The sequence below is a fragment of the Dendrobates tinctorius genome, unplaced genomic scaffold, assembly GCF_039654945.1.
Source record: "Dendrobates tinctorius isolate UK_male_01 unplaced genomic scaffold, ASM3965494v1 ptg000129l, whole genome shotgun sequence".
Lineage (NCBI taxonomy): Eukaryota > Metazoa > Chordata > Amphibia > Anura > Dendrobatidae > Dendrobates > Dendrobates tinctorius.
Window position 1 is genome coordinate 30296726 of NW_027361797.1, and position 288358 is coordinate 30585083.

The 288358-nt window shown below is 47.1% G+C and overlaps 2 protein-coding genes across 3 annotated transcripts; one reads left to right on the forward strand and one right to left on the reverse strand.

Annotated features, from left to right (window-relative positions):
* Nucleotides 1–34792: 34792 nt before the first annotated feature.
* ABCC1 (ATP binding cassette subfamily C member 1 (ABCC1 blood group)) lies at nucleotides 34793–188883 on the reverse strand. Its single transcript, XM_073542907.1, has 31 exons — nucleotides 188651–188883; nucleotides 163451–163627; nucleotides 160347–160472; nucleotides 160117–160254; nucleotides 158813–158938; nucleotides 139452–139513; nucleotides 131244–131375; nucleotides 130718–130942; nucleotides 128494–128671; nucleotides 125413–125574; nucleotides 125066–125158; nucleotides 124609–124812; nucleotides 108635–108781; nucleotides 107531–107618; nucleotides 104788–104857; nucleotides 103580–103706; nucleotides 103095–103271; nucleotides 102605–102772; nucleotides 101713–101887; nucleotides 92210–92288; nucleotides 91297–91414; nucleotides 90987–91194; nucleotides 84514–84824; nucleotides 84207–84406; nucleotides 80310–80436; nucleotides 70744–70845; nucleotides 56306–56452; nucleotides 45982–46140; nucleotides 45523–45689; nucleotides 44757–44951; nucleotides 34793–41014 (listed from the first exon to the last, which is right to left on the reverse strand). The coding sequence occupies exons 1-31, from the start codon at nucleotides 188690–188692 to the stop codon at nucleotides 40906–40908; spliced, it is 4539 nt and encodes a 1512-aa protein (XP_073399008.1). The 5' UTR covers nucleotides 188693–188883; the 3' UTR covers nucleotides 34793–40905.
* Nucleotides 188884–241355: 52472 nt separating this feature from the next.
* Nucleotides 241356–254811, forward strand: CEP20 (centrosomal protein 20). 2 transcript variants are annotated; one of them, XM_073542909.1, is made up of 5 exons: nucleotides 241362–241548; nucleotides 243337–243534; nucleotides 243779–243863; nucleotides 248909–249036; nucleotides 254617–254811. In XM_073542909.1, the coding sequence occupies exons 1-5, from the start codon at nucleotides 241464–241466 to the stop codon at nucleotides 254691–254693; spliced, it is 573 nt and encodes a 190-aa protein (XP_073399010.1). In that variant the 5' UTR covers nucleotides 241362–241463; the 3' UTR covers nucleotides 254694–254811. The 2 variants fall into 2 exon arrangements, with proteins under 2 accessions (XP_073399011.1, XP_073399010.1); XM_073542910.1 differs by lacking the exons at nucleotides 248909–249036; nucleotides 254617–254811 and having other exon boundaries at nucleotides 241356–241548; nucleotides 243779–243867.
* Nucleotides 254812–288358: the final 33547 nt, after the last annotated feature.

Sequence of the window (288358 nt, forward strand, 5' to 3'; positions counted from 1 at the left end):
AGGATAATACATGTACAGTACGGTATAGGGCAGGGATAGTATATATGCGGTATAGAGGATAATACATGTAGAGTACAGTATAGGGCAGGGATAGTATATATGCACTGCATAGAGGATAATACATGTACAGTACGGTATAGGGCAGGGATAGTATATATACGGCACAGAGGATAATACATGTACAGTACGGTATAGGGCAGGGATAGTATATATGCACTGCATAGAGGATAATACATGTACAGTACGGTATAGGGCAGGGATAGTATATATACGGCACAGAGGATAATACATGTACAGTACAGTATAGGGCAGGGATAGCATATATACGGTATAGAGGATAATACATGTACAGTACGGTATAGGGCAGGGATAGTATATATACGGCACAGAGGATAATACATGTACAGTACGGTATAGGGCAGGGATAGTATATATGCGGTATAGAGGATAATACATGTACAGTACAGTATAGGGCAGGGATAGTATATATGCGGTATAGAGGATAATACATGTTCAGTACGGTATAGGGCAGGGATAGTATATATGCGGTATAGAGGATAATACATGTACAGTACGGTATAGGGCAGGGATAGTATATATACGGCACAGAGGATAATACATGTACAGTACGGTATAGGGCAGAGATAGTATATATACGGCACAGAGGATAATACATGTACAGTACGGTATAGGGCAGGGATAGTATATATGCGGTATAGAGGATAATACATGTACAGTACGGTATAGGGCAGGGATAGTATATATACGGCACAGAGGATAATACATGTACAGTACGGTATAGGGCAGGGATAGTATATATACGGTATAGAGGATAATACATGTTCAGTACGGTATAGGGCAGGGATAGTATATATACGGCACAGAGGATAATACATGTACAGTACGGTATAGGGCAGAGAGTATATATGCGGTATAGAGGATAATACATGTTCAGTACGGTATAGGGCAGGGATAGTATATATGCGGTATAGAGGATAATACATGTACAGTACGGTATAGGGCAGGGATAGTATATATACGGCACAGAGGATAATACATGTACAGTACGGTATAGGGCAGAGATAGTATATATACGGCACAGAGGATAATACATGTACAGTACGGTATAGGGCAGAGATAGTATATATACGGTATAGAGGATAATACATGTACAGTACGGTATAGGGCAGGGATAGTATATATACGGCACAGAGGATAATACATGTACAGTACGGTATAGGGCAGGGATAGTATATATGCGGTATAGAGGATAATACATGTACAGTACAGTATAGGGCAGGGATAGTATATATGCGGTATAGAGGATAATACATGTTCAGTACGGTATAGGGCAGGGATAGTATATATGCGGTATAGAGGATAATACATGTACAGTACGGTATAGGGCAGGGATAGTATATATACGGCACAGAGGATAATACATGTACAGTACGGTATAGGGCAGAGATAGTATATATACGGCACAGAGGATAATACATGTACAGTACGGTATAGGGCAGGGATAGTATATATGCGGTATAGAGGATAATACATGTACAGTACGGTATAGGGCAGGGATAGTATATATACGGCACAGAGGATAATACATGTACAGTACGGTATAGGGCAGGGATAGTATATATACGGTATAGAGGATAATACATGTTCAGTACGGTATAGGGCAGGGATAGTATATATACGGCACAGAGGATAATACATGTACAGTACGGTATAGGGCAGAGATAGTATATATACGGTATAGAGGATAATACATGTACAGTACAGTATAGGGCAGGGATAGTATATATGCGGTATAGAGGATAATACATGTTCAGTACGGTATAGGGCAGGGATAGTATATATGCGGTATAGAGGATAATACATGTACAGTACGGTATAGGGCAGGGATAGTATATATACGGCACAGAGGATAATACATGTACAGTACGGTATAGGGCAGAGATAGTATATATACGGCACAGAGGATAATACATGTACAGTACGGTATAGGGCAGGGATAGTATATATACGGTATAGAGGATAATACATGTTCAGTACGGTATAGGGCAGGGATAGTATATATGCGGTATAGAGGATAATACATGTACAGTACGGTATAGGGCAGGGATAGTATATATACGGCACAGAGGATAATACATGTACAGTACGGTATAGGGAAGAGATAGTATATATACGGCACAGAGGATAATACATGTACAGTACGGTATAGGGCAGAGATAGTATATATACGGCACAGAGGATAATACATGTACAGTACGGTATAGGGCAGGGATAGTATATATACGGCACAGAGGATAATACATGTTCAGTACGGTATAGGGCAGGGATAGTATATATACGGTATAGAGGATAATACCTGTACAGTACGGTATAGGGCAGGGATAGTATATATACGGCACAGAGGATAATACATGTACAGTACGGTATAGGGCAGGGATAGTATATATACGGCACAGAGGATAATACATGTACAGTACGGTATAGCGCAGGGATAGTATATATACGGTATAGAGGATAATACTTGTACAGTACGGTATAGGGCAGGGATAGTATATATACGGCACAGAGGATAATACATGTACAGTACGGTATAGGGCAGAGATAGTATATATACGGCACAGAGGATAATACATGTACAGTACGGTATAGGGCAGAGATAGTATATATACGGCACAGAGGATAATACATGTTCAGTACGGTATAGGGCAGGGATAGTATATATACGGTATAGAGGATAATACCTGTACAGTACGGTATAGGGCAGGGATAGTATATATACGGCACAGAGGATAATACATGTACAGTACGGTATAGGGCAGGGATAGTATATATACGGCACAGAGGATAATACATGTACAGTACGGTATAGCGCAGGGATAGTATATATACGGTATAGAGGATAATACCTGTACAGTACGGTATAGGGCAGGGATAGTATATATACGGCACAGAGGATAATACATGTACAGTACGGTATAGGGCAGGGATAGTATATATACGGTATAGAGGATAATACCTGTACAGTACGGTATAGGGCAGGGATAGTATATATACGGCACAGAGGATAATACATGTACAGTACGGTATAGGGCAGGGATAGTATATATACGGTATAGAGGTTAATACATGTACAGTACGGTATAGGGCAGGGATAGTATATATACGGTATAGAGGATAATACATGTACAGTACGGTATAGGGCAGGGATAGTATATATACGGCACAGAGGATAATACATGTACAGTACGGTATAGGGCAGAGATAGTATATATACGGCACAGAGGATAATACATGTACAGTACGGTATAGGGCAGGGATAGTATATATACGGTATAGAGGATAATACATGTACAGTACGGTATAGGGCAGGGATAGTATATATACGGTATAGAGGATAATACATGCACAGTACGGTATAGGGCAGGGATAGTATATATACGGCACAGAGGATAATACATGTACAGTACGGTATAGGGCAGGGATAGTATATATACGGTATAGAGGATAATACATGCACAGTACGGTATAGGGCAGGGATAGTATATATACGGCACAGAGGATAATACATGTACAGTACGGTATAGGGCAGAGATAGTATATATACGGTATAGAGGATAATACATGTACAGTACGGTATAGGGCAGGGATAGTATATATACGGTATAGAGGATAATACATGCACAGTACGGTATAGGGCAGGGATAGTATATATACGGTATAGAGGATAATACATGTACAGTACGGTATAGGGCAGGGATAGTATATATACAGCACAGAGGATAATACATGTACAGTACAGTATAGGGCAGGGATAGTATATATACGGTATAGAGGATAATACATGTACAGTACGGTATAGGGCAGGGATAGTATATATACGGCACAGAGGATAATACATGTACAGTACAGTATAGGGCAGGGATAGTATATATACGTTATAGAGGATAATACATGTACAGTACAGTATAGGGCAGGGATAGTATATATACGGTATAGAGGATAATACATGTACAGTACGGTATAGGGCAGGGATAGTATATATACGGTATAGAGGATAATACATGTACAGTACAGTATAGGGCAGGGATAGTATATATACGGTATAGAGGATAATACATGTACAGTACGGTATAGGGCAGAGATAGTATATATACGGCACAGAGGATAATACATGTACAGTACGGTATAGGGCAGGGATAGTATATATACGGTATAGAGGATAATACATGTACAGTACGGTATAGGGCAGGGATAGTATATACACGGCACAGAGGATAATACATGTACAGTACGGTATAGGGCAGGGATAGTATATATACGGTATAGAGGATAATACATGTACAGTACGGTATAGGGCAGGGATAGTATATATACGGCACAGAGGATAATACATGTACAGTACGGTATAGGGCAGGGATAGTATATATACGGCACAGAGGATAATACATGTACAGTACGGTATAGCGCAGGGATAGTATATATACGGTATAGAGGATAATACATGTACAGTACGGTATAGGGCAGGGATAGTATATATACGGTATAGAGGATAATACATGTACAGTACGGTATAGGGCAGAGATAGTATATATACGGCACAGAGGATAATACATGTACAGTACGGTATAGGGCAGAGATAGTATATATACGGCACAGAGGATAATACATGTTCAGTACGGTATAGGGCAGGGATAGTATATATACAGTATAGAGGATAATACCTGTACAGTACGGTATAGGGCAGGGATAGTATATATACGGCACAGAGGATAATACATGTACAGTACGGTATAGGGCAGGGATAGTATATATACGGCACAGAGGATAATACATGTACAGTACGGTATAGCGCAGGGATAGTATATATACGGTATAGAGGATAATACCTGTACAGTACGGTATAGGGCAGGGATAGTATATATACGGCACAGAGGATAATACATGTACAGTACGGTATAGGGCAGGGATAGTATATATACGGCACAGAGGATAATACATGTACAGTACGGTATAGGGCAGAGATAGTATATATACGGCACAGAGGATATTACATGTACAGTACGGTATAGGGCAGGGATAGTATATATACGGCACAGAGGATAATACATGTACAGTACGGTATAGGGCAGGGATAGTATATATACGGCACAGAGGATAATACATGTACAGTACGGTATAGGGCAGAGATAGTATATATACGGCACAGAGGATAATACATGTACAGTACGGTATAGGGCAGGGATAGTATATATACGGTATAGAGGTTAATACATGTACAGTACGGTATAGGGCAGGGATAGTATATATACGGTATAGAGGATAATACATGTACAGTACGGTATAGGGCAGGGATAGTATATATACGGCACAGAGGATAATACATGTACAGTACGGTATAGGGCAGAGATCGTATATATACGGTATAGTGGATAATACATGCACAGTACGGTATAGGGCAGGGATAGTATATATACGGTATAGAGGATAATACATGTACAGTACGGTATAGGGCAGGGATAGTATATATACGGTATAGAGGATAATACATGCACAGTACGGTATAGGGCAGGGATAGTATATATACGGCACAGAGGATAATACATGTACAGTACGGTATAGGGCAGGGATAGTATATATACGGTATAGAGGATAATACATGCACAGTACGGTATAGGGCAGGGATAGTATATATACGGCACAGAGGATAATACATGTACAGTACGGTATAGGGCAGAGATAGTATATATACGGTATAGAGGATAATACATGTACAGTACGGTATAGGGCAGGGATAGTATATATACGGTATAGAGGATAATACATGCACAGTACGGTATAGGGCAGGGATAGTATATATACGGCACAGAGGATAATACATGTACAGTACGGTATAGAGTAGGGATAGTATATATACGGTATAGAGGATAATACATGTACAGTACAGTATAGGGCAGGGATAGTATATATACGGTATAGAGGATAATACATGTACAGTACGGTATAGGGCAGGGTTAGTATATATACGGCACAGAGGATAATACATGTACAGTATAGGGCAGGGATAGTATATATACGGTATAGAGGATAATACATGTACAGTACGGTATAGGGCAGGGATAGTATATATACGGTATAGAGGATAATACATGTACAGTACGGTGTAGGGCAGGGATAGTATATATACGGTATAGAGGATAATACATGTACATTACGGTATAGGGCAGGGATAGTATATATACGGCACAGAGGATAATACATGTACAGTACGGTATAGGGCAGAGATAGTATATATACGGCACAGAGGATAATACATGTACAGTACGGTATAGGGCAGAGAGTATATATACGGCACAGAGGATAATACATGTACAGTACGGTATAGGGCAGGGATAGTATATATACGGCACAGAGGATAATACATGTACAGTACGGTATAGGGCAGGGATAGTATATATACGGCACAGAGGATAATACATGTACAGTACGGTATAGGGCAGAGATAGTATATATACGGCACAGAGGATAATACATGTACAGTACGGTATAGGGCAGGGATAGTATATATACGGCACAGAGGATAATACATGTACAGTACGGTATAGAGCAGGGATAGTATATATACGGCACAGAGGATAATACATGTACAGTACGGTATAGGGCAGGGATAGTATATATACGGCACAGAGGATAATACATGTACAGTACGGTATAGGGCAGGGATAGTATAAATACGGTATAGAGGATAATACATGTACAGTACGGTATAGGGCAGGGATAGTATATATACGGTATAGAGGATAATACATGTACAGTACGGTATAGGGCAGGGATAGTATATATACGGCACAGAGGATAATACATGTACAGTACGGTATAGGGCAGGGATAGTATATATACGGCACAGAGGATAATACATGTACAGTACGGTATAGGGCAGGGATAGTATATATACGGCACAGAGTATAATACATGTACAGTACGGTATAGGGCAGGGATAGTATAAATACGGTATAGAGGATAATACATGTACAGTACGGTATAGGGCAGGGATAGTATATATACGGTATAGAGGATAATACATGTACAGTACGGTATAGGGCAGGGATAGTCTATATACGGTATAGAGAATACATCTACAGTAAGGCATAGGGCAGGGATAGTATATATACGGCACAGAGGATAATACATGTACAGTACGGTATAGGGCAGGGATATTATATATACGGCACAGAGGATAATACATGTACGGTACGGTATAGGGCAGGGATATTATATATACGGCACAGAGGATAATACATGTACAGTACGGTATAGGGCAGAGATAGTATATATACGGCACAGAGGATAATACATGTACAGTACGGTATAGGGCAGAGATAGTATATATACGGCACAGAGGATAATACATGTACAGTACGGTATAGGGCAGGGATAGTATATATACGGCACAGAGGATAATACATGTACAGTACGGTATAGGGCAGGGATAGTATATATACGGCACAGAGGATAATACATGTACAGTACGGTATAGGGCAGAGATAGTATATATACGGCACAGAGGATAATACATGTACAGTACGGTATAGGGCAGGGATAGTATATATACGGCACAGAGGATAATACATGTACAGTACGGTATAGAGCAGGGATAGTATATATACGGCACAGAGGATAATACATGTACAGTACGGTATAGGGCAGGGATAGTATATATACGGCACAGAGGATAATACATGTACAGTACGGTATAGGGCAGGGATAGTATATATACGGTATAGAGGATAATACATGTACAGTACGGTATAGGGCAGGGATAGTATATATACGGTATAGAGGATAATACATGTACAGTACGGTATAGGGCAGGGATAGTATATATACGGCACAGAGGATAATACATGTGCAGTACGGTATAGGGCAGGGATAGTATATATACGGTATAGAGGATAATACATGCACAGTACGGTATAGGGCAGGGATAGTATATATACGGTATAGAGGATAATACATGTACAGTACGGTATAGGGCAGGGATAGTATATATACGGCACAGAGGATAATACATGTACAGTACGGTATAGGGCAGGGATAGTATATATACGGCACAGAGGATAATACATGTACAGTACGGTATAGGGCAGGGATAGTGTATATACGGTATAGAGGATAATACATGTACAGTACGGTATAGGGCAGGGATAGTATATATACGGCACAGAGGATAATACATGTACAGTACGGTATAGGGCAGGGATAGTATATATACACGGTATAGAGGATAATACATGTACAGTACGGTATAGGGCAGGGATAGTATATATACGGTATAGAGGATAATACATATACAGTACATTATAGGGCAGGGATAGTATATATACGGTATAGAGGATAATACATGCACAGTACGGTATAGGGCAGGGATAGTATATATACGGTATAGAGGATAATAAATGTACAGTACATTATAGGGCAGGGATAGTATATATACGGTATAGAGGATAATACATGTACAGTACGGTATAGGGCAGGGATAGTATATATACGGCACAGAGGATAATACATGTGGATCGCCCTCCCAGGGCCGTGGGGTACTCAGTGACGGGCCCGATGAGCTTCAATGGGAGTTGTCACGGCAGCTGGGACCCGGCCCGTGGCCCTGGACACCCATTGTAAAAGGGTGGAATGCTCAGTGTGCTTATGATGATTAGAGTTTATGAATGAATGAGTCGTGACGCCACCTGTGGTGTTCGGCAATGAAGATGTTAAGCTGACGCTGCAGACAGATCCTCTGGGACAGATGGTGTGGTGCAGCAGTGATGTTATAGCCCTCCACAGGTAGGGCTGTAGTCCCAGGGCAGAGTAGGTGAAGTGACACGTAGATGGTGTAGTGTCGGGCGCAGGGGATGTAGCAGTGCTGGGCAGGTTGACGCAGGAATAAGTGGAGGACACCTGGTCATGCAGTTCCAAAGCTTTACTCACAGTCTGTTGTGGAACCAGAGCCCGCATCTGTGCCGTGTCCTCCGAGTCAGGAGCTCAGCCAACTTCAAGGCAAGATGAAGTACTCCTTTCCAACATTCCGCCAACATATGTGCCTTTTCTGAACGTCTCCCTCTTAGCGCCTTTAGTGAAGTACTCCTACTACTGAGTTACACTGGAGTTCCTCCTGTCAGATGTTCCTATGAACTCTACTTGTACGGCAGACAGCTGTAGCCTGCTTCGGGGACTCCTTACTACCTATTCCCGGCTCACTATCGATGCTGTTGTGCCCCCAAGTCTTGTGTGGGAATAAAATAATGCGGTGACAACTTCTATTTCTCCGGTGTCTGCTGCAGGACCATAAGTATCCATACAACCTCGGGGACCAGACCCCGGCCTTGCGCTTTGAACTTGGGAAGGGTTCTCCTCTAACCCTGATCCTTGGTTCTCTTCTCCTAATGTTCCGTACTAATCCTTTCCTTCTTATGGAGAGTCAGGCTTTCTATTAATGTTCCTTTCCTGTGCCAGTGGACCCAGATCACTGAGGTCGGCTGCAGCACTTCCTTCATCCATCCCACTCAGGGGATTTCCTTTCACAGACTGACCTCGTCAGACTCCTGTGACTAACTGCCTAATTCCTATCCTCTTCCCGCTCTTTTAGTGCAAACTAAACTCCACCCACCTCCCAGCATGCTTCGTGTTCCAAGCAGGGAGCCACCAAGGGTGCTTTGCTACACTACTATGTCGTGTGTGATGCAGGTGTTGGAGCGAGGTCAGGTGTCTCCACCTTACCTGAATAGTGGGGTACCACACCTCAGGAGCAGGTGCAGTACCTATGTGGCGACTGAACACTCAGGGGCGCCACATATGTACAGTACGGTATAGGGCAAGGATAGTATATATACACGGCACAGAGGATAATGCATGTACAGTACGGTATAGGGCAGGGATAGTATATATACGGCACAGAGGATAATACATGTACAGTACGGTATAGGGCAGGGATAGTAAATACACGGCATAGAGGATAATAAATGTACAGTACGGTATAGGGCAGGGATAGTATATATACGGCACAGAGGATAATACATGTACAGTACGGTATAGGGCAGGGATAGTATATACACGGTATAGAGGATAATACATGTACAGTACGGTATAGGGCAGGGATAGTATATATATGGTATAGAGGATAATACATGTACAGTACGGTATAGGGCAGGGATAGTATATATACACTGCATAGAGGATAATACATGTACAGTACGGTATAGGGCAGGGATAGTATATATACGGTATAGAGGATAATACATGTACAGTACGGTATAGGGCAGGGATAGTATATATACGGCACAGAGGATAATACATGTACAGTACGGTATAGGGCAGGGATAGTATAAATACGGTATAGAGGATAATACATGTACAGTACGGTATAGGGCAGGGATAGTATATATACGGTATAGAGGATAATACATGTACAGTACGGTATAGGGCAGGGATAGTATATATACGGTATAGAGGATAATACATGTACAGTACGGTATAGGGCAGGGATAGTATATATACGGTATAGAGGATAATACATGTACAGTACGGTATAGGGCAGGGATAGTATATATACGGTATAGAGGATAATACATGTACAGTACGGTATAGGGCAGGGATAGTATATATACGGTATAGAGGATAATACATGTACAGTACGGTATAGAGCAGGGATAGTATATATACGGTATAGAGGATAATACATGTACAGTACGGTATAGGGCAGGGATAGTATATATACGGTATAGAGGATAATACATGTACAGTACGGTATAGAGCAGGGATAGTATATATACGGCACAGAGGATAATACATGTACAGTACGGTATAGGGCAGGGATAGTATATATACGGCACAGAGGATAATACATGTACAGTACGGTATAGGGCAGGGATAGTATATATACGTCACAGAGGATAATACATGTACAGTACGGTATAGGGCAGGGATAGTATATATACGGCACAGAGGATAATACATGTACAGTACGGTATAGGGCAGGGATAGTATATATACGGCACAGAGGATAATACATGTGCAGTACGGTATAGGGCAGGGATAGTATATATACGGCACAGAGGATAATACATGTACAGTACGGTATAGGGCAGGGATATTATATATACGGCACAGAGGATAATACATGTACAGTACATTATAGGGCAGGGATAGTATAAATACGGTAGAGAGGATAATACATGTACAGTACGGTATAGGGCAGGGATAGTATATATACGGCACAGAGGATAATACATGTACAGTACGGTATAGGGCAGGGATAGTATATATACGGCACAGAGGATAATACATGTACAGTACATTATAGGGCAGGGATAGTATATATACGGTATAGAGGATAATACATGTACAGTACGGTATAGGGCAGGGATAGTATATATACGGCACAGAGGATAATACATGTACAGTATGGTATAGGGCAGGGATAGTATATATACGGCACAGAGGATAATACATGTACAGTACGGTATAGGGCAGGGATTGTATATATACGGCACAGAGGATAATACATGTACAGTACGGTATAGGGCAGGGATAGTGTATATATACGGTATAGAGGATAATACATGTACAGTACGGTATAGGGCAGGGATAGTATATATACGGTATAGAGGATAATACATGTACAGTACATTATAGGGCAGGGATAGTATATATACGGTATAGAGGATAATACATGTACAGTACGGTATAGGGCAGGGATAGTATATATACGGTATAGAGGATAATACATGTACAGTACGGTATAGGGCAGGGATAGTATATATACGGCACAGAGGATAATACATGTACAGTACGGTATAGGGCAGGGATAGTATATATACGGTATAGAGGATAATACATGTACAGTACGGTATAGGGCAGGGATAGTATATATACGGTATAGAGGATAATACATGTACAGTACATTATAGGGCAGGGATAGTATATATACGGTATAGAGGATAATACATGCACAGTACGGTATAGGGCAGGGATAGTATATATACGGTATAGAGGATAATACATGTACAGTACATTATAGGGCAGGGATAGTATATATACGGTATAGAGGATAATACATGTACAGTACGGTATAGGGCAGGGATAGTATATAAACGGTATAGAGGATAATACATGTACAGTACGGTATAGGGCAGGGATAGTATATATACGGCACAGAGGATAATACATGTACAGTACAGTATAGGGCAGGGATAGTATATATACGGTATAGAGGATAATACATGTACAGTACGATATAGGGCAGGGATAGTATATATACGGTATAGAGGATAATACATGTACAGTACATTATAGGGCAGGGATAGTATATATACGGTATAGAGGATAATACATGTACAGTACGGTATAGGGCAGGGATAGTATATATACGGCACAGAGGATAATACATGTGGATCACCCTCCCAGGGCCGTGGGGTACTCAGTGACGGGTCCGATAAGCTTCAATGGGAGTTGTCACGGCAGCTGGGACCCGGCCCGTGGCCCTGGACACCCATTGTAAAAGGGGGGAATGCTCAGTGTGCTTATGATGATTAGAGTTTATGAATGAATGAGTCGTGACGCCACCTGTGGTGTTCGGCAATGAAGATGTTAAGCGGACGCTGCAGACAGATCCTCTGGGACAGATGGTGTGGTGCAGCAGTGATGTTATAGCCCTCCACAGGTAGGGCTGTAGTCCCAGGGCAGAGTAGGTGAAGTGACACGTAGATGGTGTAGTGTCGGGCGCAGGGGATGTAGCAGTGCTGGGCAGGTTGACGCAGGAATAAGTGGAGGACACCTGGTCATGCAGTTCCAAAGCTTTACTCACAGTCTGTTGTGGCACCAGAGCCCGCATCTGTGCCGTGTCCTCCGAGTCAGGAGCTCAGCCAACTTCAAGGCAAGATGAAGTACTCCTTTCCAACATTCCGCCAACATATGTGCCTTTTCTGAACGTCTCCCTCTTAGCGCCTTTAGTGAAGTACTCCTACTACTGAGTTACACTGGAGTTCCTCCTGTCAGATGTTCCTATGAACTCTACTTGTACGGCAGACAGCTGTAGCCTGCTTCGGGGACTCCTTACTACCTAGTCCCGGCTCACTATCGATGCTGTTGTGCCCCCAAGTCTTGTGTGGGAATAAAATAATGCGGTGACAACTTCTATTTCTCCGGTGTCTGCTGCAGGACCATTAGTATCCATACAACCTCGGGGACCAGACCCCGGCCTTGCGCTTTGAACTTGGGAAGGGTTCTCCTCTAACCCTGATCCTTGGTTCTCTTCTCCTAATGTTCCGTACTAATCCTTTCCTTCTTATGGAGAGTCAGGCTTTCTATTAATGTTCCTTTCCTGTGCCAGCGGACCCAGATCACTGAGGTCGGCTGCAGCACTTCCTTCATCCATCCCACTCAGGGGATTTCCTTTCACAGACTGACCTCGTCAGACTCCTGTGACTAACTGCCTAATTCCTATCCTCTTCCCGCTCTTTTAGTGCAAACTAAACTCCACCCACCTCCCAGCATGCTTCGTGTTCCAAGCAGGGAGCCACCAAGGGTGCTTTGCTACACTACTATGTCGTGTGTGATGCAGGTGTTGGAGCGAGGTCAGGTGTCTCCACCTTACCTGAATAGTGGGGTACCACACCTCAGGAGCAGGTGCAGTACCTATGTGGCGACTGAACACTCAGGGGCGCCACATATGTACAGTACGGTATAGGGCAAGGATAGTATATATACACGGCACAGAGGATAATGCATGTACAGTACGGTATAGGGCAGGGATAGTATATATACGGCACCGAGGATAATACATGTACAGTACGGTATAGGGCAGGGATAGTATATATATGGCACAGAGGATAATACATGTACAGTACGGTATAGAGCAGGGATAGTATATATATACTGCATAGAGGATAATACATGTACAGTACGGTATAGGGCAGGGATAGTATATACACGGTATAGAGGATAATACATGTACAGTACGGTATAGGGCAGGGATAGTATATATACGGCACAGAGGATAATACATGTACAGTACGGTATAGGGCAGGGATAGTATATATGCACTGCATAGAGGATAATACATGTACAGTACGGTATAGGGCAGGGATAGTATATACACGGCACAGAGGATAATACATGTAAAGTACGGTATAGGGCAGGGATAGTATATACACGGCACAGAGGATAATACATGTACAGTACGGTATAGGGCAGGGATTAGTATACATGCACTGCATAGAGGCTAATACATGTACATTATGGCATAGGGCAGGGATAGTATATATACGGCACAGAGGATAATACATGTACAGTACGGTATAGAGCAGGGATAGTATATACACACTGCATAGAGGTTAATACATGTACAGTACGGTATAGAGCATGGATAGTATATACACGGTATAGAGGATAATAAATGTACAGTACGGTATAGGGCAGGGATAGTATATATGCACTGCATAGAGGATAATACATGTACAGTACGGTATAGGTGAGGGATAGTATATACACGGCACAGAGGATAATACATGTACAGTACAGGGCAGGGATAGTATATATATGGTATAGAGGATAATACATGGGCAGGGATAGTATATATACGGTATAGAGGATAATACATGTACAGTACGGTATAGGGCAGGGATAGTATATATACGGCACAGAGGATAATACATGTGGATCGCCCTCCCAGGCCTGGGGTACTCAGTGATGGCCCCGATGAGCTTCAATGGGAGTTGTCACGGCAGCTGGTACCCGGTCTGTGGCCCTGGGCACCCATTGTAAAAGGAGGGGAATGCTGAGTGTGCTTATGATGATGATTAGAGTTTATGAATGAATGAGTCGTGACGCCACCTGTGGTGTTCGGCAATGAAGATGTTGAGCGACGCTGCAGACAGATCCTCTGGGACAGGTGGTGTGGTGCAGCAATTATGTTATAGCCCTCCACAGGCAGGGCTGTAGTCCCAGGGCAGAGTAGGCGAAGTGACACTTCGATGATGTAGTGTCGGGCGCAGGGGATGTAGCAGTGCTGGGCAGGTTGACGCAAGAATAAGTGGAGGACACCAGGGCATGTAGTTCCAAAGCTTTACTCACAGTCTGTTGTGGCACCAGAGCCCACATCCGTGCCGTGTCCTCCAGGTCAGGAACTCAGCCAACTTCCAGGCAAGATGAAGTACTCCTTTCCAACACTCCACCAACATATGTACCTTTTCTGAACATCTCCCTTTTAGCACCTTTAGTGAAGTACTCACAGTACTGAGTTACACTGGAGTTCCTCCTGTCAGATGTTCCTATGAACTCTACTTGTACGGCAGACAGCTGTAGCCTGCTTCGGGGGACTCCTTATTACCTAGTCCCGGCTCACTATCGATGCTGTTGTGCCCCCAAGTCTTGTGTGGAAATAAAGAGGTGACAACTTCTATTCCTCCGGTGACTGCTGCAGGACCATTAGTATCCATACAACCTCGGGGACCGGACCCCGGCCTTGCGCTTAGAACTTGGGAAGGGTTCTCCTCTAACCCTGATCCTTGGTTCTCTTCTTCTCCTCACATTCTGTACTAATCCTTTCCTTCTTATGATGAGTCAGGCTTTCTATTAATGTTCCTTTCCTGTGCCAGCGGACCCAGATCACTGAGGTCGGCTGCAGCACTTCCTTCATCCATCCCACTCAGGGGATCTCCTTTCACAGACTGACCTCGTCAGACTCCTGTGACTAACTGCCTAATTCCTATCCTCTTCCCGCTCTTTTAGTGCAAACTAAACTCCACCCGCCTCCCAGCATGCTTTGTGTTCCAAGCAGGGAGCCACCAAGGGTGCTTTGCTACACTACTATGTTGTGTGGGATGCAGGTGTTGGAGTGTGGTAAGGTGTCTCCACCTTACCTGAATAGTGGGGTACCACACCTCAGGAGGAGGTGCAGTACCTCTGTGGCGACTGAACCCTCAGGGACGCCACATACCCCCCCGTTAAACACAGCAGGTCCACGGGTTGAAAAAGAAGCAAAGATGGACAAATACAGGAACATGCAAAATTTTTGTAATGCTTAGTAAACAATTCTTATCTAATCTCAATATGAGAGGCACTGTTTCTTGAACGTTACAAACAATTTTAACTATGTTTTAATACAGTGCCTAACTCAAAAGTGCTATTGACAGTAACTCACTACCACTTCAAATATTCTTCATCAACACATTTCTTCTTCATCTCTTCTTTCACATTTTCTACTTCCTATTATTAACCTTAAGTGACAACTGCTGATGCCTGGTTCGTCACCTGCAAGTGTTTCAAATCTTTATTCAAATATCAAAGCATTCGTCTGAATTCTATAAAACATTCACTATTCACTTTTTCTTTTCTATCACAAATACTATACACTATCAATAAGTGCAATATAGACATTGATCCAGCCAAGATGTCTTGAAATGTCCTTATTCTTAATGAGGTAGTCCTTATTCTTAAAAGACTTATGTAAAACCAAGAAAGGGCACCTAAAGAGGTGCAACTATATACAATAAAGTTTGTGATTCACTCCAAGTTCATGATCACTGCAATTCAATCTGAAAAACGCTGCCAATAAAACTGGGCAACAAAACTGGAAACATCATAATAACCAAAAAAAAAAAAAAAAATAAAAAATAAAAAATAGAAAAACAGGCACAATGGTGCAAATACCCTCCTGGGTAACAGAGTTAGTTAGTTTCTCCTTTAGTATTGGTGTTCCCCTCCTGGGGTACTGGAAGCTGTTGACTTGGGCTGCTGCTTGCAGGGGAGAACTTCTGGACATCCTTTTCCTGTTGACTGTTTACAATAGGACTAGGTGGTGGCAGCTGGGTGGATTTCTGCTCGAGGTACAGCTGGTGCAACTACTTGTACCATGGGGTGGGCGACAGGGGTAGATGTTGCTGGCCTGGCATTGGTAGGTGTGATCATGACAGCGGGTGGTACTCTTGCTGGGGGAAGATAAGCGTGTTCCTTCTTATAGGCTGCAATGAAGTCTTCAGGAATGCGGCGCACGTTCATCGCGTACCATCCACGCAGTCCCTCATGCCGGGTAAAGGTTACATATTCCCCCGGTTGCAGATTCCTAGCAGGGTGTCCCTTCCTCAGGTGAGACTCCACATCTCTCCTGCTGAAGAACAGGTCACTGATCCTCTTGGGGTCTGCAATGAACCCAAATCCCCGCTCATGGTTCACATTGAGGACCTGTCCCCATCCAGCTGAGTCCCGGGGACCAAAGTGACCGGCGCGGACCTTTTCCTTCCGGTCCAGATCATGGCCCTGCAGAGCCAGCCTCCTCCATTCCCTTTCTCTTTGCTCGGCTGCCAGCTGACGAATGGTTTCTTGGCAACAAGCCTGTGTCTCCTCTTCCTCTTCCCGGGGCCTGCTACTACCCACAGTGGACAAGGGAACGACCGCTAGGGGTTCAGGTGTTTCCCCCCAGGGGTCAGAGTCCCGGTCCCAGACGAGGTCCAGCACCACTTGTCCAGATGCTGCAGCGGCTACACACCCGGAGGCCTTCCCAGGGACAGGGGCAGTAGACGTACCTGGGGTCTCCTGGCGGTGTCCTGGCTCCTGTGCAGACAGGGATAATCCATTTGGATGTCGCTGGCGGTGGAGCAGATGGCGGCTCTGGCTCCGCAGGGGTCTCTGGTGGGACCTGCGCAGCCGCGTCAGGTCCAGGCGGGAGCTCAACTTCTTCCTCCACTTCAGCTCCCAGGCCCTCGGACAACTCCTCCTGGCAGGCCTCACCCAGCGGTGATGACAGCGGGGAGATGGTTATAGACGCTGCCGGTAGCATTGCAGCGGCCACAGGCTCTACAGGGTTTGCCTGTGGGAGATCTGGTGCAGCAGTGGCGGGTACTGGTGACTGGGGTACCGCTGATGGCGGCCCCTCCTGGGCGTGCTGCCAGTTCATCCTCCATAACGCCTCCTGCCGCAGACGGGTGGTCAGCTGGGCTCTCTCATCCTCCAGCTGCTGACAGTTCATGCCGGAAGCCAGATCGGAGCCTTCAGCCATTACGCCGGGGAGATTCAGCTCAACCTCCCTTCGCTCTTCAGGCCTCCTCTCTCCTTCCATTATGGCGCTCTCTCCTCCTTCCTGTCTGGACTCTTTTCCCGCCACCGTCTCTCGCTCCTCCTTCTGAGGGCGGCGTCTTCTTCCTACTCCTCCATACCAAGCCAGTATGCGAACGCCTCGGTGGGTGGGCCATGTTGCTGTCGCATAGAAGTTCAGGCAGGGGAGACCCAGGACAGTTCGCGGTCTTTTCTTAGGACCACCCATGTTGTCACGCCCTTCTTCTCCGCGTCGGCGGCCATTTTTAGCGTTCATTTTACAGTCTATCAAATTGGGTCTTTTGCACATTTTCACAAATTTTTAAGTCCAATAAATCGTAGGCACACAGAACCCGGTGGCATCGGGCTTCGTCATACTGTTCGTGACGCCAAGTTGAGTCGCCCTCCCAGGGCCGTGGGGTACTCGGTGCCGGGCCCGATGAGCTTCAATGGGAGTTGTCATGGCAGCTGGGACCCGGCCCGTGGCCCTGGGCACCCATTGTAAAAGGGAGGGAATGCTCAGTGTGCTTATGATGATTAGAGTTTATGAATGAATGAGTCGTGACGCCACCTGTGGTGTTCGGCAATGAAGATGTTGAGCAGACGCTGCAGACAGGTCCTCTGGGACAGATGGTGCAGTGCAGCAATGATGTTATAGCCCTCCACAGGCAGGCCTGTAGTCCCAGGGCAGAGTAGGTGAAGTGACACTTCGATGATGTAGTGTCGGGGGCAGGGGATGTAGCAGTGCTGGGCAGGTTGACGCAGGAATAAGTGGAGGACACCAGGGCATGTAGTTCCAAAGCTTTACTCAGTCTGTTGTGGCACCAGAGCCCGCATCCGTGCCGTGTCCTCCGGGTCAGGAGCTCAGCTAACTTCCAGGCAAGATGAAGTACTCCTTTCCAACACTCCGCCAACATATGTGCCTTTTCTGAACGTCTCCCTCTTAGCGCCTTTAGTGAAGTACTCACAGTACTGAGTTACACTGGAGTTCCTCCTGTCAGATGTTCCTATGAACTCTACTTGTACGGCAGGCAGCTGTAGCCTGCTTCGGGGACTCCTTACTACGTAGTCCTGGCTCACTATCGATGCTGTTGTGCCCCCAAGTCTTGTGTGGGAATAAAGAGGTGACAACTTCTATTCCTCCGGTGTCTGCTGCAGGACCATTAGTATCCATACAACCTCGGGGACCGGACCCCGGCCTTGCGCTTAGAACTTGGGAAGGGTTCTCCTCTAACCCTGATCTTTGGTTCTCTTCTTTTCCTCACATTCCGTACTAATCCTTTCCTTCTTATGGAGAGTCAGGCTTTCTATTAATGTTCCTTTCCTGTGCCAGCGGACCCAGATCACTGAGGTCGGCTGCAGCACTTCCTTCATCCATCCCACTCAGGGGATTTCCTTTCACAGACTGACCTCGTCAGACTCCTGTGACTAACTGCCTAATTCCTATCCTCTTCCCGCTCTTTTAGTGCAAACTAAACTCCACCCGCCGCCCAGCATGCTTCGTGTTCCAAGCAGGGAGCCACCAAGGGTGCTTTGCTACACTACTATGTTGTGTGGGATGCAGGTGTTGGAGCGTGGTCAGGTGTCTCCACCTTACCTGAATAGTGGGGCACCACACCTCAGGAGGAGGTGCAGTACCTATATGGCGACTGAACACTCAGGGGCGCCACATATTTACAGTACGGTATAGGGCAGGGATAGTATGTATACGGCACAGAGGATAATACATGTACAGTACGGTAAAGGGCAGGGATAGTATATACGGCACAGAGGATAATACATGTACAGTAAGATATAGGGCAGGGATAGTATATATACGGTATAGAGGATAATACATGTACAGTACGGTATAGGGCAGGGATAATAGTTACGGTATAGAGGATAATACATGTACAGTACGGTATAGGGCAGGGATAGTATATATACGGTATAGAGGATAATACATGTACAGTACGGTATAGGGCAGGGATAGTATATATACAGCATAGAGGATAATACATGTACAGTACGGTATAGGGCAGGGATAATATTTACGGTATACAGGATAATGCATGTACAGTACGGTATAGGGCAGGGATAGTATATATACACAGTATATAGGATAATACATGTACAGTACAGGGATAGTATATACACGGCATAGAAGATAATACATGTACAGTACAGGGCAGGGATAGTATATACACGGCATAGAAGATAATACATGTACAGTACAGGGCAGGGATAGTATATATACGATATAGATAATACATGGGCAGGGATAGTATATATACGGTATAGAGGATAATACATGTACAGTACGGTATAGGGCAGGGATAATATTTACGGTATAGAGGATAATACATGTACAGTACGGTATAGGGCAGGGATAGTATATATACGGTATAGAGGATAATACATGTACAGTACATTATAGGGCAGGGATAGTATATATACGGTATAGAGGATAATACATGTACAGTACAGTATAGGGCAGGGATAGTATATATACACGGTATAGAGGATAATACATGTACAGTACGGTATAGGGCAGGGATAGTATATATACGGTATAGAGGATAATACATGTACAGTACGGTATAGAGCAGGGATAGTATATATACACTGCATAGAGGATAATACATGTACAGTACGGTATAGGGCAGGGATAGTATATATACACGGTATAGAGGATAATACATGTACAGTACGGTATAGGGCAGGGATAGTATATATACGGTATAGAGGATAATACATGTACAGTACGGTATAGAGCAGGGATAGTATATATACACGGTATAGAGGATAATACATGTACAGTACGGTATAGGGCAGGGATAGTATATATACATGGTATAGAGGATACACGGTATAGAGGATAATACATGTACAGTACGGTATAGGGCAGGGATAGTATATATACGGCACAGAGGATAATACATGTACAGTACGGTATAGAGCAGGGATAGTATATATACACGGTATAGAGGATAATACATGTACAGTACGGTATAGGGCAGGGAAAGTATATATACGGTATAGAGGATAATACATGTACAGTACGGTATAGGGCAGGGATAGTATATATACGGCACAGAGGATAATACATGTACAGTACAGGGCAGGGATAGTTTATATACGGTATAGAGGATAATACATGGGCAGGGATAGTATTTATACAGTATAGAGGATAATACATGTACAGTACGGTATAGGGTTCCAAATACACAGCAGTGAGGGACACTCACTTCAGGAGACTCTCACAACTCTTCCCGGATTTCATCACCATGAAGGAGGAAGAGAAAACATATCCTGCTGTGGGAAGAAGAGAGCGCAGTGGAGGTAGCAGCGCAATATGTGAGCGAATGTCAGACTGCGAGAAAGAGAACTATGATATGCCATGGACTTCTATGGCCCACACCCTGGATATGCCCCATCCCCCCATCCACCTTCCCTATGCCATGGACTTCAATAGCCCCCATCCTGGATCTGCCCCCATCCCCCTTCCCTATGCCATGGACTTCTATGGCCCCCATCCTGGATCTGCCCCATGCCCTCCATTCACCTTCCCTATGCCATGGACTTCTATAGCCCCCATCCACCTTCACTATGCCATGCACTTCTATAGCCCCCATCCTGGATCTGCCCCCACCCACCTTTCCTAAAGCCCCTTCCCAACATCCGTACAGTCCCTATCCCTACTCCCTTTTGTACACTTGCTTTGGCAAAACTACTGTGTATTTAGTCCTGCCAATAAAGTTTCTTTGAATTGAATTGAATATAGGGCAGGGATAGTATATATACGGCACAGAGGATAATACATGTACAGTAAGATATAGGGCAGGGATAGTATATATACGGCACAGAGGATAATACATGTACAGTACGGTATAGAGCAGGGATAGTATATATGCGGTATAGAGGATAATACATGTACAGTACGGTATAGGGCAGGGATAGTATATATACGGTATAGAGGAGAATATATGTACAGTACGGTATAGGGCAGGGATAGTATATACACTGCATAGAGGATAATACATGTACAGTACGGTATAGGGCAGGGATAGTATATATACGGTATAGAGAATACATCTACAGTAAGGCATAGGGCAGGGATAGTATATATACGGCACAGAGGATAATACATGTACAGTACGGTATAGGGCAGGGATAGTATATATACGGCACAGAGGATAATACATGTACAGTACAGTATAGGGCAGGGATAGTATATATACGGCACAGAGGATAATACATGTACAGTACGGTATAGGGCACGGATAGTATATATACGGCACAGAGGATAATACATGTACAGTACGGTATAGGGCAGGGATAGTATATATACGGCACAGAGGATAATACATGTACAGTACAGTATAGGGCAGGGATAGTATATATACGGCACAGAGGATAATACATGTGCAGTACGGTATAGGTCAGGGATAGTAGATATACATGGCATAGAGGATAATACATGTACAGTACGGTATAGAGCAGGGATAGTATATATACGGCACAGAGGATAATACATGTACAGTACGGTATAGGGCAGGGATAGTATATACATATGATATAGGAGGGATTTTACATGTACAGTAGAGGCATTATAAGCGTACAGGACAGGAGGGATTATAGACGTAGAGTACAGGGGGGATTATAGAAGTACAGTACAGAAGAGGAATTATACATGTACAGTAGAGGGAATATACATGTACAGTAGGAATTATACATGTACAGTACAGAAGAGGAGTTTTACATATACACTACAGAAGGGGATTACACATGTACAGTAGGGGAATTATGTACAGTACAGAGGGAGGCTTATACATGTACAGTAGAGGGATTATACACGTTCAGTATAGAAGGGGATTATACATGTACAGTAGAGGGATTATACACGTAAAGTATAGAGATAAATTATACATGTACAGTACAGTATAGAGGAGGGCTTATACACGTTTAGTACAGAGGAGGGATTATACACGTACATAGACAGTGTAGAGGAGCATAACACTGCGCCTTCTTCAAATTCAAAGAAGCTTTATTGGCAGGACCAAATAAACATTAGTTTTGCCAAAGCTTGTGTCCAGTAGGGAATAGGGAGTAGGGACTGTGGGGACGGAAGGAACGATGGAGGTAAGGAAGTCCATGGCATATCATGGTTGTCTCTTTCTCGCAGCCTATGGCATGCGCTCCCATATTGCGCTGCTACCTCCACTACGCTCTTCTTCCCCCAGCAGGATATATGTTTTCTCTTCCTCCTTCAAGGAGCTGAAATCTGGGAAGAGATGTGAGAGTCTCCTGAAGTGAGTGTCTCTCACTGCTGAGTATTTGGTGCAGTGTAGCAGGAAGTGGGTCTCGTCCCCCAGGGCCTCCAGATCACAGTGTAGGCACAGTCTGTCTTCGGCTAGTTTCACACTAGCGCTTTTGAGCGCAGCGGCGGCCTGCGCACAGCCGCCGCTAAGCCCCGCCCCCTGCCGCGCCTCCGCCGGTAGCTACGCCTACCGGCGCATGACGCTGCATGCGCCCTGCGTCCCCTATCTTTATCACTGGGGGCGCAGGCCGTGCGCAGTATGCGTTTGGCGGCGCATGCGCCTTTTTGACGGTGCGCCGGCGCAACCAAACTGCAGCAGGTTGCGTTTGGCGCAGGTCGGCACACAGTCAAAAGGACGCATGCGCCGCTAAACGCATACTGCGCACGGCCTGCGCCCCCAGTGATAAAGATAGGGGATGCAGGGCGCATGCAGCGTCATGCGCCGGTAGGCGGGGCTTAGCGACAGCCGTGCGCAGGCCGTCGCTGCGCTCAAAAACGCTAGTGTGAAACTAGCCTTCCCTGGGCTTGTAGCTCTGTTTGTGCCGGCCGATCTCGATGGCCAAATTGTGGGCACTGAGTTTATACCAGCTCAGGATCTGTCGGTCTCTGGGGGCTGAGAGTTTCTCCAGATATGGAGCCAGTCTGTAGTCTCTGGTACATGGTCAGTTTCTGAGAGCTGCTGATCTCGTTCTTCCAGTCACTTACATACCTCTCCTGCCCCTCATCTACCATCTTCCTGATTCTGGCTTTTGTCAGGTTCCTATGATTGAAGGTTCAGTCAGGTTGGGTTTGGGTGAGCTGTTCCAGGGGTCCTGGTTTGTGGAGACCACCTAAATGTAGCATGGCTTTATGGTGATGGGAGCTTGGGTTGGTACTCTGTAGGTCAGCCAGGAAGGACAGCGCTCTCTTCACGACCGCTAGGTGCAGTGGGAATCTGCCCAGCTCAGACCGGCAGGCACTGTTGGTGGTGCTCCGATGGACCTGGAGAAGGTGTTTACAGAATTCCAGGTGGAATATTTCTGTTGGACTGGAATCCCACTTTGACCAGTCTGGGTATGTGTGAGGGCCCCAGACTTCACTGCCGTACAGGAGGATTGGGGTGATTATGGCATCGAAGATTTTTCGCCAGACCCTCACTGGTGGCTTCAGATGGCAGAGTTTCCTTTGGATGGCATAGAAGGTTTTGCAGGCCTTGTCCTTCAGGGTCTCTATGGCTTGTTTGCAGCCCCCTGACTGGTCAATTTCCAGGCCCAGGTAGGTATATTTGTCCTTTTCTGTAAGAGCGCAGCTGTTTAGCACAAATGGAAGGTGCTGGTTCGATCTTGGTTTTCTTTTCTGGAACACCATGATGTTGGTTTTCTTTGCATTGATCGGTAGTGCCCATGTGGAGCTGAATTTCTCCAGGATTTTCAGGTTTTCTTGGAGACCTTTCTCAGTTGGTAACAGCAGCAGTAGGTCATCTGCATACAGCAAAAATTTCACCTGGGTGTCATTCATGGAGTGCGAGACCTAGTGCTGTGGAAGATTCCAGAGCGGTGGCCAGCTCATTGATATAAATATTGAAGAGCGTTGGACTTGGGCTGCAGCCCTGTCTGACTCAACTGCTCTGCTGGAATTCAGCCATTCTTCTACCATTCACACTCACGCTACAGCGGTTCTCAGTGTAGGAGCTTTTGATGACATCATAGGTCTTTCCTCCTATTCCACTCTCCAGCAGTTTCAATGTAGAATATAGAACGTTGAGCAAAATATTTTAGTGTCCTAAATGGTCGTGCGCACAATGCCCTGATGGAAGATGTGGGAGGGGAAGCAACTGTTCTGGGTCGGACATGATAAAAGATGCTATACAGATTCATACTGGAAATTGGCTTTTTTTTTACCACCAAAACCCAAATATACGTATATATACAGTCACGCACCCGTCTACAGGCATGAGTGGATGGGGTTCTCCTTCAGGCCTTCCTGCACTCAAACTTGCCATATCCCTGCCTTGACCCTTTCAAGAAATCACATTAACCTCTTCCTACCCTCTCCTGGCTGCGTTTGCCTCTTTGATCCAGCAGGTAAATCACTGGTTTTGTGCACACTGCTGACTGCAGAAAATCACGTGAATGTCATATCCACTATGAAGACCAAAGACCGAAACACAAATCTGCCTCTTAATGCAGTTATAGTTATCATTTGATCTAGACACAGTAGCCATCGTGCAATTTACTTCTAGTTGGATCCCACATTTATTTTGGAAATACAGCGAAACACCACTCCTCTTTGTTATATGTACACAGACGCTGTTCATAATGAGCAGGACAGCCGGGTAATTAGCATGTCATTCAATAAAAGGCTCCCAATTATATATTACAGCATTATTGTGGATTCTAAATTCATACAAGCAATAGCTCATACCTGTAAGTTGCCCAGGAAACCCCGGTGTAAGCGCTCAGCGTAGAGCACAGGATAAACATGAGCCGAGCCTTACTGCGGTCTACGGGAGGCAGAATGAACAAATCAACAGCAGACGAAGAATTGGTTTTATTTATTTCTACGCCGTCCCTCATGTAGTATAAGTGGTTAGATGACTTTATTCTTCGGGTCGGTGCGATTACAGCGATACCAAAATTATATTGGGTTTTTCTGTTTGGCTGCTGTCACATGCTAAAAGACACTTTTTTGCTTTCAAAAACTAGTTTTTTCTTCGCCATATTAGGAGAGCTATAATTTTCCCATATTTCTGTTGACGAAGTAATGTGAGGGCTTGGTTTTTGCTGGACAAGTTGATGTTTTTATTGGTACCATTTTAGAGCACATGACATTTTTTGATCGCTTTCTATTCTGATTTTTGGGAGGTAAAACAAACAAAACAACAATGCAGGAATTGTTTTATGTTTTTTTTTAATACTGTTACAGTTGTAATAAAATTGATAAGGCAGCTATATTTTTCGGGTCAATACCATTACAGCGATACCACATTTATATAGTTTTAGGTTTTGGTGCTTCTACACATTAAAAACTATTTTATAGAAATTATTTTTGAATCGCTTTATTCTGAGAGCTATAGCTTTTATTTTTCAGCTAATTGAGTCGTATGACAGATAATTTTTTTTTTTTACATGACAAGATGTTTTTTGCTTTTTTTTTTTTTTTTTACGGTGATCACTAAAGGGGTTACTAGTGGGACCGTTTTATAGGTCAGGTCTTTCCGGAGGCAGTGATACTAAAAATGTGTACTTTCATTGCGTTTTTTCATTACATTTATTTATGGGTCCAATACTGTGATTTTTTTTTTTTTTTTTTTAAACCATTTATTCCCACTATGGGACTTTCACTTTCTGCAATCTGATCACTGTTCTATGCAGGAGCATTGCTATATCTTCTAGCCTGCCAGTCCTGCAGACACAAGTTTGTTAGACCATGCACTGCCCATGATCTGACTAACTTCCTAGTACCAGTGACCAGGATATCATCAAGTCATTGGGTCACCATGGCAACCATTGGGACCCTGCAATAATGGTGTAAGAGGAGTCGAGACGGAGTCAGCGGTGTGCGGTGCCCTTTAAGGACGGAACTATCGGGGCTGTCACCACTGTTGGTGGGGGTGATTTCCACTGACAGGGAGAGACCTTTCTGTCAGGACAGCAGGAGGCGCGGGGAACATATCGAGACCTGAGCACGGGAACGGGTCAGACTTGGCGGGAAGACGACAGGAGACTGTTGACTCCCTCTCCGCAGCTGACTGACAACTCCACTTTCCACAGACCCGTGTGCTGACCTTGAGACTTCTCGTGATTCTATTAAGTTACTGTCTGTTCCCGCACTCTTGGATACCCCATTTTACCTGAGATACAGGATAAACTGCGGGCTGCTGCTGCTGCTGCTGCATGTACACGTACTCACAACCAGTGTCTGGCACCATTTCTGAGGAATCCACATAGTGGAATGTTTCCACATTCGGGCGCACCCAAGACAAGCAGGACTGACTCAATCAGCACTGTCGGGCGGCAGGGTTACTCATTTTTCCATAGCAGAGCCAGAGACTTTGTGCATCATTTGAGACGCCACCGGGCGCTTTTCCAGCCTTCCCCCTGCCAGAACTGCAACCGAGAAGTTGTCCCGTTTCTTTGTATATTCTTTTGTTGATTGTCTTTACCTCCCTGCGTGAGGTACTGCTTGTTATAGTTCAGAAAATCCTTGTTAACCCCTTCTCTGTCTCCAGTCACTCACTGCATCCCACAAACTGCTCCTTATAATGTCATGGGGTCTCTGATCCAAGGGTAGATGGGCTTTCTTCCCTCTGCCTGCTCTCTAAATGCAGCAATCTCACAGATCGCCACATTGAAGGGGGTGTCAGCTGTTACCCGGCCCAGCCCCCATGACATACATGTACTGCCTCAGTCCTGAAGGGGTTAAACAAGCACTCCCATCAAAATTTTTACCCTCTTAATACATTGCAGTCATCATATTATGTAGCACTGTGCACTTACAATTGCTCATTTTGCATTTATATTCAGTTAATCATTCTCTTTTCTCTGCTGTAGATAGGAACAGTAAGTCTCTTGGCCCTGCACTTATTATTCCCCCTTCAACTCATGACCATCTTCTCCTCTCCTCCTCCATGCCAGGGACTTTTGCAGTGAGTCATTACTTGTGCAGACAAAATTTACCTCCTGTTTCTACATAGAGCTTAGAAGGATAAAGTTGGTCAGTTTTTTTTAATCGTGAGGTCATAAATAGGGATGAGTGGACCCATGGAAGTTCAGGTTCTGGTACTGACATTTAGTCCAGGCACTGACTGAGCCAGCTCAGAAGGCATCAGTGCAGAGTTAGCTGGCAGTCAGTGGCGGGTGCAGTTACAGCCACCACTTACTATATACTAAGCAGTGACTGAATCTGCGCAGGCCGCACTTCTATGACTGAAAGCCGGAGGCTGCCGGTAGGAGTAAAGCTAATTTCCTCCCAGTAGTCGGGCTTTTTGTGCGGACGCCATACTGCTTTAGAACAATGTGCAGATTAAGCCTGTAGCTGCAGGTTAATAGCAGCAACAGTTGGGGACACAGGTTTCCTTTTAAGCTACTCGAAGGGGGGGGGGGAACAATGCAGAGTCCCAAAATGCAATAATGCATATTTTGTGTGGACACCTTAAAAAATTGGAAAGTGGGGGGGGGGGGGGGGTTGAAGCAGCGCTTTTACATGGTAACAGGTCTAAATGCCAAAGCTGAATTTTTTTTTACGATCGCCTATGCTGTTTATTTTGTACTGGAAACACCTTTGTAATCAAGGAAGATGCCAAGTGCTATCATTTTGACAAATAGCGTTCGTCCCCATGTAATTCTATGGGGCTGTGCGCATGTCCAATACTGTTGGCAGATAGAGTCAGTTGGAGGGGGGGAATAAAAAATTAAAATCACAGCACGCACGAGTTACATCCCATTATCAGATAAAACTTGGCTATACAGATCTGCAAGACTATGGACTGCACGCAGATGACAGAGTGCAGTCCGATTCTCACCAATAGATTGAAGATGGAGATTTTTTAAAATTTTATTTTCCTCATTCGAAAAAAATCAGCTCCCACTCTGATCATAGTGTGATTAACATAAACAGACCAATTTTCACGGATGAGAGAAAAACTGGTCGTGTGGCCGCAGCCTAAGAGAGGGTCAATTTATTTTTGGTATTAAAATGCGCAAGTTGTTTTCCTAATGGGTGTTACTTACAAAGAACCAGATAGAACTATCAACAACTGGAAATTCATTGGCGGAGAGCAGCCTAAAACTTCTTATCCCCTTTACTTTATTTACGTAGAAACATTCCTGTGCAGAAACGCTATTTACTGGCAGCTTCCCACTGTATATGGGGGTATATAACGTTTTGGGACATAACAGATTGCCTTTAACACTACTAATCAAATTACTTAACCCACAGACTTCTTCCTATCTTAATATGGCTGGTCACAAAGTGTTACAGGAAACGTGATACATAAAATTAGAACTATTATTTTGCTTACCGTAATCTACTCATTTCCTTTAGGAACAAAAAACTTCTTTGATGTTTTCCAAGAACAATGGATCAGAAGGAAACACAATTTTAGAAGTAGTAAGTGAAGCAAGAACACTTTTGAAAGTGAGAGATCTATTCTCTAAATTTAAAGGGACCCTGTCAGCACAGAATGACTGCAAACCAATTCCAGCCGCTCGGCCAATCATTTATATACACCTCCCACCTACTTGTTTTCCCTCCATCTCCACCTGTCTCCTCTTTGATTGACAGCTGTCTTCATAGAGCCAGAGAAGGAGATAGAGGGAAACCAAGCAGGTGGGATGGTGTATATAAATGACTGGGGAAGCACTGAGCGCCTGTGCTTGGTTTGAACAATCATTTTGCATTGAGAGAGTGCCTATAAGAGTGCACTCACATTATGGCTGAAAACCACAAGGAATATTTGTTTCACTGTTTCCTTGCACAATCGCTTCATTTTGCATGAATGGCAGCCATTTCACCTGCAAGACAATGGAGCCGATTGTATTTGGGCCTGCAAAACACAGGTGAAACAGCCTTTTTCCTACAAAAATAAAGTGACTATGCAGGAAAACAGGAATGACCGGATATACAGGAGCGCCACAGATTTCAGCTGCAGCTGGTATATACATATAGGTTATCTCGACGTGGAGAATGCACACCCATTAATTAACTACAACCTGGCTTGATAAAAGTAAAGGGGAATTTTCGATATAGCCTCTTTAACCCCTTCATGACCAAGCCTATTTTGACCTTAATGACCTGGCCATTTTTTGCAGTTCTGACCAGTGTCCCTTTATGAGGTAATAACTCTGGAACGCTTCAACGGATCCTAGCGATTCTGAGATTGTTTTTTCGTGACATATTGGGCTTCATGTTAGTGGTAAATTTAGGTCGATAATTTTTGCTTTTATTTGTGAAAAAAATGGAAATTTGGCGAAAATTTTGAAAGTTTCGCAATTTTCAAATTTTGAATTTTTATTCTGTTAAACCAGAGAAGTATGTGACACAAAATAGTTACTATATAACATTTCCCACATGTCTACTTCACATCAGCACAATTTTGGAAACATTTTTTTTTGTTAGGGAGTTATAAGGGTTAAAAGCTGACAAGCGATCTCATTTTTACAACAAAATTTACAAAACCATTTTTTTTTTTTTTTTTAGGGACCACCTCACATTTGAAGTCACTTTGAGGGGTCTACATGGCAGAAAATACCCAAAAGTGACACCATTCTAAAAACTGCACCCCTCAAGCTACTCAAAACTACATTCAAGATTATTAACCCTTCAGGTGCTTCACAGGAACTAAAGCAACGTGGAAGGAAAAAAAAATGGATGTTTTAATTTTTCCAACAAAAATTTTCATTTAGCATCAATTTTTTCATTTTCACGTGGGTAACAGGATAAAATGGATCCTAAAATTTGTTGGGCAATTTCTCCTGAGTACATCGATACCTCATTTGTGGTCATAAACCACTGTTTGGGGGCACGGCAGGGCTCAGAAGGGAAGGAGCGCCATTTGACTTTTTGAATGGAAAATATGCTGGAATATTTAGCGTTTGCCATGTCGCGTTTGGAGAGCCCCTGTGCGCCTAAACATTGGAGCTCCCCCACAAGTGACCCCATTTTGGAAACTGGACCCTCCAAGGAACTTATCTAGATGCATAATGAGCAATTTGAACCCCCAGGTGCTTCACAAATTGATCTGTAAAAAAAAAAAAAAATACTTTTTTTTCACAAAAATGTTCTTTTAGCCTCAGTTTTTTCATTTTCACATGGGCAACAGGATAAAATGGACCCTAAAATTTGGTGGGCAATTTCTCCTGAGTGCAACGATACCTCATATGTGGTCATAAACCACTGTTTGGGCGCACGGCAAGGCCCGGAAGGGAAGGAGCGCCATTTGACTTTTTGAATGGAAAATTAGCTCCAATCGTTAGCGGACACCATGTCACGTTTGGAGAGCTCCTGTGTGCCTAAACATTGGAGCTCCCCCACAAGTGACCCCATTTTGGTAACTAGACACCCTAAGGAGCTTATCTAGATGTGTGGTGAGCACTCTGAACCCCCAAGTGCTTCACAGAAGTTTATAACGCAGAACCGTGAAAATAAAAAATTTTTTCCCTCAAAAAATGATTTTTAGCCCACTAATTTTCCCAAGGGTAACAAGAGAAATTAGACCCCCAAAGTTCTTGTGCAAATTTTCCTGAGTACACTGATACCCCATATGTGGGGGTAAACCACTATTTGGGCACACGTCGGGGCTCGGAATGGAGGCAGCACTGTTCGACTTTTTGAAAAGCAAAATTGGCTGGATTAAATGGTGGCGCCATGTCGTGTTTGGAGACCCCCTGATGTGCCTAAACAACGGAAACCCCTCAATTCTAACACACCCCTAACCCTAATCATAACCCCAACACACCCCTAACCCTAATACCAACTCTAACCCTAAAAAACAAACCTAACCCTATTCCCAACCCCAACCTAACCCCATTTCTAACCGTTTCTAACCCTAATTGAAAAATAAAAATATTTTATTTGTCCCTATGGGGGGTGATAAGGGGGGCGGTGATTTACTTTTTTTGTTTTGATCACTGAGAGTTTATCACAGTGATCAAAATAAAAAAAAAAAAAAAAAATGAATCTGCCGCCGGGAAATGCCGGCGGGCGCACTGCGCCTGCCATTTTCCAAGATGGCGGCACCCATGGACCGGGACACCGGGACGGCCAGGGGGAGGGGGGCAGATTGTGACAGCGGCGGCCGATCGCCGCCGTCTGTTGGTGGCGGCGCCGTCAGTCGGCGGGGGGATTAACTTAGTGTCTCCAGCCATGTCCGAAGCCATTTCAGCATCGGCCATGGCTGGATTGTAATATTTCATCAATTTTCATTGATGAAATATTACTATCGCTCTGATTGGCTGTTAAAAGTGAAACAGCCAATCAGAGCGATCGTAGCCATGTGGGGGCGAAGCCACGCCCTTTGTGGTGAAAAACAAAGCCCCCTGTATCTGCGGGTCGGGTGACCTTTCAGTGACCCCGGTCACCCGACCCGCAGGGGGGCTTTAAAGTCATGACGCCACATAGGCGTCACTGGTCAGATTGGCACCAGTTTTCATGACGCCTATGTGGCGTCATTGGTCGGGAAGGGGTTAATGATGACCATAACATGTACTGAGCAGGTATGATTAAGAGTTTTAGGGTATGTGCACACGTTGCGGACCCACAGAGGTTTTTGCTGCATGGATTTGCATCAAATCTGCAGTGTAGTGCACATGCAATGTTAGACTATGGTAAATGAAGAATCGCTGTGCACATGCTGTGGAAAAATGCACACAGATTTGCTGTGGCTTTTTTTCTGCAGCATGTCAGTTCTTTTTGCGGTTCCGCAGCAGCGTTTTCCAGTCTCTCTCCCACAACAACGAGGGAATGGACAGATCCAAAAATCTGCACAACAAAAAGCGCATTACAATCTGCATCAATTCTGCATGAAATCAGCAAGTGTTTCCACCTGCGGTTTCTGCCAAGAAATGAGGATTTTGTCCAGAAAATTCCGCAGACTAATCTGCAACGTGTGCACATACCCTTACTCTGAAAACACACAAGACGATGTTCTCATGCGCATTTGTTAATAGTTGTGTATACACAAGATTTTTTTTTTTTTTTTTTTAATAAAGAACAAGAGATCCTGGAGGACGGAATGTGGACTTTTTTTTCAAAAACCAGAACGGTGCCAGAAAGTCCAATACGCAGGTTTCTGTGAGTTTTCTGTTTTTGCAGTGCTTTTACTTGCATTTTTTCTGCATGCGATTTTTCAGAAATCTCAGAGTATACTGGCACTGTAAAATGTTGCGTATTTTACACACCAAATAAAGGCAGCAAAAATGTCACATGTGAACTTACCAGTCTTAATCATGGGAAGTTAGCCTTAGGCCGGGGTCACACTTGCGAGAAACTCGCACGAGTCTCACGTCTCAATACCCGGCACTGCCGCCAGCACTCAGGACCGGAGTGTGCTGCTGCATGTATTTCTTATTCAGCTGAGCGCGCCGGTCCCGAGTGCTGGCGGCAGTGCCAGGTATTGAGACGTGAGACTCGTTCGTGTATTTCCGCATGTATGACCCCGGCCTTAGGGTGAATTTTTGATGTTGCAGATTTTCTTCAGCATTTCTGCACCTATTCGCTAAATTAGGTTACTTGCGTTTTTTTATATTGTGTTTTATAGTGAGTTTTTAATTTGTTTTCGACACTGCGGTTTTCAGTCTCGTTTTGGTAAGTCATTTTGTCAATTAAAGAAGCACTCCTCCTCCCATCAAAGTTTGTATCCTCTTAATATATTGCAGTCATCATATTATACAGCACTGTGTACTTACAACTGCTCATTTTGCCTTTCTACCCAGCTAATTCTTCTCTTTTCCATTAGGTCTACGTCATCATGTAATTAAAAATTGACTAGATGAATCGTTTTAAGCTCTATGTAGAAACAGGTTAATTTTCCCTGGGCAAGCCGTCACTGAAAATTCCCTGGCAGGGGGAGGAAGGAGTAGCTGGGTCAGGAGTTGAAGTGGTGATGACTCATGCAGGGAACAGAGACTTCCAGGTTCGACAGAGAAGAATTAAGGCAAAATGATCAATTGTATGTGCACAGTGCTGTATAATATGATGCCTACATAAGAGGATAAACACTGATTGGAGGGCTTCTTTAAGCAGCTTTGTTTCGTTTTTGCTTTTTTACTGGTATTTGGCTTTGACAAAATACTGATAGTCATTATCTCCGAACATAAATATTGTGCTGGAAACTGGGGAGCAAATATCGAAAATAGAGTTTTATCCGGGATATAGGGTATTTGAAAAGGAGGTCGCTTGCTCACGTTATATTGTTGCAATTGCAACAATTTCTAGGCGCATACCTGCTGCTGCAAATCATGGACCACAAGGTAGTTGTATGGAGATAGGCGTTTTTTTTTTTTCCTGCACTGCTGGTGATGTCCCATGAAAGGCCAAGTTAATTTTTCAGATAATAAATCTACGCGTTTCGAAGTTTTCCAACATCTTCCTCAGGATACAATCCCGAAGAAGTGGGATAACGTCGAAACGCGGAGATTTATTATCCGCTAACGAAAATTTTTTTTCCACGTGAATCCATTCGTGGGACATTACCAGCAACGCAGAAAAACTGCCCAACAACCTTCCAGAACATAAATATAGTTCCTTAATGGGATCCGGGGAGAGCGAGTGCCAACACCACGGGAACGGCACCAGCAAGGGAGGTGAGCATAGGCTTTATTATTTTAATCGGGGTCGAACATTTGGTTTAAGAAGGGGTTGTCCTAGTAGTGAACAACCCCTTTAAGCGAAAAATAAAATTGAACACTCAAATCCATATCAAAAAAGTACATGTATTTGTTTCCAAGCCAATTCACAGCATGTTCTTACAACAAAAACACACATTTTCTGAAGAATATATATAGAAAGACAAGCAGAACAACGTCTCAGTATTAAGTCCTTTAGAAATCGTAAATGTTACAAAAACATTTGCAAAAGAATAGCATTCTGCACGATTAAAGATTATAACTTACCAAAAAAATAAATAGTTGTAACCTAAGAATAGATTTGTCTCTAACCGAGGTAATATAATGCCATCGTCATGTCAAAACTTAAAATGTATGCCGCAGCTGAAAAACATCTGGCCTGATTTCGACATTCTGCCAGTTTGACCTCTTGAGTAAGATGGAATACATCGATCTAATGCGTAGCGGTTTTGCAGCGTAAGCCGCCTGTGATATACAAAAAGCCCCTTGAATAATTTCCCGCCAGCCTCTGAATGACTGTAGAGAGGCCGCCAGGGAATGCTGGGAGTTGTAGATTTGCAGCGGTTGGAAAGTAATCAGTTGCTTTCCACTGCTGGACATGGAACGTTGCCCTGGTTATATGTTGAGCCGGTGTTAGTGACTAGACTCCATGAACATTCAACTAACTGCCTGCTAATGAAATATTAAGATAGCACCGTATATTTTTATTCTTTATTAAAGCGTAAAGCAAAGTTCGCAAGCTACAAACTTGCCACAAGTGTATGGAAAATCCGGCACCATTTCTGTAAGTGCTCCAGCCAACGGTAATCTAGGCAGCTTAGGTCTGATGAAACCGTGAATTAAGCTCAACCTGTTAGTAAAGAGATATTCAGGGTATTCTAAAGTTTGGAACTTATGCCCTACGGAAAACTTTTCACCGATCCAGAGAACTGGGGCTTTGAAGAGCTTCATGTGAATGGTGCAGGGGCCCATCATACCCACGGCTGCTTGATTCCTTCTTAATGGGATCACTGGAGATAAAGACCAGGCAAATGTTGCGCGCTATCACTGCCACAACAATGAAAATTGACCTTCAAGAGCCCCATTCTCGGTGTCGGCTCCAGTGATCGGAACCAGGGTAAACTTAAAAATACCTTAAGGTTTGATCAATGGTTGTCTAAAACTCTTGGCGTCTCCATCTATCAAAAAGCACCACTGTCCATTCATGGTACACCAGGCACAGCTCCTATTCACTACAGATGTGCCAAATTAAAGTTAATATGACCAAGGTGTGGCACCAGATCCAGCCTTTACCAAGAGAATGGAGTTCTGCAGGGTAAAGAAAGGAGGCAGAGAGGCCCCACTGCCCCCTGCAAACCTTTGGTGGTGTTACCGATAGACAGACCTCATTCTGGCCCTATGTTGATGGACTAAGATTGTCCAGGATAGTCCAAGACTCCCATTTGCTTGAATGGGCTCATCTTTGTTTCTAATCTTGGACAAGTCCTTCAGACAGTAATGGACAAAGTAGAACCGTCTCACATTTTGGTGATATGTCAGAAACCAGATAAACCTCAAAAGACAAAAAGATCTAAAATGCCATTTCCACCTTGTTAGGGACGTAAATACTTTTAAAAAAGGGCATTTACTTCCCAAGCAATGAATTCCTGCTGAAGGGTCTACGATGTCCAGATCTGAGTCTGTGCAGGTCACCAGTGAACAGAAAGAGATGGCTTATTAATAGAAGTTGTGTTATCGCCATGGTGGCCGGTATTCGCAGAGCTGAGCTATGACACCATGTGCACCATCGTTGCCTTTGATTACCTGGTATACACTTTTTTTCGAGGCTTGTTTAGGCTTATACTTACCATAAACACATCTCCTATTGTGGTTATTCAGGAGACTCGAGTCCAGAACTGCTAGATTACATACACTTGTGTGACCTCTGGCATAACCCTGGCCCACACAACAACGGGAGCCATTTTCTACAAAGTATTATCAATCCACAAGAAGCAGATTGCTTTTTAAAGTCATGGGATATCAAAGGGGTTTTCCACCCGAGAAACAAAAAAAAATAAATAAAATGGTCCAATGGTCTCACTGCTCCTCCTTCTTGCGTGAATGGTCATGTGACTGCTACAGCCAATTACTGGCCACGGAAGTGACACTGAACAAATGATTGGATGGGAAAATAAACAAGCCAGTCAATCAAGGAAACCAGTGGGAACCCATTCAGCGTTAGGAGCGGCATGATTTGCTAAAGTGAATATACATTACTATTATTTTTATTTATTTTTAGAGACGGCCACAATTTTTATTTTGTTTTGCTAAATCTGGGCTGGAAAACCATTTAAATGGATTTTACACCATTACATTTTACAATGCGTCAACCAGAAGCCTCATCAGAGTCAAAGCAGTGGAGTCTGTGCTCCCTACTAATGTAGACAATTTGTAGGCTTTAGTGCTGAATCCTTAAAAGGGAACCTGTCCAATTGTACATGAAGGCCGATATTTGCACAGCATAGTAGAGAGAAGGAGAAGTTGATCAGAATAATAAGTTTTTGGAAAAGATTCAATACAACTTATTTTATAGTGTTTCTTTACATAGGAGTCCAATGGGCAGTCCTACTAATGATTGACAGCCATCTCCGCATGCACAGTCATACAAGGAAGACTGTCAATCACTAGTAGGACCACCCACGGAAGCTTTTCCCATAATATGTACATCAATCTTATCAGCTCATCATGCTCTGCAACATCGTGCCCACAGATCAGACACTAATTTTACATCACAGGTTCCCTTTAAGCAAGGAAATGGCCATAGAAATCAGCAGTTGTAAAAACCTATAGAAGGTCTGTATAGCATCCGCCAAGATGGCAGTCTTCTAATATGATACCAAGGACCAGAATCAGCATCTAATTAACAAATTATAAAAAGTAATTGCGGTAAAACCCCTTCTTTGGACTAGAAAGTGGCTGCCCCCACTGTGTGTAGTCTGCAGGTAGCGCCGCAAGGTGTCGCTACATGTGCGGCAACAAAGTCCCTTTTATTATTGAAGAATCAAGCTGTAATATCTCGATCAGTGATCCAAAAAAAAGTGCTCTATATAGTACAGAGGATGCTGGTGCCTTGAAATACTGTACTTTTGAAAATATAGATAAATATATATATATTTATATTGCAGTACAAAAGTGCAATGCTACTTGGTAGCAAAAAACGAGAGGAACCTCCAACTCCAAGCGTCAGTTTTAGAGAGGAAATAACCCACACCTTTATAGGATGCTGCCGGAGGGTCCAACGCTACACAAAACTAATCAGTTTGTCAATTTTCATCCAGAGACATTGCTATAAATCTGAAAAATCAGCATGGCACAAAAATAAAGTATAAATATTTAGATGACCAAGAAGTGAATTACTTAAATAAGAACTGCTGGAAAACCAGTCAAAGATTATATCAGCAGGTTTTTTTTATAATGTAATCTGAGAACAACATGATGTTGAGGCGGAGACCCTGATTCCAGTGACGTATCACTTACTGGGCTGCATGCCGTCATTTTGATACAATCCAACTTTTCCCTGCTGCAGATCTAGCAGTGCTCTAATGCTGAGCCCAGTGTAACGCCGCCCACCAGCACTGATTGGCAGTTATCAATGTACACAGCTGCCAATCAGTGGTGGGGGGGCGGGGTTACACAGTGCAGGAGGACTAGGCGGCACGAGACACCTAGTCCTGTAGTGACAATCTCCTGCGGATAAAATATTGGCTTTATTAAAAAACAGGCTGGGATTTGACATATCCCTGGAATCAGAGTCTCAGGCCCTAGATCATGCTGCTCTCAGATTACATGTCAAACACCTGCTGACAGATTCCCGTCAGAATCACAAATGCTTTAAATTACAAAGTCAAAAGATAAATTAAAGATACATAAAACACAAGTAACATTTTCTCAGAACGGGAGACGAACAGAAGGTACAGGCGAGAAGGTTCCTGAACATAAAAAGAAGCCGCAACTGGCTGGACTAATAGTAAGTGCTTTATAGTCACACAGTGGACGCCACCATTTCACAGGCTCCAGCCGAACGTAAAACGAAACGTTCCGAGACTTCCGAGAAATGGCTACCTCCATCATGTCTATGTACAAATGATACAAGGTAAAATAGAAAAACACATCCAATATAATATTTCTCAAACTAGTTCTTACAGTGCTTAAAGGACCCAAGCACTATAGATTGGCCTTATTTTTGTAACTATTAAATAGAAAAACTTGGCTGTTACCATCAACAAAAATATTTCTCTTTCTATATGCTCGTGAATTAAAATATATAGCTTTTATAGCTGTGATAAAGAAATAAAGGATGGAAACGCAAGTCGTACACAAATTATTCATTCAAATTCCTTTTTCCTGAGACTTCATGTAAAAAGGCATTGCAGAAAACCTGAAAACGGACATTAAATCGGCTGCCCGATAGAAACGTAAACTGTACCATCGGGCTTCTGTGTGCGCGCAGTATTCCGCCATTGGCGTTAAAAGAATAAGCTTGAGAAACGTTTCGGAGAAGTGTAACATCTACAATTAAGGCCTGGCAGTTATAGGAAAGAATATGCCCGTTCATCATGGATCAAATGCAATTATTTACTCCATAAGGGAAAAATCGCATTACCTGTCACGTACTGATCCCAAATTACTGCTTGTCCAGAGCTGCCATCATAATTCAGCTGTTTCCTCAGCCAAGATCTCGCTCTATCCTTATATTGGGGTGTACATGGGATTTTATAGCCCATAGGATGTTTTTACCAAAAAAGAAAAAATATGTATTTTTTGGGGATCAAACGCACAATGCAGGCGCTCAGTGAATGCGTCCTACTTGGCAATGTCTGGAGTAAAGGGGACACTTCTAAGAATTGCAGAGTAGCTTGATATACGAAGTGCTAGAAAGCCAATGGATGGTCTGAGTGCCTGTCAAGTCCGTAGACTGTAACTAAACCGATAGAATTATGAGAGCAGCCTTGGAAAATTCAGAATAACTCCGGATCAGTACAAGATAAGGAATGCAATGTACTAAACGAAAAGTAGACTATTCCAAGGTGAACTGTGTCAGCACGTTCTGACTCCCAAACCACTCACACCGCTACATGACTCCGAAAATAGATTGAACATAGCCTTGTTGCTGATCATCCTGGTACGATAACGCAAAACAAAAAGGTTTTATCCATTACACACCCTATCAGATGCAAAGTGTTAGGCAAATGAGCATATGTGCCTTGGGACTTTGTCGGTAAACCCTCCCCAATCTCTAGCTTTTGGTCTTGAATGGCGGCTCCATCGGGTCCCTCTGCATCATGAGTTGTACGATTGGCCACGCAGTTATGGTTAACTGGTTACCAGATCAAGCAGCGTTACTGGTTTTTGAGTGCTTAAAGTGCTGACATACTCCCCTTAAAGGGGCTCTCTGTTATACTCAGGGAGGCACTGATGATGATGAAGCCTTGACCGGTGCCTCCTAGGAAGCGTGCACTGACCGCAAGCAATGAACCAGGCTGCCGGCTGTGCATGTGACTTGCCAAAAGGAGCCAGAGAACCCCTTTAAATACAGTTTTTGGCAGTGTTACTGTAATTCTATTACTACGCTATTTACACTTTACCCCTTAAGATTAGTGTTTTTGGAAGTCCGGTGTTTCGGGCACCATTTCTCAGTGATGTACCCCACATTTATGGGAAAAGAAATACAACAAGTGAATGAACAGGAATCAGGTTGACTAAAAATAGGCTTAGCCAACCAAAATCACGTGTTCTGCCTAGAACCACGTAAAATGGCCAGTGGGATCAAGCAGACACACTCGGCTTTGGGTTATAACGTCACAACGTAGGCTATAATAACCTGATAGGTCTTACTGCATGCCGTTACTAGCAGAAAACATACCCCCCAGTACATAGTTGGAGTTTATGATGTAGATACATTTAAGATGGCCATATCTTTATGAAGGAGCTATAAAATTCCAGTAAAAAAAAAAATATATATAGAGATATATATAAATGTATAATAATTTAAGAAAGAAAATGCATCTCCGGTCTACAATCTTCTTTGTGAATAACTGGAGGAGACTGATTCAGTAACAGTCAAGCATTACTTCTAGTCAATAAGCCGTTTTGGAGGAGGTTTGTCAGAGGACCGATGCGGCAACGTATGGCCATCCGCAATCAAACCAATCCAGAATCTTTGGCCATGTTGTAGAAAATCCCTTTTCTCTTGAGAAGGTTGCTTGGAGAGTCAAACTCCACTATTTGGCCTCGGTCAAGGACCATCACCCTAAAATCAGAAGAGAAAACGGGTCAGTTAGGAATAACTTCAGCTCATCATGTCACATGCCCGGGTGCGACGGCTGCAGAAGTGAAAACCTCAAATGTCACAGTCATTAAGGAAGATTAGGTTAAACTAATGTAAGGTCAGACTCCCACATCATACATCTGGCTTGGACAAAAGCCAACCTATTAGAGCCCTACCAAAGGCACCCCCGAGAGTGGCCCCAACCATTTAATGACTAGGTCTGTTTGGGGTTGAATATCCAGACCTTTTGGGATTTTGTGCACATATTGGTTTAAAGCCCTTAACTCATTTTATTTTTTTTTGGCTACTTAAATACTTTGTGCATTTTTTTTTTTTTTTTTTTTTAAAGGCCATCACACTCTGAGTTTCTCTTAAATACAGTGCAATTATTTCTATATAGTTCAGCCACCTGTTTTTTTCCCCTTTATTATGTCCACAAAGATTGATCGCTCCTTCTTCTAATTACTCTATGGCATAGATGTCAAACTCATGAGACAGTACCAAATTTATATTAAAGCTGGCCTGCCGATAACACTACAAAGCCCACATTTCCGGTCTGCACTTCACATGTATAATATGTATGGATGTAGGTTTGTGTTGTGTATAGTATGTGTGTGTACATTTGGTACTTTCTCAAGGGTCAAATATAATTCACATACATACACAATATACATATATTGTTGAACTTTCCTTGCTCCAGATTCAATGTTTAAAGTAAACCTGTCACCAGTATCATCTGTCTGCAATTCTCCTCTCTTTTGCTCTCCAAAATAAGTTTACAGATACAGTCATATGTTAAAGTTTGGGCACCCCTATTAATGTTAACCTTTTTTCTTTATAACAATTTTGGTTTTTGCAACAGCTATTTCAGTTTCATATATCTAATAACTGATGGACTCAGTTATATTTCTGGATTCAAATGAGGTTTATTGTACTAACAGAAAATGTGCAATCTGCATTTAAACAAAATTTGACCGGTGCAAAAGTATGGGCACCCTTACCATTTTCTTGATTTGAACACTCCTAACTACTTTTTACTGACTTCCTGAAGCACTAAATTGGTTTTGTAACCTCATTGAGCTTTGAACTTCATAGCCAGGTGTATCAAATCATGAGAAAAGGTATTTAAGGTGCCCACTTGCAAGTAGTTCTCCTATTTGATTCTCCTATGAAGAGTGGCATCATGGGCTCCTCCAAACAACTCTCAAATGATCTGAAAACAAAGATTATTCAACATAGCTTTTCAGGGGAAGGATACAAAAAGTTGTCTCAGAGATTTAACTTGTCAGTTTCCACTGTGAGGAACATAGTAAGGAAATGGAAGGACACAGGTACAGTTAAGCCCAGAAGTGGCAGGCCAAGAAAAATATCAGAAAGGCAGAGAAGAAGAATGGTGAGAACAGTCAAGGACAATCCACAGACCACCTCCAAAGACCTGCAGCATCATCTTTCTGCAGATGGTGTCACTGTGCATCGGTCAACAATACAGCGCACTTTGCACAAGGAGAAGCTGTATGGGAGAGTGATGCGAAAGAAGCCGTTTCTGCAAGCACGCCACAAACAGTCGCCTGAGGTGTGAAAAAGCACATTTGGACAAGCCAGTTACATTGTGGAAGAAGGTCCTGTGGACTGATGAAACAAAGATTGAGTTGTTTGGTCATACAAAAAGGCGTTATGCATGGAGGCTAAAAAACACAGCATTCCAAGAAAAACACTTGCTACCCACAGTAAAATTTGGTGGAGGTTCCATCATGCTTTGGGGCTGTGTGGCCAATGCCAGCACCGGGAATCTTGTTAAAGTTGAGGGTCGCATGGATTCAACTCACTATCAGCAGATTCTTGACAATAATTTGCAAGAATCAGTGACGAAGTTGAAGTTACGCAGGGGATGGATATTTCAGCAAGACAATGATGCAAAACACCGCTCCAAATCTACTCAGGCATTCATGCAGAGGAACAATTACAATGTTCTGGAATGGCCATCCCAGTCCCCAGACCTGAATATCATTGAACATCTGTGGGATGATTTGAAGCGGGCTGTCCATGCTCGGCGACCATCAAACTTAACTGAACTGGAATTGTTTTGTAAACAGGAATGGTCGCAAATACCTTCATCTAGGATCTCATTAATAGCTACAGGAAGCGACTAGAGGCTGTTATTTTTGCAAAAGGAGGATCTACGAAATATTAATGTCACTTTTATGTTGAGGTGCCCATACTTTTGCACCGGTCAAATTTTGTTAAAATGCAGATTGCACATTTTCTGTTAGTACAATAAACCTCATTTGAATCCAGAAATATAACTGAGTCCATCAGTTATTAGATATATGAAACTGAAATAGCTGTTGCAAAAACCAAAATAGTTATAAAGAAAAACGGTTAACATTAATAGGGGTGCCCAAACTTTAACATATGACTAAGTACACAGTCAGGTATGTTGAACTGTCCTACATTGTGTGACAGGCACTGTGAAATAATAATCATCATCATTGATAAGTGCTCCCCCCCCCCCTCTTCGCTGTGGAGAACTTCAACATGTAGTTTCACCATACAGGATCTTCTGGTGACACCTTCAGAAAGCAAAGCCTTGTAATTCTTAGGGGGGGGGGGGGGAAGTCACCATGCCCTAACTGAAACACAACATAAATTTCTAGTTATAAACCTTAATCTGGCAAGACCAGCAGAAATACATAGAGGGGGAACTAATAACAAAACGTCAAGTGACAGAGGGTCTTGTATGGGACAGCACATCAGTGATGCTACAGGTTCTGTGACCAATGGATATAGAAAGATTGTAAATGGAGGACTAAGTCCAGTAATTGGACTACAAAGGATAGATTCACACATTCGCGCAAGTGCTAATCACCCAAGAGAAACGGGCCAATTTTTTTCTCAAATGTCATCCTAGTTGCATCAGTTTTTTCCCCTCGATATTTTAGACTGTCTGTACTACTGTAGAAACGTCCAGAGTTCAAAGTTTGTTTTCAGTTTTATCAGTTGTTCTATTCAGATCCCTAAGACTTTAATGGCAAAGTCTGAGCCACTAAACGGATGAAAACGGGAGCCGCTTTGAGTTTGACGGACCCGTTTTTAAAACCGGTATGTGCCGTATGGCTCAATTAAACTGTATGCGTAAGAGTGGTGTCCAAGAATAAATTACAGTACAGTAGGATGTGTCACATGGGAGTGAATGTAGCCCAAGAATGAGTAGTTAATTTGCTAAATAATCCTGATTCATGAAGTATCCAGTGTCTGGTAAGAGCCGAATGCTCTACCACAGCAATAAGGACTGACTTGTTGAATGCTACGTAGACTTCACAAGGGCAGACAGACATGGTTAGAGACCACTTCCACCAATCTTCGTCCTCAGGGATACTGGCCATCTCTGACATTACTGTCTATGGGTGAGGTGGTCTTTATGGGCCAATATGTACGGTAATGCTGCACCAAGTGGTCAATATCCCTGTAATGCTACAGCATTGAAGACGTAAAAGAGGAACACAGTTCCTATTAAGAATCAAGGACTGCATGGAACTACAGGGTCCTCCAAAGTAAGAGATGATCTTTGGAGCCATTCTACACTGCAACCAAGAGCTGTTTTCATATGTCCACGTTTAGAGGCAAGTGGGACGTTTTAGACTGTGGACCCGTGGGCGGATCAAATATTGCTGTCAGCACACCGTGAAGCTCCGGGTGCAATCATTTACACCTCCACCTGCCATACCTTGTGTAGTCCATTATTGTATTGAGTCTATGTGCAATAGTGATTACAGTACAATCTTCAAATTCTTTTCTGATGGTCGACTGAATGAGTCCATCAGTCTCCAAGTCTACAGCGGCAGTGGCTTCATCTAACACCAGGACTTTTGTCTTGCGGAGAAGTGCTCTTGCCAGGCATACTAGCTGCCGCTGACCAATGCTGTGAATTAAAAAAATAAATAAATTGAGTGATCCCATAATATGTAGGAAACAATCTAATTAAAATTCATTAAAATGTCATCCCCTCCCTCATAAAAAAGGAAGCTATTCCTTATATATAGGATAGGGCAGAACTTGCTGATAACTGGGGATCCAAGTGTTCATGCGATTATGATTCTGGAACCCTGAGGATGGAGCTCTACAGCTCCATGTTGAATGGAGTGAAGGTGCGCTTTCTTGGCCTCCACTCCATTCATCTTCTATAGGAGAGCTGGAATTAGCTGAATATTGTATTCAGTGCCAGAAACAATGAATGCGGCAGAGCACGTGCACCTTTACTCAATTCAGGGCAGGGCTGCAGCATCCCATTCTCTGGGTTCCAGAGCCCTGATCTTGGAAAAACGCACAGGGTCTCAGTAGTCAAACCGCCAGCAAGCTGTCCCCCATCTGATGGATAGGGGATAATAATTTTCTGTTGCTAATTCTACAGGCCAAAACATAGTTACAAGCTTAGAAAATACAAGTTCAAGACGGAATGCTATAGGAAAATTTTACTTGACAGCACATCTGACCTGAGATTTTCACCTCCCTCTGCACATTCATGGTTGAGCTTGTCGGGAAGACCTGAAATAAAAGTCTTAAGATGTGCAAGCTCCAGGGATGTCCAGATTTCCTCATCTGAATACTTTTCAAATGGGTCAAGGTTCATTCTAAGGGATCCTGAAAACAACACTGGATCCTGTAGACAAAAACGAAAAAAAACCACAAAACAAAACGGTCAATTGACATAAACGTCGCGATATGATTCTAGATTTGATACAAATAAGAACAGCACAATGTGAACAAAACTTATGTGTATGGCTATCTCTAATCTAAACAATTGCACTTTTTGTGATCCTTGCAATTTTAGTATGCTGCTAATAACAGCAGTGTAAGACAGAAAAATCTGCAATCCATACGGTATTAAAATGACTGGACAAAAATTAAATAGATAGGTATAAAGTAATAACATATTCAGAGAAGAGAAGTACCTGGGGAATGATAGTAATTTTAAATCGAAGATCATGGAGACCAATCTTTGCTATATTGCAGCCATCTATAATGATCTCCCCAGAGGCAGCCTCATTGATGCGAAACAGTCCAAGTGTGAGCGAAGACTTCCCAGCTCCAGTTCTGCCAACAATCCCAATCTGTAAAAGGGAAGAATATAGAGAGGTATGTATCCTACGAAAGAAAGGCAAACCCATCTCATTGCTCATCTCCATACAACTTTACAGGGGTTGTCTATTAAAAAAAAAAAAACGGCTTTGATATGTGCAGACATGTACAAGGTAATTCAATAATGCAAGTGCCCTAATTTTGGACCCCGACAGCTCCGTTTCCACCACATGAGTAAGTGTCCAGTGGGGTAGTGTGTATGCAGCTGGCTGACTTGCTCAGTCACAGAAGAATCCGTCCACGTGATGCAGAGGAAGAAAAGGAGATTTTTGTGTACTCACCGTAAAATCTCTTTCTCTTAGCCTTTAATTGGGGGACACAGAACCGTGGGTGTTATGCTGCTGTCCACTAGGAGGCGACACTATGCATAATCTGAAAAAGATTAACTATGGCTCCTCCTCTGCAGTATACACCCCTGGACGGCGTCAGCCTTCTCCAGTTTTGTGCCAAAGCATAAGGAGGAACGTAACCAAATAACATAACCATGCCTTTAAGAAGGCTACTATGTACGAGCTCAAAGAACAATATGAGAACACAACAGTAAACAACGGCCCGTAAGGGCAACAGGGTGGGAGCTGTGTCCCCCAATTAAAGGCTAAGAGAAAGAGATTTTACGGTGAGTACACAAAAATCTCCTTTACTCTGTCGCCTCATTGGGGGACACAGAACCGTGGGACGTCCCAAAGCAGTCCCTGGGTGGGAAGCAGTGGACGAATATTGTGTTGACAGTTCCCTAGACTTGGGGTACTGCCGCCTGCAGAATCAGTCTACCCAGGCTCGCATCCGCTGAGGACTGGGTATGAACACTGTAGTGTTTCGTTAACGTGTGTAGGCTAGTCCAAGTGGCCGCCTTACACACTTGTTGTGCCGAAGCCTGATGCCGAATGGCCCAGGAGGCCCCTACTGCCCGTGTAGAGTGTGCCGTGATACCGTCCGGAAGAGGGGAACTGTTAAGTCGGTAGGCCTCATGTATGGTGGACTTGATCCACCTGGCAAGGGTAGCCTTGGAAGCCGGCAACCCCTTGCGACTACCTTCCGGAAGAATGAAGAGGGAATCAGATTTCCGGAAAGGTGCAGTCCTGGACACGTAAATCCGCAATGCTCTGACGAGGTCAAGCGTATGCAGAGCCTTCTCCACTCTATGAACCGGAACCGGGCAAAGGCAAGGCAGTGAAATCTCCTCATTAAGGTGAAAGTTGGACACAACCTTCGGAAGAAAGGATGGTACCGTGCGGAGAACCACCTTGTCCTGGTGAAAGGCTAGGAAAGGCCGTCTGCAGGAAAGTGCTGACAAGTCCGACACTCTGCGTAACGAGGTGATCGCCACTAGAAAAACCACTTTCTGGGACAGAATGGAGAGTGGAACTGCTCTAAGAGGTTAGAAGGGTGGAGCTTGCAGTGCTGTCAGGACCAGATTGAGGTCCCACGTATCCAGCGGACGTTTGTAGGGAGGAACCAATCAGGAAACTCCCTGGATGAAAGTCCTTACTTGCGGTTTAATAGCAATGCGCTTTTGAAAAAGGACTGAGAGCGCCGACACCTGACTCTTAAGCGAACTTAAGGATAGCTTGGCATCTAGGCCCGATTGAAGAAAACCTAGTACCTTCAGGAGGGAATAAGGGAGTGGGACTTGTCCATGAGATTCGCACCAAGAAAAGAAAGCTCTCCAGGTACGATAATAGAGCTTGGCGGACGCAGGCTTCCTTGCCCTGATCATAGTTGCAATGACTGCCGGTGAAAAACCTGCCTGGGTTAGAATCCAGGTTTCAAGGGCCATGCCGTCAAATTGAGAGCCCCTGAATTCTGGTGGAAGAACGGACCTTGAGACAGAAGGTCGTGACGGTCGGGTAGACGCCAGGGGGCGTCTGCTGTAAGTTGGACGATGTCGGCATACCATGTACGTCTGGGCCAGTCTGGCGCGATGAGGATGGTCGGAACTCCCTCTTGCTTGATCTTCCTCACGACCCTGGAGATTAGGGGGAGGGGTGGAAAAATGTACAGGAGTCGGAACTGGGACCAGTCCTGGACCAGGGCATCCGCTCCGAGCGACCGCGGGTCATGTGTCCTGGCCATGAAATTGGGGACCTTGGTATTGAGATGGGATGCCATTAGGTCCACCTCCAGGGTTCCCCAGCATTGACAGATCTGGTAAAAAATCTCGGGATGGAGAGACCACTCCCCCGAGTCCATTCCTTGCCTGCTGAGGAAGTCGGCTTCCCAGTTTTCTACACCCGGAATGTGTACCGCAGAAAGTACCGACCTCGTGTCTTCTGCCCAGCGGAGGATATGAGCCACTTCTCTCATCGCCTGGGCGCTGCGGGTCCCGCCTTGGTGGTTCACGTATGCCACAGCCGTGGCATTGTCCGACTGTATCCGTATGTGCGAAGCTGCAAGCAAGTGATGAAAGGCTCTCAGTGCCAAGAGGATGGCCCTGATTTCCAGAACATTGATGGGCAATGTCACTTCCCTCGGCGACCAATTGCCCTGTGCCCTGTGATGTAGGTGCACCGCCCCCCAGCCTGTCAGGCTTGCATCGGTAGTCAGGATCTTCCATTGTCCTGAGAGGAATGGCTTCCCTCATGTAAGCGAGGTTGGTTTGAGCCACCAATGCAGGGACCTCCTGGTTGATGACGTCAACCTGAACTCCCTGTCGAGGGAGAAGGGGTTCCTGTCCCAAGATCTGAGTATGGCTAGTTGAAGAACCCTGAGGTGAAACTGGGCAAATGGCACTGCCTCTATTGCTGCTGCCATCCGGCCGAGGACTCTCATGGCAAACCGGAGAGATCGAGGAGGACTGCGAAGGAGTGTGCGAACTCCCAAACGGATGGCCAGTGTCTTGTCCTTGGGAAGGAGCACCAGGCCCCTGGCGGTGTCGAATACCATTCCCAGGAATGTTAGAGTCCGAGTTGGGATAGTCGACGATTTCTGTAGGTTGACTAGCCATCCCAGGCGACTCAGAGTGTCTAGTGTGATTGAGACACTGACCTCGCAGTCTTTGAAAGTGGGAGACTTGATGAGGAGGTCGTCCAGGTACGGGACGACTAGGATGCCTCTTGAGTGCAGGACGTCCATGGTGGCCGCCATGACTTTGGTGAACGTTCTTGGAGCCGTGGCGAGTCCGAACGGAAGGGCGACAAACTGGTAGTGGTTTTGGTTGACCGCGAACCTGAGAAACTTTTGGTGGGCGGGAGCAATTGGTATGTGGAGATACGCATCCTGTATGTCTATGGAGGCGAGGTATTCTCCCTGGTCCATGGATGCAATGATGGACCGGAGGGACTCCATGCGGAAATGACGGACCCGTACGTAATTGTTGAGCCGTTTTAGGTCCAGTATGGGTCGGACGCCGCCTCCTTTCTTGGGGACTACGAACAAATTTGAGTAGAATCCTCGGAATCTCTCGTTCGCGGGAACCGGCACCACAACTCCTGATTGAAGGAGAGAGGAAACCGCTTGGTGGAAAGCACGAGCCTTTTCTGGTGGTGTTGGAGGAATAGAAAGGAAGAACCGGTTCGGTGGAACGGAAGTGAACTCTATCTTGTATCCGGAAGACACTATTTCCCTGACCCACCTGTCTTCTGTAATAGGCAGCCAGAGTTGCTGAAAGAGTAAAAGTCGGCCGCCTACCGGTGGGGTGTCTTCCGGAGGTCGCGAGTCATGATGAAGCGAAGTTCTGAGGTTTTCATCCCTTGGGTTTCGCTTGGCCTGCTTTCGACTGCCAAGCCCTGTCCGGTCGCTGCTGCATCCGTGGGTTGTCCCTGCGTGGAGAACGGTTACGGTTTTGCACTGGGCGCGAAACAGACCAGCCTGAGGAATTCCGAAAGGATCGGAATCGCGTCTGGTTTCTTCGTTTAAACGTGCGTTTCGGTTTTAGTTGAGGGAGAGAGGTACTCTTACCCCCAGTGGCATTGGCTATCATGGTGTCCAACTTTTCGCCGAAAAGTCTTCCAGCAAAATACGGAAGTCGCGTGAGGGACTTCTTTAAGGCCGCATCCGTGTCACGTCCGCCATGTCTGCCTTGTCTGTTTGTCTCAAGAACTCCTGGAGCGATGTGCATGCGCATGTTTTGTCTGCTGTCCTGCATGTTCGCTAGAGCTGTGTGCAGACTCGCCTCTTGTCTGAGCTGCAGGATCCCTGCGTTTCTGCTCTGCCTTCTGTGATCTTCTCGTCATGTCTGGAGTCCTTGATCATGTGATGTTTCTTAAGATCCTGCACTGTCTGGTTCTGCTATCATCTCGTCATGTCTAGAATCCCGGAAGTGCTCCCCTGGTCCTGACCTGGAGGAGGAGGTGCTATGCCCTATATCAGGCCGCCTCTTCCTATGCTCAGGGCCTGATTATTGTGTTGCTTCCCTGCAAGGCTCTGGGTCTGTGGGGTTGCTCCCTCTATTCTGTGCCCTTGCACTTTGCTCTGTAGTGCGTCTCTGCACACGCTCCGTGCTCGTATTCCGCCTCTTGTCTTGTGCCATGTCTTGTGTTGTCTCTCGTGCCATGTTTGTCTTTGCCTTGCTTTGCCTTGTAGTCCTTCTGCTGTTCTTTGTCTTAGTCTGTTTTGCTATGTCTCGCCTTAGTTTTGCTTTGACTTGTAGTCCTTCCTGTGTTCTCTGCCTCGCCTGTTTTGCCATGTCTTGCTTTTGCTATGCTTTGACTTGTAGTCCTCCCTGTGTTCTCTGCCTTGCTATTCCTTGCTTTGTGTTCCTCCCTATGGTCTCAGTCTTTGCTTGCTCTGCCTCGCTCTCTCCTATGGTGCTCTGTAGTGCTCCCTGGCACACGCACCATTTCTCCTCTCCTTAGTGCTCGTTTCTTTGTCTAGTCCCAAGGTCTTCCCTTGGCCCGGCTCTGGGCTTCTGCCTACGCTCCGCTGCTAGACTCTGTCCTCTCTCTGACCTGGCTCTGTTTCTGCTTGTGTTCCTTGCCTTTCCCTGCCTTGTACTTGCATTGAACCCTGGCGTGGCTCCTAGCACGCACCCTGCCCTGAACCTGGCGTGGCTCCTAGCACGAAGGTTCCTTTGCCCCCTCCTGTGCCTTAGTCGTGCCTCGTGCTGGCGTTACAGCCGTGTGCATTGGCCAGTGAGGTGTGCGTCCCTGCGTGGCTCCTAGCACGCACCCTGCCTTGAACCCTGGCGTCGCTTCTAGCACGCACCCTGCCTTGAACCTTTGCGTGTCTCAACACGCACTCTGTCTTATACCTTGTACCTTGGCGTGTCTCTACACGCACTGTCTTGTACTTTGTGCCTTGGCGTGTCTCTACACGCACTCTGTCTTATTCTATGCTTTGGCGTGGCTACACACGCACCCTGTCTCGTTTGCGAACCTTGGCGTGTCCCCTACACACGCACCTCGCTTTGAACCCTGGCGTGTCCCCTACACACGCACCTTGCCTTGTACCTAGTCTTGAACCTTGGCGTGTACCCTACACACGCACCTCGCTTTGAACCCTGGCGTGTCCCCTACACACGCACCTTGCCTTGCACCTAGTCTTGAACCCTGGCGTGTCCCCTACACACGCACCTAGCCTTGGACCCTGGCGTGTCCCCTACACACGCACCTAGCCTTGGACCTTGGCGTGTTCCCTAAACACGCACCCTGCTTGGATATCTGTCGTGCCTCCTTGCCTGAACCCTGGTTTGCCTGCCGGATGCCCGGAACCTGCCGACCGTTGCCAGAGGTCCGGAACCAGATGACTACGGCCTGATGTCCGGAGCTGACGTCCGCAGCCTGATCCCTGGACCCTGTCGGTTTGCCAGCAGTCCGGAGTCCGATGCCATCTTGCCATTACCTGTGCCTAGGCGTGCCATCTAGCACGTACCATGTTATGGACCTTGGCGTGCCCACGCGCGCACCTTGCACGTTTTGCTTGTTTTCTCTGTATGTGATCTTGTGTTATTCTAATGAAGATACCTTGCACCTACGTCTAGTCTCGTCTTGCTTCCTGCTCGTCCTTGTCGTCAGACACTCGTCTAGTGTCCCCTGAGCCGGCCGTCTGGTCCCAGCAGTCGTGGTGGCTCACCCCGTTGGTCTTGCCCCTGACACTCCCTGTATAGGGGGTGGATTCTCACAAGGTCAGCTCGCCCTCGGTGGGTGGGTGCTACGACCCAGAGGGTCCACTCAAAAAATGGGCTCAGCAGGAGCTGAGTACGTCACAATCCGCTTTCCATTCTCGCAGCCAGAGGATGCGTCGGATCGTGATGGCATTTGATGCTATTCCCGCTACACCTCTGGCGGAATCCAGGGCTGCATGAATCATGTAGTCTGCTACCACTGCTATCTGGACCGCTTGGTCCGAGAGCTCAGGATTTGAAGCCTGAAGACCCTCCTGTAGTTTTTTGGCCCAAGCCAGGATGGCCTTGGCTGCCCAAACTGAAGCAAACGCAGGGCCCAGAGAGGCGCCTGCCGCTTCGAAAATAGAACGAGCCATGCGTTCTACTTGCCGGTCTGCTGCGTCCCTGAGGGTTGAGCTATCTGGCAGAGAGAGTAAAGTCTGCGCTGCTAGCCTAGAAACCGGAGGGTCCACTTCAGGTGGATCTGTCCATTGTTTGGTGTCTTTCTGTGGGAAGGGGTACTTCGCTTCCAAATATTTGCGATTAGCGAATTTTTTCTCAGGCTGCCCAAACTGTTTGGTAAGTATTTTCTCAAACTCATGGTGATTAGGGAAGACCTTAGGTGGTTTCTGAACACTTTCGAAGCAAATCCTATGTTCTGGGACTTCCGGGGCCGACTCTGGAATTTTTAGCACCCGATGGATGGCAGAGATTATGTCCTCAACTAGCGCTGTATTGCTAGGGGGAGAAGGTACCACGGACCTCTCCGTCTCGTTATCTGAGTCGGAGTCACAGATGCCCTCCGAATCCTGTGCCTCGCTAAGGTGATCCCTGGAGGGCGACCTGGGGCGGGGGGTCTTCTGTGATGGGGGATCTCTGTGGTAAATTGCACTGTCTGTGACAGGAGACTGCCTAAGAGACCTGGAATGACGCTGTCTCTCCCTGGAGGGGGACGACCTTGTGCTATAGGATGACTCGGGTGATCAAGACCTGTGGGTCCGCTTACGTCTGTGAGAGTCGGAAGCAGCATGTTCCTGAGACAAGCTGTCCGTTTGCTGTGTAACGTCCATAGCCGGAGCCCGACTCTGCAGAGCTTGCAGCAATGTGGCAGTTAGGTTGTCTATGGACTGTGTCAGACTGTGACATCTGAGTTGCCCATTCCGGCGTGGCCTGTGACACTGAAGCGTCAGTAGGGACTCCCTGGGGTTCTGACCCAGAGTTCTGGATGCAGTCCCGGCAGTGCGGATACGTGCTGCCACTAGGGAGCGTGGCTTTGCAGGCTGTGCAGAATGCATAGAAACATTCCTGCCTGGTTCTCTTCCTTGAGCCCGGCATAGTGCACAGAGGCTGGCTATAAGGGATCGTACAGGGGTGGCTACGCAGAGGGAACCCACAGAGAGCCTTATAGGAAGTATAGATTCACAGCAGAGTATGAGAACCCAGCTGTGAGCTTACCCCACCGGTGTGCCCCTAGGTCCAGCGCCGACAGATCCCAGTTCTGTGCCCCCCGGAGACCGCTGTGATGCTCCTCTCCTGGATCTCATCCAGAAAAAATGGCCACCGGGACAGAGGAGAGGGAGGAGGGGGCGGAGAGCTGAAAAGGGCGCGCTGGGCTGTGTAAAAGCGCGCCCTTTCTGCCTCAATCCGCCCCTTCTATGACACTCCAGCGTGTCATTTTGGTCATCCGGGGGGCGGGGAAGAGGCGGCCGCTTCGGCTAGGCCGAAGCCGCGGACTAAATTAGAGGCATGATGCCCAGGAGGGCTCCAGAGCGGCGCGGTAGTCCGGGGGTGGGGGGCGGATTTGTACCAGACCCCCCAGAATGGTCGACTGGATAGCGGTGGGGGTAGCAGGGGTAGCGGTTTCTGTATGGGGGGCCCCTGAAGGGCTATGGAGCCGCTGCTGTTGCAGAGACAGGGACGCAGAAAAGCCCTGTCTCTGCTGTGCCATCCAGTCCGCACCCTCTCCCAGCCCCAACAGGATCCCTCAGCCGGCCTGGGGTCCCTGGAAGCTGCGGAATGCTGCCTGATCTCCAACCCTACCTGAGGCGTCTCAACCTAATGCCCCCTGCGGGGGATTAGGGAGGGTGCGTCTGTCACCGTCAGGGGGTCTTCATCCTCGCCTCAACCTCAACCCAGACCCCTTAAAGGGGTTGGGGAAGGAGGGGGATCTCAACCTTGAACCAGGACCCGAGGGACTGGGGAGGGAGCGAAATGGGGAATAGCCACCTCGACCTCAACCGGGTACCCCTAATAGGGGACCGAGGAGGGAGCCATGCCGGGAGTCTCGCTGGAGACCCACTTTTCTTCATCTGTATTTCCGGACGAAAAAGGGGGAAAAAACTGAAGAAAAAAGGTGTGCCTCCTTGCGACACTAAGCAAAAACTGGAGAAGGCCGACGCCGTCCAGGGGTGTATACTGCAGAGGAGGAGCCAAAGTTAATCTTTTTCAGATTATGCATAGTGTCGCCTCCTAGTGGACAGCAGCATAACACCCATGGTTCTGTGTCCCCCAATTAGGCGACAGAGTAAAGGGGGGCTGCCTCACCAATGAGCCAGCTCCCTTCCATACCGCATAAGAAAGCATTTCTAGAGGTTACAAGTCATCAATGCCGAATATAGCGCAAAAGTGTAACTGCATGAACAGTCATTATCTGAAGGCTTGGGCACCTTGGATACCAGGAGTATATTAGTAAGCTGCCATTTTACTAAGCACATGGATGTCTAATTGAATTTTCTAAGTAGATAGCACATTAATAGTTGAAGAAAAATGCACAAATTTTGTAAGTAAACTCCACTGTAAAATGATCATTTAAATTACGATGTTTTGCCTCGGGATTCGATCTGGAGGTCCTGTGCTCTTCTGTCAGTGTCTGTCTGCTGAGCCACAGCAGGTTCTGGCGCTGATTACCTTTTGCCTTTGTGCATGCTTTTTGGACAGCAGGTGTTTTTCATTTGTGATCTAGCCTGTCCTATCATACTGCAGGAGCTACTATTTAAACCTTCCCCTGCTGGTCTTCTCTGCTGGTGATGGTTTTCAGAGGATTCTGCTTGGACTTATAATCCTATATCTAAATATCTAGGCCAGTCAGATAAATGTACTGCTGGGATTTTTTCATAAGCTGCACTTTCCCTCTATTCCTTAGGAGGTATGGGATACCCTCGAAGGCCTTTTAGGGAGTCAAGTCAGAGTTGTCTTCTCTAGGTTTTACCTTCTGGGTTTATCCAGGTGGTGCTAGGGCCTGAGTTACTGGATACTATAGTCTGTACAGAAACCCAGGTGGGATTTGTGCAGCTTTTTCACAGTTAGATCCTTTATCTGTGTTTACTACCACGTATGCATAACAAAAGATCTATTTATGTACTAGCTGGATCGCATTCAGCATAATACAAGTGACCATACAAAAGTAGATTTGTTTCATGGAGTACAGTACAGGTGTGTAGCACAGAGACACCCAAAAACACAAACTTATTTCCTTAACCTCCCATGGCAGGTCTCTACTGATGTCCTGGCCTCCATGATTTGGCTCCAGAGATAACGACACGTTGACGTTGCTTCAGCCAATCACAGATCAGTGCCTCTGTCTGTGAAGATAACATGAGCCGCTGAGCGATTGGCTGCAACTATGTTGACGTGATGTCACCACTGTAGCCAATCACTGAGCTCAGCGGCTATGCCCATGTAAGCGCTGAGCTTAGTTATTAGCTGCAGAAGTGATGTCACAGCAACATGGCTACAGCTAAATAATGGAGGCAGAGGCGGAGACAAAGCTGGACCCGGAAGAGTAAGTAGAAAACAAAAAAACAAACTGCTTTAAGAATGAACTCTATAGATCCAGAAAAGTTTTCTGAAAGAAGACCTAAAATTAAAAAAGTTATCTTGTTTGGATTACTCCTTGATGAAGCGTTGTGTGGTATCACCATGCCAAGATTCATCTGCGATTAGAACAGTACATGGAATCTGGATAGGGACTCAAGATTAGGTACAAGTACAGAAGAGTTTATTGGTGTTTACTGGTGTTAAGAAGAACATCTACATGCATCTTCACTTTCTCATTTCTGTACATGATTTTATCCATTACCTGACACGTTTTCACTTACCTTCTCTCCACCCTGCACGGTAACATTAATATTTTTTAGGGCCAGGTCTAAATCCTCTCTGTATCGCAAGCAGAAATTTTTAAATTCAATTTTCCCTTCATGGGGCCAGTTACTTTCTGGTGTTGTGTGCTGCAGAGTCCATGGAGCCTAAAATAATAGCATAAAATGGGATCAGAATGCAAGGAAACATATACATGATACAAAACAAAAATATAAAATATAACATAGAATAACCCTGTGAAGGTTGACACCGGAGAGATCACGCAGAATCCCACCACATGAGGAATCCGCACCTCGCCACCCCGCCTGACGTCACTATTACATCAGTCGGATCACGTAATGCAGTCTCCTCACTAACACCAACATGACATTCCGCACACCTTGGGGACACGCAAGGTCAGCTTTGTACAGTTTTATACAGACGCCTGCTGTCAACACGGGCCCAGGGAGGCACGGGGAGTGAGAGGATGTGGCTCACGTAGTCACTGACGTAGCACCAAACTCGCTCACAACTCTGACAGGCCCCTTTCACTGGTACCAGTGAAAACAGAGCGCTGCCACTCCAGTAGGAATGCCACCAGCTCCTCGTTAGATATAAGCCCACTCCATTAACGGGATTATATTGGGCCAGAAACCAGCCCCGTTAGACTGGAAAGTTAAACCGAGAAATAGACATGAGGATTTGTGGATAGAGGGAAAAAAAAAAAAAAAAAAGAAGAGCAGATCGCCGTAAGAGCACACTACACAATACACTATACACTATACACATGATGGTTACACATACAATGGTCAGATATGCAAATACAGTTAGTTGTAGGGCAAGATATAAGCAGAATATAGGTCAATAACTACGGTAGATTGATGTTTGACCGTGTGTGGGCTGGGCCACAGGGGGCATGGGTTGCTAGCTGTCTCAATGGTCCCTTTGCACATTATTCCACCCGGCCCCCACTTTCGAAGTGACCAGCAAGCATACCAGAGAGAGAGAGACAACATGGCCTTACACTAGCCTTTATTTCCTTTGGGTCTCTCCACACTGGGCTGAACCTAAATCCTCTCCCTTTGCCTCTGCAGCTAAAAACTCCCAAACCTAAGATGGGTCATAATTCAATAAGAGATGGTCCTAGGGATGCGGTTTTGGTGCCAACGGATCCAGCTAGGCCCCTGCTACACATTAAGACCAAACACAGCTTTGATATCTGGTTTCTACTAGCTGTTCCATGTACTCCATACCCCTGGGTGCTTGAACAGGTTGAGACCCATGCAGGCATTCGCCATGTTCTGGGGATCGCGGAAATATACACGATGTATGGCTAGGATGTATAGCATCTCCATAACTCCTTATGGAATTACATTTTTGGAATGTTCTAGAAGGTGTCTGCAGTTTCATAAGGGCTCTATATGGCAAGCAGGCTTTTGTCCTGCTCTGAGCTGGTCAAGGTGTGACATCTATCACTCATAGCCTCTGGAGACTTGGCCTCTCTGATGAGCTATCTGCACACTGAAGAGGGTCTAGGAATTTTATTACAGCTGCACACTTAAAGGTATTTTATAATCCCATGCCACCAAGGATACAAATAATTGACAAGAAAATATATCTCCATATTCTTCACAAACCCCATATAGGACTTTAATGAAACATCATAATTAGCACACAATAGTATTAAGTTATGTACCGGTACGGTACTTTTCGGAAGCCCATGACAGCACCACGAGAGAGGGGATCCGCCCTTCAGGAACAGGAAACCTACAGATACAAAAGGGCGGCACCTCTCCCACGCATCAGTTGGATTACAGAGCTTGAGAGGCCATCATGGTTAGTGGTACAGCATATATACAATATATACAAACTATACATCCTATTTACAATTTATATCTAATCTTTACTCCAAAATAAGGTAAATTCGTGAAACAACCTAAGAGGAAGGAGTGCACCCCTATACGTGAACAAAGGAGGGAACTAAGGGTGCTGTCATGGGCTTCTGAAAAATACCGTTACCGGTACGTAACTTAATACTTTATTCGGACTCCCATGACAGCACCACGAGAGAATTACAGAGATGTAAACTAACTTAGGGAGGGACTACAGCCTGCAGTACCCTTAGCCCAAAGGTGAGATCCGAGGAGGCACCCATATCTAACCGATAGTGGTTAAAAAAGGTGGAAGGAGATGACCAGGTGGCCGCCTTACATATCTGGTCAATTGACACTCCAGATTTCTCCGCCCAAGATGACGCCATGGCACGAGTGGAATGCGCCCTCAGATTCTGTGGAGTCGGACCACCACCTGTTGTATAATCCAGAGAGATAGCCTCCCTAATCCACTTTGCTAACGTGCATTTTGATACCGTAAACTCTTTCTTAGGACCTTGGAAGGATAAAAATAATGCGCTCTCTTTCCTCCAAGGATCAGTAGCTGATATATATTTTAGTAGGAATCTTTTAACATCTAATGCATGAAGCTTCTGCTCTTTAGGGTTGGTAGGATTAGGGAGGAAGGAAGGGAGGACTCTCTTGTGTCCTGTGAAAGTGTGACGCTACTTTGGGCAAGTATGCTGGGTCCGGTTTTAGGATTACTCTATCCTGTAAAAACTCTGTATAAGGGGGCAACCTGGAAAGTGCCTGTATATCACTTATCCTATGTGCGGATGTTATTGCTACCAAAAAAGCTGTCTTGAGGGATATAATTTTTAACGAGGCCGAATCCAGAGGTTCGAATGGCTTCTCTGTCATAGCCGTAAGGACTAAATTCAGGTCCCATGGTATACCTTTATCCCTGTGTATGGGTCTAGATCTACTAGCAGCTTTGATGAATCTAGTCACCCAGTAGTTGCTGGCAACATCACAGGTAACCCCCAAGGCTGAAACCTGCACCTTTAAAGGTACTTGTGGAAAGACCCAACTCGAGACCCCTCTGAAGGAATTCTATAATGTTTTGTGGGTATTCCATCCCTGAGATTAAACTCGGAGGTGGACAGGAATCACCTCCAGGTTCTAGCATAGATATTTGTAGTAATCTGCTTCCTGCTCTTCAGGAGGGTATTAATTAAATTTTGGGAGAAACTTCTATTCTTCAACAGTGCCCTCTCAAACTCCATGCCGGCAAATTAAGTCCCGCTACTTGTGGATGGTTGACTGGCCCCTGGTAGAGAAGATTCAGAAGGTTCGGCAGTACCCAGGGATCGCATACTGACATGGTCCTCAACCATGCGAACCAGGTCCTCCTGGGCCAGAACGGGGCAATTAATATGACCCTTGCTCGATCTTCCCTGATTTTCCTCACCACCAGAGGTAAGAGGGCCAACGGTGGAAAGGCATATGCCAGAGAGAAGTCCCATTTTATCAGGAAGGCGTCCACCGCTAGTGGATTTTCCCTGGGGTTCAGAGAGCAGAACTTTTTTACTTTTCTATTTTCTTTGCAGGCGAAGAGGTCTACCTCCGGCTGACCCCATCTGCGGACAATCTGGTTGTAAATGTCCGAGTTTAAAGCCCATTCTCCTTGCCTTAGGGCCCTGCGGCGTAGAAAGTCTGCCTTCGTGTTGTCTTTCCCTCTGATATGGAGTGCAGGTAGAGATTGAAAATTTCTCTCGGCTATTTGAAATAGACGTTCTGTTATCCGCATCAGGGCCTCGGAGCGTGTTCCACCCTGGTGGTTGATATAGGCTACTGCTACCTGGTTGTCCGAGAGGATCCTCACATGATGACCCTGTAAATACATGATGAGTTTTTTAACTGCCAACTCAATCGCCAACAGCTCCCTCTGGTTAGATGAGGTCTCAGTTTTGGAGTCCCAATGTCCCTGAACCACTAGGTCCCCGAACCACTATGTCCCCCATATGGGCCCCCCAACCCGAGGGGCTAGCATCTGTGGTTATTATGCGGGTTATCTGCGTGACCCAGGGCACCCCTGAGGATAAGTTGTTCTCATCAAGCCACCATCTAAGATGTAAGAGTCAAGGGGCTCAAAGATATCTGACCCTGTAGAGACCCCTCTAAGGCCCTGTCGCTAACTAGGACGTCCCTCTGAAGGGATCTAGTGTGAAGCTGCGCCCACCTAACTGCTGGCATACATGAGGTCAGAGAGCCTAACAGAGACATGGCTTGCCTGAGGGTCATGGAGGGTTTATCTGTCGCCCGAAGTACCTGCTGTTGTATGTGCTCTAACTTATCTAATGGCAGAAGACACTGCTGGGTTTCTGATTTTAACACTAAGCCTAGAAACTTTTGGACTCGTGTGGGCTGAAATCGGGATTTCTCAATTTATTATCCATCAGAGGTGCTCTGGACTTAGCCCTTTCTATCTGGGATATACAATGGTCCACCGAATTCCCCACAATTAAAAAATCGTCTAAGTACGGGACTATCAAGATATCAGCCTCCCGCAGATGGGCCATGACTTCGGCCACTATCTTCGCAAATACCCAGGACGCTGCTGAGAGACCAAAAGGAAGAGCCCTAAACTGAAAATGACGGATTAGACCGTCCATTGAAACCGCCACTCTCCGGAACTGCTGGAAGTCTGCGTGGATAGGCACATGATAGTACGCGTCTTTCAAATCTACGACTGCCATAAAACACCCTTCAAACAACATCTTTATTGCTGAACGGATAGACTCGATCTTAAAGGTTCGATTAACCAAAAATTAATTAAGGGAATGTAAATTAATAATGGTCCTAAATGATTTATCTGGCTTTTGGATCAGGAACAGGGGAGAGTAGAAGCCTCTACCTCTCTCAGATTCCAGAACCTCCACCAGGACCTTCTTCAGGCATAGACTCAGGACTTCTGCTTCTAAAGCAGTTTGTTCAAGTGGCGAAGGTCGTAAGGGAGTTAGTTTAAAGGTATCCCGAGGAACATAACTAAACTCCAGTTTGAGTCCGGTGGATATTACGTTCCGCACCCAGGCTGGGAGGAAGGCCAACAGTCTACCCCCTACGGGAATTGCTAGTCATTGGCCCGGTTTCTTTTGCTCTCTTGAAGAACGCCTGAACATAAAGCCCATACCTCTTCTTCTATCCTTCCATCTGGGACGGTCCCTAATAGGTGATGGGTTACACCTTCTCCCTTGACCGAATCTCCTTCTATTGAACGGACGTTGGTAGGATGCGGACTACAGATTAGGGAACTTTTTCTTATCGTCCCCGGCTTTCTCAAGCAACTCATCCAGGACTGCTCCGAACAAATATTCCCCTTCACACGGGATAGTGCAGAGTTTTGCCCTGGATTGAATGTCTCCCGGCCAGCACTTTAGCCACAGGGCTCTACGAGCCGCATTGGAGAGTCCTGCTGCCCTGGCGGCCATTCTAACCGCATCGGCTAAGGCATCCGCTAGGAAGGCTGCGGCCTCCTGGATTACTGGTAGGGCACCTACAATTGTCTGTCTAGGCGTCCCTTGTTTTAATTGAGATTCCAATTGATCTAACCAGATCATCATGGACCTGGCCGCACATGTTGAGGCTACTGCTGGTCTTAAAGAACCGGCTGCCATCTCCCAGGTTCCTTTTAGGAAGGTATCTGCTTTCCTGTCTAGGGGGTCTTTAAGGGTCCCCATGTCCTCGAAGGGTAGTGATGATTTTTTTGATGCCTTGGCGATTGCCGCATCTAATTACGGGCTTTGTCCCAAGTGCTAACCGCCGGATCATCGAAGGGGTATCTACATTTGAGGGCTGGTGGTAGCAATCCCCTCATCTGGTTTTTTCCATTCTCTACGAATTAGATCCTGAATCTTTTCGTTCAAAGGGAAGACCATTCGCTTTCTTTGCTCCAGCCCCCCGAACATGATATCCTGCATGGATAATTGCGGTTTAAGCTCCTCCACTTCCATTGTTCCGCTCACTGCCTTTACCAGCTTGTCCACCCGGTCTAGCGGTAGACAAAACCGGCCGGAATCCTCTTCCTCCGAGGATGACGAAGGGGATGAGCCAGGGGAGTCCTTACTTCTCCTCTGTTCCACCGAGGAATCTGACTCCAAAGGGCCCCCAACCTCTGAACTACCCGGTTGGGACAGGGATTTCAGGGTTTCTCATCTCTGCCCTATGTCTTTTAAGCTTGCAGCTATTACGGGCGATTCTTCCGTCACCATCTGCTGGATACAGGGGGGACACAACTTTTTTGGGCATGAGTCTGGTAATGGGCATGCACAGAGAGCGCATTCCCTGTGTTTTGTCTTACTCGTGGACTTCTTCCCCTGAGAATAAAACATCAAGGAAGGCCCCCGTGAACATTCACGTAGATCACTTAACAGTGCAGCAATTAAGTACCGGAGAATGAGGGGGATCTTTCTCAGGTCGATGCTCCTGCCTGTCTGGAGGAGCTTTTATGACTGAATTGGTCACTCTGTTTACTGTCCCGGGATTCTTTCTTCTTTTGTTTGACCTGCCGAAGGTCCTCTAGGGGCAGCAGTGATGATTATCGCTGCTGCTGCTCTCGTTCGCTCTCCATTACTGCGTGCAATAACGTGGCCAAAAGCATGGAACCCCCCTTGGGCCCTGCTTATATACCCCTCCTCCGGACAGCAGACATACCGCGCCTCCCCTCCCAGCTGGCGTTGCTATCGGGCGGTGAGCCGGCGCTTACCGGGCGCATGTTCCGATGGGCGCCGCCATCTTGGAATCTTCGCGCCTGCGCAGTGGCACCGCTGACCCGGAAGCGCCCCCAAGCCCCGCCCCCGACGTCACCGCGGCCCCGCACACACTTCCTGTGCAACAGGAAGAAACGCAGGACTCCCGGGCGTCCCCTGCAATGCTCCCCGGTCCCAGCCACCATGCAGCTGCGCCGGCCACACCGACCCCAACCACCGTCCCACCAGAGCAGGGAGACCCCCGGGGGCATACTCACCGGCAGCAGCTTCTTTCCCTGGAGACGGATATACTCCGGATACCGCTCCCTGCTGCGAACGCCACTGCCGTGCAGCCCAGCCAGGACCACCGTGGCGTCTCCAGGAGCTCCGCACCCGGCCGAAGTAGGAGACCCCCCGCTACCTGTAACGGCCGGTCGGCCTGGGATCCATCCGGATTCCATCTGTAGGCTCCCGTCCCCTCAGGAACAGGAAACCAACTGATGCGTGGGAGAGGTGCCGCCCTTTTGTATCTGCAGGTTTCCTGTTCCTGAAGGGCGGATCCCCTCTCTCGTGGTGCTGTCATGGGAGTCCGAATAAATAAAGAGAACTTTAATCTGCATATTTTTATGGTCCACATGCTACATACCACAAAGATGATTAGCTATATAGGATTTCTAGTAAGTATTTTACGGCTCTGTCTAATAAAAGGCATTATACTGGACGAATATTGTGCTGACAGGTCCCTAAACCTGGGGCACCGCCGCCTGCAGAACTCGTCTACCCAGGCTCGCGTCCGCTGAGGACTGGGAATGAACTCTTGTAGTGTTTCGTAAACGTGTGTAGGCTAGTTCAAGTGGCCGCCTTACACACTTGTTGTGCCGAATGGCCCAGGAGGCTCCTACCGCCCGTGTAGCCTGTGCCGTAATACCGTCCGGAAGGGGAGAATTTTTTAGGCGGTAAGCCTCTTGTATGGTGGATTTGATCCACCTGGCAAGGGTAGCCTTGGAAGCCGGCGGACGCCTTCCGGAAGAAGGAAAAGGGAATCAGACTTTCGGAAGGGCGTAGTCCTAGACACGTATATACGCAATGCCCTAACGAGGTCAAGCGTATGCAGAGCCTTCTCCACCCTATGAACTGGAACCGGGCAAAGGGATGGCAGTGAAATTTCCTCATTGAGGTGGAAGTTGGACACGACCTTCGGAAGGAAGGATGGGACCCCATACGGAGAACTACCTTGTCCTGGTGAAAAGCCAGGAAGGACCGTCTGCAAGAGAGTGCTGACAGTTCAGACACCCTGTGTAGCGAGGTGATTGCCACCAGAAAGACCACCTTCTGGGATAGAAGGCGGAGTGGGACTTCCTTAAGGGGTTCGAAAGTTGGTCCCTGCAATGCTGTCAGGACCAGGTTGAGGTCCCACGTTTCTAGTGGACGTCTGTAGGGGGGAACCAATCGGGAAACCTTCTGAAGAAAAGTCCTTACTTGTGGCTTGTTAGCAATGAGTCTCTGGAAAAGCACTGAGCGCGCTGACACCTGGCTCTTAAGCGAGCCCAGGGACAGCTTGGCGTCCAGACCCGATTAGAGAAAACCAAGTACTTTGGGGAGGGAATAAGGGAGTGGGATCTGGCCGTGAGATTCACACCAGGTAAGAAGGTTCTCCAGGTACGGTAATAAATTTTGGCGGAGGCTGGCTTCCGTGCCCTGATCATGGTTCCGATGAGGTCCGGTGTATCCGGGGTCCGGGGTATTGCCCCTCATCAGTGTGGAGTAGGAAACTGGCTAGTAGGAGCAATGCCTAGTAAAAGACTGTGAAAATGAGGATGAGTGACCTCGTGGAGATCAAACATCCAACACTGCGGAGACACCATCACATGTTTCTCAACGCAGTGATCTAGAGCAATGCCCCCATCCCTTATGGGAAATATGCATATGCATATGATGAGGGGCAAAAAAAAGAGTCCTACTCCACACTGATGAGGGGCAATACCCCGAAACAGCTGTCTGTGGATGGATACCATGTTTTGGCATAGGTGGTTTCCTTCATTGGAGACTGCCCTTCCCGTGGTTGTTCCTTCCCGGGGAAAGACCTGGCTAGTCATTGCTTGCGTTGAGAAACACGTGATGGTGTCTCCGCGGCTTGTGTTTTGCATGTTTTTGCATATTTCCCATAAGGGATGGGGGCATTGCTCTAGATCACTGCGTTGAGAAACATGTGATGGTGTCTCCGCAGTGTTGGATGTTTGATCTCCACGAGGTCACTCATCCTCATTTTCACAGTCTTTTACTAGGCATTGCTCCTACTAGCCAGTTTCCTACTCCACACTGATGAGGGGCAATACCCCGAAACAGCTGTCTGTGGATGGATACCATGTTTTGGCATAGGTGGTTTCCTTCATTGGAGACTGCCCTTCCCGTGGTTGTTCCTTCCCGGGGAAAGACATGGCTAGTCATTGCTTGCGTTGAGAAACACGTGATGGTGTCTCCGCGGCTTGTGTTTTGCATGATGAGGAGAAAGTCTGAGGTTTTCCTCCTTTGGGCTTCGGCTGGCCTGCTTTTGACGGCCAGGTCTTGTCTGGCCTTTGCGTCGCCCGTGAGGTGTCCCTGCGAGGGGAACAGTTACGTGTTTGTGCTGGACGCGAGACGGACCAGCCCGAAGAATTCCGAAAGGATCGGAATCTTGTTTGGTTATGCCTTTTGAAAGTGCGTTTAGGCTTCAGTTTAGGGAGAGAGGTACTCTTACCCCCTGTGGCGTTGGATATCATTGTGTCCAACTTTTCACCGAAAAGTCGCCCACTGAGGTACGGGAGGGTGCATGAGGGACTTCTTTGAAGCCACGTCCACTTTCCATTCCCGCAGCCAGAGGATACGCCGAATCGTGATGGCGTTTGATGCTATCACCGCTACACTCCTTGCGGAATCCAGAGCTGCATGAAGCATGTAATCTGCTACAACTGCTATTTGAACCGCTTGGTCCGAGAGCTCAGGAGTTGATGCTTGGAGGCCCGCTTGTAATTTTTTGGCCCAAGCCAGAATGGCCTTGGCAGCCCAGACTGAAGCAAACACGGGAGCCAGGGAGGCCCCTGCAGCCTCGAAAATTGAACGAGCCATGCGTTCTACCTGCCGGTCTGCTGCGTCCCTGAGGGTTGAGCTATCTGGCAGTGAGAGGAGGGTCCGCTTCAGGTGGATCGGTCCATTCCTTGGTGTCCTTCTGCGGGAAGGGGTACCTTGCCTCCAAATATTTGCGATTGGTGAATTTCTTCTCAGGCTGTGAAAACTGCTTGTTAAGGATTTCCTTAAATTCTGGGTGATTAGAGAAGACCTTAGGCGGTTTTAGAACACCTTCAAAAGGAAATCTTGTGTTCTGGGGCCTCCGGGGGCAGATCAGAAATATCCAGCACCCGATGGATGGAAGAGATTACGTCCTCAACTAGTGCTGTATTGCTAGGGGGAATTGGGATCAGGGACCCCTCCGTTTGGTTGTCCGAGTCACAGATGCCTTCCGAATCTTGTGTATCGCTGAGGTGTCCCCGGTAGGTGAACTGGGGTGGGGGTCTCCTGTGGTCGGAGACGGCTGTCGAGATCTGGGTTGTCTGTCCCTGGTAGGGGACGGTCTAGGTGACCTGGAGCTACGGTGTCTTTCCCTAGAGGGGGATGACTGTGTGCTATAGGATGACTCAGGTGAACGCGACCTGTGGGTCCGCTTACGTCTGGATGTGACCTGAACGGCCTGACTGAGTTCAGCTCTCCCTTTGCTGGGTAACGTTCATAGCCGCGGCATGACACTGCAGAGTCTGAAGCAATGTGGAGGTTAGGTTATCTATAGACTGCGTCATAGATTGTGACATCTGAGTAGCCCTTTCCGGCGTTGTAGCAGACACCGAAGCAGTGATAGGGGCTTCTTGGGGTTCTGACCCAGTAGTCTGCATACAGTCCTGGCAGTGCGGGTAGGTGCTGCGACTGGGGAGAGAGGTTTTGCAGGCTGTGCAGAATGCATAAAAGCAGTTCTGCCTGGTTCTCTTGGACCTTGAGCCCAGCATAGTGCACAGGGTGCAGAAGAGCTGCTATGCAGAGGACCCTACAGGGGTGGCTATGCAGAGGACCTATAGGGGAGCCTTACAGGGAATATGGAGTCACAGCCTGAGAAAAAAACCCAGATGTGATCTTACCCCACCAGTTTGCCCCTAGGTCCAGCGCCGAAGATCCACAGTCCTGTGCCCCTCCGGAGACTGGCTGGCCTGGTCCTGCTGATGTCTCTGCTGCAGCAGAAATGGCCGCCGAGAAGAAGAGGAAGGAGAAGGGGGGCGGAGAGCAGAAAAAAAGCACGCAGAGCTGTATGAAAATGCGCCCTGTCTCGATCCGCCCCCTCTGATGCTGTACAGTGTCATATTTGTCATCCGGGGGCGGAGAGGAGGCGGCGGCTTCACCTAGGCCGAAGCCGTGGCCCAAATTAGCTGCGTGATGCCTGGAAAGGCTCCAGGCCGGCGCGGAAGTCCCAGAGGGGGTCGGATCTGAACCGGACTCCCACCCCCGGGTTTAGAGGCAGGATAGCGGTGGGGCTATAAGTGGAAGGGGGTCCTGTGAGGGGTCCCTTTGAGGGGCTTAGAGCTGGTGCTGCCGCAGAGACGGGCGCAGGGAGCCCTGTGTCTGTATTGTGTGCTGCCTGCCTGCACTACCCCCCGGCCCTGACAGGAGCCCGCAGCAGGGCTGGGGTTCCTGGATGCGGTGCTGAGTGCTGCTTGTACAGACCCTACCTGAGGCGTCTCAACCTAATGCCCCCAGTGGGGGATTAGGGAGGATGCTGCTGTCATCATCAAGGGTCTTTATCCCCACCTCGACCTCAACCCAGAGACCAAAAGGAATTGGGGAAGGAGGGGGGGGGTCTCGACTTCAAACCAGCACCCGAGGGACTGGGGAAGGAGCGTCATGGGGAATAGCCATCTCGACTTCAACCGGGCACCCCATAATAGGGGACCGAGGAAGGAGCTATGCTGGGAGTCTCACAGGAGACCCACTTTTCTTCATCTGTAATCCTCTGAAAAAAAACGGAGTAAAAAAAAAAAAAAAAATTTTAGGTGTGTCTCCTTGCGACACTAAGCAAAAACTGCAGAAGGCCAACACCGCCCAGAGGAGGAGCCATAGTTAATCTTTTTCAGATTATGCATAGTGTCGCCTCCTAGTGGACAGCAGCATAACACCCATGGTTCTGTGTCCCCCAATGAGGCGACAGAGTAAACTATATTTCTCTTGCAATGAATGCGGCAAACTAAAAGCAACACACACACACACACACACACACACAAACACACTATGCCAGAATTGACATTTCTGTTAAATCAATCTCACATAAAAAAAAATATCAAAAAGATGTATGGATACTGAAATGGTACAGATAAAGAAGGGGAAGAAGAAAAAAAAAAAAAAGCTTGCATCTCACTAAGCAAAAAAACAAAACCTCACAGCTTTGCAAACAAAAATTGTTAAGTGATTGTCTTGTGCAGAAGCATTAAAATAAAAAAACAAAATGTCACAAATTGGGTTATCACTGTAATAGTACTGACTAATTATGAGTGCAAGGGCTCGCTACTCGAGTCTTTCTAGGGTGCTCAAGTATGCAGAGTATTGCACTCCCCACCTGATTTGCGGCTGCCCGACAGCCATGAAACAAGCGGCCCTGGGGACTCGAACATGTCACTCGATCACCCGCGATACTCGTGGCATACCCGAGTACCTTAGGCAAACTCGAGTAACGAGTATTTACACCGAGATGACAGGGCATTTGAACAAGGAAATAACTCTGTGAAAGCCACCATTAGGAGACCTGCTTGGGGGGGGGGGGGGGGGAGAAATCTGATGCGGAGAGGGAGGGAGTCGAGCAGATTACTGAATGGGTTGGAGAGAGCTGGCTGCTATGTCATGAGTTAACCCTTTTCCTGGAATTTAACAAATCCTTACAAACGACCAGGCTCTGGTGGCCGAGCTCCATGGAAACCACCTGTACACCATGAAACATAAAAGCACTTATTTGCAGAAGAATGACCACAGATAGAAAAGGCAAGTCAGATCACAAACTTGCTTATTTTCATTCAAGCTAACTAAGGCAATTTAAAAACTTGAGAATAAGCCTTTAACACCACATCAGGAAACTAAATCAAGGATTCAATTAGCACATTCTTTGCTGTAATTTAATATCCAAACAATGCCATAGCTGCAAATCTAGGCAGACCAGCATTTCAGGTAATGCTGCACAAACACTTGTTTGTAACAATACACACTGATTCATGAAATCCCCACATTCATGTGGTTCAATGGACACTGCAGATTTTAGTACTTGTGTTACCAGTATAAAAAGATAAACATTGTATACGAGTATATAACCAAAAGAAACCACGAAGTTCTTTTATCAAAGAAAAATAATTTATCATACATTTTTTTCCAAATAAAACAGACTTTTTTTTTTCCATCTGTTCATGCCTGTGCGGCTGTTAACAGCAAACAGATCTGCTTTACAGCAACCACATGGATCATACAATGGAGAGTAGAGATGGGTGAACCCGAACAGTAAAGTTTGGAGTCCGTAAGCAAAACACCACTTCTGAGCTGTAAAGATAAAAAAAAAAAAATCCCCGCCAGTCAGAGCCGTGGTTCCCACACTGTTAAATGACAGCACGAGCCTGCAGCTATGATCGGAGGTATAAAGTTTACCCCACGGTCACTGGTGTCGGCTGATGTGACTACTTCTCCCAATCAGCCAATGCTTGCTGCTGCTAAACAGGGAGAGCAGGAGCGGCTGATGGGAGTAATCATCAGCTGGCTCCTGAACTGTAAATAAATTTAAAAAAAAAAACAAAAAAAAACGGTGTGGGTTGCAGTAGTACCATCAGCTGACAACAGTGACCAGAGGTAAATTTTATATCTCCGATCACAGCTGAGCGCTCACTGTCTTTCGCTAGCATGGGAACCGCGGCTGTCTGACAGGTCGTGATGATTTTACTACTAATCAGAAGCGGTGTTTGTCGCGCTGTCATACACATGACCGCGTGGTGAACACTGGATGTTCGGGCCCCCCATTCAAGTGAATGGGATCCGGGTTCGGGTCCAGTTCTGGTAACTGAACTTTTTGTAACTGTTTGGCGGAACCTAAACATCCTGCTGTCTCCACCTGGCTATAGCGAGGCACTGCCAGACCCAGCAGAACACAACAGGGTTAAATTCCTGCAGAGTTTTCCTTCCCTGGCTTATACCCGGCCAACAGAGAAAACATTACGCAGCTTCTCCCTCCACACCTTGCTGAAACTCAGGTTCTAGTTTGCAGGCTTCTAATTCCTTGTCAATGTGTTTTCCTTGTTTAGTCTCTCCTGTCACTGACCCCGCTTGTTTAATCATTCTGTCTGATCTCTCTGCTGCGGACCTCGGATTCATATTCTGATCCCATGCTGCCTGCCCCTGCCCATGGACTGTCTGACCAAGTCTGTGTCTTTACCCTCTGTATCTAGTGTTCTGCCTCTGACTCTTCAGGCAGCTGCTGCAGTTCCGGGACTGCCCTGGCGAGGCAGCCAGTGGCTACACTAATGGCCAAGCCTATCCTCACTATCACAGGCTCTAATTAAAACTAGGTGGCCACTTAGTCACACCCTGCAGGGCAAGCTCAGCCAGTGGCGCAGTGGATCATTGTCAGGGTTTGAAAGGGATCAGTTACACAAATAACTTGATTAATTTCAAAATTTATGAAAAACTTGTTGCACTTTAAAACTGATCCGATTTCACAAAAAGATCAATCAGCTTTCTTTGTCCAGCTATAAAGTAAAAGTTGTGGAGGCTAAAGAAGAAAAACAACCTTACTGCTGAATCAGGCAACAAAGTAATGTAGTCGGCGCACTTTACCTCCTGCTCCAGATCTGCATATTCCTTTACTCTCTCCACCGCCACAATATTGGTCTCCAGTTCTGAGGACATTCTTACCAACCAGTTCAAGTATGTTGTCACCTAGGAAAAAATATTGAAAAAAAAAAAAAAAAAAAAAATCATAATTTCCAAGACATGTTTATGAGTAATGAGGGGGATACGGAGAGGGTTTGGTACATAGATTCTTATAAAAGGGCTCCGCTCTACTTTTGGAATTAAGCTGGCTCCGTAAATAAGCTCATCAGTACAAACCCAGTTTAGTAACCTCGTAAGTGGTGGCTCGCCAAACATGTTCCCTGGAGCGGTGGCTGTGTAAGGCATATCGGCAGAATCTTGCATACATGAATGCTGCCCACACCACTGATTGGCAGCTTTCTGCCCATGGACAGTGCACATAAAGCTGCCAATCAGTGGGGTGGGCGGGTTTATACAGAGCTCAGCATTCTGAGAACTGCTAGATCTGCAGCAGGGAAAACGGATTTTACCAATACTACAGCAAGCAGCCAAGTAAGTGAAACATGGCTGGAATCAGGGTAACAGAATCCCTTTAAATGCAATTTTCTTCTCTCTTCAGTGCATATTACATTCTCTTGGACAGCAATTCCGGCTGTAGTGTCCCTTTTTTTTTAAACTCTTTATTGAATAATACTTCAGAATGAACATAAACATTAAACAAGATATGCATCTGATTAGGTTACCAATATTAACAGATGTCCATTTAGAATACCATTACAAAAAAGTTGTGTAAAAGTGTTTGCCTCCTTCCTGATTTCCTATTCTTTTGCATGTTTGTAACACAAATCAAACAAAAATGTTAGACAAAGATAACAAGTAGTCACAAAATGCAGTTTTTAAATGAAGGTATTAAGGGAAAAAGAAATCCAAACCTACAGGGCCCTGCGTGAAAAAGCGATTGCCTCTCAATAACTGGATGGGACACTCTTAGCAGCAGCAACAAGTCTTTTACAACGTTCAGGAGGAATTTTGACCCACTCATCTTTGCAGAATTGTTGTAATTCAGCCACATTGGGAGTTTCTGTACATGAACCACCTTTTTAAGGTCAAGCCACAGCATCTCAATAGGATTAAAGGCAGGATTTTCACTAGATCTTTCCAAAGTCTTAGGTTTTTCTTAACCCATTCAGAGATTGACTTGCTGATGTGCTCTAGATCATTGTCCTGCTGCATAACCCAAGTGCGATTCAGCCTGAGGTCACAAACAGATGGCCGGACATTCTCTTACAGGATTCTTTGATAGACGAATTCATGGTTCCAATTACCACTGCAAATCTTCCAGGTCCTGAAGCAGCAAAACAGCCTCAGAATATCACACTATCACCACCATGTTTTACAGATGGTATGATGTCTTTCTTTTCTAAAATTCTGCGTCTCTTCTATACCAGATGTAATGGGACATCCTCCTTGCAAAAAGTTCAACTTTTGTCTCGTAAGTCCACAGAGTATTGGGTAACATCAAGATGTTTTCTAGCAAACCCAAGACGAACCGTTATGTTCTTATTGCTCAGCAATGGTTTTAGTCTAGGAACTGTGACATGCAGGCCATTTTTGCTCAGTCTTTCTTTTGGTGGAGTCATGGACACCTTAACTGAGGTGAGTCATGACCTTAACTGAGGCAAACGAGGGCTGCAGTTTTTTGGATGTTGTTGTGGGATCTTTTATGACTTCTTGGATGAGTCGTCTCTGTGCTCTTGGGGGTAATTTTGGTCGTCTGGCCACTCCTGGGAAGGTTCACCACTGTTCCATGTTTTCACCATTTGTGGATTATGGCTCTCGCTGTGGTTCGCTGGAGTCCCAAAAGCTTGACAAATGGCTTTATAACCTTTTCCAGACTGATAGATCTCAATTATTTTGTTTCTAATTGTTTTCCAGAATCTTTTTAGATCGCAGCATGATGTCTAGCTTTTGATGATCTTTTCGTATGCTTCACTTTGTCAGGCAGGTCCTATTTGAGCGATTTCTTGACTGAGAACAGGTGTGGCAGTATTCAGGCCTGGGGGGTGGCTAGGCAATTTGAATTCAGCTTCCCAAATATGTGATAAACCACAGTTAATTTATGTTTTAAAGGTAGGGGAGGGGCAATCACTTTTTCACACACAGGGCCCTGTAGGTTTGGATTTCTTTTCTCCTTAATAATAATAAACACCTTGATTTAAAAACTGCATTTTGTAATTAGTTGTGTTATCTTTGTCTAATATTTCAATTTGTTTTGTGATCTAAAACATTTAAGTATGACAAACATGCAAAAGATTAAGAAATCAGGAAGGGGGGCAAACACTTTCACATAACTGTATTAAATCATATTTTAAATAGCATATATCATTGTAACAGGTTGGAATATATTAATGTGTAACTATATATTTTGAACCTTTAGAACACTGCAATCGTCCGATTGTTAGGACCATAAATAACTTACCAAAACTGAAGTCTTAGAGGGTAGAAATAGCAATACACTCATTGGTTCATTTGTATCAGGAATCTTATCTCATGCGTTTGGAAACTCGGAACTCAATGTACTGGCAGGACTTAATCTTACCATATTAGCGCCACATCTAAGGCTCTGTTCACATTACATTTGAGCCATCCTGCAGAGGTCTGCCGTCAGCTAAGAAGTTTATTAGAACAAAATAACAATAAACAAGCTGTATAGGATTATCTGGGTGCCTGGTCATCACAGCTATGTGTAATCCTGGTACAAAACTGCCTTTCTGGAGAAGAAATCCTCCTGCGAGATAACAAAACATTGGAAGCCTATTGTGTACTCCAGGTAAAAGGACCAAATTGCTCGCCAACAGGGAGAAAAGGCTTTATCTAGTGTGAGGTGCCAAGGGGAGAGGTACTAGAAAAACAGGATTTTTTGGGTTGCTTACCGTAAAATCTGTTTCTCGGAGCCTTCATTGGGGGACACCGAGACCATGGGTGTATGCTGCTGCCACTAGGAGGCTGACACTATGCACAATAAAAGGTTAGCCCCTCCTCCGCCGTATACACCCCACCGACCGGCAGGAAGTTCCTCAGTTAGTGAGAAAGCAGTAGGAGAAGTAACAGAATAGATTGAGAACAGAACAAACAACTCAACTGTAACAAACCGACAAACATAAGAACAGGAGTTGTAGAACATGGGAGGGTGCCGTGTCCCCCAATGAAGGCTCCGAGAAACAGATTTTACGGTAAGCAACCCAAAAAATCCTGTTTTCTCGTTCGCCTTATTGGGGGACACAGAGACCATGGGACGTCCCAAAGCAGTCCCTGGGGTGGGAAACAAACCTCCATCAGGCCAGTGGACTCGCCACCGCAGCTTGCAGAATCCTTCTACCTAGGCTGGCATCCGCCGAAGCGTAGGTGTGGACCCTGTAGAATTTCACAAAGGTGTGAACCGATGACCACGTTGCAGCCTTGCAAAGCTGCAGCGCGGAAGCTCTGTGGCGCACCGCCCAGGAGGCACCCACCTCCCGAGTAGAGTGCGCTCTGACCCCTGGAGGGGCCACTCGATGCTTGACCCGGTATGCCTCCAAAATTGCCGATCTGATCCAGCGCGCAATAGTGGCCTTTGAGGCTGGGTGACCTTTCCTCGCCCCGTCAGGAATGATGAACAGAGAGTCTGACTTCCGCAAGGAAGTCGTCCGGGCTAGATAGACTCTCAATGCCCTGACTAGGTCCAGCTTGTTCAAGGACCGTTCCCGAGGGTGAGCTGGGCTCGGGCAGAAGGATGGCAGAACAATGTCCTCATTGAGGTGAAACGAAGATACCACCTTCGGAAGAAAAGAGGGCGGAGGCCGCAGAACTACCTTGTCCTGATGAAGGACCAAAAAAGGAGAGCGGCAAGAAAGTGCTGCTAATTCCGACACGCGCCGGATGGAGGTAATGGCCACCAGAAAGGCCACTTTCCAAGAAAGGAGGGAAAGGGAAACGTCCCTGAGAGGTTCAAAAGGAGGACCCTGCAGCACCTGAAGAACCAAATTAAGATCCCAAGGATCCACGGGCGCTCGGTACGGAGGAACCGTGTGAGCCACACCCTGGAGGAAGGTTTTGACCTGGGGCCGGGAGGCCAGCATTTTCTGAAATAAAATGGACAGTGCCGAAACTTGACCCTTCAAGGAACTGAGAGCAAGCCCCGCATCCAGCCCTGCCTGCAGAAACGCCAGAATAGAAGGGAGCGAAAAAACCAAGGGCGCGATGTCATTGGTCTCACACCAGGAGAAATAGGCTTTCCAAGTACGGTAATAGATCTTCGAAGAAGGCAGCTTTCTGGCGCGGATCATGGTATGAATTACCCGATCAGAGAATCCTGCCCGTCTCAAAACCTCGGTCTCAACAGCCACGCCATTAAATTGAGCGACCGAGAATTGGGGTGGCAAATCGGGCCTTGAGACAGCAGATCTGCCCTGTCGGGAAGCTTCCAGGGGGCGTCCGCGAGAAGGTTGACAATGTCCGCGAACCAAGACCTTCTGGGCCAATTCGGGGCGAAGAGGATGACTGGAATCCCCTCTGCTTTGATTTTCTTCAACAACTTGGGAAGAAGAGGCAGAGGAGGGAACAGGTAGGGGAGCTCAAACTGTGACCAAGGGACGGCCAGAGCGTCGGCGCCCACTGCCAGAGGGTCCCGAGACCTGGACACGAATTGTGGGACTTTCCTGTTGAGGCGAGATGCCATGAGGTCTACATCCGGAGTTCCCCACCGACGGCAGAGCAGATGAAACACCTCCGGATGTAGGGACCATTCCCCTGCCGCGAGACCCTCGCGGCTGAGGAAATCGGCGGCCCAGTTGTCCACGCCGGGAATGTGAACCGCGGAAATCGTTGGAACAAAGGTCTCTGCTCATTGAAGAATTCTGGACACTTCCGCCAGAGCTGAGACACTCCGTGTCCCCCCTTGGCGGTTGATATACGCCACCGCTGTGGCATTGTCTGTCTGAATCCTGACAGGCAGGCCCTTGAGGCGCCTTTCCCAGTGGACGAGGGCTAGATGGATCGCTCGTATCTCTAGGACATTGATCTGCAGAGCTGATTCCTGAGTCGACCATCGACCCTGAACAGTGTGATTGCGGAACACTGCACCCCAGCCGATGAGGCTGGCGTCCGTAGTGACAATCTGCCAGTGAACGGGAAGAAAAGACCGCCCCAAGAGAATGAGGGGAGACGTCAACCACCAGTTGAGAGACCGCTTGATCCGGCATGAAAGGCGAACCGGACGATCCAGAGACAGAGCCGACCTGTTCCACCTGGACAAAATGGCCTGCTGGAGTGGCCTGGCGTGAAATTGGGCAAAGGGAACTGCCTCTATCGCTGCCACCATCTTCCCCAGGACCCTCATGGCTGTCCTGAGGGATGGAAATCGTGTGATCTGTAATGATCGCACGCCCTGCTGCAGGGAAAGGATCTTGTCTTGTGGGAGAAATACCCTTGACCGACGAGTGTCGAACAGAAGGCCCAGAAACACAAGGCGTTGAGTAGGGACCAGACAGGACTTTTTCCGGTTGACAATCCACCCAAAACTGGACAGGGTGTCTAGAACGATCGCCACACTTAGGCAGGCCTGTTGAAAGGAGGGAGCCTTGATCAGGATATCGTCGAGGTACGGAAAAAGAACGAGACCTCTGATCCTCAACAAGGCCATCAACGCCGCCATAATCTTCGTGAAGACTCTGGGAGCGGTGGCGAGCCCGAAAGGAAGCGCGACGAACTGGTAATGTTCGTGGTGAATCGCAAACCGCAGGAACTTCTGATGTCCGGGAAATATGGGCACATGTAGATAGGCATCTTGGATGTCTATGGAACCCATGAATTCCTGCTCCTCCATGGAAGCAATTACCGAGCGTACTGACTCCATCCGGAAGTGGCGAAGGCGAACTCTCTTGTTGAGTAACTTGAGATCCAAGATGGGCCGAACTGCCCCGTCCTTTTTCGGCACCACAAACAGGTTTGAATAAAACCCTGTGAAGCGTTCCGATTCGGGAACGGGCACAATCACCCCGGAACTGAGAAGAGAGGTGATTGCCGAACCGAACTCCGGGACCAAGGCCGGATCCCTCGGCGGACGGGATTGGAAGAAGCGATCCCGTGGAAGAGAAATGAACTCTATTTTGTATCCTGTTGATACAACCTCTCTGACCCAAGCGTCCTCTACTGAGGCGAGCCAGACGTCGCTGAAGAAAAGAAGTCGACCTCCCAATTGGAAGGGACCCACGGGAGACCGATGGTAGTCATGCGGATGTAGACCGTCCAGATCTAGACGGTCTTCCCTGGGAAGAGTGGGACCGCCAGGACGGAGTGGGCCTGAAGGAAACCTTCTTTCTTTCCTGACGTGCCTGTGGCCTTTGCTGGTTGGAAGGGTTTTCCGCAGTATTGAAACGGCGGAAAGTCCGAAAGGGACGAAACTGACGCCTTGGAGGAGGTCTGCGAGGCTTGGAGGGGAGAAGAGAACTCGTACCTCCGGTAGCGTCCTTAATAATCTGATCCAATTGTGATCCGAAGAGACGCACTCCCTGAAAAGGCAGATTGGTCAGAGACTTTTTAGAGGACAAGTCCGCCTGCCAGGCCTTGAGCCAAATTGTACGTTGGATTGCCACGATGTTACTTGACGCCTGAACTGCGCAAGATGCGGCATCCAAGGAGGCAGAAAGCAGATAATCCCCCGCATGGGAAATCTGATTGGCGAGATCAGCCAAATGCTCTGGTCGTGCCTTATCCAGAATGCCCTGCCGAAGGTCGTCTGCCCAAGTGGATATGGCCTTTGCTGCCCAAGAAGAAGCAAAGACTGGACATACCGCTGCTGATGCCGCTTCGAAGGCAGATTTTGCTAGAGACTCTATGATCCTATCATTAGAATCTTTTAGAGACGCCACACCTGACAGCGGAAGGACCGTATTATTAGAAAGTCTGGACACGGGAGGGTCCACCGAGGGAGAAGCGGCCCAGTTGTCCGTGAGCTCTTTAGCAAACGGGTACAGCACGCCGAGACGCTTTCCTCTTTGAAAGCATCTGGTCGGATCTTCTCTCTCCTTTGTAAAAATCTTTCCAAACTCAGAATGGAAGGGAAACACCCTGGATGGTGTTTCCGCCCGTCTGAACGAAACCTCCTGATCTGAGGATTTCGCAGGGGCGTCAGCGATGTCGAAGGTATGGTGAATCGCGGCAATGAGGTTTTGCACCGTAACCTTCATGTTCGCATCCTGGTCCGAATCCAGCTCTAAGACCCCTTCCGATTCCGAAAGCGCTTCGCCTGACTCGGGAGAGGAGGCCCGAGAGGGAGACTGCTGGGGACTATGGGGTGAGGTAGGACGAGGGGAGGACTCCGCCTGGAGGTCCTGCCTGGGCCTCTTGCGACTGCCGCTGGCTGGCTCAGATGGGACGTCCTGAGACATGCTGGGTCCCGCCGAAGCTCCCAAGGGCAACTTGTCCAGAACGCTACTAGGGACTGAGACACCTTGGTGAGGTCTGCCACTGACTGTGATAGAGAGGAGGCCCAGCCCGGCATGGGGGGCTCACTCACCACTGGGGCTATGGATGGCTCCTGAGCGGCGTCGGGCTGGATTGGATTGCTACAGTCCAGGCAGAGGGGAGTGGACTGACCTGAGGGAAGTTTGCGATTGCAAGAAGAGCACGCAAAGTACTTGACTAAGGTGCCAGAGGAGGCAGGGGGACGAGCGCAGTCAGACTTAGAATTAGACATACTGACGGACAGTCACTGAAGCCTTGCCGGAAGGTTGGGGGACAGGAGGAAGAGGAGGGTGTCAGTCTGCAGTATGCAGAGTTACTCACGGTCCGGTGTCCTATCGCAGCTTCCAATAAATGGAGATGCACGGTTCGTCCGGTTTGCAGGGGCACGGCTGAGGGAACAGCGTCCGGCTGACAGGCTGCGAAAATGGCGGCAGCCAGAGAGGAGCCGAGCAGGAAGCGCGCGCTTTACTGCAGATGCAGAGGAGGGAGGTAGGCGGGGCTAGGCGCCGATGATAAAAATGGTGCCGCCCGCTAAGATGGTAGGGTGGGAGGGACGGCGCCGCCTCCGGGACGCTCAACCTGAGGGGAGAAGGCCGTGGGCGGGCTTAGAGCGGGCGGGAGGGAAGCCCGCCCGAGAATGGAGGCAGGGGGCGTGGCCGCGACGCCGGACAAGGCCCCAGATGAAGCCGGGGCCTGGATTAGAAGAGGCGGCCGCCTGTCAGCACAGGGCGGCGCAGAACCGCCGCGGTGGCCGCTACTGAGGACAGCTAGGACCCGGCGGGGGGGGGGGGGGGGGGGGGGGGGAGAGAGAGCTGTCCGATAACCAGCCAGGGCCTAAATAGCTGCAGCGGCCGCCTGGAGACGACGCGGAGGCGTCGCAGCACTGTCACAGCGACCGCTGCCGAAGAATCCATGGAGTGGCCTGGCGTGGAATCCGCAGGGGAGAATGGGACTCAGGTCTCATACTTACCCTCCTGATCTGTTTCAACCAGCGTACTGTTTCAAGGAGAGTATCCTGCGCCTCAACCGACCGACCGGCTCTGGTAGGCGAGTGGGTGGGAGACGGGGAGCGAGGACCATCTGGAACGCCACATCCATGTTAGGGGTCTTGGTCCTGCTGTAGACTTATGAGGATACGGGGTGGCAGTACACGCCGTACTCAGTCTCTTTGTGGGACTACAGATGTGACTATTCACACTGTATCCCTCCGGAAAAAACCTGAAAAGAAACGACGCACATCGAGGTAGATATGGGTCTAATGAAAGACCCGTGTCCACCTCCTACTGACACGAAGCTAAACTGAGGAACTTCCTGCCGGTCGGTGGGGTGTATACGGCGGAGGAGGGGCTAACCTTTTTTTGTGCATAGTGTCAGCCTCCTAGTGGCAGCAGCATACACCCATGGTCTCTGTGTCCCCCAATAAGGCGAACGAGAAACAGGTATATTTCTCCCCGTTTCATTTCATATGTCTCCCTGTACTGATGATGAAGCCAGTTTATTTCACTGTAATCCAGTCCTGGTTTCCTTAGTGATCAGCATGGAAAGGACTGGTAGTTCCCCCTCCACTTATTTAATCCAGGTTTTGGTTTCCTGACTGGTCCAGCTGATATAATCAGGAGGAGCTGGGAGCTCTCAGTCTCTCTCGTCTGCTGAGCTGGGAGCTGACACAGTAAGATTACATGGACTTGTTTGCTGTTATATAGGTTTATTTTATAGTTAGCCTGCTATTGTTAGTTAGTGGCCAGACGGCCTTAGATGTTTTATTTCATGTTTGGCATGTGTAACATTGAATAAAAAGTGTGCACAATAAATATGCCGTGTCCATATTCATGTGGAACTTGCTAGTCTGCTGAAGTGACTTCATAGCCACACGCTTGTGCCAAAGCAAAGATCGCAGCTGAGCTATCTATTCCCCACACTAGCCATCTAGCACAGGGTGTACTGACTTAGGAATTCTTTAAGAAAGCCTACAGATAACCTGCCTGTACTGACAATCATTTCAATATATGCTCCAAATATATTTTGTATAGAATGGACTTCTCCAATAAAGCCGAACTGTATGGCAGAAGCGATTGTAATGGTTTTACCTGTAAAGCATAAGAAACGGAGAGTCCGACTAATCCAGGGCTGAGCGTAAACCTCGATATGACAGCAAACAGGGAGGCAAAGAGGACTATACAGTTTCCTACAAATTCCAGTCTTATCGCCAGCCACCTGAGAACAGAGAAGACGGTACAGAGCTGAATATAGGTATTTTTAAAGGAAATAGGACACCAAGTTTTAGTTATTTAATCTGAGGACAGCATGAGGTAAGGGATGAGACACCGAATTCAGCAATGTGTCACTTATTAGGCAGTGTGCTGTTTCAATACAATGGGTGTTTTATCAGCAGGAGATTATCACAGCTGGACAGATGTCCTTGTGAATCCTGGTCCAGAACTGACTAGCAGCACACTGTCACTATACAGTCATGGCCAAAAGTTTTGAGAATGACACAATTATATTTTCACATGATCTGCTGGCCTCTGGTTTTTATCAGATGTTTTTATCACATACAGAAATATAATTGCAATCATATTATGAGTAACAAAAGGTTATATTGACAGTTAGAATGAGTTAATGCAGCAAGTCAATATTTGCAGTGTTGACCCTTCTTCAGGACCTCAGCAATTCTCCCTGGCATGCTCTCAATCAACTTTTGGATCAAATCCTGACTGATAGCAGTTCATTCTTGCAAAATCAATGCTTTTAATTTTGTCTGAATTTGAAGGTTTTTGTTTGTCCACCTGTCTCTTTATGATTGACCACAAGTTCTCAATGGGATTAAGATCTGGGGAGTTTCCAGGCCATGGTCCCAAAATCTCTATGTTTTGTTCCCTGAACCATTTAGTTATCACCTTTGCTTTATGGCAAGGTGCTCCATCATGTTGAAAAAGGCATTGTTGATCGCCAAACTGCTCTTGGACGGTGGGGAGAAGTTGCTCTTGGAGGACATTCTGGTACCATTCTTTATTCATGGCTGTGTTTTTAGGCAAGACTGAGAGAGAGCCCATTCCCTTGGCTGAGAAGCAACCCCACACATGAATGGTTTCAGGATGCTTGACAGTTGGCATGAGACAAGACTGGTGGTAGCGCTCACCTGGTCTTCTCCGAATAAGCCATTTTCCAGATGTCCCAAACAATCAAAAAGGGGATTCATCAGAGAAAATGACTTTACCCCAGTCCTCAGCAGTCCACTCCCTGTACCTCTTGCAGAATATCAGTCTGTCCATGATGTTTTTTTTTGGAGAGAAGTGGCTTCTTTGCTGCCCTCCTTGAGACCAGGCCTTGCTCCAAGAGTCTCCGCCTCACAGTGTGTGCAGATGCACTCACACCTGCCTGCTGCCATTCCTGAGCAAGCTCTGCACTGCTGGTAGCCCGATCCCGCAGCTGAAACACTTTTAAGAGACGGTCCTGGCGCTTGCTGGTCTTTCTTGGGCGTCCTGGAGCCTTTTTGGCAACAAGGGAACCTCTCTCCTTGAAGTTTTTGATGATGCGATAGATTGTTGACTGAGGTGCAATCTTTCTAGCTGCGATACTCTTCCCTGTTAGGCCATTTTTGTGCAGTGCAATGATGACTGCACGTGTTTCTTTAGAGATAACCATGGTTAACAGAAGAGAAACAATGATGCCAAGCACCAGCCTCCTTTTAAAGTGTCCAGTGGTGTCATTCTTACTTAATCATGACAGATTGATCTCCAGCCCTGTCCTCATCAACACCCACACCTGTGTTAATGGAGCAATCACTGAAACGATGTTAGCTGGTCCTTTTAAGGCAGGGCTGCAATGATGTTGAAATGTGTTTTGGGGGATAAAGTTCATTTTCTAGGCAAATATTGACTTTGCAAGTAATTGCTGTTAAGCTGATCACTCTTTATAACATTCTGGAGTATATGCAAATTGCCATTAGAAAAAATGAAGCAGTAGACTTTGTAAAAATTATTTGTGTCATTCTCTAAACTTTTGGCCATGACTGTACAATGTACACAGTAAGCTGTGGTGTGGGTCGGGGCTAGCTTCCTGAGCTCTGCTACATCTAAAAACTGTCACAACCTCTGCACCTAGTAAACTAAGTGATACATTGCTGGAATCAGGGTCTCTTTTCCTACATCAGGCTGCTGTCAAACGAGGAAGCAATAATCTGCTGACAGATTCATTTTTTAAAAAACAAATTAGGAAATCATAATTGAATACACGGTATAATATAATTCTGCAGGAGGCTCATTCACGACTCTAGTCTATTAATCTAAGAAGGAGCACGGCAAAAGACTGTTCCTTCCACTGACGTTAGACGGGTTGTCCACGTTTGGAAACATTTTCTTTTTTTACTTAAATTCTTGTATTTGGGGCTAAAATTATTTCTTTTTTTGCAATTGCTTTTGATAAAATGTTTTACACTGTCTACTCCTAGCTGCGGAATGAGTCATCCGAGAAGCCATCGGTGACTTTGTTCTCAGAGTTTGTAACTCATCAGGTGCTTTCACATTGCATTTAAGCACCAGTTCAGTAGCTCCGTCGGGGCTTGCGTCCGAACCCCCCTCAAAACGAGATTTGGGTGTATGTGCCGACAAGGCCATAGACTACACTGGTGCTGAGAGAGCGATTGTGCACTCAGACGTACATCATTTTAGGGTGTGTATACCTACTGGAGGCGAGCACCTAGACGCAGTCTACTAGGTCTGGTCTTTCTGAGCTCCTTGCAGTTGATTTATGACCACAGACTGGTTGAATGTTTCTTTGTTTCCTGGCACAAACGGGGCAAAGATTTAATTAAGTAAAATAAATGCACTAGCGCTGCCCCTTATAAACTGATGTTTAAAACGCATAGGCTGACACTTCTCACCCATGTGCATAAAAACTGTGCTCACTATAATCAATGTTACCATGCACTAAAGCTCCCGTGATAGACATGAATAGGCTGATGAGCATTACCGCTCAGTGATTTCTGATGGAGGACGAAAAGCGTTGGATAGGAACATTAACAATCCTTTTTTGCCTCGACCAGAGCCCGTAGCTAGTGACGTAACAAGAGCGCAGGGCGGCAGCTTTCTTTTATCAAACTAATGTCTGAGCGAGCGTGACCGGCCAGAACACCACCAACATTGTTCGTTACATACAGCACATACATCCAGCATATTGCGGACTACTGCGTATTACAGATTTCATAAAACCCAATTGCAAAAGTGATTTTAAAGCCCGAAATACATGCAAATATTTTGTTCCCAAAAGTTGACAACCCCTACGGCGAAGAGAGCCACGCAGAAGCGCGTCCACCTCCAAGTTCAGTCTTCTCGATACAGCGGCCACCTTATCAGACAGGAAAGTGGACCCCTGTTCTCATATAGATCAGAGTTCCAAATGTGCAGAAAACCTTACTCAAAAACCTGGAGGCTCTGCTCAGATTCTTCTCCGAAAACTCTGCAAAAAGATTGTGCGCTAGTGATGAGCGAACGTGCTTAGAGGTGTTATCCACCTTGCTCGGGTGCTGAGTGACCGGCGTGCTCAAAAAAGAGGGATTTTTGGTTCTTACCGTAAAATCTCTTTCTTGAAGCCTTCATTGGGGGGACACAGGTTACCAATTCACAGCCTTTCCCTTTGGCCTAGCCTCGGCAAAGGATGGCCATGACGGCTGCCATGACCTTTGTAAAGACCTGGGGAGCCGAGGCTAGGCCAAAAGGAAGGGCTGTGAATTGGTAAGCTGAAGCGATAAAGAAATATGTTCCAGTTCTGTAGCTGCATGTCTCAAGGCCGTCAGGCAATCCCCGCATGTGTTCTGGCTCTCAAACAGCCACAAAACATGCAGCCGTGGGGACTTGAACATACTATTCAAGCATGCCAAAGACCCTCTGTTAGCACCCGAGCATGCTCAGATAACACCTTATCCCAGCACGCTCGCTCACCACTACTGGGTGCACATAGCTTAGAGAACAGCTGTTCGGACATACCGGTTGGAGACAATGCTGGGGTAATATGCCCTCTGATTCTCGTCCACTCTGAAGTCGCTAATCTGGATGAACTGTTTCTGCTCCCCAAATGCCCGGATGACACTGGCACCTAATAGTGTCTCATTGAAGTGGGAATAAACTGGAGATCGGCTTACTGACTCCAATCTCTTCAGCTGTCGTGACGTTGCTACATAAAACCTCTAAAAACGGAAAGGGAAAAAAAAAAAAGAAAAAAAAAAAAAAAAAAAAGGAACATTAGAAGAAATGGTTCTACCAAAGACATTCATCATCGCTGACCAGTACTCGCCTGTACAAAGAAGTAGAGCAGACCCAATGGTGGAATCATCACTGCGACTATTGGGGTTGCCAGGAGAATGATGATGCACGCTCCGATCACATTGAATAGTGATCCCATGAACATCTTGATAATCTGTGGAATCGTGGAGTCAATCGTGTCAATCTCCTTGGAGAAACGATTTACAAGATTCCCGCTTGGTGTCCGTTCAAAGAATCCCATAGGAAAGCGGAGGACATTGTGGAGCAAGTCCATGTGGAGATAGCGGGAGGCAAGGACACCCCCTAGTGAGACAGTTGTTGAGTATCCAAAGACAGCGATACCTGCCACAAAAAGACCTTGTTCATATATGCCCAATAGTAAAAACAAAATCATTTTTATAATTGCATAAATAACCCCATTCATGTGAACAAAACCTTTTTTTCATTCGCCGAAATTTTTGCAAAAAAAAAAAAAAAACCTTCCATTTTCAAATATCCCTTTAACGTCTGCACCCCGAGCCTGATTTCACCTTCATGACGGGGCCAAATTTTACAATTATTTTATGTGACTTGCATCTGTGAAAAAAAAAAAAAAATCTGAAATTTGCCAAAAAGTTTGAAAATGTTGCAATTTTCAAACTTAACTCTTTGATTTAAGGTCATAAAAATTCTGCCACAAAATTGTTAATAAATAACATTTCCCACGTGTCTACTTTTCATTGGCACAATTTTTGCACAAAAAAAAATTATTATTAGTATGTTAAGGGTTAAAACCTGCTTGAGCAGCAATTTTTTTTTTTTTTTGGAAGGATAAAATGAAACTATTTCACAAAAAGTTTACCTTTGACCCAAAAATGTCTTTTTACAAGAGAAAATGGACTCCAAAATTTGTTGTGCAATTTCTCCAGAGTACACAGATATGTCTTTTGTGGGGGGAAAACTACTGTTTGGGAGCATGGAAAAGTTCGGAAAGGAAGGGGCGCCAGTTGACTGGAATCATTAGCGGATGCCATGTTGCATTTGGAGAGCCCCTGATGTGCCTATACAGTGGAAACCCCCCACATTTGACACCATTTTGGAAACTAGACCTCCTCTAGAAATTTATCTAGATGTGTGGCAAGCACCTTGAACTCCTCAGGGGCTTCACAGAATTTTACAACTTTTGTCCCATAATTTCTGCTGAACATGGAAATACCGTACTCCATATGTGGCTGTACAGTACTGCTTAGCCGCACGGAGAGACTTGGGAGGGACAGAGCGCCATTTGCCTTCTGGAGCGCAGATGTTCCTAGAATAGTTTGAGCACTCCATATACAGCCCCCAAGTGCTAAAAGAGTGGAATCCCCCCACAATTGACCTCATTTTTAAGATTATACCCCCTTCGGGAATCTACAGATGTAGTGACTATTTTGACTCCATGGGCGTTTTACAGAAACAGGCAATAGTGAATGTTAGTGCCCAGCTCGTCTTCTGGAGACATGAACCCGTAAATTAGGAGGGTTCTTACCGCTTCAGAAATACCAAACATGTGGACGCTAAATGTGGTTTAGGCAAACTTTTGGGCTCAGAAGGGAGCGGGGCATTTGGGATCGCAGAATTCGCTGGGTTTCTTTTTTTTGGCGGGGGGGGCTGCAAAGAAGCCATGGTGCTTTTCTACAGGCCTCGTACTACCAGCAGCGTGGAAGCCCCTTATATTTCCGTTAACAGATGACAGATCTGAGTGGGGACTTGCTTTTTTTGTAGATTGAGTTGAAGCTTTCATTGGTAACACTTTACATAACGTTTGGGATTACATTTATCCGGCGCTCTACGCTTTGGGGTTTCCATCTAAATCTCTGCGTGGTGTGATTCTGATGAAATCCTGGAGGCATTCATTCACTATAATGAGGCAGCAGAATTACTCTGGACTCAGTCTAGCCTCTGTTCAGCATGGTCCTTCTCAGAGGCGCCCAAGACTGTGGTTGACAATTGTATTTTCGTCTGAACAGACGGACATCGCTGGATCACAGGTCCTATGAAGTCCACAGTGCCTCCATCTGCCTCATTGCAGGGAATCTTCCGTCTGAATCACATATTTTAGAGATTTACACGGAAACCCCAATGTAAACACTCAACGATTTTATTCTTCAGGTCGGTGCAATTACAGCAATACAAGATTTATAGCAGGTTTTTGCTTGGCTGCTGTCACACACTAAAAGATGCTTTTTATTGTGAAAAATAGTTTTTGCATCGCTATATTTTGAAAGCTATAATTTTTTCCATATTTTGTCCCAGAGAGTCACTTGATGGCTTGTTTTTTTGCGGGTCGAGCTGACTTTTTATTGGTACCATTTTCAGGCACATGACATTTTTTGATCACTTTCTAACTCGATATTTGTGAGGCAGGATAAACATAAAACAGCAGTTCGTTAATTGTGTTTTTTTTTTTTATTGCATTTTATTCCACTTTTTGTTCTGCATTATGATAAAGCATCATTTTTTGCCTTTTATTTGGTGTTCACAGAAGGAGTTAGCTTTTGGGACAGTTTTATAGGTCATGTCATTCCGGACACCGCAACACCAAATATGTAAAACCACCAGAAGAGACAAATGTTTAATACCGCCATATAAGGCAACAGCAATACTCAAAATCGATGGATGCTAGGAACTCTCCTTTTTCCCCATGGAAGCGACAACTGATCGGAGAGATTCCATTCGGAATCGCCGAACCATGACACACTGATTTAACAGTTTGAGATCCAGAATGGATCGCATCGTCCAGTCCTTCTTTGGAACCACAAAAAGGTTTGAATAAAATCCTCTGAACCTTTTGTGATGAGGTACCGGAATGACGACTCCGTCCCTTAAGAGAGCCTGAACATCCCGAAAGGAGTCTAGTCTTTCCCTTGGGGGGGGGGGGGGGAGGGAGGAAGGAAAACTATCTTGTATCCAGAGGACACCAGCTCCCTGACCCACTTGTCATGGACGACCGCGAGCCAGGTGTGGCTAAAGGAAAGAAGGCGACCGCCTACTCTGTCAGCGTCCGCCGGATACCGCAACAAGTCATTGGGTAGATCTATGAGATCTGGCTCCCCTGGATCCAGAAGCCCTAGGCTTCCAAGAGCGGTTAGGTTTGTATGAGACCTGGGAACCTCTGTCTCCGCGCGGAGACGGACCTGATCCGGAAGAGAAGGTAGAGGAGGACCAACCGGAGTTGTTGCGAAGAGATCGAAAGCGCGTCGGCTGTTGGTTGCGAAATGCCCGAACAGCCTTTTGTTGAGGATGAAATTTACTTTTTCCCCCGGTAGCATCATAAATGAGCTGATCCAGTTTCCCTCCAAAAGGATGACCCGTTTGAAAGGGGAGAGAAGTCAACGATCTTTTAGATGTGGCATCCGCCCGCCAGTCGCGGAGCCATAGGGCTCTTCTAATGGAGATCGCATTAGCGGCAGTTTGAGCAGCGCAATTGGCGGCATCAAAAGAGGCATCCACTACAAAGTCCGCTGCGTGAATTATCTGCCTGGCGACCATGGTTGCCTCCGGAGGAAGATTGGTGCCCTGGAAGGAAGTAATCAAGACTTCTGCCCAAGCGGCCATTGCCTTAGTGACCCAAATTGCCGCGAAAGATGGAAAAAGCACTGCTCCTGAAGCCTCAAAAACTGAACGGGCAAGGTAGTCAATCTGACGATCGGAGAGGTTTCTGATTGAGAAACCCTCAGAAACGGATAGAAGCATTTTTGAAGCAAGACGCGATACAGAAGGGTCCACCGGAGGGGACTGTAACCAATCCTTCATTAGGTCTGGATCAAAAGGGTATTTAGCCTGAGTAGACTTTTGCCCTTTGAACCGCTTATGCGGACGATCCCTATGTTTCTGGACAATTTGCTTAAAGTCCGGATGGCTGGTAAATAACCTGCGCACACGCTTGGTTTTCTTAAGTGAGATAGGGTGTGCTGGAGCGGGAATATTTTCCGCCTCCAACTTCAGAATCCTGTTGACTGATTCTATAAGAGAATCAAGAGACTCTTGATCAGTTGGGGGATTCTGAGGGGCTGACGTGTCAGATTCGAATTCAGAGTCGTGCTCTCTGAGAACTCCAGGAGAGAGCGAGAGACAGGAGTCGCAGATGCAGAGGCGCGAACGGGACTAGGGGACGCGTCATGGGTCCGCTTTCTAGAGACCTGCCCATCCCTAGAACGAGTACGGCCTCTGCTGGTGGACGGTTCCCGGCCGATGCCAGAGCCTTCCTCGGGGGGTAAGGACGCCTTCTGGCTTAAAGAGTCCTCCCGGAGGGAGAATATAACCTGGATCAGAGACTCCACCGACTGACAGGGACGCAGCCCATTCAGGGGTACTAAACGCAGGAGGCCCGTCAGCAGCAGCGGCGAGGGGCGATTGAGCGCAGGCCGGGTCACAGATTAGTCTGTGCACTGGGTAAGGCAGACTTGCAAGTGGTACACACGGTAAAAAACGCAGTGTGCTTTTTAGCAACCCGTTTAGCCTCCTTAGATTGAGACATAGCGCTCCTGAAAGGGTTAACGGCAGAGTCTGCTGCAGGGAACGTGCCGGGAAAGGGTTAAGCTTTAATCTGAGGGCAGATGCAGCTTACCCGGTCCTATGCTGTGTCCCCCGGGAGGAATAGCGGTGGCCCTGCGGTGTCACCCGGTATCCGGCAGAATGTTCGCCTCACAGCTCGTGTCCAGAGCAGGCTGAGGTAAAAAGATATGGCCCCCTGAGAGTAGAATTGCGCGTCTCGTCAGGGATGAGAGGCGCCAAGGCGGCGATAATAGCGTGGGTGGCACTATTCAAATTGCGGCCTAGTAGGCCGGAAAAGCCAGGGGCTAAATTTTTGAGCCTACCCGCGGTAGGCGGGGCGGCCCTAGTGGGCGGCGAGGGGGGGGGGGGCCGGTGCACTGCAGCTGACGCTACGTCAGCGCTTCCCCCCCCGGGGGCCAGGACCCGACCCCATACCTCAACTCCAGTGCGCAGCACTGTCCAGCCATCCATGCAGGCTCTCATCCTCCTAGGCTGATGTAGCAGAGCTGGAGGAGTTTTTAAAGGGCCATGCTCAATCGATCCTCCCTATGATAGGGGGATGGAGAGCTATGGGGCTGATTCAGGGCCTACGTAAGCGCTGTCCAGTCTCCTCTATTCCGAGCGCCTGCCCTCATATCCGAGGATTACCGGACTCCGGTCGTAAGGATCATCGCCAATACTGCTAGAGGAATCAGCCCCAAACATAGTAACATAGTTTTGAAGGCTGAAGGAAGACCTTATGTCCATCTAGTTCAGCCTATTTTTAGTGCAGCTGTTCTGCATTGTTGATCCTGGGGAAGGCAAAAAACCCACAGAGTAGAAGCCAATTTTCTCCATAGGGAAAAAAATTCCTTCCCCTAAGCTGGGTCAACCATCTACCTATAATATTCTGTTATATGTAACCTTCTATACTGTTACTCACAAGAAAAGCATCCATTCCTTTCTTAAATTCAGTCAGTGAGTTGGCCATCACCACTTCCTCAGGAAGAGAATTCCAGAGCCTCACTGCTCTTACCGTGAAGAACCCTCTTCTATGCTTTCCGTCAAAGAAAAGTGTACGGGGAGGTATACTCCGCGTGCTTGCCTGTTGTTGGTTCGGGGGAGAGCGGGCCATAGAAAGGAACCGTTGCCCCCTTCACTCCGGTAATTAAAAAATAAAAAAAAAATTTACAGAAAATTTCAAAAAAAAAACAAAAAACAAAAAACGGTGGGGTCTGAAACCAGACCCAAGTGCCTCCTACAGACTCTAAGCATGAACTGGAGATATCTCATCCAGCGAGAGGGTGTATACTGCAGGGGAGGAGTTACCTTTTTTTCTGGTTTACTTTGTGTCCTCCTAGTGGCAAGCAGGATAACACCCACTGTCTGTGTCCCACAATGAGGCGTAGGAGAAATTGTAAATTTTTATAATCTTCTATAAACAGCTTTTTGTACTCCTTTCTTTGTTTTGGAATACCAAATATGTGTACTTTTGTTTATTTTTACATAAATAAATGTATTTATTGGATTAATATTTTTCTTTATTTTGGGAATTATTTTTTTTTTTTTTTTTTTTTTTTAAACTTTAACTTCTTTGCTCTATCCCAGGATAGTTCATCAACTTTCCCTGCCCTGATCTAATTCTATACAATGCTTCTGCATTGCAGAGCATTAGATCTGCATCTCTCACACTGGTAGAAGTGTCTGCTCCTGCTCTGAGCAGGAGTAACTGGCCACCGTCCCTGGGTTATCCCGAAGCCATCTTTTTGCCAGGGGTTTTCATGGAGCCCATCGGCACAAAGCGATCGCGCTGAGCAATGGGAGGAGAGAGGGAGCTTCCTCCCTCTACAATGCTTCTCGATGGCGCTGTTACTATTGACATTCTGCAACTCGACTCCTATCCAAGTGGGAATAAAGCTTTACAGTGAGGTGTAAAACAAAGCCCAGTTATCAACCAAATACATTCCCTTCCCTACTCAAACAGTGGATGAGAAAGAAACCCATCCGAACCTTGTGACATCCCCAGGGCTCCATAGACGCTCAGTCGCATTTTGGTGTGCTGCTGCGTGCCATTGACCACAGTATCATCAGTCCACAAACTGAGCCAGTAGTTGGAGGCCAAGGAAGACACGTGATTACACAGGAACAGAATGACACTCAGGAAGGAAAGAAAGAGACCGATGGCTTTCATGTATTCCCAAAACACAACCAGTTTAACCTGCGGCAGAAAACAAGAAACATGGTGGAAACTTCTCAGATAAAACTTGTACTGCATCAGTGACAGTAAAAAGTGGATGGAGAGAACACCGTGCTCACTTACTCTGCCTGTTTTTGCCTTGTCAGCTTCGGTCAGCTTCCAGTCGTCTTTGCCCGATTTCTGGAGATCGGCCGTGCTGTTCTGCTGACCGGACTTTGTATCAGAGGATGCGCTCAACTGTCTAATAGAAAAAGGTGCACTCATTAAAGGGGTTGGTCTGGTGCTGCTGTTCTGCACCGGCCACGGATGCCATAACCACACATTCAGTACCTGACAAGAAGCGTGTATGATTTTCAGGGGTTCTGCTGATATCCTTATCTAATGAACAGGACAGATCGATACCTGTTGATCATGCACATGTCTTGGAAGGTATGTGGGTTTGTAACATTCTAAGGCAGAAGTTGTTTTATTAGAGGATTAGGAGGGGGCTAATAATAACAGATGCAGTGCATGGACAGAACCTAAAGAAGGTGTCAACTACTGGGACAACCCCTTCTGAATTCGTATGTCCCCCCCCCAGTAGAACACCACCACCTATGCTCACCTTGGGTGTTGGCGCTGGTCAGCACTGGCTCTCCCAGGAATAGAGTGACATATTCCCTGCAGCCAATCAGCGCTGCCCTCCTCTTTCACCTCCTTCAGGCAAATCAAGACATCCAGAAAAAGTGAGATCTGCAGCTCCTCTCTTCCTCAGGATGTCAATTACGTCCATAGGAGAGTGACGCCAGTGCAGACTGACTGCAGGAATTGCGCGACATAATGCCACATGATCCCCGGGAGAGCGCGTGCCAACGCTGCTTGAACAGCAGGTGAGTGTGTTATTTTACTGGGGTAAAACATAGGATGTAGAGTAGTGGACAAACCCTTTATGGACAACCTAGATATCATGGTCCATATTCTGACTATTTCAGCTCCATCTGAAATCAGCGCAACAAATCTAAAACTTGAAGCCGCTTATAGAAATTCCAAAACGTACCGATGTAAACTTTTCTCATTCCGTTCACCGACCAGAACTCCATTTTCCATATGTTTTTCTTCAGTTGGGCTTGGTACTTCTATGTGAAATGAAAGCACAAATAATTATGCATATGATAAGATAAAGTACGGTAACTATGCATTCACATGCAAAAACACGGCCGTTCCCTTTCACTGCAACTAGGCCTCTGATGCACCACAGTCATTAATGGCAAATCCACCAGCAATAATTACATATTACACATCCAGTACAGCATCTCCGACAACATCCTCTGAAGCAAGTACCTCTGGCCTAAAGATAGAACTGTGCGAAAATTATAAACATAAAATCAGCACTACTTTCTAACCACCAGTAGATGTAGAGCACATTTATAAAATTAAAAAAAAAAAAAAAAAAAAAAACACCCTTTTTTACGGTGCTATTTTAATTGGATACTGCGCTAATATTCCGTCCTGGAGGAAATTGTAATACAAAGGGGGGAAAAAAAAAAAAAAAAAAAAGTGTTCAGTACAAGTTCAAAATCTATTTAAAGGGAAAATCGGTCACCGAAGTTAGAGGCCTATGTAAATGGCCTGTGTCCGGTCCAATGGGCGGTTTTTCTTCTTCTTTCTCCACCCCATCCGTGGCCCCCGTCGTGATCTTTGCCGGTATTAGAGAAGTTCAACTCCATAGTTCGCTGGTGCGCAAAGTAATCTTGCTTCGTGCACGCGCAGTATGCTTTGCCCAACTGCAGGCAAAGCTGAAAATCATTACTGCGCATGCACCGGTACACTATGTCCTGGAACACAGTGAAATACTTCCGGGACATGGTGCACCGGCGCATGCGCAGTAATGATTTTCGGCTTTGCCTGCAGTTGGACAAAGCATACAGCGCGTGCGCGAAACAAGATTACTTTGCGCACGGGCGAACTATGGAGTTGAACTTCTCTAATACCGGCAAAGATTGCGGACGGGGGCCACGGATGGGATGAAGAAGGTAGAATTAACACCGCCCATCGGACCGGACTCAGGCCATTTATAGAGGCTGCCAGCTTTCCGTGACAGATTTTCTTTAACCCCTTAACCCCCAAGGGTGGTTTGCAAGTTCATGACCGGCAATTTTTACAATTCTGACCACTGTCCCTTTATGAGGTAATATCTCTGAAACGCTTCCATGGATCCTGGTGATTCTGACAATGTTTTCTAGTGACATATTGTATTTCACGTTAGTGGTAAAATTTCATTCAAATAACTTGCGTTTATTTGTGAAAAAAAGGAAATTTGGCAAAAAAATTTAAAATTGCACAATTTTGCCAACTTTGAATTTTTATGCCCTTAAATCAGAGATACGGCACACAAAAAACTTAATAAGTAACATTTCCCACATGTTTACTTAGCACAATTTTGGAACAAAATTTTTTTTGTTAGGAAGTTATAAGGGTTAAAAGTTGACCAGCGATTTCTCATTTTTGCAACACCATTTTATTTTTACGGACCACATCACATTTGAAGCCACTTTGAGGGGTCTATATGATAGAAAATACCCAAAAGTGACACCATTCTAAAAACTGCACCCCTTAAGGTGCTCAAAACCACATTCAAGAAGTTTATTAACCCTTCAGGTGCGTCACAGGAATTTTTTTGAATATTTAAAAAAAAAAAAAAAAAATGAACATTAACTTTTTTTCACAAAAAAAAAAATACTTCAGGTTCAATTTTTTAATTTTACCAAGGGTAACAGGAGAAGTGGGACTGCAAAAGTTATTGTGCAGTTTGTCCTGAGTACGCTGATACCTGATATGTTGGGGGGGGGGAACCACTGTTTCGGCACATGGCAGAGCTCAGAATGGAAGGAGCGTTGTTTGACTTTTTCAATGCAAAATTAGCTGGAATTCAGATCGGACGCCATGTCACGTTTGGAGAGCCCCTGATGTACCTAAACAGTGGAAACCTCCCACAAGTGACCCCATTTTGGAAACTAGACCCCCCAAGGAACTTATCTAGATATGTGGTGAGTACTTTGAACCTACAAGGGCTTCACAGAAGTTTATAACGTACAGCGGTACAATTAAAAAATCATATTTTTTTTCCCACAAAAATGATCTTTTCACCCCCAATTCTTATTTTTCCAAGGGTAACAGGACCCTAAAAGTCATTGTGCAATTTGTCCTGAGTACGCTGATACCCCATATGTGGGGGTAAAACACTGTTTGGGCGCATGGCAGAGCTCGGAAGGGAAGCAGCAACATTTGACTTTTTCAACGCAGAATTGGCTGGAATTGAGATCAGACGCCATGTTGCATTTCATATCCACAAAGAAAAGGATGATTATAATTGATACCATGTGTCCTAGTCATACTTGGCATATTTGCCATGTTGCATTTGTAGAGCACCTGATGTGCCCAAACAGTGGAAACCCCCCCCCCCCAATTATAACTCCATCCCTAACCCCAACACACCCCTAAGCCTAATCTCAGTCCTAACCATAGCCCTAATGGGAAAATGGAAATAAATACATTTTCTTTTAATTTTATTATTTTTCCCTTACTAAGGGGGTGATAACGGGGGGTTTGATTTACTATTTATGGCGGTTTTTATATTTGGCAGCTGTCACGCTAAAAGACGCTTTTTATTGTAAAAATAGTTTTTGCATCACCACATATTGAGAGCTATAATTTTCCCGTATTTTGACCCACCGAGTCATGTGAGGTCTTATTTTTTGCGGGAAGAGCTGACGTTTTTATTGGTATCATGCTCGGGCACGTGACATTTTTTGATCACTTTTTATTCCGATTTTTGGGACGCAGAATGAACAAAAACCAGCGTTTCATGAATTTCTTTTGGGGGGTGCATTTACACAGTTCCGCCTGTGGTAAAATTGATAAAGCGGTTTTAGTCTACGGGTCGGTACGGTTACAGCGATACCTCAGTTATGTTTTTTTTTAATGTTTTGGCGCTTTTATGCAATGAAAATAATCTTATATAAAAAATAATTATTTTTGCATCGCTTTATTCTGCGAGCTATAACTTATTTTTTCTCGTTTTTTGGGGGACAAGATGACGTTTTCAGCGGTACCATGGATATTTATATGCGTCTTTTTGATTGCGCGTTATTGCACTTTTTGTTCGGCGGTATGATAAATGATTTGTTGCTTTGCTTTTTATTTTTTAAGGGGTTCACTAAAGGGTTAACTAATCGGACAGTTTTATAGGGCGGGTCGTTACGGACGCAGCGATACCAAATGTGTACTTGTGTTTTGTTTTTTTTTATTTCCAAAAAATGAATTAGGAAATATTTTTTTTTTATTACTTTAGTTAGCGATTTTTTTAAAACTATTTTTACACTTTTTTTTTTTTTTTTTTTTTTTTTTAAACCTTATTTCGTTGTCCCAGGTGGGACATCACTCTCCTGTGCCAGATCGCTGATCTGTCACACATCACAGATCAAAGTGACAGATCAGCAATCTGTCACAGGCCTTCTCCTTGCCTGCGCTTTGCAGACATGAGGAAGCCAGCTCCCTGCAGGCCCCCCGAAGGTCCCCGTCGCCATCTTGGATTCGGGGACCTGGAGCCCCCTGCAGCAGCGCTGCACATTGCACTGCTGTGGGGGGCTCAGGGAAGCACGGAGGGAGCCCCCTCGCTGCCGATGCTTCCCTTTAACCCCCGGTACACCACTATCGTGTTTGATCGCGGTGTGCAAGGGGTTAACGCGTCGGGGCCGGTCCGTGACCGCCCCTGACACATAGTGCCGGGTGTCAGCTGTGATAATCGTCTGACACCCGGCCGCGATCAGCGGCGCTCACCACGTGGGCGCCGCTTATCACTGTGACGTACTATCCCGTCCCTGGGAATTAAGTCCCAGGGCACATGGACGGGATAGTACGTCACATGGCAGTAAGGGGTTAAAGACCCATGAATTTTTCAATTTTGTGCTCTCGTTATTTCCTCCCCTTTGTCCAACAGACAGAACCTTTTTTATTTTTCAATGGACAAATGTAGGGGGGGCTTTTCTTTTTGGCGGGGGGGGGGGGGGAGACAAGCGGTAGTTTTGAATGACACCTTTCATTTTTGCATATAATGTATTACAAATTGTGAAAACAAAATCCAAGGGTGATGAAATTGAAAAAAAGCAATTCTGCTAGTTTTTTGTACTTTGTATTTCTGCTGTTCATTGTGCAGTAAACATGACCAGACAACTTACAGTACTTTTTTGCGCGCTGAGCTTACATTATTATTGATACCACTTTAGGGTACATCTATTTTGAACACTTTTTTTTGCAGGTCTTCCTTTCTAATTGTTCTTAAGGTGCAGCTCCCAAAAAAATCCCAAACAATGCTATTCTGATTGATGGTTTCAATCATTTTATACTTTGATAGACAGAAATTGACAGCGGCATTTCAGTGGTTAAACTTCAGGGATCGGTGAAAACTCTTAAGAGCTTTAGTTACAGGCAGAGGCCGGCTGTGTAACACAGCTGGCTCCTGCCATGTATGATATGGACACAGCTCCTGAGAGATTGCTTTATACGTTCCTTATTGACCTATAAAGAAAATGTATGCCATAGGTCATTAAGGGGTTAATACATATTTTTTTTAACCAAAAACTGTGACAACGTTTGCAACTTTGCCCTGATCCATCAAGACCGGTGTTTTGTACATCAGTTTTGTTGAAGAGCGCTGGAGTAAGATACTCCTGTGACAACACCATGTTTATTCTAACTTATGCCAGACATACTATTCAGTAGGCTCAGAGACATGAGCTATTGTTCATATGAGTCTGAATGTTGACCCTTATTGTAGATTGAATCGACGTTTGCTGATTTGTTGAATGCTTGCTGACTACCTATTGTATCAGTCCTGGCAGCTTATTGTTCTATCCTTGAGGGACAAAGGTGCAGGTTAATTGAACAATCGATGTTTGTTAATGTGTTGATTCCCATTGTATCAGTCCATGCAAGTTGCTGTTCTGCAAACATTACAGGACAAAATATGCAGGTTAATTGAACGCTCTAACAACGAGACATGACTTCTTCCCACAATACCCCCAATCCTGTGGAAAAAATGCCTGAATAAGAGTGGTGATCAAAAAAAAAAAAAAAAAAAAAAGGGGGGGGTTACTGCTCTGTTTCCAGTGAGACTTTACAAGACCGCAGCCAAGGAACTATGGCTCCAACCGGAGGAATACAGATTTGATCCCCTGCCCCTCACTGAACCCATGGAGACATTTGGATAATCCAGGTTGGGACAATCAGATCACCTGGCAACATACCTCAATTGACTGTCAGCTTCCTAAGCTGGCCGCTACCTCTTCTCTGTGGGTGCCCGCCAAAAGCGGTGTGCTAACTGGCTGGTGTAGTCTAGCCTGGAAGCCATTTTCAGCGAGCCAACGTAAAGGTGAGGTGTCACTAGCACCATCTAATGTACTTTCTGGGAATGTACTATAATGTTATTGACTGTTAGTGATCTAATAAACTATTACCGCATTTTGTGATACCTTAGGGTAACCACTTTTTCAGACTGATAACATTTAGAAAAGTGCAGAGTTCCATAACACGCACATAATGCTTGAATTGCTTTGCATTTCTAAATTCCTAGACCCCAAAATTGAGGATGTACCTGATGGCTTTACTATATGGCAGTAAGTACAACAGTACATCCAAGCACCGAATAGAATACCACGCTGGTAGGTAGAGAAAATTACAATCCAGCTGCCACAAGTGAATGATCATGCATGGAAATACAAACATTCATCTAGAGAATCCATAGACTATCCTAAAACACAGAGGGCAGACAACATGCTTGAAGACAAACCTTCCTCTTCTTCCACTTCTGTGTGGACTGCAATCATGGCGGCACAAGTAAAGAAGAAGAGGCAAAGTTAGATCACACATCATGGCACGTATGCCACCATTAATATCAATGACCATGTGTGCCTATGTGCCTGCGGCTCTAGAACTATTTTTGTCTTTAGAGTTTTGTGGGTGAAACAGTCGTTTTCGTGCTAAATCAATGACTGCCCGTTAAACAGGGTTTTCAGCCCTTTCCCTTGGCTGCAGTCTGTTAAAAACCCATTTTAATGTAAAGGTCAAGTCTGACGCCAACACAAATATTTCAGGTGTTTTCAGGTCATTTCTGCAGTCAAAAGTATCTGCAGTATGTGCACAAGGCTCTGAAAGCACATGGATCAGTGGCACCTGTAAGCTGTATAGCAAACTGCTTGCCTAGGAACCTGCCACCGCAGAGGTGACCGGAAACCTAGCCAATGACACATCTCTATATATATAAAAGTGAATGTAATGTAATGTATGCATGTATGTATCACCAACCAATCACAAAGCATCTTTGTTTTTATCAGAGCTGTTCAAAAGAAGCGGAGCTGTGATTGGTTGCTAAGAGCAACAGTTTTCCTTGCAACCAATCACTAAGCATCTCTCATTTCACCAGAGCTGGTTAAAAGTAGCTGAGCTGTGATTGGTTGCTATGAGCAAGTTTTCCCACTTGACAACATCTCAGCAGACACTGACATGCTGGGAGAAATCTAGCATCCCCGGGAACATAAGCTCCCAGCCTTTGTCTGCCCCCCGGAAAGGAGCAGAGAGCACATGACAAATGAATCCCCCTGCCCATATCCCCATCACACATCCTCCATCCCGTAGGCACATCTTCCCTCTTAAAGGGATCATTGGTATGCAGGTCAGAGCAAATCCATCCAGGGATTTGGTTTTGACTCCAGGCCTCTCTTAAAGGCATCCCTGGTATGGAAGTTAGGACCGTTCCACTCAGCTATGTGGTTCTGACCCCAGGGTCTCTTAAAGGGATCATTGGTATGGAAGTTAGGGCAAATCCACTCTGCGCTTTGGTACTGATCCCAGGCCTTTCTTAAAGGGATCTCCTGTATGGAAGTTAATGCAAATCCCTCAATGCTCTGATTCTGACCCCAGGGTTCTATTAAAGGGATCATTGGTATGCAAGTCATGGCAAATCCACTCAGCGCTCTGGTTCTGACCCCAGGCTGACGGGATGATGTGGGATATTAGGGTTAGTAGTCCGGTGGCTCTGGCTGACGGAATGATGTGGGATATTAGTGGTAGTAGTCCGGCACCTCTGGCTGACGGAATGATGTGGGATATTAGTGGTAGTAGTCCGGCACCTCTGGCTGACGGAATGATGTGGGATATTAGTGGTAGTAGTCCGGCACCTCTGGCTGACGGAATGATGTGGGATATTAGTGGTAGTAGTCCGGCACCTCTGGCTGACGGAATGATGTGGGATATTAGTGGTAGTAGTCCGGCACCTCTGGCTGACAGGACGATGTGGGATATTAGGGGTAGTAGTCCGGTGGCTCTGGCTGACGCATTATAGTGAATGGCTATGCGGAGTGGGCGGGGCTCTACACTCAGCAATATAATTTATATATATCCATCCAACAATGTAGACCAGCTCACTCCTGTGAACCACCTGGAACCTCAGCTGACCTGGTTAACTCCGTTGTGCCCGGATCTGGATGTAGGAGTCCATCCATACAAATGTGAACAACGACAAAGCAAAGTCCAGCAATAACGTGAGCAATCCAGGATGCTGTTAAAAATGTTTTTTCTTTTTATTCATAAATCCATTAAAATGCAATGGTCCAAGCAGTTCAAAACAGCAATAACGCAGGAAAGTCGCGCAGATAGGACTACGCGTTTCAGCGGTAGAACCGGCCTTCTTCACGGTCCAGAATCTAATCTGCTTTCCAAACATGGAACCTTATATACATCCCACTCCCATCAGGGTAATTATAAACATATGTGAGAGACTTAAAAACATGTGCTATAAAAGCAGATCAAACATATAAACTATCCACATATTGATCAGTATACAACATGCATACAGATTATAAGAAAAGAATTCAACATATTGGAGAAAACTGAACTGCACATGATGCACAGTACCATTTAAGGCTATGTAAAACAAAAAAGGGCTGTGCACATGCTGCAGATTTTTCTGCGCAGATCTGGTGCAGAATAAAAGAAGCAGCATATCGCTTCTCCTGTGCGGCTCTGCACCTGCTCCATTATAGAAATCTGCAGGCAGTTTCCGCTGCAGATTTTTCTGCACGGCTCTGCTGCAGCTCTCCACCTGCTCCATTATAGAAATCTGCAGGCGGAAACTGCCTGCAGATTTCTATAATGGAGCAGGTGGAGAGCCGCACAGGAGAAGCGATATGCTGCTTCTTTTATTCTGCACCAGATCTGCGCAGAAAAATCTGCAGCATGTGCATAGCCCTTTTTTGTTTTACATAGCCTTAAATGGTACTGTGCATCATGTGCAGTTCAGTTTTCTCCAATATGTTGAATTCTTTCCTTATAATCTTTATGCATGTTGTATACTGATCAATATGGAGGTGGAGAGCTGCAGCAGAGCCGCGCAGAAAAATCTGCAGCATGTGATCAGTATACAACATGCATAAAGATTATAAGGAAAGAATTCAACATATTGGAGAAAACTGAACTGCACATGATGCACAGTACCATTTAAGGCTATGTAAAACAAAAAAGGGCTATGCACATGCTGCAGATTTTTCTGCGCAGATCTGGTGCAGAATAAAAGAAGCAGCATATCGCTTCTCCTGTGCGGCTCTGCTGCAGCTCTCCACCTGCTCCATTATAGAAATCTGCAGGCAGTTTCCGCCTGCAGATTTCTATAATGGAGCAGGTGGAGAGCTGCAGCAGAGCCGCGCAGAAAAATCTGCAGCATGTCCACAGCCCTTTTTTGTTTTACATAGCCTTAAATGGTACTGTGCATCACGTGCAGTTCTGTTGCTTTTCTGCTGCGGTTCTGCAGGGCCAAATCTGCTGCGGAACTGCACGGAGTCTGCACTGTGTGCACAGGGCCTTAAATCTTATGGTCAGGTTATTGGACATTCCTAATGTACTTTTCTCCAATATGTTGAATTCTTTCCTTATAATCTTTATGCATGTTGTATACTGATCAATATGTGGATAGTTTATATGTTTGATCTGCTTTTATAGCACATGTTTTTAAGTCTCTCACATATGTTTATAATTACCCTGATGGGAGTGGGATGTATATAAGGTTCCATGTTTGGAAAGCAGATTAGATTCTGGACCGTGAAGAAGGCGGGTTCTACCGCTGAAACGCGTAGTCCTATCTGCACGACTTTCCTGCGTTATTGCTGTTTTGAACTGCTTGGACCATTGCATTTTAATGGATTTATGAATAAAAAGAAAAAAAAAATTTTAACAGCATCCTGGATTGCTCACGTTATTGCTGGACTTTGCTTTGTCGTTGTGTGTATATATATATAGTAGTTAGTTAGTTACTATGCCCGGGCAGCGCCAGGCTCTTCAGCTAGTTTTCTATAAAAATGACTCCATTCTTTTGAGTACATTGAAAAGTTGCTTTCTGTTTTAACAAAAGCTCAAAAAGGAGTAGTCTAATTTGTTTAGTCGAGATCAACTTAAAGGCAATAGGACATCATTTACAGATCTGAAGTTACGGAATCCAGATTAGACGCTCACCTTGTCCATTGTTCTGCTCAGCATTTGCATATGTACGAAGAAATTCAGCAAATGCACCATCCTGCTTCAAAAGATCCTGATACGATCCAATTTCTGTGATTTTGCCATCCACCATCACAATGATGGAGTCCATTTGTGGCAAGTAGCTTACTCCATGTGTCACCAGTATGCGGGTCTAAGAAGTGGAAAAGACATTAATTCCTATAAATAAGGATATCAGACAAGTGGTAACAAAAAAAATCCCCACATCACAGCTGAGACTTGGGGCTTGTGCACACGACCAATTTTCTCATAAGAGTGCTCTTCGTGGTGTTCAAACCTATGATATTCTGCGGGGCTGTGCACACAGTCTATGGGTCCTGGAAAAAATGGGTCCAGACAGTCTATGGGTCCGTGTGAAAAAAATAAAATCGGACCGGACTCTGATGACATCAGAGTGCGATCCGATCTTCACGGATAGACAGAAAGGACAAGGTGGAAAGGTATTTTCTTTTCTATCCATCTATGAGAAAGACACAATGACAGCGCCCCCACACAATGACAGTGCCCCCACACAATGACCGCTCCGTTTTTCTAATATATAGAGAAATGGGCGGTGTGAATGTATCCTTAATGAAGATTGCAGACAGTCCCGTAATTCATGGTCTGCATCACGTGGTTCATGCTCCTTATCTACAGCTACAAGGATCACATTAGGTCACACACAGTATATCAGACATATGAGGCACACTTACCCAAGGACTGGTGCTTCATGATTCGGTCTAGCTACAGGTGTACTCGTGAAAATGAGCCAAACTTCTTAAGAACACTACGCCTGTACATAGATTTGGCAGCATGCGAGTCACAAAACCCTAATCTACACCATCTGTCCTCCCCATGTATGTACACTCACCTTATCTTTAAGAAGACCCTTTGGACCTATAACTTTGTCAAATATGTGTTTCCCGACATGTGCATCCACGGCAGACAACGGGTCATCGAGCAGATAGACATCAGCATTGCAATAGACAGCCCGGGCGAGGCTCACCCTCTGTTTCTGTCCTCCAGATAGATTCACGCCCTGGAAAAAGGACACCTCTTTTTAGCTCCTCCAAGAGCTCATAAAACGTTAGGCAGAAGGTAACGTCTGTTTATCGTCAGCGCACCATCAATAAATGTGAGGCTGGTGATACAAAGTATTAGGGTGAACTCACACGTGGCAGATTACAGTGGATGACGTTTTACATGCCGCAGACATATTCCATGCAAAACAATGAGCGCAGTCAAGATTTTCCTTTCTTTTCAACGTAGGCGTATCCTCAGCAAGAAAATTACTATGTCGATTTTTTTCTTCTTTTTACCTCATCGACATCTGCAGACTAAGTGACAGGTAATATACCAACCTTTTCTCCAATTTCTGTTCGGTCTCCAGATGGCAAGATCTCCAAGTCTGGCAGCAAAGCGCAAGCTTCCAGGACTCGCTTGTATAGAGGCTCCCTGCGCTCTCTGCCAAACATAATGTTGTCTTTCAGAGAGGCATTCTGGATCCAGGCCTGTTGTGGGACATAGGCTATGCCACCCTAAGGAAGGGAATAAAAGGAAATCCATCAGCTTAGTTGCACTGGGATGATAAAAAATTAATGGGTTGCAAAAGTGGACCTGCCCTTTACATATAGGAGGTGGCAAAATCAACATGCATTGGTGACTAGCGATGAGTGAACGTGCTGGGATGAGGTGTTATCTGAGCATGCTCGGGTGCTAACAGTGTCTTCTGCGTGCTTGAATAATATGTTTGAGTCCCAGCGGCTGCAATACATGCAGGGACTGCCTGTTTGTTGGACAATCCCTGCATGTGTTGTGGCTAACAGATACATAGATATTGTTTTACCTTCACTGATACAAAGCCTTCTTTCTTCTCCATCTCGCCCAACAGTGCAGACAGTAAGGAAGACTTTCCGCAGCCAACCTGGCCGACCACTGCGATCAAGGAGCCATCGGGGATGGTGACGTTTATTCTGGATCAACGAGACAGTCAGACGAGCTCAATAAAATTCAGACTTCGTTTCAAAGTCTCCTTCTAAAAATCCTAAATTGCACCATCCGTAACCTGATAGACTTAAGTGGGTTTACCCACAAGGTCGGTGAGAAATAATTCCAAGCACATGAACGCCGATCAAGTGTCAAAGCGGTTGTCCCCATGTGTACATTTTTTTTGTACTATTATGTTTGTTTGTTGTTTTTTTTAAACACTATCACAAACCGTGCATTACTCACCTTCGCCGGGTCCAGGGCTGTGCCTCCCTCACTGCTTCGGTCTCAGTTGTTTGGCCGCAGCATGTAAAGGGACGTAAATATCAATACAGTCAATGGCTCAGCTGCAATGCCTATGTAGATGGCAGAAGCCACGGAGGTCAGCGATTGGCTGCAGCGATGTCGACAGGTCAAACAACTGAGCCAGGCAGCGGCACGCACTGGAACAAATGAGGGCAAGTAATGCAGAGTTTTGAGGGGTTTTTTTTTTTTTTTTTTTACAATCACCTGTGCATATATTTCCTGAAAAGGACAACCACTAATAAATAAATATTATATATATATATATATATATATATATATATATATATATATATATATATATATATATATATATATATATATATATATATATATATATATATATATATATATATTTTATTTATTTATTTAAAAAAAAAAAAAAAAAGTTTACTCACCCTCCCCAGATCCAGTACCAACTGATGTCCAATATTGTTTGCAGCGCTGACGTCATGTTGGCAGCACTGCAGCCAGTGAGTTCAGTGGCTGAGGGGCTCCTGCAGTCAACTCAGAGATCTGATGAGCTCAGTAACTGTCTGCAGCACTGTTAACACCACATCAATGCTGAAGGCAATAACCGACAACAGGAGCAGCAACAGAGACCAAATGCTGGACCCTGGAAGGGTGAGTATACCCAGCTTTTTTTTTTTTTTTTTTTAAAGAGAGAGGGAAAGAAGTTTTCAAAAAACCATTTTCATAATGAGGAGCTGCTATTTTTGCACAAAAAAAAAAAACATGTTTTTATAAAAGCAGAAATAACCTTACTCTTTTAGTGATGGAGGATCATTCTTGGACCACGAGAAGGTGGCGCTCCTCATGTTAATGCATCCTTCAGCTAAGAGAAAAATAAATTACAGTCCGTTCTGTGTTTGTGTCTGAACTCATTAGCAATAATATCCACTTAAACCTTCTACCCCATCCCATCTCCCAAAAATGAAACCTTAAAGGGACATTTGCACTGCACAATTTATCATGAACGCGTCTCGCTAGGAATGAACATTCAGGATGATCGTGCAGTCGAAACACGCTGCCGACCACCCAACCAACGAGGTTTTGCCCAAAACATAATGGTTCTCGGCAGCACATCATCCTGTGTAAACAGGACTTGAGCTGCTGAGAACAATCGCAGTATATAAGCGATGAACGATCACTCAGGGCTCATCTGAACTGTGCTCAGCCCGTGTTCTCAGGCTATAAAATGACTGCTGGTCAATAATTACAGCAGCTGATGGGCGATCATGTAGCGCCGCCAGTGTGCTTCTGTAAACAGGCCTTTAGTTTGTCACAGATTATGAACCAATTTGCAACCTTTTTACGCATTTACACGTTCTCGCCATATATCATCGCCATTAGATGAACGTTGGCCAGACCCGCCATTATCAAGGGGATAGATCAACAATCTAATGTGTTAGGGGCCTTCAGATTCTCTCTGCTCTTCCCACTGAAAACCCCTGAATGCGTGGCTGACGATTGGGATATGGAGAATGTAATATGGCACCTGTATCTGGGCCTGGATCGTCCTTTATCTGTGGTGCTGGTCAGGCAGTGTGGAGGTTGGACCTGAAATGTCTGCATGGACCTGGCTAACCTTTATCTGCGCTTGTCCTCTGGTGCCATAGGAACGATTTTGAAATGCTTGAGGTACAGTGTGCATGTAATGAGGTCTTGCTTTTATACATTTAGGAGGCCGCAATGGCACAGCGAACATAAAAAACGTAGAGTAGGACTCCCCATACGAGACTGCCTTGACGTGGCGGGGTAGCTCATACAATTGATCAATTTTTTGCTAAATGTCTCATTTTTGAATACAGATAGAAACCAATGTGTGTTTTCACACTTTATGTATTACGTTCTGACCACAAGCAGCGCTGGCTTCTCCCCCTCTTTTTTCTTGATATTGGTTTTGTGGCTGACCACCACTGTAGCCGTGCGCGCTGGGTCATGTACGCTATTCTTTCGGTTTTCTTAGTGATTGATCTAGGCTGCTGTTCACATTAACAGCGGCCCTGCCCTGCCCTAGGGTTTATTTGATTACGCACCTGTATCTGGGCCTGGATCGTCCTTTATCTGTGGTGCTGGTCAGGCAGTGTGGAGGTTGGACCTGAAATGTCTGCATGGACCTGGCTAACCTTTATCTGCGCTTGTCCTCTGGTGCCATAGGAACGATTTTGAAATGCTTGCGGTACAGTGTGCATGTAATGAGGTCTTGCTTTTATACATTTAGGAGGCCGCAATGGCACAGCGAACATAAAAAACGTAGAGTAGGACTCCCCATACGAGACTGCCTTGACGTGGCGGGGTAGCTCAAACAATTGATCAATTTTTTGCTAAATGTCTCATTTTTGAATACAGATAGAAACCAATGTGTGTTTTCACACTTTATGTATTACGTTCTGACCACAAGCAGCGCTGGCTTCTCCCCCTCTTTTTTCTTGATATTGGTTTTGTGGCTGACCACCACTGTAGCCGTGCGCGCTGGGTCATGTACGCTATTCTTTCTGTTTTCTTAGTGATTGATCTAGGCTGCTGTTCACATTAACAGCGGCCCTGCCCTACCCTAGGCTTTATTTGATTACGCACCTGTATCTGGGCCTGGATCGTCCTTTATCTGTGGTGCTGGTCAGGCAGTGTGGAGGTTGGACCTGAAATGTCTGCATGGACCTGGCTAACCTTTATCTGCGCTTGTCCTCTGGTGCCATAGGAACGATTTTGAAATGCTTGAGGTACAGTGTGCATGTAATGAGGTCTTGCTTTTATACATTTAGGAGGCCGCAATGGCACAGCGAACATAAAAAACGTAGAGTAGGACTCCCCATACGAGACTGCCTTGACGTGGCGGGGTAGCTCAAACAATTGATCAATTTTTTGCTAAATGTCTCATTTTTGAATACAGATAGAAACCAATGTGTGTTTTCACACTTTATGTATTACGTTCTGACCACAAGCAGCGCTGGCTTCTCCCCCTCTTTTTTCTTGGCAATGGAGAGAGGTAGCTGGCCAGAATATAATCAATGGCTAGTAATAAGTCAAGAGATGGAACGTAGTGGGATCAGACTGCGCATGGCTTGCTCGTAGCCTCGATCATAGAGACAGTCCTACATAAGAGCTGTAGGCACAAAATGGTGGGAGAATTTGCCATCAAGACTAGTAACATTGCTCTTTTTTTTTTTTTTTTTTTTTAAAGTATTTATGAAATGATACCCATGGTAGCTAAAATATAAAGGAAACATGTCAGCAAAAAAAACAAATAAAAATAAAAAAGGTCATCTGCAGGTAAATACAGCTTTACACATGTGCAGCCATCTAATTGGTAGTGTGAGTGGCTGCGGGAGAAAATACATTCATTTTCTCACTTCCAATTAAGATTTATGCAAATATTTAAAATGGCATTTCTCTGCATATTACCAGGTACACTGAGCTTTTTTTTAGCTCATCGGTTCCCTTTAAGTATCAGTTATAGTACGGTATTTACCTACACAAATTCTCAAAGAAATGGAGGAAGACTTACAGCTTCTCCGCTGCTCTCGGACGATGCTCTCTGGCTCCAGCTCCTCGTGAGATAGGAACACCCGAAGACGCTTCAGGGAGACGCTCGCCTGGAGAAAAAGCACATTACGTCTAGAACTCGCTACTCTGTTCTTCTAAAAGCTTTATTTTTCTGGCCATATAACAATATGACACTTGTTTTTCTGCGGGAGGAGTTGTAGTTTTGAACCACACCATTCATATTTTACCATACACTCCATGACAGAAGTTATGTCGCTTATCCATGTTATGCAAATAAAAGCTTATAACCTGACGTTAAATTCATCCATTGGTTGTATAAATTATTCTTTTGAAAGCTGAAACCCTCCGAAATGTGGTTTAGGTTAAGAAAATAAATTGCCATCAATGCAGAAATATTGATCATTTAATGGACACAGAATGGTCAGATTCCAAGTCCATAAAAATTTTCTCGCCATTTTCCGAGACCGGTAACGTTTTCATTTTCGGGATCTTGGGTTGGGTAAGGGATTATTTTTTGCACCGAGCTGACGTTTTTATTAATATCACAATGGTTAATTTTATTATAATGCTGCAGAAGCCAAAAACAAAACAAAAAAAAAAAAAACTACTTCTGGAGTTTTGATTTTTTTCTTCTCTCTTTACGCCAAAAATCTCATAAAACGGTGTAGTAAAAATGATGGCATTATGCCGCTCTGGTCTGATCGTACACTTGTAAAAAGGGCCAAATGCCAGAAACTGAGTAATGCGAAGAGAAGACCATGATGGGAGACGGCACTTGCAGGGGTGGATATATAATTGGAGCAACCTGTGCAGCTGCACAGGGGCCCAAGAGGTAAAGGGGCCCATTTATCAACGAGGTGCTATTTTGCATTTTTTGGAACTCTTGGGCTGCAAAGGGCCCATATATTGGTCTTGTTCTTCCTTTTCGGTGTCTGCCAGAAGGCACATGCCTACTGTCAGTAATGTCGGCAGCCGGTGTCGAGCTATTACTGTTACAATGCTTTTTGATAGCACCCCCTGCAGATTCTCTTCTGTCCACCAGCTGCTCCACAGCGCCAGGAGCTTTCCAGCGCAAACGTTTGGGTACGCCGAATTTCTCCCTTACCTGCACCATGCTGCTGATCACCATCGGCAGCATGTTTAATGGGAATCGCAGGATATTAAATAAAGCCAAGGACACAAACGCCTTTTCAGCATCCAGAACATTGCTTTCATCACTGAGCACATAGACAGCGAATGTCGACAAAGCGACCTAAAACATGGAAGAGAAAAACGACTATTAGAGCGGCTAAACCTGCAATATACAGGGAGATATATGGAAGACAGCGTGAAAACATCATAGAGGAGCGCCATCAAAGGCAATCAGTACGATACGGAGGGTAGCGGCTCATTCACCTCCTCACACAGGACCGCTGTGGACAGGACCGAGTGCACATTTGGACATCCCCGGCCCCCGCTCCCTGCCGCCTGCCTTCACTCATCCCCGCACTAAAGTAAACAAGAACCCGGCCCAAGAGCACTTTCCATTTACGATGTTCCACTTATAAACACCTTTGAATGGAACAAGACATATTTTATCCTAACGTGGGCATAATCTATCGGCCGCACCAGAACAGCAGCTGTTATTTCGGGATTCAGGGAGGGGGAAAAAAAAAAAAAAAAGGTAGGGAAGACAAAAAGGAGCTGACAGTTCAACGCCACCTTTAATATCGACCCTACCATAAAAAGAGAAAGCCTGCGGAGGGGGATTATTGGGTGCAAAGAGAAAACCTCCATTGGGGAACTGATCAGGAAAGATTTATGGCGAGGGCCATCGCATGTGTTTAGATAATGGCTGTGCGCTGGGACAGTCTGGTTTTTGTTAAAAAAAAAAAAAAAAAATTACACCCGTCTCAACATCTTTCACAACCTCCATGGCTGGATGCCTCATTGTAAGGCTACGTTCACACAACCCTCTTTTCGGTCAGAATGCTGTCGGTGAAAAAACACTTTTTTTAAATTCACACATGAAAAAAAATAAGCAGCCTGCACTACGCTGTTCAATATTTTCGGATAAGACATGCCTATAACAAAAAAAAATAAATAAAAAAATATTTCAAATAGTCGGGTGGCCCAACCTGTAGATCTGTCCGATTTCAAAACACAAACTGCATACATCTACTGTGTAGATATTTTAGACCTGATGAGACTGGTGAACTTACTAAGAAAATCCATGTCAGAATGGCTGTATAGACCTAAAATTACAATTCGTATTTTAGTAAAAAAAAGGGGCAACTTTCATGCCATTCATTTTTTTTTGTTCAAAGCAAGTACACCAAACTCATCAGTTCCAAGTGATTCATTTAATAATGGATGAAGTGATATGCACCAACATTGGGCACCCTGCGTGACCATGTTAGTTTGGAAAGATGTGCCTTTCTCGTTTCGATGGGTCTTATTATAGGTTTTTGGGGAGTGAAGAGGGGTAGATGAGGTCTTCACTTTACTTTGGTTAGCAGGGTGCACACAACCTTTGTGGTTCAGACTTCTCACAGCCCTCGCCATTCATCTGCAGCGACCACTTTACAAAATAAAAAAGGGACCAACCTGACAGAGGCCACAGGACTCAGGATATGAGATACTGAACATGTTAATGTGGCCTTATGGTGGCCAGACACTAGCTGTGTTGTATTATCATACTTCCACTGGAAACCACCACCATGTTAAGCTGGCTTAGCATTAAGAGAGGACGTACATTTAAAAGGGACTGTCAGTACAAAATGACTGTTCAAACAAAGCACAAGCGCTCAGTGCACCTTCCCACCTACTTGTTTTCCCCTCTAGATCTGCTCTCGTCTGGCTCCTGTAAACCAGAGCTGTTGATCAAAGATGAGGAGTGCAAAATTAAACATGTTTTTCAATTGCTGTTAAGGAGTTAATTCTTTGTCCCAAAAATCAGAATAAAAAATGAAAAAATATATTATGTACCCCAAAATGGTAGCATAAAAAAGTGTGTCCAAGTAGGAAAAAAAAAAAAAAAAACCTATACAAATCCAGTATCGCTGTAATTGTGCTGATCAGACGAATACCACCATGGTTACTTACCGGTAGCCGGTTTTTCCGGAACCCATGACAGCACCACATGAGAGAGGGATCCGCCCCGCCAGGACAGGAACCTACTGAAACATAAGGGGCGGCACCTCTCCCCCGCTTCAGTTGGATTACAGAGCATTTGAGAGGACTCCCCGGTTAGTTACATTTTTATCCAACACCACATCACACAAATACACCCGACTATTGTGCACACCCAAACGGTGAAAAAAGGGGGGGAATGTACGGGTGCTGTCATGGGTTACGGAAAAACCGGCTACCGGTAAGTAACCATGGTGGTTTTCCCTTCACCCATGACAGCACCACATGAGAGATTCTGGAGACTTCGAACACCTTAGGGAGGGACCACCGCTTGCAGCACCCTTCTACCAAAGGTCAAGTCAGCAGAGGAGGACAGATTTAGTCTATAGTGCCTAAAGAAAGTTGAGGGTGAGGCCCAGGTAGCGGCCTTACAAATTTGCTCTATTGATACCTCTGCTTTCTCAGCCCAGGAGGTCGCCACGGCTCTGGTGGAATGAGCCTTGATGCCGTCAGGAACCGGGACGCCACTAGCTGAATAGGCTACACTAATGGCCTCCCTAATCCATCGGGCAATAGTCCCCTTTGACACTCCATAACCTTTCCTAGCACCCTGGAAGGCTACAAATAGGGACTGGGACCTCCTCCACTGGCTGGTTATAGACATATACTCTACTAGGGTTCTTTTAACATCTAGGCTATGAAACTTTTCCTCCCCTGGGTTTTTCGGATTCTCGCAAAAGGAAGGACAATCTCTTGGTTTCGGTGAAAGTTAGTTACTACTTTCAGCAAGTAAGCAGGGTCTGTTCTCATAACCACCCTATCCTGGTTTATCTGGGTATATGGTGGGTTGACTGAAAGGGCCTGTAAGTCACTGACTCTACGTGCCGACGTTAGAGCTACCAAAATGATGGTTTTTAGAGTGAGATTTTTAGTTGAAATCTGCTGTATGGGTTCAAACGGCTCTTTCGTGAGGGCTTCCAGCACCAGATTTAGATTCCATGGAGCTATTTTTGGTAAGGAAACTGGCCTAGATCTGTGGCAAGATTTTATAAACCTGGCTACCCATCTGTTTGCCGCTATATTGCAATTGTATAATGCACCCAGCGCTGAAACCTGCACTTTGAGGGTATTAACCGCCAGGCCTAGCTGTAGGCCTGCCTGCAAGAACTCCAAGATGGACTCGATTGGGGGTTCTTGACCTAACGGTTTTCCCAGGAATTGTAGGAATTTTTTCCACGTTCTGCCATATATGTTGGTTGTTATTGGTTTTCTACTTTTCATTAGAGTAGTCACCAACCCCGGGGAAAACCCTTTATCTCTCAAAAGTGACCTCTCAAATTCCACGCCGTCAGATGGAGCCCCTTGACTTGTTTGTGGAATATCGGCCCCTGAGCTAACAAATCTGGAATCTCTGGCAGTACCCACGGGTCCGAGAGAGACATCATTTGTAGTAGAGAAAACCACGGTCTTTTCGGCCAGAACGGGGCTATGAGGATTACTCTGGCTTGCTCGTCTCTTATCTTTTTTACTACTGCCGGGATTAACGCTACTGGGGGAAAGGCATAGCTCAGCTTGAACAGCCACGGGATTTGTAGAGCGTCCACTGCCCACGGGTTTTCCCCTGGGTTTAATGAGCAGAACCTTCTCACTTGCCGGTTGCTTTTGGTGGCAAAGAGGTCGATTACTGGCTGTCCCCATAACTGTACTATCTTCTGGAATATTACACGATTCAAGGCCCACTCTCCCTGTTTTAACTTGTTGCGGCTTAAAAAGTCGGCTTGAACATTTTCTGTCCCTTTGATATGCAGGGCTGTTAGGGAGGCTAGGTGTTGCTCTGCTTTGAGGAAGATTCTTTTGGCTTCGTCCATTAGGGAGTTTGACCTTGTCCCTCCCTGGTGGTTGACATACGCCACTGCCACCCTGTTGTCTGACATAATTCGGACGTTTTGACCCTGTAACCTGGGAATGAATGCCTCTAGGGCCCTGTTTATCGCTCTCAACTCTCTTAAGTTGGAGGAAGCTTTCTGCTCTATGTGACCCCAGGACCCTTGGGCCATATGTTCTCTCAGGTGTGCCCCCCATCCCGAGGAGCTTGCGTCCGTCAATATTACATCGGACACGGGCCTGTGCCACAAAATTCCCCGTTAAATTTGTGTCGTCTAGCCACCAAGTGAGAGAGTCTTTCACCCTTTCGGAAAGTTCCAGCTTCCCTTCTAAACGCCCTTTCAATCGTCTCTGGGCTGACAAGATTTCCGCCTGCAGTTGTCGGGTATGATACTGTGCCCAGTTGACCGCTGGGATACAGGCTGTTAGCGTGCCCAACAGGGACATTGCCCTTCTTAGGGTCATGTGAGGATGCTGTATTGCCGTAAGGGTCATTTCTCTCACCTTCTCTAGTTTTTTCTCTGGCAAGAGACAAACTTGACGGTCGGAGTCCAAGACGAAACCTAGAAACGTTTGTTTCCTTAGGGGTTGAAGTTTTGATTTTTTTAAGTTTATCATCCAACCCAGTCTTTGCAGGGTCTCTGTTATCTTCTCTACCTGATGTGCGCAGTGATGTTCTGAATTGCCAATGACCAGAAAATCGTCCAAGTAAGGCACCATAATCACATTGTGGATTCGAAGGAAAGCTGTCATTTCCGCTATTACTTTTGTAAAAATCCTTGGCGCTATGGAGATGCCAAACGGAAGAGCTGTGAATTGAAAATGCCTGAGGTCGCCCTGGATGTATAGGGCTACCCTCAGGTATTTTTGGTACTCTTGGTGCATCGGGATATGGTAATAGGCATCCTTCAAATCGATTACGGCCATGAAGCAGTTGTGGTGTAACAGCTTTATGGCCGAAGTCACTGATTCCATTTTGAATGTTTGGTCATTGATTGAGGCGCCTGAGATTTATTATCGTTCTGAAGGAAAGGTCGGGTTTTTTTATTAGGAAGAGGGGAGAATAGAACCCCTTTCTTTCTTGATCTTCCGGGACCTTTACCAGAACTTGTTTCTCCAATAGCCCTAAGATTTCTGTTTCTAAGGCTGATTGCTCTCCTGGTTCCTTCCTGACGGGGGTCACCACAAATGAAGCTCTTGGATACTGGAAGAAGGGGATTTTTAGGCCATTCTTTATAATTTTTAGGATCCAATTGTTGGCCGATATTTTCTCCCATTCTTGGGAAAAGAGCCTCAATCTTCCCCCCACAGGAGGGCTGGTGTCATTGCGGGGATTTTTTGGCGGTTGAGGCATTTCCCCCAAACATAAACCCTGGTTCTTTCTTCCTCTTGTCGTCCCACCTCTTCCGTTCTCCCGGGGGACGGCCTCGATTGAACCTTCCCCTCCGAAAGGGCGGTCTCCTTTGATCACCCATGAACCTGGGGAAGCCCTTCTTTTTATCACCGGCTTTTTCTAGGATGTCATCCAGGTCTTTTCCAAACAAGAACTGCCCATCACATGGTAATGAGCATAATTTTGCCTTAGATTGAATGTCCCCAGGGCAGCCTTTGAGCCATAACGCCCGTCTTGCGGCGTTCGACAGCCCCGCTGCTCTTGCTGTTAACCTCATCGAGTCAGCGGAGGTGTCCGCCAAGAAGGCGGCAGCTCCGTGTAGTAGGTACATTTCACCTAAAATTTTCTCCCTTGGCATTTTGGAGACCAATTTTTCTTCCAGTTGTTGCAACCAGACCATTAATGACCGGGCTGTGCAGGTGCCGGCTATTGCTGGTTTCAGACCCCCTGCCGCTACCTCCCAAGTGTGCCTTAGGTATGAGTCCGCTTTTTTATCCAAGGGATCTCTCAAAACCCCTGAATCCTCCAGGGGCAGGGCCGACTTCTTGGAAGACCTAGACACTGCGGCGTCAATCTTTGGGACCTTGTCCCAGATGTCCGTGTCCTTAGCCTCAAAGGGGTATCTTCGCTTTGAAGAGGAGGGAAGGCTACCTGACTTCTCCGGTTTCTTCCACTCTCTCTCGATTAGGGCCTGAATTTTGTCATTGACCGGGAAGGTACGCTTTTTTCTTTCTTGTAGGCCGCCAAACATCACATCCTCCAGTGATCTCTCTACTTTCTCCTCCTGTAGGCCCATAGTGGACCTGATGGCTTTAAGGAGGGCGTCCGTATCTTCCACGGGAAAGCAAGGTCTGCCCCCCGTATCACTGTCTGAGGATGAAGACGACCCGCGCTCAACTTGGTACTCCGAAGAGGAGGAGCCTGACGAGGAACTCGGGGAGGCTTTCCTACTCTTACTTTTCTTTTTTAATAATTTTTTAAGTGAGCGCTGTACCTCCGACTTAATTATTGATCTGAGGTTTGTTGCCAGGCTCGGTGCCTCTTCAGCCATAGTCCGCTGGATACAGCTGACACATAAGTCCTTTTGGTAGTCCTTTGCTAAAGGGCTGTGGCATATGGCACATACTTTATTTTTCTTTTTGCATGTAGCTTTTTTGCCTCCCTAAAAAAGGAAAAGACATAGGAAGCCCTATTACAACATTGTCTACTTTCACGGAGATCACTCACCACCCAGGAAAGACCGATACCGGGCTCTGGGGCTGCGAAGGAGCGTGCGTTCTGCGATCTTTTGACCTCGAGGAATCCCTCGATCGGTGACTTGGACGACTGCTGCTTTTGCCGCTCGAGCGGCTCTTGCGACCCGAAGCTTGTGAAGGGGGCAGAGACAATGGGGACGGTGAGCGATCCTCCTGAGACGCCATTGTCACCCCTGCAGCCGCTTCTGCTCCTTCTTTAAAGTGAGTGCCCCTCATTACCCCTCCCCCCCGCGACCGCCAGCCGCTTCTCCTGGCCGGCGTCGCGCCCGGCGCCATGATCGTCGCGTCCCGATGAAGTCAGCGGTCGCGCTCCCAGAATCCTCTGCGCCGCTGACGTCGGACGCCGATCTCCGCCCCCGGCTTCCCCTGCAAGCAGACGAAGGACGGGGGAGGGCAGCACGTGGAGGAACCTCCGAAGGGAGGACATCAGAACGTGCCCGCACGAACCCGGGGCCCGGATCAGGCAACACCCCGGGGACTGCGCTACCAGCTGCCGACGGCCGGCGTCGCAGGTAAGTAAGCCCTGCAATTTAAACGCCGGGACGGCCCTGGGTCTTTCATCCTGACAGTCGCCGCCGCTGTCAGAGGGATTCCTTTCCAGGACAGGAACCCAACTGAAGCGGGGGAGAGGTGCCGCCCCTTATGTTTCAGTAGGTTCCTGTCCTGGCGGGGCGGATCCCTCTCATGTGGTGCTGTCATGGGTGAAGGGAAAAAAGAGGTCTTATCACTTACACCACATTGTAGAGTATTAAAAAAAAAATAAAAAATAAAAATAATGAGTAATGCACAAAAGTGTAGTCGACCGCATTTCTGCGCACATCTAACACAAACAAAAAATAATGGACATTGCTGGAACAGAGACCAGAGTCCAGAAAGACTGCTACTTCATTAGTGAATGGATCCCTCGGGTGTTTCATCTGAATCACATATATTGGAGATTTAGATGGAAACCCCAATGTAAGTGCTCAGCGTAGAGTGCAGGATAAATGTGAACTGCGCATTAAAAGTGATCCAAAATGTTCTGCAACCTAAAATGCTGCCAATAGCTTCAATGTAACCCACAAAAAGACAAGTCCCCACTCAAACCCTTCACCCGTCAATGGAAATATAGGGGATTTTCCACATTACTGGTAGCACCAACGCTCTAGAAAGGCGACATGGTAACCACCCATTAGTCACATGAAAAAATTTTGAGGGAAATCTGCACTCCTAAATCCAAATGCCCCCCTCCCTTCTGAGCCCCACTGTGCGTAAACTGCAGCTAGAAAATCACATGTTTAGCATTACTGTAGCAAAGAGACCCACTTAATTTATGGGTACTTGACTACAGAAGCACGAGCTGGGCACAATGTATGGGTACTACAGTGTACAGGCAATAGCATATTTGCAATTTTCACTCTCCACAACCAACTGCATGCAAAACACTTGTGGAATCAAAATCAATACACCCGTAGATGAATTCCCAGAAGGGAATTAGTTCCAATATATCTGTACTGTACTGGGAGCAGTGGGACCACAGGGATCTGTACCGGGACCAATTCTTTTGAACCTCTTCATTAATGACCTAGTGGATGGGATTGAGAGTAAAGTGTCAGTCTTTGCGGATGACACCAATCTGTGTAGGATAATAAAATCTGACCTTGACTTTACAATTTTGCAACACGATCGGAATAAGATGTCTGTATGGGCAAACACTTGGCAAATGAGATTTAATGTACAGGGTGGGCCATTTATATGGATATACCTAAATGAAATGGGAATGGTTGGTGATATCAACTTCCTGTTTGTGGCACATTAGTATATGGGAGGGGTAAAACACATACCCTGAAACATCCACACTGCTAGTTTTCAGAGAGTCCAGTATTTCAGCTGATGTTATTTGTGGGTTTTTCTTTGCATCCCTTACAATTTTCCTGGCAGTCGTGGACAACATTTTTGTTGGTCTACCTGACTGTGGTTTTGTTTTTACTGAGCCCCCAATTTTCCATTTGTTAATCACAGTTTGAACGCTGATGACTAGCATTATCAATTCCTTGGATATCTTTTTGTATTCCTTTCCTGTTTTATACAGTTCAACTATCTTTTCCCGTAGATCCGTTGAGAATTCTTTGGTTTTCCTCATGACTCACAATCCAGAAAACAGGATTTTTGGGTTGCTTACCGTAAAATCTGTTTCTCGGAGCCTTCATTGGGGGACACAGACCATGGGTGTATGCTGCTGCCACTAGGAGGCTGACACTATGCACAAAAAAAGGTTAGCTCCTCCTCCGCAGTATACACCCCACCAACCGGCAGGAATTTCCTCAGTTAGTGAGAAAGCAGTAGGAGAAGTAACAGAATAGATTGAAACAGAACAGACAACTCAACTGTACATAACCAACAACATAAGAACAGGAGTTGTAGAACATGGGAGGGTGCTGTGTCCCCCAATGAAGGCTCCGAGAAACAGATTTTACGGTAAGCAACCCAAAAATCCTGTTTTCTCTATCGCTTCATTGGGGGACACAGAGACCATGGGACGTCCCAAAGCAGTCCCTGGGGAGGTAAAACAAACTTCCATCAGGCCAGCGGACTCACCACCGCTGCCTGCAGGATCCTTCTACCTAGGCTGGCATCCGCCGAAGCGTAGGTGTGGACCTTGTAGAATTTCACAAACGTGTGAACAGATGACCAGGTTGCAGCTTTGCAAAGTTGCAGTGCGGAAGCTCTGTGGCGCACCGCCCAGGAGGCACCCACTGCCGGGGTAGAATGAGCTCTAGTTCCAGGAGGGGCCACTCAATGCTTGATCCGGTAGGCCTCCAAAATTGCCGATCTGATCCAGCGAGCAATAGTAGCTTTGGAAGCCGGCTGACCTTTCCGCACCCCATCTGGAATGATGAAAAGAGAGTCTGACTTTCTCAAAGGAGTCGTTCTAGCTAGGTAGACCTTCACTGCCCTGACCAAGTCCAGCTTGTTCAAGGGGCGCTCCCGAGGGCGAGTTGGACCCGGACAAAAAAGGACGGGAGAACAATATCCTCATTCAGGTGGCAAGTGGACACCACCTTAGGAAGGAAAGAAGGCGGAGTCCGTAGAACTACCTTGTCCTGGTGGAGCACCAAGAAAGGGGAACGACAAGAAAGGGCCGCCAATTCCGACACGCGCCGGATGGAGGTGACGGCTACTAGGAAGGCTACTTTCCATGAAAGGAGAGATAGGGAAACTTCTCTGAGAGGTTCAAAGGGAGGACCTTGCAGAACCTCGAGAACCAGATTAAGATCCAATGGATGTACGGGCGCACGGTACGGAGGAGCCGCATGAGCCACTCCCTGAAGGAAGGTCTTGACCTGAGGACGGGAGGCCAATGTCTTCTGCAACAAAATGGATAGCGCCGAGACTTGACCTTTTAAAGAGCTGAGGGCAAGGCCCGCATCAAGGCCTGCCTGAAGAAATGCCAGGACAGAAGGGAGAGAAAAGGACATGGGCGGAATGTTATTGGCCTTGCACCAAGTGAAATAGGCTTTCCAAGTACGGTAATAAATTTTGGAAGACTATGGCTTTCTGGCCCGGATCATGGTATGAATAACCCGATCAGAAAAACCTGATCGTTTCAAAACCTTGGTCTCAACAGCCACGCCGTCAAATTGAGCGGCCGAGAATTGGGGTGGCAAATCGGGCCCTGAGACAGCAGATCTGCCCTGTCTGGAAGCTTCCAGGGGGCGTCCGCGAGAAGGTTGACGATGTCCGCGAACCAAGACCTTCTGGGCCAATTAGGGGCAATGAGGATGACTGGAATTCCTTCTGCTTTGATTTTCTTCAACAGTTTGGGAAGAAGGGGAAGGGGAGGGAACAGGTAGGGGAGCTCGAACTGAGACCAAGGAATGGTCAGAGCGTCGGCACCCACGGCGAGAGGCTCTCGAGCGCTGGATACAAACTGTGGGACTTTCCTGTTGAGGCGAGACGCCAGCAGGTCTACGTCCGGAGTTCCCCAATGACGGCAAAGCTGATGAAATACATCCGGATGTAAGGACCACTCTCCCGCCACGAGACCCCCGCGGCTGAGAAAATCGGCGGCCCAGTTGTCCACGCCGGGAATGTGCACCGCGGATATTGTTGGAACTGAAACCTCTGCTGAGTGAAGAATTTTGGACACTTCCGCTAGGGCTAAGGCACGCCGTGTCCCCCCCCTGATGGTTGATATATGCCACCGCTGTGGCAGTCTGTCTGAATACGGATTGGCAGGCCCCTGAGAAGTCTCTCCCAGTGAACGAGAGACGAGATAGATCGCCCGTATCTCGAGAACGTTGATCGGCAGAGCTGTCTCTAGTCGACCACCGACCCTGAACAGTGTGATTGCGAAATAATGCCCCCCAGCCGAGGAGGCTGGCATCCGTTGTCACAATCTGCCAGTGAATGAGAAGGAATGACCATCCTAGGGCAATGAGAGGCGACATCCGCCACCAAATGAGGGACTGCCTGACCTGGTATGAAAGGCGAATTGGACGATCCAGGGAAAGAACAGACCTGTTCCACCGAGACAGGATGGCCTGTTGGAGGGGTCTGGAGTGAAATTGAGCAAAGGGAAATCGCTTCTGTCGACGCCACCATCTTTCCTAGAACTTTCATGGTTGTCCGGAGAGATGAGAGTCGTGTGGTCTGCAGCGATCGTACATCTCGCTGCAGAGAAACTTTCTCCTCCTCTGGCAGGAAAACCCTCAAATCGACGAGTCTCGAACAATAGGCCCAATTCAATAAGGAATATATTCTTGGACTTTGAGTGCGCTGCCAGACGAATTCAATAACCACACAAGGTTAAAAAAGTTAACCCTTTAATCCCTACGCGTTTCGAAGCGTAACGCTTCTTCTTCAGGGGTAGATACCCCTGAGTATCTACCCCTGATACACTACCCCTGAAGAAGAAGCGTTACGCTTCGAAACGCGTAGGGATTAAAGGGTTAACTTTTTTAACCTTGTGTGGTTATTGAATTCGTCTGGCAGCGCACTCAAAGTCCAAGAATATATTCCTTATTGAATTGTGGTACGGTTCCGTTGTGGACCGTTGGACGTGCAGCAGGCTGACTCACTATACAAGCTTTATTTTATCTTTGAGAAGGTGAGTTTAACACATTCATGAATTGAACATTTTACCCGGATAAGACCCTATTGCGCTTTTGTTTCAACCTTCTAGTGAAAATAACCTTGAACAATAGGCCCAGAAACACCAGACGTTGTGTTGGAACAAGGCAGGACTACTTTTTGTTGACGAGCCACCCAAAATTGGACAGGGTGTCGAGGACGATGGTAAAACTTTGGCGAGCCTGGTGAAAAGACGGAGCTTAGATCAGAATGTCGTCGAGGTATGGAAAAAGAATGAGACCTCTGATCCTCAACAAGGCCATCAACGCCGCCATGATCTTTGTAAAAACTCTGGGTGTGGTGGCGAGACCGAACGGCAGTGCAACGAACTGGTAGTGGTCCTGGTGAATCGCAAAACGCAGGAATCTCTGATGCCCGGGAAAGATGGGAACATGTAGATAGGCATCTTGAATGTCTATTGAACACATGAACTCCTGCGCCTCCATGGAAGCGATTACCGACCGAAGAGACTCCATCCTGAAATGACGCAGTCGGACCCTCTTGTTCAGTAACTTGAGATCCAGGATGGGACGAACTGCACCGTCTTTTTTCAGCACTACAAACAGGTTAGAATAAAACCCTGTGAAACGTTCTGATTCAGGAACGGGCAATATCACCCCGGAACTGAGGAGAGAGGTGATGGATGCAAAGAAACCCAGAACTAAGGCAGGCTCTTTTGGAGGTCGGGACTCGAAGAAACGATCCCGGGGACGAGAAACAAACTATCTTGTATCCTGAGGATACAACTTCCCTGACCCAAGCGTCCTCTACTGAGGCAAGCCAGACGTCTCTGAAGAAAAGGAGCAGACCGCCCAGTTGGGAAGGACCCTCGGGACCTCGTTGATAGTCATGCTGATGTGGACCGACCAGATCTGGACCTGGAGGATCTGCCCTGGGATGAGTGAGATCGCCAGGAGGGAGTGGTTCTGAAGGAGACCTTTATATCCTGGCGTGCCTGCGGCCTCTGTTGGTTAGACCGAAAGGGCCGAAACTGACGCCTCAGCGGAGGCCTACGAGGCTTGGACTGAGTGAGGAGGGAACTTGTGCCTCCAGTGGTGTCCTTAATAATCTGGTCCAGCTGGGATCCAAAGAGACGCGCTCCCTGAAAACGCAGATTGGTAAGGGACTATTTTGAAGACAAATCCGCCTGCCAAGCCTTGAGTCAAATTGTACGCCGGATTGCCATCACGTTGCTGGACGCCTGAGCCGCGCAAGACGCGGCATCCAAGGAGGCAGAGAGCAGATAATCCCCTGCATGGGAGATCTGGTTAGCCAGTTCGGCCAATTGCTCTGGTTGGGCTTTATCTAGTATGCCCTTGCGGAGATCCTCCGCCCAAGTAGCTATGGCCTTTGCTACCCAAGATGAAGCGAAGGCTGGGCTTAGCGCAGCCGCTTCGAATGCTGACTTTGCTAAGGATTCTATAATTCTGTCATTAGAATCCTTTAGCGACGCCACACCTGAAATCGGGAGGACCGTGTTAAGATAGTCTGGACACGGGAGCGTCTACAGAGGGGGGAAGCCGACCAGTTGTCGGTGAGCTCTTTTGAAAATGGATAGAGCACGTCGAGGCGCTTCTCTCTTTGAAAGCGTCTGGTCGGATATTCTCTCTCCCTGGTAAGGATTTTGCCAAACTCGGAGTGGGAGGCGAAGACTCTGGAAGGTGTTTCTGCCCGTCTGAACGAAACCTCCTGATCTGAGGGTTTCGCAGGGGAGTCTGTATTTCGAAGGTGTGGTTAATCGCAGCAATGAGGTGCTCTACCGTAACCTTCATGTCCGTATCCTGGTCCGAATCCAGCTCTAAAATCTCTTCGGATGACGCATCCAAGAACGCTTCACCTGACTCGGGTGAGGAGGCACGGGAAGGCGACTGCTGGGAAGGACTATGTGGAAAGACCAGGTCAGGAGAGGATTCCGGCCGGAGATCCTGCCTGGGTCTTTTGCGGCTTCTGCTGACTGGCTCAGATGGAACCCCTTGCGACCTGCTGGACCCTGCAGAAGTGTCCAGGGGCAACTTATCAAGGACGGCCACTAGGGACTGCGACACCCTGGTGAGGTCCGCCACTGATTGTGATAGAGAAGAGGCCCAGCCAGGAATGGGGGGGGGGGTTCACTCTCACGTGGCGCAATAGATGGTTCCTGGACGGCATCAGGCTGAATGGGATTACTGCAGTCTAAGCAGAGGGGAGTGGGCTTACCTGAGGGAAGTTTGAGATTACAAGAGGAACATGCAAAGAACTTGACCAAAGTTCCAGTGGGTGCTGGCGGACGGGCACGTTCCGGCTTGGGGTTAGACATAATGAAAAAAAAAAAAAAAAAGAAAGAACCCCGAGAAGATGCCGGAAGGTTGGGGGACAGAAGGCAGAGGAGGGTGTCAGTCTGCAGTTGTAGCTACTCACGGGTCCGGTGTCCCGAAAGGCGATGTGCCCAGCTCGTCTGAGATGCAGGGCCGCAGTACAGGATAACGAGGGACCCCTTTCCGCTGTCCGGTGTCTTCAAAGGCGTCCGGCTGACAGGATGCAAAGATGGCGGCAGCCTGAGGTAAAAGGAACGCGCGGTTCAGGAGAGAAGGGCGGAGCTAGCCGCCTGACCCGAAGAGAAGACCGCCCGCTGCCCAGCTACAGGCTAGGAGGGTGGTGGTTCTAGAACGGGCGGGAGAGCAGCCCGCCTATAAGAGAGGGCGGGGGGGGGGGGGGGGGGGGGCCGCGACGGCAGAGTAGGCCCGAAATGAAGCCGGGGACTAAATTAGTATCGGCGGCCGCCTGTCAGCGTGGGGCAGAAGTCCTGCAGCGCTGCCACGGCCACCCAAGAAGAAACCGCCGCCCGAAAAAAGCCCTCAGGATACACCCGCATAAGAATGAAGGCCGGGGGGGGGGGGGGGGGGGGGAACAAGGCCCGCACCGCAGCCAGGGCCTGGCATGTGGCGTAATAGAAAGTGTGGCGGCCGCCGGGAGGCGTAGGCAGCTGAGGACCCTGCGGCCGCTCCGAAGAATCCTCCAGTGGTGTCTTCAATAAAGGTACCTTGTAAATCCAACGCTGTCTGAGTCTATTCCCCCCCCCCCCCCCCCCCCCCCGAGTCCGCGCCTCGTCCGACCGGCTCTGGTAAGCGAGAGGGTGGGAGGCTGGGGGCAAGGACCATCCGTATAGCTGGCACGCACCTGTGCAAAGCTCCTGGTCCTGCTGCGGAGAACTATGAGGATACAGGGTGGCAGTTCACGCCGTACTCAGTCTCTTGTGGGAGTACAGTTGTGACTGATCACACTGTATCCCTCCGGGACCCTGAAAAGGAACGACGCACATCGAGGTAGATAGGGGTCTAATAAAAGACCCGTGTCCACCTCCTACTGACACTAAGCTAAACTGAGGAAATTCCTGCCGGTTGGAGGGGTGTACACTGCGGAGGAGGAGCTAACCTTTTTTGTGCATAGTGTCAGCCTCCTAGTGGCAGCAGCATACACCCATGGTCTCTGTGTCCCCCAATGAAGCGATAGAGAAACGTCAGTGGCTGGATGAAAGATGCAAGAGTCTGTCTGGATCCCAGAAACTCACTCAGCTTTTATGCACACACACAGATTACAAGCAAACAGGTCACAGGTGAGAATGTTGCCTTTCGTAGCCATTAAAATCCATTTGTGTCAACTTCTGTGCATGTTATCAGGCCAAAATCACCAGGGTATGTGTACTTTTGATCAGGGTCATTTGGATGTTTTGGGTTGTCATGATTTAAAGAGAGAAAAAACAGTAATTTGACAATAAATGGCTTCACCCAACCACTAACCATGTGTGAAGAAAAAGTTTTGGTGTCATCATTCATAGTCTCTGGAAAAAGGCCAAGAAAGCAAAAATTCTGCCAGGGTATGTAAACTTTTGAGCACAACTGTACAATTGGTGGAGAAAGGTTTAACTTGATGGACCGAGGGCTTTTTTTTTTTTTTTTTTTTTCAACCTATAACTTTGACTTCTACATTTTCAGCAAATTTCTGATATTTTCATAAATAAATACAAAATCCTATTAACCTAAAATATACCAAGGAAATGTGTCAGAGAAAAAACAAAAATCCCAGAATCACTGGGATACACAGAAGCATTTCAGAGTTAAGATCACATAAAAGGGACACTGGTTAGACCACACGTGAAAAATTTGGCCGGGATAGAGGTGAAAATGGGCCTTGGCAGGAAGGGGTTAGCTTTCCCACGACAGATGTTCCAAGAACCGTGGGGAAAATATTCTACAAATTTTGGTTTTAGTGTGAAATACAGAAACAAAGATTCTACAAATATAAAAAGTAAAAGTCAATCTGACCCACTAGAAAACCGCAACTTACCAGGAAGGGGGCACAGACCCAGGTGAATGTCCCCACAGCTGACAGGTAGGCAGATTTTTTCAGCACTTTCAGCTCCTCTTGCCTAATTCCCAGCACCTTTTCCTTAAAGGCAAGTTCCCAGGCATACAGCTTTAGCACTTTGATGCCATTTAGTATTTCATTCATCAGCTTTATTCTGTTGTCTTTGCACTTCATCTGGACGACCTAAAGACAGGAAAATGATTAGCGGTAAACATCATTGCAGCCACTAGAGGGAGGCAAAGGGAACGAAAAAGTGGAGGACCGTAAAAGCTGGATAGGCCGCATTCACAAGGTCAGTATTTGGTCAGCATTTTACATTAGTATTTGGAAACCAAAACCAGGAGTGGGTGAAAAACACAGATGTAAAATACTGCCCAAATACTGAAGGTGGTGTAAAAATAATAATCAACGCACTAATTAGTGAACTGACACTTACCTGATACTTCTTGGACTTCATTGCAATTACGGCATTTACAGGCACTAGAAGAATCATGACCGCAACGCCAGCGAGCACCGAAGGACCGAGGATCTTAAAAAAATAATAATAATTATAATTTATATAAAAACTCATTCTGCAGGCAGCAATAGACTGGTACACAGAATTTAAAATAACATTTTAAAATAAAAACATTGTCCCCAAAGGTGATCGACCATGGGACATCTGCATGGAAGTCATTCTCACTTTGCGTGGCTGCACGCAGACGGCTGGTAAGAGGACAGAGGATTACACCGATACCTTGCCGTACACAATGAGGGCTCTACGAAAGATGAATAATGACTTACCTGCCACAGTAAGTACAGAGCGAATATAACCTGAAGAGGAGCTGACCAAATCATGTTTATATAGGTGGCCAAATCCATGAACCTCTGAGCATCTACAGACATCAAGTTTACAATTTCACCGATGGTCGACGTGCGACGTGCAGCATTGCTGATCACAAGAGCCTAAAGGGAAGGTTAAGGGTCCGTAAATTTGCCAACAAAAGGTTAGAGCCGAAAAGTCAGAAAATGGACAGGATACAATATCAATGTATAATAGAACACATTGACATTTATTGTCTAGGCAATGAAAGGGTTTTTTTTCTCCAATGACAGCCTATCCTTACACTAGGCCATGTGTGATCGGAGCACAGGAGACCCCGGGGGTACACAGATCCAGCAGGTTCTGCCGATTGGGGTCAGCATCAAAAAAAAAAAAAAAATATATACAGTGGGGCAAAAAAGTATTTAGTCAGTCAGCAATAGTGCAAGTTCCACCACTTAAAAAGATGAGAGGCGTCTGTAATTTACATCATAGGTAGACCTCAACTATGGGAGACAAACTGAGGAAAAAAAAGAACTCCAGAAAATCACATTGTCTGTTTTTGTTTCATTTTATTTGCATATTATGGTGGAAAATAAGTATTTGGTCAGAAACAAAATTTCATCTCAATACTTTGTGATATATCCTTTGTTGGCAATGACAGAGGTCAAACATTTTCTGTAAGTCTTCACAAGGTTGCCACACACTGTTGTTGGTATGTTGGCCCATTCCTCCATGCAGATCTCCTCTAGAGCAGTGATGTTTTTGGCTTTTCGCTTGGCAACACGGACTTTCAACTCCCTCCAAAGGTTTTCTATAGGGTTGAGATCTGGAGACTGGCTAGGCCACTCCAGGACCTTGAAATGCTTCTTACGAAGCCACTCCTTCGTTGCCCTGGCGGTGTGCTTTGGATCATTGTCATGTTGAAAGACCCAGCCACGTTTCATCTTCAATGCCCTTGCTGATGGAAGGAGGTTTGCACTCAAAATCTCACGATACATGGCCCCATTCATTCTTTCATGTACCCGGATCAGTCGTCCTGGCCCCTTTGCAGAGAAACAGCCCCAAAGCATGATGTTTCCACCACCATGCTTTACAGTAGGTATGGTGTTTGATGGATGCAACTCAGTATTCTTTTTCCTCCAAACACGACAAGTTGTGTTTCTACCAAACAGTTCCAGTTTGGTTTCATCAGACCATAGGACATTCTCCCAAAACTCCTCTGGATCATCCAAATGCTCTCTAGCAAACTTCAGACGGGCCCGGACATGTATAGGCTTAAGCAGTGGGACACGTCTGGCACTGCAGGATCTGAGTCCATGGTGGCGTAGTGTGTTACTTATGGTAGGCCTTGTTACATTGGTCCCAGCTCTCTGCAGTTCATTCACTAGGTCCCCCCGCGTGGTTCTGGGATTTTTGCTCACCGTTCTTGTGATCATTCTGACCCCACGGGGTGGGATTTTGCGTGGAGCACCAGATCGAGGGAGATTATCAGTGGTCTTGGATGTCTTCCATTTTCTAATTATTGCTCCCACAGTTGATTTCTTCACTCCAAGCTGGTTGGCTATTGCAGATTCAGTCTTCCCAGCCTGGTGCAGGGCTGCAATTTTGTTTCTGGTGTCCTTTGACAGCTCTTTGGTCTTCACCATAGTGGAGTTTGGAGTCAGACTGTTTGAGGGTGTGCACAGGTGTCTTTTTATACTGATAACAAGTTTAAACAGGTGCCATTACTACAGGTAATGAGTGGAGGAAAGAGGAGACTCTTAAAGAAGAAGTTACAGGTCTGTGAGAGACAGAAATCTTGATTGCTTGTTTCTGACCAAATACTTATTTTCCACCATAATATGCAAATAAAATGAAAAAAAAAAAAACAGACAGTGATTTTCTGGATTTTTGTTTCTCAGTTTGTCTCCCATAGTTGAGGTCTACCTATGATGTAAATTACAGACGCCTCTCATCTTTTTAAGTGGTGGAACTTGCACTATTGCTGACTGACTAAATACTTTTTTTCCTCATATATATATATATATATATATATATATATATTATTTATATATATATATATATATATATATATATATATATATATATATATATATACATATACATATATACACATACACACACACACAAACATACAGCTGGCCTCCACAGGGTGAGCACAAATGCTGCACTTTTACCCCACTGTGTTGGAAAGGCGAATGGGCAGAACAACCTGCACACAAGGCAGTAAGGATTACAGGCTTTAGGAGGGGTTGTGGCGAGTAGTCATTCATCTTAATGGCCAACAAGTAAAACTACAAGCCCTAGCATCCCCACCAAAATCAGCTGTTATCCCCACAGATTGCTGTCTCTTATAAGAACACCTGCACATTCTGGAAAATCCCTTAAAAAGAAATCTGTCAGCAGGTTTTTGCTCCCTCAGCTGAGAGCAGCCTGATGTAGGCATAAAGAAGTTGAATCCAACGATGTGCCACTTAGATTACAGGGTGCTTCCGTTCTGACACAATCAATTTTTAGACTCAGCATTGCAGCAGAGCTGAGTAAGCTAACCCCATCCACACCAGGCACGGTATGTACAATGTCCACAGACAGTGAGCTGCCTATCACAGGAGTGGGCGTGTCAGACTAGGATACACACTGCTGCTGTGTACCAGCAATGATAACCTCCTGGTGCTAAAACAATCATTGCAAGCAGACAAAACCAAGGAGCTCGATAAGAGAGGCATTGTTGAAATCTGTGTTTTAACACCTACATCATGCCGTCTTCAGATTACATAGCAAATACCTGCTGATAGATTCCCTTTAAAAGGAATATTACTGCCTAGACAAGTTGGATGGGTAGCACCACAGAGTGCTCTGTTGTCATATGAAGACTATGACACTGACAAACATATCAGCCACCTTGGGAAAGTTTCCGTGGCTAAAAGCACATCTATAGCGGAATAGAAAAATGGGAGGTTAAAGTTAAGTGTCGGACATTATACCCGACCCATGTACACACAGAAAGCCCTGGGGGTGGGTGGGAGTTGTAACAATTATTAGGACCCATGAAGACGTACTTTGCGATAGACAACACCGATTATGGCCGATTTCAGTCTCATTCCTGTAACAAAGCAGATGTGGAAATACTTGTGCAAGACAAGGGTCTGGACACAGGTGCAGATGAACAGCAGCGCCGTGTACAGGTATCCCCGCCAGGTCGGGGCATCTTTATCACCCACAAACTGAATAAGTAACCTAAAAACAAAGAATATATATATAAAAAAAAAAGTGATCAGAAAACACAAGGAGGAGTAAAATGAAAATCATTCTAACAAAGCATAAAAAAAAATCTATAGTCTGCGTCTAAAACAGTACTGAACATTTTACGAGGGCTCTATTGAACAATATCTACTTTAAGAAGAATCCCCATTTTTTAACCATGTAGTTTTTAAGTCATTTTTGGGTTTATTAAAGGAGTTTTTCCAGAACTGAGACATTATGACCTATCCATAGCCCAGGGGATCAATATCAGATCAGTAGGGATCTGGCATCTAAACTGATCAGCAATTAGCAAGTCTTGCAGCTCTAAGAAAAAACAACAGTGCGGTACTGCAGCCCAACCCCCATTCTCTTCAATAGGAGGTGATCTGCTGTACAAGGGGACGGACACTACACATAGCTGCGATGTCCCAGCTCTGTATACTGTTTACTTATGACGTCACCGGATCGGCTAAGGCCTCTTTCACACTTCAGTAGTTTGAAGTCAGTTGAAATCCGCCGATTTTAGAAAAAAACGGATCCGCCTTTTTTTTTTTTTTTTTGCGGAATCCGTTTATTTTCCCATAGACTTACATTAGTGGTGGATTGTGACGGATGGTCATCCGTTGCATCGGTTTTTTGATGGATCCGTTTGAATTGTAGCATCCGCTGTCTGAAGTGAACGGACAAAGGAACGTTTTTATTCAGCAGGGAAACCGCTTTTTTAAACTGAGCATGCCCAGAAGATTTTTGCCATTGAGAAATTTAACCCTAAATGCCGGTCTGGAACAGACCAAAAAGTCAGTCAGTCGCTCTCTTTTTCCAGAGTTCTGTTCCTTTAAATTTCATACACTGGCGGATCCGTCCACAAAACGGATCCGGTACACCCGTTTTTTACATAGCAGAAACGGATCTGTTTTTTCACACTTTGGCGGATGTCAACTGACGTCAAAAGACTGAAGTGTGAAAGAGGCCTAATAGCCCGACCCCGGCCAATCTGATACTGATGACTTTAATAAAAATAGGTCATTCATATATTAGTCCTGGACAGACCCCTTTAATTAAAAAGAGGCAGGAATACTTCTAATATAAGTAAATATCTTACAATGGTTTCAGCCACCCCAGCCCGTATACCCTATGCGATCACTGCAGCCAAGTCAGGGCTATACCGTGCTGAGTGGGTGAGAAGCAATGGTGGTACAAGGCTAGGGCTGCACAGCAACATGTGTTGCGCAAAACGGCAGTCATGTTAACATCGCATCCAATTGTTTCCTGTGATGTCGCAATGGAAATGCCATTGACTGCGACATAGTTGCAAAAGTTTCCAAATGAGTTGGATTTTCTGTCTCAAGTTGCACGCAATAGACTAACTATAGACCTCAATGCACGTCACGCGACAGCGACTTATCTGAAATTTGGCTATATATTTAGTCTAGGAATCAGTTTTCAGAGCTCTCTGTTGAGCACTTCTGCCCCTTCATTTCAGCGATCGGTGGGGGTGTCAGTCTCTGCCCCCCACCCATCAAAAGAGGCGGCAGGTCTCTTCCAGAAATTGGGGTCAATGTTGGCTAAATTAAAGGGATTCTGTCAGCAGGTTTTCCTATGCAATCTAAGAGCAGCATGATGTAGGGGCAGAGAGCCTGATGCAGATCTAACAGTGCAAAGACAGCTAGGCTGTGTATAACCCCGACCACATCACTGATTGGCAAAAAACTGCTAATCAGTGGTGGGGGGCAGGGTTACAGAGAGACGTGGACTAGGAGGCACGAGACACCCAGTCCTGCAGTGATAATTTCTTGCCGATGATTTTATTAAACAACAACACAGCCTAGTAGGGGATGCAACACTGGAATTAGGGTCTCTGTCCCCTCCTAATGCTGCTTTTAAGATTACATAGCATAAACCTTGCGACAGATTCCCTGTAAAGGTCTTACCACTCGAGATCATAAAGGATGCCCAACTTTGCATGGTCCAGCAGTCAGCAGGGTAACGGCATTATTTGCATTGGATTAAACAGTTGGAAGGCGCGGGTCAGAGCCTTACTTTAATAATCCTGGACCGGTAAACATCAAAACATCATGAATGAATTTGAAGAAGAAGCTCATGAAAAAGTAAGGGCCGAAGGTTTTATATAAAGCTTTGAACAGCGACGATTTCACATCTTTTGTAGTTGCCTTCACGATCAGCGCCTCGGCCTCCTCAGTTTCCTCTCCTGGCTCAGGCTGTTTGGTTGGTTTCTTAGGGGAATACATCATTTTCAGTGGCAGTCTGTGATAGGAAGGAAGAGAGTAAGACTAAGCAATGGCGGAAAAGAAATAATCCCAATCACCGACAGCAAACATATAAATATATATATATATATATATATATATATATATATATATATATATATATATATATACACACATATATACACACACACACACACACACACACACACTATAATATGACTACAACACCCATTAGTTTTCATATTGATCACATACATATACACACACACATACACTATAATATGACTACACCACCCATTACTTTTCATATTGATCACATTCGCATTGAAAGCACACACTTTTTAGCTTTCAGGTATTCTTTTTCCCAATTTCGGGCCAAGACAGGCACCACTTCTGTCGAGGTGTCTTCTTTGTTTAAAGACCATAAATCCTTGGTTTCCAGAGGGCGCTTGTATCCCTGGATCATCATACTGTGGAGAATAGAAAAAATAAAAATAGAACATGCAAATAAACAAGAGTCTGAGTACAGTTACTGATACATGTCCCCAATACTATGAGAAGGTGACTGAAGGGAACTGAAGCTGGATGGGGCCTGTAGGTGATCGGGGGAAGATATCGGCACGCCCCTGACCTCCAGTCCATCTCTTGCATGCAAGTATAAAACATTAAAGTTTCCATTTTAAGGCAAATCCGCACGATTCTGGTGCAAGTCTGACCTGCTGCATCCTTATTAAAGGGGATCTGCAAGTTTTGTCAAGTAATCTAAGAGCAGCATAAGGGTATGTGCACACGCTGCGGATTTGGCAAAATCCTCAGGTCAAAAGACCTGCGGTTTTACCTGCGGATTGCTCTGCTGTTTGTCATCTCCACAATGGAGGAGATGGCAAACCGCAGCGGAATCCTCAGAAAGAATTGACATGTCAATTCTTTCTGCGGTTTCAAAACCGCAGAAAAACCGCGCTGAGAAATCTGCACTGCAGTTTTTTATTCGAATAGGGAATAATGGTACTGTACACCACAGCAAATGCTGCTGCGGAACCGCAGCGGCCTGAACCGCAGCAGAATCCGCAGCATGTGCACACACCCTAATATAGGGCAAGAGAGCCTGATTTCAGCGATGTGTCACTTACTGGACTGCATGGTGCAGCTTTGATATAATCCCTGCTTTATCCATTGTAGGTGCAGCAGTGCTCACAGAATGCTGGGGCTGTGTACAACCTCGCCCACATCCCTGATTGGTCAGCAGTGGTAGGGGCGGAGTTACACAGATTAACTGGACTACTGTGCACATGAGACTCAGTCAAACAGCGATAAACTCTTGCTGATAAAACACCGATTGCACTGAAACTACAAGACACAGTCTAGCAAGTGACAACACTAAAATCAGGAATACTTTCCCAATATAGTGTAATATAACACTCAGATTACATGGCTGACATTCACTTTAAGCATAGATTTGAAAAAAATAAATAAAGTGCCGATTCACAGTAAAACCACGAGGCAAGCACCAAGGCTGCTACATGTGGACTCAACATAAAGAAATAAGCAGTAGGGTTTAGAATGAGCTGTGCCCTATAGTTAGTGTCTACAGTCATGGCCAAAAGTTTTGAGAATGACACATATTAATTTTTACAAAGTCTACTGCTTCATTTTTTCTAATGGCAATTTGCATATACTCCAGAATGTTATAAAGAGTGATCAGCTTAACAGCAATTACTTGCAAAGTCAATATTTGCCTAGAAAATTAACTTTATCCCCCAAAACACATTTCAACATCATTGCAGCCCTGCCTTAAAAGGACCAACTAACATCGTTTCAGTGATTGCTCCATTAACACAGGTGTGGGTGTTGATGAGGACAGGGCTGGAGATCAATCTGTCATGATTAAGTAAGAATGACACCACTGGACACTTTAAAAGGAGGCTGGTGCTTGGCATCATTGTTTCTCTTCTGTTAACCATGGTTATCTCTAAAGAAACACGTGCAGTCATCATTGCACTGCACAAAAATGGCCTAACAGGGAAGAGTATCGCAGCTAGAAAGATTGCACCTCAGTCAACAATCTATCGCATCATCAAAAACTTCAAGGAGAGAGGTTCCCTTGTTGCCAAAAAGGCTCCAGGGCGCCCAAGAAAGACCAGCAAGCGCCAGGACCGTCTCTTAAAAGTGTTTCAGCTGCGGATCGGGCTACCAGCAGTGCAGAGCTTGCTCAGGAATGGCAGCAGGCAGGTGTGAGTGCATCTGCACACACTGTGAGGCGGAGACTCTTGGAGCAAGGCCTGGTCTCAAGGAGGGCAGCAAAGAAGCCACTTCTCTCCAGAAAAAAACATCATGGACAGACTGATATTCTGCAAGAGGTACAGGGAGTGGACTGCTGAGGACTGGGGTAAAGTCATTTTCTCTGATGAATCCCCTTTTCGATTGTTTGGGACATCTGGAAAAGCCGGATTACTTACCGGTAATGCTCTTTTAATGAGTCCACGACAGCACCCACTGGAGGTATCGGATCCGCCCATTTGGAACAGGAAACCCCTACAGGAAAGATAAAAGGGGCGGTTCGCCTTTCCTCCTCAGTTTTACGTTTCAGAGTACCAGAAGGACCGCCAAGGATTAGGCAATGTTCTCTTATTTTAACATCTTTCTTATCCATTATTTGGTTGATATACTTTAACTATTGATATCGTTAGCGGGGGAAGTGAGCCGGTGCTGTCGTGGACTCATTAAAAGAGCATTACCGGTAAGTAATCCGGCTTTTTACTCTTCGCCACGACAGCACCCACTGGAGAGATTCCAGAGACCATCACCTGGGTGGGACCACCGTGCCAAGGATAGTCCTGCCAAAGCTTAAGTCAGAGGTTGATGAAAGATCAAGTCTGTAGTGGTTATAGAAGGTAGAAGGGGATGACCAAACTGTCGCCTTACATATAGTTTCAATCGGAACATCTCCCTTTTCCGCCCAAGAGGTTGCCATTGCCCTGGTGGAATGCGCCCTGATGTTCCCTGAAGGATCTTCGTTTTTTGCGGAGTAGGCTAAACGAATGGCCTCTCTGATCCACCGGGAAATGGTGCTCTTCGTGACTCCATACCCCTTCTTACAGTCCTGAAATGAAACAAATAGGGCCCTACTCTGCCTCCAACTGTTGGACCTCTCAATACATTTTAGGACAGTTCTTTTGACGTCCAGAGTATGGAACTTCTGCTCTTCCGGAGTAGAGGGATTTTTATAGAAGGTTGGGAGGAGGAGTATCTCCTGAGATCTATGGTATTTTGTTGCCACTTTTGGCAGGTAGGCAGGGTCTGGTTTTAATACCAATCTGTCTTGGTATTCTTGGAAAAAAGGTGGATCTATTGACAAGGCCTGGATATCACCCACTCTTCTAGCTGAGGTCAGTGCTACTAAGAGGGCCATTTTAAGTGCTAAGTATTTGAAGGGTATTGTGTCGATCGGCTCAAAGGGGTCTACCGTTAGGGCGTTTAAGACCAGATTTAGATCCCATGTAGGGACGGAGGGTATGTGGATTGGAGCTATTCGTTCACATGCTGTAATGAATCGAGTTATCCACTTGTTGCCTGCTATATTATGGCCATATAGTGCTCCTAATGCCGATATTTGTACTCTTAGCGTATTTACTGCTAAGCCTAAGTCTTTCCCTTTCTGCAGAAATTCCAAGATTGGGATTATCGGAACTTCTGCTGTATAAGGTACTGTATGGAATTGAAGAAATTTTTTCCATATTCTAGTGTAAATTTGGGTTGTGGACTGTTTTCTACTTTGTAGTAGTGTAGTAATTAAAGACTCAGAGAATCCTCTTGTCCTCAGTAACTGCCTCTCAAATTCCACGCCGTCAAGTGCAAGCTGAGCACTTGAGGGTGGAAAAAGGGGCCTTGGGAGAGTAGATTGGGAGTCGAAGGAAGGACCCAAGGATCTGTTATTGACATAATCTGCAGCCACGAAAACCACGGTCTTTTTGGCCAGAATGGTGCTATTAAGATTATCCTTGCTTTGTCGTCTCTGATCTTCCGAATTACTTGAGGTAGGAGGATCAATGGAGGGAACGCATACGCCAGGTTGAAATTCCATGGAGCTAGAAAGGCGTCTAGTATGTCTGGGTGATCTGACGGAGATAGGGAGGCAAATGTTTTTATCTGCCTGTTCTCCTTTGTGGCGAAAAGGTCCACCTCGGGTTGTCCCCATAAGGCTACTATGTCCCTGAAGACCTTCTGATTGAGGCACCACTCTCCTTGTCGTAGAGTGTGTCGGCTTAGGAAGTCTGCCTTTTGATTGCTCTCGCCTCTGATATGAAGGGCCGAGAGGGACAAAAAATAGTTTTCTGCTAAGTTTAAAATTCTTGCCGCTGAAGACATCAGAGTCTCTGATCGAGTTCCTCCTTGTCTGTTTATATAGGCCACTGTGGTGGTGTTGTCCGATAGGATACTGACATGCTTCTGTTGGAGCTGCGGAAGGAAGTTGTATAGAGCATAGAACACTGCAGTCAGTTCTTTTAAATTAGATGAGTACTCGCATTCCTCTCTACTCCACCTTCCCTGATGAAACCCATTCTCCATGTGGGCTCCCCAGCCCTGGGGACTGGCATCGGTGGTTACGATACAGGATGGAACTATAACCCATGGAACTCCTGAAAATAAATGGTCATCATCTAACCACCACTCTAGGGAAGTCAAGACTTCTTGTGACAGGGTTATTTTGTTCTGTAAATGACCACTATGTCGCTTATCCTCTTGGAGGATCTGGTGTTGTAGCGTACGGACATGGTACTGGGCCCACCGGACTGCAAGAATTTAGTGATCCTAATAGTGACATTGCTCCTCTCAAGGACACACGTCTTTTATCTATAGCTGCTCGTATTTTTTGTTTTGTGAGGGTGATTTTTACCTGAGGTAGTAGACATCTCTGGGTCAAGGAATCTAGTTGAAATCCTAGAAATGTCTGGAGAGATTGTGGATCGAGTCTGGACTTTTGGATATTGATGATCCAGCCAAGGCTCTGAAAAGAGGAGATTGCGTCAGTCACGCGTTCAGTACATTGTTTGACTGAATTCCCAATTATTAGGAAGTCGTCTAAATATGGCACGATCAGTGTGTCCTTTTGGCGAAGGTAGGCCATCACTTCTGCCATCACCTTGGTAAATATTCTTGGTGCCGTGGAAAGCCCGAAGGGCATGGCCGCGTATTGGAAATGACGAATCCTGCCCTCGACTTCCACTGCGACTCTTAGGTATTTCTGGAATCTATTGTGAATAGGGAGATGATAATAAGTATCTTTTAAATCAATCCCTGCCATTACGCAGTTTGGGAAAAGAAGCTTTATAGTGGATCTAATTGATTCCATTTTGAAGTTATAATTTTTTATAAATGAATTAAGCTTCTTTAAATTAATAATGGTTCTAAATGTACCATCTGGTTTAGAAACCAAAAACAGGGGAGAGTAAAAGCCTCTACCCTGTTGTTCTTCAGGGACGTCAACTAAAACTTTTTTAGCTAGTAGGACTCGAATCTCGTCTTCGAGAGCCTTCTGCTGGACTGAGGAATTAAGGCGAGTTATAACAAAGAACTCATAAGGGATCTGAAGGAATTCAATCTTTATTCCTTCCTTGATTATGTTCAAAATCCATGGGCTTAACGTAATTTGTTCCCATTTGGTAAAAAAAAATTTTAATCTACCCCCAACTGGTGGGTCTAAACTCTTAATTTTTATCTCTCCTATATGTTGGCCCTCTGAAGATGGTACCCTTCTGTTTTTCGTCTTTCGTGGCCCATCTATTCGTTCTGTCCGATTGTCTTCTTCTCCCGAATGGCCGTCTCTTAAAGGTTTTCCTATAAAACGGAATTGGAGAATCACTGAAGGCCTTTTTCCTCTCTTTTGCCTTGGCGAGAATTTCGTCTAAGGCTTTCCCGAAGAGGAACTCACCCTCGCATGGGGTTGCACTAATTTTGGATTGTGATTGTGCGTCCCCTTTCCAGCTTTTTATCCACAGCGCGCGTCTGGCGTTATTCACCAGGGCTGCCGACCTCGCTGCCAGTCTTAGGGTGTCCGCTGAAGCGTCTGCCATAAAGGCAGCTGCACCTCTTATCAACGGGATGGCTGCACGCAGTTTCTCCCTTGACACTCTTTGCTCAATCTGCTGGTCTAATTGACCTAGCCATACCAGCATTGATCTAGCAGTACATGTGCTGGCTATTGCGGGTTTGAATACCCCGGTGGTGGATTCCCAGGACCTTTTGAGCGAAGATTCTGCCTTTCGGTCTAATGGGTCTGCTAACAATCCTGCGTCCTCGACCGGGATCGAGGTCTGTTTGGAAGTGGAGGATATGACGGCATCCACCTTTGGTATTTTAGTCCATTTTAATAGGTCCTCATCAGTGAACGGATACTTCCGTTTTGAGGCTGATGGGAGAAAACCCCTCTGGTCGTGTTTTTCCCACTCTCTTTTGATGAGGTCCTTAATTGCCGGTATCACCGGAAATGATCTCCTCTTTTTTTCTGCCAATCCCGCAAACATAATGTCCTGCGCGGTTTGGGCTCCCCTTTCTTCTTCACACCCCATAGTATTTCTAACCGCTTTTACTAGGTTATCTACGCTGTCCAGTGGAAAACATGCGAGTCCTTCCATCTCCGAGGATGACGATGAAGACGTGAATGCGGAGCCTGAGTTTAACTCCTGTTCTTCCTCTGACTGGACTCTGAGGGAGTGCTGGCGCGGTTGATGGCTTGTATTTCCTCCCTAATTATGGCTCGGATATCTTTAGAAGATATCGTCGACCCCTGCCTGGTCTCTTTCATGCATTGTTTGCAGAGTTTTTTGGGGTAGGAGTCAGGGAGAGGCTCTGAACATAATGCGCATTCTTTATGTTTAGTTTTTTCTTTTTTCTTTGACTGAAGTGGGAGGTCAAAGGTAAAGAGGGGGGGGGGGAGGGGGAGGAGGTTAGCTTAATAGGTAGAGTATATACTTTGCACACTCACCCAGTGAAGCTTAATACCGGGTCGGATGGCTGAGACGGTCTGGATCGGGTTTCTGCTGCCTCGCTCCTGCGGGCAGTCTCTGTCCTGGCGCTGCGGTCCCTGGTGGAGTTGCCCCCAGCTGAATCCCCTGCTGGGGTCTGCGACTCTGCGGGGGACGACATGGTTCCATCGTTGCAGCGCTGTTTTATCTTTACTCCTGTCGTGCCCCCGGAAGTCGCCCTGTGTCGGGGCGCATGCGCCGCGTCATCGCCATCCTACCCCGGAAGTTCAACCATTACTTCCGGGGTATAGGAGCGTCGGGCGCCGGCCGGCTCCTGCGCCACCGCTACTCACACGCGCGCTCATGGCCTCACCTCCCACGCTGTATACCCACCGATTGGGGGGGAATTCTGCCTCCGGATGCCGGACCGGCCCGCTCCCTGGTAAGACCTGGCAGCCCTCCCCGGACCCGGTCATCACCACTATGCCACCAGACGAGGGGGGAGCCGTCAAACGGAATCTCCCCCGACGCTGCTTCCGGACCGCAGCCCCTGCCGTTCCCGAGGAGACCGCACAGGCGGATGCATGGCCCAGGTAAGATCCTGCAGGATCCTGCTCCATTTGGAACAGGAAACCAAAACTGAGGAGGAAAGGCGGACCGCCCCTTTTATCTTTCCTGTAGGGTTTCCTGTTCCAAATGGGCGGATCCGATACCTCCAGTGGGTGCTGTCGTGGCGAAGAGTAAAAACGGCTTATTCGGAGAAGACCAGGTGAGCGCTACCACCAGTCTTGTCTCATGCCAACTGTCAAGCATCCTGAAACCATTCATGTGTGGGGTTGCTTCTCAGCCAAGGGAATGGGCTCTCTCTCAGTCTTGCCTAAAAACACAGCCATGAATAAAGAATGGTACCAGAATGTCCTCCAAGAGCAACTTCTCCCAACCGTCCAAGAGCAGTTTGGCGATCAACAATGCCTTTTTCAACATGATGGAGCACCTTGCCATAAAGCAAAGGTGATAACTAAATGGCTCAGGGAACAAAACAGATTTTGGGACCATGGCCTGGAAACTCCCCAGATCTTAATCCCATTGAGAACTTGTGGTCAGTCATCAAGAGACGGGTGGACAAACAAAAACCTTCAAATTCAGACAAAATTAAAGCATTGATTTTGCAAGAATGGACTGCTATCAGTCAGGATTTGATCCAGAAGTTGATTGAGAGCATGCCAGGGAGAATTGCTGAGGTCCTGAAGAAGGGTCAACACTGCAAATATTGACTTGCTGCATTAACTCATTCTAACTGTCAATATAACCTTTTGCTACTCATAATATGATTGCAATTATATTTCTGTATGTGATAAAAACATCTGACAAGCACACATAAAAACCAGAGGGCAGCAGATCATGTGAAAATATAATATTTGTGTCATTCTCAAAACTTTTGGCCATGACTGTACTCGCACTGACCCTGTCTCCAGCGATGCTTGGCAGGCGTCAGCACCAACTCAGCCAAACTTCTACACCAGACGGACAGGACTTTAATTTAGGATTATAGCTTTTTCCTTACTTATACATTTAGTTTCTTACCTACTTATCCACCAGAAAGTAATTTTAGAGAGGAAAGAAGAACTTGATTCTGGACATGGATTCTAAGGAAGGGAAAGAAAGAAAAAAAAATAATAAATATATAAAAACATTAAAAAGTCTCATTTTAGGCAAAATAAATACAACTTCAATGAAACAGAACCCATGAGGCTTGTCCAGCTGCCTCCTCTTAGTGTTGTAGGTTGCAACAGTTTCCCTGTCACGGCCGGCTATACACTAATGCATATGGGAGCATCTGTTGACTGATCGTCGGGTGAAACGACACTAAGGCATGCCTGATATCAGAATGCCGATCGCATTGTTGTCTCAGAGATAAGATGCTGGCCACTGTGCCAGTCGGCCAAGTGCTCCTGTGTATAAGAAAGTCAGCTGAGATTACTAATCGGCAAATTGATCGTCCAGCCGGCAGAGTCTACTGTGTATGGCGGTCTTTAGACCAACCTTTGGCATGCAGTGGATGTAGCTGAAGCTGTCCCGCTGTAGAAATAAAAAGGACCCGCTGCTAAATCTGCAATCCTGATCATATTGACTGTACAATGCCCAAAGTACAAAGCAATCAATTTAGCTTTTGAAAGGAGTGTTGCAATTGTTGGGAATTCTTTGGCTGCTGGTGGAAGAACATGACCACTGTAAGGACAGGAGAGCTGCAGTCTGTGAGGAGCAGCCGCCATTGTAAGGACAAGAGAGCTGCAGTCTGTGAGGAGCAGCCGCCATTGTAAGGACAGGAGAGCTGCAGTCTGTGAGGAGCAGCCGCCATTGTAAGGACAGGAGAGCTGCAGTCTGTGAGGAGCAGCCGCCATAGTAAGGACAGGAGAGCTGCAGTCTGTGAGGAGCAGCCGCCATTGTAAGGACAGGAGAGCTGCAGTCTGTGAGGAGCAGCCGCCATTGTAAGGACAGGAGAGCTGCAGTCTGTGAGGAGCAGCCGCCATTGTAAGGACAGGAGAGCTGCAGTCTGTGAGGAGCAGCCGCCATTGTAAGGACAGGAGAGCTGCAGTCTGTGAGGAGCAGCCGCCATAGTAAGGACAGGAGAGCTGCAGTCTGTGAGGAGCAGCCGCTATTGTAAGGACAGGAGAGCTGCAGTCTGTGAGGAGCAGCCGCCATTGTAAGGACAGGAGAGCTGCAGTCTGTGAGGAGCAGCCGCCATTGTAAGCCGCCATTGTAAGGACAGGAGAGCTGCAGTCTGTGAGGAGCAGCCGCCATTGTAAGGACAGGAGAGCTGCAGTCTGTAAGGACAGGAGAGCTGCAGTCTGTGAGGAGCAGCCGCCATTGTAAGGACAGGAGAGCTGCAGTCTGTGAGGAGCAGCCGCCATTGTAAGGACAGGAGAGCTGCAGTCTGTGAGGAGCAGCCGCCATTGTAAGGACAGGAGAGCTGCAGTCTGTGAGTAAGGCAGCACTAACAAGAGGAGGAGAACCTGGAGCACTAATATATTACGGACAAAAAAAAAAAAAAAATCATGTCCACAACACATCTGATAAAGTCAAGATAATGTTGCCGACCCCTTTACATTCTCCAAACCATAGAACAGAAAACCTGACCAGCACCTCCATACAGTATGAACAGGTGCCTACTGCACTGAATTTGCAAGTTATGTATTCATTGCAGTTGGCACCTGTTCATACTATATGGAGGTGCTGGTCAGGATTTTGTTCTGAGTTGTTACCTCCTCCTTTCTGACTCTGCACCCCACCCATCAGCCCAAGGGTGTTTATAATTCACTCTGGTTCCTACCAGCTTACTTTAATGTGCAAGTTTGTAACCCAGGAGGAAGTTTTGGCCATTCCACTGTAGACTTTTATAGAGAAGTGTCACCTTGTCGCGTTGATGGGCTCACATGAATTGGCTAATTTGTGCACCAAGAACCTTCACTTTTGTAAGCAATATTTTAAAAAGTTTTTTCACTTTTTTTTACAGTTTACTCAGCAATTATGATAATTTTTGCCAGAGCTGTATATACGAACACAAAATCTAAGAGACCACTGCAAAATTTTCAGTTTGTCTGATTTTTCTCTTTATAGGTGTATTTTTGAGTAAAATGTAAATTGCTCTTTTATTCTATAAACTACTGACAACATGTCTTCACATTTCCAAGTGTTAAATTTTGGATTTATTTTCAGAAAATGAGAAATGGTCAAAACAACAAAAAATGCAGTGCTTGCAGACCTCAAATAATGCTAAGAAAACAAGTTCAGAATAATTTAGAAGCAATACTAATGTTTTAACTCAGGAAGAGTTCAGAAATCAATATTTTGTGGCATAACCATGATTTTTATTCACAGCTTTCATGCGGCTTGGCATGCTTTCCACCAGTCTTTCACACTGCTTTTGGGTGACCTTATGCCTCTCCTGGAACAAAAATTTCAACAGTTCTTTGATGGTTGTGACTATCCATCTTTCTCTTGATTACATTCCAGAGGGTTTCAGTGGGGTTCAGGTCTGGAGATTGGGCTGGCCATGACAGGGATTTGATGTGGTGGTCCTCCATCCACACATTGATTGACTTAGCTGTGTGGCATGGCGCATTGTCCTGCTGGAAAAACCAGTCCTCAGAGTTGGGGAACATTGCCTGAGCAGAAGGAATCAACTGTTTTTCCAGGATAACCTTTTATGCGGTTTGATTCATACGTCCTTCATAAAGATTAACCTGCCCAATTCCAGCCTTGCTGAAGCATCCCCACTCTTCGACACTGGAAGAAATAAATAACTATCGATATGAAATCTGACATGCTATTGACGACAAAACCATTTCCACAAGACGCAAATGAAAGCTAAGGCTTAAAATGGCATTCTCAAGTTAGGAGGAAACATCCAATCTGGGGGGCTAGAAGATAACTTCTGAAATGCTAGGGGGTCACCCACTGCTCAAGCAGCAGGAGTCTGTGTGAATGGAGCGGAGGTTGATCATGCGCACTGCCGCTCCATTCATTCTAAAAAGGCACAGCCGGAGATGGCGCAGTGCAGCGCTCAGCTGCCGGTCACTCCCATTAGAATGAATGGCGCGGCAGAGCGCATGATCAACCTCCGCTCCATTCATTCTTATGTGAGTGCTGTAGACCAGCCAAGTGCTGCGCTCAGCTATTTCTGATGGTCAATGCTGCCGAATGCCTGCTCCACGATTCCCTGCCGGCCTCAGTGCAGCGCTTACAAGCTCAGTAGGAAAGAGCTTGTAGACAGTCACCTTGGCCACAAGTATAAGAGGAAAAGAAAAAAAATAAAGTTGATAGTAGAATTGGGGAAGAATTTAATAAGTCGCAATTGGCAAATATATATTTTTTTCTCTTTTACGAAGCACTCATCTAACATAAGAAAAAGATGAGAACGGCCCTGTAAATGCTGGATTTATTCTCACCTTTCTTTTGAAGGTGATTGAAGGAAATTCATACCAGACAAACTGATTTAGTAGAAAACAATCTACTATGTTCCCAGTAATGATCCCCCTCTGCATCATGTTACAGACGGACACCATATGCAGTACGGGCATCAGGCGGAGGAAGGAATGTGTAAGATTACGTCTGCAGGAGGGGATCCACCCTATGGAGGTAGCGTTACCGTGAGAGGGGGACATGACCGAGAGGCCTGCCACAACCTCACACTCATGCTAGAGGGAAACTACGAAGAAGGAATCGCACCTCTATACCGGAAACTAGAGAGAAATACGCATTACACACATGTACATTCTACCACTCCACCAGGGAGAGTAACAGATCATCAGACACGTAGAAATAGAATGATAGAAAGGGTAATCTATCAAGTCAAAAAGGGTATGACGGAGTCCAGATATAAGCACCACTTATCCCAATACACCCACAGTCCTGGGAGCAGTGTGTAAAGATTCACTCCGCCTGCAAAGGCCCAACATAACACCGTAGCCCCAATTAATCATTCTCCAGTAATTTACTTCGGAATCACCTTAGTCTACACCTTAACAGTCAAATCTGTGAAAAGTTTTTTCCTTTGTAGTCTGAGATCAGCATAATGTAGGGGCAGATACCCCGATTCCAGTGATGTGTCACTAGCTGGTCTGCATGCAGTCAGTCTGATACAATTACAGTTCTCTGCTGCAGATCTAGGAGTGCTCAATGCTGAGCTCTGTATAACCCCGCCCACACCACTGATTGGCAGCTGTGTACACTGCACATCCACAGCTGATCATCAGTGGTGGGGGGGCGGGGTTACACAGCAGTTGACTAGGAGGCATGAGACGACTAGGAGGCATGAGACACCTAGTCCTATACTGATAATCTCCTGCTGATTAAACACTACATTTTAGTTACCGATTACGCTGTCTAGTAGTTGAAATATTGATGGAATAAGTGTCTCCGTCCCTACATCATGGTGCCGTCAGGACAAATTCCATTTATTTTTTATGATCTGGGCCATGTTTAAAGTTGTCTCTTAGGCTACTTTCACATTAGCATTTAGCGCTGCGTGCGCAATAGAAACGCATGCAAAAAACGCATCATGCGTTTGCGTTTTAACCAGTTTCAAGCCATGTTAACTCTTAAAACGCATGCATTTAACGCAGATGTGCGAATGTCTATGAGTTTTTTTGGCGCAGTTAGACAGACCCAAACATGCAACAGGTGAAAAAAAATGCATGTGCACAAATCGCATATGAACGCGTGCGAACGCTAGACCATGCGCCCACCATGTTAAACATAGGTGTGCATGACGCATGTGCGCGCACAATGCGCTGCGCAAAAAAACGCTAATGTGAAACCAGCCCTAGGCCATATTCAACCACCATGTTTTGTTGTGAAAAAAAGCTGCATTTTATTGTTCCAGCAGCGTGAATACGCTTTCTGAAGACTCATGCACATGTTGCTTATTTTTTCCTTGCAGATTTCATACTGCTCACAAAATTCTTTCAGCGTTTTTAACCCAATAAAATGGTAAAACGCATTAAACACACAAAAATTCAAAAAGCAAGTATTTTCTGCAGCATTTTTCCTGCCAACACATCAGTATCTACAGCAGATTTTTCTGCCGTAAGTACTGAAAGTATGCACACACACCCTGGTTTAGGTTATTTTTCATTGACAACTTTGCTCAGTCACATGTTTTGGAAGTTGTTACCGTATTTAGAAACTTACGGTAGATCATGAAATCCAAATTTTACCAAATGTCACTTTTTTTCTTTTTTTTTTTTTTAAGCACATCTCATTCCAGTCCCTGCTTGGAGTAAGGATACTGGCAGAGATTTAAGTTTGCCACATTTTTAAACAAATGTGCAACTTTTTAAACATTTTTTATTTTGCGGCAAAATTAAAAACCACGGTCACCATTTTGTAAAGAAACAAAAAAATACTACAAAATGATAAATAAGTTCCAATGTCTTTCCAAGGGAAAGAAAAATTGAATTACTGGCAATTACCAGAATATTTGTACAAGGGGGATGATGATGCAGGTTGACTATTCCTTGTGTAAGGATAAGTTCTACAATTACCCAATACGTTTTCTATATCAATTTCCTTTGATTTTCAAGATCACCGCTTGCAGTTCTTGAACTTTATCTTTTTCGTCTCTCACATAACGTTCATAAGACATAGCTGTGATAACTGTAAAATGCCGAGCACGCGGCCATCACATGAGCAAGAAGAAATGGTGGACTATGGGGCTCTGCCTGAATTTGAAGAGGATCAATTTAACGATGCTGCTGGGAGATTAATAGTCCGATTTATGGGGTGAACAAGTATTCAGGTCATATCAACCTCCTTATCAGGTATACATGCCATTGTAGGACCTCACTGCATTAGTAGTGATCATGCCATTGTAGGACCTCACTGCATTAGTAGTGATCATGCCATTGTAGGACCTCACTGCATTAGTAGTGATCATGTCATTGTAGGACCTCACTGCATTAGTAATGATCATGTCATTGTAGGACCTCACTGCATTAGTAGTAGTGATCATGCCATTGTAGGACCTCACTGCATTAGTAGTAGTGATCATGCCATTGTAGGACCTCACTGCATTAGTAGTGATCATGCCATTGTAGGACCTCACTGCATTAGTAGTAGTGATCATGCCATTGTAGGACCTCACTGCATTAGTAGTAGTGATCATGCTATTTATATCTACTTCACATAAAAGGTGCCCAAAAACCCTAGCCTATATATAACAAATATCAAAGACTGACCGTTACTTCCAACCAGAGAACAGGTGTATACTAAAATTAGCCATCTCCATATATAACTAAAAGTTTCACTCTAACATTATAGCATGCAAGAATAAAATATATGAAATTGAAACTGCCCTAGAAAATAGGAAAAAAAAACGAAGATGCTTAGTGTCACGTTGCCGTGAGACTCGGGGCCCGATGTCCCAGCCTCGGCCACTAGGAGGCGCCGGACTGTCACATAGCCGTCAGACTTTGGGTCTGGCGCCGTGGTTCGCCCCCGAGTGATGGCGGCGACAGAGAAGGGACTGCTGCGCAAGCATCTGATGGATGCAGGCTCCGCTCCTCTGTCGGTCATGGAGGGGTTGGTGCATCGCCATCTGGCCTGGTCCTGGGGGCGGTCCTGATGACATCATCAGTCCGGGAGCCTGTGAGGGATGACCTAATCCCTCAAATACCTTGGCACTGGTCTTGCAAGCCGCCGGATATATTCTTGGTTCCCCTATGTGCTACTGTGTGGTTTGCTATTGTTTGACTCTGACCTCAGCCTGGATTTCTGACCCCTCTACTGCCTGACAATTTTGTACCTCTGTCATTCTCTCGGTTTGTGACCTTGGCCTGGATATTCGACTCTGCCACTGCCTGCCGTTTCTGTACCTCCGCTGCTCGCCCGGTTTCTGACTATGTTTTTGGTTTCCCTGCCTTCCTCCCTATTGGCGACCGTCCTGCTCTGGCGCACTGCTTCTAGACAGCCACCCCCTGGGCCTTGCTACAATTCCAGATCCCTGTATAGGGGTTAAGGGTCTCGGGGTGCTGTCCCTACTGCAGCCCAGATCCGCGGACGGACGCTACATTATATGCGGCCATAAAAACTGCTTCTTGTGTATATATCCAACATATACAAAAGCAGTCTCCCTGAACTTGGTCAGAAATCTATGTGTTTAAAAGCTTGTGGATCTGAAGGAAATTTTGTGGATTCTTTGGCTGCTAGGAATCTTGGTGTACCGCTACTAAGACTTAATGCCCCAATTAAAACCACGGCTATTAATGGCACATTATTCAGGAGGGGGTTAAATTTGTTACTGCCAAAATTGCTATGTCTGTGGGAGCATTACATACCGAGCTTATGTCATTTTTTGTGATGGATAATTTATCTTCTGCAGTTATTTTGGGGATGCCGTGGTTACGCCAGCCCAATCCTGTCATCGACTGGCACCTGGGTGATGTTGTGCGCTGGAGTTCGCAGTGTCAGGATAACTGCATATCATTAGCAGTAAACCAAGTTAAAGGGAACCTCAAGGGAATCGGTCACCCCTTTTTTGAGATATCATATAATGGTATCATTCAATTGTGTGTCACATAAGGATTCTCTTAGTACTTTTGCTTCCCCCTGACCCCGCACCTTTCATGCATAAATACCTTTTTTATAGCGGTTCAGATGTATGTAAACTGCCGCTGTCCGGTCCGCTGGGCGGGGCTTATTCAACTGCTCCCCCCCTCCCTGTCTTGCTCTACGCATTTCTTCTTGTGTAGAGCAAGACGGGGGGGGGGGAGCAGTTGAATAAGCCCCGCCCATCGGACCGGACCGTTGCAGTTTACATACATCTGAACCGATATAAAAAAGGTATTTATGCATGAAAGGTGCGGGGTCAGGGGGAAGCAAAAGTACTAAGAGAATCCTTATGTGACACACAATTGAATGATATCACTATATGATATCTCAAAAAAGGGGTGACCGATTCCCTTGAGGCTGTGTGCACACGATGCGTTTTTTTAAGCATTTCCGCAGCGTTTGAGCCGGCTCAGACGCTGCAGAAACGCTTAAAAGATGCATCAAAGTAATTAGCATGCGTTTTTGGCTTTCTGTGCCAATGCATGCGTTTTTAACCGCTCAGGAATCGCTTAGCGGCTAAAAACGCAGCATGCTCATTAATTTCCACATTGCTGAGCGTTTTTAGCCATCCCCAATGATCCCAGAAATCGTGTGTCAAAAAACGCGTCAAAATCGCGGAAAAAGACGCGCGATTTCTGGGAAGGGGATCCTTTTCCTGAGCGTTTAAAAACGCTAGCGTGTGCACATAGCCTTAAGGTTAAAAACCCCCTCATACCGTTTGCTTTCAGAGACTATGAGGATGCCTTTTCTATTGGAGAATCTGAGAAGCTGCCACCTCACAGGGAGTACGATTGCCCTATAGACCTGATTCCGTGTGCCTGTCTCCCAAAAGGGAGAATATTTAATCTCTCCGGTCCAGAGCGTCAGGCCATGAATGACTATATAGCAGACAGCTTAAAAAAAGGGTTTATTAGACCATCCATTTCACAAGTTGGAGCCGGGTTCTTTGTAGAGAAGAAAGATGGTGGTCTCAGACCCTGCATTGATTACCGGGAAGAACCAGTATCCGCTTCCACTCATCCCTGATCTTTTTAATTAGCTAATGGGAGCCCGTTGGTTTACTAAACTTGACCTCCGGGGGGCATATAATCTGGTCCGCATGAGAGATGGGGATGAGTGGAAAACTGCATTTAATACACCTCTTGGCCACTGAGTACCTTGTAATGCCGTTCGGACTCAGTAACGCACCTGCCGTGTTTCAGAACTTCGTTAATTAAATTTTCAGAGACATTTGTGGGGTGTATGTCGTCGTGTATTTGGATGACATTCTGATTTACTATGCTGACCCTGTGACACACACTCAACACGTCTGTTCTGTGCTGCAGAGACTGCAAGAACACTCCTTGTTTGCTAAACTGAAGAAATGTGTTTTTTTTTCCGAGGAGGTGCCATTTTTAGGGTACATGGTATCAGGCAAAGGGTTCCACATGGATCCTGCCAAGATCTAACCTACTAAAGCATGGGTGCAACCCAAATCGCTAAAAGCGCTGCAGCGATTTTTAGGGTTTGCTAACTACCACCACAAGTTCATCAGGGGTTTCTCAGAAATTGCCAAACCACTCACGGATTTGACCCGGAAAGGGGCAGACGTGGCCAATTGGAATCCTGAGGCAATTCAGGCATTTTCTACGCTAAAGGAGTGCTTTGTGGCCAACCCGGTTTTGGTTCAGCCTGATCTGGACCGCCCATTTTTTGAAGTAGATGCCTCTGAAGTCGGAGTGGGAGCAGTGCTATCGCAAGGCACTCCATTTGATTGCCAATAACTCTCGATTACCTATATCATAGTTTCTCAATGAACAGTTTACTGAAGGTTTCGGAGTTGGGTAACCTCGACAGGGGGACAAAATGACACTGTTTGCTGAACCTGTCCACCACCACCCAGATACTCGTTTTCCCATCTGAGGGCGGCAGGTCCGTAATGAAGTCCATCTAGATGTGGGTCCATGGACTCTCAGGGGTGGGCAAGGACTGGAGCCAGCCGGCAGGGCGATTATGGGGGGACTTGGCACGGGAACAGACTTCACACGCTAAAACATAGTCTTTACAGTCCTTAACCACTGTCAGCCACCAAAAGTTCCTAGTTACCAGTCTGGTGGTGGTATTGAGACCAGGATGGCCTGCCAGAACAGAGTCATGTGATTCTTTAAGAACTTTTAGGCGAAACGTAGCCGGACGAACAATTTTTTTTCGGGGGCGTAGTGTCAGGAGCTTGTTCTGGGGACCTACGGATCTCTTCCAGAAGGTCCAAAGACACTGCCGACACAACGATCCCATTGGCCAATATCGGGACTGGTTCACAGTCCTCGGCTTGTGAGGGGCAAAAAACAGTGAGCGGGCATCGGCCCTCACATTTTTAGTACCAGGGCGAAAGGTGATTAAAAAAATCAAACCTAGAGAAGAACAAGGCCCACCTTGCCTGTCTAGGATTTAGTCTTTTTGCTGACTCCAGGTAGGTCAGGTTCTTGTGATCGGTAATTACAGTGATCTTATGTTTGGCGCCTTCAAGGAAGTGGCGCCATTCCTCGAAGGCCCATTTGATTGCCAATAACTCTCGATTACCTATATCATAGTTTCTCAGTGGCAGAGAATTTGCGGGAAAAAAAAAGCACATGGGCGAAGCTGAGTGAGGGCACTCAGCTTCGCCCATGTGCTTTTTTTTCCCCGCAAATTCTCTGCCACTGAGAAAAACTATGATATAGGTAATCGAGAGTTATTGGCAATCAAATGGGCCTTCGAGGAATGGCGCCACTTCCTTGAAGGCGCCAAACATAAGATCACTGTAATTACCGATCACAAGAACCTGACCTACCTGGAGTCAGCAAAAAGACTAAATCCTAGACAGGCAAGGTGGGCCTTGTTCTTCTCTAGGTTTGATTTTTTTAATCACCTTTCGCCCTGGTACTAAAAATGTGAGGGCCGATGCCCGCTCACTGTTTTTTGCCCCTCACAAGCCGAGGACTGTGAACCAGTCCCGATATTGGCCAATGGGATCGTTGTGTCGGCAGTGTCTTTGGACCTTCTGGAAGAGATCCGTAGGTCCCCAGAACAAGCTCCTGACACTACGCCCCCGAAAAAAAATTGTTCGTCCGGCTACGTTTCGCCTAAAAGTTCTTAAAGAATCACATGACTCTGTTCTGGCAGGCCATCCTGGTCTCAATACCACCACCAGACTGGTAACTAGGAACTTTTGGTGGCCGACAGTGGTTAAGGACTGTAAAGACTATGTTTTAGCGTGTGAAGTCTGTTCCCGTGCCAAGTCCCCCCATAATCGTTCTGCCGGCTGGCTCCAGTCCTTGCCCACCCCTGAGAGTCCATGGACCCACATCTAGATGGACTTCATTACGGACCTGCCGCCCTCAGATGGGAAAACGAGTATCTGGGTGGTGGTGGACAGGTTCAGCAAACAGTGTCATTTTGTCCCCCTGTCGAGGTTACCCAACTCCGAAACCTTCAGTAAACTGTTCATTGTGCATGTTGTACGTCTTCACGGTGCTCCAGTGAATATTGTGTCCGACAGAGGTACCCAGTTCATCCCAAAGTTCTGGAGGACGCTCTGCAAACGCATTGGTGTTGAGTTGTCCTTCTCCTCTGCCTACCACCCCAAAACCAATGGTCAAACCGAGCGTACCAAACAGGCTCTGGAGCAATACCTCCGCTGTTATGTGTCAGAACATCAGTCCGATTGGCTGGAGCATCTGCCACTAGCCGAGTTTACCCTAAATAATCGATACCAGGACTCCATTAAGACTACCCCCTTTTTCTGCAACCATGGATTGCATCCGCGCTTTGGTTCATTCTCGGCCAGGATGTCGGAGCTCCCTGGGGGTAGATAAAAATATACACCGCTTAAAAAAGATTTGGTCTGAGGTAAACTCGAACTTGAAAGGGGCCCAGGTTAGACAGGCTTTGGCTGCGAACAGACGGCGATCTAAGGGGCCGCACCTGGGAGTTGGAGACAGGGTTTGGCTGTCTACCAAAAACATCAAGCTTAAAGTGCCGTCTGCCAAACTGGATCCCAGATTTATTGGCCCATACGAAATTATAGAGGTGATTAACGCGGTAGCCTTCCGTTTAAAACTTCCTCAGTCATTTAAGTTGCCCAACGTGTTCCACAAGTCTCTCCTGAAGCTGTATCGCTCCCCAATTCACCCTGTCCAGTCCCCCCCTCCTCCTGTTTCGGTCGGGGGAACCTTGGAGTATGAAGTCCAGGGTAACCTTGACTCCCGCCTTGTGAGGGGCTCCATACAGTATCTTGTACACTGGAAGGGCTAGGCCCGGAGGAAAAGTCCTGGGTCCCCGCGGGGAACATCCATGCCAAAGCATTAATTAGGAGATTTCATCTCCTTCATCCTGACAAACCGGGGTTTGAGGGTCCGGAGGCTCCTCTTAGAAGGGGGGGGTACTGTCACGTCGCCGTCAGACTCGGGGTCTGCTGTTCCTGCCTCGGCCACTGGAAGGTGCCATGGTTCGCCCCCGAGTGATGGTGGCGACAGAGAAGGGGCTCCTGCGCAGGCATCTGATGGACGCAGGCTCCACTCCTCTTTCGGTCATGGAGGGGTTGGTGCATCGCCATCTGGCCTGGTCCTGGGGGCGGTCCTGATGACATCATCAGTCCGGGAGCCTGTGAGGGATGACCTGATCCCTCAAATACCTTGGGACTGGTCTTGCAAGCCGCCGGATATATTCTTGGTTCCCCTATGTGCTACTGTGTGATTTGCTATTGTTTGACTCTGACCTCAGCCTGGATTTCTGACCCCTCTACTGCCTGACGATTTTGTACCTTTGCCATTCTCCCGGTTTGTGACCTTGGCCTGGATATTCGACTCTACCACTACCTGCTGTTTCTGTACTTCCGCTGCTCGCCCGGTTTCTGACTAAGTTTTTGGCTCCCTGCCTTCCTCCCTATTGGCGACCGTCCTGCTCTGGCGCACTGCTTCTAGACAGCCACCCCCTGGGCCTTGCTACAATTCCAGATCCCTGTATAGGGTTTAAGGGTCTCGGGGTGCTGTCCCTACTGCAGCCCAGATCCGCGGACGGACGCTACACTTAGAGCATAAACTAATTCATGTGTGCCCAGCAGCCAAGACAAGGTGATCCTCTTAAGCATTGTCATGGCTGATGGGCTTACATGAATTGGCCAATTATGTGCATCAGTCATGACAAGGCTTAAGAAGATCATCTTATCATGGATGCTGAGTACACATGAATTGGTTAATTTATGCGCTAGGTATCCTCTTTTTTCCTATTTTGAAGAGCAGTAATGCAATTCCAATTTCATGTGTGCATGCTATAGCGTTACAGGGCGTAACTTCATTTGTTAGTTACGAACACCTTAGCCCAACTTGCATTCAGTCCACAATTATTCCTCCCTATCCCCTCTCCGGGTCTCGGGTTGGCAGAGCGTGCATATGTCTACAATAGGGCGAGTGGAGTAAGCTACTGCCAGAGAACTCTGGCGATCGCTTATCTCCTGAAAGAATTGGGCATATGGAATTTTTAATGCCCTATCCTAGCAGTGGACATCCTTCATGGCTTCTGTGCTCCTCCACCAAACTGTGCGTATAAAGAAGAGTTTGAGGAGCACATGGCCTCTGAGGTTGCGTCACACATTTGGTGGCAGTGTAACAAGCAAAAGTCTTTAGGAGCATATGGGCATGATACACGGGTATTACATACCTGGTAATGTGTTTTTTCATGAGACATGACGGCACCACGAGAGAGGGGATCCGCCCAGCGAGGACAGGAAACCTTCAAGATAAAAGGGTCGGCTCCTCTCTCCGCATCAGTTGTTTTACAGAGCACGAGAGGAACTCCGCAGGTTAGTGTACACATAAATAATACAACTTTAATACTGTTACATTTCCGACACCAAGGGAGTGTATAATACTAATAATGCACCCAACTAATGACGTGATCAATAGGGCGGGAATATAAGGGTGCCGTCATGTCTCATGAAAAAACACATTACCAGGTATGTAATACCCGTGTTTTTCCATTCTACATGACGGCACCACGAGAGAGTTACAGAGATTTGTATTCTCTTTTAGGGTTGGATCACTGCCTGTAACACTCTTCTCCCAAATGTGAGATCAGAGGTGGCAGATAGGTCTAATCTATAATGTTTGAAAAAGGTAGACGGAGAGGACCAAGCGGCCGCCTTACAGATTTGGTCGATGGAGGCGTCCGCTCTCTCCGCCCAGGACGTTGCCATGGCCCTCGTGGAATGGGCTTTTAGGCCCTCTGGAACAGCCCTGCCTGCACTACCATATGCTAGTATGATGGCCTCTCTCACCCATCTAGCTATAGTTTGCTTAGAGGCTTTAAGGCCCTTCCTTGCCCCCTGGTATGAAACAAACAGGGCCCTCTGTTTCCTCCAGGGTTTTGTCATCTCTAAATATTGTAGGATACATCTCCTAACATCTAAGCAATGTAGCCTCTCCTCCTTCTTGTTACCGGGGTTAGGACAAAAGGATGGCAAGACTACTTCCTGAGCTCTGTGGAATTTCGACACTACCTTAGGGAGGTATGCTGGGTCTAATCTTAAGACAACTCTATCGTCCATAACCTGAGTGTATGGCGGGTCTGCTGACAGTGCGTGTAAGTCCCCCACCCTACGTGCCGATGTAAGTGCCACTAATAAGGCTGTTTTTAAAGTTAACACTTTATCTGATGTCACGTCTAGTGGTTCAAATGGACTTTCTGTTAGAGATGATAGGACTAAGTTTAGATCCCAGGGAGGAGGTTTAGGAGATGGGACAGAGTTAGCCCTAGTACAGGCCTGGATAAACCTGGCCACCCATCTATCATTTGCTAGGTCATAGTTGAATAATGCTGCCAGGGCTGAAACGTGTACTTTGAGGGTGCTGACAGCTAAGCCCAAGTCTAAACCCCTTTGCAGAAACTCTAGCACTGCCCTCACCGGTACTTCTCCCTCCCGTATTGGGCCTGAGGTGGACAAAAATTTTCTCCATATTCTCCCGTATATTTTTGTAGTCACTGGCTTTCTGCTACTGATTAGGGTGGAAATTAACCTTTGTGAAAACCCTTTTTTCTCTAACAGTGACCTTTCAAATTCCAGGCTGTCAAATGCAACCTGGAGTTCGGAGGGTGATTGAAGGGACCCTGTGTTAGGAGGTCGTGGTCCTCTGGGAGTACCCATGGGTCCGTCACTGACATCACTCTTAGCCAGTAGAACCACGGCCTTTTTGGCCAAAAGGGAGCTATCATAATTACTCTGGCTCGGTCCTCCCTGATCTTCTTCAGGACTAACGGAATGAGGCATATCGGGGGGAAGGCGTACAGGAGACCTGATGTCCATTTTATCCTGAAGGCGTCTACCGCCAGTGGCATGTCTGCTGGACTTAGAGAGCAGAACTTTTGAACCTTTCTGTTGGTTTTTGAGGCGAAGAGATCTATTATGGGTTTCCCCCACATAAGCATAATCCGTTGAAAAATGGACTCTTTTAGGCACCATTCGCCTTGCTTCAACCGGTTCCTGCTCAGAAAGTCTGCCTTCAGGTTGTCCACACCTCGGATATGCAGGGCCGATAATGAGAGAAACTGACGTTCCGCTAGTCAGTATTCTTCCCGCTATTTTCATTAATGACCGAGAACGGGTGCCCCCCTGATGGTTCACATATGCTACTGCTGTACAATTGTCTGATAGGACTTTCACGTGATGTCCTGTCAGGTGTGTCAGTAAACCTTCCAGCGCCCTTTCGATGGCTAGCAGCTCCCACTCGTTTGAGGATAGATCTTTTTCGTCCTGAGCCCAAGGATCTTGAAGCCATAGGGTGTCTAGATGGGCTCCCCAGCCCCAGGGGCTGGCATCTGTCGTGACTACTCTGGAGGCTGTATATGTCCAGGGTACTCCCCTTGGAGAGGACTCTATCTGTAACCACCACCTGAGTGACTGGAGTACAGGGTCCGGGATGGTGAGCTTTTGCTCTAACTGCCCCTGAAGCCTCAGATCGTTTTGTAACACACACCACTGAAGTTCCCTTGTGTGAAACTGAGCCCATTTTATTGCTGGTATGCAGGAAGTTAGGGATCCCAACACTGACATGGCTTTCCTCAGAGTCATCACTGGCTTTCTTAATGTTGTCCTGATTAGGTTTTTGATTTTTTCTTTTTCCTCTGGGAGGCGACATTCCTGCATCACCGAGTCTATTGTTAGGCCCAAAAAATTCTGGATCATTGTTGGTTCCAGTTTGGATTTTTTGAGGTTCAGTTGCCAACCCAGAGTCTGAAGTGTCTCCATCACTATCTTGACTTGTTCCTGACAGTGAGAGAAATCTCTCCCCACTATCAGGAAGTCGTCCAGATATGGTATTACCAGGGCATCTTTTTCCCTGAGATGTGCCGAGACCTCCGCAATTAATTTCATGAAGACCCGGGGGGCTATTGCTACCCCAAAGGGCAGAGCCCTGTATTGAAAGTGATGCCACTGAGATTTTATCTGGACTGCCACCCTGAGATATTTGCGGTCTTGCTGCCGGATCGGGACATGATAGTAAGCATCCTTGAGATCCAGGACCGCCATGTAACACCGAGGAAAGAGGAGTTTCACTGCAGATCTTATGGTTTCCATCTTGAATGATGGGACTATCAAATATCTGTTGAGGCCTTTCAGATTTATAATTGTCCTCCAGGAATTGTCTGGTTTCTTTATTAGAAATAGGGGGGAGTAAAAGCCTTCCTTTTTTTCTTTTTCCGGAACTTCTTCCAGTACGAGTTTCTGTATGAGTGACAATACCTCCTCTTCCAGACTCTCTTGTCTTTCTTGAGAAGATTGCACTGGAGTCTGAATGAATTTTTGTGGTGGCCAATGGTGGAACTTTAATTCCAGACCTGACCCTACTATCTGTCGGATCCAGGTGCTGGATGAGATTCTCTCCCAGGCAGGGAGGAAGTGAGAGAGCCTTCCCCCCACCTGAGAAGGACCGTCACTGGGAGGGTTTTTTGGCTTCCCTGGAGGGCTTGCCGAAATAGAAGCCTCTCCCTCCTCTGTATCGCCTGTCAGAATTGTTTTTGTCTCGATCTCTGAATTGTTGCTTTCTGAATTTTCGGCCCCTCTGAAAGGAGCGCCGAAACGCTTGAAATGGTTGTTTTGGAAAATTTTTCTTTGTATCACCCGCTTTTTCCAATACGTCATCCAATGCAGGTCCGAACAAGAAATTTCCCTCACATGGCAGAGAGCACAGTTTCATCTTTGCCTGAGTGTCCCCCGGCCAGCATTTTAGCCATACTGCGCGCCGTCCTACATTGGTTAAGGCTGCTGACTTTGCTGCTAGTCTGGCCGAGTCTGCAGAAGCCTCTGCGAGAAAGTCTGCCGCCGCTCTAATAGCCGGTAATGCTTCCAGAATTGACTCTCTGGGAACTTCACGTTCTAGTTGATCCTCCAAGTTGTCTACCCATATCTTTAGAGACCTAGCCACACACGTAGCTGAGATAGCCGGTCTTAGCGCCCCAGCCGAGGTTTCCCAGGCTGTCTTAAGGCAATTGTCCGTCTTCCGGTCCAGCGGTTCTTTCAGAAACCCCAGATCCTCAAAGGGTAGGGAGGTTTTCCTGGCGACTTTTGATATCGCTACATCGATTTTGGGAGCCCTATCCCAGGATGAGGATGCCTCTTCCTCAAAGGGATACCTCCTCTTCAGAGAATTAGATATCTGGGACTTTTTCTCTGGTTTTTCCCATTCGCGTTTTATGAGCTCTTCTATTTGCTCATTAATAGGGAAGGTCTTACGCTTTTTCTTTTGTAGTCCACTGAACATGAGTTCTTGGGCTGTCTTTTTTGCTCGCTCCTCTACCAGCCCCATGGTAGATCTGATTGCTTTAATAAGTTCATCCATAGATTCTACTGGGAACGTATCTTCCCCATCTGAGCTACTATCTGAATAGTGCGTTTTATCTGAGTCCTCCTCTGATCCTGTATAGTCTTCTTGAGAGACCCCTGAGGGGCTGGATCTACCCCTAGTTTTCCTATCTGCGTCCGCAGATTGTAATGCACTTACTGACTTACAAACCTCTGTTTGAATTAGGGACCTCAGACTATCCGAGAATGAGGGAGTCTCCTCCGCTATTGTTTTGTTAATACACTCCTGGCATAACTTTTTATTCCAGGCTGTTCCTACGGGACTTTTGCATAAAGCACATTCTTTATTCTTAGATTTTCCCCTACTTTTCTTAGGGACTTTCTATACTCCACCCCACCAATGTATGTAAGAGAGGGAGGAGAGGGAAGAGAGGAGACAAGAGAAAGAAAACAGACATTAGAGTACTGGACTTTCTCGTAGTTCACTCACCACTCGAACGCTTTCAAAAAACGGGTACCGGATCTGGAGGCTGACTGGTCTTCTCACTGTCTCCTAAGGAGACTAGGGACCCCTCCTTCTTGCGTTGACGATCCGCCCGTGCGCTGCCCGAGCGGCTTCCATTGCTGCTGCGGCGTGTCTGGCTCTTTTCGTGTGAGCGTGACCGCCTTTCCTTCGCTTCCTGGCGTGGTTGTATATGCTCTGGCGAGGGGCTCTCCATCCTGCCGTATATGTCTGCTGCTATCCTGTGCTGAGAGCAGTCACACCTGACCATGTAATGGTGTAGTGACGCCAGCCACTACCGGTTTAAATAGCCGCCCCCAGCTTCCAGCTGCTTAGCAGGAGCCAAATGAGAGCAGTCTCTTTTTTTTTTTTTTTTTTTTTTAAATTGGACCGCCTGGGCCCCGTATCTCGCTTGCGCCCTCTGCGCGCGCGCGCGCCACTACCTGTGTCCGCGCGCCCCCTAGAGACTGCGCACACCCCTGTGTCTCTGCTGCGCGCGCCACCTCTACTTCCGGGTCGCCGCTTACCACTTCCGGTTTAGCGTCGGCTTCCTCCCAGCAAGGCCCCGCCATGCGCGCTCCAATGCGCGTGTCCTTGCCGCCCTGGTGTGCTCAGCGGCGCGAACCCCGGTTTTCCGGTGAGCGCCTGGGCCCCATACCGGTCACCTGCGCTCTCCCTCTTACCTGAGGAGAAAGGATGGACGATCCACTATACCACCAACGTATACACCAGGTAAACCTTCCAGAGCCGGATTCTACGGGGACTGGCGTCTGGTCTCAACAGGGCGGGTACAGCAATGTGGCACCCCCGAGGAGCAATATCTTCGCCCAGGCACCGATGTGTCACATGGGCTGCATGGCCACCATACGTCAACAGGGAGGGAACACGGAACGTGGCCTCCGTGGACGTTTTACGGGGTACATTTACATCTTGGAGGGTACACCGCCTGTGGTCTCCAAGGTATCCAGCTTCACCCGGGCATCTGCCCCATGGGCTGTGGCCATGCACTCGCTCAGGGGGGACATAGGAATATATGACCCCCGAGGCGACTACCGGTACCTGGTATCAGGTGTAGCAGACCGGTGCCTGCTATTTGATCACCCGACCCAGGCATCCTCTTCTTTCTTCCAATCATCAAGAGGTTTTCATCTTGAGGGCTTCCCATCGAGGACAGGAAACCAACTGATGCGGAGAGAGGAGCCGCCCCTTTTATCTTGAAGGTTTCCTGTCCTCGCTGGGCGGATCCCCTCTCTCGTGGTGCCGTCATGTAGAATGGAAAAAAAGGGGATTCTCTACTGAGGACCACCCACTAGGAGCCAGAAAACAGACTATTTCCGATGGTCTCTACCTTTTCGTTTATGACCGACATACAATAGTACGTGAAGATATGAGAAAGAAAATATCCAGCAGTCAGAGAAAAACAGAGTACTATAAAGTACCAAGTCTTATAAAATATAGAAACGACTGGCCCGGATTTGTGTCCTATCAAGTAGCAAGACTAGAAAAAGGGTCACTTACCGGATCATTGACTCTTTCGCAGAAGAGAGGAGGCTGATCAGGGAAGGCGGACAAAACCAGCTCCACCAACACTAACAGAAAGTACGTGTAGAATGTGACGTCCCGGAACACATCGATAATGGCACCCTGCCGAGGGGCACAAAAAGGGAGACATCTGAGGGCTGAGCAGCATTTCATGCCAAGCACATGGTGTAATGTGTAACACACCCTTAACACAGCACATTATGGCACACAGCTGGAGTGTCTGCCATCTATGGCTACGGAGAGGAAGAACTTGTGAATCCTTACAGCGGGCACACTGCGCAAAGTCCGGATTCTCCAGTGCTGGTGACGGGAGCGTGATCCCAGTTATGCGCTGCTCACATGCCAACTAGATGTGCAAAGCCTTGCTCAATACAACAGACTGGAGCATAGCCGGACATGTCTAGTCGGAATGTGCAAATGGCATACTTGTGCTCACATGACCGGCCACTCCCAGCGAATCCTGACAGTGTGCACAATGCCTGACAGACTAAATGTTGTATTGCATGATATTTTAGTACTTTATTATAAAGAACACTCCTACTGCTATAAGTAGCAATTCAGTATTACAGTGGACAATGTACTCCCTTCATGTGAATAATAGAATATTGGTAGTCACTAAGGAGTTCAGTGACTATGTAAAAGCAGTCGGCAGGGAAAGAGTATTCATACAAGTGACTGCACTATGGAGTGATCTTATATATTGCCAGTAATCTATAGTAAACGATTACTTAGGTTACTCCTGCAATTAATGCGGATCCTCACGAGGCCATAAAGTCGCCTCATACTTCCTTTTCTGCACAGAAACCTTTTTCAGTACTCTCTATCATCACAGACAGGTTTACTTCTGCATACAGTACATAACCTAGGATCCACCACTCACAGTATGTGATGGTCACAGCTCATCTCTCTGGTCACAATGACTTTTCTCTAGAGCATGACCAGTTTATACTTCTGCACAAAAATAGGATCTGAGTCAGTCTTTTGCTGCTCAAGTCCATATGAAGAACAGGAAGTGGAAGCCTAGTGGACAGCATGAAAATTGCAAGGTTTGTTTTCTTTTAACATTTCGTCATATCTATGCATATACTTCCGCTGAAAAAAAAGTGTGTAATATAAAAAAAATTTTGTCACACAGGCCAAAGGAAAATTTGCACTTAAAGAAAATATCAAGTATATACACATTTTTCATATTTATGTTAAAAAGAAAAAAAATTATTATTATTATTATCATTATTATTAAAAATACAACCTCGCTTTGTGCTATAGACACAGATACATACCGGTTTTAAGGCATGGAGAACTTTGGACCTGAATATTATGATGGCACAAAGCAGAGCTATAATCCAGAAGTTTAACAAGACCCCTGAAGACTGCACTCCTTTTATTCGCTCATATTGAATTAAAAAAGTGGCTAGCAGCTGAAAAACACAAAATTTTTTATTAATAATAATAAAGTTCACCTGCAATCTGATAATGCACCCCAGATGAGTCTTCGCTGCAGTTTCCTTACCATAGTAATACCCAGCACAGTGGGGCTTACAACATACACTGGAGCTCGAGAAATACTCTGACTCCTTTCCCAGAAGGAGTAGAAGAGATCTGCCCAGCAGACCAGCCATAACAAGAACCCTAGAGCCTGCAAAGAGAAAAAAGAAAAATGTATAACGGCACTTACTCTAGCTAATAACCAAGAAAAACAAAATCAGCGGAGCCACTCGCATTACTATAAGCTCCTTTTCCACTCGATCTAACGAGACCGAGAATAAGGTCGCTGCCTAGAAGCTTTACAGGTCAATGGCAGCCTCGCTTCTGACACTTCTCGAGTGGTCGGTGAACAATTAACACAAAAGGGGCGTTTTAATGGCTCTCAATAAGTTAGTGAGAACGAGACTGCAGGGAACTCGTCTCCTGAGCATGGCACTAACGATGTGTGGGGTGAGCGAGACCCTCCCAGTATGGGAACCATTAGCGATGTATAACCTGGAATGTATCCTCACTAGAAAAACTGCCTAACCTGTGCAAGAACCACCCTCACCTTTTAGCTGCATGTGCACATTCACTCCCAAAGTTTCTATCCTCTGAGCACATACAACTGCTCATTTTGCCTTTTTACCCAGCTAATGCTCCTCTTTTCCACTAGATGGAATTCTCTCCCTTTTCCACTAGAACTACAATTCTATATCACTACAATGTCCCTGGGTAGCCCAGCTCCATGCCCTCTTAAAGGAGTAGAATTGTAGTTCTAATGATGACGCATGTGGGAAAAGAGACCTTCTGTTTCTACATAGAGCTTAGATAGATTCAGCTAGTCAGTTTTTAATCACATGAGGTCATATCCCTAAAGGAGAAGAGAAGAATTTTTAAAAACTTATTAAATGCTGATTAGATTACACTTTCAACTAAAAGATCTAAACACATTAAAGCAGCAAACTTTGTGAAAGCCAAAATTTGTGTCAGTCACAAAACTTTTGGCCACAACTGTACGGCGAGAAAGAGCTCTGCAGGCTTTTCAAATACAGTAGGTAAGGAGATTTATAACTCGTATATTGGAAGAAAGCGGAGCAGGGGAAAATCGCGTACACAACGTCCTCGGGCACGTCGCCAGATGAGGGAATGGATCCATAAGAACGGTTTTCTCACGCGGATACGATTGAGAAGGTATATGCAACGTTAACATTTTAGGGGACTAATTAATTAGATGACCCATTGCAGGATCAATGAGCAAACAATAGTTCCTCAGAAGTCAAAAGGCATTGAGGTTTAAAAATTCCTTTACAGAACCTTTCATTTTAGGAAATGTGAAGCTTCACATTAATGTGATTTTCAGCCCTGTTTCTGTAGAAAAAAAAAAAACACAACAAACACATTTTTGGGGAAATCCCATGTCGAGATTGCTGGAAACTTCTACGTAATGTCTGTTTTGTTACGTGCGGACACCAGATACGCTGGGAGACAAATGACAAAAGCTCCAATGAAGCCAATCTGTAGAAGTATGTTGTAACTACACGTAACACTAGTCGTGGGGATGGAAGACATTACTAAATACACAAGAACGAGCCCAGAACCTGTGAACCCAGAGCGTCTGCCAAATATTCTTACACGGCTCGTTACCTCCCTGATGTAATCCTAATATAGCCCACAGAATTTAAAGCAAATATCCAATAAAAAGTGATGCGAGCGTCATTCACACATGTATAAATTGAATTCATGGAGGGTCTCGGAACTGGAGAAAAGTGCAATTTTGGAGGGTGTTTTTTTTTAAAAAAAAAAAAAAAAAAAAAAGCTAAAATTGATACCCACCCATTTCATACCGTACGCTCCGGTGCAATGTAACCGATCCTCCCCACTGGTCTTCAGTTTACGTTGGCTGCAGTTGTTAACATAACCGCTGCAGCCAATCCCTGGCCTTCGCAGCAAGTGGCACAAGACCACTGATTCTAGCGATTGGTTGCAGCGGTCACATGGGGTATATGGGACTTCCCCACTGCGCCAAAGGGAGAAGGCCGCAGGGAAGGATCGGGAAATGGAGGCGTATGAGTTACTGACTTATTTTAGCCGCATTGCTGCAGATTTTGCAATAATGTGGACATCCCCTTTAAATGTCAGATTACAGATGAGTGATCAGGATCCATCTCTCTGTTGCCCAGCCTCAGCACCCTGATGCCATCTGACGGCAGTGATGTCCGCCATGCTCTTCTGACCACAGAGCTGGCAATCACTGGATGATTCGGTGCATTATCTTAACCACTGCAGCATCTCCTCACCCGCTCAGCTACACTTATAGGCCTCTCCCTAAATGCATAAAACCTGGCAGCAGGTTTTTGCTACGTCATCTGAGAGCAGTATAGGGTAGAGAAAGAGATCCTCATTCCAGCGATGTATCACTAAGTTTACTGGGTGCAAAAGTTGTGACACAATCAGAGTAGCAGCAGAGCTCAGAAAGCTGTCTCCACCCATACCACCACTTTCTGTGAACATTGTATATCGACAGTGAGCTGCTACTCAGTGCTGGTGGCGGGGTTGGACTTGAATGCATGAGGCCGCTTATCTGTTGATAAGCACTGATTATAGTGGAACAACAGCACACAGCCTTATAAAAGCGACAAATTGCTGAAATCAGTGTCTCAGCCCCTACCTCATGCTGTCCACAGATTACAAAAAACCTGCTGACGGATTTCCTTTAAATCTAAATAAGTGGGTAGGGAGATAAGCCAGACAGACATCCATGTGTGACTAGTCACCGCATTCCTGCAGCACCTCAGGGTAAAATGCAGATCCAGGAGCCTCCCCCCCCCCCCCCCCCCCCGATTCAAGCTGCCCACAGATCAGCTGACAAGATCCCTTTAAGACAGAGACCACTAAGGCCCAACCACTATTTCCATTTCTGGTCAGACAGCTGGGGTGCGGGTTTACCAACCCAAACTGACGACATGAGACAGTAGACCCCTATTATAGCGATCGTTTGGGTCATAAAGCCGGTGGATGATCCAGGACTTGCCATCATGATATGCATGCCAAAATGTGCCATGATGGTCGGAATTAGGAGGTTTTGCATCTAGCATTGCATTACACCCAATTATAGTCAGCCGCTAACGCGGTCAAGTCTGGACTTACAGTTTTGGCCTTACTGAGATGTGACATTCGGATATAGCCCTGGTCATTGCGATGGAGGTATAAAAAGTAGAAAGGGAAGCAGAGCCAGAGGTAGATGCATGGAATCCAAACCAGGACCGTATTCTGGAAGCACTTGGTGAAGTCAGGGTTCTCTGTATACCAGGTAACATTTGCATCCTATTAGAAAAATACAAAGAAGGTATAATTTTCGTGTCAGTAGAAGAACCGAGGGTTTCATGTCACAGAACATCAGTGAGACATTAGCAGGCAGCATTAATGGTAACGTAGAAGGTGCAAGCACCGTCAATGATCCTCCAGAGCTACAGAGCACCTCCAACATAAAACTCTGTTCACATCACGTGGACAGCCTTGTCATGAAATACAGAAAGACCCGTCTTTACCCTCTTTAGAGAGGCAATTATTGTTCTTGTGCTTTAATTTTTTTCTTCCCTTTCTTCCAAGAGCCATAACTTTATTCTTTTCTTAACATATAGCCATATACTACTTATTTCCTTATAACACAAATGTATTTTGGAATGACATCATTCACCACCAGATTCATGGAGGTAGTCAAGTAGAAAAAGACAAGTCATCTCATTGTTGGAGACTTTCTACTATTTAGGACTCGGACATTAGACGTGGGGCGTGGTCCTCATGGCACCCGTGAGGTAAACTACTAGAGTTAGTGTCCATCCTGATTGGGGTCACCTTGTCGTGGTTGGATGGCTTGTACTCTTTTATACCAAGTCATATGGGAAGGCTTATTAAAAGGTTGATATTTACTTGTAGGATGGCTAGTTCCAATAGGTGGCACTAGAGTTCTAGTCCCCTTATCAGAAGAGGCAATTTGCATATTTAATTGGCTTGTTGTAACATGCCTCACGCTGGCATGTCACTCTTCACAATGAGAATTGTTGCCCCTTAGATCCATGTACTATTATTTACTAACTACAGGGTATTTGCTCATTGTTTAAATCCAATATTTTGTCTGTTCATTACAGCAGTGTGAATGCGCACCTAAACACTGCACTTATATCAACAGGTGTGCCAGCTCTTTTTTTTTGGTTTTGCTTTGTTTTTTGTGCATAAAAGGGCATGTCTCACCCTTTTTGGGCTGAGCATCTTGTCTATATAGCTGTCCATAGGCAGGCGTAAACAGTCAGGTCTGGGTCCTGCTACACCCAGTATATTTTGAGGCCTGCTGATACATACGTGAGGTGAACTATTAGCGTTAGGGACCATCCCGATTGGGTCACCGTGTCATGGTGGGATTGCTTTTACACTTCTTTAAAACAAAATAGCGCTAACAAGTACTCCATGTTATTTACATGTACTATTAACTTTTTTTTTTTTTCATTCCAGGGTTTTATCTAGGACTAAGGCACAAAGCACTTTCCCCCTTTCAGAAAGCACAGTTTCCCTTTGATAGCAGGTGTAAATTCCCAGGGGTCTGGCCGCCATCCAGGCACTTACAGTGCGGTTAATTTACGGCATTCAGCATTGTTTATACACAGTGGAGGGTTTCATAGAAAACACAGACAGAGGTCACAGAGTATTTCGGATTTGCTTAGTCATGCTGTGTCGAGTCATCACACGCAGCACAATCCTTGTGAGCTCCGGAATGGACTGGATTCTGAAGACTCTCACCATTACATTATAGAGTCCTTCATAGCTGCGGAACGTACGTCTGCGAAACTTTTGTAAAGTGTACAGCACTTCCTAATATTTACACTGGCAGAAATCGCGGTCTGTAATGAGGGAGGAGAATTTTTCTACGATTCAAAGTGGTCGACATTTTTTCTGTAAACCAGTATTTAGACAAATGAGGACAGTTCATTGCCCCTGACACATCCATTTTAGTAAATAAGTGTTAACCAGACTCCAACTTACTACAGCGATCCAGTAACGGGACCAAACTTACTACAGCGATCCAGTAACGGGACCAAACTTACTACAGCGATCCAGTAACGGGACCAAACTTACTACAGCGATCCAGTAACGGGACCAAACTTACTACAGAGATCCAGTAACGGGACCAAACTTACTACAGCGATCCAGTAACGGGACCAAACTTACTACAGCGATCCAGTAACGGGACCAAACTTACTACAGCGATCCAGTAACGGGACCAAACTTACTACAGCGATCCAGTAACGGGACCAAACTTACTACAGCGATCCAGTAACGGGACCAAACTTACTACAGCGATCCAGTAACGGGACCAAACTTACTACAGCGATCCAGTAACAGAACTAAACTTACTTCAGCGATCCAGTAACGGGACCAAACTTACTACAGCGATCCAGTTATATTCCTGTTGCTCCACTGAGTTTTCCGTTTTTTTTCTTTTCGTAAACCCGCCATACGGTTTCAGAGATATAGGCCGCCTTATTTAGTTATTTAGCACCAAACTTACTACAGCGATCCAGTAACGGGACCAAACTTACTACAGCGATCCAGTAACGGGACCAAACTTACTACAGCGATCCAGTAACGGCACCAAACTTACTACAGCGATCCAGTAACAGAACTAAACTTACTTCAGCGATCCAGTAACGGGACCAAACTTACTACAGCGATCCAGTAACGGCACCAAACTTACTACAGCGATCCAGTAACGGCACCAAACTTACTACAGCGATCCAGTAACGGGACCAAACTTACTACAGCGATCCAGTAACGGGACCAAACTTACTACAGCGATCCAGTAACGGGACCAAACTTACTACAGCGATCCAGTAACGGGACCAAACTTACTACAGCGATCCAGTAACGGGACCAAACTTACTACACAGATCCAGTAACGGGACCAAACTTACTACACAGATCCAGTAACGGGACCAAACTTACTACACAGATCCAGTAACGGGACCAAACTTACTACACAGATCCAGTAACGGGACCAAACTTACTACACAGATCCAGTAACGGGACCAAACTTACTACACAGATCCAGTAACGGGACCAAACTTACTACACAGATCCAGTAACGGGACCAAACTTACTACACAGATCCAGTAACGGGACCAAACTTACTACACAGATCCAGTAACGGGACCAAACTTACTACACAGATCCAGTAACGGGACCAAACTTACTACATATATTCCAGAACAAATGAATGAAAAACTCTTCAAAAATGTGAAAGAATTGGCATGCTGCAGATATGAACAGAAAAAAAAAAAAACCCACACCACTTTGAATAGTTAAGGGGAAAAATAAAGCATTTTTCAGACATCTCAAAATCCTACTGGTACTACAAAACGCTTTTTTTTTTATTTTTTTTTTTTAGGGGGTAAAGGTGGAGGATTACACATGAAAAATGACCAGAAAAAAAAAAGGCTGTAAACACAGAACGTGTGCACAAGCCCTTAGACGTCGCTTCCCGGGACTTGCTATGAAGACTTGTACATAATTAAAGAAATAATGAAAAACAGCTCAAATTCCACAACATATACAGAATGACCACAGGCTATAAAATATACGTCAGGAGAAACCTTGTATTCATAATGGAAAGTTACCAGAATGCACAATGCAAAGGGCCCCATAATGAACTCCACAAACTCTGCTAGTATGTCTGCGGCACCTTCTGAGCAGAGGCCCACTTCCTCCTACAGGGTACCACAATCCAACCTTCACGGCTGATCTGCCACACGTGCAGTGACAAACATAAAAGGGATACACAGTGTCCGCCTCGGACCTGCAGACATAGCACAATATCACAAGCTCAATGACAACTTTGTGCAGTGTATTATAAAAAGGGAGACGGTTGTAGAAACTAGATATTAAAGGGGACCTGTCACCAGATCAAAATGCGACCCAATTTTTGCTTTTCTTATATTCCTGTTGCTCCACTGAGTTTTCCGTTTTTTTTCTTTTCGTAAACCCGCCATACGGTTTCAGAGATATAGGCCGCCTTATTTAGTTATTTAGCACTAGTTGTTCTGGTCTTTACAAGGAGGTGTGGCTCACAGGGAGAAGTCTAAAGACACGCCCCGCGGTACCAAGACACGCCCCTGGTACCACCAAAACACGCCCCCCAGTAAGGACCATAAAAAATAGCACTAGATAAAAAGGCCCAAATCTTTGAAACCGTATGTCTGATTTAGGAAAAAAAAAAAAAAAAAAAAAAAGATAAAAAACTTATTCTCATGGAAATATCATCAGAACAAAAGAGCAAAAACTGCTTGCTTCTCACCTGGTGACAGATCTTCTTTAAAAGGGTGGTCACTTAAAAAAAATATACCATATATACACTCGTGTATAAGCCGAGATTTTCAGCCCATTTTTTTTTTGGCTGAAAGCCCCCCTCTCAGCTTATACACGACTCTCATACCTGGGGGTCGGCGGGGGAGAGGGAGCAGGGGTGTCAGATCATACTGACCCCCCCCCCGGCGCGGTCTCTGCAGCCCCCTCCCCCGCTTCTCCACGGTCTCCCTTCAGCAGTCACGTGGTATGCGCATATTCATGTGTAATGGCCGGTATCACGAGACCGCTGAAGGCAGGAAGGGAGACCGTGGAGAAACGGGGCTCCAGAGAAAGGGGGCTGCAGAGACCGCGCCAGGAGGGGGTAAGTATAGCGATATTCACCTGTCCGGGGTCCATTGCTGCTCACTGCTGTCTGCTGCGTCCTGTGTGAGTGATGTTTAGGCAGCAGGGGGCGCGGTGACGTGGTTAGTGTGTGCTGCGCCCTCTGCTGGCTGAACAGTCACTGACACAGGAAGCGGCAGACAGCGGTGAGCAGCGATGGACCCCGGACAGATGACCATCAGGTGCCGGGTACCTAAGCAGGAGAGGAGAGTATGGCAATTATTTTTTTTTCAGCAGAATATGGGGGCATAATCTATGAAGCATTATTAACCTTTGTGCATCATTATATGGGGTGTATTTTGTATGGGGCATCTTATGGGGTCCATCATGAACTGTATGGAGCTCCTGATTCAATATGGATATTCAAAAACACTTAACCTACTGATGTCTCAATTAATTTTACTTATATTGGTATCTATTTTTATTTTTGAAATTCACCAGTAGCTGCTGCATTTTCCATCTTAGGCAAAATTGTGGGGGGGGGTGTCTGCTTATACACAGGTCAGCTTATACACGGGTATATACGGTATATAATAATGTAATTCACTATGTGCTAATAGCACTCTGAGCCGGATGATCCCTGCCCCCGATTACGCTGCTGCGCTGCTACATAACTAGGTAGATCTGCCCGCACAACTGGAAAAGACAGACAACAATCCAGCGGAATGAATAAAATGAGACTATTAGTCATTACGGGAACAGACCGCTATAAATAGGAAAAAAAAAAATTACTAAATTCCTTAACCGGCAGAGAACGAATCCAGAATTTTTCTGATTTTAGGAGAAACTATCCTACAGCAGAAAGTCATTGATATTGGGGCGACCGTTCATTTGTCAAGGTCTTGCACTTCTGATCCAGAGATGCCTCGGGGATAGGAAGAGAAACATTTGGAGGCACGAAGGTTACTTGGGTTATGGGAAATTCTGACACAGACGAGTGCTTTTGCTCGCACGCAAGCGCGGCCAGGAAATATTGCAAAATCATCTGCAAGGGAGGAAAATCCAAATCACTCAAGGTCAAATAATCAAGAACATCTCCCCTTCGCTGTGTGCCGGCAGGTGAGCAAAGCCGGCTCCTACAGTCGGGGGAAGGACAAGTAGGGATTGTGTTTGATCATGTAGTTAAAGGGCTACTCCTATCCCTCTATAAACCCGCTATACACTGCAGCCAGGATTACAGAAGTCTGTGCTGCACCATGTCCATCCCTCCCTTTCACCTTCTACTTCTTACTTTCCATTAGCCCAGTCAGCTCATATAGAGTATTCCCATCTCCGACATTAGGAATACCCCTTTAAGCGGAGCTGACAGTCAGCCACATATTTTGAGACAGCCACTCCACAAAATACGGAGCTGTGCTGCTTCAGTCCCTTAGGGCCTGTTCAAATGCTAGTCCCCACTGTACATTTTTTTTTTTTTGCAGAAGAAAACATAGCCATAGTTCCAGCAAAGTGAAGGAGTTTTGTGAAAACTTATGTGCTAATCATTATTTCCTTGCAGATTTGAAGCAAAGCCTTTTATCAAATCTACAGCATTTCAATTCTTTCAGCGTTTTCGACCCTTGGAGCAGCATAATGTAGAGACAGAGAACCTGATTCCAGTGATGTGTCACTTACTGGGCTGCTAAATTTCGGTTTAGTTTTAATCTGCAGGAGACCACCACTAGAGGAATAGTCAACCACACATTCATGAGCTCTGCATAACCCCACCCCCTCAAATGGCAGCTTTCTGGGCATAGGCAGAAAGCTGCCAATCAGTGGTGTGTGGGTGGGGTTATACAGAGCACAGCATTCAGAGAACTGCTAGATCTGCTGCAGATAAAACAGGGATTTTATCAAAACTGTAGCAAGCAGTAAAGTAAGTGACACATTGCTGGAATCAGGGTCTCTATCGCTACACTATGCTGCTTTCAGATGGGATAGCAAAAACCTGTCAGGGGGTAAAATGATCAGACACTAAGACAACGCTCTGTCCCTTTGTGGTGGTTAAGTGCAACTAGATGCGTTCATATGACTTCTAATCTGCAGTCTTAGGCCTCATGCACACAGTGGTACGTTGATCAGCACCACGTGCAATGCAATATATGGTGCAAATTGAAATGCACACTTGCCCTCGAAAAAAAGGCCTTACAGTAATAGTAAGAAATGGATTCTAAAAGACAAAAATATTGTGCAAGGAAAGTTATAAAAAAAAAAAATTAAAAAAAAAAAAAAAAAAAAAAAAAAATCAATTCCCGCATTACCTTCATGAAGAAAGAAATCATGTAATGTACAATGTGTTTGAAGAGCAGCCGCCTGTGTCAGGCATCATCCCTGGGCACACGATGCCCCGCCATGGCTTAGTCCAGCTCGATGCCAAGGCAGCATGTCCTTACTTGACCCTTTCAAGCCAAACCAGGGTGGTTTCACAGGAATATCAACTACGCAGATTCTGGATCCCCCCCCCCAGTCATTGACTTATCGGAATATCCTTTTATACATTTGTTACCATTCATGTATGAACTAAAAGTAGTAAAAAACAAAATGCAAGGAAAAGTGATGCCCCGGTCGCCTTGTGCCGTGTTAGTGTCAGGGATTTCAGCAAGCGACGGTGGTAAAAATAGAACTGGACGTACGGTAATCATATTATCGTGGCACTCTGAGAAGTATCGCTGCACTAACGGGAGACAAAAAGAAAGAAAGAAAAATAAGCGTGTATCATAGAAGTAGCCACTCATTTATGTGTAGTACTATCGCAGGTTGGAACTACTCCCATCATTGTCAGGAGATGATCTATGGTAGCACAGATCTAGCAGAGGCTTTGGTGCGTGCCAACATGCTGCAGAAGTCATCGTGCACCAAGAGGAGCTCTATGGTAGTACAGATCTAGCAGAGCCTTAGGTGCGTGCCAACATGCTGCAGAAGTCATCGTGCACCAAGAGGAGCTCTATGGTAGTACAGATCTAGGAGAGCCTTAGGTGCATGCCAACATGCTGCAGAAGTCATTGTGCACCAAGAGGAGCTCTATGGTAGTACAGATCTAGCAGAGCCTTAGGTGCATGACAACATGCTGCAGAAGTCATTGTGCACCAAGAGGAGCTCTATGGTAGCAGAGATCTAGCAGAGGCTTAGGTGCATGCCAACATGCTGCAGAAGTCATTGTGCACCAAGAGGAGCTCTATGGTAGTACAGATCTAGCAGAGCCTTAGGTGCGTGCCAACATGCTGCAGAAGTCATCGTGCACCAAGAGGAGCTCTATGGTAGTACAGATCTAGCAGAGCCTTAGGTGCATGACAACATGCTGCAGAAGTCATTGTGCACCAAGAGGAGCTCTATGGTAGCAGAGATCTAGCAGAGGCTTAGGTGCGTGCCAACATGCTGCAGAAGTCATTGTGCACCAAGAGGAGCTCTATGGTAGTACAGATCTAGCAGAGCCTTAGGTGCGTGCCAACATGCTGCAGAAGTCATTGTGCACCAAGAGGAGCTCTATGGTAGCAGAGATCTAGCAGAGGCTTAGGTGCGTGCCAACATGCTGCAGAAGTCATCGTGCACCAAGAGGAGCTCTATGGTAGTACAGATCTAGCAGAGCCTTAGGTGCATGACAACATGCTGCAGAAGTCATTGTGCACCAAGAGGAGCTCTATGGTAGCAGAGATCTAGCAGAGGCTTAGGTGCATGCCAACATGCTGCAGAAGTCATTGTGCACCAAGAGGAGCTCTATGGTAGCAGAGATCTAGCAGAGGCTTAGGTGCATGCCAACATGCTGCAGAAGTCATTGTGCACCAAGAGGAGCTCTATGGTAGTACAGATCTAGCAGAGCCTTAGGTGCGTGCCAACATGCTGCAGAAGTCATCGTGCACCAAGAGGAGCTCTATGGTAGTACAGATCTAGCAGAGCCTTAGGTGCATGACAACATGCTGCAGAAGTCATTGTGCACCAAGAGGAGCTCTATGGTAGCAGAGATCTAGCAGAGGCTTAGGTGCGTGCCAACATGCTGCAGAAGTCATTGTGCACCAAGAGGAGCTCTATGGTAGTACAGATCTAGCAGAGCCTTAGGTGCGTGCCAACATGCTGCAGAAGTCATTGTGCACCAAGAGGAGCTCTATGGTAGCAGAGATCTAGCAGAGGCTTAGGTGCGTGCCAACATGCTGCAGAAGTCATTGTGCACCAAGAGGAGCTCTTCCTAGAAATCATTAATAGTAGTATATGAGGTCAGGAGAGGAGAAAGTAGTAGCAGTGTGTTCGGGGTGTGGGGGGGTAATAGCACCAAATTTATTAAAAAGGCCCTACAGACTATTGTGGTTCACGCTCCTCCCAGTTATTGCCAGACACTTTCAAATGTAAAAGTGACATCTAAAAAAGTTTACAAAATTTTTGCTCGACTACTGTACAAGCAAAATTTCTGTGTTTGTGTGACTTGTGAATACGGCGTCTTACCAGGGGTTGACGGACCCCCATTCTTCAGTACCAGACCCCATCGCTAGTTTATTTTGATATAAAAAAAAAAAAAAAAAAAAAAAAAAAGGTGAAAACCAGAAATGCGCAAGTAAAACTACCCGAATTTTCCTTGCAGCGAGGAACGCTCACCTCTTCTATAGCAGAAGCGCTGTCTTCTCGAAACCACCGATCCTCCACCACAAATTTCTGACATACAGACCGATGGCCATGTGCACTGGTTATCGTGTGTCCATGTGTTCTGTGTGCGATCTGTAGGTAGCACACGGCAGACCGGTCTGAACAAGCCCTTACGACATTATGTCTAGGCAACCGACATCAAGCAAATAAAAAGATTCCCGGCATCTGCCTGGCTACGACAACACCAAGAAAAGTCAGGGATAATACCTGGAAAATGAAGGCTGGGATGGAACTTTATTTTGTTGCTAGATGCCATGCTACCAATGAAATATACAGATTTCTTCCCACGGCATGCGCTGAGGATTAGACAGATTAGATTTGTGTGTTTTGACTTTGTAAAGCAAACACCCTAACAGCCAAATACAGTGCCATCGTGTTCCCAAAGGATCTCTCTGTGCAAACTTAATTACCAGTCATTCATTCACGTTACACAATACAGAACATGGCGCACAGAGCAAACACCGACCTACGAGTATCCTGGGCAAAAAGAATAGGTCAAATGTCCGCTATACCTCCGACGCCTAGGTGCAGCACGAGAGAAGACTCCGAGGAAGTCAAAAAGTGTCTAGAAATGGAAAAGGCTGTAATAATGCAAAACTATATTTACTGAATAAGTATGACAGACATGCGATTATACATGTGCACTGATTTATTACAGAGACAACCACCATCAATAGTGAGGAAGACATTCTACTATAAAGCATTGCTTTCTGTGGCCAGCGCAGTGCCAGCCAGATGCCGCCCAGACTGACTCATCCACCGACACCCTATAAAGTGGTTTCTACAGATGTCCCGAAAGAATGCGATGTGCCGTTACCAGAGCTGGGCTTTTCTCTGCTCTTGTCCTGTATGTGCCGTCCACCATGGGTCTCCAGCCTGCACGCTCACATGCGTATAGCCTTCGGATTTGGGGAGTTCCTGCTTCTACGTCAAAAAGGTTCCAGCAGAGAACACTTTCTGCATTACATTGTTTAATGCGTGCAACTTTGCTAAAACCTAGCACAATGTGCAGAATTGAGTGAAAAGAGGAGTAACATTGGATAAAGTGGGAGACAATTAACACAACCTTCAGTTAATGAACCCATAAGGATAAAGATTTAAAAGGCTCACTGACGAGTCAAACTTTGCCTAAATCAGTAGTACAAGTTCGCAAATAACATATTTGATCAGCAAAATATACTTTTCTCCACTTATGAGACACTTCTGAAATCAGCACTGCTTGTTGAAGTCAATGCAAAGAGGAAGGAGACAGGGTGAGGAAGAACTAGAGAGGCAGATAGTGAAGGCTGGTTTCTAGTAAGTGGCTTGTTTCTTTCCCCACTAATCCCAGTGCTAGGTTCACAGTTACACTGCTCAGTACTGTTGTATATGGCCCTTCTAACTGCTGCTCATTAACGTGATCAAAGCAGATCGTCTTCACTCACTAGCTCAGTGACTACTGAATCAAACTTGACCTGCGGACTGCAGAGCGGAAAATCTGTGAAAATAGCAGCATGCAAGTGATATAAGTGCCATAAATAGCGTTATTCCTCATGAGCATTCAAAGCAGCCTATTCTAAAGTCACAGCCATGTTTATATCTACAGTAGATTTCTATGATTAAACCTCATCCATCTAATGTTCCATCACAGATTGTAGAGATTCTGTCCTGGCTCCTTGGGAACTGACAAGGGTCACCACTGTACATAATTTATATTAAATTTTCACATATAATCCAAAGGGTTAGTGCACACGACATGACAGCTTTGGTCCCACAACAGTCTGAATAACTGGGCATACGGGGAGCTAGATTCTGCAAGCTTTTATAGTCACAACTTGTCAACCTCGGCCCATGGTAACCACCACCGCGCCACCATAAAGAAGGCACACGAGCTTTTGAGTGTAAAATTTACAAGTAATTTTTATCAGCATGGTCCCCATCGGGACTCACAATCTAGATTCCCTATCAGTAGGTCTTTGGAGTGTGGGAGGAAACGAGAAAACCCAAAGGAAACTCACACAAACCTGGGGAGGACATACAAACTCCTTGCAGGTGTTGTCCTTGGTGGGATTTGAACCCAGGACCCCAGCACTGCAAGGCTGCAGTGCTAACCACTGAGCCACTGTGCTTCCCATTTTAATATATTGTCATCAAAAAAGCAAAAAAAAAAAAAAACACTTGCAGCACTTTAAGGTGGTGGCTGAATCACCGCATAACATGGTAATCCCTCGTCACTCACTTGCCATGGCCTTTGTTGCCAAGTGGTTGTCTACCAAAAAGCCACCAATAGCCTGGTAAATTACCTGCCAAATTTTTAGAATGGGAATCTTTTAGGCTACATGGACACTGAGTATTGGGTCAGTATTTTACCTCAGTATTTGTAAGCCAAAAGCAGGAGTGGAACAATGAGAGGAAAATTATAATAAGGCTTTGTTCACACTAGGTGTTTTTTCAGCAGAAAAACCCGCAGTCTTAACATAAAGAAGCAGTGTCAAAAACACAGGTTTTGCTGTGTTTCTGGGGCGTTTTTCAGGATCCTGAAGTTCAGCTTTGCTTCCACCACAGAAGCATGAACACAGGTCACCAAGTATTTTTTCGAGACATATGTCCATTAAAAAAATATATGTACAAATGTAACAGCTAGGGGAGGTGAATTTGCCTGGACTAAATTTACCCAAGACACTGGTAGAACACTACTTTCACACTTTGAATAATGCCTGAGGAATACTTTCACCAATCTCACACCTTGCCCCGCCACAGGCACCGTCCAGTCTCACACCTTGCCCCGCCACAGGCACCGTCCAGTCTCACACCTTGCCCCGCCACAGGCACCGTCCAGTCTCACACCTTGCCCCGCCACAGGCACCGTCCAGTCTCACACCTTGTTGACCAATATTTATTTAATTTGTACACATCACTAATTTAATTAAACTGTACTAATCCCACCTGCCAATGTGAGGAGACCAAGACATTATGGTTTAAACTTGGGGGAAAAAAAAAAAGTCACAAAAAAGAAATTAGTTTCAAATACTGCTGGAATTGCCTCCTTTCAATAAAAACGTAGCAAAACCTGATATCTGTGTTTGTTTCAGCCTCCCCCATCACCCATTACTTTCAAATGGGTGAAAAATGACGAGAAAACAATGAAATATGTGACAGGCTCGATTGTGAAAAAAAGCAAGCAAAATACTGATGACAAAAAAAAAAACCAAGCTGTATGCATGAGATTTCTGAAGCCTCACAGACTTTGCTGGTACTGTAAAACACAGCTGAAGAGTTGCATTTAAAAAAAAAAAAAGCATAAAAAAATGCCTAGTGTGAGCCTAATAGAAACACGTCACCACTTCTGCATTTATCACCCACTCCTGGTTTTGGCTTACAAATACGGAGGTAAAAACCTCACCAAATACTGAACGTGTGACCGTGGATTCAAAGGACTTGTTGAATAAGGGAAAACTGAGGGACAAATAGTAAAATCCACTTGGCCTTGGTAGGTGAAACTTGGAGCTGCGCTAGAAGGTCACAGATTTGGCAGAGCAGCAGGATATTCTATCGAGCGGCCATATAACGTCAGAACAGAGAGCGTACCACACTGTGCCGAGCACTCCTGAAATCTCAGCACGAGAAGGTGCCCGGGGCGTTCGGCACCATGTAAGCAGACACGGAGCACAGGGCAGTCCCTTACACAATAAGTAATCTCCAAAATGTCTGATACCTCATCCAAGAAGTTCATTCCAGGAAAGTTTAGAGGGGAATTTTTTTTGCTCCTTCATCCAGAATATCATTTGTGAAGTCAGACCCTGATGTTGGGGAGAGGCCGGGCTCAATCTCGACTGTAGTTCATCCCAAACGGTGCTGGACGGGGCTCAGTGCAGATAGTCATGTTCTCCTCCAACCCCAACTAGGCCTTCATGGACCTTGTTTTGTGCATGAAGAACAGAAAAAGGCCTTCTCGAAACTTATCCCAGAAGGTGGAAGCTACAAATATTCAAAATGCTATGCTGAAGCATGAAAGAGGTTCTTCAGTGAAGACAACACTTACAGAAAGCATAGTTGATAACCTGTAAAATCGGCGGAGATCCAACCACTGGGACCTGCACCAGAACAGGCCATTATCATCTTCGTTACAATGGATTGCACATGCCAAACAGCTGCTCCAATCATTCTGTAGGCATCTGTCAGAACAAGCCCCCCCAAGGAAAAAACGGAGCCGCTATCGCTGCACGCTAAATTCTATGTAATTTCCCAAGGGGGCCTAGGCAAGACCACAAAAAACAAGCCCTTAGTATTACCTCGTCAGCCAAACTGTACAATTGGCACAATGCAATGTTCTCCCGACATTTGCCAAACCCAGAACATGTTTCCGCAGCTCCAAAGTTGGTGCAATGGGACCGAGTGAAAAGACCCAAATTCAATGTGTTATCTGTTGGATCCAAAAGAAAACCTATGGAAAAAGCCATACCAAGAGCTCACCTACCTATACAGTATATGTACAGAATTTATCACAGCCGGAACAGATCAGATCCACTATATAGTCTACAACCAACCGAGAACGGAAAAGGAAAATTAAGACCGGCAATTATTAAGGAGCAGATTCCCTTTGGAGTGAGGGCTCATGTAATAGGCAGCTATGGAGTAACAGACAGCAAAGGTTTCATTATCATCATATAAAACTGGGAGGGATGCGGAGGCTCTTGGGTGTGACAGCGAAGACCAAGCTCTACATCAAGGCTGACACTCAACATCAAGAGGTGTAATAAGCAGAAACCTGCCCCATAACCTGCAGAGAAGACGATCCACAGAGAGCCGGCTGCACGCGAGGTGAGGGCATTAGCCACAAGCAAAGTGGTAACAAGCATTTTACAAAAATGTAATGGAGTCCGCAAGAATCGAAAATCTGCCACATCCCAGCTAGAAGAGAAATACCAGGTTACGTTACACCATCACACCCCTACAAGCCCTGCTCCATCTACCATTAGTGACCGCAGCTCGGGGAATGAGCGCAAGGGTCCAAAATGCAGCTCCCAAAGGACCGGTCATCACTACTCCATACGAGATCTCTGGAGCATCTTGTCTCATAACTCTGCTTTAGGCTTCTCCTCCTAGGAATTATTAAAGTGACAACTGGGCGTTACTATTTAACGGGGGCTGATCCAGTCTGGCACAGTCAGCACTAATCGGACAGGGTCATCCTGCATCAGGACAGTCCCCCAACAGGAAACATTCAGTTCTCAATCTATTCAGAAGTTTCTTGGAGGAACAGAACAAGGCAAAAGTTCTAACCAAAGGTGATCGAGTACTGTACCATGTGCAACTATGTACCGGTTAGCACAAGAGCATGCTCAGATAACACCTTCTCACCGCACGCTCGCTCATCACTAGTTATATCCCAGTCTTATGTCCGGTTCTGCCTTATTAATACAGCTCCAGCACTACTGGATGATGCAGGATCATACGTTCTGCCAGCACGCAATAATATTGCCATTTCACACTTCTTCCAAGGCCATACAGTAGCAGCGGGAGCACGATTGCATGTAATCATTGACAGAGCGCAGATCACATACTCTGGGGTCACCCTAGGTCCTGGTTCGTGCCGCTCAGGATCACCTCCGCCTTACATCTGCCACCAGCCTGCACCGGCAGAAGGTCATCCGGTCTCTGACATGTGGTTTGTAACTTCCTCTACTTACTAGACACCCAGATCCACACCCAGCACGGGACAAGGACGGGTGACGCAGCCTTAGTGCATCTGTGTATATAGAGGAAGGAGAGAAGCGAAACACTGCTTCCAGCCCTGACAAAAAATAAAAAATAGTAGGTCCTTGCTTCTACAGCTCCCTACTACATGTGCCGCCATATGGTGCAAATTGTCTGTGGGGGAAGAGAAACAATTTGCAACACACCATGAACTTTAGGTATACTGACTTAGGAGACTATGGTGCCAATGAAACGTTACGTGTATCTCTGGTTGGGAGGGGAGTATAAAAGTATAACGTGTCATTCCCTTCATTGTAGGAACCTTCCTATAATAGCATCAGTCATCAATATATCAGAGCGGTGCAGGTCCTACACTCAGCCATTATCAGCAGCGACCAGTGTAAACAGTGAAAGAGAATGGCGGCAGGACCGCATGTCTCCACGCACTGACTAGTGGCCATTTGCAGGTGCTGCAGCCCTATTGAAGTGAAAGGGAGCGGAGCTGGCGGACTCAGGAACGGCCAACTACATGGTGTGCAAACATTACACCCAGCCGCCACCAGAGCTAGTAACAGCTGATCAGGGTGCTGCGTCCCCAATCACAGCCTGATGACGCTCAATAATCCAGGACAACCCCTTTTAAGTGTGCGCTGACCTTCCTTTACTCCATCAGAAGGATACAAATCCTACTCACGATGTCATTGAAATGTAAGACTTGTCCCACAATAAAGCCCTCAAATGTGGACAGAAAAAAAAAAAACAACAAAACCCACAGACACAAAAAGTGATATAACACATTACCAGTCTTGGAGGGGGAAGGTGATAAATGCTGATATTTTGTCCGTGTGGACATTCTTGGTTGTGGGCTTTTTATGTGGTCATTTTTCTAGTCACCAGGGAAATTATATAAAGTCGCAACCGAAAGGCGATAGAGCAGACAAATGAGTAAATTAAAACACCTGTTATCCTTACTTTAGTCTATAAAGGGCTTGTGCACACGCTGCAAATTTGGTGCGTTTTTAGCCATGCAGATTTGCTAGCAAAACCTGAAGCTATCCTAATACCAGCAAAGTGAATGAGAACCCTGAAGATGCAGAAGTGGTGCAGAAATATCTGCATCGATTTACTCACCGTGTGCACATAGCCTTAGGGTAACAGAAACTAAACACCCAGAGAAAAGCTGCAGCTGCTGTGGCTCATCGGAGGACACGGAAGCCGACCACAGAGCACAGGCTCAAGGGCTCAAATCCAGGCGCATAACATTTTATTTTTGTAGTTTCAGTACAACTTGCATTTTATTTATTGAAATCCCTGGTGTTTGTATGCATAAGAGTCAAGTGGGCGGTGCTATTCAGTGACTGCACTGCATGCAGACTTATAGGAAAGACTGTCAATCACAGGCAGGACCACCCACTGGACTCAGACAAACACCAAGGATTTCAATGAAAAAAACGCAAGTTCAACTGAATCTCTTCCCACAATCCTACACATCATTGTGCTCATCTCCTTCTCTTTACATGCATAATGGTACAGCATGCCTTTAATGATGAGAAAAGGTTTGCTGCCAGCAGCCACTTCTATCAGCAGATTTACCTTGGTATCCAGGGATCACTAAAGAAAAGGCATAAAAAAAAATTTACAAACGGAATTTCAACTGAACACAAACATTTCTTCAATTTAAGAAACAAATTAGAAAAAAAATCCCTATTGTGTTCCTTACAGATTTCTAGAGTCGGGGTTTTCTGCCACTGCTTGATCTGCAGCAACAAGCCAAGACAATGATTGCTTTGTTCCATCCAAGGGTCCAGTAAGAGCCTGCTGCTTACGGATTACGCGAATCACTCCCAGTCTCGCTCCTTAAAACCTCCATCACAGTGGTAAGCTTCCAGGTGTATGCCATTCATAGAAAAGGGAGTTACAAGGCAAACTACAATATAATGGAGATGGTCTCAAAGATTCCGGCCTCCACCTAGCAACCAGCAGCACAAACAAAGGGTTCACGTAAGGCATGTATGCGAGTTATGCAGCACAATCGGCCCGGATCAGCAGGGGGCCCTCCGGATAAATAATGCTGCCATTTTACATATTTGCGTGCCACGCGCAGACTCAGTCAAATTCTAATGCTGAAAGCCAATCTGTCTCCAGACTTCACAAAACAATTATTAAAAAGGATGATAGACAGGATGAGGCTGGTGTACTTGTTTTGAAAATCCAAACTTTAAAAAATTAGAATTTAATAAGTGCAGCTAAAGAGGGAGTACAAATGTAGGGACTCTCAGTCCACCCGGCCTGACCAAGAGCTGCAGCTTGTACTGAGCAGTATGTGATCTCAGCAACAGCAGCAAGGAGGGGCACTGAGGAGCTGACAATCAGGCCGGATGAGTGGAGGCTGAGTTAAAGAGGGTTGATCAGTGATGATAGGAGATAACTTTACATAGGGGGCTGGCAAGCACTGTGCTGGATTTTATATGGCAGTTCCAAAGGAGACCAATGGAGCTGCTGTAGGGCATAGTACTGTGGTAGGGCATACATGCTGCTACTCCATTCTCATAGGGATAACAGTACCCTCTTGTGATGATCAGTGCAGGGTCCAGCAGAACCCCCACAAATGGATAGGAAATCACACATTTTCATCAGACAACTCCTTTAAAACCTTTAAAAGTTCATAAATGATTATATGGTAAGTTTGAAATGGATTTTCAAAGTAATTACACCAGCCTCATGGTGTAATGAAAAGTTGTTAATGGCTAATAAATTGCTCAGTAGCACAGATGAACCATCAGAGCACGCTAACCTACATGAGTTGATAATTTTACATAGTTATCTTATCTATTCTAGAGCTTTTGTTAAAGTAGTTTTTGAAACGTCAGAATATAATGCTCGGCATTTGCTTACAACTTGCAGGACATATTGCTTTTGTTCTTCATCTTTTGTCAGAAGGTCGTTAAAGTCAGTTACTTCCTACCTCTTTTAATTTTTCTTTCCTAACTTTTGGATTTACAACCCTAGCGTGCTCTGATGGTTCATCTGTGCTACTGAGCAATTTATTAGCCATTAACAACTTTTCATTGTCTGTAATGGTGGGATCAAAAAACGATAATCCCACCAACTCTGCATTCAAATACCACAAATGGTTCGAAAATTTGGTCAGGGCTATTTCTGCAATGTTGTTGTCACATTCTTTATAGTCTAACAGACTATGCAAAAAACCTAAATCTTAAAATACCTCAATTTGGATTTTTTCAAACTTTGAGCGACGAGCGGCACGGGTTAACGTCGTTTGATCGAGCTCAAATTTTGGCTCTCTCAATATCTGGAAAGGGGAATCGTTTTGTGGGGTCCAGACGGACAAAATTACGACATCGATTTTTTGCAGTCACCCTAGTGTGCACCTACCCTAAAGATAAGCAGCATCCTTCGTTAGGAGCTTCCCAGACGTGACTGTGCACACAGCGAGGCATCGCACCCCACCGGCTAAGCAGCCAGCCTCACCAGCACTTTCATCTTCACTTGTTGTTCACAATCCACAACTACAGGAACACCGCCATGTGACAAAAGCCACATCAGATGCCAATTGTTTGGCCTGAAAAAAAGCACAAAAGGCAAAAACAAAAAGACAGCCCTACAGCATGGAGCGAGTTTACTGTCAGCATAGTCCATCTCTCCAAACACTACTTTACTGCAAGTTTTCAGACTGTACAAATAAAGCTTTTATATAAAATTTTGTTCAGCATGGAAAGTCAGGAAACTTTGCAAATGATTATTAGTGGACTTGCCTTCATTCCGGTAAAAAAATAAAGTGTAAAAGTCTTCCAAACCCAGCATTAACCCAATCTGTTAGCTACATTGGTATCAGAACATACTCATTTGGAGTACTGATGCTTGCAGTGAAAGAGTCAGCTCAGCCCGTGTCACTAAGGGCTGATGCAGATGTCTGATCTTGGATCACGCTGCATGGACAGGCCGTGGTTCTCCTGTCCTCGATGTTACAACTGCACATATTTCTATAAGGCGGTCACGATCCGGTTGGGAAAGCAGCCAGTCTAGTCGGACATATTTGCACGGTAGTCTTGCATGCGTCCTGCCTTTGGGGATAAGCTGCTGAAAGATTGGTCTGATAAGCAGAACACTCGGAGGAGAACACAGGTGCTGTTGACCCATCCCCTGTACCTGTGTCAGCGCAGCTCCAGCAGAGTGCTAAAATGAGAAACTTACACCATATTCTACAGCATTATTCCCCAAACCACAAGCTATTCCCTGGTCATAGGATAGAGTATATCTGGCTGATCATTGGGATCCAGAGACCCCTGCAGCTGGACCCCAAGAGAATGATGATCTGTAGACCTGAATGAAGTCAGAGGAGGGGGCAAGCTTGACCTCCAGTTCACTCGGTGTTAATACCACTGCCGGAAATAGCCGAGCACTGTACTTAAAGAGGATGTCCGGGACTTTAAAGCGAACCTGTCAGCAGGATTTTGCCAAGTAAACTTCAGGCATTGTCAGGTTGCTGCTGTTACACTGATTAAAATGAGACCTGGGGTGAAGAAATCAGTCTTGTAGTTATGTGTAACCAGTGCTAGGACTCTTTCACACAACTATGTCTCCAGTACGTGTGGTGACAGTTTTCACACATACCAGAGACACTGACATGTAGACACATTGTGATCTACGTTGCTGTGCACATGTCTTTGTGTTTCCACAGACCGTGTGACCCACACATAGACATGGCCATTTTTTACCGGCAGCACAGGCCACAAAACACCCGCATACATATGACACACAGGGATGTCATCCTTGTGACACAGAAGCAGTGGTACAGTAAGCGCTGTTCCCCGGCGCCTGGTGCTGAAGACGACTCATCATTCTCCCCTGCTCTGCCGGCGATTAGCGCAAGCAGGGAATAATGATGAGAGTTATATTCAAGCGATAACAGTGAGCTGGAGACTGCTGATGGGATTACTACTCCCATCAGGCTACACCTGCTGCCGCTAACAACATTGACAGCGGCTAATGGGAGTATTTTTCACCCACCGCTATAAATAAATTAAAAACCCGGCCTGGGTTCCCCTGTATTGTCTATAACCAGCCAGGCAAAACCCTGCTAACAGGATCACTTTTAAAGAAAAAAAAAAAGAAAAAAAAAAAAAAAAAAGCCATGTAGTCGCTAACAGAGGCAACTACCTGCCTGTTGTACTGCAACCAGTCATTGACTGCTCCTGCCGGAGATTCCGCTGCTCCCTGTCAGAGCAGCAGTTTCTCTTCCTGTTGACAGGGTGGGACTAATGGTGTCATGCTGTTTGACAGACTGCTTCCCCCAGTTAGGCAGCGGAACACGGCTGTCAATCAGCATGACATCAGTAGTCCCACCCCCTCTTAACAGGAAGAGAAACTGCTGCTCTGTTGACAGGGAGCAGCTGAATCTCCGGCAGGAGAGGTGAATGACCCATGTGAGGTACAATAGGCAGGTAGTTAGTTGCCTCTGTTAGCAACTACATGCTTTTAAGTCCCAGATATCCCCTTTAACTTTGTACAGCAGTCACGTTTGACAACGAATGTTGCGTAGATTGAGCACGTGCACACCTGCCCCATTCAATACAGGACTGAGGAGCCCTATTTTTGGAGTTGAGGGCACAGCCTAGGGTGCCAGATGGAAACCTGCGCCGGTGATCGTTTGGCTCCCTGTATTCATCCATCCTTGATTATGTAGGGCACAAGTTATTTAACTTCTCAATGCCAATTCCAGTGGGAAACATTCAAGATGAACAGAGGGACACAAACAAATGAGAAAAAAAAAAAAAAAAACACCACACTTCGGGCCCAGCAGGGGCTACAATAAAAACCTGTGTCATCCCAATTTTGGAAATAACAGGACTTGCATGGAAGCAGAACTTGACAACCATAAGAACCCTTCTCCCGTTATCAGAAAAGCCTGTTATATAACATACGAAGCTTCAGCACATAGGAGAAGCCATCCTAGATGAGACATGCGAGCTAATAAATCACCGTGCCCTAGAACAGCCGATGAGCAGGACGACCAGGCTAGGCTTTATATACACTCCGGACCTTTGTGTTTTAGGAGGTAGGTATGCCGTAAAAGAACTGGTACAAAGATTTATAAGCGGGACCAGTAATAAATCTAGACCTGCACCAAGGCACGGGAACGAGCCACATGTGCATCAAGGAGCAGACCGGTGGGACAATTAATCATCTCCAGCTAATGTACTGTTTTGATACGCAGAAAACTGTGAAATGGGAATATAGGTGAGGACAATTGTCATGTGGAGCCATAACCAAGTGCTCATTCTTATCTTTAGCAATGGGGCGTGACTCGTAGGATCCTCGGGGGTGTGTCTTTAGGCTGCATTGCATAATTACTCTGAGCCACACCTCCTATAGAAATTAGCACTAAATAAAAAGGCATCCCCGGAACTGTATGGCGGATTTAAGAAAAACAAAATCCTAAATACTCAGGGGAGCAGTAGGAATAACAGAAGAGCAAAAATTGCCCAATTTTGACCTGGTAACAGGTCCTCTAAACCCCTTTATTGAATGCCAATGAATAAATACCATCAGCTTTTATAGCCCTGCAGTTATCATTGGGTCTTCCATTACGAGGTTTTCTTATAATTTACTTAACCAGGTGGCTGTCCTATTCTCCTGACACACCAGCAATAAAGTAATGCCGCACATATAATTACTTAAAATACATTTTTCTGGCTAAGAAAAATAAATTGTTTCCAACAGGTGGACAGTCCCTTCAAGCTCTATCTGTGCAACAGACAGCAAAAATATAAAGACCTGAGTGCAGCTAATACATGACCCGGCGACTGATCCACTGCAGCGATGCCAAGTCAGGATTCAACATTTTTCCCCAACAGGAAAACCATTCCCTGGAAGGCGCAAATGCTACCCTTTACTCCAGAGGGTCACACTTTACTCAAGGGCAGGGAAGAACCAACAGCGTGCACAAGGGCAATCCCCGACACCGCAAGTGTGCTCACAGCCCAGTCATGGCTCAGACATAGGGTACAATCACAGAAACGTATTATTGACCCAAGTGCTGTCCCGTGTTAGAAGAAAAAAAAAAAAAAAAGGCAAGATCCGCCGTCAGACCCCACAAATCACTCCTGGCACTTCTGAATGACATTGAATACTCTAGGAGGTATTTCAGGTCCCTTTATTAGCACGGTGCAGGTGCCAGCAGCTTTCCTTGGCACTGTGCAACGATCACTAGGAGATAGACATGATTAGAAGATGCTTTTTTCTGGAATATCTCATGGGGTGACATAACTTTACATAAATGAGTCATCGACAATAAAATGTTGAGTAACTCAGGGCTTAATCATAGAGTATCTACTCTCCACCGGACATGGCTTTTTCAGAAAACACTTATAAGGGCTCATGCAGACATCCATGAAACGCAACCTGAGCACGGCATGGCCTCGCAGGTGGGTTATATCTGCATATGAGGCTGTCGAGCTCGGGTCTGGAGACCTGCGGGCAACCCATGCCCAGCACGAGATTTATAGACATCTGCATGAGATACCAAATCTGAAAGCAGCTTTAAGAGAACTCTTGTGATGTTCCTCTGGAAACCCTCCCGGAAAAGTGACAACCGGGCGCATCCCTTGGGTTTCTACAGTCTGATATTGGACAATGTCTGCGTCTACATGAATGAAAACACAGCAGTTGTCAATTTATATATATTTCCAAGATTAGGATTTCTGTGGTGTCCCATTGTATTGAATGTGCAAATATTTAATAAGCCAGACATGTCAGGACGAGCAGGGCTTGTATACGCTGTATCAGGCAGTGTTCACATCTGCAGGCGGCTCTACCTTGTGCCGTTCAGAGAACACTTCTGGTAACAAAGCAAGTGACATTTCCTACAGAGAAGCCATCTAGCCGTATAGGTAGCTCATGGCTTTACATCCTTGTAGATACGCAACCTCACATTGGACCTGTCATGCCCTCCTACAAAGTGATAATCGATCCCTTGGATAGATGGTAATTGCTAGATCAGTGCGAGTCCTGCTATGGGGGTCCTGCTGATTGAGGGACGTAAATCCTTCATTCTGGCATTCTCAAAGGGCCAAAAAACAGCAGCCATCAAAGAGTTAAATAGAGCAGCTGTTAGTGCTGGAACTATGAATGGAGAGCGGCAGCGTGCAAGCGGGAGTGGCTGCACCGTGTAACGCCTGCAGTCTGAGGGGGGTCATCGGATATGTATTGTTCCAGTCACAGGCCCCAGATATCTGGTGGCCAAAGAACCATTGCTTCTGGTCCCGGCAGAGACGACTGGGGACGCCTGCACTGGAGGGTCGGGATCGAACCTGGGCGCCATGTTAGAAAGCTCCTTAAAGGCCCCGTTCACACAGTCAGTATTTTACATCGGTATTTGTAAGTCAAAACCAGGAGTGGGTGATAAATCCAGAAGTGGTGACGTGTCTCTATTATACTTCTCCTCTGATTGTTCCACTCCTGGTTTTAGCTTACAGATACTGATGTGTGCACGTGGCCTTAGGCTAAGCTCATGCAAGGGTGCAATGCGCGGCTTCCTCACAATTACACCCAGAGAGGGTCACACTGTTGTGGGCATCAGTGCAGGACCTCCGTCACCGGCCGAGAGTCTGCAGCAAATACGTTCCACGGGAACACAGCCTTATAGTGTGGATCAGCAATTGTCACCAAGTCTTGGTTCATTCAAGAGGTGGACATTCCCTTTAATTATCCTGAACATCTTATTTATACATGTTACACAGAGATCATATACACATTCGGGGCGGAAAAGGCGGCAAATACCCCATAATTGTAGTCTGATCCTTCCCATAAATACTATACAGCAAGTTCAGGCGATCCAGAGATTTGTAATCACACACGGACCTCCGTGCCCTGGCCCCACGCTGAGCCCCGCATCCCGGGACGGTCACATGCCAACCCCAGGGGACGGTCACACGGACCCCCGTGCCCCGGCCGCACACCGACTCCTGGGACGGCCCCACACTGAGCCCCGCGTCCCGGGACGGTCACACGCCGACCCCATGCCCCGGCCGCACACCGACTCCTGGGACGGCCCCACACTGAGCCCCGCGTCCCGGGACGGTCACACGCCGACCCCATGCCCCGGCCGCACACCGACCCCATGCCCCGGCCGCACACCGACCCCATGCCCCGGCCGCACACCGACTCCTGGGACGGCCCCACACTGAGCCCCGCGTCCCGGGACGGTCACACGCCGACCCCATGCCCCGGCCGCACACAGACTCCTGGGAGAGCCTCACGTCGACCCACATGCCCCGGCCGCACACTGACTCCTGGGACGGTCCCACGCGGACCCCCCCCCGCTCCCCGGGAGACGGTCCCACGCGGACCCCCCCCCCGGAGACGGTCCCACGCGGACCCCCCCCCCCGGAGACGGTCCCACGCGGACCCCCCCCCCCCCCGGAGACGGTCCCACGCGGACCCCCCCCCCGGAGACGGTCCCACGCGGACCCCCCCCCGCTCCCCGGGAGACGGTCCCACGCGGACCCCCCCCCCGGAGACGGTCCCACGCGGACCCCCCCCCCCGGAGACGGTCCCACGCGGACCCCCCCCCCCGGAGACGGTCCCACGCGGACCCCCCCCCCCGGAGACGGTCCCACGCGGACCCCCCCCCCGGAGACGGTCCCACGCGGACCCCCCCCCCCCGGAGGCGGTCCCCCCCGGAGACGGTCCCACGCGGACCCCCCCCCCCCCCGGAGACGGTCCCACGCGGACCCCCCCCCCCCGGAGACGGTCCCACGCGGACCCCCCCCCCCCCGGAGACGGTCCCACGCGGACCCCCCCCCCCCGGAGGCGGTCCCCCCCGGAGACGGTCCCACGCGGACCCCCCCCCCGGAGACGGTCCCCCCCGGAGACGGTCCCACGCGGACCCCCCCCGGAGACGGTCCCACGCGGACCCCCCCCGGAGACGGTCCCACGCGGACCCCCCCCGGAGACGGTCCCACGCGGACCCCCCCCGGAGACGGTCCCACGCGGACCACCCCCCCCGGAGACGGTCCCACGCGGACCCCCCCCCCCGGAGACGGTCCCACGCGGAGCTCCCCCCCGGAGACGGTCCCACGCGGAACCCCCCGCTCCCCGGGAGACGGTCCCACGCGGACTCCTGATCAAACATGGCATGGTTCTGGTGTCCCTCTGTCTCCAGCAGTCCCGCCCACCCCGTCAGACCCGAAGTACTGACAGCACGTTACACCCTGCGCACACGGTGGAGGCTGATGTCACCGTGTGCGGGGCCGGGAGTGATGAAGGGCACATGCTGGACGGAAGCCGGCAAACTCTTACCCAGAAGCGCTCGCTGCCGTCATAGCTGCAGAAGGCTTCCATGCCGGGGCGGCGGGAGGGTCCTCCGGGGGCGGCCGGCTCCAGGGCAGCTGGGGAGACACAAATAGGAGCTCTCCCTACATAACAGCGCGTCGCCTGCTACTGCCGGCACACACACTGCTGATTGGCTGAGCCCCGCCGCTTCTGCTTGGCCAGTGAGCTGATTGGTTATAGCGCGGCGTTTTCCGGTTCGCTCATTGGCTGCACATCACGCCGAGCGCCTGGTGACGAAGGCACAGAAGAATATCTCGTTACACGGCCGCAGAGAGGGGGCGTGTCCGTCAGTGCCGAGCGGCCGGTACACCTGAGTGCTGCCGCCTCCTGCACCTGGCGGGGCCCGGCGCCCTGACCTCACTGTCACCGGCCTCTAGCGGCTCTGTCAGGGACTCCTACAGATGACAGAGCTGTCTATGGAGTCCACAGACAGGAGGCGCACAGTGTGACGGTTAAGCCATGTTCACACAGTATTTTACCTCAGTATTTATAAGCCAAAACCAGGAGAGGAACAATCAGAGGACAAGTATAGTAGAAACCCGTCACCTCTTCTGGATTTATCACCATCTCCTGGTTTTGGCTTATAAGTACTGAGGTAAAATACTGACCAGATACTGACCGTGTGAACGAGGCCTTACAGACACAGCGAGCTCCAGTCGTCGGGTAATATGTTGCTGATCGGTGAGGTCTGACCCCTGGGACAAGCACCGATAGGCACATTGGGGAATCTCTATGACAAAGCAGCGTGGATGCTCCACCACCGCTACATCCCATCTATGGGGCTGCTGGAAGAAGCCAAGGGCGGCCCCACAGGGAATGGAGCCGCGGTCAGACACGGGCACTGCCACCCCATACTAATGGGATAAAAGTTCCCCATTCTGCCGACCGCAGGTCAGACCCCACCGATCCGCAAGTAACCACTGTCCTGTGGATAAGATAGAGCTTGTTTTCATCGGACAACCCCTTTAAGGGGTAACTCACCAGGATTCCCCATATAAACTAATGCACCGGATCTGTCAGCAGAATATTCAACCCCCCTAACTAAAAGTATGACTGTAAACCCCCTAATACATTCCTAGGTTACTAGTAGAGTCTCGGGGCATTTCTGAGAAAACTATTCTTGAAGTTTTATTCTCACGTGTATCCGAGCGGGCACTGTACCCGTCAACTCAAGTTGTTGATTGACAGCTCACTCTTCAGTGACCCGTCTCCGCTGCGCAGGGGCAGTCGGTGTCCGGTTTTGCGTCATCAGAACTGGTCGACGTCTGCACAGTGATCTGATGACCTTGCTGGAACCTGTACATTCATCTTCCAGCGTCACATCCAGAGCACTTAATCATTTTCTTATGACTGAAAACACTAATTACTCAGCAATGCAGCAACAGATAGAAGATATAAAAGTGTCAGTTTGAATGCTAAAGACCTGCATTTCTGTATATGCAGTTTGGAGGGGTTGATCTTACTGACAGAGTCTTAGGCTAAGTTCTCATGATAAGTATTTGGTGCGGGTTTTTTCTGCTGCATATTTTAGTGCGCAAAGAAAGCAGAGTCTTACAGTTCCTATGACCTCTCGTTCAGTCTCTCATTTGCTTGCTTGCCTCCTTCTTTTCCTTTTCTACTTACTGTTGTAGTGGAAGGGGGTGTACTGTGGAAGATGAGATTCCTCAGCACTGTGTAGCATTTGTGATCGGACACTACCACCCACTGATCAAACGGAACCCTGCGGAACTAAGGAATGGGGGAAGTGTTGCAGGAAGGATGGGTCTAAAATGAGCACCGGGTCAGATGACACCTGTGACTCAGCTACACAATATATAGAAGGCCGGAGTGACGATGGGAAGAGAATTGACGCCAATAAGTAAAACCAGCAGGACGTGTGACGACAGAAACGCTGTGGCCGACTCACCGGTACGTGCTTGGAGGGCTACACCAGTGGGACATCGTGAGCCAGTGAGCAGGGTTCTGACATCGCTAGTCAAGACCCATGAACCAGACTAAGCCAGTGAAGACCTCAGACCTAGCCCATCGCCAGTCAAGACCCATGACCCATATTATGCCAGTCAAGATCCAAGGCCCAGCCCTAATCCGTCTTGGCCCGATAGACGACCGTCGCAGGTCAAGCACTGAAGACTGGGTGCGGACTCCGTTCAGGAACTGGACGTCCACTGTGGTTGTCAGGAGGCGTGAGTGAACTGGTGATTCCTCATGGTTCAGTGAACACATGCGGAATCACCTGTGTTCAAAAGCCGGCAGCGCTTTGGATGCAGCGGACATGTACAGCGTCCAAAGCGCTGCTAATTACTGACCGTGTGCACCTACTCTTATGATGAATTTGTAGGTCGCTCTTGCCCATGCACCAACTTTGCTGAGTTGCACTTACTTCTTGACAAGAGGTGGCCTGGGATAGGCATAAAAACGCAAAAAGTCGCTACATATTTGCCCAACTACAGTTGGGGAAATAAGTATTTGATCCCTTGCTGAATTTGTAAGTTTGCCCACTGACAAAGACATGAAAAGTCTATAATTTGAAAGGTAGGTTAATTTTAATATTGAGAAATAGAATATCAAAAACAAAATCCATAAAATCACATTGTATAAATTATATAAATTTATTTGCATTTCATTAAGTGATCTGGCTCCTACGGACAAGTTAGACGCTCCTAATCAACTCGTTACCTGCATTAAAGACAGCTGTCTTACATAGTCACCTTTATAAAAGACTCCTGTCCACAGACTCAATCAGTCAGACTCTAACTTCTACAACATGGGCAAGACCAAAGAGCTTTATAAGGATGTCAGGGACAAGATCATAGACCTGCACATAGCTGGAATGGGCTACAAAACCATAAGTAAGATGCTGGGTGAGAAGACAACTGTTGGTGCAATAGTAAGAAAATGGAAGAAATACAAAATGACTGTCAATCGACATTAATCTGGGACACCATGCAAAATCTCACCTCGTGGGGTATCCTTGATCATGAGGATCTAAAACTACTCGAGGGAAGCTTGTTAATGATCTCAAGGCAGCTGGGACCACAGTCACCAAGAAAACCATTAGTAACACATTACGCCGGTTTAGAATCCTACCGTCATGCAAGGTCCCCCTGCTCAAGAAGACACATGCACAGGCCCGTGTAAAGTTTGCTAATGAACACCTGAATGATTCTGTGAGTGACTGGGAGAAAGTGCTGTGGTCAGATCAGACAGAAATTGAGGTCTTTGGCATTAACTCGCCATGTTTGGAGGAAGAGAAATGCTGCCTATGACCCAAAGAACACCATCCCCACTGTCAAGCATGGAGGTGGAAACATTATATTTGGGGGTGTTTCTCTGCTAAGGGCACAGGAGTACTTCACCGCATCAATGGGAAAAATTATTGAGCCATGTACTGTAAAATCCTGAGTGACAACCTCCTTCACTCCACTAGGACATTAAAAATGGGTCGTGGCTTGGTCTTCCAGCAAGACAATGACCCAAAACATACAGCCAAGGCAACAAAGGAGTGGCTCAAAAAGAAGCACATTAAAGGGCCCGTTACACATAGCGATGTCGCTAGCAATATTGCTGTAACATCACTGGTTTTGTGACGAAGCAGCGATATTGCTAGCGATATCGCTATGTCTGATACTTACCTTCAACCGGCTCCCCCGCTGTCTGTCGCTGATCGCGCGAGAACGTCCCGGACCATTTTTCGTCGGGCACTTCCTGCTGGACTTCCTGTGGCGCCGACGAGCGACGCGTGGACGCGGCCGGAGGACGTCAGGATCGCCGCGTCTGACAGGTAAGTAGCGACCCCCGACCGCTGCTATGTCGCTGGTGAGATCTGCCTGTGTGGCAGCTCACTAGCGACCACTTAGCGATGCACCAACGATCCATATCGTTGTCGGGATCGCTGGTGCATCGCTTAGTGTAACGGTACTCAGTCTCCAGACCTTAATCCCATACTACAAAACTTATGGACGGAGTTGAAGCGCCGAGTTGCCAAGCGACAGCCTCAAAATCTTAATGACTTAGAGATGATCTGCAAAGAGGAGTGGACCGAAATTCCTCCTGACATGTGCGCAAACCTCATCATCAACTACAAAAAACGTCTGACTGCTGTGCTTGCCATCAAGGGTTTTACCACCAAGTATTAAGTCTTGTTTGCCAGAGGGATCAAATACTTATTTCTAACTGTAAAATGCAAATAAATTTATATAATTTATACAATGTGATTTTCTGGATTTCATTTTTGATATTCTATCTCGCAATGTTAAAATTAACCTACCCTTAAAATTATAGACTGTTCATATCTGTCAGTGGGCAAACTTACAAAATCAGCACGGGATCAAATACTTATTTTCCCCTACAGTATACACAATTGCATCCAAGCTGGAGCAGCGGTTATCAGACCCCATTGTAATCAAAGGGGCTTGTGTGCACAGATTGGGTCTGTCTTAAAGGGGTTGTGGAGATTTGAGATGAAAGTCTGCAGTTATTCTATGTATCTATGTCTACTACAAGCTGTCAGGATTCTCCAGTGCCGATGGCGAATGCAGGCAGCCACATGACCGCAAGTATGTGATTTGCTTAAATGCAGCCACATGCCGACTAGACTTGCTCAGCCTTATTCAATTTCACATGTATTGTGATGAGGCCACGCACATTTAATCAGAATGTGGCCGGAAGTATGCAAATGGCATACATGAGGTCACTTGATCAGCCCCGCTCTTGCCACCGGCACCGGAAAATCATGACAGTGTGCAATACTGACTTCAGAAGTCTTTAGTTACATAGAGTGACTGCAGACTTTCTTGCCAAACCTTGACAACCCTTTTAAAATGGATCAGTTTTTGCAAGAGTTATGTTTTTCTGTTTCTCTGCAAACGTCACACTTTTCCTATAGTGGAATCAGCCAATTTTCTCATTTCACGCTCTACACCAAAACCCACAAGTTTTTAGAAATCCGCATCATGAACCACATCTTTTACGAGCGGTATTTAAATGTGTATTTTTCAGCCAGAAAAAGTTTTATTTCCTAAAGCGGCTTATGCAGTTTTTTTTGTACTTCACAGTGCTTAGTTCTGAGTGGATTCATCAAGATCTACTTTAAAGCTGTGACATGACCCTTTTCTTTCCACCATGTATTTTTCAAATTTAAAAAATAAAACACTAAAAAAGAAACATATGAACAGCAAAGTGGATTTCCTTATAGAAATTAATAAGAGATAGTCACACAACCTCCCACTTCCAGCAACGGAGAATCCTGACAGCGTGCAATGTGCACGCTGTGAGGATTCACAAGTCTGCAGTCATAAAGAGTGAATGCAGACTTGAGCCTCAAGCCTGGACAACCCCTTTAAGCCTTATTCATACCTTTGTTTTTTCAAGGCTAGAAATCGTACTTATGATAGTCCATGGAGTTGTTAACATGGTCATGTATTTTTCGGACCAAGTTTCTTTACCAAAACACTGAGAAATATCCGATCTTGATCCAAGTCACAGACAAAACTCACCAATGTGGATCGGTGAAGAAATTGAATAGCACTCAGATGCCATTTTTAATTGAATTTTTGAATCAGTTTTATTTTTCATATGAGAAAAGCTGATGAAACTCGGATGATTAAACCTGACTAAATTCTGATGAAAACCGGTTAGTTTTTTTGAGTATGAAAAAAAAATCACTAACGTGTGAATGAGCCGTAATGGTAGAAAACGTGTTAATAAAATATCCATTACTTACCTGTCGAACAACCGTGAGACATGCACCTCAAGGACTAAAACATATTTTTCGTGCACATCGAAGACACTCCTCACCCGAGCACGGTCAGATTACACCTTATCCGAGCACTACCTGTGAGTGCTAAGGAAAGTGTTTCGGTGGAATGGTGGACCGGATGTCATCAATGGGGGACGACCAGAGTGATATATATGTGAACAATTCTTGCATTATTATTATAACACATTTCCTGTTCTTAGACTATGTTCTCAAAAATCTCAAGCAACCCCTATAAGACTGATATTTACGTGGACAGTTTCATTGACTTCAAAGAACTGGTCTCTTTGCTATATACACATGGATCGCCCACCAGAGCAGTGGGGTACTCGGTACCGGGCCGGTATCTCAGAGGGAAGTGTCACAGGAGCGGTGACCCGGTCTGTGGCCCTGGGCGTCCATGTAAAAGGGGTGAAACGTGGCCGATTAAAGTTTATAAGTGGATGATACGTGACGCCACCTGTGGTGCTCGGCAATGAAGGGGTTAAGCCAACGCTGCAGGCAGATCCTCTGGAACAGATGGTATAAGGCAGCAAGATGTAATAGCTCCCCACAGGTAGAGCTGTAGTCCCAGGGCAGTAGTAGTAGGTGTTGAGGAAGAGGGTGCAGTGTTAGGCACTGAGATGTAGCAGTACTGAAGGGGTTGCAGGAAGAATGCAATGACACAACAGGGTGCAGTTTCTGTTACCTTTACTTTGCTTTGCAAGTGCAGTCCAGGATCCAGATTACAGATGGAACAGAGGCTGGCCAGCTTGGAAGCAACTTAGGAATCTCTCTATGCAGATGGGTTGTGTAGTCTCCTTTCTAGCGCTTATCTGAGGTACATGCAGTACTGAGTTACACAGAAGTTCCTCTTGCTCTCTTTCAGAACCCCCTCGTATGGCAGACAGCTGTAGCCTCCTTCTTCTGGCTCACACTTTGCTGTTGTGCCTCCGAGTCTTATGTGGGAATAGAGCATTTACAGCTTCCTAATCCTCCGGTTTCTGCTGCAAGAACATCAGCATCCATACAACCTAGGAGACCGGACTCCGGACCATGCGCTACGCCAGAAGTGAGCCTGAACTCTGCTCAATCCACCAGCTCTTCTTCTCCCGTCCACATACTTCGCCCTCCTCACACCAACAACTAACTTTCCCTTCCTGGCCCCCAGAGAGCAGCTCCTCCCCCAGCTTTGGTTCAGAGCTCCCTCTGCTGGCCTGGAGTGGGAACTGTGCTGTGTGTTGAATTTACCTGACAGAGAGACCCTTTATTGCTTCCAAGCATGACATCGCACTCCCTAGGAGGAAGGTAATGCCACTGTGGCGACCATACTCCTAGGGGCGCCACACACATTTCACAGCTCTAATCTTCAAGTTCAGTTTGACCTGAACACAAGGACAATCACACAAGCAAAGTAAATCATAAAGCAGGAAAAAAAAAGGCACGTGGGCGCTGAATCCCCAAAGCAAATATGCCAGAAGTCTGTCATAAATTGTTTTGAAAAGTTGCACCATTTTTGCGCAATGTGGAGTTCTGCAAAAATGTTGTGACTTTTGGCATTTTCATGACAGTTTTGCCCTGCTCTGCCAAGATGAGCGGAGACGGAGCATGGTGGACCAGCTGCAGCACCACCTTACACCTGAAATCTTACTTCAGTTTCTGGCAAGGTTTTTGGTGAGGTGCACCCCACTTGTCAGACACTCTTGAACAGGGCGCTAAGGGCAGGCAAATTAGGCATCTGCCTAGGGCCCCCGCTCCTCCAAGGGCCCTCAGCCAGAGGCGTGACGTAATAGCGGCACCACAAGCAGCCGCTATGGGGCCCATTAGTCAGGGGGGCCCGGAGCCGGTGCTACACCCCCTCCTGCATTAAACTGTATCTGCATCATAGATGCTGATACAGTTGAAAGTAATAATGAAGGAGAGAGCGTCACATGACTCTGCCTCCCCTATCATTCTCCTCTGCCTCTGTCGCAGTGGGTACGCGATGATGTCACTTCATCGTGCATCATGCTGTGCAGGGCAGTGGAGCTGCTGAGATGCTCTGCAGAGACCAGAGCAGTGGGTGAAGGAAGAGGAGAGGTGAGAATTGTATTTTTTTTTATATCAGTGAGTACATGGTGGCCATAATACTGCAGTACTGTGGGGCTGCATTATACTCTATGAGGGCTGCATTATATTCTATGGGGTGGTTGCATTATACTTTATGTGGGGGCTTCATTATACTCTATGAGGTGGATGCATTATATTCTATGGGGTGGTTGCATTATACTTTATGTGGGGGCTTCATTATACTCTATGGAGTGGCTGCATTATACTCTGGGGTAGCTGCATTATACTTTATGAGTGGGCTGCATTATACTCTATGAGTGGGTTGCATTATACTCAATAAGGGGGCTGTGTTATACCCTATGGGGTGGCTGCATTATATTTTATGGGTTGGCTACATTATACTCTATGGGGTGGCTGCATTATACTCTGAGGGGGGCTGCATTATACTCTGAGTGGGGCTGCATTATACTCTATCGGACTATAGGGAGTGCATTATAATATACTGTATATACACTATATGGGACCTGTATTATACGGTATCGAGGACTATGGGAAATGCATTATACTATATGCAGAATTATGGGGTGTGTTGTACTATTGGGAGTGCATTATACTATCGGGAGTGCATTATACTACATGGCGGACTATGGAGGACTATGGGGTGCATTATACAATATGGAGGACTATGAGAAATGTATTATACTATATGGAGGACTATGGGGAGTGTATTCTACTATATGGAGGACTATGGGAAGTGTATTATACTATATGGACGACTATGGGGCACATTATACTATATGGAGGACTATGGAGCACATAATGGAGGATTATGGAGAAGGCTTTATTCTATATGGAGGACTATGGGGCACATTATACTATATGGAGGACTATGGGGCACATTATACTATGTGAAGGACGAAGGGGTGTTTTATATTAAACAAGCAAAATGCTGCCTATTCATAGAGTTATTGGATTGTTGTTTGTGCCGGAACAAAAATCATTATTCTCAGCAGCACATTGTCCATTGAAAACTGCAGACATGCTGCTGATAACATGATACTATATGTGGACAGACTGATCTATTAGTGATTGTTCTGTCCCCATCATTGTTCCTCAGCCGATGTAAAGAGGCAGGGAAAGGCAGGGAAACAAGCGCCGAACGACTTCAATATTTTTGCTCATACTAATTTAACGGCCTGAACTCAGCACATGTAAATACAACCGAAATGCTTCAGTGTGATGGTGCAATATGTTAGCATTTGGGGCCCTTTTGCCCACAGCTTCACTTTATCTAAAACAGGCTGTAACGCCGCTGGGTTTGTAGCTTGTTTCTTCGGTGTTACTCTGCATGTCTCTGCTTTAACCCTTTGCTCCTCTCCCCCTAACTAGCAGGGATACTGTTGTCTGTTACCTGTATGGATTCTGCTCAGTTCCCTGCTCCTCTGCGTAGCTGTACATGTGATATCTTTGCTCCGCTGCATGACCATCCGCATGTGCGGTCCCTGGATGCCGCTGTGGAAGCAATCCACGGGTTGCAAGTTCATCTGCAGCTGGTGCATGACTTTCCACGAGTGTCCAGGCTTGCAGCCGCTGCCAGGTGCCCCACGCCTCAGTTCCTGTGCTGACTGTGCTGTAATGATTTCTGGTTGTGCTTAGGGTGCGCGAGGCCACACCTTCCCTGCTTTTATTAGGGTTAGTGTGTGCACCTGAGTTGCTTTCCCCAGCCTATTGCTGAGGGGCAGCTCCTATATAAAGTTAATCTTTCCTGTTGGGCTTTGCCAGAGCTTCGCATTAAGTTTCTGAGTCTCACCATGTGTGTTTGGTGTTCAGCTCCTGTTCAGCCTGCGTTCAGTTCTGGGAAAGCTGGTGACTGTTTTTCCGCCTGCTCTGGGGGCTGAGTACACAGATTCATTTCTGTTTGTGCCTTGTTTTTCCGCCTGCTATGGGGGCTGAGTACCCAGATCCGTTTCTGTTCATGTCCTGTTTTTCCGCCTGCTCTGGGGGCTGAGAACCCAGATCTGCCTTTCCTGGAGGCTGTATATCCAGACCCATTTCTGATGTGTTTTGTTTCCCGCCTCCCTGAGGGCGGCATTCTCATGCTTGAACCCTTGATCCTGTATCCGTTCCTGTACCTGACCCTGTCTGAACTGTGTCCTCTGTGTTATGCTCCTGAAGTCCCTCTGTTTCTGGAACCATGTACCCAGTGACTGTAAACTAACCTGGGTTCGTCTTTTAAAGATGGAGTCCGATGTTTTTGCTGAGCGTTTACTATGCTATGCTCAGCCTGCTATGCAGTGCTAACTTACTCCATCCGGCCCCGGTCCAACCCGGGGGGGCTTGCACCATTCCGCTTCAGTTCCTTCCTAGGTCCGATGTCCAGAGCCTGACGACCGTAGTTTGGAACCTGACGACCGCTGCCTGGTGCATGGAGATTTTGTCCGATGTCCGGAGTCTGGCGAACGCTGTCTGGTATCCGAAGCCTGACCACCTCTGCCTGGTCCTGTGCCATCCGTGTCTCAGCCGATGACCTGAGCTGCCATGCCGGTGTTCCTGGACCTGCGCTGTCCATGTCTCTGTCAATTATCTGAGCTGCCACTCTGTTGTTCCTGGTGCTGTGCCATCCATGTCCCAGCCGATGACCTGGGCTGCCACGCCTGTGTTGTGCTGTCCTGTCTGTGTCCTGATGTCCCGATGTCCAGCCTGTGTTGTGTTGTCCTGCCTGTGTCCTGATGTCCTGATGTCCAGCCTGTGTCCAGATGTCCTTATGTCCAGCCTGTGTCCTGATGTCCTTATGTCCAGCCTGTGTCCTGATGTCCAGTCTGTGTCCAGATGTCCTGCCTGTGTTCTGATGTCCTGCCCTAGTTCCGATGTATCCTGTCCTGATGTCCTGCCTGTGTCCAGATGTCCTGATGCCCAGTCTGAGTCCCAATGTCCTTCCTGTGTCCTGATGTTCCGCCGCTTCCCCAGGGTCCACGCTGTGATGACGTCTATCCTGGGTCGGTGTCTGATGTTCTCCTGCCGAGCCTGTGCTGCGCCTGAGGCCTAAAAGAAAGACCGTCCTAGTATGCCCATGTCAGATGACCTTGGACTGCATCAACCCGTGATGACCCCTGCCATCGTCTGACGTCTGTCCAAGGTCTATGTCTGATGTTCTCCTGCTGAGCTTGTGCTATGCCTAAGGCCTGAGAGAGAGGCCGTTCTAGTATGCCTGTGCCAGATGACCCTAGACTGCATCAACCCATGATGACACTACCATTGTTTGAAGTCTGTCCGAGGTTGGTGTCTGATGCTCTCCTGCTGAGCCTGTGCTACGCCTGAGGCCTGAGATAGAGGCCATTCTAGTATACCCGTGCCAGATAACCCTGGACTGCATCAACCCGTGATGTCCTCCTGCCTTTGTCTGTTATCCTGAGACGTGTTTGTGGTGCCCCCAGGAGTACGGTTGCCACACTGGCTTTGCCTTCCTCCAGGGGAGGGTAATGCCAGGCTTGGAGGCAATGATGGGACTCTCTCACAGTCAATCTATGCATACAACACAGTTCCCCTCCTGACCAGCTGGGGAGCTCTGACCCAGGATTGAGGGGAGGAGTGATCCATGAGGTCCAGGAGGAAGAGGAGTCAGTTAGTCTGCGGAGGGTGAAGTGTGCAGATGGAGAATGGGAAGCTGGAGGTGGAGCTGCAGCAGGCGAGCTCTCTCAGCTTGAGAGTGCACAGAACTGGAGTCGGGTCTCCACGGTGGTACGGGTACTGACGGCCCTGCCACAGATACCCGAGGAGTAGGAGGCTGTAGATGCCCTGCTCCCATCGAAGACTTGAGGCACAACAGCAAAATGGATAGAGAGCCGGGGGGGATTCAGAGAGTAAGAGGAGTCCCAGAGAGAGAGGCTACAGCTGGCTGCCATGCAAGGAGAGTTCTAGGAACATTTGACAGGAGGAACTTCAGAGTAACTAAGGACTGGAGTGCTTCACACACACAGCGCTATTAGGGAGACTGCACAGCCCATCTGAGAGAGAGAATCCCTGAGTTGCTTCCAGGCTAGCCTGCTCCAATACCATCTGTGATCAGGACCCTGGACTTCAGTAAAGGTACAGAAATTGCACCCCGCTGTGTTGTGTCTGCTTCCTAACCTGTCGTTACTGCTACATCCCTGTGCCCATCACCGATACACTGCCCTGGGGTGACAGCTTCACCTGTGGGGAGCTACACCATCTAAGCTGTGACACACCATCAGCCCCAGAGAATCTGCACGCAGCGTTGGCTAACACCTCACTTGCCAAATACCACAGGTGGCGTCACGAACTTTACATTACAAACAAACACCACCGCCATTGACATTGGGAGCCCAGGGCCACGGACCGGGTCACCACTGCTGTGACACATTCCCGCCTTGACACCGGCCCGGTACCGAGTACCCCACAGCCCTGGGTGAAGCGAGGGCATCCCAATTTTGGCGTCACGAACAGGATTACGGAGCCCGGTATCCCCGGGTCCTGTGTGCCATAGACTGTGATTGTGAACTGTGTGAGCTTTGGCGCCAGTTGCCGCCATTGCCACGCTGCTTGACACGCGTGGGAAGAAAGAGGCGGACCTTCGTGGGCGGCGCCTGCCACAGAGCGCGAAGCAGTGAAGTGCCGCACGGGAAGAGAGGACAGCGCGCGAGAGGAGGAGGAGCTGAGGCCTACAGCCCGGAGCGTCGGGCCTGCGATGCGGCTGCCGGTGAGCTCCCGCAACCCCCGGCCCTGGCTAACGTTAACTAGGGGGGAGAGAGAATGTCCGCGCCGGGCGGCAACGCAGCGGCGGATGCCGCCACCAATCTCGCAGCACCGCAAGGAGGAGCGCCTGCCGCAGCGGTCCCCATAATGCCGCTATCCATGCCCTACATACCGGGAGTGGCCTGGCTACCGCAGTACTCGGGTGAGTCACATACCCTGAGTGAGTTTAAAGAGAGACTGTGCAGCTTGTTTAAAGTTTACCCCCTGTCTGAAAGCCAGAAAGTGAATATCCTGATTGAACAGCTAACGGGTGCAGCACTGAGGGAGGTGAAAGCCTGGAAGGACACGGATAAAGAGACTGTTCCAAAGGTCCTGGCCAAGCTGAAGAACACTTTTGACACCCGTACTGCCGCTGAGATCAAGATGAGGTTCTTTGGCTGCAAGCAGAGGGCACAGGACAGTATCAGGGACTATGCTCTCAACCTGCAGGAGGCGCTGCGAGCAGTTAAACAAGTGGATCCCGACAGCGTAAAGGAAGAAGATAAACTGTTGAAGGAGCAGTTCATTGAAGGACTCCTGTCCAGTACCCACCGAGGACAGTTGCGTATAATAACCCTGCAAAACCCTGATCTGGACTTTGCTGAATTTAAGGACAGGGCTATCCGGGTGCTGCAGGAATCCACTGACAGCCGTCCAACGCCCCCTAGATGCCCGGCGATCACCTATCATCAGGAAGCGACGTCTTTTCCCTCCATCCCTGTGGAGGCTGATGCACAGACTTTGGACAAGGACCCCACTGAGGAGCTGCGTCTACAGGTCCAGGAGTTGGCCAAAGGAATGGCTGCACTCACTAAAACCGTGCAGTCCCTACAGATGTCCTCCAAAGACAAGATCCAGCTTGCTTCCAGTCCAGAGGATGTCCCGTGGCTCCGGAGAAGGAGAGCCCCACCACTTCGAGGAAGGACCAACGATCGCTATGACCAGGACGGACGTCCCATCTGTCGTCGCTGTCACAAGGCAGGTCATCTTGCCAGGTACTGTCCTTTAAACGAGCAACCCCTGGGGCAGAGGGCCAACTGTTATGAATGAGTCACCGTAGGAGGCAAAAGCAGAAATACAAGCTAAGTCCTGAAAACCAGAGAAGTTGGCAACTATCAGATTGCAGACCCCTGAACCTATCAACACAACTAGCAGTAGCCGTGGGGGGTTCCTACGAAGCCCTAGACCCCTCGATCACAGCCGGAGAATTACATAGGCCTAAAGAAAGAAAGGGGAAATCTAAACTGCCCCAGAGCAGACCCCAAAGCAATAGGCAGCCCCCAACATATAATGACGGTGAAGCAAGATGAAAATACTAACACAGACTGAAAGATAGACTGAGCAAAGACGGGGCCCGCAACTATCTAGATAGGAAAGGACAGGAAGGCTGCTGTCTGCAATCTGCCAAAACCCTATCAAAGACATAAGCCAACAAGCTGATATGAAAAAGGCCCTGAAGCAGCTATGCTTCAAAAACTAAATCAGCACTCAGGTATTTTCAGAAGACAGAGCTAAATGAATTCAGCACACCCCAGAAGGGAATGGCAGAAATCCAGAAAAACAAAGCAAAACAAAGTCAAAGCACAAAAGCAAAAGGCCGAGCAGCAAACTTAGCTTTAGAGGAGCAGGAATTCAGACTGGTCTCCAAGGATCCCACAGAGAAATCACCCGCAGGGCAGAAGGGCGTCGGCAGCCTTATATCCAGTCCGTAACTCCACTCAGCCAGTCTTCATCATCAGCTTCAGGTGTTTGATAATCAGGCTCACTACCTTTCTTTACCAGAAGAGGGAGTTCCTCGGGCCTCAGTAATGAAGGGGAAAATGAACTCACAACAGCCAATCCCCAGGAGTAGGATCCCCAGGCCCAAGGAACTGGAGAGCCAAGTATGTGGGAGGGAGACCAATCCTTCCTGTGGTGATTGATGGTATCCCCATGAACGCTTTGCTGGACACAGGCTCCCAGGTGACCACCATGCCCTATACTCTTTACAAGAGGTATTGGGCTGATTCTGAACTCACCCGTGGTCCCACTGATGAACTGACAGTAGTTGCTAGTAATGGTCAGACCTTACCGCAGATTGGATGTAAGGAGATTACTGTCAAAGTGGGGAGGGTGGAATTAAAATCTCAAGGTCTGATAATTGTTGATATTGATAGACGTGAATTTAACCCGATGATGACTCTTAGTACCAATGTAATTGAAAACTGTCTGTCCGAGGTTATTGTCTTGTTGCAACAGGTGGCTGAAACTGCTGGTTCTGGAGAACAAAGAGTCCTGCAGAAGGAGATCCGAGCCCTGATGCAAAGGCAACAAGTGGAACTCGCTGGTGGCGAGATTGGCAGCGTCAGAGTGAGTGATGCCTTCCCCATTGCAATACCCCCCAGATGTGAAATGTTGGTATGGTGTCGGGCAGCCATAGGTCTTAGAGGGAGAGATTACCAGGCATTGGTAGAACCAGTATACTCCGAAAGTAGGCCCACTGTCCTGACAGCTAGAGGGGTGGTTGATGTAAAAAAAGGGAGAGTACCTGTACGTCTTCTGAATTGCGGGGAGGAGGAAGCCACAATACCTCGATACGCCACAGTTGCTAAACTGCTCACTGTTAATAACAACTCATTGCAGGCAGCAGAGCCTTTGGTCTCATCTGATCCGGGGAAGGACAATGGCCCTGTGAAGCAGCTAGAAGAGTGGTGCCAGCAACTGCATGTGGGAACCTTCATGCCAGAGAAATGGGGTTTACAGAGTGACACAAGAGTATGAGCGGGTATTCAGCAAACACCCACTAGATTTTGGGCAGGCAAAAGGGGTCCAACATCATATCCCCACCGGAGACCATCCACCCATAAAGGAGAGGTACAGACCTATACCCCCAACACAGTACCAATGTGCTAAGAGTATGTTGAAAGAGATGAAGGAAGCTGGGGTCATTGGGGACAGTTGTAGCCCATGGGCAGCTCCAATAGTGTTTGTAAAGAAAAAGGATGGTACTATGAGAATGTGTGTTGATTCCAGAAAGATTAACAGTATCACACATAAAGATGCCTACCCATTGCCTAGAATTGAAGAGTCATTAGCTGCACTTAAAACTGCTAACTACTTTTCCACCTTAGATCTCACTAGTGGGTATTGGCAGGTTCCCGTGGCAGAGGCAGATAAAGAGAAAACCGCATTTACCACTCCAATGGGTCTCTGTGAGTTCAATTATATGCCATTTGGGCTCCGCACTGCTCCAGGGACATTTCAACGGCTGATGGAGTGCTGCCAGGGACACATGAACTTTGAAACGGTCCGGCAGTACCTGGATGATGTCATCATGTTCTCCAAAATCTATGAAGAGCATCTGGAACACTTGGCTGAAGTGTTTGAAGCTTTGTCCAATTTTGGCTTGAAGGTGAAGCCCTCCAAATGCCACCTCCTGAAGCCCAAGGTACAATACCTCGGTCATGTGGTCAGTGCAGAAGGTGTGGCACCAGATCCGGACAAGATTACAGTCATCCGGGACTGGCCGAAGCCCAGCAACCTCCATGAGGTACGCCAATTCCTTGGACTGGTAGGCTACTACCGAAGATTCATCAAGGGCTTTACTGAAATAGCTACCCCTATGCAAAACCTTTTGGTGGGGCAGTCCAAGAATAATAAGCAGAAGAATTCCACCATTGAATGGACTGGAGAGTTAGGGAGGTCCTTCACCTGATTCAAAATGGCTCTCACCGGTGACAAAATGTTGGCCTACACAGACTATGAGAAACCCTTTGTGCTGTACACAGATGCCAGCAATGTGGGACTAGGAGCGGTACTGTCTCAGGTACAGAATGGAAGAGAAAGAGTGATCTCCTACGCCAGCAGGAAGTTGCGTCCCACCGAAAGGAACCCTGATAACTACAGTTCTTTCGAGTTGGAGTTCCTTGCTATAGTCTGGGCTGTCACCGAAAGATTCAAGCACTACATAGCCTCTGCCAAGTTTACAATCTTCACGGATAACAATCCGATGACCCACTTGGATACTGAAAAGCTAGGTGCCCTGGAGCAGCGATGGATGGCTCGGCTGTCCAATTACGAGTTCACTATCAAGTACCGAGCGGGGCACAAGAATGCCAATGCTGATACCGAACCTACCAGATGCAGGAGAAGACCCTGAGGCTCTGGAGGAGATCGAACTACCTCCCTTCCACAGGCCACTGGCGGCCCAACGTGCTCAAGGAGTGAGAGACAGACGGTCTTGCTTGAAGGAGGTCACCCTGAATCCTTTGCCCCATCATGACTGGGCAGAAATGCAAGATAGTGACCCAGCAATCCGCCTGGTGAAAGAGCTGTTGAAACGAGCTGACTCACGTCCGGAGTCGGATGCTCCTGAAGAAACCCAGCAGCTGTGGAAGGAGAGAGGCCGGCTGTTTATCTACGAAGGGAAGCTGTGTCGGAGGAGTATCAATGCCCGCACACATGAGCTGGTCTGGCAGGTAATAGTCCCGAAGAGAGAGGCATCAATGGTCCTGGAAGCATACCACCATGGAGCTGAACACTTCGGATGGAAGAAGTTGGAAGCATTGCTCCGAGAGAGGTTCTACTGGGCTGGTATGAGGAAAGCCATTGAGAGGTGGTGCCGGGAGTGTGGACGATGTAACCTGCGCAGAAAGGATCGAGACAGCCAGAGAGCCCCCCTGCAACCAATCATCACCAAACAGCCCCTTGAGTTGGTAGCCCTGGACCATGTGAAGCTGGTTCCAAGCCGGTCGGGCTACAGCTATGCTCTCACCATTGTGAACCACTACTCAAGATTCCTGGTAGTTGTACCCATCAAAGATCTCACTGCCAGGACAGCAGCCAGAGCCTTCCAACAGCACTTCTGTAGGCCACATGGGTATCCTGAAAGAGATCAAGGTCCAGCTTTCGAGGCAGAAGTGTTCCATGAGTTCTGCAACTTGTATGGTTGTAAGAAGATCCGGACAACATCTTATCACCCACAGACCAACGGCATGTGCGAGAAGATGAACCAGGTAGTGATTGATTTACTGAAGACATTGCACTTGGAGGAGAGAAATCTGTGGCCAGAAAAGTTGCCCGATCTGGTGGACCTCTACAACCATATCCCAGTGAACTCTACCAACTGTACTCCAGCGTACCTGATGAGAGCAAGGCCTGGTAAGCTGCCTATTGACTTGGACATGGGAGTCCTGACGCCTGAAGTAACGTCACCAGATGCTGACTGGGACAAGGAGAGGCAGCAGCAGTACAGAAGGGTACAGGAGTGTGTGGAGAAGAGTCTGGCCCAGGCAAGGCAGAAGCAGGAGAGACTTTATAACCAAAATGCACCTGCTGTTTCTTTTTCGCCGGGAGAACAAGTTCTCAAGAGAAAAAGAAGACTGCATAAGCTGGATGATCAATGGGAAGAGGAGCCTTACACCATTCTGCCCTCAAACTTTGATAATGCTAAAGTATGCCTGGTTAGTAAAGATGGAGGAGAGACCTCAGCAGCGGTATCCAGGGACCATTTGAAGTAGTGCCCTGACCAGTTAAAAGAGAGAAAAGAAGAATCCGATAACCTCCAACCGATAGAGGCGGAAGAGAAGGTCAGCACAGTGCTTGGGGACTTACCTGCGAATTGGACTAGAATTAATGATGCAATAGTGGTACCAGTGTTGTTATTCCCTCAAGTGGAAGCACAGGAGGACGTGACTCGAGAAGATCAGGAGAATCAGGTAGCAGAAGCCACACCAGCAGTGGAGTCAGAGAACCCTCACCCTGCCAGTGGTGAACCTGTTGTACCCCTGTGCCATGTAGAATCCCTAGTAGTGTACCCAGTACCTCACACACTACAGCACCAGTGTTACATAGATCTACACGTACCACACAGGGAGTAATACCAGTTAGGTTCCGCATCTAAAGTAAATGTGAATGATGAAACTGTTGAAATGTAAATATGTAACTGTTTTCAAGCTTTTGTGCCTACAGGTAACCTGTAAGAGGTCCCTTTGATTTTTAAGGACACTGAACCACAGGACTTGTGTGTGGTCAAAAACGTTATAAATAATTTACCATTTGCCAGGAATGGACCATGGACATTGATGCTGAACTTACCATCATAGGACCATTTTTGGAAACACTTGGTTTTTGTACATTTTTCCTTTTTCAAATCTTGTACAAATATTATTGTTCAAATGTTTATATATTGTTTTTCATGTTTTCCTTTGTTCAGCCCAGGAATGCTGACTTTCACTAGGGGGGAATGTGGCGCCCCAGGAGTACGGTCGCCACACTGGCTTTGCCTTCCTCCAGGGGAGGGTAATGCCAGGCTTGGAGGCAATGATGGGACTCTCTCACAGTCAATCTATGCATACAACACAGTTCCCCTCCTGACCAGCAGGGGGAGCTCTGACCCAGGATTGAGGGGAGGAGTGATCCCTGAGGGCCAGGAGGAAGAGGAGTCAGTTAGTCTGCGGAGGGTGAAGTGTGCAGATGGAGAATGGGAAGCTGGAGGTGGAGCTGCAGCAGGCGAGCTCCCTCAGCTTGAGAGTGCACAGAACTGGAGTCGGGTCTCCACGGTGGTACGGGTACTGACGGCCCTGCCACAGATACCCGAGGAGTAGGAGGCTGTATATGCCCTGCTCCCATCGAAGACTTAAGGCACAACAGCAAAACGAATAGAGAGCCAGGGGGGATTCAGAGAGTAAGAGGAGTCCCAGAGAGAGCGGCTACAGCTGGCTGCCGTGCAAGGAGAGTTCTAGGAACATTTGACAGGAGGAACTTCAGAGTAACTAAGGACTGGAGTGCTTCACACACACAGCGCTATTAGGGAGACTGCACAGCCCGTCTGAGAGAGAGAATCCCTGAGTTGCTTCCAGGCTAGCCTGCTCCAATACCATCTGTGATCAGGACCCTGGACTTCAGTAAAGGTACAGAAATTGCACCCCGCTGTGTTGTGTCTGCTTCCTAACCTGTCGGCACTGCTACATCCCTGTGCCCATCACCTATACACTGCCCTGGGGTTACAGCTTCACCTGTGGGGAGCTACACCATCTAAGTTGCAACACACCATCAGCCCCAGAGGATCTGCACGCAGCGTTGGCTAACACCTCACTTGCCAAATACCACGGGTGGCGTCACGAACTTTACATTACAAACAAACACCACCGCCATTGACATTGGGCGCCCAGGGCCACGGACCGGGTCACCGCTGCTGTGACACATTCCCGTCTTGACACCGGCCCGGTACCGAGTACCCCACAGCCCTGGGTGAAGCGAGGGCGTCCCATGTTCCCTTCCTTGATGTGCAGAATCGGGAGCCTGGCATTGTTATGTTCCGTTTATGTACTGTGATTTCGTTTAAGTAAACTTTATGCTCCTTCATACCTGAAGTTTTGCGGTGTTATCTAGTTCTGCTTGTCGCCATCTTGTCCACGTGCTCAGCTGCCACAGACCCTGCTCGCTGCCCTTTCCTAGTCTGGGTCTGTTCAGGTTACCCTATGTGGTCCAGTGGGTCCGCATTCCGTCCCCACCTGGGTCACTCGCCCCACGTCGTCGTGGTCTGACGACGTGGAGGCGACGAATGAGCCGTGGTCGCAGCTGTAACACCGGGCCTGTTACTGATTTAGTAAGAAGAGTATGCCTCTTAAAGGGGTTGTCCACTATTAGGACAACCCCTTCTTGATCTAAATGTTTAGCCTTGATAATATAAAAAGGTCTATACTCATGTCCCGTGCCGGCGCCATTCCAGAGGTGTCGTTACTCACGGTCCCGGGGCTCTTGTGTGGTTGCATGGCGTGTGGTTCCCGGTGCCCAATCAGCGCTGGCGTCACTGTCCCCTCCTTCGTAAGAAATTGAACATGTAGAGGAAGTCAGAGATCAGCTGCAGCCGGACTTCCTCTTCATGTTCAATCCGTCTGAAGGTGGGGACAGTGACGCCAACTCTGATTTGGACGTGTCATGCAATCTCACTGTCACTGTTGTAGGGGTTGTCCTATTATTGGACAACCCATTTAATAAATCAGGAGCATCTGACTCCAATATACAGTTCCTGATCTTGATGAATTGGGGCCGTGGTGTGCTAAAATAGCAAAACAAGATGGATGTATTCAAAAACAGAACTTGTCACCAATGTGATGTGTATGGGGTCCCTGATTGTCCCCCAGTTGGGAAATGAGGATCAGGAATGTTAGATTTCAACACGTACAGTCATTATGATCTCCTGAGAGATGCGTCATTTACCGGTTTGTTTACCTCTCCCCATTGAGATATGCAGGATGTCCCTAAAGTCTGGACACACAGGAGAAAATACATATTTTCAAGAAATGAAATTTATTAACAAAATTGTATTCATTTGGAATATTAAATAAGTTCTTCAATATGATTTCCGTCATTTGCGATGCAAAGGATGATTCGTTTTGCAAAATTCTATTATAATTGAATTAAATTAATTAAAATGATAGTTAATGAGAATTCCTATGTGTCCAGACTTTAGGGACACCCTGTACAAGCGCTCATTTAGCTAACACTAGTGTTAGTGGTGGGTTTCCTCTGGATTCTCCAGTTTTTTATCCACTTTCCCAAGGCATACGGATCATTTAATTGGCTTCCTATAATGTTGTCCTATGATATTGTGAATGGCATTGCTGTACGTATGTTGGTCAGAATTGGTGCTATTTAGGCAATGGAAAGTACATTAAAAGGAGAAAAGTATTGGGACACTCCTCCAAATCATTGAATTCAGGTTTCTCATTCAAAGACAGGCCAGAGAAGAGACCGCACAGGTCGAACTGGGACTAGCTCAGCCATGTGTGAGTAGCCAGGGTCTATTTTGTTTAGTTGGTGCCTGGACAAAGCAGAGATTTGGGGTTTATGGTATAGTTTTTCAATGCTATGCACCATGTCGAAATAAGCATCACATTGTTTTGACACAATAATCCAGTGCCTGTGTGCACGCAGTCTATTGCGGAGCGTGAATCCCTGCAATAGTTAAATAAAAATTCGAGTAGGGCTACAACAACTTTGGCCATGTGACACTTAGATTGCAATGTCATGCAGTGAAGATCACAGATAAATCTTGCAGGTTTACATTTTTGCTGACTGTAACCACATTCATGATCATTATTAGCGATTTTAGATTTGGATTTTTAAATAAGAGGTCAATTGCAAAGTTGCTTGTTTTTATAAGGAATATACAATTTGACCTATTTATAATCTTGACACAACCCCTTTAAGATTGCTTTCCTCTTTAAAGGGAACCTGTCAGCAGGATTGTGCACAGTAACCTACAGACAGTGTCAGGTCGGCACCGTTACACTGATTACAGTGATATCTGGTGATGACATCCGTCTTGTGGTTGTTGTTTAATCTTTATTTTCAGTTTTGAGTTAATGATATGCTCATGCTCCAGGGTGGCCTGTGGGAGGTCTTCATGTGGTGCTCTGATTAGGTATTCATCTGCATGGCTTCTGACAGGTCACTGATCCCTCACTGACCTGCCCCCTATTTTACATAATGAATATTATATATATATTGAAAGGAAAAAAAATCACATACGCTGCACCATGATCGCATCTGTAATGTGCACGTTCATTCTTTTATATCATGCTATAAATAAATTTATCAGAAAAAAATGTGTCTGAAAATGGCGCGGGCCGCGCCTGCACACTAGCAGCTATCTTCGATCCGATTGCTGCTACTGTGCAGGTGCAGGCAGCACTATCTTGGAGGAGGAAATTTTTTTCCTCTCTAGGATGATGGCGCCGCCAGTGTCTGCGTAGTAGCAGAAATCGGATCGCAGATAGCTTATACTGCGCAGGTGCGGACAGGGCCATTTTCAGATACATTTTTTTTCTGATCAATTTACTTATATTTTTTTAATTTATTTATATCATGATATAAAAGAATGAACTGTACATTATACATGTGATCATGCTGCAGCGCAGTTGCCGCCTGCCTGCTGCAGGTGATTTTTATTTTCAATACATATTGTGAGAATCATGTGGGAATAGTGGATGAGGGCAGGTATATCTCGCCCAGATTCCTTTCCTATGTGGCCTAGTCTGGTCAGTATCACACCTGCTTGCTAATGAATAATGGGAGGTGGATATAAAAGGATGCCAGGTGGTTGTGTGAGGGTCTCAGCCTGGGAACACAGAGAGCCTGTCTGTGTGAGAGACACACGTGAGTGGAAGCAGTGCCCACTGCAACTGTGGTTTGGCTGGACGGGAGAAGCCCGCCAGTTGGTAGTTAGGTTGTCCATTGTTTAGTTAGTGCCGGACAGGCAAGGATTTGTTTTATGTTTTATTTCCTTTTGCATTGCTTTCACCGTTAATAAACCTGACCCAGGGTCAGTTATACACGAATCCCAGCTCTGCGCCTGAGTTCCATGCTGAATGCACGTGACCTTTGACCCCAGCAAAGGCGATCCCGGAGTGTTTTATCACATTGTGGTGGAGAACGCGGGCATCACGTTGCAAGCATGAGCATGGAGGACGTGGTGAAAGTGCTGGTACAGTCCACCGCCGTCCAGCAAGAAGCTAATCGGGTGATGATGGCCCAGCTGAAGGAGTTGGTGGACATGACAGTTACCGATCGTTCGCTTCTCCGGCAGGTGCTGGACCTGGCCCACGGACATGTGATGGGAGGTCACCTGGGAGTCCAGAAAACCACCGATAGGATATTACACTGTTTTGTTTGGCCAGGCATGCATCACGATATTCGAGTATATTGTGAGTCTTGTCCTGACTGCCAAGCCTCTGCACCTAAGCCCCGGTTCTGTAGCCCTTTGGTACCCCTACCTATTATTGAAGTCCCGTTTAAGAGGATTGGGATGGATTTAGTTGGGCCCCTTCCACGGTCTGCACGTGGACACCAACATATCCTGGTCATCTTGGATTATGCCACTCGTTACCCGGAGGCCATCCCTTTGCGTAACACGGCCACCAAGACGATTGACAAGGAACTGGTGCATGTGTTTAGTCGGGTCGGTATACCAAAACAGATACTCACCGACCAGGGGACCCCCTTTATGTCCAGGGTAATGAAGGAGCTCTGCCGATTGTTACAAATCGAACCGTTACGCACATCCGTGTATAACCCTCAAACAGACGGGTTGGTCGAACGGTTCAATAAAACTCTGAAGCAGATGCTGAGAAAGGTGATAGACAAGGATGGGAAGAACTGGGACTATTTACTTCCGTATTTGCTTTTTGCCATCAGGGAAGTACCCCAGTCTTCCACAGGATTCTCGCCTTTCGAGTTATTGTACGCCTGACGTCCTCGCGGACTGTTAGACGTTGCAAAAGAAACCTGGGAGGGTCAGGTCACTCCGTTTAAAACAGTGATAGATCACGTCACACAAATGCAGGACCGTATTGCGGCTGTTATGCCTATCGTCAAAGAACACATGATACAGGCTCAAGGAGCCCAAAAAAGAATCTATGATAGGGGCGCCAAGATCCGTACGTTTGCACCCGGAGATAGGGTGTTGATCCTGGTCCCCACGGTGGACAGTAAGTTCCTGGCAAAGTGGCAGGGCCCCTTTGAGATCAAGGAAAGAGTTGGTGAAGTAAACTACAAAGTATACCAGGCAGGTAAACGGAAACCTGAACAGATTTATCATGTAAATCTGATAAAGCCCTGGAAGGATCGGTCTGCCTTGTCAGCGGAGCTGGCCCGTCCTGTCTGCTCGCATACCGTACCGGAGGTACGGGTTGCAGAGACTCTCTCGGAGCGGCAAAAGACTGAGGTCAGGCAGTTTCTACTTCACAACCAAAAGTTTTTCTCAGAAAAACCCAGGCAGACTATGCTAATGAAACATGACATCGTAACGGAACCTGGTGTCACAGTTCACGTAAAGCCCTACCTAATCCCGGGAGCGCGCCGTGAAGCCGTTTCCCGAGAAGTGAAGGCAATGTTAGAGTTAGGAGTCATTGAGGAATCGCACAGTGCGTGGTCCAGCCCGATTGTGCTAATTCCTAAACCGGACGGCACCATCCGGTTCTGCAATGACTTCAGGAAACTGAATGCGGTCTCAAAATTTGATGCCTATCCTATGCCCCGGGTCGACGAGTTAATAGATCGGTTAGGAAAAGCCCGGTATATTACGACCCTAGATCTAACAAAGGGGTATTGGCAGATCCCTCTGGCTGAGGCTGCCAGAGAAAAGACGGCATTTGCTACGCCGGAAGGTTTATTTCAGTATGTGTATATGCCGTTTGGACTGCACGGGGCACCGGCGACCTTCCAGAGACTGATGGATCGAGTCCTGAGGCCACATAGGCGGTACGCTTCGGCCTATTTGGATGACATTGTCATTTACAGCTTGGACTGGGAGACTCATCTCCAGAAAGTACAAGCTGTGATTGATGACCTGTGGGAGGCAGGTCTAACCGCGAACCCCAAGAAATGTCACATCGGGCTAGAAGAAGCCCGGTATTTGGGGTATGTAATTGGGAGGGGTGTTGATAAACCCCAGGTTGATAAGATTCAGGCGGTTCAGGACTGGCCACAACCTGTCAACAAGAAGCAGGTGCAAGCCTTCCTGGGGATCGCCGGCTATTATCGCCGGTTCATACCCAATTTTGCAGCCATCGCTACCCCCCTGACGGATCTTACAAAAGGGAAAGACTCCGTCATGATTAAATGGAGTTTAGCGGCTGAAGAAGCCTTCCATAGCCTAAAACGGGCACTTTGCTCTCAGCCCGTACTGGTGACTCCGGACTTCCGCAGCGAGTTTGTGGTACAAACGGATGCCTCTGATACCGGTATCGGGGCCGTACTCTCACAAGTGAGGGACGGAGTGGAACACCCAGTCCTCTATCTAAGCAGGAAGCTGAATAAACACGAGCAAAGGTATGCAGTCGTAGAAAAAGAGTGCCTAGCCATTAAGTGGGCTCTAGAGGCCCTCAAATATTACCTGGTGGGCCGAAAGTTCAGGCTGATCACTGACCATGCCCCTCTTAAGTGGATGCACTTGAACAAGGAACGGAATAGCAGGGTGACCCGGTGGTTCCTTGCCCTGCAGGCCTTCACTTTTACGGTGGAGCACCGCCCAGGGGTACAGATGGGAAATGCAGATGCCCTGTCCTGAGTGCACTGTTTGGCGGGTGTCATTGCTCGACCGGAGTGGTCTGAGCAGAGGGGGGGATATGCGAGAATCATGTGGGAATAGTGGATGAGGGCAGGTATATCTCGCCCAGATTCCTTTCCTATGTGGCCTAGTCTGGTCAGTATCGCACCTGCTTGCTAATGAATAATGGGAGGTGGATATAAAAGGATGCCAGGTGGTTGTGTGAGTGTCTCAGCCTGGGAACACAGAGAGCCTGTCTGTGTGAGAGACACACGTGAGTGGAAGCAGTGCCCACTGCAACTGTGGTTTGGCTGGACGGGAGAAGCCCGCCAGTTGGTAGTTAGGTTGTCCATTGTTTAGTTAGTGCCGGACAGGCAAGGATTTGTTTTATGTTTTATTTCCTTTTGCATTGCTTTCACCGTTAATAAACCTGACCCAGGGTCAGTTATACACGAATCCCAGCTCTGCGCCTGAGTTTCATGCTGAATGCACGTAACCTTTGACCCCCGCAAAGGCGATCCCGGAGTGTTTTATCACAATATATAATATTCGTTACGTAAACTAGGGGGCAGATCAGTGTATGGCACACATGAATACCCAAGCAGAGCACAACATGAAGACTACCCCACAGGCTGCCCTGGAGCATGAGCATATCATTACTCAAAACTGAAAATAAAGATTAAACAACAACCACAAGACAGATTTAATCACCAGGTATCATTTTCATCAGTATAACAGCGCTGACCTGACACTGTCTGTAGGTTAATGTGCACAATCCTGCTGACAGGTTCCCTTTAAGGGTAAATTATATCATGTGCAACAGTGGGCATTTTTATTAGGTGGTGCACACTGACACTGTTGCAGGGAGTACTCTGGACTTTGGTAGGGATTACTCTACCTGGCACTGCTTTAAGGCTCATTCACACGTTAGTATTTGGTCAGTATTTTGCATCAGTGTTTCTATGCCAAAGCCAGGAATGAAACTTACCAAGAAAAAATATAACTGAAAGACTGACTCCTGTTCTTTGCTTTGGCCACACTCCTGGTTTTGGCATACAAATACTGATGAAATACTGATCAAAATACTGATGTGTGAATGAGGCCTTAGGGAGTACACTGTCATGCATTGTAGTAGAGCAGAATCTAGCTGCCACTATTATAGGGAGGACATCGTTGTAGGGAGCACTGAAGCTGGCACTGTTATAGCGATGACTGATGTACTCTGGCTTGCACTGTTGTAGGGGGTACTCTGGTTGGAACTGCTGTGGGGAGTACTCTGGTTGGTAATGCTGTGGGGGATACTCTGGTGGGCACTGCTGTAGGGGGAACTCTGGCTGGCACTGTTGTAGGGGGTACTCTGGTTGGCACTGCTGTGGGGAGTACTCTGACTGGCACTGCTGTGGGGAGTACTCTGGCAGGCACTGCTGTGGGGTGTATTCTGGTGGACACTGCTGTAGGGGGTACTCTGGCTGGCACTGTTGTAGGTGGTACTCTGGTTTGCACTGTTGTAGGGGGTACTCTGGTTGGCACTGCTGTGGGGGCTACTCTGGCTGGCACAGCTATGGGGAGTACTTTGGCTGGCACTGTTGTGGGGGGTACTTTGGCTGGCACTGCTGTGGGGGGTACTCTGGCTGGCACTACTGTAGGGGATACTCTGGCTGGCACTGCTGTGGGAGGTACTCTGGTTGGCACTCCTGTAGGGGGTACTCTGGTTGGCACTGCTGTGGGGGGTACTCTGGCTGGCATTTTTGTGGGGGGTACTCTGGCTGGCACTGCTGTGGGGGATACTCTGGATGGCACTGTTGTAGGTGGTACTCTGGCTGGCACTGCTGGGGGGTATGCAGGTTGGCACTGCTGTGGGGGGTACTCTGGCTGGCACTGCTGTGAGCGGTATTCTGGTTGACACTGCTGTAGGGAGTATGTGGCGCCCCTGAGGCTCAGTCGCCACAGAGGTACTGCACCTTCTCCTAAGGTGTGGTTCCCCACCATCCAGGTAAGTTGGGGGCTCCTGACCACGCTCCAACACTCGCACCCCACACAATAGAGTAGTTCAGCAAAACCACATTGCGGCTCCTTGCTTAGAGAGAAGCAGAGCACCTTTGGTGGTTCCCTGCTTGGAACACTAAACATGCTGGGAGGTGGGTGGAGTTGAGAATACATAAAAGAGCGGGATAGTTTAGGATTACAGGTCAGTCTGAGGGAGGAAGTCACTCAGAGAGGAGTGAGGAATGGAGATCCCTGGAAGAGGGATGGAGGAAGGAGTGCTGCAGCTGCCTCAGTGATCTGAGCCAGCTGGCACGGGAAAGGAAAGGAGAAAGATATTGAACTGAAGCCTGAGCTTCCATAAGAGAGAAAGACAAGTATGGAACAAAGGAGTGAAAGGGAACACAGAGGACGTGGGTTAGAGGAAGAACCCTGCCTAGAAGTTCTAAGCGCAAGGCCGGGGCCCGGTCCCCGAGGTTGTATGGACACTAATGGTTCTGCAGCAGACACCGGTGGAGTAGTGGGCTGTAAATGCACTACTCCCATCTAAGACTTGAGGGCACAACAGCAACACGGATAGAGAGCCGTGACTTAGGAGTAGAGAGTCCCCGAAGCAATGGCGGATCCTAATAGGGGCGGATGGGGCGGTCGCCCCGGGCCCAAGGTTTTTTGGGGGCCCAGGGGCAGGGGCGGGCTGGGCCGGGTGGCAGAGAGGCAAATGCCACCCGGACCGCTCCCCCAGCACCTGTACAGGGCCGGCCGTGCCCTGTGCTGCCTGTGACGCCGCCGGCAGCAGACAGCCGCCCGCGTCACATTCTATGAGGGGCCGGGAGCTGTGCACGGCCGTCACCTAGAGGGCTGCTCAGCTCCGGCTCCCTCCGGCAGTGGCGTATCCAGGGGGGGGCAGCCGGGGCAGTTGCCCCGGGCGCAGGCAGCAGGGGGGCGCAGTCGGGCCGCCCAGCCGCCTAATGCAGCGGTCGGCAGTGTCTCTCCCCCGGCGGCTGCGTTCTGCCGCCCCCTGTCCTGTGTGTCGGCGGTTCTCTGTGTCAGCTGTCAAGCTGACAGCCGACGCAGAGAAGGAGGCCGCGCCGACTCCCAGGCAGCAATTGTACTGGCGTCTATACAGACGCCAGTACAATTGAAGCTCTGACCGCCGGGCCAGAGCGACGTCAGCAGCGTGATCAGGTCATGTGATCACGCTGCTGACGTCACTCCCCGGCGCCCAGAGCAAACGCTGGTGGTAAGTGTGCTCCACTGTGGAGCTGAAGAACCACCGAAGATGGGAGATGGGGGTTAATGAGTGGGGGGATAATGGGTGGAGATGAGGGTGTTCATGAGTGGAGATGGGGGTTAATGAGTGGATATGGGGCTTAATGTGGGGATGGGGGTTAATGTGGGGAAGGGGGTTAATGTGGGGATGGGGGTTAATGAGTGGAGATGGGGGTGTTCATGAGTGGAGATGGGGGTTAATGAGTGGATATGGGGCTTAATGTGGGGATGGGGGTTAATGGTTGGAGATGGGGGTTAATGTGGGGAAGGGGGTTAATGTGGGGATGGGGGTTAATGAGTGGAGATGGGGTTAATGAGTGGGGGGTTAATGGGTGGAGATGGGGGTTAATGTGGGGATGGGGGTTAATGAGTGGGGGGATAATGAGTGGAGATGGGGGTTAATGTGTGTGGGTTAATGAGTGGAGATGGGGGTTAATGAGTGGAGATGGGATTAATGTGGGGATGGGGGTTAATGTGTGGAGATGGGATTAATGTGGGGATGGGGGTTAATGTGTGGGGATGGGGGTTAATGAGTGGGGGGATAATGAGTGGAGATGGGGGTTAATGTGTGGGGGTTAATGAGTGGAGATGGGGGTTAATGAGTGGAGATGGGATTAATGTGGTGATGGGGGTTAATGTGGGGGGTTAATGTGGGGATGGGGTTAATGAGGGGGGGTTAATGAGTGGAGATGGGGTTAATGACTGTGGGGGTTAATGAGTGGAGATGGGGGTTAATGAGTGTGGGGATTAATGAGTGGGGATGGGGGTTAATGTGTGGGGGGATTTGGAGTGGGGGTACATAATGTGTGGGGAGATTTGGAGTGGGGGTACATAATGTGTGGGGGGATTTGGGAGTAGGGATGAGGGGTTATTTAATGTGTGTGGGGGATTAGTGATGGGGGATTTGGAGTGGGGATGGTATTTAATGTGTGTGGGGAGATTTGAGGACACAAAATGAAGAGTATGAGGAAACAGTATGGGGGTTGGGTGCAGACAGTAAGGGGTGCGAATGTATGTGGACACAGTATGGGGAGTCGGGGATATGTGTGAGCAGACAGTATAGAGAGTGAGGGGGTAAATATATGAGGAGACAGTATGAGGAGGGAGGGGAATAGTATGAGGTGACAGTATATTGCAGATATTTGCATTTAGGAGCATTATAATGACACTTCTATCTTTAAGGGCATCGTGTGGAGATTTGCTGCAGAAGACCGGAGAAGATGGAAGTCTACAGAGACGGCTGTGGATGAGAAAACTCATCATGGGGTCTGGACAAGATGAAGAAAAGGAGAACGACTGCAGAGACGACGTCATCTATAAGGTACCTGGATGTAAATGTTATTTGTGACACTGACTAAGTCTCATGTTTTTATTTGTTAGGAGCATTACAGGGGTTCTCCAGGTTTGCGCTGAGTCTGCAGACATTCTATGTGACTGCAGACTTCTGAATTCTCACAGTGCTCACTGAACGCTGTCAGGATTCTCTTGTGCCGGTAATTTACATACATGCGGTCACATGCTGACTAGACGTGTGTGGCCTCACTCAATGAAAATGAACGGAGCGAGTCCGCGCACGTCTAGTCTGAATGTGGCCTGAAGTATATAAATCACATACTTGTGCTGACATGACTGTACATCGGCAAGGGAGAATCCTAAAAGTGTGCAGGGCATTCGTTGCGAGAATTCAGAAGCTGCAATGTCAGGATTCAGCTCTGCAGGTTCCAGTAGTCATCACACGGACACTTCACTCATATGCGATTTTCATATTCATGGTCCTGTGACAATGAGCTTCTCTTCCTGCTTTCAGTTTTTTACTGAACATTGAGAGCATTAGGGAGAGCAGCTCGTGGGTACATGGCTAAGTGTGCAAGTCGCATATGTACTTGGGGGGGGGGGGGGCGCCGAACCAAATTCTTGCCCCGGGTGCCAGAAAGCCTAGATATGCCTCTGCCCTCCGGCTATACTTCCGGGTCAGATGTCGGGCGTGCGCAATGACGTCATCGTGCACGCGCCGACATGTCCCGGAGGATGCTGAAAGCAGAGGCGCTGCTGGGGAGCGAGCCGGCTGTGAGGTAAGTATGGGGAACTTTTTTATTTTTTTTATTTATAAAATGAATTAAATGGGGGAGGGGGTGAGTGGGGGCTGTACACAATGAAGGGGGGGTGACTGGGGCCTGTATATGATGACGGGGGGGTGACTGGGGGCTGTATATGATGAAGGGGGGTGACTGGGGGCTGTATATGATGAAGGGGGGGTGACTGGGGGCTGTATATGATGAAGGGGGGTGACTGGGGGCTGTATATGAAGAAGGGGGGTGACTGGGGGCTGTATATGATGAAGGGGGGTGACTGGGGGCTGTATATGATGAAGGGGGGTGACTGGGGGCTGTATATGAAGAAGGGGGGTGACTGGGGGCTGTATATGATGAAGGGGGGTGACTGGGGGCTGTATATGATGACGGGGGGGTGACTGGGGGCTGTATATGATGAAGGGGGGTGACTGGGGTTGTACAGGATGAAGGGGGTGAGTGGGGGCTTCACAGGATGAAGGGGGGATGAGTGGGGGCTTCACATGGTGGAATGGTGGCGGGTTTTCCATATGGACCCGCAGCAAACCAAGTGCTGCGGTCCGTACGACTGTCAATTCCCGCACGGGGACCGCAGCGCTCAGGTGGGAAGGGGGGTACAGGGGCCCAGGTTTTATGAACAGCCCCGGGCCCATAGTCCACTTAATCCGCCACTGCCCCGAAGCAGGCTACAGCTGTCTGCCATACAAGTAGAGTTCTTGGGAACATCTGTCAGGAGGAACTCCAGTGTAACTCAGTACTAGGAGATCTTCACACTTAAAGGCGCTATAGAGGAGATGTTCAGAAAAGGCACATAAGTTGGCGGAGCGTGGAAGGGAGCATTCCATCTTGCCTGGAAGTTGATTGAGTCCCTGACCCGGAGGACACGGCACAGAAGCGGGCACTACAGACTGTGAGTAAAGCTTTGGAACTACATGCCCTTGTGTCCTCCATTCCTTCCTGTGTCCGTCCGCCTGGCACTGCTGCATCCCCTGCGCCGGACACTACACCATGTAGTGTGTCTCTTCACCTATCCTGCCCTGGGACAACAGCCCTACCTGTGGAGGGCTATAACATCATTGCTGCACCACACCATCTGTCCCAGAGGATCTGTCTGCAGCGTCGGTTTAACACATCCCTTGCCGAACACCACAGGTGGCGTCACAAACTATTCCATTAACTACATTCCACCATTCACATCTTCCTATTACTTGGGCGCCCAGGGCCACGGTCCGGGTCACCGCTGCTGTGACACATCCCACTGGGGGGTACTCTGGCACTGATGTAGGGAGTACTCTGGCTGGCACTGTTGTGGGGGGTATTCTGGATGGCACTGCTGTAGGAGGTACTCTGGTACTGCTGTGGGGGGTACTCTGGATGGCACTGCTGTAGGGGATACTCTGGCTGGCACAGCTGTGGGGAGTACTCTGGCTGGCACTTTTGTGGGGGTACTCTGGCTGGCACTGCTGTGGAGGGTATTCTGGCTGGCACTGCTGTGGGGAGTACTCTGGATGACACTGCTGTAGGGGGTACTCTGGCTGTCACTGCTGTGGGAGTACTCTGGCTGGCACTGCTGTGGGGAGTACTCTGGATGGTACTGCTGTAGGGGGTACTCTGGCTGGCACTGTTGTGGGGGTACTCTGGCTGGCAGTGCTGTGAGGAGTACTCTGGCTGGCACTGTTGTGGGGGGTACTTTAGCTGGCACTGCTGTGGGGGGTACTCTGGCTGGCACTGCTATAGGGGTCCCCTGGTTGGCACTGCTGTGGGGGCTCCCCTGGTTGGCACTGCTATGGGGAGTACTCTGGATGACACTGCTGTGGGGAGTCCCCTGGCTGGCACTGCTGAGGGGGTCCCTTGGCTGGCACTGCTGTGGGGATCCCCTGGTTGGCACTGCTATGGGGAGTACTCTGGATGACACTGCTGTGGGGAGTCCCCTGGCTGGCACTGCTGTGGGGGTCCCTTGGCTGGCACTGCTGTGGGGGATCCCCTGGCTGGCACAGTTGAGGGGGGTACACTGGCTGGCAATGCTGTAGGGGGTACTCTGGCTGGCACTGCTGTGGAGGGTACTCTGAATGGCACTGCTGTGGGGGGTACTCTGGCTGGCACTGCTGTGGGGGGTACTCTAGTGGGCACTGCTGTAGGGGGTACTCTGGCTGGCACTGTTGTAGGTGGTACTCTGGCTTGCACTGTTGTAGGGGTACTCTGGATGGCATTGCTGTGGGGGCTACTCTGGCTGGCACAACTGTGGGGGGTACTCTGGCTGGCACTGTTGCGGGGGATACTCTGGCTGGCAGTGCTGTGGGGGGGTACTCTGGATGACATTGCTGTAGGTGGTACTCTGGCACTGCTGTGGGGAGTACTCTGGTTGGCAATGCTGTAGGAGATACTCTGGATGGCACTGCTGTTGGGAGTACTCTGACTAGCACTGTTGTGGGGAGTACTCTGGCTGGCACTGCTGTAGGGGGTAGTCTGGCTGGCACTGCTTCGGGGAGTACTCTGGCTGGTACTGCTGTGGGGAGTACTCTGGATGGCACTGGTGTGGGAGTACTCTGGATGGCACTGCTGTAGGAGGTACTCTGGCTGGAACTGCTGTAGGGGGTACTCTGGCTGGCACTGCTGTGGGGGGGTACTCTGGCTGGCATGGCTGTGGGAGGGACTCTGGATGGCACTGCTGTGGGGGATACTCTGGCACTGCTGTGGGGAGTACTCTGGCACTGCTGTAGGGGGTACTCTGGCTGACACTGCTGTGTGGGTACCCTGGATGGCACTGCTGTAGGGGGTACTCTGGCACTGCTGTGGGGGGTACTCTGGCTGGCACTGCTGTAGGGGGTACTCTGGATGGCACTGTCGTGGGGGGTACTCTGGCTGGCACTGCTGTTAGAGGTACTCTGGCAGGCACTGCTGTGGGGGTTACTCTGGCTGGCAGTGCTGTAGAGGGTACTCTGGCACTGCTGTGGGGAGTACTCTGGCACTGCTGTGGGGGATACTCTGGCACTGCTGTGGGGAGTACTCTGGCTGTCACTGCTGTGGGGGTACTCTGGCACTGCTGTAGGGGGTACTCTTGCTGGCACTGCTGTGGGGGGTACTCTGAATGGCACTGCTGTGGGGGGTATTCAGGCACTGCTGTGGGGGATTCTCTGTCTGGCATTGCTGTAGGGGGTACTCTGGCTGGCACTTTTGTGGGGGGGGTACTCTGGCTGGCACTGCTGTGGGGGGGTACTCTGTCTGTCAGAGTTTTGGGGGGTACTCTGGCTGGCATCGCTGTAGGGGGTACTCTGGCTGACACTGCTGTGGGGGGTACTATGGATGGCACTGCTGTAGGGGGTACTCTGGCTGGCATTGCTGTGGGGGGTACTCTGGATGGCACTGCTGTGGGGGGTACTCTGAATGGCACTGCTGTGGGGGGTATTCAGGCACTGCTGTGGGGGATTCTCTGTCTGGCATTGCTGTAGGGGGTACTCTGGCTGGCACTTTTGTGGGGGGGGTACTCTGGCTGGCACTGCTGTGGGGGGGTACTCTGTCTGTCAGAGTTTTGGGGGGTACTCTGGCTGGCATCGCTGTAGGGGGTACTCTGGCTGACACTGCTGTGGGGGGTACTATGGATGGCACTGCTGTAGGGGGTACTCTGGCTGGCATTGCTGTGGGGGGTACTCTGGATGGCACTGCTGTAGGGGGTACTCTGGATGGCCCTGCTTAGGGGGTACTCTGGCTGGCACTGCTGTGGTGGGTACTCTGGCTGGCACTGCTGTGGGGGGTACTCTGGCTGGCACTGCTGTGGGATGTACTCTGGCTGGCACTGCTGTAGGGGGTACTCTGGCACTGCTGTAGGGGGTACTCTAGCACTGTTGTGGGCGCTACTCTGGCTGGCATTGCTGTGGGGGTATTGTGGCTGGCACTGCTGTGGGGGGTACTCTGGCACTGCTGTGGGAGTACTCTGGCTGGCACTGCTGTAGGGGGTACCCTGGATGGCACTGCAGTGGGAGATACTCTGGCACTGCTGTGGGGGGTACTCTGGCTGGCACTGCTATGGAGGGTATTTGGCTGGCACTGCTGTGGGGGGTACTCTGGCTGGCACTGCTGTTTGAGGTACTCTGGCTGGCACTGCTGTGGGGGGTACTCTGGCTGACACTGTTGTGGGGGGTACTTTAGCTGGCACTGCTGTAGGGGGTACTCTGGCTGGCACTGCTGTGGGGGGTACTCTGTCTGGCACTGCTGCATAGCTCCCAACCATCCCAGATCTGGCGGGCCAGTCCCATTTTTGACTGCCTGTCCCGCTGTCCCGGGCGGGAGCTTAGTTTTCCCGCACTGCACTGATAAGCCACATGCCCCCCCATGCTCCGACCCCATCCTCGCCTTCCCAGAGACCCACTGCTCCCCTCGCAGCCTACGATGATGTTGCTAGGCTGTTCTCTTCTGTGCGCACAGCATCTGTGATGAAGTCACAGGTGGGGAGTACTCTGGCTGTCACTGCTGTGGGGGTACTCTGGCACTGCTGTAGGGGGTACTCTTGCTGGCACTGCTGTGGGGGGTACTCTGAATGGCACTGCTGTGGGGGGTATTCAGGCACTGCTGTGGGGGATTCTCTGTCTGGCATTGCTGTAGGGGGTACTCTGGCTGGCACTTTTGTGGGGGGGTACTCTGGCTGGCACTGCTGTGGGGGGGTACTCTGTCTGTCAGAGTTTTGGGGGGTACTCTGGCTGGCATCGCTGTAGGGGGTACTCTGGCTGACACTGCTGTGGGGGTACTATGGATGGCACTGCTGTGGGGGGTACTCTGGCTGGCATTGCTGTGGGGGGTACTATGGATGGCACTGCTGTAGGGGGTACTCTGGCTGGCATTGCTGTGGGGGGTACTCTGGATGGCACTGCTGTAGGGGGTACTCAGGATGGCCCTGCTTAGGGGGTACTCTGGCTGGCACTGCTGTGGTGGGTACTCTGGCTGGCACTGCTGTGGGGGGTACTCTGGCTGGCACTGCTGTGGGATGTACTCTGGCTGGCACTGCTGTAGGGGGTACTCTGGCACTGCTGTAGGGGGTACTCTAGCACTGTTGTGGGCGCTACTCTGGCTGGCATTGCTGTGGGGGTATTGTGGCTGGCACTGCTGTGGGGGGTACTTTGGCACTGCTGTGGGAGTACTCTGGCTGGCACTGCTGTAGGGGGTACCCTGGATGGCACTGCTGTGGGAGATACTCTGGCACTGCTGTGGGGGGTACTCTGGCTGGCACTGCTATGGAGGGTATTTGGCTGGCACTGCTGTGGGGGTACTCTGGCTGGCACTGCTGTTTGAGGTACTCTGGCTGGCACTGCTGTGGGGGGTACTCTGGCTGACACTGTTGTGGGGGGGTACTTTAGCTGGCACTGCTGTAGGGGGTACTCTGGCTGGCACTGCTGTGGGGGGTACTCTGTCTGGCACTGCTGCATAGCTCCCAACCATCCCAGATCTGGCGGGCCAGTCCCATTTTTGACTGCCTGTCCCGCTGTCCCGGGCGGGAGCTTAGTTTTCCCGCACTGCACTGATAAGCCACATGCCCCCCCATGCTCCAACCCCATCCTCGCCTTCCCAGAGACCCACTGCTCCCCTCGCAGCCTACGATGATGTTGCTAGGCTGTTCTCTTCTGTGCGCACAGCATCTGTGATGAAGTAACAGGAGGGGAGGAGTCAGGGGCCTTATTATCAGGGGCCTCGGTGTATGCAGGACTCTGCTGTGTTGGTTGTCATGGTGCTGGATGATGGAAGATTATGTGTGGGGTCAGGAGGGGTTTACAGGGTGGATGTAGCAGGGCCGTGTGTGTACGAGGTGTACGGAGCGGAGATGTGTGTGTACGAGGTGTGCGGAGCCATGTGTGTACGAGGTGTACGGAGGGGAGCCTGTTGTGAGTTCATTCTCGGGTTGCCCTTCTGAACTCCTTCTGGTGGTGTCGGGAGGTGGTGCGGCTGGTTTGATCGGTGGAGATCTGCCACCTGAGGATGGGGATGATGATTGGATCTCGCGATTCTCAGATTGGATTTAAGACAGCCGACGCCCTATTCAGTTGCTGGTGATTCCTTCTGGCTTGTCAGCTCTTGGTTTTCAGCTCTGTTCCAGTCATCTAAAGCTAAAGTTTTTCTGCTACTGTTCACACTTGATTTTGTTGGTCTATTCAGTCTTTTGTGTGGTCTGCCAGCCCCGGCTGGTGGCTGAGCTGAATTTCCACTCTTATTTATCAGTATTTTGCCAATTGTCTTTTTGTCCCTTACTAGTTCGGTCTCTTTTTGCTCTGTCTCAGAATATTCCAGAGTGCTGATATAGTGGGAGAAGTCTAGTGACTTCAGGGTTAATTTTGCTATCAGAAGTGTTGGACATTATTTTTGCAGGGTTTTTGGCAGGTTGCAGACAGTGACTTGCCTTTCCTTTCCTGTCTAGTTAGTTTGGACCCCATCATTTGCTCAGCCTATTTTCCTGCCTGTGTTTGTGCCTTCATCTTGTTTCACCGTCAATACATGTGTGAGGGCTATCTATTCCTTTGGGGTCTGCTCTGGGGCAGTTAGTTTTACCTTTTCTTGCTTTAGGCTTATGTAGTCCTCCGGCCGTGACGAGGCATCTAGGAACATCGTAGGCACACTCCACGGCTACTGCTAGTTGTGTGGTAAGATCAGGGATCTGCAATCTGCATAGTTACCAACTTCTCTGGTTTTCTGTGGCTTAGCTTGTTTTGGTTTTTTTTTTCTCCTCGGTGACCCATTCATAACAGAATCACCAGCCATACCGCAGATTCTAGGGTACTCAAAAGCAGGAGAGAATTGTAAGAAAAAAAAAAAAAGTGTCAGAATTTTTTTTTTATGTATATTTTTTCCTCTTTTTCTCTGGGGCCGTAGGAGGATTTTTTTTTTTCTTAATTGAGATTAAGCAATTGTCTGATCGTGTGGAGCAGCTCACTGCTGAAGTGCGGGGAATTTCCGCCTATCTCGCTCATTCACATGCTGCTGAACCAAAGATCCCTACTCCTGATGTGTTTTTTGGGGATCGGTCTAAATTTTTGAATTTTAAGAATAATTGTATATTTTTTCTTGCCTTGAAGCCTAATTCATTGGGGACCTCTGCGCAGCAGGTTAAAATTGTCATCTCTTTGCTGCGCAGCGATCTCCAGGATTGGGCGTTTTCTTTGACACCTGAAGATCCTATTCTGACTAATGTGGATGCATTTTTTCAAGCCTTAGGGTTGTTGTATGATGAACCTAATGCTATTGATCAAGCTGAGAAAGCCCTATCGGCATTGAACCAGGGTCAGGATTTTGCAGAGTTATACTGTCAAAAATTCCGAAAGTGGGCGGTCCTTACTACCTGGAATGATGGTGCCTTGGCAGCTCTCTTTCGGAAGGGTTTGTCAAAAACCGTAAAAGATACTATGGTGGGGTTTCCTGTTCCCTCTGGTCTTGACGATTCTATGTCATTAGCCATTCAAATTGATCAGCTTTTACGTGAACGCAAAACTACACGAGAGGCGCTGCCACCTTTTGGACAAATGTCTGTGTCACGCGGCGACTGCCGCGCACTCCTTCCATCGCCTCCTCCCGACCGCAGCTTACCCGCTCGCCGGTGGCCTCCTCGCCGCGGCGCCGGCTGCCGCGGGCTTCTCCGCGGTCCCTCCCGGCTCCTCTCCTCCGTCCGGCGATCGCGTCCGTCCGGTCTTCTGGACCGAGCCGGGTGCGCGCTCCCGCCCCTCCTCCTCGGCGGGCACGCGCAAACACTATGCCCGGGCACACGCGCGCCTCCTCCTCCTCCTGAGGACGCGCGCCCTCCTCTCCTGCACTAGAGGTCACGACCCGGAAGGCCCTTCTACTTCCCCTATATCAGGCTGCCTCTTCCTGCTGGCGGTGCCTGATTATAACTGCTCTTCGTTAGTGATTCTGGCCCGCTCTCTATGTACGCCCCTGCGTCCTGTTCGCCCGTAGCTCATCTGCCTTTTCCATTGTCCTCTCTCCTAGGCTCGGGAGGTCCGTGGTCGTGTCCCGTCCAGTTCTGTTCCCGCACCAGTGTCCTTCTGTTCGTGCCTGCTGTTCCCGCCTGTCCTGTGTCTCCAAGCCGTGCCCGTCTGTCCTGTGTCTCCGAGCCGTGCCCGCCTGTCCTGTGTCTCCAAGCCGTGCCCGTCTGTCCTGTGTCTCCAAACCGTGCCCGCCAGTCCTGTGTCTCCAAGTCGGGTCTACCTCTCTGTCTGTCTTTACATCCCCTGGGTACCAGCTGCCGTGGTAATAGTTACCCGCGGGCTTGCCCCAAACACTCCCTGTATAGGGGGTGGTCCACCTGGTCAGCTTGCCCCCGGGAGGTTCGTTGCCACGGTCTAGCGGGTCCACCCCAGGAGTACCTCACAGAATAATCAGGCCATGGATCCCGCTGGTACCCCGACCCCGACCCAAAAGGAACTTTTGTTCCTTCGTGAGAATCAGGCGAGGATCATGTCGTTCCTCAAATCAATGGAGTCCCGACTTTCTTCTTTGCAAACCTCCGATCCTGGGATTGCCTCCCAAATCTCTGGCTTGCAGCAAGAACTTGCCCAGCAGCGCGACACCCAGGCCCACATTTTGAACTATATAGCCTCAGTAGATAACCGCTTACTAGCTCTACAGACGGCGGCCGCTGTCCCTGCGCCGGTGGCAGTTCCTCATTCTTCCCCCCGGTTGGCTAAACCCCCACGCTATAGCGGAGATCCCAAACTCTGTCGGGGGTTCATTAACCAGTGCCAGTTGCATTTCGAGTTGGCACCCGTGCAGTATCCCTCCGACCGGGCCAAGGTGGCTTTTATGATATCCCACTTAGAGGGTGAGGCACTGGCTTGGGTAAATCCCTTGTGGGAGCGTGATGACCCGATAGTCTCCCAGCTCGCGACCTTCTTGGAGACATTTCGTAAGGTCTTTGATGAGCCTGGCCGTCTGGTCTCCGCCACCGAGTCCTTATTTTGCCTTCGCCAGGGTACTCTCTCTGTGGGACAGTACGCCATCCAGTTCCGTACGTTGTCCTCTGAGCTTGGATGGAACAACGAGGCTCTAGTGGGGGATTTTTGGCGTGGCTTGTCGGCTCGAATCAAAGACGAGTTGGCAGGCAGGGATACGCCCACGTCTTTGGAGGATCTCATCTCGCTGGCAATGCGAATTGATCTGCGTTTCCGGGAGCATTCCCGCGAGGTCGCCAGGGAGAGAAGGCCCACTCGTTTTTCTCCTCCGACACGCAGTCCTCCCCGCTCGCGGCCTTCCACCTCGGCGTCAGCCCCTGAACCCATGCAAGTGGACCGACTCAGGTCCGCGGAGCTACGCCGCCAGGAGAGACTCACTCATGGTCTTTGTCTCTATTGTGGCAGCGCCTCCCATCTCCTGCGTTCCTGCCCTGTGAGGCCGGGAAACTCCTCCGCCTAGGACAGGTAAGAGAGGCCTCCCTAGGTGTCTTTGATACCTCTCTACCCTTGACCCTTCCTGTTTTGTTTATCCAGGGTTCCAAACGTTTTTCGGAGATAGCCTATATTGACTCAGGGGCTGCTGGAAATTTTATCCAACTCGAGGCGGTGAAGAGATTGCGGATACCTGTCAGGTCCTTGGAGGTTCCCCGGCAGTTAGCCTCAGTCGACGGTGTTCCCTTGCGCGAGACCGTTACACTGGTCACTGAAGAGCTGGAATTACAGATCGGGGTCCTGCACCGTGAGAGAATAGCCTTCTTCGTGCTGCCGTCTCTATCCCACACCTTGCTCCTGGGTCTTCCGTGGTTGAGGATGCATGAACCTGTCCTGGATTGGCGGTCCGGAGACATTCTTCGCTGGGGCCGCTTCTGCCAGACTAGATGTCTTCGTCCAGTACAACCCCTCAAATGCTCGTCTCCTGTCTCGGGCCCTGCGGATTTGCCCTCGGCCTACTGGGCCTTTGCGGACGTCTTTGATAAGAAGGAGGCAGAGACTCTTCCACCGCACCGGCAATATTATTGCCCGATCGAGCTTGTCCCCGGCTCGACCCCACCCCGGGGGCGAATCTATCCGTTGAGTCCACTCGAGTCCCAGGCCATGACTGAATACGTACAGGAGAATCTGGCCAGAGGCTTCATCCGGAAGTCATCTTCTCCCGCTGGAGCAGGCTTCTTTTTTGTCAAGAAGAAGGACGGGTCTCTCCTGTGACGTCTGCCTGCGGTCTGGACTGCAGCCAGACAGCACCCCAAGAAACACTGATACCCTTTACCCCTATACAGGGATCTGGATTTATAGCAGAGCCCAGTAGGCACTGTCTGAATAGGAGCAATGACCAGAGCAGGACGGTCGCCAGAAAGGTGTTCCAATACAGGACACAGAGGCAATGATATCCGAGACTAAACCAGTCAGGCAGCAACGGTACAAAAACAGTAGACAGTAGCAGAGTCAGATTCCAGGCCGAAGCCAGAGTCATAAACCAGGAGAGTCGCAGAGGTACAGAATCGTTAGGCAGAAGCAGAGTCAGAATCCAGGCCGAAGTCAGAGTCATAAACCAGGAGAGTCGCAGAGGTACAGAATCGTTAGGCAGAAGCAGAGTCAGAATCCAGGCCAAAGTCAGAGTCATAAACCAGGAGAGTCGCAGAGGTACAGAATCGTTAGGCAGAAGCAGAGTCAGAAGTCCAGGCAAAAGTCAGAGTCAGTCAACAGCAATTCACACAGTAACACGCAGGGGAACCAAGAATATATCCGGCGGCTTGCAAGCCCAGTCCAAAGGTATTTGAGGGATCAGGTCATCCCTCACAGGCTCCCGGGCTGATGATGTCATCAGGACCGCCCCCAGGACCAGACCTGATGACGATGCACCAACCCCTTCATGACTGACAGAGGAGCGGAGTCTGAGTCCACTAGACGACTGCGCAGAAGCCCTTTCACTGTTGCCGCCATTACTCGGGCGCGAGCCACGGTGCTTCACAGTGGCTGAGGGCGGAACAGCAGGCCCTGAATTCGACGATGACATGTCAGTCCGGCGCCTCCTGGTAGCTGAGGCCTGGACAGCAGGCCCCGAGCCCAAGAGCGGCGTGACAGTCCGTCGCCTCCTAGTGGCTGAGGGCGGAACAGCAGGCCCCGAGTCTGACGGTGACGTGACATCTCCGCCCCTGTATTGACTATCGAGGTCTTAACGAGATTACTATCAAGAACAGATATCCTCTACCTCTCATCCCCGAGTTGTTCGACCGGCTACGAGGGGCGCGAATCTTTTCTAAATTGGATCTCCGTGGAGCCTACAATCTCATCCGTATTCGCTCCGGAGATGAATGGAAGACCGCCTTCAACACCAGGGATGGACACTACGAGTATCTCGTCATGCCCTTCGGGTTGTGCAACGCTCCCGCAGTCTTTCAGGAATTTGTGAACGACATTTTCCGAGACCTTCTGTACTCCTGTGTGGTCGTGTATCTTGACGATATCCTTGTCTTCTCTCCCGATCTGTCCACCCACAGAAGAGATGTCCGCCGAGTACTGTTCCGATTGAGGGAGAATCGCCTGTACGCCAAATTGGAGAAATGCGCCTTTGAACAGTCTTCCCTTCCATTTCTAGGCTATATCATCTCCGACTCTGGCTTGCGTATGGATCCGGAGATGGTGTCTGCCGTGCTTAACTGGCCACGTCCCCAAGGGGTGAAAGCCATTCAGCGATTTCTCGGCTTCGCAAATTACTATCGGCAGTTCATCCCTCATTTTTCCTCGTTGGCTGGCTCTATCTCGTCTTTGATCCGTAAAGGAGCCAACCCGCACGTCTGGACCCCTGAAGCAGAGGAAACCTTCCTGTCTCTGAAACGAGCATTTGCCACGGCACCCGTACTCCATCGTCCTGAGGTCAACAAACCGTTCGTCCTCGAAGTGGATGCGTCTGCAACTGGAGCTGGAGCGGTTTTATCTCAAAAGTCTCCCTCTGGTAGGCTTGTTACGTGCGGTTTCTTTTCCAAGTCCTTCTCCACCCCAGAGCGGAATTATTCCATCGGAGACCGAGAACTGCTTGTCATCCTGTTAGCTCTAGAGGAGTAGAGATACTTATTGGAGGGCGCCGTACATCCCTTCACAATCTTCACAGACCATAAAAATCTAGCTTACATTCGGTCTGCACAGAGACTCAACCCACGACAGGCCAGGTGGTCTCTGTTCTTCGGTCGATTCGATTTTGATCTGCATTTTCGTCCAGGTAACAAGAACCTCAAAGCTGACGCCTTGTCCGGGTCCTCTCTTTCCGCAGATGTCGAAGAGGAACCCGCGCATATCTTGGATCCATCCAGGCTCATCACGGTGGCACCGCTTTCTCTCCTTTCACCTCCACCTGGCAGGACTTTTGTGCCGGAGAAGGACCGAGGACGAATCCTACACTGGGGACATGCTTCCAAGCTGGCTGGCCATCTCGGCCTTAAGAAGACACTTCTCCTGGTGTCCCGCTACTACTGGTGGCCGACTCTTCCCCAGGATGTCCGGGATTTCGTCGCCTCCTGCCTCTCCTGTGCCAAGATCAAGGTGCCTAGGCAGCTGCCTTCTGGTCTTCTACACCCGCTTCCAGTACCCTCGTCTCCTTGGCAACACATTGCCATGGACTTTATTACGGATCTGCCCCAGTCTACCAACTGTACTGTCGTCCTAGTGGTGGTAGATAGGTTCTCTAAGATGGCACATTTCATCCCTCTTCCCGGCTTGCCATCGGCACCAGCCTTGGCGAAGATTTTCGTTCAGCACATCTTCCGTCTTCATGGACTGCCCCAACATATTGTTTCGGACAGAGGAGTCCAATTCACGTCTCGCTTCTGGAGAGCCCTATGCAGATCGATGAATGTCACTCTTGACTTCTCCTCATCTTACCATCCACAGTCCAACGGTCAGGCAGAACGGACGAATCAGAGTTTGGTGAACTACCTCCGGCATTTTTCTAATGTCCACCAGAACGACCGGTCTGAATTACTCCCGTGGGCTGAGTTTGCCTATAATAACCACGTCAGTGAGTCTTCTGGCAAGTCCCCTTTCTTTGTCGTCTACGGGCAACATCCTGGTGTACCTCTACCGGTTCCTCCTGCCTCGGGTGTACCGGCGGCTGATCTTCTGACCGGTGAATTGTCCAGGATCTGGCAGGAGACCAAGGCCGCTCTCGAGTTGGTTCGTAACAGGGTTAAGAGACACGCAGACAAAAGGCGCCTGGATGCCCCGCCATATCACCCAGGTGATAAAGTTTGGCTGGCCTCCAAGTTTATTCGCCTCAAGATCCCTTCCCATAAACTGGGTCCCAGCTATATTGGACCTTTTGAGGTCTTGTCCCGTATTAATGACGTCTCCTACAAACTACGACTTCCCGCCTCTCTCCGCATCCCTAATGCTTTTCATGTGTCTCTTCTAAAGCCAGTCATCTTCAATCGTTTCCATTCCACGGCTCCTCACTCGCCTCTGCCTGTCTCCGCAGACGATGTATTTGAGGTTAAAGATAATTTGGCCATGAGGAGGCAAAAGGGGAGAACCTTTTTTTTGGTTGATTGGAAGGGCTTTGGCCCTGAGGAGAGGTCCTGGGAGCCCCAGGAGAACATCCAGGCTCTTCGAATCTTGGCTAAATTTTTTTCCGGGCTGCGGAGGGGGGTGCGTAAGGAGGGGGGTACTGTCACGCGGCGGCTGCCGCGCACTCCTTCTATCGCCTCCTCCCGACCGCAGCTTACCCGCTCGCCGGTGGCCTCCTCGCCGCGGCGCCGGCTGCCACGGGCTTCTCCGCGGTCCCTCCCGGCTCCTCTCCTCCGTCCGGCGATCGCATCCGTCCGGTCTTCTGGACCGCGCCGGGTGCGCGCTCCTGCCCCTCCTCCTCGGCGGGCGCGCGCACACACTATGCCCGGGCACACGCGCGCCTCCTCCTCCTCCTGAGGACGCGCGCCCTCCTCTCCTGCACTAGAGGTCACGACCCGGAAGGCCCATCTACTTCCCCTATATCAGGCCGCCTCTTCCTGCTGGCGGTGCCTGATTATCACTGCGCTTCGTTTGTGATTCTGGCCCGCTCTCTATGTACGCCCCTGCGTCCTGTTCGCCCGTAGCTCATCTGCCTTTTCCATTGTCCTCTCTCCTAGGCTCAGGAGGTCCGTGGTCGTGTCCCGTCCAGTTCTGTTCCCGCACCAGTGTCCTTCTGTTCGTGCCTGCTGTTCCCGCCTGTCCTGTGTCTCCAAGCCATGCCCGTCTGTCCTGTGTCTCCGAGCCGTGCCCGCCTGTCCTGTGTCTCCAAGCCGTGCCCGTCTGTCCTGTGTCTCCAAACCGTGCCCGCCAGTCCTGTGTCTCCAAGTCGGGTCTACCTGTCTGTCTTTACATCCACTGGGTACCAGCTGCCGTGGTAATAGTTACCCGCGGGCTTGCCCCAAACACTCCCTGTATAGGGGGTGGTCCACCTGGTCAGCTCGCCCCCGGGAGGTTCGTTGCCACGGTCTAGCGGGTCCACCCCAGGAGTACCTCACAGTCTGAACCTATGCAGTGTGATAGAGTTTTGCCTAGGGCGCAACGTCAGGAGTTTAGAAGGCGTAATAAGCTGTGTTTTTTCTGTGGAGATGGCTCTCATACTATTTCTGTCTGTCCAAAACGAGAGAAACATTTTGCACACACATTTGCTGTGGGCAGTGTACAACCTAAGCTCCTTTTGGCAATTACTCTGATCTGCTCCTTATTCACATTTTCCACGAAGGCTTTTGTGGATTCAGGAGCAGCATTGAATCTGATGGAATTGGACTTTGCTAAACGTTGTGGTTTTTCCATGACGCTTCTGCGGACGCCTATTCCTTTGAGGGGTATTGATGCTACTCCTTTGGCGGAGAATAAACCTCAGTTTTGGACCCAGGTGACGATGTGGGATGCCCCAGACCACCAAGAGAATTGTGGATTTCTGGTGCTGCATAATTTGCATGATACTATTGTACTGGGTTTTCCTTGGTTGCAAACTCATAATCCAGTTTTGAATTGGAAATCTGGGTCTGTGGTGAGCTGGGGTTGTCAGTGTGTTCTTAGGGACGCTCCTTTTTTCTCCACCTCTCCTCAGTTTCATGATATTCCTGATTATCTAGCCGATTTTTCTGATGTATTTAGTGAGAGCAAGTCTGCGTCTTTGCCTCCTCATAGGAGTTATGACTGTGCAATTGAGTTGATGCCTGGGTGTAAATTTCCCAAGGGTCGGCTTTTCAACTTATCAGTACCCGAACATGATGCTATGCGATCCTATATTAAGGAGTCATTGGAGAAGGGTCATAGTAGACCATCCTCGTCACCTTTAGGTGCTGTTTTTTTTTTTTGTGGCCAAGAAAGATGGTTCATTAAGACCGTGTATTGATTATCGTTCCCTTAACAAGATGACGGTTAAATATCAGTACCCGTTACCTCTGATGTCTGATTTATTCTCCAGAGTTAAGAGTGCCTGCTGGTTTACTAAGCTTGACCTCAGGGGGGCGTATTATCTTATTCGCATCAAGCACGGGGATGAATGGAAGACGGCGTTTAATACTCCGGAGGGACATTTTGAGTACCTGGTGATGCCTTTTGAGCTCACTAATGCCCCTTCTGTCTTCCAGTCCTTTATGAACGATATTTTCCGTGACTTTGTGGATAAGTTTTTGATCATCTATCTGGATGATATTTTGATCTTTTCTAGTGATTGGGATTCTCATGTGGAACACGTCCGGACTGTGTTCTGGATTTTGAGGGAGAATTCCCTGTTTGTTAAGGGATCGAAATGCCTCTTTGGTGTACAGAGGATTTCATTTTTGGGATTTATCCTATCTCCATCGACTATTGAAATGGACCCGGCCAAGGTACAGGCCATTTATGATTGGGTTCAGCCTACTTCTTTGAAGGCCCTCCAGAAGTTTTTGGGTTTTGCTAATTTCTATCGTAAATTTATAGGTAATTTTTCTGGTATTGTCAAACCACTGACTGATCTGACCAAGAAGGGCGCTGATGTGCTGAACTGGTCTCCTGAGGCTATCTCAGCATTTCAGGAGCTTAAGCAGAGATTTACTTCAGCTCCAGTTTTACGGCAACCTAATGTCTCACTTCCATTTCAGGTGGAGGTAGATGCTTCTGAGATTGGTGCAGGAGCTGTTTTGTCCCAAAAAGACCCTGGACTTCTAAGATGAATCCCTGTGCCTTCTTTTCTCGAAAGTTCTCCCCATCTGAACGCAACTATGACGTGGGGAATCGGGAATTGTTGGCCACGAAGTGGGCATTTGAGGAGTGGAGACACTGGTTGAAGGGAGCTAGACATCAAGTTGTGGTCCTCACCGATCACAAGAATTTAATTTATCTGGAGTCGGCCAAACGCTTAAATCCTAGACAGGCTAGATGGGCCTTGTTTTTCACGCGTTTTAATTTTGTGGTCTCTTTTCTTCCGGGCACTAAGAATGTTAAGGCAGACGCCCTTTCTAGGAGTTTCTTTGCCGATTCTCTTAGTGTGACTGAGCCTACTATCCTAGGTGAGGGGGTAGTTCTTTCTGCCATTTCGCCCGATTTGAGACGCGCCTTGGAGGAATTTCAGAAGGATAAACCTGAGCGTTGCCCTATGGGAAAATTGTATGTTCCTGACCAGTGGAGAAAGAGAGTGATGTCTGAAATTCATTGCTCCGCATTGGCTGGTCATCCAGGTATTTTTGGTACCAGAGATTTGGTGAGTCGGTCCTTTTGGTGGCTTGCCTTATCTCGGGACTTGATCTCGGTCTAAACCCTGTTCTCGTTCTAGTGGGTTGCTGATGCCCTTTCCGGTGCCCAAGAGGCCATGGACCCATATCTCAATGGATTTTATTTCTGACCTTCCTGTCTCTCAGAGAATGACTGTTATCTGGGTGATTTGTTATAGATTTTCGAAGATGGTCCATCTTGTACCACTCCCAAAGTTGCCATCTTCCGCTGAGTTGGTGCCCTTATTTTTACAACAGGTGGTTCGGTTACATGGGATTCCTGAGAACATAGTGTCCGACAGAGGAGTCCAGTTTGTTTCCAGATTCTGGAAAGCCTTTTGTTCCAATCTGGGAATTCAGTTATCCTTCTCCTCCGCGTTTCGTCCCCAGACCAATGGACAGACTGAGCGAACAAACCAGACCTTGGAGTCTTATTTGAGATGTTTTATATCTGCTGATCAGGATGATTGGGTCTCATTTTTGCCCTTGGCCGAATTCGTACTGAACAATAGAGCTAGCTCTGCCACTTTGATGTCACCCTTTTTCTGTAATTTTGGGTTTCATCCTCGATTCTCTTCAGGGCAAGTGGAATCTTCGTCCTGCCCAGGTGTGGACACTGTGGTTGAGAGAATGCAGCAGATATGGGACCAAGTGGTGGATAAGTTGTCACTCTCTCAGGAAAAGGCCCAGCGATTTTCCAATTGGCATAGGACCATTGGTCCCCGGTTTAAAGTGGGTGATATGGTTTGGTTGTCGTCTAAGAATATTCCTATGAAGGTTGCATCTCCTAAATTTAAGCCAAGATTTATTGGTCCTTATAAGATTTTGGAAATTCTTAATCCTGTTTCGTTTCGATTGGCTCTTCCAGTTACGTTCAAGATCCATAACGTATTTCACAAATCTCTGTTGAAGAGGTTTGTTGAGCCAGTGGTTCCTATGGCGGCACCTCCTGACCCTGTGTTGGTCGAAGGCAATGTGGAATATGAGGTAGAGAAAATATTGGATTCTCGTTTGGTTAGACGGAGACTCCAGTATTTGGTCAAATGGAAGGGTTATGGTCAGGAGGATAATTCTTGGGTCTCTGCCTCTGATATTCATGCCAATAGATTGGTTCGTGCTTTTCACCGGGCCCATCCTGATTGGCCTGGTGGCGTGGATGAGGGTTCGGTGACCCCTCCTCAAGGGGGGGTTACTGTTGTGAGTTCATTCTCGGGTTCCCCTTCTGAACTCCCTCTGGTGGTGTCGGGAGGTGGTGCAGCTGGTTTGATCGGTGGAGATCTGCCACCTGAGGATGGGGATGATGATTGGATCTCGCGATTCTCAGATTGGATTTAAGACAGCCGACGCCCTATTCAGTTGCTGGTGATTCCTTCTGGCTTGTCAGCTCTTGGTTTTCAGCTCTGTTCCAGTCATCTAAAGCTAAGTTTTTCTGCTATTGTTCACACTTGATTTTGTTGGTCTATTCAGTTTTTTGTGTGGTCTGCCAGCCCCGGCTGGTGGCTGAGCTGAATTTCCACTCTTATTTATCAGTATTTTGCCAATTGTCTTTTTGTCCCTTACTAGTTCGGTCTCTTTTTGCTCTGTCTCAGAATATTCCAGAGTGCTGATATAGTGGGAGAAGTCTAGTGACTTCAGGGTTAATTTTGCTATCAGAAGTGTTGGACATTATTTTTTGTAAGGTTTTTTGCAGGTTGCAGACAGTGACTTGCCTTTTTCTTTCCTGTATAGTTAGTTTGGGCCCCATCATTTGCTCAGCCTATTTTCCTGCCTGTGTTTTGTGCCTTCATCTTGTTTCACAGTCAATACATGTGTGGGGGCTGTCTATTCCTTTGGGGTCTGCTCTGGGGCAGTTAATTTTCCCTTTTCTTGCTTTAGGCTTATGTAGTCCTCCGGCCGTGACGAGGCGTCTAGGAACATCGTAGGCACGCTCCACGGCTACTGCTAGTTGTGTGGTAAGATCAGGGATCTGCAGTCTGCATAGTTACCAACTTCTCTGGTTTTCTGTGGCTTAGCTTGTTTTTTTTTTTTCTCCTCGGTGACCCATTCATAACAGGAGCCACGTGTGTATGAGGTGTACGGAGCGGAGCCATGTGTTTAGGAGGTGTACGGAGCGGAGCCGTGTGTGAACGGGGTGTGAGGGAGCCATGTGTTTATGAGGTGTATGGAGCGGAGCCGTGTGTACAAGGTGTACAGAGCAGAGCCGCGTGTGAACGGGGTGTGAGGAGCGGAGCCGTTTGTGTGTACGAGGTGTCTGGAGTGGAGATGTGTGTGTACGAGGTGTACGGAGCAGAGCCACTTGTGTATGAGGTGTACTGAGCGGAGAGGTGTATGGAGCGGAGCCGTGTGTGTGTGTACGAGGTGTACGGAATGGAGCCGCGTGTGTATGAGGTGTATGGTGTGGAGATGTGTGCGGCGCAGAGCCGTGTGTGTATACGAGGTGTACAGAGCGGAGCCGTGTGTATACGATGTGTTCGGAGTGGAGATGTGTACGAGGTGTACGAAGAGGAGCCGTGTGTGGACGAGGTGTACGAAGCGGAGCCGTGTGTGTGCAAGGTGTATGGAACGGAGACCTGTGTGTACAAAGTGCACGGAGCTGAGCCGTGTGTTTACGGAGCGGAGCAGAGCCTTGTGTGAACTGGGTGCACGGAGTGGAGCCACATGTGTACGAGGTGTACGGAGCGGAACCTCGTGTGTATGAGGTGTATGGAGCAAAGCCGCATGTGTACAAGGTTTACGGAGTGGAGCCGCACGTGTATGAGGTGTATGGAGCGGAGATGTGTACGGAGCGGAGCCGTGTGTGTTTACGAGGTGTACAGAGCGGAGCCGCGTGTATACGAGGTGTTCAGAGCAGAGATGTGTATGAGGTGTACCGAGTGGAGCCGTGTGTGGACGAGGTGTACGAAGCGGAGCTGTGTGTGTACAAGGTGTACGGAACGGAGCCCTGTGTGTACAAAGTGCACGGAGCTGAACCGTGTGTTTACGGAGCGGAGCAGAGCCTTGTGTAAGGGGTGCACGGAGTGGAGCCGCGTGTGTACGAGGTGTATGGGGCAGAACCTCGTGTGTACGAGGTGTATGGAGCAAAGCCACATGTGTACAAGGTTTATGGAGTGGAGCCATGTGTGTACAAGGTGTATAGAGCGTGGCCACGTGTGTACAAGGTGAACGGAGCAGAGCAGCATGTGTACGAGGTTTACGGAGTGGAGCCATGTGTGTACTGAGTGGAGCCGTGTGTGTGCGAGGCATACAAAGCGGAACCGTGTGTGTATGAGGTGTGCGGAGCCATGCATGTACAAGGTGTATGGTGGGGAGCATTCATACCTCCCAACCGTCCCGGATCCAGCGGGACAGTCCCGAATTTGTGAGTCTGCCCCACTGTCCCGGCCGAGAGCTTACTTTTCCTGTGGACACAGGAGTAAACGGCGTAGCCCCGAGGAGCTCTTTAAAATTCGCACGTGACGTTCCATCGGAAGTGACGTGCTAGAAGCTGACCGGGAATGAAGTAATTTCGGGAGGAGATTTTGACGGAACCATGTGGGCGGATCATGATATGTCCTGCATCGGGAGGCTCAGGTGGGCATTGCATTGGGTGTCGGGCTGCTACAGTATCTTTATAGAATCTTTCTCTCTTTGTTTCTTTCTCTCGCTCTGTTCTTTCTCTCTCTGTTCTTTCTTTCCCCTCTTCCTTTCTCTCTCTCTCAGTCTGTTCTTTCACTATGGTGTTTCTTTCTTTCTCTGTTCTTTTTTTCGCTTTCTCTGTTCTTTCTTTCTCTCTCTGTTCTCTTTCCCCTTTCTTTCTCTGCTCTTTCTTTCTGTCTCTGTTCTTTCTTTCTCTCTGTTCTTTCTTTCTCCCTGTTTTTTTTTTCTTTTCCTTAGTACCAGCCACTGTGCCCATAATGCCAGCCACTGTGCCCTCAGTCCCAGTCAGTGTGATCAGCAGCGCTAAATGGGTGTGGTGGTTGGGCATGGACATGGGTGTGACTAGTTGTGAAATGGGTGTGTCCGGGGCGTGGTGTAAAGGCTCTAGCGGACTGCGCCTCCTCCTGTTTCTGTTTAGGCTAAGTGCACACGTACCGGAACTCTCGCGGAAATTACCGCGAGAATTCCGGAATTCCAGTCCGCGGGAAAACCGCAGTTTAAATTCCCGCGATTTTCCCGCGGAAAAACTAGCATTTTGCAAGCGTATTTAGCTTGCAAAATGCTAGCGTTCTCCAAGCGATCTGTAGCATCGCTGGGAGAACTGATTGACAGATTGGTCACACTCGTCAAACATAGTGTTTGACAAGTGTGACCAACTTTTTACTACTGAGGCCGCCTATGCAGCATCAGTAGTAAAAGATAAAATGTAAAAAAAAATAAAAAATGGTGTTATTCTTACCCTCCGACGTCCCGCGCATCCGTTCCCAGTAATCCTTTGCGAAAATGCCCGCGATGACGTCCGTTCTCGCGGGATCGCGATGTCTTGTGGTAATTCGCCATGACGTCGCGCGAATGACCGCGAGACTTCGCGATCCCGCGAGTCTGGACGTCATCGCGGGCATTTTCGCAAAGGATTACTGGGAACGAGAGCGTGGAGAGAGGCGGGAATGCTGCGCGGGACGTCGGAGGGTGAGAATAACAATATTTTTTATTTTTAAATTCTATTTTTTACAGGGATATGGTACCCAAAGCCTGGAGGACAGTCTCCTCTCCTCCGGACCGTGGGTACCATCCGCAATTGTTCTGCTTACTTTTCGCATGGTGGGCACAGCCACATGCGGGAAATAAGCGGAACAATGCATTCCTATGGGTGCGGGATCGCCGCGATTCCGCAAATTAATGAGCATACTGCGGTTTTTACCGCGAAGCGAATCCGCCGCGGTAAAAACCGCAGCATTAGCACAGCATTGCGGAATCCCATAGGAATGCATGGGATGCTTATTTTTCGCGTCTTCGCGGCAAAATCGCGCGGTTAAAACAGCCGCAGAAACGCGAAAAAAATGCCACGCGTGAACTCAGCCTTACAGTTTTTTTCATGATGCGGAGGTTACTCCCACTCTAGAGTAACATGGCGCACAAATCACGTGTAGCATTAGGCCAGTTCTCTGTAAATACATGTGTCAGTTGTTACCATCTTTTCAGTCAGCCATTAAAGGGTATCAACCACTGAGGACTCTCAATATTCTTCAGTTGGTCTCTACAAATATGGCGCCGCGCTCACTTCCCGCTCCGCTTTGTGTCTTCCTATTATCACTCTAGTGTTAGATGTACCTAATGAGGGAGTCAGGAGAGCGGGAATGGAGTGCGCATGCGCATTAGTGAGGCGTCGGGTAACTGTGGCTACAGAAGGCGACATGGCGACTGTGTCAGAGCTCAGAGCCGGTGAGTGCGGCGCGTCTGTCCGAAGCCTCTGTGTTGTGTGCGGACGTGAATGCAGCCACCGACGGTCTGTCTGTAGCCGCACAGCGCCCCGCACTTCGTGCATAAACCTTGTGCCTGGAAGCCTCCTGAGCTCGGAGTAACTAACTTCCCACTGTAGAGATGCCGGCTCTGGTCACCATGGCTACAGCTACTTCCTACAACTCCCAGAAGGTTTCCCCAGTGTTCTGTGTGCTGAGACCCCCAGACTGTGCGAGCTGCGGTGCCGGGCTCCGATTAGGAATACTGAGAATAATCCTTTATGGCGCCCTGCTGATCCCTGGGGGGGTCTGATCCTGCTGATCTCTGGGGGGGGGGGGTCTGATCCTGCTGATCTCGGGGGGGGGGGGGTCTGATCCTGCTGATCTCTGGGGGGGGGGGGGGGTCTGATCCTGCTGATCTCTGGGGGGGCGGGGCGGGGCGTCTGATCCTGCGGACAGGGCTCAAAATTCCCATCATACTGGAGTAGTGACTGGGATTGCTGTGGAGGAGTACAGCAGTCTATTTGCCGCTCTCCCATAGGAACAGACTGTGGTTTGCACCTGCTGTGCCCCCCCTCAGAGGGGGGCATTTCAGAGCCTTGTTCTAGGGATCAGTGGGGAGACCCACAGAGATCCTCTGTGTAGGTGATAACTTGTAATATTGTCAAAAGACTCTAGCAAATCTGTCATCTCTAGCTATAGCCCTATTTAAAAGGGATCTTATCACTAGTTTTATGGCTTATAAACCTTGTCCATCACCTTTAAAATCATGTAAATGAGGTTTCTACAACCCCTTTATATCCTCAGATGCCAACGCATATCTCTGAAACGTTATTAATATTAGAATAGTGGCGGTCTGGCATCAAGCACCATCCATCAGTGGTTTCCAGCAGCAGTGGGATGTGGAGCTGTTTAGTGGCCGCTTCTTTAGGTAATAGGAGCTGATCTGCAGCACCAGGAGGCATTCATCAGAGTACAGAGCTGTGGTGGTGTACAGTCGGGTTACTGATCACAGAAGGTGTCAGATCTCTACTGATCACACATCCTATGAATGGGTCATTAATATAATGATAGGTTCCCTTTAATTGGATTTGATTCTGTCAACCGTTTTTTTTTGCTCATAAATCCTGTAAATGGGATTCCTACAACACCTTTATATCCTCAGAGGTGCTCCTGCATACTTCTGAAAGAGTGATTTATACATGGCGAATCCAGGTTATCATTTGGTCCCTTCAATTGTCTCCTCTTCTATCTGTATGAAAGGGGATGATACATACAGTGCCGGAAGTCTCGCCCCGGCTCAAGGAATCAAAGACCGGCAGTGCGAAGCCGTGTAATGGGCAGGCGCAGGCTTCACTTGTACCCCACCAACTCCCTAGTTGTTCAACTGGCAGAGTGGAGCATGCCGCCCTCCGACTCCACCGATCCGGACTTGATCCGGAAGTGACGGCAGTTTGGACGCAGCACATGTTCGCTGTGGGCTGCCGTCTATCGAACGTAGGTGAATCCGCATGTGTTCACTGAACCGTCCGGATTCAGTGGTCGGACCCCCACGGATCGACAAGTTATTACTTCTCCTGTGGACAGATGCTTCACCAGAGAGGACCTGTAATATGGTTATAAATGGCCACTCTCCATACTTTTGCTTGTCTGGGGATTTGCTGCACAGACTAAAATGAATTTCTTTATTTTTGTTTCACACATCAAATCTAACAATTAATATTCTAGGTGTAATACTTGATTTTATTTTACAACTTATTTTCTTCTTTAGTTTTGACAGATACGTTGGATAAAAGAGGGGTGCTAGGACAGCTCAAGGCTCGGGTGCGGGCCGAAGTGTTTGCAGCGCTGAATGACCAGAGTGAACCTAGACCTGAGCTGTCACATGAAAATCTCCTGATTAATGAAATGATCAGAGAGTATCTTGAGTTTAATAAATATAAGCACACATCATCTGTTCTATCAGCAGGTACGGGCATCTTTTCACCCTCTGGCACCAGGCTATCCCTTAGTGATTTATGTTCCTTGCATAGAGGAGGCCTGAAGTGCTGCACTTTTATACTGGCATCACAGCTGCACCAAGTATTTTTTTCCATTTTTATTAATTATAAAAAGTAGGTAAATTTGACAAACTGTCACATGCTAAGTTAAACTTGTTTCCAAGTATCATGTATATATTATATAAAATTATTTTCAATTTTTTTATTTTGCAGAATCTGGTCTATCTGATGTCCCTCTGGATCGCTCTTTTTTAGCAAGAGAACTGAACCTTATTGAGGATACAAAAGCTCAGTCAGTGTAAGAGAATGTATAAGTAATAGTGATGAGCGAGTATACTCGTTGCTCGGGTTTTCCCAAGCATGCTCGTGTGTCCTCCGAGTATTTTGGCGTGCTTGTAGATGTAGTTTTTGTCGCCGCAGCTGCATGATTTGCGACTGCTAGACAGCTTGAACACGTGGGGATTGTCTGTTTTTAGGGAATTCCCACGTGTATTCAGCCTGTCAAGTAGCCGCAAATCATGCAGCTGCAGTAAGGCTATGTGCCCCCATTGTAGAAATGCTGCGGAAATGTCCGCAGCATTTCTGCAAGTCCCTGCAGCGGGTAACACGCATGCGGAATTCCATGCGTTTTCCCGCAAAACACAAGCGTTTTGCAAGCATTTTTAGCTTGGTAGCATCGCTTTGAAAAGTGATTGACAGGTTGGTCACACTTGTGAAGCATAATGCTAGACAAGTGTGACCAACTTTTTACTACTGATGCTGCCTATGCAGCATCAATAGTAAAAGGATGTAAAAAATAATGAAAAAAATAGCGATATACTCACTTTTCTGATGACCCCCGGAGCTCTCCCGCCTCTCAGCCACACTGCCACATTTCCGTTCCCAGGGATGCCTTGCGACAATGACCTCTGATGACGTAGCATCACGCGAGACTGTGACTTCATCTGGGGTGATTTGTGCAATGCATCCCTTTGATCGGAAGATGCTGGCAGCATGGCTGAGAGGCGGGAAGGACTCCGGGGGCTGTCAGAGGGTAGGTATATCGCTATTTTTTTATTTTAATTCTATTTTTTACAGGGATATGGTACCCAGGTCATGGAGGAGAGTCTCATCTCCTCCAGACCCTGGGTACCATCTACACATGAAGCGTTCACTTTACGCATGGTGGACATAGCCACATGCGTAAAGTGAGCATTTCAATGCAATCCTATGGCGGCGGAATTGCCGCGATTCTGCAAAATTAATGGACATGCTGCGGATTTTACCGCAATGCGATTCCTGAGCAACGATCATACTCGCTCATCACTAATAAGTAACTCCCCAAAAAGGAAATAAAATTCATAAAACGTCACAGAAAAGGGAATCCATATTCGCCAACACCAGGCTACAATATTAAAGGGGTTGTCAAGTAAAGTAGGCAGACTGGGCACGCTCAGGATTCACTGATGCCGTGAGAGAGCGATCGCATGACCACAAGTATGTGTTCTAAAATGGATATCCGTCACCAGATTTCACAATACACGCTGTATACATTATTAAAGCTATCTTAGACCAGCTAAGACTGGTGTACTTATTGTGAAAATCCTTGCCATAATGACTATATTCCCCTGATCTTAAGCATTTTATGAGTCCGGCTATTATGAAATGGCTCACGAGTCCAAGTGTTCTCAGTCTGATTGACAGCTGCAGCTTGTACTGAACAGTGTGAGATCTCAGCAGCAGGGAGGAAGGAGGCGCGTCAGTCAGGTGGGCAGAGACTTGACTTAAACATTCATAGAGGATGAGGCTGGTAAGTGCACCGGTCTCATCAGATCCAGGAGATCTTTATAATGTTGTATGCAGTTTGTATCGTGACGTGTGCTGACAGATCCACATTGAAGGGGAAAGTTATCAGGGAGCCTGCAATTACTACAGAAAATCTTATTCTTTAGTTATCCAGTTATTCCCATGTAGAGAAACGCTGAGCTCACACAATAGCTGTGGTCATGCACTGATTTTACAGAGCGTTAGAGCCGTGTTTTGTGTAGAGTGTGTGTTCTATTAATTGACGGGGTTGTAGAGGATGTGTCCTAGTCCCCAGTGCACAGCTGTAACGTGTGGACACAGGCTTTGTCTTCCAGAACAAGAGAAGCTCGTTGCAGAACATTTGCTTGGTAATATTTGACAGGCCCATGCAAATTAATGGATAAACCTGACACGCATCACTTCTCCATCCCTGGTGACGGGTTCTTTGTAGAGCTCAACCAAAACATACGACGGTCCCTTATCTTGCAGCCATGTCAGTGGTCCATGGCTGGAGGATCAGAGCACTGCAAACCTCCTATAGCCTGCCCCGGGCACCTCTGCTGATCATAGACCCTTGCAAGGTCAACTTAATGGCATTGCGGTAGCCTACGAACAGGGACTTGTGCATCTTTATAGATCACAACTGTTGTTCCCTTCCCCATTTATCAAACTTTATTTTATGAAGAATCTACATTATGTATAGACAGTATAAGATGGGATAAACCCTTTACCCATTACTTTTGTTATATTTTAAAGAGGACCAGTAGCCACTTTTTATGCACTAATTGGCGACCTCATGAGAAAGTGGCTGAATAGCTAAATAATACCGTTTTTATTTATTTTTTGTCCTCTTTGTTACAGAGAGATTGGATTCTAAAGTTCTTGATCAGTGGTTCTCAAACTCCAGTTCTCATGGCCCCCCACAGGTCATGTTCTCGGGATTTCCATAGTATTGCACAGGTGGTGGAAATATCATCACGGCATCAGGAATTTTCTCACCTGTGCAACACTATGGAAATCCTGAAAACCTGATCTGTGGGGGGCTGTAGGTTGGCAAACACTGCTGTAGATATTGGGTGTCACCGTGCTCTGCATGTATCCCGGGTACCAAGCTGTTTGCTTTTATTTATTTTTATATATATATACTTTTTTTTTTTTTTCTTGCGTATGACACCGCCTGCTTCTGATTGGTCAATATCCTAAAAGAGGGAAAGGTAAATGCCCCTAGAGAAGAATCACTAATGTCCCTGTGGTTGACATTGGCATATTTGGTGTCCTATAAATTAAAAGCCCATGGCCCCGATTCATCAAAAATGGCGTTGTTCACCCCAGTCTTTATGGTGGGGAGGGAAGGTGGGTGTGCCTTAATCAGACACGCTTGATTTATTAAGAGTTGCACCCCTCTTAATGAATCAGGCATGTCTGAAAAGTGATCATGAATTAGATGATCTGTGACATTTGCCCCACCTGGCCCCATCAATTTGGTATAAACTGGCTTAAACTCCAAAAGTAAAAAAAAAACCAGTAAATTATCCAAGTGTTGGTGAATCAGGGCCAATATCTCCACAACGAAAATTTTAAAAACTGTTTTATTCATATCTAAAGTACCGTATATACTCGTGTATAAGCCGACCTGTCTATAAGCTGACCCCCCCCCCCCCCCTAATTTTGCCACAAAAAACTGGGAAAACTTATCGACTCGCGTATAAGCCTAGGGTTAAATGGTGGTCCAAGAAGATGCTCCATAGATAACCCCCCCCATATGCTGCTGCACAAGGGTTAATGCTGCTCCACAAGGGTTAATGCTGCCCCATAAATACCCCCCATATGCTGCTCCACAAGGGTTAATGCTGTCTCATAAATACCCCCCATATGCTGCTCCACAAGGGTTAATGCTGTCTCATAAATACCCCCCATATGCTGCTCCACAAGGGTTAATGCTGCCCCATAAGATGCTCCATAAATACCCCTTATTTGCTGCTGCAATAAAAAAAGGCATACTCGCCTCTCTGTCGCTGGGGGCCAGGTGTCGGGGTCCTGAGCCCCTGGCAGTGGCGATAATCACCTGTCCCCGTTCCAAGCCGTGAACCGCTGTGTGTCCCGGATCTCTGCATTGACAGCAGAGGGCGCGCACTGACTACGTCATCGCGCCCTCTGCCGTCACAGCAGGAGGACCCGGAGACACAGCGGTGCACGGCTTGGAACGGGGACAGGTGAATATCACTCTGCCCCGTCATACCCCTCCTAGCCGCAAGGTCTTCTCTGCAGCCGCTGCTTCTCCCTCTGCCGCCTGCTTCCTGCATTCAGCTGGTCACGTGGTACTGCTCATTAAATATGCGCATATTCATGAGTTTAATGAGCGGTACCACGTGACCGCTGAATGCAGGAAGCAGAGGGAGACGCAGGGGCTGCAGAGAAGTGCCAGGAGAGGTGAGTATGGTCTCTGACCCCCCCCCCCACCCCCCTGGTATATGACTCGCGTATAAGCCGAGAGGGGGACTTTCAGCCCCAGAAAAAGGAATGACAATCTCGGCTTATATACGAGTATACACAGTAATTTTATAATGGTGTAACCAGTTTAGCATGTAAAAAAAAATAAAGTGAAGAAGGGGTCCTCCTTAAAGCATCACTCCAGCAGTTTTTAAAATTTACTGCTGGAGTGGCGCTTCCAATCTAAGTCCCCCGCCCCATCTTATGCTCGCCTTCCGGCATCTTCATTTGTTATTGCCGCCGCTCCAGTTGGTCTCCAGCAGTTTGTGACCTGCCGCCTGCTCCGGTGTTTCATGCAGCGAGCTGGAGGTCACACCTCGGTACTAGTCTATGAGGGCCTCGTTCTGACCTCATAGATTGACAAGATGGTGTTGTGGCACCGAAAACTGGGGAATATGCCAGAGGGTGTTTGTAAGTGTAGGAGCAATGACCTTAGGTTTAAAGCACCAGTTCAATGCCTTGGGGGGGGGAAATGCTGGAGTGGTGCTTTAAAGGTCAGGTGATTTGTGCTGCTCAAACAGCTGGCACCATGAGTCGCAGCCTGGTATGTTGTTCTGAAATGCTTCAGCATTTCAGATGAAACATTCTTTGGAGAGCCCCTGGCCGGCTATTCCCAGCGCCACAGCAGGGGATTGACAAGCATCTCCCTCATGTGTACATAGATCTGGCAATCACATACAGTGGTGCTATGATGAGCCCGTTGGGAATGTCTTTGGACTAGTTACACTCCCGATTGGTATATTTTTTTTCTCTTAGAAGCTGGAACTTGAAACTTGTATACCTGGCTTCAATCACGCAGCCAGACTGATTCTTGTTTGTGGTTTGGGCAGCTTAAGACACCTGGCTGGTTCTCTTTTTAAACTCATGGATCAGATTAAAATAGGGATTTTTGTGTACTCACCGTAAAATCCTTTTCTCCAAGCCAATCATTGGGGGACATAGCATGGTCCTGTGTCCCACAATGAGGTGTAGGAGAAATTTATTTTTTGGATGGTCATGAGCCTCAAGCTTTCAGTTCTAGGTGACTTTCTTATACATGCTGTTGTATCTTCTTTTTTCCATTTACAGGCCAATCCTATACGGATTGCTAGCTCATTTCTTGCATGCACACCGGGAGATGCCTTGTCCCTCCGCGCTGAGGGAATCCTCGAAGAGACAGGCACCCACTGAATACTCAGCCAACAGAATTGCAAAAGGTAATTAACAACTTTAATTTTATTTTCTTGCCAGTGTGAATTAGACCGTCCTAACAGGGGATTTCTTAATAATCAGTGATCATGACAAAATCGGTTATCTGGGCATGTACAAGGTTTGGAAATAATCAGCCAGTGATCATATCTATGCAAATCTATTGGACGAGGATAAGAGAGAGAGAAATTTCTCCATCTTGTTAGTCTATGGTAATCGTACTGTACTCGGATGACTTCCGAGTGCAGTCCGATTTTTTTTCCACAGCTTCATTGACTTGCATGGCCGAATGCAATTAGAATACAGGATCAAACTTATGCACGCTACAATTTATTTTATCTTTTTGGTCCATTCCGGCTCTGAGGAAAAAAAATTGTACATGTGCAGAGCCCATAGACTAACATTGGTGCAAGTGCGACCCGATGTTTTGTGGGATCGCACTCGTACCAATAATATGGTCGTCTGTGCGAGCCCGTGGTCAGATCTATGAAGATTGATTTGGACAGATCACTTTAATTGCCATTAGGGGGCGCTACTGATCCTTACAATTTTACTACAATGCAGCCTGTTTAGAAGTGTTTTTGCAGGCGATTTCCTGAATTGTGTGTAGATTTCTTCAAAAATGGTATGTATTAAGTCTAAACACCTATGTCCTGTCATGTAAGAACCCATCAAGTCAACGCGTAGGACTTTGTTTAGGCTACAGAGCCAAGATGAGAGGGGTGATATGTGCAACCCAGTCTCCTGACTCTGACCCTTTGGCATTCACTATGACTACTTTTCTGTAGTTATGGAGATAGCCATGGCCGGTGACTAATATATATATTTTTTTATGCATTACAGAAGCAACATATTGTGAATATTGATTTTATTGTTTTGACTTCTTTTTTTTCTGAACTTTAGACTAATACCAGCTTTAAATGTCCAGCCCATAATGTAGGATACGGGGTGAAACATTGCACGGGTGTTTACTCACAGACCTGTATTCCCCAAAAGTTGCTTGAAAGGGGCTCAATTAATAATCGGTGAGGAGTCAACTTCTGATAATCTCACCGAGGCCGAGTGGTTCCTGTATTATAGCACTACTTCGCCAACCAGGCATTCAAAGACCTGCAGACACCCACTTTCCCTTGCAGAGGGTGTCCCAGCACCCAATTATAATTTTTAGCAAAGCACTTCTAGCTAGATATATAGATATATACACAATGCCTTGTGAAAGTATTCGGCCCCCTGGAACTTTTCATCCTTTTCCCACATATCATGCTTCAACCATAAAGATACCAAATGTAAATTTTTGGTGAAGAATCAACAACAAGTGGGACACAATTGTGAAATTGAACGAAATTTATTGGTTATTTTAAATTTTCTGGAAATTCAAAAACTGAAAAGTGGGGTGTGCAATATTATTAATGTTCCACTTGTTGATTCTTCACCAAAAATGTACATTTGGGGTGTGTGTGTATGTGTGTGTATATATATATATATATATATATATATATATATATATATATATATATATAATATTTTTTTTTTATTAAATATGTGCATATAATGTAACGCTTCTCGCTCTGGTTTTCTCCTCTTCTCAGTGACGTCACTGCAATTGCGACCCGCTGGATCGCTCTACGCGTCAGCTAGTTATTTTTGAGCTGGCTTATAAATAATTTCCCCTGAAGAACAAGTGCTTTGCTTGTTTATTAGGTGATTGGCAACCTGTTTACACTGACTGGGGAACGAGAATTCCTAGGAAAGTCCGTTCACAGCAATCATACCTTGCAAGGGTGCCTTTAAGGTATGCGCACACGTTGCAGATTTGGCTGCAGATTTTTCCGCGCAGATTTTGCTGAATCCGCAGGTAAAATGACCTGCGTTTTATCTGCAGATTTAGTGCAGATTTCATGCAGATTTCGTGCGGATTTTGCCAGCATTTTTACACCTGCGGACTCCTATAATAGAAGAGGTGTAAAAACGCTGTGGATTCCGCACAAAGAACTGACAGGCTGCATAAAATAAACCGCTGCAATTCTGCGCGGAATTTTCCGCAGCATGTGCACAGCGGATTTGGTTTTCCATAGGTTTACATGGTACTGTACACCGCATGGAAAACTTCTGCGGATCCACAGCCAAATCCGCACCGTGTGCACACACCCTTGGAAGTTGAGCGCATCTAATAATCAGACCCTGTACCAAATCAGATCATTTTGCACTTTTTGGTGATTTTTTTTTTTTTTTTTTACTTTGACTGTTGTCTCTCATAGCCCGATTTTAATCAAGAGCTCCTGCTTAAAATGTAGCAAAATTGTTCGAAAGCGCCCGACTTCTTATAAGTTTGTCACATCGTGGGCAGCCCATACATCATCGACTGAAATCTAAGCCTGCTGTCAACTGACGATGATTTCCACTATGTGAATAATATCCATCTATTCGCTACCTCCCAATAAAATGTATTAGAAAAATGGCAGGGGTAGTGGGAAAAGGACAGAAAGTAGAATATTTTTGTTCACGTAAGTCTTGTGTAAAGTAAAAAACAAAAAAACGTCTTAACCCCAGAGTTGTGGCACACGGCCTCTTGTGACATTTTCCGTCTCTGTAGTTCTAGTGAATGTGCTTGTAGGCATTGGCAGACGTGGCATGTGTAACCTCTGAACATCCTGATTTTTCATTTTTAGATCTCTTTTTACATGTATTGACATGCATTTCTTTCAGAACATTACCCTTTGATGCAAAGTTGGGTGAAGGTGTCAGTGAATGGTGGTTTGTGCGCATTCCCGTTGATTTCTCCACTTGCTGATCACATTTCCATCCACGATTAATGAAATGGTTTATTTTGCTTTGCGCAGAACTAATGACCATCTCCCTTGAAATATCAGCAATCGCCGACCCGACTTACTCTTGTGTGTTCTGCTTAAATGGAACAGATTGCAGAACTGTTTAGAAAAATGTAAAAGAAACACTTAAGCTCTTAATCTCGATCCTCGTCCGTTTATACATTTGTCAGCGTTTATGAAGGAAGCTTGGACAGGACAATCTGTTGTAAAATTGTTCTGAACTTCAGAAACAGCAAATCTCATAATTGTTTATGATAAATTTCATTTCATTGCACTTCCCAGAGTACAAGTCTCTAAATTGTAGGCGTAGAAATTACCAATCAATGGTTCAGTGCACAAAAGCAATGGTCATAAATATTTTATCTCTTGCCCAGAGTGGAGGAGAATGGTTCCCACAATGGAGGACCTGTCCTGCTATTCCCAGACATACCATGATTTGCATTGACACTAATGCTTAAAGGAAACCTGCTATGATGTAAAAAATAAAAACGCTCAACCTGCAAATATGGAGTTAATCTGCATGTTAATAGCTTTTTTTTTTCCTCAGGTTCAATTTAAGGAGTAATTAAACTTTCATTTTTTAATATATAATATTTTGCCTACAAATCCCCTAATAAAGTGATTTGCAAAGTCTTAGAACTTTCCCTTTTTCCCCTCTCCCCCAGGGAGTTTGGGGGAGAGGTGGATTGGAAACGTCTTCTTTCTTCAGCACCAGGAACACAAGCAGTGATGGCACAGGCTTGAATAAGTTGGTAGCACCACAAGGCCCAGTACAGAATGACAATGACAGCCCTGTACATGTCCGCAACTAGAATAAGAGTGCAGGACTGTCCATGTGGGGTCAGATCGCCTCTGCACTCTGGTGTGATCGGCGTCATCATCCGATCGCACCAATCAGAGCTGGCCCTCGTGACGTCGTGGTTGCTGGGCTCCTTATGGTCGGTGCTCTTACAGCACTGATTGTTGGGTGGACATCAGTGTTTCAGTCAGTTTCATTGCCTGAAAAACTGGAAACGCTGCGATTACTGTGATAGGCTGCTCAATTCTCAGCCAAATGTAGTTGTGGGGGGACATTACCACCCCCTGAGAAGACAACTCCATGTGCCCTGCTGCAAGTTTGATCAGGCACCTTAATGAGATCACCGCCACTGTGGTCGTGGTGCCGCATTAAAGACGTGTCCAATCCATAAGTCCAAGGTCGCTGGGTACCAGCCAACATGGACGTATGGCTACCTTAAAGGCTGCACTGCTGTGCCGGCTGTCAGTCAGTGCCAGGGTGTGGTTTCGTCTGCCTCTCGCTATTTACTGAGCGGTCACTGAGGCTGCGCCTCTGACTGAAAGCTGGCAGCTGCAAGAATGAATAAAGTTAATTTCCTCCTGGCGCCGGACTTTCAGTGCTGTGGCTGTGCAGCCTTAGTACGTTTTTAACCTGCATATTAACCCCATATCTACAGGTTAAGTGTTTTTTCATTCACCTATGACAGCACCACGAGAGAGGGGATCCGCCCTTCAAGGACAGGAAACCTTCAAGATAAAAAGGGGGACTCCTCTTTCCGCATCAGTTGGTTTCCTGTCCTTGATGGGGGACCATCAGGATAAGATCGGCATGAAAAGGATACCTGGCCTGGGGCAGCTGGGGTTTGGCCGCCACCAGGTGCCGGTAGCTCCACTTTTCACCAGCACTGACTGTCAGCACCGTGGGCGCAGTAACGTCTACCACTCTCTATACACAGTGGTGACTGAAACCGTGCCAGTGCCACCCCCATTACTGGAAGGCGAGAATACAGTTATTTTCTTCCCAGCAGCGGGACTCAGTGTGGGCAACGCACGGTGTCGGAATGTTATTATCCTGCAGATTAACCCCATATCTGCAGGTTATAGTTTTCTTTTACTTGACCGGTTCATTTTAATAATTTTATAATAACAAATTATATAATTTTGCACGTGCTTGTTACTCACCAGAGCTCTGCTAGCTGCCAATGAATGGAAACTACATACCCTTCTTGACTATGTGCACTAGTGCAAATAAACCTCATCTGTAAAATGTTTAATTTCCCTTTTATTAGAATTAGAAGGTGGGGAAGACTGAGTGAGTGCAGAGATATGGCTGTATATATACTTTCTAAAATATTACATATTTTGCCACCTCAGTAAGGCCCAATGCAGTATTAGGCCATGTTCACACGTTGCTCCATTTTTTGTGCAGTGCCGAGTTGCTCCCTGCGCATGCGCAGTGACAAGCGTGGCTCTGTTGCAGGCGCACACAGTCAATAAAGCTGGGTATGAACATTTCCCCTGGAGTGGAAGGATGCATGCACGGCCACCACTTATTCCGTTTCCTCACTGTGTTGATAATTTGTCTCACAAAAGACAAACTTCTGTAAGAACATCCCATGGAAAAGCTATTTTTGAATCAAAATTTGCACCAATTTTGTGGCTCGATTTGCAAAATAGTCTCAGAAAAAAACAGTATTGTTAGCAAGTATGATCTACATTGTATCTAATATAATTGGCTACATTGGAAATCTTTTTACAAAAGAAACCTACTTAGACCCGTATCAGCAAAGTCTTTGATAAAAGAGGGATGTTCTCCGAAGAGAGGTTTAGTAATGGGGCCAAGCAAGTAATGAGACGTTTGTTACATTATAACGTGTGGATCGGTCACATCGTCATTAATATCTACGCATGTTAAAAGAAAATATCAGTCACAATAGTTTTTGATCTAGCTTAAATATTTCATTAGATTTTCTTATTTTTCAGGTGCTCATCTAGAACCCACGGACATGATGCAGCCCAGGACGGCCGAATCTTATGTACCCCAGGGCGCACACAGATGACAACCTGTTATGTTTAGTTTAATTTATTGATGATTTTGTATATATTTTAATAATTTTATTTTTGGGCTCTGCAAGAAAAAACACATTCGTTTCAATAAAATTTTCAACATCTGTGTCAGCCGTGTATTGAGTGCGTTGATTTTTAAGTTATATAATAGAATGGAAATAATTAATCCTCATTTTATTTTGATATTTATGTTTGTGTAATTGGACTGAATCATTAAAAAAAAATGCAAAATCAACAGTAATAAAGTCCCCGTATCCACAAGTTGAGGATTTTGGCTTATGCTGAGCTGAAACTTTATACAGAGTGGATTTTACTGTTGATTAGGTTTAGTTGGATGAATATAATAAATGTACAAACTAATGTTCTAAGGTCTGTCGACACAACATGACAGATCAATACAGGCACAAGTGCTCGGTGCACCCATAGTGTGGCCAAAACAAGTCACTACATTGTCTCACAATTAGCTTCCTGATTTGCCCAATGTACACACAGAGACAAACGAGTTGAGGCATTAGAGGAAAAATAATTACCTTATTTTGCAGTTTATAAGACGCACCCCAAAGTTTGAGGAGAAAAATAGTAAAAAAAAAACCCCTTTTCTTTAATAAAATTGTGGTGCTTCTTAAAATCCAGGCGTCTTATTGCTTACTGGGGGTGGTGGCTGCTGTGAGGCAGGGTCCCAGGGTTGCTGCTGGCGGAGGCAGGAGTGGGGCGATGCTGCAGACCCCAGACTGGGAGAAAGGGTTTTTGGATATGCAACGTTGCGGGTGTTTGGTGGTACAGGCCGCAATGGAGCAGGGTCGTTGCTGGAGGAGGCAAGAGTGGCGGTGCGGGGGCTCCACTGACATTTTGTGAAAGCCCAGAGCCCCCGCACTGTTTACTATGCGGTGGACTCCCGGAAAATGGCTTCCTGGCAGCGCATGCGCAGATGGAGATCTTGACGCTAAGATCTCCATCTGAGCTGCATCCGCAGCCATTTTCCTGGAGACAGGCGTGGATGGAGATCTAGGCTTGTCTGCGCCGAGTTAGAAGCCGGACCCCAGAAGAAGAATGGACGCTGCCGCAGGGCTATTGCTCACTGCCGTACCACCCTGCAGGACCACCGATCGCCATTAATACCACCACCGCAGGACTACCGCAGCACCCCCAGCTCCGGGCCCGCAGCATTGATCCCTTGGCAAGAATAGTGTTTGTTTTATAAGATGCACCCCCCATTTTTCCGCTAATTTTGGGGATCATAAAAGTGCATCTTATACTCTGAAAAATACGGTATTTGTGGCATCACTATTAGGGCACAGAGAGGCGGCCATATAGCACAGACGAGGATTGCCTTGTAATGCTCGGACTGGCTGGCGGCACCCCTGATCTGTGTGTGACAGCATGTATTTCTATGCAGATGTCATGCTCTACTCGAGAGAGCCGATGGCCAGTCCAAGCATTGTGATGCGATCATTGTCCATGTTATATGGCTGTCTGTCCGTGCCCTTATATACCACACACACTGCTCTGATAGAGTATTAAAGGGGTTGTCTATATTTTTCATGAAATTCAGAGGTCACTATCCAGGTTTAGGGTTCAAGTCACCCTGTGAATCTTCACAGCGCACATTGTGCACAATGTCAGGATTCTGCCGTGCCGATGTGGCGACAAGTATATGACATGCATTTTTTGTTTTTATACATTGCCCTCAGTTTAGAACAATAGTCTATCAAGCAGACCTAACTACACTGCTCAAAAGATAAAGGGAACACAACAACATGATGTAACTCCTCATCAATAAACGTCTGTGGAATCAACCTGTCCAGTTATGAAGCAACGCTGCTTGTGAATCAGTTTTTCCTGGTGTTGTGCAAATGGAACAGACAACAGAAATGATAGGCAATTAGCAAGACAACCCCTGTAAAGGAATGGTTCTACAGGGGGTGACCACACACTAGTTCTCTGTTCTCAACTTTTTAGCTGTTTGGTCACTTTTGCATTTCGTCAATGCGTCCTTAGAAGTAAGGTAGCATGAAGCAGAAGTGGCTCAGTGCAGCTCATCCAGGATGGCACATTGATTGGGGCTGTGGCAAGAAGGGTAAGCTGTGTCTGTCAGCACGGTGTCCTGAGCAGATAACAGATGTGGAAGGGGCTGTAGGAGGGCAACAACCCAGTAGCAGGACCACTACCTCCTCCTTTGTGCAAGGAGGAGCAGTGCTAGAGCCCTGCAAAATGATCTCAAGCATACCACTAACATCCATGTGTCTGCTCAAGCTGTCAGAAACACCCTCCATGAGGGCCCGACGTCCACAAGAGAGTTCTGTGCTGACAGCCAAACAACGTGCAGGGCAATTGGCATTTGCCAGAGAACACCAAGATTGGCAGATCTGACATTGACTCCATGTGCTGTTCACAGATGAGAGCAGGTTCACACTGAGCATGTAACAGAGTCTGGAGGCTCAGTGGAGAACGTTCTGCTGCCTGCAACATCCTCCAACATGACCGGTTTGGCAGTGGCTCAGTAATGGTGTGGGGGTGTATTTCTTTGAAGGGCTGCATAGCCCTCCATCTGCTATCCAGAGGTACCCTGACTGCCATTAGGTACCAGGATGAGATCATCAGACCCATTGTGAGACCATATGCAGGTGCAGTGAGACCATGTCCTTCTGATGAGGCAATGATGTTACGGTCTGCCTGTTCTCCAGACCTGAATCCAATCAAGCACATCAGGGACATGATGTCTCATTCCATCAATGCCTGGTTGCACCACAGACTGTCCAGGAGTTGACTGATGCTTTAATCCAGGTCGGGGAGGAGATCCCTCAAGAGGACATACGCCGCCTCATCAGGAGCATGCACAGGCATTGTAAGAAGGTCATACAGGCAAGTGGAGGCCATACACACTACTGAGCATCATTTCCTTGTCTTTAGGCATTTCCACTGAAGTTGGATCAGCCTGTAATTTGATTTTCCACTTTGATTTTGAGTATTATTCCAAATGCAGACCTCCATGGGATATTAGTTTTGATTTACATTGATCATTTTTATGTTTTATTCTCAAGTTTTTTATGCGTTCTCTTGATATTGCGTAATGTGTGTTCAAATGTATAACTTCTGTTTGATGCTGAATTTATTACCTTTCATAGTCCAGTCTTTTTGCCCACCACTCATTTTTGTTTTCCTCTCCTCTTCCACAGCCCTTAACAATGACTGTCCCAAGAGATACCATCTCTGCAGAGATTCAGGTACATTGTGTTTCTAAGCTCTTGTAACTTTCTGGATTAACGTGACTTTGAAGTTTTGCCAAATTTACATCAATCTGTTCAACACTGAAGAGGTTAATTGCTGACATTAAGCTATTGGGATCCAAGTTCGGCAACCTGTTTCTTTCCTGAGAGTAAGCCAAAGCTTTGAAAGTGACCATGTATGGGGAAAATGCAACAACAATTTATATGTTGCAGTATATGCTTCCATCCAGCAGACTTCTCTCTTCCATCAAGTTCTCTTATCCGCATTCCTGAGACTTCTCCAAAACATTTTCCAGTGGAGCATTAAAATGTTTGTGTCTTGTACAGAAAAGAAAACGTGCCTGTCTACTCAGTACAGCATGATTTGTTCATGCAGATTATGGTTTACTACATGTGTTTACGTAATAGTAGCATTATATTTCCGTGTTCCTCATTTGCAGGAGAACGTTCTAAGAACATCACCGTGGCAGAATAATCTATGCATTCATATGGACCATTAAAGGGGTTTTCCTTGGGATAGGTTATCAGTCTCAGATCAGTGCAGGTTCCGCGCCGGCCAGTATACAATCACTGCACCACAGCCCCATTCACTGTATAGTGAATGTTCTTGAGTGCTGAAGCTCAACTCCCATTCAGTTCAATAGAAGTTGATATGCAGTACCTTAGAACAGCCACTACACCGTGTGTGGAGCTACAACAGGACTTGCAAACGACTGGTCGTTTTCTGATAATGATCTGCCCTAAAGAGGGTTTTCCACTCTTCTAAGTTATTTTTTGTTGTTGTTATAACCAAGCAGTGGACTATCAAAGAGAAGAAAAAGATATACTTACCAATGCTAACGTGATTGGCAGCAGACTTCATATGCTCATCACTGCTGGAAGAGGAGGTACGTGGATTAGTGGGGAACCTGAGCAGAGTTAGAGGGGAAGGAAATGGCATTGTAAGTTGAGTATGATTCATTATGTTTACAACCCCAGTTCTAAAAAAGATGTGATGCTGTGTAAACTGTATAGAAAACAAGAATACAAAAATTTGGAAATATCTTGTAGCCATAACTTATTCATGACAGAACACCAATCAGAAGACATTTTTCCTTTCTATTTGAGGAAATTAAAGCGGTTATTCTGGACTATTTTAATATTTTTACTATGGATCTAAGAACTAGCAGGAAAGTAGACCGCTCCTGCCACGATCCAGCAGTTTCCGCTGATGTCAGGTCGACAGAACAGCGGCTTTTCTTCCATTCTGTTCTGTTGATGGGTCTGCCGACATCATGCTGATTAACAGCCAGCTCCCCACTGCCTAACTGCAGGGAGCCAGCTATCAATCAGCAGCCGGCAGTCACACCCTGTAGACAGAGTAACCTGGAAGAAGAACTGTGCCGTTGACGTGAAGCAGCTGAATCTTTGACAGGAGCAGGAGCAATGCTTATTATTTTTTAGGCCGATAGTAAAAATAATAGTCCTGGATAACCCCTTTAACTCATTTTGGCAAATTGCCTCTTTAGCAATTTGCATATTTAATTTCCCAGCGAAGCACTGCATGTCTTATAGACCTCCTTACACTGGCATGCCAGGCATGTCACTCTCCATGAGAAGAAACGTTACTGCATAGATTCCATTTAACTCATAGAAATTGATGGCAGAAGCACATCTGGGACATGGCCATTTCTCCCACTGGGAGGCATCCTCTCTTCTTACTACAGTCTATAAATGTCTGTTGGAATTGGCGTTGTAAAATAAATCGGAGGTGGAAAAGCCTTTTTAGTCAGGGTCGGACATCTATAGTTTCCCAAGAAGTAAGGGGGCCACTTCTACCTCCAAAGTAGGTGGAATGGTGCATTATGCACAGAAGCCCTCTCCTGCCTGTGTCCTCTCCTGCCTGTGTCCTCTGTCCTCTCCTGTCTGTGTCCTCTCCTGTCTGTGACCTCTCCTGTCTGTGACCTCTCCTGACTGTGTCCTCTCTTGCCTGTGTCCTCTCCTGTCTGTGTCCTTTCCTGTCTGTGTCCTCTCCTTTCTGTGTCCTCTCCTGACTCTGTCCTTTCCTGACTGTCCTCTCCTGTCTGTGTCCCCTTCTGTCTGTGACATCTCCTGTCTGTGTCCCTCCTGTCTGGGACCTCTCCTGTCTGTGTCCTCTCCTGTCTGTGTCCTCTCCTGTCTGTGTCCTCTCCTGTCTGTGTCCTCTCCTGCCTGTGCCCTCTCCTGACTGTGTCCTCTCCTGTCTGTGTCCCCTTCTGTCTGTGACATCTCCTGTCTGTGACCTCTCCTGTCAGTGTCCCCTCCTGTCTGTGTCCCCTCCTGTCTGTGTCCTCTCCTGCCTGTGTCCTCTCCTGCCTGTGTCCTCTCCTGCCTGTGTCCCCTCCTGTCTGTGTCCTCTCCTGCCTGTGTCCCCTCCTGTCTGTGTCCTCTCCTGTCTGTGTCCCCTCCTATCTGTGTCCTCTCCTGTTTGTTTCCTCTCCTGTCTGTGTCCTCTCCTTTCTGTGTCCTCTCCTGTCTGTGTCCCCTCCTGTCTGTGTCCTCTCCTGCCTGTGTCCTCTCCTGCCTGTGTCCTCTCCTGCCTGTGTCCTCTCCTGTCTGTGTCCTCTCCTGCCTGTGTCCTCTGTCTAATTATTATGGGCATGTTATTTTCTATGTGAGTGCAATGTTAAAGGTGTGGACATATCATTGGTGCAATCTGTGTGGCCACACAGGGGCCCAAGGGGTAAGGTATATCAGGAAATGGACCAGGATAAGGCACATTATTAAAGGAAGGGGACCAGGAAGGGGCAAATTATCAAAGGAAGGAAACCAGGATGGAACACATTATCCCAGGAAGGGGACCAGGATGGGGCACACTATACCAGGAAATAGATCAAGATCTGGCACATTATCATAGGAAGTGGACCAGGATGGGGCATATTATCAAAGGAAGGGGACCAGGATGGGGCACATTATCCAAGGAAGGGGACTAGGATGGGGCACATTATCCCAGGAAGGGGACTAGGATGGGGCATATTATCCCAGGAATGGGACCAGGATGTGGTACATTTTCCCAGCAAGTTGTCAAGAATAAGGCACATTATTAAAGGAAAGGGACCAGCATGGGACATGTTATCAAAGGACAGGAACCAGGAATGAACACATTATCCAAGGACGGGGACCAGAATGGGGCACACTATACTAGGAAATGCATCAAGATCTGGCACATTGTCAAAGGAAGTGGACCAGGATGCGGCACATTATCAAATGAAGGTGACCAGAATGGGGCATATTCAAAGAAAGGGGACCAGGATGGAAACCATTATCCCAGGAAGGGGACCAGGATGTGGTACATTATACCAGGAAATGGACCAAGATGGGGCACATTATCAAAGGACCAGGATGAGATATATTATCAAAGGAAGGGGACCAGGATGGAAACCATTATCCCAGGAAGGGTACCAAGAAGGGAAACATTATACCAGGATGAAGAACCAAGATGGAACATATTACACTATAATGGGGGACATTATCCCAGAAAGGGGAAATTATACCAGGAAGCGGACCAGGATAGGGGGACATTATACCAAGAAAGGGACCAGGATGGGGACATTATACCAAGAAGAAGGCCAGGTTGGGAGACATTATCCTAGGAATGGGCCCAGTATAGTGGGACATTATTACTGAACAGTGTCCCTTATTACGTACCATTCTCTCTAATTATGTATGGAGCGGTCCCTTACCACATTTTACATAGCGTCTTCTGTTGTTGTGTACACCGTTGTCCCATTATTACATAGTATTATGACTTGTTATTTATCGCACTGTCCCATACATAGTGTATTCTCATTATTTTTGTTAGTGACAGCACCCTCTTTTATTACATAATCCTTTATTGATAGATATAAAATGCCTACTGATGGAGCAGCCGGTGACCAGAAGACCAGTCCATCAGCCGCCACCATTAGAAAAGAAGCTTTCCCATGCTCCATCTGCCATCATATATTTAAAAAGAGGGGACGGTATACAGAACAGGGCGCTATAATGAATAAAAATAAAAAGAGAATCTGATATGTAAGGAACGGTGCTGTACATAACCAGGGAGGGCACTGTGTAATAAGGAACACTAGACTATGACTAGACTATGTAATATAGATATATATGTAGCTTAGTTGCCATTTCTTGCACAGGGACCCCAAACTGTCAGTGTCCGCTCCTGATCTTGAATATATGTTTGGCACACTTAACCCCTTAACATTCGCTGTGACAGAGCTATTTAACACGTTTCGATATTTTGAGCTACACTTCTGACTTTGCCATGGCAGCTAGGGGACTTCTGAGGTCTCACAATGTCTGCCCTGAGAGATCACATATTAAACACAACCCGTGCCTGACTGCATAGAAGAACGTCAGTGTCACAATACACTGAATTTCTATTGTCTTGTATTATATTGTATAAGTGACGAAGAAATCGTAGGTGCAAGTCCCCTAAGGGGACTATGTCGAGAATAAACTTCTAAAAATATATAGAAGTTTTCCACTAACATAAAACGCAAAATGTATATAAGAAAAACAAAACAGATTTGGAACTGTAGCATGCATAATTGCCTGAACTAATAAAATATTAATATTTTAGATTGTCATAGGAAAAAATTAGGGATCTCAGAAAATGAGTACACAAACCCAATTATTATTTTTTTTTTACAATTTAAAAAAAAATATATTCCTTTGGTCATTCTTGCTGCACAATGAAAACCGTGAAAACTAAGCCCAAAAACAACATGTTTTTTAGATAAAAGCAAGATTCTTTTCTTGGGGCATTTTTTGACTCTGGTGTTCTCTGTAGGTTTAGCCCAAAAACAACAGCAGAATTGCTTTTATTTCACCAATTCATCTAATTTTTTCCCATGTTTTTCACTGGATTATATCATAAAATAAATGGTGTAATTAATTCAAAACTATGACCCTTCCTGCAAAAAAAAAAAACAAAAAACAAAAAAAACAGAAAGAGTCACTAGAAAGAGAGGCTCAGCCCCCGTACAGATAGATTTTTGCTGTTTTTGCCACAGCTTATTATATAAATCTCTGTCATATTAAAGAAAACACTGAGAAAAATTCTCCATGAATATAGTCCATGATATTAATTCCAAAGACCGTTCACCTTTTGTTATGTCATCATGTCTTCTCCGAATTCTTTTTGTTTTTTTTGTCCTGTTTTGATTATTTTTTACTAATGCAGTCGATCAGTTGCGCAGTTTAGCGGAAGCTCTGTCCACATTGCTTATTTGTGTTCTGTATAAATATATCCCTGTATATTCTACTATTCCACAGCTGTGGTCCTAATCTACACCCCAACAAACCCTCGTAGCCTGGGGCCAAGATTTGTTGTTGTTTTTATTGGCGAAAATATTAACATTTCATTTTATGTCTAAAAGGAAGTTTTACAAATACTGACCAACGTTAAGAAACAAATCAAAAGCAGGGACGACTTTTAACGTCATACACTTATAGGTAGATTAATGATACTTTTAATCTTTTATTACCTTGCTAGATTATTATTGCATTTATTGGCCAACTAATGTGTTTTCAAAGAGAGAACCAACAAAAATGTTACCTGAGCACCGAACCCCTGAACCAAACAAAGTTGTTAATAGGGGTTGTCTATTTCAGGAGAAATCTTCGGCAAGTGCTGCAGGTTACCAAATCCTTACATTACACACACACTTACATCTTTACATTACACACACCATTAGGATTCAGCTCCTCTTGCCAGTTCCAATAGTTGTCATGTGAGTGCAAGTATTTAATATACATACTTATGCCGACTAAAGTCTCAGCCACGTCTCACAATGTTCTATTGAGAGATGCAGCTGAAACTCTAATCAGAGGCGAATCCTAACAGTGTGTACATTACACAATCTTAGGATTTGGCAAGCTGCAGCTTACACAGGATAGGACAACCCCTTTAATTGAGTATCACTGGATACATACCATGGGACAAATATATACTGCTCAAAAAAATAAAGGGAACACTTAAACAACAGAATATAACTCCAAGTAAATCAAACATCTGTGAAATCAAACTGTCCACTTAGGAAGCAACCCTGATTGACAATCATTTTCACTTGCTGTTGTGCAAATGGAATAGACAACAGATGGAAATTATTGACAATTATTAAGACACCCTCAATAAAGGAGTGGTTCTGCAGGTGGGGACCACAGACCACATCTCAGTACCAATGCTTTCTGGCTGATGTTTTGGCCACTTTTGAATGTTGGTTGTGCTTTCACACTCATGGTAGCATGAGATGGACTCTACAACCCACACAAGTGGCTCAGGTAGTGCAGCTCATCCAAGATGGCACATCAGTGCGAGCTGTGGCAAGAAGGTTTGCTGTGTCTGTCAGCGTAGTGTCCAGAGGCTGGAGGCGCTACAAGGAGACAGGCCAGTACACCAGGAGACATGGAGGGGGCCATAGGAGGGCAACAACCCAGCAGCAGGACCGCTACCTCCACCTTTGTGCAAGGAGGAATAGGAGGAGCACTGCCAGAGCCCTGCAAAATGACCTCCAGCAGGCCACAAATGTGCATGTGTCTGCACAAACAGTTAGAAACCGACTCAATGAGGATGGTCTGAGGGCCTGACGTCCATAGATGGGGGTTGTGCTCACAGCCCAACACCTTGCAGGACGCTTGGCATTTGCCTCAGAACACCAGGATTGGCAAATCCGCCTCTGGCACCCTGTGCTCTTCACAGATGAAAGCAGGTTCACACTGAGCACATGTGACAGAGTCTGGAGACACCGAGCAGAGCGATCTGCTGCCTGCAACATCCTTCAGCATGACCAGTTTGGCAGTGGTTCAGTAATGGTGTGGGGTGGCATTTCTTTGGAGGGCCGCACAGCCCTCCATGTGCTCGCCAGAGGTAGCCTGACTGCCATTAGGTACCGAGATGAGATCCTCAGACCCCTTGTGAGACCATATGCTGGTGCGGTTGGCCCTGGGTTCCTCCTAATGCAGGACCAGACCTCATGTGGCTGGAGTGTGTCAGCAAGATGAAGGCATTGAAGCTATGGACTGGCCCACCCGTTCCCCAGACCTGAATCTGATTGAGCACATCTGGAAAATCATGTCTCGCTCCAACCACCAATGTCACATTATACCACAGACTGTCCAGAAGTTGGTGGATGCTTTAGTCCAGGTCTGGGAGGAGATCCCTCAGGAGACCATCCGCTGCCTCATCAGGAGCATGCCCAGGCATTGTACAGTAGGGAGGTCATACAGGCACGTGGTGGCCACACATAATACTGAGCATCTTTTTTACTTGTTTTAAGGACATTAAGTTCCACTTTAATTTTGTGTGTGACTCCAAATCCAGGCCTCCATTGGTTAATAAATTTGATTTCCATTGATGATTTTTGCGTGATTTTGTTGTCAGCACATTCAACTTTGTACAGAACAAAGTATTCAATGAGAATATTTCATTCATTCAGATCTGGGATGTGTTATTTGAGTGTTCACTTTATTTTTTGAGCGGCGTAAATTATTGTGGCTTTCAATGCTTAAACCACTATAACGTTGGCGTGTGTGGACCCACTTAGCCACAGGCTGGGTTTACTGTGGAGGGTCGTGACTAAGTGTCTACCGGATATTCATTAGAGCCTCTGATGGTGAGGATAGGCTGGGCCATTATAGACAACAGGTACCAATCCAGGGCAGTACCTGGGACTGCAGCAGCTGACCGGAGCGTAAGAGACTCGGTTGTGGGGTAAAGGTGGGCAAGACAAAAGTGTAGTCAGACTGTCTGTGATCGGTGCAAGCAGCACAGGTTCAGAGTTAGGGTCCCGTTACAAGCTTCAATGTCCCAGCGATCCCACCAACGATCCGACGTGGATGGGATCGCTGGGACATAGCTGATTGCTGGTGAGCTGTCACATAGACAGACCCACCAGCGATCAGGACCAGCGAGCAAGCTGGTATCCAGGGTAAACCGTGGGTAACTAAGAGCCGTGCGGCTCTTAGATACCCGATGTTTACCCTGGATACCAGCGTGCACAGCGGGTAACTATGAGCCGCGCGGCTCTTAGTTACCCGCTGTTTACCCTGGATACCAGCTCCCAGCGTCGCTGATCTTTGGTCTCTCGCTGTCACAGGCAGCGATGTGTGCTGCCCAGCGGGAGACCAATGACAGAATTATGGCCCAGAGCATTAAGCAACGAGTAGCGATCAGCCATCTGATCGTTGATCGTTGCTACATGTCACATGCAACAATGTCGTTTTGACAGTGCTGCAACGTCACCAAACTGGTGACATTGCAACAATATCGTTCACAACGGCCCCCTTAGTAGGCGAAGTCAGGAGCGAAGAGATCAGAATAAATGAGAAGGCAAGCCAGGGTGATAACAGGTGGGACAAAACAGGAATACACAATACAGGAACTGGAGACAGAGCTTCTGGGAACCTAAGTGCAGGCGGAGAATGGAGGGTGGAGTCATCTGATATATTGATAGGCCGGTTAAGCTGATCCATGCTGGACAGAACGGATACAGTTCCTGCAGAGTTCGGCCACAACAGCTTTGACTCACAACCAGCAGAGATGGAAGAGAAGCACCAGGCAGCTCAGAGAGACGGTCAGGTACTGGGTGGAGCAGAGCGAAACACGCGGTGAGAAGGGAAGCGCTTAGGAGGTGCGCGAGTGGCCGGCATAACAACCACAAGCTGATTCTGTCATTTTCATAAATGCTGAACTTAAAAGAGTTGACATGCTCATTCTTTGGGTGCCTCTCGCATGGAAGCCGCCTACTTTCCAAACTTTACAGTATAGGACAAGGGCTGCTGGCCACAAGAAGAGCAATAAAGGCACTGGCGAAGCCGCTTTAGGAAAATGATCTCCGGCGGTCTCCTTGAGCTTCTTCACCTGAAAAAATACTCTTCTGCTGCGCTGGCATCTATGGTTCACGTGATCACAAATTATAATGTGGATTTCATGTGCTTGTTCTAATGTTTCAATTTAGATACATAGAGTATGATACTATAAATCCCATCAGGCCTCGTTTCTCCTTACGTTTCAGAATATTTCTTAACAAAGATGTTAAAATACACATGGCAGCAGGGGGCTGTAGGAAAGAATTTTGGCTATTTTTAATGTCATGAGAACTCAAGGGTTGATCTACCAGAATTTTTCCTTTTTCTTTACTATTTTCCAGTTAGTCATCAGTTATCTGTAGTGATGTAATTTTATAGAAAACTATAGATTGCTGCAATATGTAAGTCTGTAGTTGTAATGTTAATGTCTCATCTGACTTCTTTTCTATGGTTTGAACAGTTTAAGCTCCCAGTTTGTTTTATTATTGGAAGGGTGGAGGAGTAAAGGCGCCATACACATTAGATGGGTGTTGTCAGAGCGATGGTTCGGGCAACTGTTTGGCCGATAGTCAACTGAGCCGGATCTTCCATACACAGAAGCACTCAATCAGCCGAGCACTCCTGTTTTCTCTATAAGAAAACTGCCGGCAGACATGTCTGGTAGCGGCCTACCTCCTGGACACATTATGATCGGCAATCTGAAATAGGAAATGCTGGATCGACATTTCCCTCGACAATAAATTGTTTGGGGCATCCATACATATTGGAATGTCAATAGAATGGCAGCGTTGAGGCGGCTGTCAATCAGCACGACGTCAGCAGTCACGCCCCATCAACAGAGCAGAGTGGAAGAGAAGCTGCTGCTCTGCCGACGTTACAGTTAGGTCCATATATATTTGGACAGAGACAACATTTTTCTGATTTTGGTTCTAGACATTACCACAATGAATTTTAAAATTCAGATGCAGTTGAAGTTCAGACTTACAGCTTTTATTTGTGGGTATCCACATTAAAATTGGATGAAGGGTTTAGGAGTTTCAGCTCCTTAACATGTGCCACCCTGTTTTCAAAGGGACCAAAAGTAATTGGACAGATTAAATAATTGTAAATAAAATGCTCATTTCTAGTACTTGGTTGAAAACCCTTTGTTGGCAATGACTGCCTGAAGTCTTGACCTCATGGACATCACCAGACGCTGTGTTTCCTCCTTTTTGATGCTCTGCCAGGCCTTCACCGCGGTGGTTTTCAGTTGCTGTTTGTTTGTGGGCCTTTCTGTCTGAAGTTTAGTCTTTAACAAGTGAAATGCATGCTCAATTGGGTTGAGATCAGGTGACTGACTTGGCCATTCAAGAATATTCCACTTCTTTGCTTTAGTAAACTCCTGGGTTGCTTTGGCTTTATGTTTTGGGTCATTGTCCATCTGTAGTATGAAACGACGACCAATCAGTTTGGCTGCATTTGGCCGGATCTGAGCACACAGTATGGCTCTGAATACCTCAGAATTCATTCGGCTGCTTCTGTCCTGTGTCACATCATCAATAAACACTAGTGACCCAGTGCCACTGGCAGCCATGCATGCCCAAGCCATCACACTGCCTCCGCCGTGTTTTACAGATGATGTGGTATGCTTTGGATCATGAGCTGTACCACGCCTTCGCCATACTTTTCTCTTTCCACCATTCTGGTAGAGGTTGATCTTGGTTTCATCTGTCCAAAGAATGTTCTTCCAGAACTGTGCTGGCTTTTTTAGATGGTTTTTTTTCGCAAAGTCCAGTCTAGCCTTTTGATTCTTGATGCTTATGAGTGGCTTGCACCGTGCAGTGAACCCTCTGTATTTACTTTCATGCAGTCTTCTCTTTATGGTAGATTTGGATATTGATACGCCTACCTCCTGGAGAGTGTTGTTCACTTGGTTGGCTGTTGTGAAGGGGTTTCTCTTCACCATGGAGATTATTCTGCGATCATCCACCACTGTTGTCTTCCGTGGGCGCCCAGGTCTTTTTGCATTGATGCGTTCACCAGTGCTTTCTTTCTTTCTCAGGATGTACCAAACTGTAGATTTTGCCACTCCTAATGTTGTAGGAATTTCTCGGATGGGTTTTTTCTGTTTTTGCAGCTTAAGGATGGCTTGTTTCACCTGCATGGAGAGCTCCTTTGACCGAATGTTTCCTTCACAGCAAAACCTTCCAAATGTAATCACCACACCTCAAATCAACTCCAGGCATTTTATCTGCTTAATTGAGAATGACATAACGAAGGGATTGCCCACACCTGTCCATGAAATAGCCTTGGAGTCAATTGTCCAATTATTTTTGGTCCCTTTAAAAACAGGGTGGCACATGTTAAGGAGCTGAAACTCCTAAACCCTTCATCCAATTTTAATGTGGATACCCTCAAATGAAAGCTGAAAGTCTGAACTTCAACTGTATCAGAATTGTTTTGTTTAAAATTCATTGTGGTAATGTCTAGAACCAAAATTAGAAAAATGCTGTCTCTGTCCAAATATATATGGACGTAACTGTAATGTCGGCAGAGCAGCAGCTTCTCTTCCGCTCTGTTGATGGGGCGTGACTGCTGACGTCGTGCTGATTGACAGCCGCCTCAACGCTGCCATTATGTCAGCTGAATCGCTGCCAGAGCCAACTACATGCCTGTTGTTTCTTAGGCCCAAAGTAATAAAAATAAATAGTCCTGGATAACCCCTTTAAGTGATTTGGGCATGACAAAGCAGTGTCTAAGTCTCTGCCACCCCATTGCCAACCAACCTTTTTAGCATGATAAAGCACCCTGGAAAGGCAGAAGCTCAGGAAGTGCTCTGTCACACCCAAAGCACTTAACAAATTTTTGCATATGAATTAAATGTTGATATTTCAAGGGAGCCGCAATACACAAATTGTCTCTTCAGCGAGGAAGAGGACTTGAACTCTAGTGCCACCTATTGGAAGTAGAGCAGCACATTGTAGTACATTGAGCAGCAACAAATAGAAGATATAAAGGTGTTGATGGATTTAACTTTCAAATACCTGCATAGAAAGCTTCATACCGTCAAACAGGCTTTATTACAAACCCATAATTGTGTACATATTGTGCAAAAACAAAAATTCCATTCTATAGAACTAAATAAAGCCATTACGTTTTATTACTTCTACTTTTATGCAGTGACGCGAAGTGAAGATTCCACATATATTGACGCACCTCTATTGATTACATGACTTTCTGGAAAGAACATAATATATAATCTGTGATTACCTCACAGTCACCTCATTGTATACAGCGTATCTGCTTTCTGGCTATGAATGGGTAATATTACAATACAAGGATTCCCTATGTGGTGCTGCTATTGCCCAATAGCTTCCAGGCTCCGGCCTCTGGTAGTCATAACTCAAAGTGATAAATCCCAGCGCCAGATGAACATCTCTGTAGAGAGTTTAATGTCCATAAATTCAGTTCTAAGGTAGTTCCAGTTCCAATTTAGGCCGTGTCTCCTCCTGCCAGAAGCTTAAGCATATGTTCACAAGTTTAACTCGTCTACACGTTTTTGCATAGAAATTGTCCAGTATTCATTGGGAATTCCAGTATTTGTAATAGAGAGGGTGCAAACTGTGGCAAATCCGGAGATGTAGGTAAAGTTTCAATGGATACTACCCTTTAGGCTACATTCTGTGATAGTGGCACACATACTGTAGAAATCACAGACCCCATAGCAAGAGTTTTACTTCTCCCCCTCAAAAAAAAAATTCCTTATAGCTAATTTAGAGCATGATGTTCCCAGAAATGTCACCCCCACACACACACTGAGTATGCTATCCCCACAGTTTCACCCCCACACATACAGTGTAGCACCTGTCAGCCTGATGCCCCCAGTCAGTATGAAAGCCCTTACAGCCCCGAATTCAGAATTAGGGCCCCACATCCTTCCCACAGAACGAGGGCCTCCACAGCCCTCCCACGCAGAAAGAGGATCCCCATATCCCCCACGTAGAATGAGGGTACCCACAGCTCCCACTCAGTATGCTAGCCCCCCACTTTGTATGGGATCCCCCACAGCCCCGTTCTTAGGATGATGGCAAACACAGCCCCACTACTTAGTATAATGGTTCCCACAGTTCCTCACACAGTTCTGGGTCCAGCACAACTCTCCACACACAATAGAGACCCCCACACAGAATGAGGGCATTTTCAGTCGGGAACTCATTATAGGGGCTTTCACAGTACCCCAAGGCCCTCACACAGTATTACAAACCCCTCAGCTCCCCATTCAGTATTATGGCCTCCATGAGCCCCCTCCCCACACTGTAATATGACCCCCAGAAACCTTTGGCTACTTGATTCACCATTCTATTCAGCAGTATCTGTGTCCTGAGGATGCAAATACCACTAAAATTGTGATGACATGGGGAGGTAGAGGGCCCGTTGCAGAGTGGCACCGAGCCCCTCCAGCTCCCAGACCCCATAGCGATGGTGTGGGCTGCCGCTATGGATGGTATGGTCCTGTGCTATAGATTTTTATGTGCAGACTTCCAATGCAAAATGAGAAAATCTGTAGCAAATCCAACACAATTGACCTAAAACAACAACAGATTTTCACACAAGTCCTAAAACTAAATAGAGATAATCAAATCAAATAAATAGAAGAAAATCATCCAATATTACATATCTGTAAGTGGCAAAAGTATGTGAACCTATAGAATTAGCAGAAAATTTGAAGATGAATTTAAAGTCTAATGTTTTCAGTCAATGGGATGACAATGACCTGTGAGGGGGGCGACCTGTTTTATTTGAAGGACATGGATCTAGCAAAATAAGGAAGAGGAACAGCATCCGGTCTAGGTGAAAAATTGTATCAAAAATTTATTCTGCCAGTACAAAATACAACGTTTCGGCCACTTCCATGGAGTCAGATGTTACGTGTACGGAGGATTGTCAAAGAGGATGATAAGTTGGATTTAAGATTGGACCAGATGTGTACAAAATTTGTTAATAGGGGCTACCCGATGGATCGAGTCAATTCTTATAGAGTTAAGGCTCAAAATATATCGGTGGAGGATTCTAGCCGTAAGCGAACTAAAGGGCCTATGAGACGTGTTCATTTTGTCTCAACATATTGCCCAGATAGTGGCAGGATTGGAGGTATCCTGAACAAACATTGGAGCCTCTTACAGAAGGGTCTGCCTCAGATATCAGAATTTGTGGACAGGCCTTTGCTTTCATATAGACGTGGATACAACCTTAAAGATAGATTGGTAAGGTCAGATATTGGTTCATCAAAAGTCAACATACAAAGGACAATATGTCCTCCTAAAATGGGCAATTTCTGTTGTGGCAACTTGTTAAAGGGTGATAGTTTCAATCACCCTCGAACTGGAAAAACATTTTCTATTAAAGAAAGGTATACGTGTTCGTCAAGTTTTGTGATTTACTTGATTTTGTGCCCATGTGGGCTTATGTATATAGGAGAGACCACCATGGAGATTAGGGCTCGTATTAGTAAGCATAAGAGTACAATTAGGACTAAACTCGTGGAGTTGCCGATTCCGAAGCATTTTTTAGAGTGTAGACATTCAGTGAACCAGTTACGATTTAGAGTAATAGATGGGGTTCCTGTATTGAGACATGGGGGTGATAGGGTTAAGATGTTGAAGAAAAAAGAGTTGAGATGGATGTCGATTCTCGATACATTGCAACCAAGGGGTTTGAACTTGGATTACAATCTACATACTTGTGTCACCTAATCCCTCACTTTGTGTCATTATCCTTTGATGTGGGTGTATATTTGTCTATGTGGCCTTTTATGGTCTTTTAATTAAATGTTTTTTTATTTATGTTTTGGTGTTTATAGGTGATACATTTGGATGGAGTGGAGGACACGGGGACTGAACAGTCCTGAATTACAAAGAGGATGTTGTCCTTTGAGATTTTTTGTCGTTATTTCTTGCCTGCCATTCCCCATGCCCTCTTTTCCTTTTTTCTTTTTTTCTTTTTTTGTAATTATCCCAGTTTTGCTCCTTATATAATGTGCAACGTATGTGAATCAAGGATTTCGTAAAGTATGGAATATTATTAAAGTTACTATGGATATGGTTCCTTGATTCCAAATGTCTCTTATATGCTGCGTTGTTTGGGAGCATTTTGGCCTATCTGTGTGGACTCATTTAATCAAGTGTGGTATTACACTTGTTTTTGCTAATCAGCGCATGCGCGAGCTTGTGAGGGAGTGCGTTGTGTGATCGCGTGCTCCGGGTCTCTGCGCGTGCGCGGTCCCCCCGGTGGGCGGTTCGTGTGGCTGATCCCTTGCATGGCACCGCGCATGCGTGGTGCTCTGTGACGGAGACGTCACATGACCGTGACCTGGTGGTGCGCGTCACTAAACCGCGCCTCTGATACAACCTGGCTCTTGCTGATGTTGTCATGTGGGTGAGAGGGAACTCTGCCGATACATGGATGTGTGAGTCCTCATATGATTGGTCCTTTGGGGTTGGCGCCATTATTATGCGATTAGGGATTGGCGGTTTATACATGGATATGTATTATTGCAAGTGATTGGGGCGTTATTTCTATGGATACATTTGATGCATCACGATCATTGGTGGGCTGATTTGGGGATGGTTGTTTATATATGAAATGCTTTTGCAATATTTCTAACATGATTATGACCATTACTGTTAACGACTAGATAAACTGTGCTATTGAATATATATGTATCTGATGGATGTATTTATATGTATTTTATGTATGGATTTTTTGTGATGGGTGTTACCTAAGTGGTGATTGGCTGTGCCACACTATTAAAGGCCACCATATGTGCTGTTATGTTATACTTGAAAAAGGCCACAATATGGCCGAAACGTTGTATTTTGTACTGGCAGAATACATTTTTGATACAATTTTTCACCTAGACCGGATGCTGTTCCTCTTCCTTATTTGGACTATTGTTCATTTGGGTCCATGAACCTTTGAACCTGCATCTACTCCTCCGTTGTGCTGTCAGCTTCTCTTTGTTGTTTATGGATCTAGCAAAGTCTGATCTTCACAAAACATGTTTGTGGAATTGTATCTTGGCACGAAAAAAAAAGATTTCTTACGACCTCAGAAAGAGTTGCACAATAGAGTGACATGTAAAAGTTTGGGCACTCTTGGTCAAAATTACTGTTATTGTGAACAGTTAAGCAAGTTGAAGATGACATGACCTCTAAAAGGCCTAAAGTTAGAGATGACACAGTTCCTTTGTATTAATATATTGTCTTTTTTTTTTCATTTTAAAAACTACAAAAAGGAATATGGGCTGGTACAAAGTTTGGGCACCCTTGAACATTTGTCTACTCATATAAATTTGACCAAGGTTTCAGACATTAATTAGCCTGTTAGGGTTATGGCATGTTCACTATCATCACTAGGAAAAGCCAGGTGATGCAAATTTTCCCAGCTTTATAAAAAAACAGCCTCCTCTAACCTTGTATCAAAAAAAAACATCAGCCATGTGTTTAAGAAGAAGGACCATGCCGCGGGTACCTGTTCTGTGCCGGTTCCAGAACTGTTGGGGCTGTCTCCTCTGTTGTCCGGGGGAAACCTAAAGGAACCGAACCAATCCTTGCATGCAGAAGCAGGGGTGTGTGGTTAAGGCTTTACAGCCTCAGCGCATGCGGAACCAGGCAGACTTAGCGGGAACAGAGCGCAGCAGGGACTAGTAAGTGCTCCGGCCCTCGAGCATCCGTACTGTGCAGGCCCACGTCCGAGCATTGCTTCCGCCGCTGGCAGAGACTGTGAGGAGAGACGTGCAGTGTGCCCATTGGTCGCCATGAAGCGATGTGCCAAACGCTCCGGATCCGTGAGTACCATGCCGCCTAAGAGAGACCGGGTGCAGGATCGTCATCTGCACCCCAATTCCCCAGTGTATATCCGCCGGACCACGTTGGGCTCGGATAATGCGGAGGCACGCATTCTCCCGGCCACATCAGTATGTGGACTAGGGGTTCACCGGAAGGTACCGGAGACCAACCGAAGCCAGAAGACGGATCCTCGTTACCTCCAGGACCCCATCGGACAAGTGCCGCGCCAGCCGCTGCTGGCATCATCACCTGCTGAGAAACGTCTGACAAGATAAGTTGACCCAACAACAACTGTTAATACCCTTTCTACTGTTCTTTAACTCTGCATACTATTTACACTTTGAACTGCTTACCCCCTTGTTAACCATTTACCTCCCTGTGTGGAGTATTTCCCTGTTAAAGTGAAGTTATTAACTCTTGCTCTGCCTTCTCTCTGCATCCTGCTCACATGTTCTTCTAAGCTGATGACTAGCACTCTGAAAATGGTGGAGGTCTACAAAGCAGGAGAAGGCCACAAAAAGATAGAAAAGCATTTTCAAGTTGACCTTTCCTCAGTTCGAAATGTGGTTAAGAAATTGCAATTATCAGGAACAGTGGAAGTCAGGAGCGTAGCTACCCGGGGGGGGGGCAGAGGGGGCGGAGCTACACTACTGGAACTGTATCGGTGTGCGCAACGCGCCTATAAAGTTACATTTTGCGGCAGAGCAAGGAGAATCAATCTCCCCGCTCTGCCTCCCGGCCGCTATGGGCCCCTGAGCAGGCAGGGAGCCCCGGTGCCAGCAGTGGGCCCCCACCTCACAGCCAGCAATGACGTTGATGGGCTATTCTGTGCACACAGGACCTGTGATGAGGTCACAGGAGGGGGCGGAGTCAGGGGTCACATGATCAGGAGTCTGTGTATGCAGGACTCTGCTTTGCTGTTGGTCTTCTGGATAAGGGAAGATTATGTGTGGGGTAAGGAGGGGTTTACAGGGTGGTTGTAGCAGAGCTGTGTGTATGAGGTGTACAGAGAGGAGCCGCGTGTGTGCGAGGTGTACAGAGTGGAGCCGTGTGACATGTATGGGGTGTACAGAGCGGAGCTGTGTGTGTACAAGGTGTACGGAGCAGAGATATGCGTGTATGAGGTGTATGGAGGAGCGGAACCGCGTGTGTATGGGGTGAGCGGAGCCGTTTGTGTACGAGGTGCACGGAGCGGAGCCACGTGTGTATGGGGTGAGCGGAGCCGTGTGTGTACGGGGTGTGCGGAGCGAAGCCATGTGTGTACCAGGTGTACAGAGCGGAGCCGTGTGTGTACGCGGTGTACAGAGCGGAGACGTCTGTGTACAAGGTGTACGGAGCAGAGATATGCGTGTATGAGGTGTACGGAGGAGCGGAGTTGCATGTGTATGGGGTGTGCGGAGCGGAGCCGCTTGTGTACGAGGTGTACGGAGCGGAGCTGCGTGTGTACGGGAAGTTCGGAGCGGAGCCGCGTGTTTATGGGGTGTGCGGAGCGGAGCCATGTGTGTACAAGGTGTATGGAGCGGAGCCGTGTGTTTATGGAGTGTGCGGAACTGCGCCGCATGTGTATGGGGTGAGCGGAATGTCTGTGTACAAGGTGTACAGAGCAGAGATATGCATGTATGAGGTGTACGGAGGAGCGGAGCCGTTTGTGTACGAGGTGTACGGAGCGGAGCCGCGCGTGTACGGAGTGTGCGGAGCTGAGCCGCGTGTGTACGAGGTGTACAGAGCGGAGCCGTATGTGTACAAGGTGTACGGAGCAGAGATATGCGTGTATGAGGTGTACAGAGCAGAGCCGTGTGTGTACGAGGTGTACAGAGCGGAGCCGTATGTGTACAAGGTGTACGGAGCAGAGATATGCGTGTATGAGGTGTACGGAGGAGCGGAGCTGCATGTGTATGGGGTGTGCGGAGCCGTTTGTGTACGAGGTGTACGGAGCGGAGCCACGTGTTTATGGGGTGAGCGGAGCCATGTGTGTACAAGGTGTATGGAGCGGAGCCATGTGTTTATGGAGTGTGCGGAACTGCGCCGCATGTGTATGGGGTGAGCGGAATGTCTGTGTACAAGGTGTACGGAGCAGAGATATGCATGTATGAGGTGTACGGAGGAGCGTAGCCGTTTGTGTACGAGGTGTACGGAGCGGAGCCGTTTGTGTACGAGGTGTACGGAGCGGAGCCGCGCATGTACGGAGTGTGCGGAGCTGAGCCGCGTGTTTATGGGGGTGTGCGGAGCGGAGCCATGTGTGTACAAGGTGTATGGAGCGGAGCCGGGTGTGTGTACAAGGTGTACGGAGCGGAGCCGTGTGCGTTCAAGGTGTACGGCGCGGAGCCGTGTGTGTACGAAGCATACAAAGCAGAACCGTGTGTGTATGAGGTGTTCGGAGCCGTATGTGTACAAGGTGTATGGTGGGGAGCATTCATACCTAACAAACGTCCCGGATCCAGCGGGACATTCCCGATTTTGAGAGTCTGCCCCGTTGTTCCGGCTGGGAGCTTACTTTCCCGCGGACACAGGAGTACACGGCGGAGCCCCGAGGAGCACTTTAAAACTCGCACGTAACATTCCACTTGAAGTGATGTGCTGGAAGTGGAAAGGAATTAATTTTGGGATGAGATTGTGACGGAGCCATGGAGGCACTTCAGGGAATGCTTCAGATCCATCACAATGTCCTCTGACAGCGCGGACAGCGGGATCGCCTTGGAATTAGGGATGCCGGCCATGTGAGCGGATCATGATATGTCCTGCATCGGGAGGCTCAGGTGTGCACTACAATGGGAGCTGGGCTGCTATAGTATCTTTATAGAATCTTTCTTTCTCTCTCTGTTTCTTTCTCTGTTCTTTCTCTCTCTCTGTTTCGATAGGGGATGGGGGTGCTGCCTTATACTACAGTCTGCCTATAGGGGATGGGGAGGCTGCCTTATACTACAGTCTGCCTATGGGGGGAGTGCTGCCTTATATTACAGTCTGCCTATAGGGGGTGCTGCCTTACATTACAGTCTGCTTATGGGGGGCTGCAATATATTATTGAGTATGCCTATGGGGGAGCTGCATTATACTGTAGAGTCTGCCTATGGGCGCTGCATTATACTATATCGAGGACTATCTGGTGTATTACACTATATGGAGGCTATCTTGGGGTAGGGATTACAGTGAGGGGCCATCATACAGTGTTGGAGCCATCATTGGGGGATATTAAGGGGTCAGTATGTATACAGAGAGGGGGCATTATACTGTGTATAGGGGAGCTGTACGGGGGGGAGACTCAGGACATTATTAAATCTAAAGTGGGCACTTATTGTTATAGGTGAACTCAGGTTACTGTGACTGTCAAAGGGGCACACAGAGGGCTGTAAGGTAGCGTTGTCATTCAAGGTTGGGGACACTCGCTTTGCAGCCAATAAATCACATCCGGCACAGGTTTCTTAACATAACTCCAACAGTCAATGTGGTTTATTAGGCATCAAACCAGGAACAGCAACAAAAAGTTCATATAAACATCATAGCATTCATGACAGAGCTTCACTCTGCTTATCCTGTGGTCACACAGGTTGTGCAATGTCCAGTACACAGGCTCTCTAGTCTCCCAGTTCTCACCCCGTCAGGGTTTACCTCATGGCTGCTTCTCAGTGCAGACATTCATTCCCTCCAGGGAACTCTCACACACACGTCTCACTTGTACAGGAAGGCAGACCCATCTTCCTTCAGTCGGTCTCACGTCAGCCCAGACTAGACCTTTCATACGGACCAACCGGGTCCCAGCATTCACTCATGTGACCTACCCTGGCCACCTTATATGGTCCGCAGCCACGCCCACCGGATCACATGGCTATGACTTCACAGATCCTTCAAGCATTCATACACATATACTTTACTATGGCGTTTTTAGACACACCCCTAGGTGGATTTGTAGGTAGCTCTCTCTAACACAGGGGTGGGGAATCTTTTTTCTGCCAAGGGCCATTTGGATATTTATATCATCCTTCGGGGGCCGTACAAACTCCGCCCACAAAGTACATCCTGACTCTGGCACTAGTTTCATGACTTAATCTTTCATTGCATGCCCTTCAATGTTCAGTAGAGAACACTGCGTGTGTGCTAACAGAGCAAGAAGAAATTAATGAGCTTGTGGCAATCAAAATACAGCTCCCTGCCCAAGACTGCAGTCCCTGAGAAGCTGCCCGGGGGCCTGATAAAAGGTCATCGAGTGCCGTAAATGGCCCTGGGGCCTGAGGTTCCCCACCCCTGCCCTAACACATTGGCACGAAAGATCAGCTCTGCTGATCAGCACATAATCAAGCCTTCATCCCAAGGCCACCCACCTTGAGATACATTACCATCATTCAGCATCTTACTCCTATCAGGACACTGGAAATGCTTATATGCCTGTCCTGGGACACCCACACAGCACCCCCTAGCGGACACAGTGGTCACTACACCACAGGGCATTATTACATTCTAGGGGGCAAAATGTGGGCACTCTTCCTAGGGCACTTGCACACAGCATCATATTCTAGAGAGTTGCTTTAGAATTTAGGGGTCACACAGAACCACACAATAGGTGCAGTAATAGGGACACATACGGCACCAGCGGCTCAGTATTGGGGTATCAGGTGCAGTAATAGGGACACATAAGGCAGCAGCGGCTCAGTATTGGGGTATCAGGTGCAGTAATAGGGACACATATGGCAGCAGCGGCTCAGTATTGGGGTATCAGGTGCAGTAATAGGGACACATACGGCAGCAGCGGCTCAGTATTGGAATATCAGGTGTAGTAATAGGGACACATATGGCAGCAGCGGCTCAGCATTGGGGTATCAGGTGTAATAATAGGGACACATACGGCAGCAGAAGCTCAGTATTGGGGTATCTGGTGCAGTACTAGGGACACATACGGCAGCAGCGGCTCAGTATTGGGGTATCAGGTGCAGTAAGGGACACATACAGCAGCAGCGGCTCAGCATTGGAGTATCAGGTGTAGTAATAGGGGCACATACGGCAGCAGCTCAGCATTGGGGAATCAGGTGCAGTAATAGGGACACATACGGCAGCAGCAGCTCAGTATTGGGGTATCAGGTGTAGTAATAGGGACACATACGGCAGAGGCTCAGCATTGGGGTATCAGAAGCAGTAATAGGGACACATACGGCAGCAGCGGCTCAGCATTGGGGTATCAGGTGCAGTAATAGAGACACATACGGCAGCAGCAGCTCCTCAGTATTGGGGTATCAGGTGTAGTAATAGGGACACATACGGCAGAGGCTCAGTATTGGGGCATCAGGAGCAGTAATAGGGACACATACGGCAGCAGCGGCTCAGTATTGGAGTATCAGGTGTAGTAATAGGGACGCATACGGCAGCAGCGGCTCAGCATTGGGGTATCAGGTGTAGTAATAGGGACACATACGGCAGCAGAAGCTCAGTATTGGGGTATCAGGTGCAGTACTAGGGACACAGTTGGGTCAACCTCCCAGGGCCGTGGGGTACTCGGTACCGGGCCGGTGTCAGGGGGGATGTGTCACAGCAGCGGTGACCCGGTCCGTGGCCCTGGGCGCCCAAAAATCAATGGGAGTTTGTAATGTAGTTTAAGTGGAATAGTTCGTGACGCCACCTGTGGTGTTCGGCAAGTGAGATGTTAGGCCGACGCTGCATGCAGATCCTCTGGGGCTGGTGGTGTGTTGCAGCATAGATGGTGTAGCTCCCCACAGGTGGAGCTGTAGCCCCAGGGCCGTGTAGTTGCAATGGATGAGGAGAGGCGCAGGTGGTGTAAAGTATGGTACCTAGATGTAGCAGTGCTGAGCGGGTTGGCGCAAGAATGAATGGAGGACACCAGGGCATGTAGTTCCCAAGCTTTACTCACAGTCAGTAGTGCCCACTTCTGTGCCGTGTCCTCGGGGTTAGGGACCCAGTCAACCTCCAGGCAAGATAGAAAGCTCCCCTCCACACTCAGCCAACTTATGTGCCTTTCCTGAACGTCTCCTCTATAGCGCCTTTAAGTGTGAAGATCTCCAGTACCGTGGTATGCTGGAGTTCCTCCTGACAGATGTTCCCAAGAACTCTACTTGTACGGCAGACTGCTGTAGCCTGCTTCGGGAACTCCCTTCTCCTGAGTCCCAGCTCTCTATCCAATTGCTGTTGTGCCCCAAGTCTTAGATAGGAGTAGTGCATTTACAGCCAACTACTCCACCAGTGTCTGCTGCAGAACCATAAGTGTCCATACAACCTCGGGGACCGGGCCCCGGCCTTGCGCTGAGAACCTATAGGCAGGGTTCCTCTTCTAACCCACGTCCTCTCTGTTCTCTCTACTCCTTCGTTCCGTACTTGTCTTTCTCTCTTATGGAAACTTAGGTTTCAGTTCTACGTCTTTCTCCTTCCTTTCCCTTCCTGTGCCAGCTGGCTCAGATCACTGAGGCAGCTGCAGCACTCCTTCCTCCAGCCCTTCTTCCAGGGATCCTCACTCCTGTCTGAGTGACTTCCTACCCGACTGACCTGTCAGACTGACCTGTCATTCTACACTTTCCCACTCTTTTATGTATCTTAACTCCACCCCCCTCCAGCACATCCAATGTTCCAAGCAAGGAACCACCAAAGGTGCTCTGCTACTCTCTAAGCACTGAGCCGCAATGTGGTTGTGCAGAACTACCCTGTTGTGTGGGGTGCGAGTGTTGGAGCGTGGAAAGGAGTTCCCACCCTACCCGGACGGTGGGGCACTACACCTCAGGAAAAGGTGCAGTACCTCTGTGGCGACTGAGTCTCAGGGGCTCCACATACCCCCCCCGTTAAACACAGCACGTCCACGGGCTGCAAGGCAAACTTAGTTGACAAACACAGGAACATACAAAATTTTGTAATGCTGCATAAACATTTCTTATACTAAACTTCCTAATATAGGGGGCATTGTTTCTTGAACGTTGCAAACAATTCTTAATTAACTATCTAAATTTCAAGTCAAAAGTGCAATTTTTTTTTTCAATACTATACTCTTCATCAACACAATTCTTTTCTGTTACTCTAGTGTACATTTTCTACTTTCCTTCAAGTGACGTCCGTGATACCTGGTTCACCATTTACATTTTCAACTTTTTATTCCAATCTCTCATCTCTGTATCAAAAACATTTCTCATTCTATATAAAAGCTATCATAATATACATTATGAAATACTTCACATTAAAACTTTCAACAATTATTCTTGTAAGTGCTGGACACCGCTCCCAGCCGGGATTTCTTGCTGTGTCCGTTGATGTAGACATCATCTTCGCAAAGTGTCCATATGTAAAACCAAGAGAGGGCACCTAACGAGGCGCAACTATTTACAAGTAAAAGTTTTTGGATCACTCCAAGTTCATGATTTCTAGTTCAATAAGAAGGCTGCCAACAACACAGGGCAACACTGGGAAAACAAAACTAACCATGATGGTCAAAAATAAAACAAGAAGCACAACGGTGCAAACAAACCCTCCTGGGTCACTAGAGTTACTGCAAGTCATTAGTGCTGGTCCCCTCCTGGGGTTCTGGAAGCTGATTGGGAACTGCTACCAGATGTGGTATCTTCATCTTGATTCTGGTTTCTTGCTAAACGCATGTATTCTGCCTCCCACAGGGTGAGATAGGGACTGGTCGGGGTAATGGAAAGGGCCATCGAGACATCAATTGCCTGCGGGGATGGCGCATCCGCTGACAGCACTGCTGCTGCTGTTGGCGATTCCGCCGGCGCCGTCACTAATTCCTCGTGATCTGATTCCTCAGTGTCCATTGGGACTTCAGTCAGTGGTACCGCAGTCGGGGATCATCAGCGGAGGTCAACTGGGCCATTCCTATCCATGGGTTCCGCTCCCAAAGCTAGGGTCAACCCCGGGGCAGTAATCGTACCTGGCGTTTCCAGTCGCGGTTCCGGCTCCGGTACCTGGTGGTAGATGGCTGCAGCCGCAACTCCCGGAGTGACTGATGGGATGGACCGCAGTTGGATCCGTGCCGGGACCAGGCCGGTCTTGGCTGGGGTCATCGGTGGAGGACGGTACAGCCGCGCCTGATCCAGGCGAGGACGCTGTCCTGGGCCTCCATTCTGCTCTAGCGTCCTCATATATCTTCTCCGAATGGGGCTCACCCAATGACAGTATTGGGTGTGAGGTGGTGGCGGCCGCTGCAGAGGGTGTTTCAGTGGTCGCAGCCTCCGCAGGGGCGGCCTGGGAGCGAGTTGCCTCTCCTCCCCCTGTTCTTCTGACTTCTCCTCTCTTTTCATCATGGCGTTCTTCTCCCCGCCTCGGCCCCTTTCCCGCCACTGGCTTCTTCTGCCCCTCCTTCCGGAGGGCAGCGTCTTCTTCCAGCGCCTCCATACCAAGCAGGATACGAACCCCTCGGGGGGTGGGCCATGTTGCTGTCACATAGTAATTCAGGCAGGGGAGGCCCAAGACTCTTTGCGGTCTTTTACTAGGACCTCCCATCTCTTCACGCCCTTCTTCTCCGCGCCAGCGGCCATTTTTAATATTTATGTCACAGTCTATTAAATTGGGTCTTCTGCACATTTTCAAAAGTTCAAAGTCCAACAAATCCCAGGCCCGATGGCATCGGGTCTCGTCATCCTGTTCGTGACGCCAAGTTGGGTCTCCCTCCCAGGGTCGTGGGGTACTCGGTACCGGGCCGGTGTCAGGGGGGGATGTGTCACAGCAGCGGTGACCCGGTCCGTGGCCCTGGGCGCCCAAAAATCAATGGGAGTTTGTAATGTAGTTTAAGTGGAATAGTTCGTGACGCCACCTGTGGTGTTCGGCAAGTGAGATGTTAGGCCGACGCTGCATGCAGATCCTCTGGGGCTGGTGGTGTGTTTCAGCATAGATGGTGTAGCTACCCACAGGTGAAACTGTAGCCCCAGCGCCGTGTAGTTGCAATGGATGAGGAGAGGCACAGGCGGTGTAAAGGATGGTACCCAGATGTAGCAGTGCTGAGCGGGTTGGCGCAAGAATGAATGGAGGACACCAGGGCATGTAGTTCCCAAGCTTTACTCACAGTCAGTAGTGCCCGCTTCTGTGCCGTGTCCTCCGGGTCAGGGACCCAGTCAACCTCCATCAAGATGGAAAGCTCCCCTCCACGCTCCGCCAACTTATGTGCCTTTCCTGAACGTCTCCTCTATAGCGCCTTTAAGTGTGAAGATCTCCAGTACCGTGGTACGCTGGAGTTCCTCCTGACAGATGTTCCCAAGAACTCTACTTGTACGGCAGACAGCTGTAGCCTGCTTCGGGGACTCCCTTCTCCTGAGACCCGGCTCTCTATCCAATTGCTGTTGTGCCCCAAGTGTTGTGAGTTCATTTTTCCCTTCACCATTGAGGTCTGATGAACTCCCTCCTCTGGTGAAGGAAGGTAGTGAGGCTGATTACCAAACACCTGGGCAGCTAGATGATGACTGGGTGGCTGGAATTGAGGACTGGATATAAGGCAGCCGACGCCCTTCTGCCTTGCTGGTGATCCTGCTGGATTCTTGGAGACCAGTCTGATTCCTGCGTCTCAAAGCTAAGTTTTTCTGCTCTGCTTTGTACTCATCAGTTTTGTTTTTGTTTTGCCTTGTTTTTTGGGAGTTCTGCCATCCCCGGCCGGGGGTGAGCTGAATTCCATTTTTGTCTCTGATCTGTTGATCTTTTGCTCTGTCTTCAGAATATACCTGAGTGCTGATATAGTCTTTTGAAGCCTAGCGACTTCAGGGCCTGTTTATCCTATCAGTCGGTTGGCTCATTTTGGATAGGGTTTTTGCGGATGGCAGACAGCAGCTTTCCTATCCTGTCCTATTTAGTTAGCTTGGGCCCCATCATTTGCTCAACCTATCTTTCTATCTGTGTTAGTGTTTTCATCTTGCTTCACCGTCATTATATGTTGGGGGCTGCCTATTGCTTTGGGGTCTGCTCTGGGGCAGTTTAGTTTTTTCCCCCTTTCTGTCTTTAGGCTATGTAGTTCTCCGGCTGTGATCTAGGGCACCGTAGGAACCCCCCACGGCTACTGCTGGTTGTTGTGGATAGGTTCAGAGGTCTGCAATCCGATAGCTGCCAACCTCTCTGGTTTTTCTGGACTTAGCTAGTATTTTGTTTTTTCCTCCTTCGGTGACTCATCATAACACCCACGTCCTCTCTGTTCTCTCTACTCCTTTGTTCCGTACTTGTCTTTCTCTCTCTTATGGAAGCTTAGGTTTCAGTTCTACGTCTTTCTCCTTCCTTTCCCTTCTCGTGCCAGCTGGCTCAGATCACTGAGGCAGCGGCAGCACTCCTTCCTCATCCCTTCTTCCAGGGATCCTCACTCCTGTCTGAGTGACTTCCTACCCGACTGACCTTCTGTCAGACTGACCTGTCATCCTACACTTTCCCACTCTTTTATGTATCTTAACTCCACCCACCTCCCAGCACGTCCAGTGTTCCAAGCAGGGAACCACCAATGGTGCTCTGCTACTCTCTAAGCACTGAGCCGCAATGTGGTTGCGCAGAACTACCCTGTTGTGTGGGGTGCGAGTGTTGGAGCGTGGAAAGGAGTTCCCACCCTACCCGGACGGTGGGGCACTACACCTAAGGAAAAGGTGCAGTACCTCTGTGGCGACTGAGCTTCAGGGGCGCCACACATACGGTCAAATCATATATATATATATCCCTTAAAAATGGTACTTTATTGTTTAAAAACCACAAATGTGGTATACACCAGAAAAAACGTGACCAGAAATGAAAAACAAAAAATAAAAGTGTTCAAGCAAAAAAGCCCATACTAAGGTGACACCTTGGAATCCCTCATACAGACTAAGCTGTATCCTGCCTGTCCGCGGAGGTTGGCACCCTAGGGGGGAACGTTGTGGCGCCCCCGCTCAACGATGGCTGTCCCTAGGGGCCCTGATAAGCCCTACCGCCACTACTGGTCCCTTCTACCCGATGCAAGATACGGGAACCCCTATCTCTAGACAGAGACCAAGCTGCTCTAAAGAGGACCCTGTGTCCCAAAGACAAGAGGTTAAAATTAAATAGAACACATATGGCAATCGGTGGTCAAATTTGAGCAACAGACATCATAATAGACAAACAGTTGTGAATAGTGCCTCAATCTCATATAGAAGATCTCTTAATATATAGAAAAGACACTGACTCTAATAAGTCATAACACACAGAACGGATAAAGGCTATATCCCATTACTGTATAAATACAGAAAAACGCAGAACTGCCACAGCGATACTCATCTGCATTTTCTGCCACCTGCCATCAACCAGTTAACGCCTCAACGCGTTTCGCCTTATTAGGCTCATCAGGAGGCCTGATGCTGCGATATCTTGTGTCCCATAAAGGTGCAAATAGCTTACCGATACTCAGTGTAGCTCCCCTCTTTAAAACCACCGCGCAGATCAAAAGCTCCGCCCACTCACGTTGCATGGTGTCTCTGAGCGCCAATTGCCTCAAACCCCATCCACTGTTGCTCCAATCAGCTCATCGGACTCTCCAACAGCGTCATGATGACCAATCAGGTGTCCTCAGACAGTAAGTCTCCCAGCATTTACCAATCAGCAAAGCTGAAACTGTTTGCCACGTCTGACATACATGCAGCGTCACTGCCAAATCGCCAATCAGATGTCTGTGGATAAGCCATCTCACAGCGCTCTCAAAGCGCTGCGGCTTAGACTCACTGTCCACTCCGAGGTATATCACCCACATGTATAATACACTCTCCTAATGAATCTACAGTAAAGCGCTATGTATGACATATAGACCGATGCTCAGTGGTCTTAATATGTTTTTCTTTTTTCCGCATAATGATTAGCATGCAAAAACGCAAGTGTAAATCGCATCATATCCTTCAGTGGTGTGAACAGGGGTCAGTGGGCATGTCCCTCATCATGTGAATTGAACACTCTTTTATAATCAACATATATATACCTATAAGAAAAAAGTACTATAGAACATATATATAGATCCTATAGTTTTTGATCCGATGTTAAATAATTTGCAAAGATAGTTAAAGATAGTAATGAATCTCCACATACAATGTGCATATGCATCAATATATAAATACAGCATCCTTAGCACAAACAAGTTCAAGTTCATTAGAGGGTAGATGTAAAAAAGGCAGTGAAGAGGGGAATTTTTTATATATATCCAATATTCCATGACAATGCATGGGGATCCCATTGAAAATGGGAAACAAAAACAAAACCCAAAAGACCAATATCCTCAAAGCAGAACACATTATTCTACTGTGGCTCATAAGAAACAGGCAAATGACAGTTGCTCATTTAACCCCCTCGGCTCCAGGGACTCCATCCTGAATATCCATTCACATTCTCTCCTAAGCATCACCTTGTCCACATTACCTCCTCTTGGGTTCACATTAACGACCTCTATAGCACAAAATTTAATGTCACCGAGGTCGCCTTTATGGCACATCCACATATGCATTGCAAGCGGGGTTTCTCTTTGATGCCTTATGTCCCCAAGATGTTCCCCCACTCTTCTTCTGAACTCTCTCTTAGTCTTACCTATATAATTTTTAGGGCACGAGCACGTGGCCATATAGATGACCCCTGTTGTCTTGCAGTTGGAGAAGTCACGATGATAGAAAATCTTGCCTGTACTCGCACTACAAAAGGACTTCCCTGGTCTCATATGTTTACAAAAACTGCAATCCCCACACTTAAAAAAGCCACAGGGTCTCCTATCTAGCCATGTCCCACCACCCCCTGGTCTCCTATAAAGGCTATGGACCAGCATGTCCTTGATTGATTTGCCCTTTCTAAAGGTAATGTTGGGACGCTCACCAATAATATTTTTCAAATCCGGATCTAACCTAAGGACATCCCAGTGCTTGGACAGGACCTTCCTGACCTCCTGATGGTTTATATCAAAAGTCCCGATGACCCTTATTATTTCTGTCGAGTCTCCAGTCTCACGTTTCTGCAGCAGTTTACCCCTGTCTGCTTTTCTTGCAAAGTCATACGCCGTGTTTAAAACATGTTGTGGGTATCCCTTTGCCTTAAACCTACAGAACATGTCACCAGCCTACAGAACATGTCACACTGTCCCCTTATGTTGTGAGGTCAAGAAACTTTTCAAAGTGCTTTATGATCCATGTAGTGCTGGACATGTGTTTATTTGACCACAACATTTTATTGGGTCCTGGTGTCTCAATTTAGTGTGATTGATTAACGAGAAGAGAGGCCAAAAAAAAAAAAAAAAAAAAGTTCTAAGTCTTATCCTCCTATATATTCAGACATAGCTTGGGGATAGCATTTATGCAGGGGGCATTTATGCACACTTTATCCAAGTACAGTTTATCAAAGTACTGGCAGTTATAACATGGCAGTTAGACAGGGCAGGAGACAGGTAAGACATTTATATACATCTACTCCCTGTACATTTGGAGTACAACAAATATATACCATATGCATTTGTGTAATTTTAATCCTGGCCGCTGCATTCACACACATCCACCGCCCTGGCATTAACTCTCTACACTCCATCCACATTGGCCCCTCGCTTCTTTCCTCTCCTATGTATAGCACTCATGCTCTTTTCACGTTGTTAAATTGCACAGATCCAGTCAGTCCCACCATTCAACATCAGAGACGCTCTCACAAATCACTTAACCATCTGCTCACTCTTTCTATCCTCCTCCTAGTCGCAGGAGACATTGCTCCCAACCCTGGTCCCCCATGTTGTAGAAAGTCAAACCCCCCGACTGCTACACTTAGAAACCCCTCTAATCTTATTAATATTCCCTGCATGCCATCTGTCTCTCTTAATTGTGCACTTTGGAATTCTCGCTCAGTGTGTAACAAACT

Bases quoted from the DNA above. Each gene is read 5' to 3' on its own strand.
- CEP20 (XM_073542909.1), top strand. From the start codon at position 241,464: ATGGAGTGCGCATGCGCATTAGTGAGGCGTCGGGTAACTGTGGCTACA. The intron at 241,549-243,336 runs GTGAGTGCGGCG...TTTCTTCTTTAG, and splicing joins TGTGTCAGAGCTCAGAGCCG to TTTTGACAGATACGTTGGAT. The intron at 249,037-254,616 runs GTAATTAACAAC...CTTATTTTTCAG, and splicing joins AGCCAACAGAATTGCAAAAG to GTGCTCATCTAGAACCCACG.
- ABCC1 (XM_073542907.1), bottom strand. From the start codon at position 188,692: ATGGAAGCCTTCTGCAGCTATGACGGCAGCGAGCGCTTCTGG. The intron at 160,473-163,450 runs GTAAGTCCAGAC...TTCTCTTTGCAG, and splicing joins ATCTCAGTAAGGCCAAAACT to GCTCTAGGGTTCTTGTTATG. The intron at 84,407-84,513 runs GCGAGTACTGGT...TTCCGTTTTTAG, and splicing joins TGCTCTACTTCTTTGTACAG to AGGTTTTATGTAGCAACGTC.